Genomic DNA, 277,786 nt, shown 5'->3' with positions numbered 1-277,786 from the left:
TTCCTGCAAACCAGCCCAGGCTCTTTTCTCTGGCCCCTTTTTCCTTCTGGCTCCTGAGAGAAAGCCAAGGTCTTGTCCACAGCGTCATGATTCTTTACCACCTTCCACAAAGGGAAGCTTGTAGTCCTCATTGCAGACCACAGGATTTCCTTGGCCATTCAGGCTCACTGGGCCCATGGAATTAAAATTCCAGCTCTACTTCTGACCCACTGTGAATCCTTGGGCAACTAACTTTACCTCTCCCCCTTTACACTTTTCAGCCTGCCTCTCAGAATCTGAGGTCAAAATTTTAATGCTGCCTCGTAAATCACACAATGCTGCATTTTGAAGATCAATGGTCACCATCTCAGTTGTTTCCATTTAGTAAGCTCCCACTACTGTGCAGCCACCATGTCAAATCTTTGTGTCCTTGGCCATAGATAATCCTATCAACAACTCAGTGAGGTATTTGCTATTATTCCAATATTACAGGGAAGGGAACTGAAACTCAAAGAGGTGAAGAAATTTGCAGTAAGGGGGAAAAGTAGGATTACTATCCAGGTCATTTGGCTCCTAAGCTCTGTAGCACACTGTCACCCAACATTAGTGGTGATGATGGCCATTATATACACTAAGGAGTTAACCCACAGCTTTTATCTTTACCCCTCTCTACTCCACGCTCTACCCCTACTCCATGGGATTCCAGAGCTGGCCTGTCTATGCTTCATTCTTGGGTAAGTCCTCAGGTAATACTCAGCAGACCAACGCAATGAGGAAATACATGTTTCCAAAGGGTAGACCTAACTCTCAGGTCCCATTGGCCAACGTTTATCAACAGTTGATGTGCACTATCTCATTTTATGGCACAACTCTATTAGGTAAATACTATTATTATCCCCATTTTATGACAAAAAAACTGAAACTCATAAATGTAGGCAACTGATCTAAGACTACCCAGCCAGTGAATGACACAGAAGAGACTTGAATGAAGGCAGTTTAACCTCAAAGCCTGAGTCTACAACTGGGCTGGTATACTGTTTCTAGTTAGACAAGGCCCGCACATTGCCAAGGGTGTAAGTCTTACCAGTTGATGAGCAAGCCGTCATGCAGTCTTCCCTGTTGGAAAAGTTGTTGGCATTCCCAAGGCAGCCTCCATAATTAAAGGCTTTGCATACACGCCTTTTAGTGTGAAAATACCAGTGCTTGACTGTATTCCTACATTTTCCTCGGTCTAAGGGTAGCATGCAGGGTTCTAAGGGCAGGAAGCAGAGAGAGAAGAACATAAACGGTAGCCAAAAAGGAAGGCGTCAGGAGCTCAGCTTCTGTATAGTTCGCGGTGTTAACATCCAAGTCATAGAAAGCCATGGTCAGTAAAAGTTCTGGTCCTAGCTCCATATGATTACTGTATGTTGCATAACAACTCTGAGCCTCATTTCTACCTTGCAAAGGACATAACAATGTTCATATAAGAATGATTTGGAGCTGATCTTTCTTCTCCACCGCTCTGAGCTTTGAAAGAGCGAGACTTGTTCAAGAACTATACCCAAAGTGCCTAACAAAGTGCCTGGCACATGGAGAGAACGAGATACTGAGAAAGAAAAAAAGCAGTCCCTCATGTCTGGAAATTGACCTGATGCTCACAGCTAAGCCATGTTGTTCTCCTGTTGGACATAAACAATCTCACAGGACATCTACATCAAACAAAGTCACTTTGAGATGATATAGTGGGACCAAAAATAGATCACTGTAAAACCCACAAAATACCAAACACCTATGAGTGATTTGTGCTTCTCTACCAATTACAGCTTTATCCTCATTCTAGCCTGCCCTCTCTATAGATGAGATTCACTAGGATTCTCAATCACAGAATCGTCCCCATTTTCTGACAGCACCCAATCTAGGGCAAACCCCCACTTCCTTAGATCCTCCCCCAAATTACCCAATCAAAACCTCAATCCTGTACTACATTCCTCCTAACAGCTTCTTCCTGAGACGCCTCACATTGTCTTTGGTGAACATTCTCCCTCATTGCAACAAGTAATAAAATCAACTTGTTCAACTACAGGTCTGTTCCTGGTGGTCTTTGGCCAAAGGGCATTGATAACAGTTATTCGTTGAATGAATGAATCTATATAAAATGCACAGTTCCCTATTATCAGATACTTTGAGTTACCACAAAAACTCCCTGAAGGCCAAAGAATCAGAAAACACCCCCAGCCTCTGAGCTGACTGAGGTTTATACTTGCCACAGTACCAATTACACTCGCTTGACACATAGTGACCATGCAGCAAGTATTAATCACTGTGAATGATTGAACGCTGGACCAAAGAATACTAACATCAATAGTATCGGTTGATGTCCACCAGTCCTAGACTCATTGTTCGTGTTTGAGGATTAGGAGTCCCATTAGAGAAGGAGAAAAGCTTGAACCCCAGCCTCTTTGTCCTACCGTTCAAGAGAATTGTTCCACCAGTTCTGGACAGAGCAGGAAGTAGGACACCTCACAAGGCACCCCGGCTCTCAGCCTGGATGCCATTACCTTCATACGGATCCATGCACTTCCTCCCACAGGCAAAAGAGCAGCACTTCAGGTGTTCATTGCAGTTGAAATCTGTTTTGCACAAGTCTGGGGCTTTGGTACTACAGGTGAGCCTTTCTTGGGGGCACACTCCTGGCTTCTCTGTAAGAAAGAAATGTCCAAATTCACATCTTTTGAGGGTTTCAGCTCTTCTCCTCCCAAGAAAAAAGTGAATAATGAAATTTTTTCAGCCCTATCCTCTACCTTCAATTCTCAGTTCTCACTCTGATTGTATTTAGAGACTAGGTCTGCCTCACCACTCTTAGCACATTTAGGTAGATCTGAATCAGGAATCTGTGCCCAGGTAGAACCAAAGTGGAAGCATCTTGGTAACCATAAGTTTGTTTTCTGAAATCTATCAGTATGTTTCTGTTTTGTGAGTAAGTTTCACTAATATCTTTTTAAAAGTTAGCTTCCATATATGAGTGATATCATATGATACTGGTCTCTGTCTGACTTACTTCACTTAGTATGATAATCTCTAGGTCCATCCATGTTGCTGCAAATGGCATTATTTCATTCTTTTATGGCTGAGTAATATTCCGTTGTATATATGCACCACATCTTCTTTACCCATTCAGATTCCAGGGCAGGGGGTTATATAGGGACCAAGACCCTTGCCTTAAATTCAGGAGCTCCTTTCTCCTCTTAAAATTAATTATTGTAATGCCTAATTCCTCTGCCTCCCATATCTTAGTTGATAAGGGAAATTAAATAGTGAGGAGTGGTGGAAATAGGAGGCAGGAGGCCTGATTTTGGTTCTTGACTCCTTGTGAACTCAAGACCAATCTGAGTTCTAACGTATGACTTTGCAGTTATCTCTAAAGGGGAAGAAATGGTGGAGTGGAAGGAGCACTATAAATAAGACAGCTCTAGCTTAGGAGCCTGACTCCACCACAACAGCTAAATAATCTTGCGGAAAATCTCTTCCTTTGTCTGAGTTATAAATTTCCCGTCTGTGAAATGAGAATTATAATCTCTACCTTACAGGCCGTTTATAAGAATTAAAATGGTGGAGTAGGAAGACCCTGAGCTCACCTCCTCATACCAAAATGACAACTCTTTACAGAGCAAGTATGGATGAGAAAGACCAGAAGACTAGGAGAAAAGATCCACTACAACTAAAGATATAAAGAAGGAACCACAATAAGATTGGTAGGAGGGGTGGAGATATATACTCAAGACATATACCCCCAGGTGGGCAACCCACAAACAGGAGGATAATTACAATTGCAGAGATTACCACCAAGGAGTGTGGGGTCTGGACCCCACATTGGGGTCCCCAGCACAGAAGTCCTATACCAGGAAGAAAGAATGTTTGGCTTTGAAGGCCAGTGGGGCTAACTTTCAGGAGAGCCAGAGGGCTGTGAGACATAGAGATTCCACTGTTAAAGGGTTCATACAAAATCTCACATGCTCTGGGATCCAGGGCAGAAGCAGCAATTTGAAAGGAGCCTAGGTCAGAACAACCTGCTGATCTTGGAAAGCCTCCCAGAGAGGCAGGAGGCAACTGGAGCTCACCCTGGGCACATAGACACTGGGAGCAGCCATTTTTAGGAGCTTGTTCTACCACGAGGACACTGGTCCTGGAGAGCACTATTTTAGAATCCTCCCTCTAGTTTATTAGCACAAGGACACAGCTCTGCCCACCAGCCCGTTGGCACCAGCACTGGGACCCCATAGGCCAAGTGGCTAGCCAGGCAAGGATAGAGCCTCATCCACCAGTGGGCCAGATGCCTTAAGACCCCCAGAGCCCTCAGCCAACTCAGGGCCTGGCCCTGTCCACCAGACGGCCCTGGACCCAGCCCCCCTACAGTAGTGAATTAGCACTAGCCCTGGGACCCCAAGCACCCTGCAGCCAGAGACCCTGGGAACAAGCTCCACCCACCAATGAGCCAGCACTAACCCCAGGAACCCCCGGCCTCAACCATGATGTATATAAGTCATATAATTATGCTTATCCAGTGTTGTATGTCAATTATGTCTCAATAAAACTAGAAGGAAAATAAAAGAAGTAAGATGATACCCATAATGCACTTGTCACAGTGCCCAGTACCTGGTAAGAGCTTGGCAGATATGGGTTTGCTGTCTTCGTTTTTAGGGCTGGACATGGCTTCCCCATTTCAGTGTTGGTAGCAGGCAGAATTCTAAAGTTGTACCCCCAAGATTCCCATTCTCTGGTTATGGAATAAAACACTAATTTCGATACTGCTGTGAAGGGATTTTGTGATAAAGTTAAAGCCCTAAGTCTGTTGACCTTAAAACACAGAGATTATCTGAGAGGTCCCGATCCAGTCTGTTGAGTCCTTTAAAAAGAAGATTTTTTTTCTGATTGGTAGAGAAGAAGAGGTCAGAGAGATTCAAAGTATAAGAGGAATCCAACCTGCTATTCATAGCTTTGAAGATGGAGGAGGCTAATTGCTCAGGAATGAGGGTGACCTTTAAAAGTTGACAGCCAGTAAGGAAACCTCAGTCCTACAGCTGCCAGCAGTGATTCTGCTAACAGCCAGTGAGCTGGGAGAACCCTGAGTCCCATATGAGAATGGCAGCTTTGATGGACACCTTAATTTCAGCCTAGTGAGAACCTGAGCAGAGAACCTCAACACATCTTGCCAGACTTCTGACCTACAGGTAATTTGTTACGCAGCAACAGACAGCTGTTACAATGCTTAATGTGGCTCCGCGTCTCTAAACTTAGCATCTTTCTGGTGGAATCTGACCAGAGAGACATAATTCTTTTGGATACTACTGAACCTTGGAATTACAGAAGTTTAGACTTTAAAAGACCATATTTATCATTGGTATCAACTTCCTAAGTGCATAGGTTAACAACAACAACAAAAGAGGTCAAATAGGATAATATAGTAAATTGGGGGCAGGTCTGGGACTTCCAATCCATGGCTCACTCCAGAAGCTCCACTTCTTTGGTGAGGACTGGCCACTAAGAATTTTAGTGCTTTCCAACTACATTTTACTACCCTTAATGCACACTCTAAAGATGGCGTGAAGCTAAGAAGAGTAGATGGTGTCAGCACTCTCCTGTCATTCCTGAACTCATACTTTCCCGGGAGATCACATCCATTCCCACGATCCCAAATGTGATTCCCATAGCTCCCTCTAGACCTATCCTCTCTTCCAAGCTAAAGACACTTATATCCAACCACCTGGTGAAAACACCATTTGGACATCTAACAAACACCTCTGTTCCAACATGTTTAAAATGGAACTGATCACATATGTGGAATCTAAAATATGGCACAAATGAACCTATCTACAAAACAGAAACAGACTCATAGACACAGAGAACAGACTTGTGGTTGCCAAGGGGCTGAAGGGGAGGGAGAGGGATGGACTGGGAGTTTGGGGTTGGTAGATGCAACTATTACATTTAGAATGGATAGACAACAAGGTCCTACAGTATAGCACAGGGAACTATATTCAATATCCTGTGATAAACTATAATGGGAAAGAATATTTTAAAAGAATGTATATCTGTGTACAACTGAGTCACTTTGCTGTACAGCAGAGACGGGCACAGCATTGTAAATCGACTATACTTCAATTAAAAAGATAATAATAGGGCTTCCCTGGTGGCGCAGCGGTTGAGAGTCCGCCTGCCGATGCAGGGGACGCGGGTTCATGCCCCGGTTCGGGAAGATCCCACGTGCCCCGGAGCGGCTGGGCCCATGAATCATGGCCGCTGCGCCTGCGCGTCCGGAGCCTGTGCTCTGCAACGCGAGAGGCCACGACAGTGAGAGGCCCGTGTACAGCAAAAAAAAAAAAAAAGATAATAATAAAATAAAACGGAGCCAGCATCTCCCCATGCCCAATCAGCACCTTCTCTCTGTTCCCATCTTGATATTTGGCATCCACAGTTCTCATCTGTTATCAGAACCCTGAGATTCAATTCCCCTCACTTGCCATCACCCCAGCATCCTATATCAGTCATGGACTTGGGTCAATTCTACCTCCTAAATCTCTCTCCAAATCCCATCTCCTCTCCCTCTTTGCTACCACTTCTTCAGGTCAGCTCCTGACCTCCTCCCATCTCTCCCCTCAACTACTGTACCAGCCTCCTCACTGGTCCTCTGTCCTCAGTCTCCTGCCTAGTGACTGATGAATTTTCAAAAATTAAGCCTGGACAAGACACATCTCAGGAAAAGTTTGGGGAATAAATTGGTGGGGTGGGGAGCAGGTGAGGGAAGACTTGAAGGGCTCAGAGTGGGTGAGTAGGGCTAGTTCTCTGAAACCACGCAGAAGTGGCCTCATCTGACACGAGTCCTTGCTTCATGTCTAATCCTCAGTCCCCAAGAACACCTCCTAGAGAACAGCTGAAGCTTTTCTGAACCCACGTTTGACTCTGCGGCCTGGTGATGCAGATGTCTGCTCCGAAAAGAGGGAGAGAAGCAGCAGGAGAGCAACATTCCTCCGGGAGAAGGTGGAGCTCTGGCGAGGAAGGTGCCTGTGCAGGGGGGGTGAGAGAGGGCAGGGATTAGGCACAGCCAGAGAGAGACACAAGCATCTGCAGAGGAAGCTTAGGGATGATCCACCGATTTCCTCAGTTCATAGATGAGAAAACCAAGACGCATCATGCGAGGTCACGTGGCAAGTAGGGCAGGATCTTTAGTCCCAGGACCCTCCCAGTAGCCCCACACTCTGCCGGGGTGCCCTACGTTATCTACCCAGACGCTTGCCCATCGTCTTGCTCCTGGGTGAGAGGCCACACATGAAGGATCACAGGGATTTGTCTGGAAGAGTTGCAGGGCTGATTTGCCCACAGTCACTCCTGGGGCAACCCCAGGCACTAAGTGAGAATTTTTCTTTGCTCCACTGAACAAGAAACTGATGGTATGGGATTTTCAGGAGGCCCTGGGCGTATCCCATTAGGTTTTAGTGCCCCAAGTGCCAAAAAGATCCCAGATGACCTTGGGTTGACAAAGGGCTGCCTCTTATTCCTTCTGGTGTTATCCAAGCCTGGGAGCTTATGATACTTTCAGACAACCACATAAACAGACATCTTCCCCCACTCACTCAAGCCTCCATTTTCTACATGCCTCTTCCTGGCCTTTACGTATATTTTTTTAGTAATGTGAAGAACTGATAATGTCTTACTGCATTACCTCTCTTGGAGTAAATGCATTTCAAAACTAGCAAGAGAGGGAGGAAGGAAGAAAGGGAGGAAGACATAAAGGAAGGGGGGTGAGAAGAGAGAAAGAGAGAGTCTTTATGTCACATTATGCATCTGTATTATTGGGAGAACTTCAGACACTGAGAAAGAGGTAATCTTTTCCAGATCTCCAGAACCCACACTATATGGCTGCCTAAAAGTAAAGACCTATGGTAATTTATCACCTCCTTTTTTTTTTTTTTTTTTTTTTTTCAGAATTCTAACCCTGTATCCTCCCCAAATTTTACAATACTGCCTGGACTGTTCAGTAATGGGAATTATGGCCCCAAACACAGGGATCTTGATTTTGGTCACTAGTAGCTATAGCTATGTCTTAGATCTTCAGTTTCCTCATCTAGAAAATGGAAATAATACAATCTACCTAGAAGCTTTGTCTCATTGTGAGTGTTAGATGAGATGGCATGAAGATTACTTAGGAAGTGGTATGGAATGGTCAAAAATGTCATGTTTGGGGCTTCCCTGGTGGCACAGTGGTTGAGAATCCGCCTGCCGCTGCAGGGGACGAGGGTTCGTGCCCCAGTCCGGGAAGATCCCACATGCCGCGGAGCGGCTGGGCCCGTGAGCCATGGCCGCTGAGCCTGCGCGTCCAGAGCCTGTGCCCCGCAACGGGAGAGGCCACAGCAGTGAGAAGCCCGCGTACCGCAAAAAAAAAAAAAAAATCATTTTTGGAGTTGGACCTGAGTTCACTTCCAGGATCTCTCACATACCAGCTATGTGGTCCCATTGGTTCAGTCACCTAACCTCACTGAGCCTCAGTTTTTCTTAAAGGAAATAATAATAAGCCCACTTCATAGACCTGAGAATTAATTGAACAATTGTGTAAAGCATGATGACTGGCATATAATTAGTGCTTGATATATTTTAGTCAGTTAACGACACAGTGAATGCAAAAAATGGTACCTATTACCCTTTTAGCTTTTGAGTCTGCTAGTCAAAGACTGTATATCATTACTTCAGTTCCCCCAAAAGATTAGGCAAAAAGTCCTATGATGCCTTAAAGTCTTATGATCAAGTCACCCTTTTGGTTTGAAATTTTACCACTTAACCTAGTAACACCTATTAACCACTCTTGAAAGTTAGTTGATCAGATTAGCCTGTAGTCAGTTAGTAGGAAGCAGAGCTCCTGGGATGGGGTAAAGGGAGGGACGTAGATTAATAAGATTGCCAAATATAATACAAGATGTCCAGTTATAATTTTTAGTATATATATCCCATGCAATGTAAGGACTGTGGTTATACTAAAAATTATTCATTGTTTATCTAACATTCAAATTTAGGGGACTTCCCTGGTGGCGCAGTGGTTGAGAGAGTCTGCCTGCTGATGCGGGGGGCACGGGTCCGAGACCTGGTCCAGGAGAATCCCACATGCCGCAGAGCAGCTGTGCCCGTGCGCCCCAGCTGCTGAGCCCACGTGCCACAACTACTGAAGCCCCCACGCCTGGGGCCCGTGCTCCTCAACAAGAGGAGCCATTGCAGTGAGAAGCCCGCGCACCATAGCGAGGAGAAACCCCCCTCGCAGCAACTAGAGAAGGCCCACGCACAGCGACGAAGGCCCAACGCAGCCAAAAGTAAATAAATTAAATAAACAAATTTAATTGGTCATTATGTATTTGTATTTGTTAAATCAGGCAACTTTAAAACAGAATAAATCCATTTCCATTGGAGGGGGATCTGCTTGGGCAAGAGAATTAGAATTCAGAAGTGTGATGTTTGCCACAGGGATGTATATTGGAACGTTGATCCCAACTGAAAAATGAATTCAGTCTTTTTATGGGAGAAAGTCATCTGATTTGGCTGATTGAGGACTGATTTCCTAATTAGATGATTTGGTTAACATTTTTCCATAAATATAATGAGTTAAATCTGTAGCATCAAAGATTTTTTAAAATATATTTAGAGAATGCAATAAGATCAATGCATTGTACGAAATATATGTTGTCAAAGTCTACCAAGTTAACAGTATTCAAACTTTCCAACATTTACAGAATGTATAAGATTACATAAGGTGTCTAAGTGAAAGAGTAATGGGTGTAAGCAATAACATTCTTGATCATTTGGTAAGTGCTGGTAAAGCCTTTCTGGTAAACTTTCCAGAAATTAAGAAAATCATTTGTGGCTTGTGATCAGTATTCTAATTATCAGGAAACAAATTATTTTTAAGTGTAAGGTTTCAAATTCTATGCCTTAATAAAAATTGAAAGAGGGGTTAATCAAACTGTTTCTTAATATTTAATTAGATCATTAAATAATTTTTGATTATTCAGTATTATGATGTGATTTTTGGCTACTTGCTAGAGGTTCAAAGCACCAAGTGACATACCTATAACAAAACTCCTTTTGTTTCCGTGTACTTACGTTTCATTAAGGGGTGCATTACCTAAGGAATTTTGTTTATCAATAAATTTTTTAATTTATCTGTAGTTTCAATGTATTTATTTACATATTCATTATTATTATGTTATTTAAATAACAAATGTAATGAAAAATCAATCCAGAAGAAAACATTTTATTCCTAAGGTCTTGTGGTCACAGTGAATGAAAAAATTAAATTTTAATTTACACTCATGTTCTTATTGCATAGCAGTATGAAAAGGTCATGAATAAAAGGCTTTTGAGCATAAGACTGTATTTCATCAGGTTAAAAGCCTGTGGGGTAAGAGGAATGGAAATAGGAGTTCAAGGAGAAGAAAAAGTGTTTTAAATTTTCCAACTGTTCAAGTGCTTTTCACATGTTTTTTAAATGAATGATGGTGGGTATCAAATTAGTATGGTGTTTTGGTTCATTTGTTAAAGTTATGTCGCAGATTTTTTAAAATATTAACATTTACAACATGTTTGCATTATGCATTTGAGATTCATTCGTGTTGTGGTGTGTTTGTTTGGTACCATTTTATTGCTGAGTCGTAGTCCATTATATGGATGTCCCACGGGTTGTTTAACCATTCACTCACGGGTTAATGGACATTTGGGTTTTTTCCAGTGTGGGTGATTATGAATAAACCCCCTACAAACATTTGCATACAGGTCTTTGCATGCACTTAAGCTATCGTTTCTCTTGGGTAAATACCAGTGAGTGGGATTGCTGGGTTATATGACAAGTATATGTTTATAAGAAACTGCTAAGCTGTTTTCCAAAGTAGCTGTACCATTTTGCATTTCCACTAGTAGTGGATGAGAGTCCCACTTGTTCCACGTACTTGCTAGCACTTAGTATTGTAAAATTTGTTTTTATTGAAGTATAGTTGATTTACAATGTCACATTAGTTTCAGCTGTACAGCACAATGATTCAGTTATACATATAAATATATATGTTATATATATATTGGTTAAGACAAAATATTGAGTATACTTTCCTGTTCTATGTAGTAGGTCCTTGTTGGTTATCTATTTTATATATAGTAGTGTATATATGTTAATGTAAATGTTTTTATTTTAATTATTCTAAAGATTCATAGTGGTAAGACTGCAAGACATTTTAAGAGATTAAAGTAATTAACTTAAATTTCTGGGACACTAAGAATCTAAGTCACCCAGAATGATGGCAGGGAGATTTCTGCTATTTCCCAGCTTTCCTTAGGACAGTTTCAAACCCAGTGCAATCCTAGGTTCCTGAGCCTGGTTGGTCAGGAGTTTCCCCAGAGCCCCATCATTGAACCTACCTCTTTGCCCAGCTTCGCCTCGTGGCAGAGATTGCTCTTGGCAGTAAACCGAGGAGCATTTTGCAATCGAAAGGTCTACAGATGGCCAGCAGCTGGGGGAACATGTGCATTTCCAGGTTACAATCTTTGGAACAATAGGTAAAAGTCCCACTAAGGCTCCACTACGTCCCACTATGCTATTGCTTCCCTACTGGGAGCAAACCCAGCCCTGGTTCCAAGGCTGAGAGCTCTTTGTTCACATATTCTTCATCCCAATGGCGTGGTGTGTCTCCTGCATGGCTACTCAACCAGGAACGTTCCTTGAGCCTCGGTCCCTGAGCAGAAGACCGTGAGGAAGACACTTAGCTCTGTGGGTCTCTTTAATACACCTTGCCCTAAGTTCAGGCAGAGTAAATAGATGTCTCTTCCAAAGACCTAACCTGAAAAACTCCTACTCGGTGATCTACATTCTGATACTGAGGAAGGGCAGTGGCTAAGGGTGGGGCACAGAGCACTGTTTATGACCATAGTGTGGTTTAAATATCTTAAATCTTTCTAATTCTTTTGTCTCTTTAACCTATCAATAATTGAAAAAGGTGCGTTGAGGGCTCTCAATACAGCCATAGATTTCTCAATTTATGCTTGTAATTTCATCAATGTTTGCTTAATATATCCTGATTCTATTGATTTAGGTAAATACAAATGCATTCCTGGTGAACTGAATCTTTTATCATTATATGGTGACCTTTTCTCTATCCCTAAAATAAATATTCATCTTAGAGTTTTCTATTGCCTGATATTAATCAAACTATACCTTTTTTTTTTTTGGTTTGCAATTACCTAGACTTTTTTCTATCTTTTTGCTTTCAACCTTTCCATGCACTTATGTGTCTTTTTTAAAATTGAGGTATAGTTGATTTACAATATTATATTAGTTTCACGTGTACAACATAGTGATTCAAATTTTTATAGATTATGCTCCATTTATAGTTATTGGCTATATTCCCTGTGCTGTGCAATATATTCTTGTAGCTTATTTATTTTATACATAGTAGTTTGTATCTCTTAGTCCCCTACGCTTATCTTGCCCTTGCCCCTCCCCACTTCCCTCTCCCCATTAGTTAACACTAGTTTGTTGTTTATATCTGTGAATCCTTTTTTTTGACTGCACCACACAGCTTACAGAATCTTAGTTCCTGACCAGGGATTGGGCCCGGGTCCATGACAGTGAAAGTGCCAAGTCCTAACCACTGGATCGCCAGGGAATTCCCCAAGTAAGTCTTTTATCTTTTTTGTTATATTCACTAGTTTTTTTTTTTAGATTCCACATATAAGTGATATCATACAGTATTTGTCTTTCTCTGTCTGACTTATTTCATTGAGTATAATATTCTCTAGGTCCATCCACGTTGCTGCAAATGGCAGAATTTCATTCATTTTTAACGGCTGAGTAATATTCCATTGTGTATATATACCACATCTTCTTTATCCATTCATCTGTTAATGGACATATGGGTTGTTTCCATATCTTGGCAATTGTAAGTCATACTGCAATGAACTTTGAAGTGCATGTATCTTTTCAAATTAGTGTTTTCATTTTTTCAAGATATATACCCAGGAGTGGAATTGCTGGATCATATGGTAATTCTATTTTTAGTTTTTTTGAGAAACCTCCATATCATTTTCCACAGTGGCTGCACTAACTTACATTCCCACCAACAGTGCACAGGTTTCCCTTTTCTCCACATCCTCACCAACATTTGTGATTTGTAGACTTTTTGATGATAGTCATTCTGACAGCTGTGAGCTGATACCTCATTGTTGTTTTGATCTGCACTTGTCTAACAATCAGTGATGCTGAGCATCTCTTTGTGTGCCTGTTGGCCCTCTGAATGTCTTCTCTGGAAAAATGTCTATTCAGGCCTTCTACCTAATTTTTGATTGGGTTGTTTGTTTGTTTGATACTGAGTTGTATGAGCTGTTTGTTTATTTTTCGATATTAACCTCTTGTTGACCATATCATTTGCAAATATTTTCTCCCAGTCCATAGGTTGTCTTTTTGTTTTGTCTCTAGTTTCCTTTGCTCTGCAAAAGCTTTTATGTTTAATTAGGTCCCATTTGTTTATTTTTGTTTCTATTTCTTTTGCCATAGGACACAGATCCAAAACAACATTGTTATGAGTTATGTCAAAGAGCGTTTGCCAATGTTCTCTTCTAGGAGTTTTATGGTTTCAGGTCTTGCATTTAGGTCTTTAATCTATTTTGAGTTTAGTTTTGTGTGTGGCGTGAGCAAATGTTGTCATTGTTTTATGTGTGCTCTGCTGTTTCTCTTGACTTTTTTCCCCATTTTTCTTGTTTTCTTAAACTGTGTGCAGTTTTTTTTGTTTGTGAGATCTTATATTTAATGGAACCTTAACTTTAACGGTTTATAATTACGTGATCGAGAAGATCATTTTAGGTTGGAAATTTGGATGACTTCTTAGCTTCATGAGCTTAGCTGTCCAAATCTCTCCTCAGGTTTCCAAAGTTCTCAGCCAACATTTCTTTAAATAAGTTTTCTAGCCCTTTCTCCCTCTCTTTTCCTTCTGGGATTCCAACAATGCATACACGTTTTCTTTTAATTGTGTCCCATAAATCCTATAAATGTTCTTCATTCTTTTTTCTTTTTGTTCCTCTGATTGGATAATTTCAGTTGATCTGTGTTCTAGCTGTGTTCTAGCTAACTTCCACTTGGCCATCTCTGCTTTTGAAGCTCTCCGTTCATTTCTCCAGTTCTGTCATTGTATTCTTCAGCTCCAAAATTTCTGTTTGGTCCTTTTTTTTTTTTTTTTTCCTTTTCTCTTTGTTGAACTTCTCCTTTTATTCTTATATTGCTTTCCTGATTTTGTTAAATTTTTTATCCATGTTCTCTTGTAGCTCTCCAAGCATCTTTAGAACAAAATTTTTAATTCTCTGTTGGGCAATTCCTGGATTTCCATTTCTTTGGGGCCATTTACAGGAGTTACACTCTCTTCCTTTGGTGGAGTCAGTTTCCTGATTCTTCATGTTCTCTGTAGCCTTGCTTAGGTATCTGAGCATTTGAAGAAGCAGTCAATAATTCCAGACTTTTCCTTTACTGAAGTCAGTCAGTAGACTTTCACCCACAAGTAGGGTCATGATTGAGGATGCTGTGACCCTAGGTCTAGTGGTGCAGGGTGCCATTTGCAAGGGCATGTAATGGCACCAGGTCCAGAGAGGGCATGATATTTCTTTGGTTCAAGCTGATAGGGTTCACAACATCAACAGCTGTGTGGTCCTTGGCAAGCACAGCAGGGGTCTGCAGTGGCTGCAAAGGCTATTGGAGTCCTCAGCAGCACCTCCAGGTCCAGCAGATAGGGACCAGGACAAGCAGTGGTGATGGTCAGAGCCAGTGATATGCATACACTTGGCTTCAGGGGCCAGGTGCAGGTGCTTGTATAGAGGCAGTGACTGGTGCAGACACACACATAGCAGTGGGAGCCAGAGCATGCAGCAAGGACTGGGATCAACTATGGGCTCACTGGCAGCTACAGGGATCCTGGCTGTTGGCACGCACTACCACAGCTGCTGGGTATTACCATGGGCACATGGCAGTGGAAGCCTGTAATAACGGTTGGGCTGGGGGGTATGCAGTTGCACAGCTGGAGGGGCCATCTGCAGATGGGTGCAGTGGTGCAGGGCAGTGACTGAAGATAGAGCTTGATCTAGGAAGACTTTCACCCACAAGTAGGGTCATGATTGAGGGCGCTGTGGCCCTAGCAGCTGCAGGGGGCCCTGGCTGTCAGTGTGTTCCCCCACAGCTTCACTGCGTCCCCTGGGTTGTGCACACTGCAGTGGAGGCCCTTGATGGGCATCAGACCAGCGGCATGCGAGTGCACAGCTGAAGGGGCCAGCCCGGAGCATGCGCACTGCATTGAAGGTCAGCCGCAGGGGTCGAGGTTGGCATCCTGCAGTTGTGAAGCTACAGAGGCCTGGGCTGGATACCAGTGCAGTTTCTGGCCTCCACTGGGGACAAAGGAGATAAGGAGTGGGGAGGGACTCAAGTGTCTGGTGTCAGTGTATGCAATACCTGTGTGGCAAAAGCTAGTGAAACCTGCAGGGGTCTGTGGCAGATATGCTGGCCTTTGGTTTCTTTGTGGGTGAAGTCTGCTAGGTTTGTCTGCAGAGCAGGTCACCGTCCACCAAGATCACATCTACTGTGTGGCTGCTACTGGCAGCCCCTGCTTTCTTCTTTGTTTCTAGCTGTCTGTCTGTGTCTCAGCTTTGCCTGTCTGGGCAGGGTGAACCCAAAGCTGGACTTTTACGAGGTGTCCCAAAAGGCTAGGGAAGTTGGTCACTCACCCTGCCCTTTCTTTTCTGGGGAGGGGAACTCTTTCTAGCTGGGAGATTTCCTCTCAGTACTGGGTACTGAGTAGTACCAGCTTGGGGGATGGGATGAGGCAGGCCGTCCTCCTTTCTCCTTTTTTTAAAATTTTTTTTCTTTTTTTATTGAAGTATAGTTGATTTACAATGTTGTGTTAGTTTCTAGTGTACAGCAAAGTGATTCAGTTATATTTATATTTATATGTAAGATATCACTTATATGTGGAATCTAAAATATGCTACAAAATGAACTTATTTACAAAACAGAAACAGACTCACAGATATAGGAAACAAACTTAGGGTTCCCTTCTCTTCTCACGCGGTCCTTCTCAGGTTTTCTGCATTGCTCAGTTTTCTTAAGCGGACTCCAGATCTCTCCCAGAGCTGTTTTTGTTCATGGATAGCTGTCTAATTATTGTTCTTTGTGGGGGAACAGAGGATGGGATCCTATGTCACTATTTTATTGACATCATTCTGTATCTATATGTTTTGATATGTCATATTTTCATTCTTCAGTTCACAATATTTCCTATCATGATTTCCTTTTGACCCATGGTTCCTTAGAATTGCCTTGTTTAATTTTTAATCATATGGATAATCTTCCAGTTATTTCATTTTATTTATTTCTAGCTTATTTCCACAGTGGTCAGTTTGAATTTCCACTGTAGTCAGTTTGATTTCAATTTATTGACATTCGTTGAGACATTTTTAATGCTCAGGTGCTCTGGGAAAGAAAGTATATTCCACGGCAATGCTGAATTCTTTTTGATATGTTGATTAGTCACTTTTTTATTTATATTGTTCAAATCTTCTATATCCTTGCTGATTGTGGGGGGTAGGGAGCAGGCTGGTCTTCCTCGTTTATCAGTTACGGAGAGAAGTATGTTAAAATTGTCAGCTGGTCAATCATTCTTCTGGCCATGGCAGGCCAGTTTACTAGGGACCGATCCTTCCGGCAAAGACAAAATGAGATCCCCTGGGGGACTCCCAGTCCACACCTTTGAATACCAATCACCACCTACTTCCAGAGCGGGTTAACTCCAGGCTTTGAAGTTAGACAAACAAGTACAAAGGTTCAGTGTGTTCTTAGCACACTTGGGGGGTGAATGCGAGTATTCTACCTGCCAAGTGATTCCAGAGATTTTTCTCAACCGCTTCTTCTTCTAATTGTTCAGCAGGGAACAGTTCATTGCTTTTGTCCTAAGGCAATCATCCCCTGCTGGCCCAGGAGAACACTAAGGACCTGTCCTCCGGCACGCATCTCACGTAATGCTCTTTCTACACAGTGCCCCCTCCAACCTTATTACCCACCAGACCCCTTCCTTGAAGCACATCTTGGGCCCCTGACATAGATGTATTTCAGGAAACTCAAGTACAAAGGTGTTGGAGAAAGGGGTCTGTATATTCATTCATCATCAACTTGCTGAGTGAATTTGAATAGGTTCAGTCACCTGTCCGTGCCTCTTTGTTCTCCTTTGCTCATTTTGGCAAACAATACTTATTCTCTGTAGGTTTTATGGGTATAGCAACACAGACCAAAAAGGAAAAGTTGGCAAATTAGAAATGCTAGGGTCATAGAGCTTAATACCAAACTCATGATGCAGCCTTTTCTGCACATTCATCTGTTGCTATTGGAGGCGGAGGGAGGATAGGGTAGCAAAGCTTTCGTGTCTTCAAGTTCCCTTTCCTCTCCCACCAAGACTATATTTAATCTGGTCGAGAAGGAAAAATAACTATCAGAGGACACAGGGACGGGGAAGGGCAAGCTGGGACGAAGTGAAAGCATGGGCATGGACATAGACGCACTACCAAATGTAAAATAGCTAGCTAGTTGGAAGCAGCCGCAAAGCACAGGGAGACCAGCTTGGTGCTTTGCGACCACCTAGAGGGGTGGGATAGGGAGGGCGGGAGGGAGACGCAAGAGGGAGGGGATGTGGGGATACATGTATACGTGTAGCTGATTCACTTTGCGATATAGCAGAAATAACACACCATCGTAAAGCAATTATACTCCAATGAAGATGTTAAAAAGAAAAAAGAAAAGTAACTATCGTTTGAGGTATTCCAGATCCTCTCTATCCTTCAAGGTAGGAGCAAGCATCTCTTCTTCCAGGAAACCTGATACCACAACACATACCAACTCCTCTGTCTTCTATACTTTAATGCACTGACTGCCTGTCCATTGGCTCCTCCTTGTCATGTCTCATCCTGGTTTCTACCTGTTTGGATCATACGACTTAACCCCTTCTTGGGGTTATATGCCAACAGATAGAGTTAGTGACACCCCCATGTATGTAGTGTGGCCCTTGCCACCGTCTTGGGTACATAGTCCACTGTAACCCTCTGAAGGTTGCTTATTCTTTCTAGGAGTATTTACATTTGAAAATATCCCTGTAGATCCCCAATGATTGAATAAATAACGGTGATACATTCGATATTGTCCGGGAAGAGAACTAAGGAGGTCAGGGGCATTTCCTTTCCATTCTAGACCATTGGTCTTATCACCTTTAGGTAAGATTACAATTCCATGGATTAGTTAAATCACAAGTCTGAAATAATGGGAGAAAGGCTGCCCCAAGTTATGGGGTTCTCAGAGGAACAGTGTTTTCTGTAGTCTTAAGAACATCCAGGGATGTCAGTCAATGGACAAAGAAGAGTAGAATCCAGAATTCTTGGCTAAGGACATCAAGCCCCCAAAGGGTGAGAAGGCAAGGAGATCCAAACTGGGAGACAGAAGTTGAGGGCTTGGGTAAAGTGGGGCAGGGGTGGTCAGTGAACGAAATGGAACTATGGAAGAAGAAACAGAGGTCTGGTTTACTGTCACAGATTTTTTGTCGAGGAATTAAAGCTGATAACATAGTAGCTTAGGGAAGAGGGTTGGCAGAGACATTGCCCTGGACCCACTCGCCTACCCAGAGCTGAGACAAGAGGATGACCCTACTGGAGGTCATGGCACATTCTTCCAAGGCCTCCCAGGTATCCTCCGACTCTCACTGGTGCTTTGTGGGCTCAACAGTGGACAGCATGTTGCTGATTTTGTGATCCGCACTGCTGCTCACTGGACGAGAGAAGGGGTAGGTACTCAGTAGTCACACAATCCAGAGAAACATGTTTCTTTTAAACGTAACAGATCCTCCCAAACCCTAGGGGCAGAGATGTGTTCTATGGTGTAGGGAATGCTCACACAAGGCTTCTCCTGGGATATTTTAAGTCAACCATGAGCAAGGAGACATAAATGTCAGACTTCCTGAAGTTTGGATAAATCAGGTAGACCCATAGGTGGACAGCGGGGACGCTGAAATGGATGAAGACGCAGGGGTGCCCAGGTTGGATTGCACATTGGAACTGGGGATGCTGAGTCTCCTGCTGTCCATCTCCCCACCATCTGGGAGTCCACAGTCTTTGAGAACAAAATGGCAAGGAAAAGGTGCTTCTTAGGTCCTACCGTTTTCCTTGAGGAGCATGCAGACATCTCCACAGAAGGCACTGCAGCAATGATGACAAGTCTGACACTGTGTGAAACTTGCAGCTGGTGGCACACTGCTCATTAGCGGGAATCTTGTTGCAGGGCTTCAGTTTCAGCTTTGGTTCAACTTAGAAGGAGTATATGAGCACTGACTCCCAGAAAAAGTTTCTCTCACTATTATCAGCCCCTCCAAGAACCCAGGACCCACTCCATTGATTTCTCTTCTTCCTCTCCCTGCCTAAGGATCTAGGTGGGATTTTTGGTGCCTGGTGTCAAGATCCTGCTCCCACCCCTGCCCCCAACAAACCCAGCCACCGTGAAGTCACCCCCATGGAATTTAAACTCACAGAGCCTAGGGACTTCCCTGTTGGCGCAATGGTTAAGACTCTGCGCTCCCAATGCAGGGGGCATGGGTTCGATCCCCGGTCGGGGAACTAGATCCCACATGCATGTCACAACTAAGAGTTTGCATGCCACAACTAAGGAGCCCACCTGCCGCAACTAAGAAGACTGCCTGCCACACTTAATACACGGGGCAACCAAATAAATAAATAAATATTTTTTAAATAAATAAATAAAATAAACTCACAGAGCCTGGGTCTTGAAACCCAAGTCTCAGAACAAAGAGTCCCAAGAGATGTTCTAGTGCCCCACTCTCATTTCACAGAGTAGGAGGAACAGAATCCCAGAGCAAGGAAAAAATCTGCCTTGGAGCTCCACTGTTCCACCTCTGGCAGAAATGGCCCACAAACCTAGACCTAGTTCTTTGCCAGAAACACTTTTTTTTTTGGCCGCCCCGCACAGCTATGCAGGATCTGATCAGGGATGGAACCTGCACCCCCTACAGTGGAAGCGCAGAGTCCTAACCACTGGACTGCCAGGGAAGTCCCCCTTCCCTAGAAACCTTTATCACTAGTTATTTACCTACTATTCTCCCCTCAATTTTACTATTTCAATTTTTGTACACTAGCGGTTCCAAATTTCTCTTCATCGAGCATGTGTTTTATTTCTCCTCTCCATACCCAATGTTCTGAAATATTCAGGTCCACAAACAGGGCGTATTTCAAGAAATAATTAATAGTCCTTTTCCAGTGTGCTGCTCATCCTTGGAACTCCTGAGAATATAAACTGCTGGTAGCTCAAGCTAAGCTCTGGACTTTATGGAGGTTTCCACTGCTAAGTATCCTCCCGACAAAAACACCATATACACACATTAAAAAAAAATGCGTATTTGTAGCAACAGGAGACCCTCAAGCTTGAGAACTAAACACTCAGCTTCCCTCAGGTGTTTTGGCTTTAAAAAAGAGCCAATGCTTTTATCGACACCAGCCCCTGGTTCTTCTCTGCAATTGGACTGAGAAAGGTTCTTTTGTTCCTTACTCACTCTCATTTTGAAGCCCAGCCAGAATATCTACTGTAAGATGGAAATTCAAGGGAAGAATCCACTCTTTCTTTCCAGCTTCCCGAAACTGGCAGTATTGTCACGTAGGAGAGCGTCAGCAACTGGAGACCCAACCACTTCATAATGTTGATCTTGGACATCTGAGGGTGAGTCTGGCAGGAGACCCAGAATTTGGGCCAGGCTCTGCAGGGAGTAGAGAAGGGTTTCAGAGTGGGGAGTTGGGAGATCATGTGACTGGGGTCTCACTGCCCCATCTGTTTCTACCTCTTCTTTTTTGTCCACCATTCCTGGTCTGGGCTTTGACGTCTCATGAAGTACTTCTCTTATACTTTATACTTCTCTCATCGCAGAAATGAATTCTTTGTAGCTTTATCATTTTTCATTTTAGCAATTTGAAAAACACAGAAAAGTATGAAGAAAAGTAATGAAGTGTTATCAGTTATCCATTAACTAGATATAGATACTAGGGTCATTTATCTTTCATAAAAGAGAGCTGTAAACTCCCAAATTTTAAAAATTGTAATCCGGGGGCTTCCCTGGTGGCGCAGTGGTTGAGAATCCGCCTGCCGATGCAGGGGACACGGGTTCGTGCCCCGCTCCAGGAAGATCCCACATGCCGCGGAGCACCTAAGCCCGTGAGCCATGGCCGCTGGGCCTGCGCGTCCGGAGCCTGTGCTCCGCAACGGGAGAGGCCATAGCAGTGAGAGGCCCGCATACAGCAAAAAAAAAAAAAAAAAAATTGTAATCCGATGATAAGCCATAATGGAAAAGAATATTTTAAAAAAGAATGTATGTATATGTATAACTGAATCGCTTTGCTTTACAGCAGTAATTAACACAACATTGTAAAACAACTATACTTCAATTTTTTTAAATTTAGTTCATTAATTCCCCAAAAAATCTTGTACCTATTTATTATATAAATATTTTACTGACAAAAACCACGTTCTAGTTTCATGGTGAGAAGGCTTGATGGAAAAAAAGGAATTGCAGAAATAATGATTGAAACAACTGAAATAATGATTAATATTTCAAAAGTGTGACACCAAATGCCATTTTTATTATTAAGGCCTTGGAGTCTTTCTCAAATTTTAAGGCATAATCTATTCCATTTTCCTCTAGTTTTACTATGCTTTGAGTTTTCTTAATCTGATTTAACTTTTTAATCTGCCTGAATTTTATATTTAGTTGAGGGGAATATCTGATATCTTGCTCAGTCCTTGTGGGTCATGAGGTGACCTTGAAAGTGGAAGGCTCACGTCAAGGGCAGTGGACGAGAAAGAGCCTGGATATTCTACGGCTTTGTGGTGCTATCAGACTTGTTCTGGATACCTAAATCCTGAATCTGTGCATGTAAAGCAATTAACCTCTCTTATTTAAGCTACCGTTTTCTTTGTTGTCGCTGTTACATGTAGTTGAAACTAATCCAAACTGATACACCAGCCGAACTATACATTAAGATAAGGGTAGGGGCTTCCCTGGTGGCGCAGTGGTTGAGAATCTGCCTACCAATGCAGGGGACACGGGATCGAGCCCTGGTCTGGGAAGATCTCACATGCTGCGGAGCAGCTAGGCCCGTGCGCCACAACTACTGAGCCTGCGCGTCTGGAGCCTGTGCTCCGCAACAAGAGAGGCCGCAATAGTGAGAGGCCCGCGCACCGCGATGAAGAGAGGCTCTGGCTCACGGCAACTAGAGAAAGCCGGCGCACAGAAACGAAAACCCAACACAGCCAAAAATAAATAATAATTAAGTTAAGGGTAGAATGAAATGTCAAATTTTTAAAATTTACTTTATTTAGTTAGTTCTCAAGTACCCTCTCTCAGGAAGCCCCCCTATAGGGTATATATTACCAAAATGAGGTTGTTAAGAAAGACAGAGAGATGGGGTTTGGAAACAGGATCTTTAATCCAGGGGAAAGTAAAATACTACTATAATGGTGAGGGGAAATCGCCAGTGACACTCCATAGTGGGGAGCCTGGAGCCCCACTCCTGAAGGATGTTTACCTGAGCCCCTGAGCCATTGTCTCTTTTCATTATTCTGAGCTCTAAGGCACTAACCAGTTTTCTACTAGGACTTAGTCTCTTGCCTGGCCTTGGGCTTTGCTATATCACATTCCTGAGCCTTTCTTCAGGCTGTAAATTGATAGGTGTGACTCAGCTATCAGCTGAGACTGACTCATCCATCTAAGTGAGACTGTCTTGTCCTCTGGACCAGGAAGAGCCACAAGCCTGGATATATAGTAGGTACCCCTCATCCAGGAGAAGTTGTATTTTTTAAATGATCTTCAAGATACTGATGACAAATGGTAGAAATTCAGATATAATTGGGGGAAACAATATGGGCATGAAAGCCTGCCTTGTATTACCTGAAATCTCAGGATACGAGGAAAATTTACCCGGGTAAAACTGACAGGCAGACAAATCTGACCCGGCAGAAATAAGAGGCTACTAGGGATGGCAGAAGAGGAATCATTCTGGAAGCTCTGAGTACCTGCCTTGAGGTCAGAAACTCTTTCCGTAATGACAGTAGATGTCAGCTTCTTACCAGGGGGTGCTTGTTCCATGGGACAGAGTGATGTGGAGGCCAGGGTCTTACTTAAGGAGTCTGGCTTTGCATAAATAGGCAGGTCAGAGACTGCCCTGTGTTCACCAAATCCCCTTTCCTGTTCTTGCTGGACATACAACTAGACTATATTTCTTAGCCTTCTTTGCAAATAGGTGGGACCATATGACTACATTATGGCAAATAGAATGTGGAGAGAAACAGTAAACCCCACTTCTATGCCTGGCCCTTCTGTATGAGCCCCTGTACTACCTTTCTTCTCCCAGCTGCTGGCTGGATGCAGAAGAGGTCCTAGGAGACAGTGGAGCTATAGATGGGAGGAGCCAGGGTCCTTGGATCACGACATGGGTGGCTGTTCACTGATCACCCTCAGAGAAATGTCTTGTGAATAAGGATAAACGTTCACCGTGTTAACCCCATGAGATTTTTATAAATCTCTGTATTTTTGCTACAGCCATGAGCGTACCTGACTAATACCTTGTTCTAACTAGAAGGCAGAGTTGGGTGCCTGTGCCCGTGATGGGATGGGAAAAACTTTGGAGGCTATTGGGGACTATAATGAAAGAAATGAAGTTACAGGGATGAAGTACCAAAAAATACAGAGCCCTCAGGTTGGTGGATCCGTTTATTTGGCAAAGACTTGTGCCTTCTCAGGATAGAGAGGTCAAGGAGAGAGCAAAGAGGTCCTCAGCTGGAGAGAGTGGGTATCCCAACAGAGAACAAGGCAGCCCTCTTCTTGACCACACAGTCAACCTCCAGCCCACACTAGTCGGGGGTCAGCTAGAATCTAGGGTTTTAGCATGAATTTAAAGGGTTCTCTGCAAGAGAAAAGTTAAGTGGTTAAAAGTCAGGGAACCCTGGGGGACATCGACTCTCAAACTTAATAGCACCCTTAGCCACAGTTAATGGGAACAGGAATTCTTCCTGTAAGATCAGGAGTTACCCACCCCCCTTTTTTTTTTTTGCCACACAATGCAGCTTGTGGAATTTTTGTTCCCCGACCAGGGATTGAACCCAGGCCCTCAGCAGTGAGAGCACGAAGTCCCAACCACTAGACCACCAGGGAATTCCCAGGAGTTATCCACTTTTCATCAACTTCTCTCAAGAGATTTGCCAATTGAGGAGACAGGTAGAGACCAGGTCTTCTTGGGCTTGGCTGAGATAAGGGGCCAATGGAGAGGCCAGACCAAGGAGGCAATAACTGGGACCTTGGACAAGGGAGGGATGAACAAACCAATGGGTGATGTTTGGGGGGAATTGAATGAGAGTGAAAAGAAATGTGAAGGCTCCGATGCTGGTACGTTGGTTTAATTTACAGTCAGTGGCAGCTTAGGTGTGGAGGGAGGAGTGTGTTGCCTTATGCTGCCTATTTCTGTGACCAGGATTTAGGTGACTGTGTCTTCTGTTCCAGGCCATAGCTTCTGAACAAGGGTGAGGAGCAGTGAGGAAGCATCCCCAGGCCCAACCTTCCCCCCCCCGAACAACTCACTCATTGTCCAAGCAGATGTCGCCACAGTAGGTCCAGCAGCATGTATGATTTGGAAAGGAACATCTCTTTGCTTTAGTGCACCTTTTTAAACAATACGTTAATGATGGAGGCTGTACCCAGCACTGGTCAATATCTCTTAGTTCAGCTGGAATTGAGACGGTAGAATTTGGCAGTGTCCATCCCCCCACAACTTAGAGAAGAGTCCCTTCTCAAGCTTAAAAATCCCTGAGCTCTAAGCAACAAAGTATTTTTCTGCTTCTGAGGAGAATCCCTTCTGTGAATTCTAGCCAGTGGCTTTTTTACAGAAGACCATCCTGATGTGACATGACTTCCCTCTTTCCACATGTTCCCACAGCATTGCAGGCCTTTGGGTTCTCTCTAAGTTCCCTAAAGATGGGACCTAGGACAACCCCATCACAGATGACACCGCCTCACCAAGTCCGTTCCCATATGACTTTAGATTTCAGGGTCTGCAATATTTTCTAGTTCCAATTTCCATACCCGATTTTCAAATTGGAAAACTGAGCCAGGGGAGAATAGGAACCTACTTTTTCCTCTTTCTATTCACTTCGCTGATGATACCACCTAAGCACTCAGCCTCTCCCCGAATTCCACATCATTCACTGACCCATAATCCTCCCTTGAGGTCACTTCATTATTCCATTTTCTTATCACATGACCCCCAAACTTTCACTCATAAGGACCCCTTATTTGTCTTTTCCATTTTTTCATATTCTAAAAGATCCTTCCCCTCAAACTAAACGAATGTGTTAAATATTATCCTTTTGGTATTCATCCAAGGCTCACTCAGATCAGGCACAGAGATTCTGAAAATATGAGCTCAGAGGGAAGTTCTGTGTTGGTGTTTCCTCTACCCAAGATGGTCTGACATTGGCAAATATTGCTTCCTGCTAGCTTATGGAATGTGGGCAAAAGCTACATTCCCTCTCGATGTACCCAGTATTGCTTTCAGAACCAGGAGATGAAGCTTGAAACGATGCCAGATTGGGAACATTCAACCTAATCTTTCTTGGATGTCTCCGCTTAAAAGAAGGTTCCGGTCCTTTAAAGGGTGATCCTAGAAATGTAGGCCCTGACTCGGTTATGGCAGACATCCCAGGCCTGGGCAGAGCACCCTCCTCCCTTGCCCCACCACCTACAGAAAGGTCTGTTCTTGAGGCCTCCCAGCACGGGCAGAAGCGTCACGACCTCGTAGGTGAGCGCGATGAGGAGGAGAGCCCAGAGCTTCATGGTAGTTTCTGCGCGTGTTTGGGTTAGGTTTTGGCAGAAGACAGGTCTTTCCCCGATGCTGCTAGAGGTAGAAAAGGAATTCAGGGGAATAGGGTAGGAGAGAAAGAGAAAGTGCTTGTGAATACTGTGTTATTCTTTCTCCTACTTTCCCTTTCCACCCACTGGCACCTACCTATATAGCAAGCTAGCCATTGGCTTCCCCGGGCTTCTTCCCCATCTCACATTATGTACCCCTTCCTTTACAAAGCTATTTCTTTTAAAAACACATTGGCTTTTTTCTGATCAAAAAGCAATAAATCTTCAGGTTGTAACATTTTTTAAATACAAAGAGCAAATGAATAAGCATTAATAATTCCACCACCCAGAGATAACCGTATACGTGTATACTTTTATGTTGTAGTCATTATGTTTATGAAATTGGAAGAGTAGAACACATGGGGCTTCCCTGGTGGCGCAGGGGTTGAGAGTCTGCCTGCCAATGCAGGGGACACGGGTTCGTGCCCCGGTCCGGGAAGATCCCACATGCCGCAGAGTGGCTGGGCCCGTGAGCCATGGCCGCTGAGCCTGCGCGTCCAGGAGCCTGTGCTCCGCAACGGGAGAGGCCACAACAGTGAGAGGCCCATGTACCGCCAAAAAAAAAAAAGAGTAGAACACATGAAGTGTCCTGATTTGTTAATTAAGAACATAGGTAACAGGATGATACAATGGAAGTTTTAGTTGAGACCTTAAGACAGAGTGGTAGATAGATTACTCAGCAGGACTTGAGAAAAATTGCTAACCAAACTTAAACTTAAAAACAAAACTTTCACACAACATTGTGAAACAACTATACTCCAATAAAAATTAATAAACATTTTTTTAAAGTAAAAATTTTTAAAAAGTTTTAATAAACTTTCATCTACATAGATGATTTCAAGTTGAAGGAGTTACAAGAGAGGATTTTGAAGGAGATCTTATTAGTCAAAAGCTTTGCCAAGGGAAGTAGAGATACTGCCTTCTGATTCCAAGTTGGGAGAATATGCTTTGTGGATACTACTCAGAGCTTACAGTGTGTCCCCAAAAGTTTTCAGGGACACCATAGACTTGTGATCGAGTCCTGACTAAAGACTCTAAAGGGTGGGGAATTTGGCTAATGTGACCTGTAGTAGCAGAGAAGAGGGCTACAGTTCGGGAAGTATCTGAATTGTAAATGGCCTGATGCCATTTTGTGTCTCCAATGAACCCTTGAAATCTCCCATGAAAGAGGACCAGGGGACTTCCCTGGCAGCCCAGGGGTGAAGACTCCACTCTTCCACTGCAGAGGGCCTGAGTTCCATCCCTGGTTGGGGAACTAAGATCCCACATGCTGCACGGTGTGGCCCCCCAAAAAAGTAAAATAAAATATTAGAAGAAGAAGAAAAGAAAAATGGGGAAAACATTTCTTAAAGAAAGAAAGAAGGGAAGGAGGGAGGGAGGAAAGAGAAAGAAGGAAGAAAGAAAGAAAGGAAGGAAGGACGAAAGAAAGGGATAGAGGAACGGAGGAAGGGAGGAAGAAAGAAAGGGAGGAAGGGAGGAAGGGGGAAAGAAAGGGGACCAGAAGCACACCAGCCTGTGATCACATCTATTGTGTAAGAACTCTCACTCTCTCTTACTGGTGCTTCCTCCCTCCACTACCCAGGAGCCAGAAATTTTTTAAGCCAGTTGGAGGTGAAGGAACAGAATCACAAAGAGCTCAAGAGAAAAATGTTGGCCACATTCTCTTCCATAACTGGAGCCTCTGAGAAAAAGGAGGGTCCACAGTTCTAAACAATTTATGAAGTTGTGGCTAATTTCATGGGCCTGCACATTTTAATTATATGGTTGAGAAGATGTTTTGTGACTGAAGTCACAGAAGTTGTGGGGACCTACCTAAGTTTTCCTGAAGAAGCAAGGAAATAACTAGCTATCCTGAATAATGTCTAACAGAACAAGGGAGACCAAAAAAAATATGATCACATTACACAAGTCATGCCAACAATCCAATGATAAATATTATGATCATTCCCCATGTCATGAAGACCCAAATATTTCCAATTTATTTTTGTTATATAAATTTCCTGATGAACCTCCTTCTAGCTAAAGCTTTGTCACATAGATTATTATTTTTTTTAGTATGGGTCAATAGAAAAAGATTGCTCTGCAAAAGATGTTGTCCGTTTCAGGCTTTGAATAATTGCTGCCCCATTTTCTCACTAAGGATTGGGTTGTATTTCCACCACCAAGACATCAAATGTATGTGTCTCTACCTCCTGTCTTTGAGGCAAATTGGATTTAGGAGAGACAAGAGTAAGAGAAGGAGATAAGAGTAAGAGAAGGAGAACAGCCCTTAAAAGGTAAAAGATCAGATGTTTGGGAGCTTCCACTCAGCTGCTTATATCTGCGCTCCAACCTTCTCCATTTAGAACCCACACTCTTGCCAGTTTGCTTCAGCATGGCTTGGTGAAGGAAAATTGCTAAGTTCACCTACTGACTCATTGACCATTGGGCAATGTTTATACCAAGGGATACAACTTAATTGATGAAGCTCTAGGCCAAAGGAGAAATATCTTTGAACACATTGGGCTTCCAGAAATCCTGTAAATCACTCACATTTTTTGCACCGGAAAGCCAGCTAGCAGTAGTAGAATTCCCAGTCCTTGAGCTTGGCTCAGAGTGTTCTCTGATCCTCTGAAGGCACCAGCACATAGCAAGACAGATGTGTAAGGCAGATGCTCTGTTATCCACTTACTGGCAGGGGTATGAGGTATGCGGTAACTGGGTGAAGATGTGCACGGATTGGGATGGGCCTCTGGATTCCTGACACCTGCCTCCTGCACACAGAAGGAGGAAGCCTGGCACCCAGGCTTCCTGGGTGACAGACACACAATAAATCCAAAGCACTGTGTTCTATGAAGCTGTTTATTTGTATTCAGAAACCTCATTAGGGACCCAAGTTTTCCAGAGTTTTGAGATCTGTTCATTTAAAAGGCCTCACTCTTAGTCCGGTTTTCTGAGTTTCTCACTTGCCCCTAAAGGGTGTTCAGGATCCTGGAGATGCCCAATACCTTTCTTTGCACACCTCAGGTGCACTAAATGATCCCAGGGAAGAAAAACATCATCCTGCCCAGGCTGGGTACCACTCACATACAGAAGTCTGGGTGAATTCTTTGGCCATCCTGAGATAGGGTGTATGATGATGAAAAGGTCACTAAGCATCACAAAGACACAAATCTATTGCCCCCCTCCCCCAAATTCAGGATGCTGGGTTTTCCAGATGTTAAAGGAGAGAGTAGTGGATTTTGAGTCAGGGATGCTGGTATCTTGTTTAATCTCTGCCCCTTATTCCTATGGCACTTCAGACAGTTCCCGTCACCTCTCTCTCAATTTTCTTATTTGAACAACAGGGAATAATCCTCACCTCGCGGGCATAATCCTCACCTCGCTGGAATAGTGTTGATGCCACCTGGGCAGGGAACTCATCCAAGCAAGCCACAAGTAAAAGCTCATGCCTCAAGACCCTTACTCCCACCTACCTCTGAAAGTGTCTGAGTTGAGTGTCTGTAGTAACAGGCTGACAGCTTTTTATCTGGCCTCTTCCTACTGGGGGAGGTAGGGGGCTGGTGGGGGGGTGTGGCCTGGAACAAGGGGCAGGAGAGAAGAAAAAGCAGGTTCAAAGGCTGAGAACTTAAAGGTGATTTTTTTGCGGCCAATCTTTCATTCCCACTCAGGAACATAGTGGTATATCGCAGACTCTTTGATACTCACCCAACCAGAAGTCCTGGATTTTCTTTGATGTGAGCAATATCTCCTACTAAGCCAGGAGGAACATTGTGTTCCTGGATTGCAGCTCTGGTCACCCCCAACCGACTCAAGTCTAGAGTCTTTATCTGATGCAGCTGGGTTCGTCCACAGGTAGTGAGTGGAGGACAGTCTGTATGTCTATTTTCCTTTGACTTGTGGGTGCTGTTTAATCCTTCTCTGTATTGATTGCCCTTTGCTAATTAAGGCACAACATCATCTCCCACCGAATGGCCTATGGCTTTTATGTGAATAAATAGAGACTGAATAAGAAACACTTTAGAAATGATAGATGACCACTTTAGAAAAGATAGATTTGAAGTGATCAAATCACTTCAACGTGAGATGCGTGGAGACTAGACCCTGGGACGCAGAGTGGGAGGTCCCCAGGAGGACTCTTCTTAAACTGGGTCCATTCTCCTCATCCTCCTTGAGAGGTTCAGCTTACTGTCTCTTTACAATGAAGAAAATGAATCCCAGGGAAGTTAAATGACATGTTCAAGGTCAAAAGAGAGTGAGAAGTCATGATCCGGCTAGAGGAGGAGGTTTCCTCCGTGCTCCCTGTTTGCTTGCTTCTCGTGCATGTGCTGAGTCTGTCCACAGGGAAGGGAGTGCCTGTGCTGACCCTGACTCTCCCCGACTCCATCACCCACCAATAAGGCTGCTCTTGTAATGGGGCCTGGAATGGGATGCCAGGACCTGCGACTCAGTGCATTCCTTTAACTGAGTGGTTGCCCACATTTCCCCAATCCTCCTTCTTATGGTTTCATTCCTCCTCTTCTGCTTTTTTTTTTTAATCCAGAGGGAAGCCACAGGGTGGAGGGACGGGAGGTACGTGGTAATGCGACTGCGGATTAATTGGCATAGGATGGCTCTGGGTCTTGCCCATGGTTTCATGGTGAGTCCGTGGAAATTCATCACTGGGCTGCAGAGTCCCTACTACTCTGCACAATCACCACTCCTCTGAAATGTTCCTGGGACTAAGTCCAGAGACTGGGTCAAAACGTGTGGCCGGTTGGGACGTGGGTTCAGGTGTGAAGAATTCAGGTGGGCGGGCCCTGCTGGAGGAAGGGATGCGGTGTTTTGCTCCAGTCCAGAGCTTCCTGCTGAGCATCAATGAAGGAGACATCAGAGGCAGGACATGCCTCCATCGGGCTAGGGTCTCTGACCCACCGCAGAAGCATCACAGGGCTCCTGGTACTGAAGGATCTCCTCCATTCTGCTAAGAGCTGCCCATGCACAAAAGGAGCTTAGGAAAGAGGTCATGATCCACCACCAACTCAGACATCATTGGAGGTAGTTGGGTGCTAAGAGCACGCTGTACAGAAACTCTTATTTGGTGCTCTCTCAGATAGCCTCACTCTCCCAATGCTTGGCTATGCCCCAAACAACCTGGAAGAAACTATTAAGAGAGGCAAAGTTACCTGCCAGGGACCACATAGGGAAGGACCTCACATGTCCAAGACCAGGGCTTCCTACCACGTGGATATACCGTGGGTGTCAGGCTGACCTATTCCTTGCCACTGGCATGAACACCATGGGCCATGAATTTTACTGGAAGCAGTTGCCCTTCTCCCTTGTGGTAACTGGTACCCTGACCCTCTCTGACAGTCCACCCTGCCCTAGAGAAGTTAGAAGCTACACCTAGAATGCTATGGCTATGCCTGAACACCACTGCATGTTCTGTTTTTATTGGAACAATTGTATGCCTCTATAATATGTAGATGGGAGGAACTGGGGGGTCCCATGGAAGACCTTGAAATTTTTGGAGGCAAAGGAAGAAACAATGCAGATTCTTCCATGATCTGGGTCTCCAAAATGTCAAGTCCAGCCTGCAGAGAATCGCAGATCAGCACTGATCTGTTTCCGACCAACCCACAGCCTCACAGTTGCAATGACTTTTGCATGATTTGTTCTCTTCTCTTGCTCCTTCTCTATGTCAAGCATATGGAAGGACTCTAGAAATATCCTCCTCATCTCATACATCATGATGTTGGTCAACTCCTTTGGCTGCCCCCAGTGTTCACAGGTGGGTTCATACTGGTCAGCAAAGTGTGCCCATCCCACTTCTGGTAGCTGTCTATGTCATAACAGACCCAGAATGCCTAATTAAGAAGCTAAAGGAAGGTATCTGGAATGTAAGAGTTGGGTTTAGCTGCTGACTGTAAGATCTACCACCAAGAAATGTCCATCAGCCCAAATATAATTAGAATGGGCATGACATGAAGTATTCAAGGAAGACTTTTTCTCCAGAAGATGTTCCTAAGTCTAAAATTACATTATTTAGGAGTATATCCATCAGTTATTATAGTGTCCAGTGTCTTGGCTTGGAAAGAGTTCACTGCCTGAAAACCACTGGTGAGAGGGTATGAGAAGGTAGAAGTAAGAATCTAAATTAGAAGGCACCAAGCATCTGATATCTGAGACTATTCTGAATCATATTTGCTGGGTCTATGACGGTCCTTTTTGTTGTTGTTGATTCAGGTTTTCTTTTTGAAAAACCCTAAAACTCAAACTTTCTCTCTCTTACTGTTTTTACTTTTTGTATTTTACTTTTGGTCCCTTAGCTTCTTACATTATTTTTCTCAATTCCTATTATAGTTTAATTGAATTTATTCTGTCCTAAGTGTCTTGTAACAGTCTTTATTTCTAAGATGACTTTTATCTTTTTCTTCAATTTTTTATGTTCTATCAACCTCTTATTTCACGTCTTCCTGTTTTTTTGTCTACTTATGTGCTGAGTTTTAAAATTTCTGACTCAAGGTATTTTTTCATACATTAAAATGTTTATTTAGAAATATGTAATTAAAGTTGCAGTGCTGGGGCTTCCCTGGTGGTGCAGTGGTTAAGAATCTGCCTGCCAATGCAGCAGACATGGGTTCGAGCCCTGGTCCGGGAAGATCCCACAGGTCACGGAGCAACTAAGCCCATGCACCACAACTACTGAGCCAGAGTTCTAGAGCCCGTGAGCCACAACTACTGAAGCCTGTGCACCTAGAGCCCGTGCTCCACAATAAGAAAAGCCACCGCAATTAGAAGCCCACGTACCACAACAAAGAGTAGCTCCCGCTCACCGCAACTAGAGAAAGCCCCGTGCACAGCAACAAAGACCCAACGCAGCAAAAATTTAATTAATTAATTACTTTTTTTTTCAAAAGTTGCAGTGGTGTATTACCTTTCTTTTTGGACTCAAGGTTGTTCTAGTGGGAGAATTTTTTTTCCAGCAGAAATGTTTCAATTTTCACTTTTTGTTTTCTTTAATAGTACTTTACATTGAAGTTGTCTGCTATTTTTCCATTAACTTTGTAACATTTTATTTTAATAAACCAGCAGTAACAGTGTTATGCTCAAATTATTCTTGGCTTTGGCCACTAGGAGCTCTTTCAGGTGGGCTCCTGTTTCCCATTATTTTGATTTTTGGTTTTCATTAAATTCTGACCTCAAAAGATGCCCCAGTCTCATCTTGTATTTTCCAAGCCCAGTTCTAAAATCAGTCATTTCTCTAAGAAGCCTTGGCCCATGTACTGAAGAATGGTATTTAGAACCAAGATCTGGGCTCTTTGTGTGTTTATTGCTACTGTGGTATCACTGCTTCTAGGCGTCTTCAGCAGACATAGCTAAGAAATATATGTATGTATAACTAATCCATGTATACATATGTGTCCATAAGTATATCTGCATGTGTCTCTGTGTGTGTGTGTATATATATATATATAAAAGCTGAACATCAGTTCATATTGATATCTCTGATTTTAATCCAGTACCCCAGGGTTCATTCTAGCATTTTCCTTTTGCTTATTTGTAACTTCTCCAACAGGAACCTGGCTCCTATCTAAGTTACTTACTTATCTGTTCAATCTTTTATACATGTAACGTAGTTTTAGAATTGTTTACCCATACCCTGGTAAAAACAAATTCACCAGAGACAAATTCACTGCTCTCTGAAAAATTGAAAGAAAGGGCTGCTTGCCAATAACCCTCATTAAAATAGCATGCAAGAAATAAACTTCTATTCTGTGAAGCCCATGACTTAGCCTATTCGTTATAAGGTAATCAAATGGGGAAGCAAGAGTTGGAAGCAAGAGTTGGAAACTTATGTACCCTATAGGATGGGAAAAATATAGGGGGGGGGGGAGATTCAAGGGTAGTGGAATGAAGTGGAAAAAAGCCAAAGACCACTGCTCGCAAATGAGTTTATTTGCCAAGGATTTACTCCTGCCCAGCCCTCAGTGAGAACAGCAGTGTCCCACTGGTGTCCCAGTGGGAGGTTAGGGTTTTAGCTGTCTTTCGGTGATTATCTACAAGAGAAAAAGGTTAGATGCTTAGAGGCTATGAAACTCTGAGAAGGAGGAATTCATTCCCAAGCTTAATATTACTCATCTTCACCAGACCTTGGAACAGGAATACTTCATGTAACAACAGAAATTGTCTACTTTTGACTAGGGAGTTATTGGTTCATTAAGCAGAGAAAGGTAGAGATTTGGGGCCTGGCTGAGCTAACGGGGCTCATGGAAAAGTCTGACTCTGGAAACAATGGCTAGAAATCTGGACTAGAAAAACAGGAAAAGAGCAAACTGTTGAAAAATGCAAGGCAGACAGCACAGGCATTGATTATATAATGAAAGAAGCAAGGTGCCCCAAGCTGATATCTTGGTCTATTTGCCAGTGAATTCCCTTCCAGGTTTAGGGGACATCGTCTTCTGCTATTTTTGTGCCTAGGATTTGGGGTTCCTCAGTCCTCTGTTTAGGGATAACAGCATCTGAGAAGAAGGTGAGAATCAGTGAAGACATAGACCCAACCATGCATCTCCAAACTCACTGTGTTTTCCCAGCAGATGTTTCCACAGTACGTCCAGCAACATGTGTGATTTATTTCTACACATTTAAAGGTTCTAGAACACTTCTTGGCACATTCTTGGACTGTTGGCCGTCCCCAGCACTCCTGAAGTAACAATTCCCCCCTGAAATTGAGACGAGATGATAAGAAGCTGACAGGGGCTACATAGCAAGTGTGGGAAGAGAAGCCCTTCATAAGCTCAACAGCCCCTCCTAGAATCCCAGCCCCAAGTCTCCACCAAGGTATCTGCCTTCTAAGAGAAATCCCCTTCCTTATCCTCCTCATTGCATTTTCACTGACCCCATCGCATCTTCACTGACCACTTTGCCTTCTCTGCTCCCCAAGTCCTACAGTGTTGCAGGCTTCTGAGTCCTCTTCGAGCATCCTAGAGGTAGGACTCTGTATAGTCCCAGCATTCATGTGCCCTCCTACAAAATTTACATTTTTATAATGGGAGATCTCAGAGCCTGAGATATCCTCTAGCCTCATTATCACACCTTTTTCATAGTGTGGGAAGCTAGACCACGGAGAGTAAGGAAGAGATTCTCCCCACTTTTCTTCCCCTCCTTGCTGACCCTGCCTTTAATAACTCAGCCTCTCCCCAAATTCTTATCTCTCTCACCTAATTTTCTTGGCTCCCCCCATTGATTTCATTTTCTCATCATATGGTCCCCATGATTGCCCCACTAAGGCCCCATCTCATATCTCTTTTCTATCTTTTCACATTCTGAAATATCCTACCACTAAATTAACGGTATGTATCTAGAAATGCTCATTTTGTACTCTTCGAAGTGCACACAGGTAGGACACAGAGCTTCTGGAAGAATGGGAAAATATGGCAGCTCTGTACTGGTGCCCCCTCCCCTTCAAAGATAGCTGACTTGGGAAAATATTATATCCTTATAATTTAAGGAATGTATCTAAAAGCTGACAGATACACATCGCTACTTTCAAAGTTGGAAAAAGAAGCATTAAAGGACTTTGAAGGACTTCAGCTTGATAATTTCTTGGATCTCTGTGTATAGAAAGGTAACTGATGCCTTTCCAGGTGATCCAGGGAAGGTGAGTCCTGAGTCAGATGTGCCAGGCACGATACTTCTTCTTTTGTCCAGAAACAAGCACAGCCCCGTCACCCCTTTTGACCCCCAATCCAGCCTCATCACCTGCAGTTATGTTTTTCCTTAATTCCTCCCAGCACAGACAGCAGTACCATACAGAGGAACATCATGAGTAGAGGTGTCCAGCACTTCATGCTGTTGACCATATACGTCTGAATAGGTGTTGTCAGGAGTTTTTCCTTCCCAGTTGTTGCCAGAGATCAAAAGACATAAAGAGAGTTGTAAAGCAAGAGGAAATTCTCATAGAATTTCTTTACAGTTTATCTTCTAGTTATTGTTCCTTGCCCTCCAGCACTCAGTCACAGTTACACACCAAAGCTGGACACAGACTTTGCTAAAAAGTGTCTCTCCACCTCAAGCTTCATGCCTTCCTTTTGCAGGGAAACCTTTTTTTTTTTTTTTTTTTTTTTTTACTGTGTTACCCTCCCTTGATTAAAAAATAATTCAAATTCAGCTTACAAAATTGTTTTATTTATTTATTTATTTATTTGGCTGTGTTGGGTTTTCATTGCTGCGCACGGGCTTTCTCTAGTTGCGGCTAGCGGGGGCTACTCTTCATTGCGGTGCGCAAGCTTCTCACTTGAGGTGGCTTCTCTTGTTGCGGAGCACCGGCTCTAGGCGTGCGGGCTTCAGTAGCTGTGGTTCACGGGCTCCAGAGCACAGGCTCAGTAGTTGTGGCGCACGGGCTTAGTTGCTCCGCGGCATGTGGGATCTTCTCGGACCAGGGCTCAAACCTGTGTCCCCTGCGTTGGCAGAAGGATTCTTAACCACTGCGCCACCAGGGAAGTCCCACAAAATTGTTTTAATTCTTTTTTTTTTTTTGAGCTGACGTTGGTTTATAACATTATATGTTTCACATGTACAGTATTATATTTTGACTTCCATATACACTACAGCATGCTTGCCACCAAAAGTTTAGTTCCCAGGGGCTTCCCTGGGAAGCCCCTTCTCACTTTAATTAAAGTGACTGCTTTAAGCCAGGCACTATTCTAAGTACCGAGGATACAGTCATGAACAAAACTGGCAAAATTCCCTGCCCTCATAAAGCTTAATCCTAGTAGAGGGGTCAGATAATAAACAAGATACATAAAAGAAATACATAACAATTGATGGCTCTCAGTGTGCAGGAGAGAAGATAAGAGAGGGTCTAGCACCTGGAATACAGAATATGAAAAATAAGTGCTGGCTATTATTTTAGGCAGATCACTGGTGGTGAGATTTGGGGTTCTGAAAGAATAGGTTAAGTACTGTTCCAAAAAATTCCCTCTCCCCACTCCTTTCTCACCCCCAACCTGGTGCTCCAAGCTCCTGAAGCCAAACAGAAAGGAAGACAAAAAAGCAAAAACAAAGGAGAAGTCTGGGTACTGTGAATTAAACAGTCACAGTGGAGTAACTGTCTCTTTCCCTCCAAGTAACCAATTTTCCCTCAGAGTCTTTATTTTTGCGTCAAAGTTTTCAATGAAGCAGAAGATAAATTATATGAATTGATTGAAATTCCCTCAGATGCTCAAAAGCAGACACAGTACCTAGAGACATTTTAAAATTTGCAAAATTCTCTAGCTAGTTCTCCTCTTGGCATGTGTTACAAATTATAAAATAGGAAAATTAAATTTGAGGCACATGGACCATTTGATGGGTTGCCTTTAACTTTTAAAAAAACTATTATTTGGAAATAATTTCCAAGTTACAAGAGTAAAAATAGTGTAAAGAACACTACATACCATTTGCTCAGTTTCACCTATTTTAAGAATTTACCACTAGGGACTTCCCTGGTGGCGCAGTGGGATAGGATTCTGCATTCCCAGTGCAGGGGGCCCGGGTTCGATCCCTGGTCAGGGAACTAGATTCCACATGCATGCTGCAACTGAGGAGCCAGCGAGCCACAGCTAAGGAGCTGGCAAGACACAGCTAAGGAGCCTGTGAGCCACAGTTGAGGGGCCCCACCTGCCACAACTAAGACCCAGTACAACCAAATAAATAAATAAATAAATAAATTTTTAAAAAAGAATTTACCCCTAATTGCTTTCTCTCTCTCCCTCTGTTGTTGTTTTTTCCCTTAACAATTTGAGGGTAAGTATCATAGATCATGTTCATTATTTAGGAATAATACTTCAGTGAGTATTAACAATAGGGACATTGTCTTCTGTGATCACAGTACAACTATCCACTTCATGAAATTTAACATTTCCAAAATATTTTTATCAAATCTATCATCAGTATTCCATTTTATAAATTCACCCAATAATGCCCTTTGTCTTTTATGACATTGACATTTTTGAAGAATATAGGCAATTTTTTCTTTTAATTAAACATTCTTCATGTGGGGTTTGTTTGAAATTTCTTCATGATTAGTTGCAGGTTATACATTCTCACTAGGAATACTCTGTAGACAGCACATAGTGTCCTCAGGGTATCACATGGGAAGGGACACAGTGCCATCCATGTCATTTTTCTCTGTCTCAGTTTCTCGGTTTGAACAAGGACAATTACTTCTTTTCTAGAGGGGTAGTGTTGGCAGGATCTGAGGGCATGATTTGGACACAAGCCACAGATGAAAGCATTTTCAGGCTCACATTTCCAGCCCCAAGACTCTGACCTTCACCTACCTCTGAAGATGTTCAAGTTGGAAATACCAGCATTTATTTGCCTGATGGCTCTTCTTCCTGGTCTCTGGGAACCACCAAGCCCCTGCACAGGGTGAAGCTGATGAGCAGAACAGAGCTCAAAGCCTCAAAATGTAATCATGGTTCTGGTTGTGGCAGATCTGGGCGTTCTGCCCGTTAAGTTGGGTACGTACAGAACATTGTCACTGAATTCCTATTCAAAGAGTACTTTCCTTTTTTGTTTTTGCTTCAGGTAATACAGGTAGAAGCAGAACACTGTAGAATTGCAGGAGCCTCCCCTCCCCCCAACACACACATTTCCTGGATGTCTGGGTGATTGTGTAGGCAGGGAAGGATCTGTGTATCTATTTTTCTCTAACATTTGTGTGATGACTTTTGTAAAGTCCTATCCATCTCTATGTTGATTTCTCCATGGCTACATCACCCTAACACTACCTTATCACAATGTCTTGTGGGTTTTGATCTAATGAAAAAAGAGAACTCTGCCAAGAGAGCTGGGAAAGACCACCTAATATGGAGATTTAGAACACAGACTTAACCTGGATTCAAATCCTAGCTCCCAATTACTTTGGGCAAGTCACTAATCCTCTCTGTGCATTAGTTTCCTCATTTGCAAAGTGGGGATAATAACAGTACTTTCCTCATAGGGTTGTTGTGAGGGTTACGTGAATGATTATTTGTTAAGCACTTAGAACCAATGTCTGGCATACAGACAGTGCTATGTAAGGTTTGTTCAATAAACAAATGAGACACCAACGAAGTGGCAAGCATCACCCAGTTTAACACCAAGTTCACTACCTGTCAGATATTTAACATATATTAACTAATACTCTCAATGACCCTATGAGTTTAGTACTACTATAATTCCTATTTTACAGATACAGAAACTGAGGCACAGGGGAGTTAAGTAACTTGCCCAAAGCCACACAGCTAGTAAGTGCCAGGTACAGGATTTAAAAAGAAGTGGGTCCAGAGCCATCCATGCATGCAATGTATGCCAGACAGTGTAGCCCCCAGTTCTCTTGGGGGCTACAACATATCTTTGACCTTAACCTCTTCATAGGGCCCCTCATCACTTCATCCCATTTACTTCTCTCTGTAGAAAAAAATAATTTCTTTCCAGAATATCATTTGTTGCTTTTGCACTATTAAAAGAACATCCCATGCTTAGTGCATAAATCTTGCAAATCTATGAAAATGACAAAGAAATTTTAAAATTTAATTTTGTCACCCTGTGCTAACATTTTTTTGTGTGTGTACATATATATATACACACAGACACACATATATTTTATATATACACACATACATTTGTGTATATCCATATATATGTATCAATATATACATACATAAGACAAAAAAGCTATAAGGCACATAGAAAATAAATGGAAAATGACAAGTGTTCCTCCCCATCGATAAATACTTTAACTGTAAACAAATTAAACTCTCTAATCAAAATATAAAGATTGGCAGAATAGATAAAAACACATGAACCATATGCTGTCTACAAGAGACTCACTTTTGATCCAAACAGATTGAAGGTGAAAGGATGGGAAAAGATGTTCCATGCACATAGTAACCAAAATAGAGCAGGGTGGCTATACTAATATCAGACAAAATAGATCTTAAATCAAAAAAGGTTACAAGAGACAAAGAGGACAATATATATTAATAAAAGGTTCAATACCACAAGAAGGTACAACAATTATAAACATCTAGGCACCTACTGATAATCATCAAAATATATGAAGCAAAAACTGACAGAATCGAGGTGAAAGATAGAGACGGTTCTACAATAATGATCGGATACTTCCATCCCCACCCTCGATAATAGATACAACAACTAAGCAGAAGATAAGTTAGGATAATAGAGGACTTAAGCAACACAGTAAAACAACTAGATCTAACAGACATACACAGAGCACTCAACCCAACAACAACATACATTCTTCTCAAGGGCACTTGGGACATTTTCCATGAGAGACCACATGTTTTAAATCACAAATTAAGTCTCAGTAGATTTTAAAAGATAGATATTATCCAACCACAACAGGATGAAGTTAGAAATCAATAACAGAGGTAAAACTGGAAAATTCACAAATCTGTGGAAATTAAGCAACATACTTTTAAACAACCACTGGACCAGAGGAAAATTAGAAAATACTTAGAGATAAATGAAAACAAAAACACAACAAATCAAAATTTATGTAACACAGCAAAAGCTGTGCTAACAAGGAAATTTATAGCTTTAAATGCTTACATTTAAAAATGAGAGGAGCTTCCCAGGTGGTGCAGTGGTTGAGAGTCTGCCTGCCGATGCAGGGGATGCGGGTTTGTGCCCCAGTCCAGGAAGATCCCACGTGCTGCGGAGCGCCTGGACCCATGAGCCATGGCCACTGAGCCTGCGTGTCTGGAGACTGTGCTCCGCGGCGGGAGAGGCCACAGCAGTGAGAGGCCCGTGTACAGCAAAAAAAAAAAAAAAAAAAAAAGGGAAAAATTAGAAAGATTTCAAATGAACAACTTAACTTTACAACTTGATCTAGAAAAATAAGAGCAAAGTAAACCCAAAGCTAGCAGAAAGAAGGAAATAATAAAGATGAAGCAGAGATAAACAAAATAGAAAAATAATAGGGAAAAAATCAATGAAGCCAAAAGTTGGTTCTTTGAAAAGATCAACAAGATTAACAAACATGTCACTAGATGGACTAAGAAAAGAAGAGAGACTACCCAAACTACGGACTTCAGAAATGAAAGTGTGCCCGCTGCTACCGATTCTAAAGAAATAAAAAGCATTATACCAGTACTAGGAACAATAAATAGGATAACCTAAATGAAATGGACAAATTCCTAGAAACACAAACTCTACCAAGACTAAATCTTGCAGGATAGAAAATCTGGATAGATGAAAAACTAGTAAGGAGTTTGACTCAGTAATCAAAAATTCTCCCAGCAAGAAAAGCCCCAGATCTGATGGCATCACTGGTGAATTCTACCATATATTTAAAGAACTGATATCAATCCTGCTCAAACTTTTTCAAAAAATTGAAGAGGAGGGAACACTTCCTAACTCATTTTATGAAGCCAGTATTACACTGATACCATATCCAAAGAGATTACAAGAAAAGAAGAATACAGACCAATATCCCTTATGAACATTAATGCAAAACTCCACAACAAAATACTAGCAAACTGAATTAAGCAGCATATTAAGAGGATCATACATTATGATTGGGTGAGATTTATTCCTAAAAATGTAAAGGTGATTCAACATATGAAAATCAATCACTGTAATACACCACATTAACAGAATGAAGGAGAAAAAACAACATAATCATCTCAATTGATTCAGAAAAAGCATTTGACAAATTTCAACACCCTTTCATAATAAAAGCACCCAACAAACTAGGGACAGAAGGACAAAACTTCAACATAATAAAAGCATGTATGTGGGCTTCCCTGGTGGCGCAGTGGTTGAGAGTCCGCCTGCCGGTGCAGGGGACGCGGGTTCGTGCCCCGGTCCAGGAAGATCCCACATGCTGCGGAGCGGCTGGGCCCGTGAGCTGTGGCCGCTGAGCCGCACGCCCAGAGCCTGTGCTCCGCCACGGGAGAGGCCACCACAGTGAGAGGCCTGCGTACCGCCAAAAAAAAAAAAAAAAAAAAAAAAAAAACCAAAAGCATGTATGAAACACCCAGAGCAAAAATCATAATCAATGGTGAAAGACTGAAAGCTTTTCCTCTTAGATCAGGACGAGAAGGATGCCTGCTTTCACCACTTCTATTCAACATAGTACTGGAAATTCTAGCTAGAGCAATTAGGGAAGAAAAAGAAATAAAAGACAACCAAATAGGAAAAGAAGAAGTACATCTATCTCTTTGCAGATTATATGATCTTATATGTATAAAATCCCAAAGATTCCACACACACACACAAAAATCTGTTAGAGCTAATAAATGAATTCAGCAAAGGAGCTGGATACAAAGTCAGTGCACAAAAATCAGATGCAATTCTATACACTAACAATGAACAACCTTAAAAGGAAATTATGAGAACAATTTCATTTACAATAAAATCAAAAAGAAGAAAACACTTAGGGAGTAACTTAACCAAGGCAGTGAAAGACTTTACAATGAAAACTACAGAACATTGTTGAAAGAAATTGAGAAGACACAAATAAATGGAAACGTATCCCATGTTCATAGATTGGAAAAATTAATATTGTTAAGATGTCAATATTATTCAGTGATCTACAGATTCAATATAATCCTTTTTTAAAATCCTAATAGTGTTTTTACAGAAATAGAAAACCCCATCCTAAAGTTCATATAGTATCTCAAAGAACTCCAAATAGCCAAAATAATTTTGAAAAAGAAAGATAAAGCTGGAGGACTCACAGTTCTTGATTTTAAAACTTAATGCAAAGCTATAATAATCAAAACAGTGAGATAATGGCATAAAGGCAGCATATAGACTAATAGAACAGAAGAAAGAGCCCAGAAATAAACCTTTGCATATACTGTCAAATAATTTTCTGATAAGGGTGCCAAGAGCATTCAATGGGAAAGGACAGTCTTTTCAACACATAGTGCTGGAAAAACTTGATATTCACATGCAAAAGAATGAAGTTGACCCCTTACCTAACACCACATATATGACTTAAATCAAAATAGATTAAAGACATAAATGTCTTTATGTAGTTTATAAACTATAAATCTCTTAGAAAAAAACCTAGGCAAAATCTTCATGACATTGGATTTGGCAACAGTTACTTGGATATGGCATCAAAAGCACAGGTAACTGGCTTCCTTGGTGGCGCAGTGGTTGAGAGTCCGCCTGCCGATTCAGGGGACACGGGTTCATGCCCTGGTCTGGGAAGATCCCACATGCTACGGAGCAGCTGGGCCCATGAGCCATGGCCGCTGGGCCTGCACGTCTGGAGCCTGTGCCCTGCAATGGGAGAGGCCACAACAGTGAGAGGCCCACGTACCGAAAAAAAAAAAAAAAAAAAAAAAAAAAAGAAGGTGTGATACATATATATGATGAAATACTACTTAGCCATAAAAAAGAATGAAATAATGCCATTTGCAGCAACATGGATGGACCTAGAGATTATCATACTCAGTAAAGTAAGTCAGAAAGAGAGAGACAAATATCATATGATGTCGCTTATATGTGGAATCTAAAATATGATACAAATGAACTTATTTACAAAACAGAAACAGACTCACAGACATAGAAAACAAATTTATGGTTACCAAAGGGGAAAGGAGAGGAGGGGATAAATTAGGAGTTTGGGATTAGCAGATACAAACTACTATATACAAAATAAGTAAACAATGAGGTCTCACTGTATAGCACAGGGAACTATATTCAATATCCTGTAATAAACCATAATGGAAAAGAATATGAAAAAGAATATATACATATATGTATAACTGAATCACTTTGCTATACACCAGAATCTAACACAGCATTGTAAATCAACTCCAGTTTTAAAAAAGGACTTCCCTGGTGGCGCAGTGGTTAAGAATCCGCCTGCCAATGCAGGGGACACGGGTTCAAGCCCTGGTTGGGGAAGATCCCACATGCCGTGGAGCAACTAAGCCTGTGCGCCACAACTACTGAGCCTGCCCTCTAGAGCTTGTGTGCCACCACTACTGAAGCCCTCGTGCCTAGAGCCTGTGCTCCACAACAAGAGGAGCCACCGCAATGAGAAGCCCGCGCACCGCAACGAAGAGTAGCCCCCACTCGCCGCAACTAGAGAAAGCCCGCGCGCAGCAACACAGCCAAAAAATTTTTAATTATGTATTTAATTAATTAATTTTTTTAAAAAAACAGACACTATCCTAAAAGGGAAACTTAAGAATCTTTCATTTTAAATCAGGAATCAGACAAGAACATACACTATCACCCCTTCTGCACAATCATGTTTGGAAGTCCTGACTGGCACGAGGCCTTAAAAAGGGCATAAAGTTCAAAGAGGAAAAATACAACAGTCATTATTTGCAGATAATGTTGAATACATTGAACACTGAAAAGAACCCACCCGAAATTATGATAAACAATGGGAGAGTTTAGCAAGGTAAACAGATCAATATACAAAAGTCATTTATCTACATTAGCAACAAACGAAAAGAAATAATTAAAAAGTTAGGATACTATTTACAATTTTACTTTAATAATTCAGACCTCCAGGAATAAATATAACAAAGGCATGCCAGAACTATGTGGAAAAATGGGTTAAAGTTTTGTGAAAGGATTTTAACAAGATCTAGATAGAGGAGAGATGTAACAAGGTCAGGATTAGGGGGGTGATGAGGGTGTGCGTTTGAAAACACCACCCGGCCCTGGAGTGGGCGTGGCTGGGAGGGGCTTGGATTTCTGCCAAAGCCCCTTGATTGGAGTACACAGTGTAAGGCCAGTCACAGCTTGCCTTCTCCTCTAAGCTGTCCCTGGTCACAGCTTTGGCGGGGACTTACCCACCCATCTCACCAGCAGCATGAAGCCTGCACTGCTTTTCCAGCTCCTGTTGTTGACTTGCTTAGCACCACAGCTGGTGTCTGGGAGTCCCAAGCAACATTTTTTGAGTACGTGCTGGGTCTGGGCCCAGGGGAGGGAAGAAGCATCTGGAGAGATGAGAGGATGTGAGGGCTGGGCACGTCTCGTAAGAAAACTACAGTATCATGTTCAAGAGTCCAAGTTTTATTGTCAGCAATATCTAGGTTTGAACCCCCGTTCTGATGCTTACTGGGTGATCTTGGGCAAAGTGTCTGGACCTTGGATTTTATTTTTGTGATGGCTACAACGATAGTGGGATAGTTGGGAGAAGAAACAGAGGTAATATGTGCAGACATAGAGCACCCTTACTGGACCATGGTAAGTGCTCAGTAAGTACTAACTACTGTAAATGTTACCAGCTCCATCATCCAGCTTCTTCTTGCTAGCCCTGGTTCCTTCATGGATGCTTGGGCCAACTTTTCAAGCATTAAAACAGAAAGGAAAGTTCAATTGGTAGAACTCAAGGTGGAACCTACATAATCTCAGCCTTGGAGGATGTTTTGGGAGGAAAGGAAACAAAGTCTTGCATTTCATTTCCCACATTAAACATTCAGAGGTACCTGCACAATTATCAGTGATTAGTATCAACGGGAAGGTGTAGAGTCCATCTCCGCAGCCACTGTTGCCCAGCTCCAACCAAACAAAAGCTCTGGCCACAGTTACACTGATGACCAAAACCAAATGGAAAATGAGCTGTTATTCATCATACCTGCACTGTTCCATAGGGAGAGTATTTTCAGAGTATTGGGGGCTCAGAACAGGGCTATGTGTAGGATTTCATGTGTCTGGGGAGGCAAGGTCCTGTTTTAGGGTTCTCAGAGAGAGCATGCAGGTTTATAAGACTGAGGATGGCTAAGCAAGCTGCAAGAGAACAGGGGTATCCAGGGTAGAGTTAACTAGAGAACCAAGGACTAAAATTTGAGGAGAGACACAAGAGGCTTTATGAAAGACTGGTGAGTACTGTAGCGAGATACCCAGAAGAGCAGGCAAAACTTGAGGTCAACCTCTCTGAGATTCCTGGCTCATGGACTCCTTTTCCACACTGTTCCATTGAGCCCCAGGCTCTCCAAAGTGGGGATCAGTTCCAATTTCTTGCACTGATCCAGTGAGCTAAGGGATGACAGGGAGGTGCAAGGTGAGGGCTGAGTACTGGTCTCTGCTTAACTGTCAACAGCTGGGGCCTCGGCTTCTTACCCACCATCTCTGGTGTCATTTGCTGTTACAATTCTAGCCCCAACTTTGCTCATCACTTATTCCTTTCAGATCAGCATGATATCCTACAGATCCTCTTATAATTGCAAGTATCTTCAGAGCAATAAATCAACAAAGGCTCCTCCTATGACATTTGCCCCAAAGAGAAGTCAGAAGGTACAAAACTAGATATGGCTGGGCTTGGATAAAAAGGTTCATGGGGTTCATTCTTAATTCCTTAGATTTCAGGAACAGAGAGAATATTGTGAGTTGGAGCCTCTGGGATCTGGTGGAGGTACTCTTGGCTTTGACCTGACTACTGGCGGATGGGGTAACGGGATGTCAGCATGAAATGCTTATTCTTCTCTAACAGTAGGAAGTGGGGGACCCTGGGCTTCCCTGGTGGCGCAGTGGTTAAGAGTCCACCTGCCAATGCAGGGGACACAGGTTCGAGCCCTGGCCCGGGAAGATCCCACATGCTGCGGAGCAACTAAGCCCATGAGCCACAACTACTGAGCCCGCGAGCCACAACTACTGAAGCCCGCGCACCTAGAGCCCATGCTCCGCAACAAGAGAAGCCACCGCAATGAGAAGCCCACGCACCGCAACGAAGAGTAGCCCCCGCTCGCCGCAACTAGAGAAAGCCCGTGCACAGCAACAAAAACCCAACACAGCCAAAAATAAAATAAATTAAATAAATTAATTTTTTTAAAAAAACACACAAAAAAAGTTATTTAAAAAAGAAAGTGGGGGACCCTGGTGCTCTGGCCTCCTCATCACTAGAGACCCGGGAAGAAGAAGCAGCTGATCTTTGCACCCCATTCTGAAACACCCATCCTTCTCCCCATTAAAGAAGTCACCCCCAGAACTCATTTGTGATTTGGGTTCTAGCATTCTGATGCCAATAACTTGAGTGTGCTGTGCAGTCTTCATCCTTTTCAAAAATCAACCCTTTCACTCGTTCTTCCTATATGCAAATAACCCATGTTAGGTGAAACCCTAGGATAAACTACATTGTTTGCTTGAGACTACACAATGAACCAGTGCAAATGGACCCCCACACCCCTCTCTTGCTCACCACGCACACCGTTCATTCCCTTGAACTGGACTTAACCAGGGTCTGTGAGGACTTGGCATCTGATCTGCAAGGATGATGAATGACCCGTGGGTGTAGGATTCTCCCAAACTGTCTTTGATCAAATATCCAAGCCCTGGTTTTCCCTGCTGAGAACTCAGAGGAAGACAGCGGCTAACGACAAAATCTTATTCCACCTCCCTGTGTCCACATGAAAGGGATCAGGGTGGCTGGTCCTCTGGCAGTTCCCTGGGCTTTTGGAGTTCTTAATGTCACTCCAACCTGTTGTTTAGGCCCTTCTCTTTCTTGTTCTGTGTTCCAGGGTATATCTTGGAACCTCCACCCTGCAGATCAGATCCTGAAAACTGTACTCATTTCTGCACATTGCAGGAAGATTGCCATCCAGGATTTCAGTGCTGTTCTGCCTTCTGTGGCATAGTCTGTACATTAAACAAAAATGTAAACTGTAAAAGGTAAGGAGCTTCTCCTGCCCAGCCCTGACCTTAGAGCTGCTGGTGGGAGCTCGACAGAAGAGTCTCTTACCAGACAATAGATCTCTTTTCCTCTCTAACATTCTCTTTCTCATTACCAAGAATAATTTCCATAAATGTCCTGATGAAAAGAGGCTTCCTCCACTCCTGAACTACATAATCATTCTCTCCCTATCACCACATCTGTCAATCTCTGTATCAGCCTCTCTGAACACACCAATAAACCCCTCCATCCACAGACCCTGCCCTGTCCCAGAATCCACCTTTATCCCAGGGTCTGGGACACTATACCTGGAGCCCCGACACCAGAATCCCAAAGCAACTTTGTTCTGTTTTTGCTTGCCCTCTTTTGCCAAACACCATTCTTTGTCCCCCCCATGTTCCTGGGCTCTGAAGATCCTCCAGCCCAAGGGACCCTTTGGTTACTTGCCCAGGCATTAGCACTGGCCCCAACTCTATGGAGAGAACTCCCAAAACAGAAAAGGTATTACAGGCCTGATGAAATGTCTGGTTTCTAATCCTATCTTGCAACAATGTCTTTCTATGACCTTGAGGAAGACAGTTCCCCATGCTTGCTTTTCATTTTCTCATGAAGAAAATGGGGACTCTTTTTTTCCAGCCTTGCAAGATTGTTATGGAGGTCCAAATGAGGTCTCAAAAGACCCACAAGGCAGGAGACTCAACCAGCGAGCTTCTAAACTGTCTTATTCTCTGCTATATACTCTGCCTTGAGCATAGTAGCCCACATAGTACCTTGTCTCTGAGACAAGGTCCAGAGGGATCAAGTATGGGCCCAGAACCAGATACCTGGACCCACATCCTGGCTCCACCATTTCTTGGCTGAGTGATTAGTTAGTCAGCCACTCTCTGGACAGCAGCTTCCCCATCTTAAAAACTGGAACAACAAGAGTGAGATTAAAATAGATAACCTATGTAATTTCTAAAAACATCACTTGATGCATAATTACTCAGTAAATTTTAGCGATGAGCTAACCACTTCTCTCTCAAGACTGGCCCTTGCAACTTAACTCCATGTCTTTCAAGGCTCCACATTGGAAGGCACAAGCCTAAGTCTGACTCTTTGTTGTCACTGGGTTCTTTGAGGTTCTGCTTTCCCTATGGCATGAGGACTTAGCTTCACGGTCTCGTTTCAATGATGGAAGCAATGGAAAATTTTTAAATGATATCTCTAAGAACAAAACTTCACCAGATAACATTAGAAAATCTTTTTCTTCTACAGACCCAAATCCAAGACCTTGAGAAACACCAGGGCTGGCAAGTGAGGCATGTCTCCCAGAGCATGTTGTAAGTATCAGGGTTGGACCTGGGCTTTCCCAGACAAGTTTTCCCCAGTTTTCCTTCTCCAGCCTCTCTAGGGACTCAAATATTCCCACAAGGTCAGAAGAGCCTTTTGTCATTGGTGGCCCCCTCCTGCACAGTTCCCCTCCTGGGGCTATGTCCTTACTCCTTGGGGCAGGATGTGGTCCAGGGTGAGTTCTGCAACACAGAACAGCATAAGGAGGCAGGGTCATGGCCCAAGGGGGAGCACAGGACACTCAGATCTGAGCTTTTGCCAGGGAACAGTGTCTGCCAGCCTCCGGGTCGACAGCGCCCTAGGCAAGGAGTCAGGCTGAGCCCTTCACACTGTGTGGCCTTGGTCAGCTCACTCTACATCTCTGAGACCATCAGCTTCCTCACGGGAAAGATGAAGAGGACATCCATACCTCGGGTTTTGTGAGGATTACACGAGGTCACGTGGAATGGAAGAACTTGGTCATTGCAATGATTCTGCAAAAGTTAGAAGTTGCCAGCAACTCATTCTTTCTGGGTTCCAGATTTTTCCTCTTTAAAAAAAGGGGGATTGTCTTTATTATTTTACCAATGTTACAAGAAAGGTGAGCAAAATGGAGTCTTCTGTAACTCTGCCACCAGAAGGAAGCTACTCTTTATATCTTGGTAGAATTTGTTTTAGACTGGGGAGAAATTAGGAGCTTAGGGTCTTCTAACAGTCCTTCTGAAGTCACCAGAGTTTCCAAGTTAGAACCGTGGTATTTCAGCTTAGAAACCCTGTACAAAGGAGTCCAAAAAATAGTAGCAAGCAGAGGCCAGTAGAGGTGTTGAAGTGCATGAGGACCACTTTCACCCTTGCTCAGGCCCTGATGAGCCAACCATACTAAATTCCTCTGCACCTTATAATAATTAACTGCCCAGGTCACACACTGGCCAGCAATCAATGCATCAGCATTGTGACCTAATCCAGGGCCTATGCAGCATTCACTGTGAGATCTGTTAGATCCACGTGTCACAGTGTTTGTTCTCCCCGATCCTGCAGCCTGTCCTCTGCAGAAGGGTTCCCCTCAACTGACCATTCCTGCCCTGGAGACCCTGGTGTTGGCTGGGAAGATCAGGTGAGGTAGGAGATGGCAGTGCCAATGAGGGCCTGAAAAAAATACTGATCTTATTCCCAGCAAGTGCAGTGTTGAGCTTCCTGTGGTGACCGGGCATGGAGGACAGAATAGCTCAAGCAGATCTGATCACAATCTTCCAGGAGACTTGGGCTCTGGTGGGAGTAGTCAAGGGCTTCCAACTTTGTCAGTGAGAAGTAACATTTTTAGCCAAGTTGTGCTTCACCTCATGGGGTCCTCACAGCAAACATAATACCCAGGTTACAGACAAGGGAACCGAGAATCATAGAGTTAAAGTAATATGCCCAGCGCTAGCCAACTGGTCAGTGGTGGAGCTGGATTACAAACCCAAGGCTTGGGATGCCTTAGTCCCAAAGGATTGTTTCCTTGGGTGGCTTAGTTCACTTCTGCTGAGTAGATTCTCACACTTCCTGTTTTCACTGATGCTTTTCCTCCTGCTTTCAACTCGGGCCTCATGACTCCTCATTTCCTTTCAGGCTTAGAAACCAGCCTCACTGAACTTGGTCTTTCTCCAAGGCCCCAGGCACTCTCTCCCTCTGTCCTCTAACTCAAGCTTTTATCTCTGCCCGGAATGTTTTTCTCCCACTTTTCAACAAACTCCCACTCGTGCTTCAAGTTTCATATGAAATAAAAATCTCCATGGAAGCTTCACCAATTCACCCCAGACAGAATGGTTCTCCTTTTCTTTTCACAGAAGCTTATCTTGGCCCTACTTTAAACTTTATCACATTATACTGTAATTGTTTAAGTTAGTATTTTCTCATCCTAGAGTATGAGGCCCATAAAAGTAGGAACTGTGTCTGACTTCTCTGCCACGGTACCCTAAAACGCAAAACCATGCCTTGCATATAGTGAGGACATCATTCTGACTTTTCAAATGGGCTGAGAAGCAGGCTGGCAAGGTGTAGCCTAATCCTAACACTTCATGAATTTTTCTCACAAAGACAATCTTCACTGGCTAGTCCAGAAGCCCTCAGATACCAGCCGTCTACCTCAATTTTGTCTGCTGGACTCAGCTGTTTTACAAATTCTTTTTCTTAAAAGCAAATTTATATTTGATTTGGAAAATAGAATAGGAGGGAAAATAAACAAAAAATAAGCGTGGGAATATCCCATTCAGAGGGGGAGGACTAGGATAGACTAAGGGCTAGGGCTAGGGGTCCTGGCTGCTCTGGCACTCAGTCCGGCTCTGCCCTTGCTGACCTGGAGATGCTGAGTATTTCCAAGTCCTCAAGGCTCCAACCTCTTCATCTGTAAATAGAGCTGAATAATACCTACCACAGGTGTGTCATGAGACAAAATGAGATGGCACGGGCAAAGCACATACCACAGTGTCTGGCAGAGAGTCTCAGGAAAATGTTACTATCATTATTTGTGTCTTCCCAAACTTTCATTTATCCAAAATTCTTGTTTTATAAAGGAATCAACATGTACATTCCACCTTAAACTCTATGTTTTTAAACTTTTCTTCTAGGTTCCATATAAATTAACTCCCAAAGAAGACAAGTATCGTGTCTCTGATCTCTGAAATATCTTCTCAGATGGAACAAGGCATATTTGTGGAAAGTACTCCATCCCTGAAAGATCATGTGATTAAATCAGATGATAAAAGCTCAGCTAATTTAACAATGATCTCGATTTCTCTACGAAACCTCCAGCAGCTGTGGAAGATGTTGCTTCCCTCTGCAAGTCCCATGTAAATGTTACCAACTTGGAAATTGTGGTCACCTCCTCCCATGATTCCACTTTGCCCCAATCACACCTCCTCCAAATGAAGTTTTCCCAAGATAAATGTATCACCATTCCATGTCCTACTCCTTTCTTCTAATATCTGACACACTGCTAATCTGGCTGATCCCTGGTAACCCCTGGCTCAGAGCTGGAAACATTGTTCAGAAAACTCTGCAGCCTCCTTTATCACCATGAGTTGACCAGATGTGGTTCAAGTTGATCTAATGAGCCAGGCCTCTCACATTAAGGTTGGCCCATTCAAACTACAGCTGTCACTGTCTTAATCATCTAATCTTGATCTGTCTGTTACCACAGGCACTGGTCACAGGAGTCTATTTAAGTGTAAATTTATATTAATTACAATTCAATGAAATAAAATATTCTATCAACTCCTCAGTCTCACTAATCACATTGCAAGTGTTTGATAATCTCATGTGACTTGTGGCTAATATATTAAACAATGCAGACATAGAACATTTCCATCACTGCAGAAAAAGTTCTATTGGAAAGCATTGCATTGGGCTTTATAAAGCTGATGTCTAAATAATAGTTGCTAATTAAAAATCATGACATCAGATGAATGGATAAAGAAGATGTGGCACATATATACAATGGAATATTACTCGACCGTAAAAAGAAATGAAATTGAGTTATTTGTAGTGAGGTGGATGAACCTAGAGACTGTCATACAGAGTGAAGTAAGTCAGAAAGAAAAACAAATACCATATGCTACCACATATATATGGAATCTAAAAAAAAAAAAAAAGGTTCTGATGAACTTAGGGGCAGGACAGGAATAAAGACGCAGACACAGAGAATGCACTTGAGGACACAGGAAGGGGGAAGTGTAAGCTGGGACAAAGTGAGAGTGGCATGGACATATCTACACTACCAAATGTAAAATAGATAGCTGGTGGGAAGCAGCCGCATAGCACAGAGAGATCAGCTCGGTGCTTTTTGTCCACCTAGAGCGGTGGGATAGGGAGGATAGGAGGGAGACGCAAGAGGGAGGAGATATGGATATGTATGTATATGTATAACTGATTCGCTTTGTTATACAGCAGAAACTAACATTATTGGAGCAATTATACTCCAATAAAGATGTTAAAAAAAATCATGATGTCAGAATTTTACAAGGGTTGAATATTATAGAAGTTTTTCTTACATTTAGTATATTGGTATTTAGTTCCAATTATTCATAAAGGAATAAAATTTGAAGATATGTACTAATTGTTGAAGCATGTATTTGAACTTTTTACTCAGGGCATAAGAGTGTGATATGAAAAGAGCCTGAGGCAGGAACAGGTAGTGAAGGGACTTGGGAAATGGAGCTCTCCTATTTCATAGGCACCCACAATATGGATTTCCAACTGAAGGAACTGGAGATGATACAGGAATGGACCCATGTTTCTGGAGGATTAAGTGGGTGTTGGACTGGAGGACCCATAGGCATCACACCAAGTGAAGATCATTACTAAAAGATGTGCTGATGAAATAATGATGTGGTCAAAGATGTTCATCAATATTACTTATGAATATAAAATATTTGAATCAGATTTAATACTCAAAAGGAGGAGACTACTTATGTAACTTATAGTAGACCAATGGTGTGAAATGAATGTATTTATGATAGGCTATGGAGTGGGACTTCTGTTGTCTCATAGATTTTAGTTGAGATTTCACAGCCAAAGACAATCATCGATGTTCCAAACTCATTCTATGAAGGCAGCCTCACCCTGATACCAAAATTTGACAAAGATAAAGAAAATTATAGGTTATTTTTAAAAAGAAAGAAAGAAAATCACAGGCCAATATTACTGAAGAACATAGATGCAAAAAATCCTCAACAAAATATTAGCAAACAGAATTCAACAATACATTAAAACAATCATGTACCATAATCAGATGAGATTTATCCCGGGGATGCAAAGGTGGTTCAATATCCACATCAGGGACTTCCCTGGTGGTGCAGTGGTTAAGAATCCGCCTGCCAGTGCAGGGGACACGGGTTCATTCCCTGGTCCAGGAAGATCCCACATGCCGTGGAGCCACTAAGCCCACGCACCACAACTACTGAGCCTGCACTCTAGAGCCCATGAGCCACAACTATTGAGCCCGCGTGCCACAACTACTGAAACTCACATGCCTAGAGCCCATGCTCCACAACTAGAGAAGCCACTACAATGAGAAGCCCACGCACCACAACAAAGAGTATTCCCCGCCCACCACAACTAGAGAAAGCCCGTGTGCCACAACAAAGACGCAACGTAGCCAAAAAAGAAGAGTAAAGGGAATGTGGGGTGGGGAAGGGACAGAGTGGGAAGTTAGGGTTAGTCGATGCAAATTATTATATAGAGAATGGATATACAACAAGGTCCTACTGTATAGCACAGGGAACTATATTCAATATCCTGTGATAAACCATAATGGGAAAGAATACAAATAAGAATGTACATGCGTATATATATGTATAACTGAATCATTTTGCTGTACAGCAGAAATTAATGCAACATTGTAAATCAGCTATACTTCAATTTAAAAAAAAAAAAAGAGTAAAGGGAATGTGGTGAAGCCAAAGGAGGGGTCAGAGCCTTAGCCCTGGCTGGAATCTGGGACTCTTCTAATGGGAATTTTACTATGTCCTTTTGTATCCTGTCAGCACATCCTGATTGAAACAAAATTCCCCCTTTAATTCAACCAGAACTAAGTGAGTATCTGCCTATGAACAAAGAATTACCTCAGTCAAAGATCCTACATGAGAGGTTGACTACTGTACAGGATGCTATATATAAAGGTATGGAATGATTCTGAAGATTTTGAAGAAGGTGTATTGATTCAAGATAGAAGTAACTATAGTAGTGTATCAGTAGCGCTGAGTTGCTTAAGAAAACTTTAATGCAGTAATCAGTCAGGGAACCTGTCCTAGAAAGTGGATGCCCAAGAAAGGAGTTGATTGCTGAAACTTTTCATTAGACAAATCCGGAGAATCTTTTGGTGCAGTGGTGGAGAGAGCTATTTAGCCTGAAGTCAGCAAGTAGTATTAGGCTCATAAATAAAATGAATAAATAAAATCTCTTGCATCTGCAAGGGAGCAGAAAGTACTCAGAGTGAGACTGGAAGGAAATTCTGTACAGAGTTTATGAATTAGATCCCTTCCCAATTAACCTTGTGACTCAGCCTGGGACATTTCCAAATGAGACTTGATGGAAAAAGGTCAGAAGCCTTGGGCCACAGTCCTAAGGGAGAATTACATAAGGTGTATACAGTAATGAGTACAGTGGTGAGATAAAGTAAGATCCTTAGAGCATGTCTAGGAGAGTTAGATGGTTCACAACAAATCAAGGAGCTTTTTCTGAAGCTTAAAGGCTAAAAACTCCCTGGGTCCACAGGTGTCTGCTTGGAATTCCCTCATTCACCATAGTCATGTAATATATGGTGGTCACAAGGGATGAATTACTGGGGTAAACAGTAAATGAAGGGTATAAGGATGAACGCCTGTGTTTGGATATCCCAGAAGTTACAAGGACACCAACACAACTCAAGCAGCCTTCATAGGAAGATATATGAAGAGAGACATGGAATTTTAATCGTTGATTCTTCCAAAATTTTGCAAACAATTGGCACGAGATGTCCCAATTGCATCGAGTGCGCCACTGATGTCAAGTGCATCACTCATGGAAGTGCCTTCCCCCATCCATCTTACCTTTTGGCTTCGTCATTCATAGCTCTTATAACCTAGCAGCTGAGAGCTGGGACTGCAGACAGTCAGCTTCTGAACTCCTGTATATTGTGAGATTCCTACTTAGAAAATTGCACAGGTGCCCTCACATACCTCTTTGGTCAAAAAGCTGTACTTATAACCACCGCATGCTCCTTTATGAACTTCTGACAGCTGAGGATGTCAAGTTCAAAGTAGCATCTGGATAGTTGTTCAGAGAAATGCCCAATTTCCTTGGGTTCAGCACCTTATACTACAGTAAAAAAGCCTGGAAGTATTACTTTGGTGGGGGAGTAACTGGAACCCAAAGGGTCTCTTTCTCTAAAAGACTCCAAAAAACCCACAACAAAACAAATAAAATCCCAACAACTAAGACTTATTAAATGCTAACTTTGGGTCAGATACTGTATACGTGTTATCAGTCCACTCCATGGGCCCCAGTGTTTGTCAAAGAAGAGGAGATATGTGTACCAGAGTCTGGGAAGAAAAGCAGGTCCACAATAGCCCAAACCCTAGAGGCTGGCCCCAGACTCCTTGACTGCAAAGGAATTCATGGTTCCACCTAATGTCAAATCTGTGCCCACATTTCTCCCTATGGAACCAACAAATTGGCATCGAGCTTCTCATGGCTAGACTCAACCATGTCTGAGCCCACATCTCCAGCATAACAGTGCCAAGCAGCTGAAATACTTCTCCCCAACCCACAGCCCACTGTTTTATTCGTTTTTTGCCGTTATTAACATCATACCAGATTTATTTCCTTTTTTACCCTCAAACTCATGGTTGGACACAGACGCAATTCATGCTCCTTCCTCTGCCCAGTTCTAGACCCAGAAGGATTCTGTACAATCATCTGGTCTAATCCCTGCATTTTACAGTTAGAATAATTAAAGCCCAGAGAAGGGCTTCCCTGGTGGCGCAGTGGTTGAGAGCCCACCTGCCGACGCAGAGGACACGGGTTCGTGCCCCGGTCCGGGAAGATCCCACATGCCGCGGAGCTGCTGGGCCCGTGAGCCATGGCCGCAGAGCCTGTGCGTCCAGAGCCTGTGCTCTCAACGGGAGAGGCCACAACGGTGAGAGGCCCGCATACCGCAAAAAAAAAAAAAAAAAAAAAAAAAAAGCCCAGGGAAAAGGAGGATGGATTCAAAGCCACTTAGATAAAAAGTGGTCTTGATAGAATCAAAGTAAATTATCTTGGGTCTTGTTTTGTTCTAATGAGTTTGATGTGCCTGGCACAGCATTTGACACAGAAGCATGCAGTACACTCCCCTTGATCTCAGACCTCTTATCACATAGTGTCCATCCATACTCTAATAGGCAGAGCTCCTCCATCGTAGCACATACAACACAATCATATTTGAGAATGTCATCTTCCCTCTTCTCTAGTATCCCAGCTTTCAAGACTCATCTGGGAACTCATGCTGAAAGATAATACATGAGGAGCCATGGCCAGGACAGCAGTTGGAATTCCATGAAGTTCTGATAGTGTTAGTTCATGGTGGTCCCCTTCCAGGAACATGCTTCCTGACTGGTGAATTTGTCTGTGCTGTTGGCATGTCTGTTCCCACCATCAGCTGGTGTCAGTTTATTAAGCTCGGATCAAACACAAAGTACCTAATTACTCCCCTGGACCATTTTGCAGAAAACTGTCCACTCAGTGGAGTCAGAGATGGGTCCCACCATCTTTTCTCATCATTTAGGTGCTCCCTCCTGGACTGGGAACAAAACTGTGGGTTTGTTTTGTTTCTTGTTTTTATTTTTGGCTGCTTAGGGTCGTAGTTGTGGCACACGGGATCTATCATCCTGCAGGCTCTTCAGTGTGGCACGTGGGCTCTGTAGTTGCAGTGCACAGGCTTAGTTGCCCCATGGGATGTGGGATCTTAGTTCCCCCACCAGGGATGGAACCCACATCGCCTGCATTGGAAGGCAGATTCTTAACCACTGGACCACCAAGGAAGTCCCAAAATTGTGGGTTTTGACTTCAGGAAGAGTATACCTCCTAGGGCATTAGGAAATCCTAACCTAGAGTCTAGCCTCACAATATTCTAAGTTTCTTTCAGGGTAAAGGCTAAGGCAAGAATATAGCCTCTCCTGGGGGTCCCACCACTGCTCTTACCATCTTTTCTAGTCATCTGTAGCAGCAAGTAAAGCACCAAGAAGGGTTCAGATGAACCTCCTGCCTGATGCTATTGGGAGAAGGTGGGAGATATCTTCTCTGAGATGAGACTATTCTTTTATGTAAATTCTTGGTGGCTCTACTTGCATTTAGTTCCCATTTCCCCCACTTCACTACCTTTCAGCCACTGGGGCAGAACAGGATGTGCCAGGTACCCAACCATGAAGCTAATGAACCGAGGGGACCTTGAGTCTCCAAAGCCCCTTCTCACCTTCCAATCAGCATGGTGTCCTGGAAAAAAAAGTAATTTAATATGAAGACCTGGGTTCAAGCTAGCTTATGGGTTTATTCATTTATTTTTTGCTACTCAATCTGGTTTCAGAAGGATTTAAGGCAACTTAGCAAGATTCATAACACAACGTATTTTTAAAAATAAATTTAGCCGATATAAGACAGAGCAAAGGAGATAAAAGGATAATAAAGTATGTTAGAACCATGAAGGAAGCTATGAGATGTCTTAAATTGGCTGTAAGCTTTTACAACAGCAACACAATAAGGGAGCACAATCAGTTACAAAGTTTAGAATAAGCATGAAGGTGGACCTTGACCCAAGAAGATACTCAAGAAAAGTAGATATATTTATGGTAGTAAATGGTGAGAGAGACAAGCTCTTTTTTTTTTTTTTATTAGAATGCAACTTTTTGTTTTTCTCAAGGGAACAATAGAGCCATAAACATTAGCAAAGAATGAGTTATCTTTGCAGTTTCATGTATTTGAACCAGATATGGCTCATACTGGTGATGGTCCCTTGTCATAAGTTTGTTCCTTCTGCATAATCTTCAGTTCAAGCTAAAATTACTAATTACTGAAAAATCAGATTAATGTATTAAATTGTTTTCATAATAATACAGCAAGGAAAATATTTCTGGAATATATGGAGTGTCACTTGTGCACCATGAAATAATGAACATTTAGAAATAGATTCAACGTTGAAAGACCTAAATTTCAGGGAACAGCTCCACATATTACAATTCCAAATATTTATTAAAACACATCAATTCAATAGAAAGTCTAGAATTGTGATGTTTCTAATTCATTTTTATTATCCTGAATATTACCACCATCCACCCCCCCCCCAAAGAAAGGCAAATCGTAACAAAATGGAAAAAAAATATTTAGGCTGATAAGGTAGCAAATAACCTAAATAATTTTTTTCTCTCCAATAGGATTTTAGGGCTTTCTTATTTTACACGAGACAACACTGGGGTGGAAAAACACAGAACGCTTTTTTTGTACACATTTGTTCAAAATAGTAATAGCAATAATGTATTCAATTTATACATGTATTCAATTTATGATTATGTATGTGAAAGCAATGATACCAGAGACAAGAGGGAGGATTTAGGATTATTTTGCTATTATAAGATACTCATACTACCTATGAACTGCTATTGTGTTATTTGCAAGTGAACTTGGACTATTATAAATGTGTATTGCAAACTCTAGGGCAACCACTAAAAAAAGTTTAAAAAAATACAACTTGGGGGCTTCCCTGGTGGCACAGTGGTTGAGAATCTGCCTGCTAATGCAGGGGACACGGGTTTGAGCCCTGGTCTGGGAAGATCCCACATGCCGCCAAGCAACTAGGCCCGTGAGCCACAACTACTGAGCCTGCGCGTCTGGAGCCTGTGCTCCGCAACAAGAGAGGCCGTGATAGTGAGAGGCCCATGCACCGGGATGAAGAGTGGTCCCCGCTTGCCACAACTAGAGAAAGCCCTTGCACAGAAACGAAGACCCAACACAGCAAAAATAAATAAATTAATTAATAAACTCCTACCCCCAACATCTTCTAAAAAAAAGAAAGAAAAAATAGGAACAAGAACAAGGGAAACAAGTATAAAACAGTGAATATATAGTAGATGTTAATCCAATATATCAGTAATCACTCTGAATGTAAATGGATTAAACGCATTAGTTAAAAGCCAAAGATGGTCAGAGTAGATTGAAAACAAGACCCAACTTGTTGTCTGCAAGAAACCACTTTAAATATAAAGATACATATAGATTAAAAGTAAATACATGGAGAAAGGTTTATCATACTAACACTAATCAAAAGAAAGCAGGAGACTGGATCTTAAATGTTCTCATAACAAAAAAGAACTGATAATTAGGTGATGTGTTGGAAGTGTTAGCTAATGCTAATGGTGATGATCATATTGAATACAGAAGTATATCAAATTAACACATTGTATATTAAACTTACACAATGTTATCTATCAACTACATCTCAATTTCAAAAAGAAAGAAAGAGGGACTTCCCTGGCAGTCCAGTGGTTAAGACTTTGCCTTCCAATGAAGGGGGTGCAGGCTAGATCCCTGGTCAGGAAGCTAAGATCCCACATGCTTCGCAGTCAAAAAACCAAAACATAAAACAGAGGCGATATTGTAACAAATTCAATAGACTTTAAAAATGGTCCACATCAAAAAAAAAAATCTAAAAGAAGAAAGCAAGCAAGCAAGCAAGCAGGAGTAGCTATAATAATTGCAGACAAAGTAGACTTCACAGCAAGGAAAGCTATCTGGGGTAAAGAGAGGCATTACATAATTATAAAGGAGTCAATACTTCAAGAAGATATAACAGGGCTTCCCTGGTGGCACAGTGGTTGAGAGTCCGCCTGCTGATGCAGGGGACGCAGGTTCGTGCCCCGGTCCAGGAGGATCCCACGTGCCGCGGAGTGGCTGGGCCCATGAGCCATGGCCGCTGAGCCTGCGTGTCCAGAGCCTGTGCTCCACGACAGGAGAGGCCACAACAGTGAGAGGCCCGCGTACTGCAAAAAATAATAATAATAATAATAGGAGGAAAATTGGAAAATCCACAAGTATGTGGAATTTAAATAACACATTACTGAATAATCAATAGGTCAAAGAAGAAATCAAAAGAGAAATTGGAAAGTATCTCAAAACAAATGAAAATGGAACCACAAAATACCAAAACTTACGGGATGCAGCAAAAGCAGTTCTAAGAGGGAAGTATTTACAGTAATAAATGTGTACATTAAGCAAAAAGAAAGATCTTAAATAAACAACCTAATTTCACACTTCAAGGAACTAGAAAAAGAAGAACAAACTATGCCCAAACTTAGCAGAAGGAAGGAAACAATAAAGATTAGAGCAGAAATATGTGAACTAGACAAGGGAAAAGTACAACAAAACTAAGAGTTACTTTTTATGAGATGAAAAACAAGATTGATGAAGTTTTAGCTAGACTATCCAAGAAAAAAAAAAGAAGACTCAAATGAAGGAGGAGACATTGCAACTGATACCACACAAATACAAAGGATCATAAGAGAGTACTATAAATATTTACACATCAAAAATCCAGACAGCCTAGAAGAAAGGGATAATTCCTAGAAATATGCAACCTACTGAGACCAAATCATGAAGAAATAGAAAATCTGAGCAGAACAATAATGAGAAAGGAGATTGAATCAGCAAACCAAAAAACTTCCAATAAAGAAAAGTCCAGGACCAGATGGCTTCACAGGTGAATTCTACAAAACATTTAAAGAAGAATTAATATAAATCCCTCTCAAACTCTTCAAAATTTAAGAAAAGAAGAAGAGGGAACACTTCCAAACTCATTTTACAAGGCCAGCATTACCTTCACTCCAAAACCAGATAAGAACACAACAAGAAAAGAAAGCTATAGGCCAATATTCCTCATAAGCATAGACGCAAAAATCCTCAACAACATACTAGCAAACCAAATTCAAGAACACATTAAAAAGATCATAGAGCATGATCAAGTGGAATTTGTCCCTGGGATGCATGATGGTTCAACATTTGCAAATCAATAAATGTTATATACCATATTAACAGAATGAAGGATAAAAATCACATGATCATCTGAAAAGATGTAAAAAAGTATTTGACAAAATTGAACATCCTTTCATTTCAAAAATGCTCTACAAATTGAATATAGAAGAAATGCACCTTAATGAAATAAAGATCATATATGACAAGCCCATAAATAATATCATACTCAACAGTGAAAAGTTAGAAGATTTTCCTCTAAGATCAGGAACAAGACAAGGGTGCCCACTTTCACCACTCATATTCAACATACTGGAAGTCCTAGCTAGAGCAGTTAGGCAAGAAAAAGAAATAAAATTCGTCCCGATTGGAAGAAAGAAGTTAAATTGTCTGTTTGCAGATGATATGATGTTATTTAGAGAAAACCCGAAAGACTCCACAAAAAGAACTGTTAGAATTCAGTAAAGTTTCAGGATACAAAATCAACATACAAAAATCAGTTGCACTTCTAAACACTTACAATGAAATATCTGAAAAAGAAATAAAGAAAGCAATCCCAATTACAATAGCTTAAATAGAATTTTTTTAAACTTAGGAATAAATTTAACCAAGAGGTGAAATATATGTACATTGAAAGCCATAAAACATCAATGAAAGAAACTGAAGAAGACACAAATTAATGGAAAGATAGCTCATACTTATGGATCAGAAGAATTAATACTGTTAAAATGTCCATACTACCTGTGATATTTTGATTTATAATAAACATTTGTTCTCATCTTGATCCACAGTTCCTGGCTCACATCTCCCAAAATGCTTAGAATTTCTTAAGTGAAAAGAGCAATGGGAGCATCTCTTGTTGTAATATTTGATCTTTTGTCCTCAGTCCCTGAAATCACTCCAGATCCACAAAGGTGAATAAGTGTCTTATTATTTACAATAACCTCCTTTCCACTATAGGTGAGTTTATGTTAAGTTATTTTGGATGTCCTTAGGTAACACAAGAATGGAAGCTGATTGCCAAGGGAACCAACCAAGTGATTAGAGGGTTGAAACTTCTGCCCCACCCTCTGACCTCCAGGGAAGGAAAAAGGGTTGGAGATTGAGTTCAATTACTAATAGCTAAAATTTAATCAATCATGCCTATGTAATGAAGCCTCCATAAAAATCCCTGAACTGCAGGGTTCTCAGTGCATCTGGGCTGGTGAACACATGGAGGTGCTGGGAGAGCGGTGTGCTGGGAAAGATCATGGAAGCTCCACATCCCTTCCTACACACATTGCCCTATGCATTTCTTCCATCCAGTTGTTCCTTAACTATACCCTTTAAAATAAACCAGTATTATAGTAAGTAAACTGTTTTCAAGAGTTCTGTGAGCCACTCTAGCATATTAATTGAAACCAAGGAGAGGGTTATGGGAATTTCCAATTTATAGCCAGTTGTCAAAAGCACCGCTAACAACATTGACTTGCCATTGGTATCTGACATGGGGAGAGGGGGTGCGGTCTTGTGAGACTGAGCCCTTAACCTGTATGATCTGATGATATTTCCAGGTAGATAATGTCAGAGTTAGTTAAACTGTAGGACACCCTGCTGGTGTTACAGAACTGTTTGATGTGTTGAAATACAAACACACACACACACACACACACACACACACACACACACACACACACACACACCTGGTCTCAGAAGTGAAGCAGTGTTATGGTAGAGCGGAGAGAGTAAAGAATACACAGGAGGAGTGTGCTTTTCCCTTTTACTACCCAAAGTGATTTATAGTTTCCATGCAATCCTTATCAAAATTCCAATGTCATTTTTCACAGAAATAGAATAAAAAATCCTAAAATTTATATGGACCACAAAAGATCCCAAATAGCAAAAACAACCTTGAATAAGAAAAACAGATCTGGAGACTTCCTTGATGGTGCAGTGGTTAAGAATCCACCTGCCAATGCAGGGGACACAGGTTTGAGCCCTGGTCCGGGAAGATCCCACATGTCACGGAACAACTAAGTCCATGCGTGACGACTACTGAGCCAGCTCTCTAGAGCTCGTGTGCCACAACTACTGAAACCCATGTGCCTAGGGCCCATCGTCTGCAGCAAGAGAAGCCACTGCAATGAGAAGCCCATGCACTGCAACAAAGAGTAGCCCCCACTCACCACAACTAGAGAAAGCCCACACCCAGCAATGAAAACCCAATGCAGCCAAAAAATAAACAAAGAAATTTATTTTTTTAAAAAAAGAAAAAGAAAAACAAATCTGGTGGCATCACACTTCCTGATTTCAAACAAAGCTATTGTAATCAAAACATTATTGTACTTGCATAAAAACAGACACATAGACCAATGGAACAGTATCAAGAACCCAGAAATAACCCGTAAAGGATCAACTTGACATAGGAACCAAGAATACACACTCAGAAAAGAATAGTCTTTTCAATAAATGATGTTAGGGAAACTACATATTCACATGCAAAACTATGAAATAGGACCCCTATCTTACAACACTCTCAAAAATTAACTTGAAACTGATAAGGACTTTAACATAAAACTTGAAACTGCGAAACTCCCAGAAGAAAGCATAAGGAGAAATCTCCTTGGATATAACAACAAAAGTGTTAGGGGAACCACTGACTGAAACCACCCACCCTGGCCAGGCACTACAGTAACCATTTGCATGAGTTATCTTGCAACAGGAGGTCCTGGTAAGGAACATGGAACTAACAAGCCACCACCAACCAGAAGAATTCGGGAAAGGTTAAAAGGAGAGAGGAGACACCAGTCCATATGTCCTACCAACCTCCCAGAATCCTCCTCACTGGAATCGATCTTGGCTGAGTGATGCACAGGCCACCAGGAAGGACCCTGAGTCAGAATGATTGGCCAGAGACAACCCGGAAACTAACCCTATTACCATAAAACCCGAGACTGAGAGCCAAGTGGCAGAGCAGTCTTCCTGGGTTCCCTTACCCTCCTGCTCTCCACCCAGGTGCCCCTTCCCAATAAAGTCTCTTGCTTTGTCAGCACCTGTGTCTCCTCAGACAATTCATTTTCGAGTGTTAGACAAGAGCCCACTCTCGGGCCCTGGAAGGGTCCCCCTTCCTTCAACAAAAGCACAAGCAACAAAAGAAAAAATAAAAAAGCTCTACACAACAAAGGAAACAATCAACAAAATGAAAAGGTAACCTACGGAATGAGAGAAAATATTTGCAAACTATATATCTCGTAAAGAGTTAATATCCAAAATATATAAGGAAATCACACAATTCATTAGGGGGAAAAACCCAAAACATCTGATTTTAAAAAGGACAAGGTCCTGACAAGACATTTGTCCAAGAAGACATACAAATGAACAAGTATATGAAAGGGTCATAAACATCACTACTCATTAATGAAATGCTTATGCTTGACATAAGATTAGTATATAATATGAATAACATTTTATACATCAGAAACAAATAGAAAGAAATGTAACGTTTGAAGATAACTTTTACAATAATATCAAAAATATAAATAAGATTGCAAGACCTGTATGGTAAATATCATAAACCTTTCTTGGCAGATATTAATGAAAACCAGTATAGAAGAACTGTATACCAAAGACAATACTGTAAGGATGTCATTCTCCTCAAAGTGATCTGTAAATCCAATTCAATTCAAATCAATAACCAAGATGGGTCTTCTGAAGTACTTAACAAATTGTCTCTAAAATATATGAGCAGATTCAAACAAGTACTAATCAAGGAAGGGAGGGGATGCAGAAACAAGGGAGGAGCAGTCAAGAAACAATAGTGCAGCCTTGGGGCAGGTTCCTGGTTCCTCCATAAGGAATATATATAACAATATCTTTGAGTTCTTCTTCAGGAACTAAGGCCCCCACCTAGATGGAGGATGGGTAACCTCAGGCTGAGCACAAGATTCCTGAAGGACCATCCAGTTACCTCACCACCAACCAATCAGAAGAAAGCCTCACATCCTGCAGCCTTCACCCCAAATTTTGCCTATAAAAACTTTTCCCCCAGAACCATTGGGGAGTTTGGGGGTTTTGAGCACGAGCCATCCATTCTCCTTGCTTGGCCCCACAATAAACTTTTCTCCGCTCCAAAAAAAAATAAAATGTATATGAGAATGCAAAATCCTAAAATAATGCAAAATTCAAGCAATTAAGAATGGTTTTGGAGCAGGAATATACAGTGTAGTGAAATAAAGAGTTCAGAAACTGAATAAAAGAGGCACTCATCATTAAATGGGTCTGGAAGCATTGAAAAAATGAAATCATATCTTTATTTTATATCTTACCAAAAATAATCAACTTCAGGTGGCTTAAAGTTTCAAATGTGAAAGTCAAAATTTCAAAAGTCTTACAAGAAGACAGAACAAAGGTGTCCCACATTCCTAGGTAATAGAGTGTCATGAGTTCACATCTTGTGTCCACTACATAATAGATGTGTGACCTTGTACATATACTTAACCTCAGCCTCAGTTTCTTCATCTGTAAGTGATGATCGTAATTGCACTTAACTCATGGGGTGCATGTGATAATTTAGTGAGATAGAAACAGATATAGATATAGATATAAGGCTTTAAATAGTGTTTTGCCTGAAGGAATTACTATAGGGGTTAGCTACTCTCGGGCTGCACTCCGCAGGCCTGCAAGGCCTGTACTTGCTCAGCTTCAAGACTGAAGAAAGAGCCCAGAGTCAGCAACAGAGACATCTGTTTAATGGAGAGGGGGATTTACACGGCTGAAGCAAGGTCCTGGAGTGACACCCCATCATATGCAGCAGACAGCGGGCAGGACATGGAAGCAGTCTTCACTCTGGGGGCCAGCAGGGGGTGGGGAGTTTAGCAGTTAAAGGGGGAATTGACTGTCAGGTTGGCTTATCGGTTACCAGGTAAACTAGCAAAGGGGCATGTCCTTCACCACCCCTTTGATAAGAACAGTCACTAGCTGGGGCTGGGGGCAAGTATGTAGGAAGGTCAGTCCTGTGAGTAGGGTGTAGGTGAAGCAGGCACTGGTCAAGCAGGGGATGTACAGAGAGCAAGAGAACAGCCATCTTGAATGACCTGACCATACAGCTACTATCATTACTACTGTGTTTATTACATTCTTTCTGTTGTACCAGGATGAGTCTCTTCCTTGCTGTAGAAAGGTAAGGTGAGGAAAGGAAGCAATCCCTTTTTAATTCAATGCTCCAATGGTTCTACCCTCCATGGTTAAATGTACCCAGAAGCTCTGCATTCTAGATAAACATGAGACTCACTATCAGGAGTCTAATCAGCTTGGGACCTTCTGCTTCATGGCTGGATACCCAAGTACTCACCGTCCAACTCAATACCTGGAAGTGCCCAGTCCTGGCCCTTGGGGTAAGTGGGCTCAGCCCTCTCAAGTATCAGGTCCAAAATATAACACCAGTTGATACCAAGACTCTCCTACTTGCCGCTAGCTACACCATGAAGTCTACTGAGCTGGGATTTCTTTTGGGGCTCTTCGCCTTCTTCTTGCTGACTACCCCACTAATGGGTGGTGTTACTAGGATTTCTGAGAAAATATGTGGAAAACTCAAAGGTATGAAACTGAAACAGAAAATAAATCCAAAGACTAATTATGAAGGAGGAAGAAAGAGTTAGAAAAAACTTGATATCCAGGTGGTCCAGGAAGGTCCTTTTTTTGTGTCAATACCCCAAAACTCTTACTACTTTGACTTGGGGCATTATCTACTCTAGGCATCTGATGAGAAAAAAAAACAAACTATGACACCAATAAGTCCTTTCCGGAGGGGACTCTCTTTTGTAGGAGGTGCAAAGAATTAGAAGTATTCTGAATTAGGGGTTTCATGGCAAATTTCAAAGATTTCAGGCCATTCAAGAGTATGTACCGAGATGAGAGGGAAAAAAAAAAAAGGAAAACTGAACAGACTGAGGCATTTTCAATATCTAGGCTCTGGGGGAGTAGAGAATGCTTGAACATATGGTCGCTGTTCAGAGGAGCTCAACATGCAGATGTGAAAGGCAATGATGTTTTCTTCCACAGCTAATGTGTACAGGCTCAAGTGCTTCCATAACATGGGGAGATAGCACAGTCTACACTGTGAGTCAGACACCCCAAATTTTGGCCCTGCCGCTTAGCAAATATGTACACTTGTTCAAGTCACTCAATCCCTTACCACCCCTTAGCTTCAGTTTCCCTTGTGTTAAACATAGATCAGAAAAATGCCTGTATCAGAGTGTGTTTGTATAAAATACGATTATGTATGTAACTGTATTTAAATAGTTACTTTTACCAAGGAATATATTCCAGTCTGGCTGCTTGAATGGGATGAACAAGGATCTCTGGGTTGCCAATACAACCACGTTGAATAAAAACAGAAGATTTGCCTCTGGCAAGGGGACAGGGGGAGAGATGACAGGGTATGAGGGTGAAAGAGCATCACCTCCAGGGTTATGCACCTTGGTATGTATCCTGTGTCAAGTAGCAGACACAGTTACCTCAAACTGGGGGCATGGTTAGTATAGTGAGTCTATGAAAACTGGAGGGTGAGCATTGTATGTCCTATATAGGCAGTTAAGAGGAGAGAAAGATGAAAGTATAGAGAAGCAGGAGATTGTGCTTTAATAAAATGTAAGATGTGACAGGTAAACCTCATTACTTTGCACAAGATACTTGATAGAACTTCCTTTTTCACTGCTCACTATGTCTCCAAGTCACTGCTCAGGACCAGAACCTAGAGTTTTAATCAATTTCCATGCCCAAGGGCAACCTTGCCAAGTGATCCTAATACCAAGAGAAAACCAAATGCCTTTCAGTGACCTTGAATAGGGAATATCTCCAGACTAATGTGAGAAATTTTTAAGGGCCTGAGAAGACAACTCTCTATTTCCCCCTAACTCAATGGGAACCTCTCATGCAGATCCCTGCTTAATGGACTACCAATTTGGCAGCTGCTTTGAAATTCACCTTAGATATTTCTACAACAAAACTTCCAAAAGATGTGAAAGTTTTGTCTACTCTGGCTGTGATGGCAATCTTAACAACTACAAGCTTAAAATAGAATGTCAAGTAGCCTGCGATGAAGAGTACAAAGCCGCAGTGAAGTAAGGAATTCAATCTTGCCCTTGGTCCTTGGGGAGAGGAAATGGAGAGGCTCTGAGATCCCAGGACAAACCCTGGTTTGGGATGGGAACAGGGAGGATTGTCATAATCAAAAGGTTTAATAGTTGGGTTGGATCTCAGAATCACTTGTCAGTTTGCAGTTAGGAAATCAAAAGTCCAGAGAGAAAATAATAGCCATCATTTATTGGATAATTACCATGTGCTGGGTACTACACTAAGTAATTTGCATATATTGATAGAATTTAAAACCAAAAACACCCTAAGATAGATGTGTACCATTATTTTTATATGGCAGATGAGGAAACCACGTCCAGTAGAGGCAACTAACTGGCCCAAGATCACATTATTAAATGACATGGCAAGATTTCTAAACAAATGTGATCATCCAGGGCTGGATCATCTTACGCGATCATCTTACGTGATCACCCAGACCCAAGCTTGAGTTCCCAGACCTGTGAACTTCCCATAGCAACATACTGTTTCATACAGCTAAGCTCCCAGCCCACACTGCTCCATTTCCAAGTCACAGGAACTAGAAAGAGGTCCGCGGAGGTAACCGCTATGGCATGGCTGATTTCCGCTACGGCATGGCTGATTTTTCCATGTCTCAATCATGGCTGATTTCCAGGAAACTGAGATGGAGCGTGCCCTTGGGAGTAACTCAAAAGCAGAAATTTTGTTTTATTTATTTAATATCCCCAGTGACTTTTAAAAAATTTTTTTGATGTGGACTATTTTTTAAAGTCTTCATTGGATTTGTTACTATATTGCTTCTGTTTTATGTTTTGGTTTTTTGGCCCGAGGCATGTGGGATCTTAGCTCCCTGACCAAGGATCAAACCTGCACCCCCTGCATTGGAAGGTGAAGTCTTCACCACTGGACCACCAGGGAAGTCCCTCCTGGTGACTCTTCGCAGTTCCTGGCACATAGAAGACAATGACTAAATTTTGAGGGAATGAAAGAATGAGAGATTAATGGAAGAATGAGAGCTTAATCAATGGAAGAGGAAGGATATTGAAAGAGATGGCATCCTCTGGGCTTCCCCTGAGATAAACATGACTTAAATCAGTAGAGGGAGACTTTCCAAAACCTATAACACAGGTCTGTTTTTTTGTTTGTTTTTTTGTTTTGCTTAAACAGGTCTAGTGGATTGAAAGTTTAAAAATTCTGGAGCTTCTTGACACACCGTCTGAAACACAGATGTAGGAAAAATCAGACCAATTTTAAGATCTTTGTGAGTTTCATAATCCTTGAAACTTGCATCCATTTGCTATTTTCCTGACTGCAGTGTTGTGTTTCCTGAGAACTAGTGTATGATCATTAAAATGAAAGAACTTTATGTGTCAGCCCTTCCTCCTCTCTGAATATCCTCCCCCAGCCCGCCACCACCTTATCCGGAGCTGAAATGTGAGCTGGTCCTGGCCATTACTCCCCTCTCCCCACTGATCCATTCCTTGCACATGTACTCAATGCTTACACTGTTACAGGTGTGATGAGCCAAATACAGATAGGTTTGTATCACTTTGCCTCTCAGGTTGTGTAATTAGTAGAACTAAAGTACCAAATCTGTGCTACTCTTTGTCCTGAAAATCAAACCAAGCAGTGAACCTGACACTTAAGGGAAATGTTCTTGCACTCATAACAAATTTTTCTCTGTGTTGTTTTCTGATTCATGTTCACCAAACCAGGAGTCCCGATTAGTTAAACTAACTTGCTGACATAATCTCTATTTATCATAGTTATTTGGACATTTTTTAGTACCTTCATCATGGACATTTGACTTGGCTCCTCTCCGTCTTTCTGGGAAAAGAACCCTCAGCTTCAATTCAGTGACTGTGTTTTAGCTCCCAAGAGAATGGTCATCCTAAAACTGTTTTGCAAGTCTTCTGAATATAATGCTGCAAGGGTCGGCATGACCATGGTCTTCCCAGCTGTGGGATACTCAGCTTGGCCATCTCATCTCTGAATTTCTTCAGGCATCCCTTCCCTGCACAGCTTCCCTGTCCATCTTATTGACCAAGTCCAATCCCTCACCTGTGAATCACATCCTGGACCACTGGTGGCTAGGGCCAATGTCAGAGGCACTGTGAACCAGTGAGATCTTGTAACTAGACATGTAAGTCTGGTGTCTGCTCCATCTTAAGCATAAGAAAACCAGTCCGTTAAGCAGAGACAATTTTTTGCAAAAATTCTGATTACTTCAAAATCAGACCCTCATCCAGATAGGGTTTACTCTGAACATGTGTACATTCGAACTTTGGTGAAGACTCTAGAATTATAAGTCATTCTTGAGCCCCATCAGCTGCAGGAGACATGCTATGGACCCTGAAATATAGGGACTAGGTTAATCTGACTGGTCCACATAAATGAAAGTTCTGAGATTTTCCTATCATGAGTCATGAAGCTGGGTGTCCCAGAAGTGGAAAGTTTGTTGGAGACAAAATAACATATATACCCATAGTCTGTTTGCTCCCTCATTCAGTCAACTCCTGGAAAAGCCAGAGAAGTAAAAAGAAGGTATATAAATATTAATAACTAAAGTCAAGACTAAGAATCCTGTGAAGAAAGAGGGCAATTTTATCTTGGAGAGATACAATTGTCTCGATGCCTAAGACAGAGAGCGGGGCACCAAAGGTGGGAGAATGAGTTGCGTGACAGCTTTTGAGTTGTGTTATTCTCCCCAACACAAAAATCTGAGTCTGTCAGTGTCTGCTCCCTTACCAAAGCAATAACAGCCCCAAGATACTGCTAGGGCAACTGAGAGGACGTAGTGGTGGTCTCAGAGCCCAGCTAGAGTAAGGGGTGTATAAAAACAGGTGCAACTGGACTAGCCAGACACAGAGCTTATTGTTTTCCCTTCTTCCTATACACACTGAGGGATAGATAACTGAACCTAAGAGAAAAAAAAAATTTCCATAGAAAACACATCAAGGGCAGAAGATATGTTCCCTGAGCATGCAGGGGAATAGTGTTATTCAGGAAGTAGCAAACGGGTGTAAATAAGCCCAGATTGTATTATCGTGAGTCTCTGGCTGGAATTTTCCACCATCCACTTTAAATCAACCAAGAGAAGTGCCAGGTAAGAGATTTGGGATTTGGCCCGTTTTCCCAACACTGCTTCGTCCCTCTCACCCCAACCCATCCGCCACATACATACACAATAAAAGCAAAAACTGCTCATATTCCGATGGACAAATGATCACAAACAAATTTTACCACAAACATGTCAACAAAGAGAAACAACAAGCTAACTAACCAATAGGAAATAACCCTGAATTAATTGAAGAGATAAATGAAATAGACATAATTAATATTCTCAATAATATCTCAATAGATAAGAATGCATATTGATATGTTAAGCAGGAACATATATTAACAAAGAAAAACCAACAAAAACTACAGGGTTTGGAAAATTTAATAGGTAATGTAAATGACACAACAGCTGAGATAAATCAAAAGCAAACAGCCAAAGTACGAATTAGTGATGGTCGAAGATTAGGTCGAGGAGCCCTCACAAATATCAGAAAAGAATAAAGAAGTTTTGTTGTTGCTGCTGTTGTCGTGGCCAAGCCACTCGGCTTGTGGGATCTCAGTTCCCCGACCAGGGACTGAACCCCAACCATGGCAGTGAAAGCACCAAGTCCTAACCACTGGACAGCCAGGGAATTCCCAGAACTTTAAAATATAAAAATTAAGGTGGGGGGGGCTTCCCTGGTGGCACAGTGGTTGAGAGTCCGCCTGCCGATGCAAGGGACACGGGTTCATGCCCCAGTCCGGGAAGATCCCACATGCCACGGAGCGGCTGGGCCCGTGAGCCATGGCCGTTGAGCCTGAGCATCTGGAGCCTGTGCTCTGCAATGGGAGAGGTCACAACAGTGAGAGGCCCGCATACTGCCCAAAATATATATATATATATATACACACACACATTTTTTCCTCTCTGAACAAATTTTTTTAATTAATTTATTTATTAATTTTTGGCTGCATTGGGTCTTTGTTGCTGCACATGGGCTTTCTCTCATTGCAGGCGAGCAGGGGCTACTCTTTGTTGCATTGCTTCTCATTGCAGTGGCTTCTCCTGTTATGGAGCATGGGCCCTATATCACATGGGCTTCAGTAGTTGTGGCACGCAGAGTCAGTGGTTGTGCCTTGCAGGGTCTAGAGCACAGGCTCAGTAGTTGTGGTGCACAGGCTTAGTTGCCCCGGAACATGTGGGATCTTCCCAGACTACAGCTTGAACCCGTGTCTCCTGCATTGGCAGGCAGTTTCTTAACCACTGCACCACCAGGGAAGTCCCTGTTCTCACCAATTTTTAATCTTACTGATTCCACTGTCCTTGTAATACAGGCAGACCATTACAACTTCCCATAAATCCATGAATTAGATTGTCCTTGCTTCCAGGTAAAGTCGACAAGGACAGATATTTCCTCAAGCTCTTGCCACTTGGAAAATTTTCATTCCTCGTTGTCCTTCAGGGTAATGGAGCTATAAATGTTGAAGCAGTTGTTTTCAATCGGTCCTAACACACATACACAGAAGGACTGTGCAAATCAGACCCTTTTTTTACCATTAGTCATCTGGTTTTTGAGAATTCCTGAAGAAACCATAAGTGTGGATTTCAAATACTGTGACAACACAACACAACACAACAAGAAGAGTATATTTCATGGGCTGAGAGTGTAATTTGCTTTCTCATAAAATTTACTTGTGCCTTTGGGCCATGTCATAACTGGTCTAATGTAGACTCCTTCCTTATTTAAATAGACTTCTAATGGGTTTACTAGGTACTCCAAGCTTTTCTCAAGCATCCTTCTTTTAAAAGTTTTATCCAGACAAAGCAGGGAGTTAATGACCCTCACTGTTTTCCACCCCATAACATTTTCACCCAGTGTCTTAGACCTCACACACTGAAATGGAACATTTCATCTTCTCTCCCTGAGGACCTGCAGTTCTGAACATTCACTCCCATGCTTGCTCATGATCAAACAAGAACTTCGGGAACCCAATATTTAAATAATGGTGCCATCAGATAGCCCTTCTTCTGAACACAGAGGGGAAAAATACAAGGCATGCAGCACTCTGGAATATATTTATTCCTTCATCATAGCCTACGGCGTCTCCCACCCAGCCCTGCCACTATTCAGCCTTGTCCTAATAAGGACAATGGAGCTGGTGATCAGGAGAAGTAAAGATGTTGACCTTGCTGGAACCATGGAACCAGAACCTTCAGATACCTTTTACTCCAGACTTTGGCCCTGATCTTTCTCCATACTGTGGAGAATGTACTCCAGCCAACACAAGATACTTAGCCTCTACCCACTGACTATTAAATCAGATTCCAAGTCTTTTATACAGTTTAATTATGAAAGCCTTAAAAAAAAAGGAATTATGCCTCGTTTGGCTTCCTCTAACAATATATGACCTAGCATAGCAGAGAAACTAATTGTATATTGATTACATTATCAACACAGGACTGGATCATAATGATACTCTAGAACTCAAGTATGCAAAAACATTTAAAGGTTATCAGAAATTTTAAAACATAAGTTTAACATTTTTCAAAAATAATGTTCCACCTAGATCTATATCAAGGTTGCTTATATTTGCTGCCACAGAGAATATATATTATTAATCATATGGAGATGTGGAGTCATAATATATATAACATAATTGTTATAGTCTATGCATTACAAGCTAAAATGTTTTAATCCTTTCTCACTCATAATGTCCAAGTACAAAATAATAATTTATCCCCTTAGTAAAAAGAAAATATCCTGGCACCAAAAGATAACAGAATTAAGATTTGCCCGGGACTTCCCTGGTGGTCCAGTGATTAAGACTCCAAGCTTCCAATGCAGCAGGAGTGGGTTCGATCCCTGATGAGAGAACTAAGATTCCATGTGCTGCGTGGCAAGGCCAAAGAATTAAAAAAAAAAAAAAAATGCCCAATATGAACAAAAATCCCTGAACATTAAAAGCCTAGATTCTCTGACTCTTATCCAAATACTCACAGCTCCCCATTCTCCCATTCATGAGTTGTTCCTGCCCACACTTATAGGAAAGAAAGGACACAATGATTGAGAGTCCAATATGTGGAGGGAAAGTTCTGCAAAGAAAAATTGGGGTGCTATTACCAGATGGAGGATAGTGAACAAAATCAAAAATACTCACTACATTCCACCCCTTGACTCTTTAACTCATATGCACTGTTTTCCATTCATAAACTTTTTAAGGCTTATGATTTAAATGGCCAAAAGCATTTCACACAACCCCAAAAGAGACCATTGGAAGTCCCGTTCATTACCTCAACTACCTTCAGAGCTAGGGTTTTATAGGTAAAGTCCCTTCTCTTTTAGCACTGCCTGAATCCTGCCAGGAAGTTCTGCAACCAAGGTATCTAATGGCAAGTTTCAACATCAACCAACATATCTTAAATAAAACAGTAAGTAAAATGGAAAAGAGGGAATTTCAGTTAATTCTATAATACAAGCAAGGAAAAATAGGTAGATATTTGTGCTGTATCTTATAAGGCTGTAACTTGTTTTAAGAACATTCCTCCTCCAAATATTGTACATTCCATATTGCCCCACCTTTGGCCAGAACCTGTTTAATTGGGCTCTTTACACATTGGGTAACCCAAAGTAACATTCTAGACAGAAAAAATATGAGCTCATGGTGGGACTTCCTGGGTAGTTTTTAATCTTTCCATCTTTCAGGCTTTCATGCTTTCTAACTTCCATGAACCTTTACCACCTCAGATAATGTACAATACATGCTCTAGGGCTTCAGAGTCCCTTCGGTTAAGCATATCTACCCTGATAGTCAGGCTCATTCACTTTAGATAAAAATATAATCCTTCTTTTCCTGCTTTACCAGGTGAAAGAGAATTCCAATTGAGCCCATAAATGTGGGTTAAGCAAGCTGTGACACCACAGAAAAAAGAGGCTTAGCTGGAAGTGAAATATAACTGCAATGAAATTGCCTGGTCCAATACAAAGTCCTTCCCTCTAATGGAATGCTACTGGGTACATGAGTGTCTCAAGCATTTCTCAAGAACTTTCAATTGTTAGTTTTCTACTAGACAGAACAGAAAATGCAATGGAAAAAAATAAAGGAAATTTAATGACCCTCATTGTTTTCTGCCTCACACCTCTTTCATCTAAAATTTTGTGCTGTATGCTTTACACTGAAATGGAACATCTCACTTTCTTCCCCCAGAGACATGCAGGGCAGGACTTTCATTGCACATGATAACAGATACTTCATGCAAAACACCAAGGTTTCCAGCATCCTGGGGGATATTTATTCAATTCATTATAGCCTAGACCCTCTTCCATTCAGTTTTCCTTCTCCTTATTGGGAGCTGGGCTAGTTAGTAAGTTAAACAAAAATGTTGACACTGTTGGAACCATGGAGCAAGGCACCTCCAGACTCCTGGCCCAACAGTGAGGAATAGACATCAAGAGTTTAGCTTCTACTAGGTAGATCTTAAATATTCTCACAACACACACACACACACACACACACACACACACACACACACACAAATGGTATTATATGAGGTGATGGATGTTAATTTGCTATCACTTCACAGTGTATACATATATCAAAACATCACGGTGCACACCTTAAATATAATTTTTATTTATCAACTGTACTTCAATAAAGCTGGGGGGGATAGGCCTGACTAGTCACCTCATGTTTCTACATTTCAAGCTTTTTATCTTCTATTAAACTTTACTGCTTAATACAGTGGTATTATGCAATTCAGTGTTTGCTTCACTTACCCTATTGTGATACATTAACCCCATCTTTTCCTGATATGGTCAACTGAATAAAATTGAGGATCCAGAAATAAATTCTTACATTTTTGATCAATTGATTTCCAACAAAGGGGCCAAGATAATTCAATGGAGAACTCAGTAGTTTTTTCAACACGTGGTGCTGGGACAATAGGATATACACATACAAAAGAGTAAAATTGGACCTCTACCTCACATCATATACAATAACTAACACAAAATGGATCAAAGACCTAAATGTAAGAGCCAAAACTATAAAACTCTTAGAAGAAAACACACAGAGGAAATCTTTGTCACCTTGGGTTAGGCAATGGTTTGTTAGAATGACACTAAAAGTACAAGTGACAAAAGAAAAAATAGATACATTGGTCTTCATCAATTTTTAAAAATTGTGCTTTAAAGGGCACTATCAAGAAAGAGGAGGGGCTTCCCTGGTGGCGCAGTGGTTGAGAATCCGCCTGCCGATGCAGGAGACACGGGTTCGTGCCCTGGTCCGGGAAGATCCCACATGCCGCGGAGCAACTAAGCCCGTGAGCCATGGCCGCTGGGCCTGCGCGTCCGGAGCCTGTGCTCCGCAACGGGAGAGGCCACAACAGTGAGAGGCCCGCATACCGCAAAAAAAAAAAAAAAAAAAAAAAAAAAAAAAAAAAAAAAAAAGAAAGTGGAGGGGGGCTTCCCTGGTGGCGCAGTGGTTGAGAATCTGCCTGCTAATGCAGGGGACACGGTTCGAGCCCTGGTCTGGGAGGATCCCACATGCCATGGAGCAACTGGGCCCATGAGCCACAACTACTGAGCCTGCACCTTTGGAGCCTGTACTCCGCAACAAGAGAGGCTGCGATAGTGAGAGGCCCGTGCACCGTGATGAAGAGTGGCCCCCGTTTGCCACAACTAGAGAAAGCCCTCACACAGAAATGAAGACCTAACACAGCAAAAATAAACAAATTAATTCATAAACTACTACTCCTAAAAAAAAAAGAAAGTGGAGGGAATTTGCTAGAGGTCCAGTGGTTACGATTCCATGCTTCCACTGCAGGGGGCACGGGTTTGATGCCTGGTTGGGGAACTAAGATCCTGCAAGCCCTGCAGTCAGCCAAAAAAAAAAGTTTTATTCATAACTGCCAAAAAATGGAAATAAACCAGATGTCCATCAGTTGATGAATGGGTAAACAAAATGTGCTATATTCATACAATGGAATATTATTTAGCAATAAAAAGGAATGAAGTACTGATACATGCTACAACATGGATGAACCTTAAAAATATGTTAAGATGGGGCACAGAGATGCTTCTGGAAGAAATAGCACAATGACTGACCAAGGAGAACCCCAAGTTCAGTTCAAACTCATACTGGTTGGTGATGGTGTTACTGGAAAAACTATTTTCATGAAACATCATTTGGTGAATTTGAGAAGTATGTAGCTACCTTGTGCGTTGAGGTCCATCCCCTTGTGTTCCATACCAGCAGAGGATCTATTAAGTTCAATGTATGGTCAGTTGGTCAGAAGAAATCTGGTGGACTGAGAGATGGCTATTATATCTAAGCCCAGTGTGCATTATAATATTGGATGTAACATCAAGAATTACTTACAAGAATGTGCTTAACTGCCATGGAGATCTCATAGGAGTATGTAAAACACCCCCACTGTGCTGTGTGGCAACAAAGTGGATATTAAGAACAGGAAAGGTAAGATAAAATTGTCTTACACTAAAAAAGAATATTCAGGGACTTCCCTGGTGGTGCAGTGGTTAAGAATCTGCCTGCCAATGCAGGGGACACAGGTTCGAGCCCTAGTCCAGGAAGATCCCACATGCCACAGAGCAACTAAGCCTGTGCACCACAACTACTGAGCCTCGCGCTCTAGAGCCCACCAGCCACAACTACTGAGCCCACGTGCCGCAACTACTGAAGCCCGCGCGCTTAGAGCCCGTGCTCCTCAGCAAGAGAAGCCACCACAATGAGAAGCCCACACACTGCAACGAAGAGTAGCCCCCTGCTCGCTGCGACTAGAGAAAGCCTGCGTGCAACAGCGAAGACTCAATGCAGCCAAATAAATAAATAAATATTTTTTTAAAAAAAGAAATTTCAGTACTATGAAATTTCTGTCCTAAGTAAATTCAACTTTGAAAAGCCCTTCCTCTGGCTGGCTAGAAAATTAATTAGAGACCCTAACTTGGAGTTTGTGGCATGCCTACTCTTGCCCTACCAGACTGTCATGCACATGGCTTTGGCTGTGTAACAGGAGCATGACTGAGAGTTTGCTCAGACAACTGTCATCCAAATGAGGATGACGACCTGTGAGAAAATGAGTCGGAGAACAATGTCAGAAGTCTAGTTTTACAGGCAACTGTCCTATGATGTCAGTGGTGCAGCATGTTTGCCACTTTATTATTATAAAAGTTGAGCAGGATATGTGCTTAACCTTTGGGGTGCTGAAGGAGAAGGACAGGCTTCAGAGTGAATGTGGCAGTTTTTAAAATACCTTATTTTTTCTTTTTTGGACCTGCATATTTAGCTGTTTTAGAATGCAGCTGTTTATTCCTTTAGTGTCGAATAGAAGACTGCTACTATCACATCACAATATTCAGTGGTGAAATCTTGTTACTGTCATTCCTCCCTTTCGTTTAGAATCAGAATAAAGTTTTATTTCAAATATCTTTTTTAAAAAAGAAAGAGAGGGGGCTTCCCTGGTGGCACAGTGGTTGAGAGTCCGCCTGCCAATGCAGGGGACACGGGTTCGTGCCCTGGTCCGGGAAGATCCCACATGCCGCGGAGCGGCTGGGCCCGTGAGCCATGGCCGCTGAGCCTGGGCGTCGGGAGTCTTTGCTCCGCAACGGGAGAGGCCACAACAGCGAGAGGCCCGCATACCACAAAAAAAAAAAAAAAAAAAAAAAAGAGAGAGAAAAGGAAAGGAAAGATTAACTGAAAGAATCCAGACACAAAAGGCCTTAAATTGTATGATTCCATTTATGTGAAATATACAGACAAGGCAAATTTATAGCGACAGAAAGTAGATTAGGGCAATGGGAGAATGGTGTATGAGTTTTCTTTCTGGGGTGGTGAAAATGTTCTGGAATTAAATAGTGGTGATGGTTGCACAATTTGTGACTGTGCTAAAAAACTATTAAATTTGTGAGTATGTAAATTTTATCTCAATTTTTTAAAAACAGTGTGGTAGTTGTACAGGAATAAAAACATTCATAGACAAATGAGATAGAAAATCCAGAAAGTGATCCAAGTATAATTGAGAAAATGATGAAGTAGCATTTCAAATCAAGGGAAATTTTATATATCTTTCAATAAATGATCAGACAATTTGCCGTTCATTTGATACGGTAGTCAAATTAGATCCCTACTCCACACATTTATACAAAAATAAATATCAAATATATTAAGGTTGTAAATGTAAAAAAAATAAAATGATAAATAGAAGAAAATATATGAAAACATTTTTCTAAATTTGGAGTGATAGAGGACTTTCTAAGACAGAAAACTCAGAAGCCCCTATGTTTGTTTGTGTGTTCATGTATTTATGAATGATAGATTTCATCATATAACTATATGTATATAATTATATAAACATTAAAAGTACACAATTGAAGAAACCACAACAGGATGAGAGGGCAAATAATACCCTGGGAGAAAACACAGCAAATTAAGACTCATAATTTATAAAGTACTCTCATAAATCAGTAAGAAAAAAAAAAATCCCAAGATAAAAATAACCAAAGTGTAAGAAGAGGCAAGGCAATTTACAAATTCAAAATGTTACCATGCTAAAATAATCTCATCCCCACTAGTAGTCAGGGAAATATAAGTTAATGGTCTGCCATTTTTCACCCTTTAAATTTACAGATAAATGAGCGTTGGCAAGGCTGTGATGATCTGGGTAATATCTGCTGAATTTTATAATGTATAATACATGCTTTTGACCCCGAAGCTCACCTCTAAAAATTTGTCACAGAAATAATTGTACATAAAGATCCACGTTCGAGAATATTCACTACAGCATTATTTGTAATTATCTATCAAAAACAATCTACTATGTTCATAGCAGCACTATTTAAGACTCCACGCTCCCAGTGCAGGGGGCATGAGTTCAATCCCTGGTCAGGGGAAGATACCACATGCTGCGTGGCACGGTCAAAAAAAAGAGAGAGAGAGAGAGAGACAAATAACATATGATATCACTTATATGTGAAATCTATTAATAAAACAAGACAAATGAACATATCTACAAAATAGAAACAGACTCACAGGCACAGAGAACAGACCTGTAGTTGCCAAGGGGGAGGGGGGAGGGAAGGACTGGGAATCTGGGATTAGCAGATGCAAACTTATATATAGGATGGGTAAACAACAAGGTCCTACTGTATAGCAAAGGGAACTATATTCAATATCCCATGATAAACCATAATGGAAAAGAATATGAGGGAATTCCCTGGTGGTCCAGTGGTTAAGAATCTGCCTTCCAATACAGGGGGTGTGGGTTTGATCCCTGGTCAGGGAACTAAGATCCCACGTGCTGTGCCGCACAGCCAAAAAGAAAAAAAAAAAGAATATGAAAAAGAATATTTACATACACACACACATATATATACATATATATATAACTGAATCACTTTGCTATACAGCAGAAATTAACACCACATTATAAATCAACTATATTTCGATAAAATCTTAAAAAACTATCTAATTGGCCATTAATACCAAAAAATTAAATTATGATACATTGATGTAATCCATGTAGCTATTTTAAAAGCTCAGCAATATAATGTTAAGGGATAAAAGTAAGTCCCAGGGCTTCCCTGGTGGCGTAGTGCTTAAGAATCTGCCTGCCTAGGGCTTCCCTGGTGGCGCAGTGGTTGAGAATCCGCCTGCCGATGCAGGGGACACGGGTTCGTGCCCTGGTCCGGGAGGATCCCACGTGCCGCGGAGCGGCTGGGCCCGTGAGCCATGGCCGCTGGGCCTGCGCGTCCGGAGCCTGTGCTCCGCAACGGGAGAGGCCACAGCAGTGAGAGGCCCGCATACCGCAAAAAAAAAAAAAAAAAAAAAAAAAAAAAGAATCTGCCTGCCTATTGAAAGTCAGCCCTCGACACAAGGGTTTGTTTTGAATTTTTCTTTAAAAAAAAAAAAAAGAAAACAAAAGAAAAAAAGAAAAAAGAATCTGCCTGCCAATGCCGGGGACACGGGTTCAAGCTCTGGTCCGGGAAGATCCCACATGCCGTGGGGCAACTAATCACATGCGCCACAATTAGTGAGCCTGCGCTCTAGAACCCACGAGCCACAACTACTGAAGCCCACAGGCTTAGAGCCCAGGCTCTGCAACAGGAGAAGCCACCACAATGAGAAGCCCGCGCACCGCAATGAAGACACAACACAGCCAAGAATAAATAAATTAAAAAAAAAAAAAAAGTCCCAGATGCATCTGCACAGCATTTCAATTACGTCTTTGGTTTTTTTAAACTAAGACAGAAGCTCTCTTAATGAAACCCACTTAATGAATTAATTGGCATTCCATTTCCTGTATAAAATATACTGACTGATTTGTTCCCACCTCGGGAGGCATGGGTAGTAGACGACTAAAACATAATTTACCCTCAAAATGGTGATTCTAGCATTTGGAGGAACGAAGAACACTGAAACCTAGAAATAGGTTCCTAAGCATATGGGGAAAAGTTGGAGATTGAAGGGCGGGATTGAGAGAAGTGACTTTCTTTACTTTCTCCAAGTCAATAAAGAAGTTGATAGGGAGGGGCTTCCCTGGCAGTCCAGTGGTTAAGATTCCACGCTCCTAATGCAGGGGGCACAGGTTCGATCCCTGATCTGGGAACTGAGATCCCGCATGCTGCCTGGTGTGGCCAAAAAATAAAATAAAATAAACCATCTATAGATTTCAAATATTAAAATTTTTTAATAAAATAAATAAAAATAAAGACTTTTTTTAAAAAAGAAATTGAGAGGGATAGATACCTTTTTATTTTTCTGTAATTTTAAAATATGTTTCTTTTAAGGGGTTTAAAAGATACAGAAAATGATTAACAAATGTTTGATCAAACTTACCAGTATAATCATTCATCTCACCAGTAAAATCGGCATTTATTTAAACTGCACGCATGTTTACAAATGAAGTTAGGCATTTTGCTATGTACTGAGTCCGTTTGAGTAATTTCATTTTATGGAGATTTTTATGCTTTTAACCATAAAAACACACACAAAACATTTCCTAGTAAATTTTTCATCTCCTCCATGTTTGAGTTCTATACTTTTCACATTCTTTGTATTGAAGTTGTTTATTTCTTCTGTTTTTCTTAACCATGCTTGTCAAAGTTTTGTCATGTTAATGGTGCTTTTAAAGTACAAACTTTTCATTTTGGGGGGCAGTTTTAGTGTTTCTTTTTTTCTAATTCATTCATTTCAATTACTATCCTCATCAATATCTTATTTTATATGTATTTTGCTATTTTCCTTCCAGTTTAATTTCAAGGCTACATTAACTGATTTTCCAATGTTTACATTTATGTATTAAAGCATGGATAAATAATTCATTTACAACTGCTCATTATTGAGATATCGATGTGATGCTGACGTCCTGAGCCATGAGTCATCATGATTCCTTGATGTGGAGGTGAGATTGGGAGGCTGAGGTTCACCACAGAGCTTTGACAAACCGTGACCTTGCAAGCTACATGGCTGGGTACCCAAGCACTTTCTGTCCTGCTCACTAGGCTAATTCTGGATGCACCAAAACCATGCCCAGGCATGGGCCCCGAGGAGACGGAATCAGAGAGATGGGTTCAACTCCTCTCAAGAGAAGGAGCTCTGCCCCCAATATATAATATCAGCCCAGTCCAGGACTCTCCTAATCGACTATCGGCAACACCATGAAGTCTGAACGGATTCACTTTTCTCTGTGCCTCATCCTTTCCATGGCCCTCCACACACTTTCAGGTTTCATCTTTCCTCCAGCTCTCAGAAGACAATTGTGTGAAAGTGGACATCTTGGAAGTAAGGCAAAATAGGAGGGGACACCCAGGAGGACACTGTGAAGGAGAAGGGGGTCTAGGCAGCCCAGAGGCTGTTGCTGCCAATAAGCAGGAATCAAGTCCTCCTTCTATCTCAAAACGTATGGCTCTAGAGCATCTGATTTGGGGAGTTACACTGAGTTCTGTGCCTGAGGACAGGAGAAGGAGGAAGACAGAAAATACAATCGACTTAAGTTTTTTCCAAGAGATTTCAGTGTAAGAGGAGTGGAGATTATGAAAATCGGGTCGATATCTGGAGTGTCCAGGAAATTCCTTTATTGGTGGGATGTATGTGTGTGAGTGAGAGTGTGTGTGTGTGTGTGTGTGTGTGTGTGTATGTGTGTGTATTAGGTGAGTTTCAATTCTATTTAACACATACGTACAGGACCACTGTGTTATATTCCACAGATACAGGGAAGCAGAAGCCATTATTCACAGACTTAGGGCACTCACATTCTACTTATTTAAATTAATTTGCTTGATTCACATTCTGATGGACATGCATGAAATACTCAGGGTAAACAGAGCAAATTCCTCATTGTGGATAAGGGCTGTAGTTGAACTTCCAGAAGACTGATATTAACTCCTTCTTTGTCTCCAATATGGTCATCATTGCTCCTGCTCTAACCACTGATCTCCATGGTCTCAGTGAGACAAGGTGAGTATGAATGGGTAGGCCAAAAGGGAGGCTGGATGGAGGAAGACACAGACTCCGGCGGAGGAGAGGAACATCTTCTGCCAGACTGGGCATTTTAAGCCTACCCTTCTGGAGTAGATGGAGAAGGTCAAAGGCCTTTTTAGCTTGTATGTTTGCAGAGACACTATGGAGGCGAAAGTCAGGGCTCTGACCTGTGTCCCTGGAGGAGCAGATGAGATGTTCACCTCTGGTGACATGGGAAAGCATGTGGAGAATCAGGAAGTGAGATACATTTAAAATCCAGGAGGAGTACTGTGATAAATGGAGAAAGCCTCAGGTCTTTCCTGCTTTCATCTCTAAGGTAGTAGAGCTACCTTACTGTCCTTCTCCAGCTGTGTATCTGAGTCACAGACCCAGGCTCCAACTAGAATCATTGCCCCATATCACATATGCAGCGAAATTTATGCTCAAGTAAATCTCCCAGTGTTCAAGGATCAGGCAGATTCCTGTGGGTTGATGAGCATTAGTAGGCTGAGTCCGTGAGGAGAAGAATGCCAACTTGGCCACAGAAAAGATAACCTGACTCTGGCATTCTCCTGTGCAGATGTCTGCAACTACCCTCCAATGGCCGGCACCTGTAAGTTAACTTTGACCAGATACTACTACAACACCTTGACACACATGTGCGAGCCCTTCGTGTTCACTGGCTGCGGAGGCAACAGAAACAACTTTAAACAAAAATATATCTGTGAAAAATTTTGTCTTCCTGAAAGGTAGATCTCTCAGCCACCCCCTCCTTCAATTCCAACTACACCAAATACTAGGAACCATGGTTTGTAGGGGTTTTTGAAATTTAATTTATTTATTTGGTTCTGCTGGGTCTCAGTTGCAGCTGGAGGGCTCCTTAGTTGTGGCTCACTGGCTCCTTAGTTGTGGCATGTGAACTCTTAGTTGCAGCATGCATGTGGGATCTAGTTCCCTGACCAGGGATCAAACCGGGCTCCCTGCATTGGGAGTGCAGAGTCTTACCCACTGGACCACCAGGGAAGTCCCGAGACCTCAGATTTTTGGATCAGGAAGGAAGTTTGAAGGCACTTCTTGCTGAGTAACTGTGTTTTGGCATTTACCAGCCTGCACGTTAGAGCTTGATGTATACTCATCAGTCGCCTTACTAACAGTATACACCATTTTTGGACCACTCACACATGTTTTTTTAATATATATATTTTATTTACTTATTTATTTATTTAGTTGAACTGGGTCTTAGTTGCAGCAGGCAGGCTCCTTAGTTGCATCTCGTCAGCCCCTTAGTTGTGGCATACGAACTCTTAGTTGCGTCATGCGTGTGGAATCTAGTTCCCTGATCAGGGATCAAACTCCGGCCCCCTGCACTGGGAGCACACAGTCTTAACCACTGTGCCACCAGTGAAGTCCTGGAACCATGGTTTTTCCAGAAAAATCGAGTAAGAGGTCAGGAGAAATGGAGCAAGGTGACAAGACATTATACTTGGGCTGGGGACAGTCAGTTATAGGCACAAATTTCAATGTCTCAAGTCATTTAGTCCAACGAAACTCTTAAAATTGTCAAGATTGAGGCCCAGAGAAGTTAATGACTTGCTAAGCTCATTTAGAAAAATGACATAGATCCAGACCCTCTGAGTTCTTCCCCCAGCATGTCACCACTACCATGATGGCCTCAGATCTTGGAGATCCTGTCCAACACCATATGGTTGCACAGTTAAAAGAGAAGTTATGGGAGTGTGGAGAGTAGGCAAAGACAAATACCACGGTTCAATATCTATAGTGAATGGCTAAACTATAGACATGTTCAAGAGCAGAAACATCACTTTATTAACTTGTCTCTCCTCAGGGTCTAACAGTATATTTGCTCACTAATATTTTACGGATAGATGTATGGATCAGGAGAGATTATTAGTATTAAAAACAGCTATGAAGTTCTGCTAACGTGTAAAGGACCTATTGATTCTTCCAATGACTGTATGAATCACTAAATTTGTTTATTTGTTAACAGTGACAGAAGTTAAGGAGAATCAGCTTAATACGACAGAAGGAAGAAACAAGGAAAAAGAAATATTCTTCATAAAGAATTATGCCCAAATTATTCTGAGTAAATAAATTGGAATATATTGCTTGAAGGTTTTTGAATTCAGAATTCTTACTAATTTCCTTGCCCAGCTCTGTCTTTCATGCTGATTAGATATATAACATTTTAACTGAAAAATTCTTGTATGTCAGCCCTGATCTAAATTCACTCACCTCTCCCATCCTAGACTCCTCCAACATAAACAAGTGACCTCTCCGAGGTACCAACCTACCCGTGTAATGAGTCAGTCTCTATAAAGGCAATCAGTGTTGCTATCTCCTTGGCATGACCTTCCAAAACTGAGTTTGTTTCTATATTTTGTCACTGACCCCAGTGGATTTCCATGTAAGTGGCACAAAAATAATCATCATTAAATTATTTCCTCTGGGGCTTCCCTGGTGGCGCAGTGGTTGAGAGTCTGCCTGCCGATGCAGGGGCAGGGGACGCGGGTTCGTGCCCTGGTCCAGAAGATCCCATATGGCATGGAGCGGCTGGGCCCCTGAGCCATGGCCGCTGAGGCTGCGCGTCCGGAGCCTGTGCTCCGCAACGAGAGAGGCCACAACAGTGAGAGGCTCACGTACCGCAAAAAAAAAAAAAAATTATTTCCTCTGCCCCCAATCAACGAGCATCCAACCCCCAACAATGCTCATATGCTAGGGAAATATCTCTGGTGCCCCAAGGGCCAGCAATACAGAAATTGTGACTTTACACCTGGGGAGTACAAGTCTTAAACCAAGCTGAACCTCTACAGTCAGAGTATAGAAGATCATTCCCCTTTGCCCTAACTGCCTTATTCATAGTCTCATCAAGGACCCAGCCTCACAAATGAGTTCAGAGATATGAATAGAGCAGGTCAATATGCTACAGGCCATAAACAGCAGGGGGAACTATAGCTTAGGGTAAAGCCACATGTGAATGTGCTGAACCCTGCCTCTGGACTATGGGGAACAGCATTGGAGAAAACTCAGCAGTTGGAAGAAAGCATAGGTTAGAGATGTCACCATAGCCCCTCACCCAGGAATTACTCCTTTGCAGAAAAGGACAAATGAAACTAGAAAGTAGCCTCTGGGTGTTGAGTCAGAGTCTAGTATCCTGAAAGTTCTGAGTCCATATAAAATATTGTTCCAGGCCTGACATCATGGGTATAACCTACCTGGTACCCATTCATGGGTTCTGAAGACTTTCCTCCCTCTGACTATTGTGAAACAGTGTTATATAAAGACTCAAGTATCATTTCCTTGAAAGTCTCTCAGAACTATATTCTGGTATTCCAAAGAATGACTCTTGTGAATTTTTTTAATTAAATGGGTGGGGGGAAAAAAGAATATAAGAAGGACAATTTTTTAAAAAAGTCAGCAGCACCAGCACTCCCTGGGAGCTTGTTAGAAATGCAGACCCTGGGCCCCAGCTGAGAACAGTGGAATTTGCATCAAGACCCCTTGGGGGAATTCCCACAAAAAAAACAAAACAAAACAAAAAACCACTTGTCCATGTATATTCTCATTTCACAAGTACTAACCTGTGAAAAATCAGGAAGCTGTCAGGAAAGGAGATCTAGCTGACATAACTTATTTCTCTCTTTTTTTCTTTTGGCCACGTGTTATGTGGGATCTTAGTTTCCCCAACCAGGGATCAAACCCATGCCCCCTGCAGTGGAAGCATGGAGTCTTAACCACTGGACCCTCAAGGAAGTCCCTAACATAACTTCCTTTTTTTTTTTAATGTTTATTTATTTATTATTTACTTATTTATGTTGGCAGCACACGGGATCTTCATTGTGTCACGCGGACTTTTAGTTGCAGCATGCATGCAGGATCTAGTTTCCCCGACCAGGGATCAAACCCGGGCCCCCTGCACTGGGAGCGCAGTCTTACCCACTGGACCACCAGGGAATTCCCTGACATTACTTCTTAGAATGAAAGTTTCTCCTGCATCAGTCATCTGTGACTTGGACCCATAAAATGTGAAAGGCAATCTTATCTGCAAGCCCAAGAAGTGTTGCAAAAAGACAAAGGCTTTGTCACCTAAAACACTTATTGGCTTCATTGAAATAAAATTGAAAATAAAAGCCTTTGAAACCATTTGGCAAAGATCATGGGAAACAGCAAAAGCCTTGTTAAATGTTTAAAAATTAATAAATAGTTAAGGAAACAGAATACTTTATTAAAAATCACGTCTCTCTTGGGCTTCCCTGGTGGCGCAGTGGTTGAGAGTCCGCCTGCCGATGCAGGGGACGCGGGTTCGTGCCCCGGTCCGGGAGGATCCCACATGCCGCGGAGCGGCTGGGCCCGTGAGCCATGGCCGCTGAGCCTGCGCGTCCGGAGTCTGTGCTCCGCAACGGGAGCGGCCACAACAGTGAGAGGCCCGCGTACGGGAAAAAAAAAAAAAAAAAAAAAAAAATCACGTCTCTCTATGACATACTGTCGAATGACAAACTCCAATATTACAGAACCACGATTTCTACCCATATCAACTCTTGCGATGGTTATCTATGGGCCAGGAGATCTTCCTCTTTGAACTGTCTGTATTGTTTGGATACCTCAACAATGATTATGCAGTTTTTTCAAAAGAAAATAAACTGGAAAAGGAAGAGATGAAGGAAGGGGGAGGGGGAGGAGAAAAGGAATAACAAAAAAGACTCATGACCCCAAGCATATAAACAGCTCTGAACATAAGGGGAAACTAAAGAAGAAAAACGGTAAAAGCTGGATGAACATTTCAGATTACTGAATTAGGATGCGACTTCCCTGGCAGTCCAGTGGTTAAGACTCCATGCTTCCACTGCAGCGGGGCAGGGGTTTGATCCCCGGTCAGGGAACTAAAATCTGGCTTGCCACACTGCACGGCCAAAAAAAAGAAAAAAGAAAAGAAAAGAAGTTTATTGAATTGGGCTCACAGATCCTTGTAGCTGAGAGGGGCTTTTGATGCTGAAAACTTGGCCTCTGCACACTGATGCCAAATGGAATCTCGGAGAGTTTTGGGTGAAGTAGAAAAGAATAGCTTTATTGTTTTTCCAGGCAAAGGCGGGGAGGGGAATTTGGTGAGGAGTGAGTTGCTGATAAGGGTCAGGGTGTGTGAAGGGCCTGTTTAATCTGGCCTCAGGCAGTCTCCTGAAGAGCTTTTGTGGTTCTCCAGGTTCTCAAACTATGATCTTCTCTCTGGAATGAAGAATGACTCATCAAGTAGTTTACCTTCCATTTGTTGGGGGTTTTAGTTCTGCAGAAGAGCTCAAAGATATTGTTATGTGTATCCCTTGAGGCAGAACTGGGAACCTGCCCCAAGGCTGCACTACTGGTTTCTGGGCTACTCCTCCCTTGTCCGTGCATCCCCTCCCTTCCCTGATTAACAACTGTTTGAATCTGCCCTTTGGGACTCAGGGAAGGTCATGGAGGCTGAAGCCTATTACCAAGAAATGGGGGGACACAGAAAGGCTTCTGTGCCCAGAAGCCACAGGGTCCTGCTCCGTTTCATTTTCACAAACTTCTAATTCAGAGATCCCCAAACCAGATCAGCTACTAGAATCCCCTGAGGAGCACTTTAAAAATAACCACTAATAAAAAAAAAAAACAAGCAGCTTCTTTGGCCTCCCTAGTTTTGACCTACTGAATCAAAATATCTGGGATGGGGGACCTCCCTGGTGGCACAGTGGTTGAGAATCTGCCTGCCAATGCAGGGGACACGGGTTCAAGCCCTGGTCGGGGAAGATCCCACATGCCACGGAGCAACTAAGCCCGTGAACCACATCTACTGAGCCCACGTGCCACAACTGCTAAAGCCCCCTAGAGCTGGTGCTCCACGAAGACCCAACACAGCCGTAAATAAATAAATGTTTATCTATATCTGGGATGGGATTTGGAAATCTGTACATTAAAAAGCCTACTTGAGTACCGATGACCATTGAACCAGGCCAGGGTTAAGGGAACTGACCCTCCACACAGTAGAAAATTGGAGTATAACTTACAGACAGCCCTCCCTATACGAAGCTCCTCTGGATCCACAGTCCCATATCCTGTGATTCAACCAACCAGCACCGCAGTGTTTACTATTGGAAAAAATCCACACTTAAGTGGACCCACACAGTTCAAAACCATGTTGTTCAAGGGTAAACTGTAATTCTGTTCTAAAACCAGACCTGACAACCACTAACTGGCTTTCTGTCTCCATGGACTTGCCTATTCTAGATATTTCGTTGGAATGTGGCCTTTTGTGTCTGGCTTCTTTCATTTACCATGATGTTTTCCAGGCTCATCCAGGCTGTAACATACGTCAGTACTTCATTCCTTTTAAGGCCAAATAATATTCCATTGGATGGATATGCTCTATTTTGTTTATCCATCTATCCACTGATGGACATTTGGGTTGCTTCCAGCTTTGGGCAATTGTAAATAGAGTATCAATGAGCATTCATGTGCAAGTTTTTGTTTAAACGCCTGTTTTCAATTCCTTTAGGTATATGCCTGAGGATGGAATTGCTGGGTCATAGGGTAATTCTATATTTCACTTTTTGAGTAAATACCAAACTTTTTCCTTTTTTAATGTGGCTACTAGAAAATTTGAAATGCAAATGTGGCTTGCAATATATTTCTATTGGAGAGTGCTGCTCTAGATATTTCTTTCTGCCTAAGAATTCTAACTGGTATTAACCTCTCATATATGTATACACCACCTTCCTCCAAACAGGATTTGAGGAACTTAATACTATAAAACAGATACCATAAAACTGAAAAATCATTGAACTGAGAGTAAAAAAAAAAAAAAAGGCAGAGACAATAAAAGAGGGTAGAGAAACTGAGTAACAATAGCTAACATTAGTTGGGTGTGCATTTTGTGTCAGGCTCTGTGCTAAGTGCTTACTTTATATATTGACTCTTCCCAGAAATCTTGTGAGGTGGGCAAAGTGATAATGTTATTATCCTCATTCATTTTGCATAGAGATAATAAGCAACAAAGAGTCTAAATTCAAACCCAGCCCTGGCTTCAAAACCCAGGCTCGAGGATAGGATGAATTGGGAGATGGGGATTGACTTATACACTATTGATACTATGTACAAAATAGATAAATAATGAGAACCTACTGCCTAGCACAGGGAACTCTACTCAATGCTCTGTGGTGACCTACATGGGAAGGAAATCCAAAAGACGGGATATATGTATACGTACGTACAGCTGATTCACTTTGCTGTACAGTAGAAACTAATACAACATTGTAAAGCAACTCTACTACAATTAAAAACAAAAAACAAAAAACAAGCTCTTGGCTTCCTGGTAGCCAAAATGAAACATCATCTCTTGATAGCAACATAACAGATGTCCAATAAATTATTTTCCATTCTCATAACAGCTTATCATGTGAGGGAAACTCCTGATCTTGAGCTCCACAAGGAATTTGCCCTGTGATTTTGGTACAAGAAACATTGATACAACATAATGGATAATGTTCCCAAGATAAATGTTACCAAAAGCGCAGAAGCATTCCACATCATATGAAAAGGAAAGCCATAGTGTTAGGTCTTACTTTATTACATGTAATTCAGTAGGGATCTGGAGTATAGACCCAGCTATGTAACTTTTTCTCAAAGTGGATTGAAAAAGCTGGGACGAACTCAGAATAACGTTTCTCGTGCCTGGAAATGGTCTATGACGACCTCTGCTGCCCTCTGGTGGCTCTGAGCATAAAAGCACCAACAAGGAATTCCTTCCACTCAAAAACTCCCAAGCCCCCAAAGCGCAGCTAAGCCTGGGGTCGCAGAGGAGGAACATCTGAGCCCCACTACCACTCCAAATAGGTCTTGATCCCTCACTGAGCACCCTACACCTCATCTTCCGTGTCTGGATGAGACACCCTCACAAACTCCATTTCATTTTTTAACAGGAAGAGCTAAATCGGACTCCATGTTCGATCTGTTTGCTTTGCGTTTTGTTACGATAATCAGACATAATGGCCTGCCTCAGGGAATCCTGCCCACCTGTGTGGATGGCTGCAAGAAAGAAGAAATTAACACATCCCCTCACCAAGGCTGGCCATTCCAGGGGATACTTGCAAAATTTATGGCCTTTTTACTTTACTTCCTCATCTTCTCCCCCTCTGTGCTACAAAAGAAACTGGCATCCAAACCCTGATAAAATGATTTATCGGAGACACTAGTCTACCATCTCCTTGGTCTGCCAGTAGGCTTTGTATTCCTTCCCTCAACACCTCGTCTCCAATTCATTGGCCTGTCTGTGCAGCTAGCAGAGCGAGCTTGGACTCGGTTACAATTTCCCTGTCCTGAGTGCGCTGGTGTCCTGGTCCAGACTGGAGCTGTGGTCCAGGCTGTCGTTGGAAGAAAACAATTTAAGAGCTGTTACCTGATGGTCTGACAGTCCGTATATAAGAACATGATGACAGAGTATAAATTAGGAAGTATGAAAGGGAGAGTATGATGCAGCGTTATCCTTGCCTGTCCCTCTCTTTCTTACTTCTCAAACTATTGCAGTGGATCCCAAACCACTAGCCTACCACTACTTTATAGTTAGAGAAAGTAGAATATTAAAATTAGAAGAGGGACTTCCCTGGTGGCCCAGTGGGTAAGACTCCGTGCTCCCAAAGCAGGGGGCCCGGGTTGGATCCCTGGTCAGGGAACTAGATCCTGCATGCATGCCGCAACTAAGAGTCCACATGCTGCAACTAAGAAGCCCACGTGCCACAACGAAGATACCGCATGCTGCAACTAAGACCCCGTGCAGCCAAAATAAATAAATAAGTAAATATTTAAAAAATAATTTAGAAGAATTTTGAGGTCAAACAGACCAAGTTTCAAACTAGCCCTCTGACTTACTCTGGGACTTCGGGCAAGTTATTGAAACTTTCTGACTCTCCAGAAAGAGAAAGACAAATACCATATGATATCACTTATATGTGGAATCTAAAATACGACACAAATGAACATATCTACGAAACAGAAATAGACTCACAGACATAGAGAACAGGCTTGTGGTTGCCAAGGGGGAGGAGGGTGAGGGAGGGATGGATTGGGAGTTTGGGGTTAGCAGATGTAAACGATTATATAGAAAATGGATAAACAACAAGGTCCTACTGTATAGCACAGGGAACTATATTCAATATCCTGTGATAAAGCATAATGGAAAAGAATATGAAAAAGAATGTGTGTATACATATACCTGAATCACTTTGCTGTACAGTAGAAATTAACACAACATTGTAAATCAACTATAATAAAATAAAAATTTTATAAATAAAAATAAACTTCTGACTCAGTTTCTTCATCTGAAAAACATGGGATTTCTCAAGGCCACTATGAGGATTAAATGAGATTGTGCATGGAAAGTTCTTAACTTGGCGCCTGGGACTTAGCGCTCAAAAAGTGTTCCCTGTGAACTCCTATGGGGGGTTTCTTCATTCTTTACTGATGCTTGTGAATCTAAATGAGGCTGCCCTTCTCTGCACTGATCTCTTTGACAAGAGGGCCCCTTGCCTGGGGCATGGGTTGAGCCTCCTGCCCCTCTCATCCAACGTGCACACTCCCCAATTACCCTGTGCCCCTCCAGACAGCAGTGAGATCCAGAAGGACGACAGGGAGAGGATGCAGGGGTTCATGGTGCTGTCAGGGCTCAGCGCACCTGTGGAGCTAGGGACTTCTACCACCAGATGATCAGGAAAGGGATGGAGAAGGGAAGACTTTAAAGATTCACTGTCTCTGATCAAAGAACAGGTCTTGGTCAACCCATACTTGAGGACTGGCAAGTGTCAGAACCTCAGAAAATCCTGCCCAGGGTGAGGATTTATTAGAGGAGGTCATCGAGAGGACATGACCGCTGGTTGACCCGTGCATGGGACCTGGGGCAATCGGAGGCTCCTCACCCCCTCCCCCGTGCTTGGAATGTACCCTCTGCCCACTGTTCCCACAGTGGGAGGTGTTCCAAGGATGCAGCCTTAAGAGAGGGATGCTGTTGAGACCATCTGCCCGGTATACACGGCTGAACCAGGATAAGGCCTCCCTGTAAACTTTTAAGCTTCTGGAAGCGGGTGCAGAGATTGGCTGGTCTTGAGCCCGCCCCCAAACAAACACGTAAATTCCCTTGCTGGTTAAAACTGCCACCTACCAATCCGGAGTGGTCTGCCTCTTGCTTCCCTCTCTCCCTGCCCTCTGTGTGCCCTCCAGAGTAAGGGGCTGGTTCCAAATTTCACCCAGGAAGTTCCCAAGGTGAACCAGCAGGAAGCTGAGAATAAGGTATGGGGAGGTGTGTGGCTTTTCTACCAGGTCAGAAGCTAATTTCAGGGTGCAAGGTTAGGGAGTAGGACCAGGGTCCACAGAGGACTTACACTCGCAGGAAGGAAAGGTTCTGGTGGCTTCTTTGGTTTAAGGTACAACAGTAGGAAAAGCTGCCTAGAAAGGTCTTGGAGGTGTGCAGCGGGGACCGGTGGGGTGTTGTAGGGTGTGAGTCGTGGAATTTGGCCTCCTCTCAGCCCTTGACCTCCAGCTCCAAGTTCAAATTCAGCCCTTCAGCCCTTTCCTCCTCTCTCTCCCTCTCTCTCTCTCCCTCCCTCCCCTTTCTATCTTCCTCTCTCTCTCAGGAACTTGCTACCTATTGGCAGGTCAGCAGCTCCCATGCAGATAGGATGGGCTGCCCCAGATGAGAAGGAAAGATCTGGAAGGGACCCCTCTCCCAGTGCTCAGCCTGAGCTGCACCTGGAGCTCACACCTCCCTCTCCAGTCCTGCTCCCCACCCGGCAGAAAATCATCCTACAGTATTTTAAGATCCCCAGATTATCTTTCATTGAAAACTCTTCCATATTGATTTTTCCAACTAGATGCATGTATAATATTATTTTGATTGTTTTAATAAACAATAATTAACAAATAGACATTGTTTATCAAATAAATAATGATAAGCAAAACAATGGAAGAGGGATTGGCTAACATGTTCATCAGCCCATCACAGATCCCTGCAATGTGAGCCTGGAGGCATGGGTGTCCCTAGGATGACCCATGTGGAGGCTTAGTGGAGGCTCACGCCAGCCACTCTTTTTCAGATCAGGGAACGCTGTCACATGTCTCCTCTACTCCAAGAGATGAATGTTCTAAACCAGCAGAAACCAGAATACCACATGCCAGTATGAGAACAGAGGAGGAAAAGGGGGCACAAAAACCCAGCAGTGGTGAGAACTTTTTAAAAAATTTATACTTCACCTTTTTCCATTAAAGTTGGGAATTACAAAAGCATTTCTGCAATATTCACCATGAGCAGTGATACCTTTTTTTTTCTTTTTACAAAAGCCCTGCCTACTTAGAAATTTCTGTCCGAATTTTAAATGCATATGTCCTTTGACCCAGTATGGTACACACAGTTCATTACCTACCTATCCCAACAGCATTCCCTTCTTCCTTCTTGCTAACAGAAGCTCGATTTTTTTTTTTTTAAATTCTCAGCGCTTTTTTTTAAGTTGTGTATTTTATTTTTTATTTTTGGCTGCATTGGGTCTCCGTTGCTGCAGGTGGGCTTTCTCTAGTTGCGGCAAGCGGGGGCTACTCTTCGTTGCAGTGCGCGGGCTTCTCATTGCGGTGGCTTCTCTTGTTGCGGAGCATGGGCTCTAGGCGTGCGGGCTCAGTAGTTGCAGCATGAGGGCCCTAGAGCACGCGGGCTTCAGTAATTGGGGCCCAGGGGCCCAGTAGTTGTGGCTCACGGGCTCTAGAGCGCAGGCTCAGTAGTTGTGGCATATGGGCTTAGTTACTCCACAGCATGTGGGATCTTCCCGGACCAGGGATGGAACCCGCGTCCCCCGCATTGACAGGCGGGTTCTTAACCACTGCGCCACCAGGGAAGTCCCATAAATTTTTTTTTTTGGGGGGGAAGTATAGTTGATTTACAAGGTTGTGTTAATTTCTGCTGTACAGCAAAGTGATTCATTTATATATATACACATTCTTTTTTCATATTCTTTTCCATTATGATTTATCACAGGATATTGAATATAGTTCCCTGTGCTATACAGTAGGACCTTGTTGTTTATCCATTCTAGAACCTCGATTTTTATAGCCACGTGGTCACCTGCCTCAGCCTCAGGATGAAGCAGGATTAATTTAAGATCTTAGGTCACTTTCCCATTACCGTTTGCAGACATTTGCTTTCCAGGCCTTCCTTGCAGCTCCAGCCAATGAGATGACGAGGGAAGCCTGGGAAGGCTGTGGCTTCTGGGGAAGCCACTCTCCATCACGAAAAAGAGAGCATGGTTTGCTGTAAAGGTCTTTTCACCACTGCCCTCTACACACAACTTCCTGTTGTGACATCTAGAGCTGCAGCAACCATCCCACACCCATGAGGTGACTGGCACAAGAACAAAAGCCAACACACTGAGGATGGTGGAGAAGGAAGAAATGACTCTGGCCATCAGTGTTTCGGTCCAGCTGCTGAACCAGCCTCGCTGCCTCTCTCAGACTCTGACGTGAGAAAATTAAATGTCTTTATTGGCTAAGCCACTATTAGTTAGGTTTTCTATTCATTGCAGCCCAACAAACTCCTAATGGGATAGACTTGGGAATTACATTCATTCTTTCATTCATTCAACAAATATTTACTGAGAGCTTCTTTTCTGCCAGGCTCTGTTTAAGAAACTAGAATTCTACTACTAAGAATTTACCCAGATTTATCTGCAAAAGTAGGCCATGATTTTTATACATGCAAAAATGTTAATGTCCAACAAGAGGTAACTGGTTAGTTATTTTCATGGAGCTGTATTAAAAGAATGTATGTGATGGCATAAAGGATCTCCAAGATATGGGATAAAAGATCTCCAAGATATAGAATATATTTTTTTGTCTACATAAAAAATATATTTTTAAAAAATTATCTTGGTCCCAAGAACCTAAAGACATCCCTCCCTACAGCAAAGCTACCTGGAGGGGACAAAACACCTGTCTTGGAGCCAAGGGCTGGCACCCAAGGAAGGTGAGCCAAGGTGGGACCATCCAGCATCAGCCTTTATTGGGGAAAAGAAGCACCACACACCCACTGCCCAAGCCCAGGACTAGGTTTCCTACGCTCAGGGCAGCAGCAAGAACAGAAACAGAGCAGCGAGGGCAATGAAAGTCCCTGGGGGTGCCACAAGCCCCAGGACATCATCCTCTCCTGGCTACCAGGACAAGCCCCCTGGAGTCACCAAAGAAACTCAGGACACATCAGGACAGCTAGGGCACCTGGATCTCTGCAAGTAGAAGAAACATCAGGTCACAACTGTGCCCTCCTGGCTCTAGCTCCCCAACATGTCATTTTTCCCTTCCACCCTGGAGAAGTTTGGCAAAGATTACTCTCAAAGGCCTTAAATGGCTCCCTGCTTCCCAGACAATCCAGTCTAAACCGGCATTAAAGACTCTTATCGTTCATTGACCAACCTTAGATTTCCTGTTCAAAAAACAGCCTGTCTGTTCCCTTATGCACTCTCTCCAAACACGTCACATACGTTACCCGCTCTGTGCCTTTGCTGACTGTCACCAGAACACCCATGCAGCATGTTCTCTGTGTTCTCCTCCCTTGGTCACATCCTGCCTAGGCTTTAGTGCCCAGATCAAATCCCACTTCTAGGAGAAGGACCTTCCCAAGGAGCCACATTTACTCTCATCACCTATACATGCATTCTGCCTATACAAGGGTTCTGATCCGTGACGTAGAATCGTTCTCTGCAACCAGACTCTCCAGGGCGGAAACTGTCTTGCCCTTCTGGAGTCCCCACTCAGCACCTAAGCCAGTGCTCTGTACATAGCAGTTAAGGCCATTGCTATTGATAACAATGGACTGTACTCACCTAATTCAAAATTAGACCTGATGGTCCAGTTGGGGTTCAGGGCCAGCTGGGGTGGCAGGACTGGCGGGACACAGAAACGGCCACAGCCTGACTGGCAGCACTTTTCCCCAAATTGGCAGTTCTCATCCACCATGCAGCTGACAACGCACAGGCCCGCCCAAATTTTTGGACAGTCTCCGCCCCGCCCTGTGGGATAAACAGGCATAGGTATAGAGACAGGAGGGTTGGCTCCAATGACTCCAAGTTCCCATCTGGGACTCAGGGGCTCCAGATGAATCCATCCCTGATTCTAACTAGATCTTAACCAAAGATCTGGCTGGAAAACCTTGAAGTTCAAGGGTCCGAGCCCCTGCAGGGCCCCAAGACACCATCTGGACTAACGATTTCCAAATGGTGTCCCCCAGGGAGTTCCCTAGAGGTACTTTGGGACTGGATACGTCTGTGGGTTTGGGGCTGGGGCTGGGAGCATTAGGAGCAAGGCTCCCAGAGCACCAGCCTCTCCCCTAGGCTTGGGCTTCCTACTAACACCCGCTGCCTCCCTCTAGTTCTTTCAGTGCCAACATGGGCCCCTTGGTCCTTGGAGGAGGGCTGCGTTGGGTTGAGGGGCTAGGAGGACTGGAGAGATGAGAACTCTGACTCCTCCCACGAAGAGAAAGAGAGGAAGGCCACAGATGGCTCCCTCGCAAGCCAACCCTGGGACCCCGGGAGCACGCAAGTCTTCCCCAAAGAGCCGACATACCTCCCTTAATGTCTCCGTGGCAGGCACGGCCACAGCCGGTGCTGCAGCACTTATGTCCCTGAGGACAGGATGCGTCCCCATCACACAGCTCTTGACACGGAAGGGGGTCGGCAGGACGTTCACCGCCAAACCCTGCCATAAAATCAGAGCATTGGGGTCCAGAGGTGTTCAAGCCCAGTGTTTCCAGTTATTTTTATTGGGACTCTGAGTATAAAATACGTTTTCCATTGAGTCCCGTGGGTATTTTATACCTATTTATGTGTAAAATGTACATATTTATGTGCATACATGTGTATGCAATGCTGATACTTTATATTCTATTTCTTTTTTTTTTTTAATGCTGACCACAAAATACGAAATAGGTATCCAGACTCACAGACTGAAAAGTACTGTTGAGGTCTAACACATTGTGGCAAACGCACTAGCTGCCACCCCCATATTCATCCTCCCTCCTTGCTTACTGTGGTCGACATCAACACCGCGGGCTGCTGGAACACGTGCTCTTGGGTAAGCCCCCTCCCATACTGTCTCTGAGCTTGACTGGGTGACTTGCTTTGACCAACAGGACACCAGCCAAGTATGATGCAAGCAGAGGCTTGAGCAACACTTGCATACTGGGGCTTGAACACTCCCTCTTGGAAACCAGCCACCATGCTGTAAAGCAGCTTGGGCTAGGCTGTGGGATAATGAGATGCCTCCGGAGAGAGAACCTGGAGGAGGAGAGGCCATCCTGGACATTCCAGCCACAGTGGAACTTACCAGGGAGCTCCCAGCTTCATGAAGCACCTCGGCTGTGCCACTGGGTATAGGAACTGCCCAGCTAAGCCCAGCCAAGCCCAGTCAACCCACAAAGCCACACAACTGTGAGAAACAATGCACTGTGTTGAGTCGCTAAGTTTGGGGATGGTTTGTTAGGTGGCAATAAATAACCGAAGCACATGTGAATAGAATCCCAGGCTTGTTCTGAGAGGCAGAGAGCCCAGTCAGCTAAAATGATTTGCTTCCCCCATATTCCCTTGTAACTAGGGGTGACCACAAACTAAGATATAAGCTGGGAAAACTTTTGCATTGCTGGTTCAGGGAATACAACTGTCAAAACTGCCCCTCATTTCTTTCTTCTTCCAGTCCAAAGACAGACAAGGAATCAGAGCAGCCTTCTTGCAACCAGGAGGCAACCAGTATGAAGACAAAGTCAAGAACTGCAAAGGAGAGAGAGAGAAATTGCTTCATCATGGAGCCACCACACCAGCCCCGGCGCTGACTTCAGGACTTCTCGTTATGTGAGAAAGAAGAATCCCTGTTGGTTTCATTTTCTGCTTCATGTAGCCAAACACATCCTTGATGTGTTCTTTCACAGCCCCTAAGAAGATAATGAAACTCAGAGAAGAGAAGGGGTTGGCCCAGAACTGCAGAGTGAGTCAGTGGCAAAGCGGGACAAAACTCAGCTTCTTGGTTTGCAATGAAGCACTCTTTCTACTACACCATCCTTAAGACATGTGGGCAACAGGCCAGGTCCACGGGGGCAGGCACACCCAATAAGTCACATCCAAACCAAACCCACTCACCATGACTCATTCTTCTCAGTGTTTATTTCAAGTTTTTTAAACGGAGGGGAAAATGACAGGCAATTCAAGCTTTGTAGAAAACCAAGACAGGACTGGCCCAGTGCCTCTGAGAACGAACATGTACATACGATTGGACACAGCTGGCTCCGGGAACTCTGACATGATGGAAAAAGCAAGTGCTGGACTCCAAGAGAATACATGCAGCTAAACAATCAAGATATAATAACCTGGCATCCTAGGAGTTTTTGGAATAGCCCCTATTTCAAATATTTTTTGCCATTGTCCGCTTGTGTCACAACTATGTGTCTTGATATTTTTTATTCAGAAAATATGGTCACTGTAACCCCCAGATGTATCTCCCCACACCTCCCCACCTGTTTGACAAACACTAAAATCCATTTAACAAGGAACAAAGCCTTTTACCCCACGGTTTGGAAGGCTGGGCATAAAAAAAAAATCTCCCTGGTAGGGAAAAACACAGCAACATAAACTTCTCACCAAGTCATACCGTGTGCCCTAGAGTGGAGGCCTAGAATACAACACTTCCCAGATTTCAACATTTTTCCGGGCCCGACTCTGAAGTAACCAATGCCAGGAGTACCCTGCTACCTCTGCCCTCATCCTCAGGACCAGGCACAGAGACCAAAGCCCTACCCTCTCCCAGGCCAGCCTTCCTTGAGGTCCCTGGGGTTTTGTCAAATATTAGAAGCAATGAAGGGACCCTTGGAAGATAGGCTGAAGCCCTGAGGGTCACAGCACATCCCCTCGGACCAGTGCCCAGCAGAGCCACCCAGTCTAATACCCTATCTGATGTTTGAATCCCTGCCAAACAATCCCCTACTCTCAGCTTGAACAGCGGGTATTAAGGGGGCTTCAATACCTCCAAGCCAGACCACGCCATCCTTATACTTAAGCTAGACAGCCTTAGGTATAAGGAAGTCCTTCTTCATACTCAACCGAAATCTGTTTCTATTCATTGGTCCTTTTCCTATCCCCAGAGACCTGGCAAAAACATGGCTCATGCCATCTCTTTAGCCATCCTCTGCCTTTCACTGTCTTAGCTTTGCCAGGCTAGGTAAGCTCAGTTCCTCATAACACATGGTTTCCAGTCACCTCACAGGTATCTTAGCAGGAATCAGGATGAGAAATAAGAATGACAGCCAGGACGGGGATGGTCATCCCTGCCTCCAGATACGCCCCTATCCCAAGATCCCAAGCTATCACCAGAAAAGTAGATTCAAACCTACTCCTCTTCTCTTGTAAATAGACAGACACCCAGAAGGGGGAAGGATTGGCCTGAGGTCAATGGTCATAGAATTGGGTAGCAAACCCCCAGCTCTGACGCTAGGTCCAGTGCCCTTTAATCCACATCATGGTGATCCTCTGCACTCTGCAACGATCACCCAAAACCAAATCAACAAGCACTGGGACTCAGCTCAGCTCTGCCAAAAGACCCAGTAGTAGGCAGTTTTAGGGGTTAGGAAAACTTATAAATAAACTAGTGTGTCTGGAACCCCCAAGACCACTCCTAGTTTTGGTGATTCACTAGGACTCACAGGACTTGGCATACAGTTGTACCCATGGCCATGATTTATGACAGCACAAAAATACAAAGCAAAATCATCAAAGGGAAGAGGTGCACGAGGTGAAGTCCAGAGGAAGCCAGGCGAGAGCTTCCAAGAGTCCTCTCCCAGGGGAGTCACACAGGATGACTTCATTCCTCCAATATGGAATTGTGACAATACATGTGAAGTGGCATCTACCAGGGAAGCTCACTGGAGACTTAGGGTTCCTCCTGGGGGCTGGTCACATGGGTGCTCTCTGCCTCGCTCATACCACTCTTATTAGTTACGGTGACAGGAACTGTCTCAAAATCCAAATTCCCAGAAGCCCACCAAGCCCAATATTGTGAGCAGGCCTTTCTGAGAATATCAGTCTTGGGCCTGCTGTGTCAACTCTTAGCTGTACAACCAGCAGTGAGGTTTCAGAAAAAGGAGACCCAAACGCACAGGGAGCCCATGCCATCAATGCCTACAAAGGATACAATGTACATGTCGTGGGACTTCCCTGGTGGCGCAGGGGTTATGACTCTGCGCTCCAGGGCTTCCCTGGTAGCACAGTGGTTAAGAATCCGCCTGCCAATGAAGGGGATGCGAGTTTGAGCCCTGGTCCAGGAAGATCCCACATGCCGTGGAGCAACTAAGCCCGTGCGCCACAACTACTGAGCCTGCACTCTAGAGCCCGCAAGCCACAACTACTGAGCCCACGTACCACAACTACTGAAGCCCGCACACCTAGAGCCTGTGCTCTGCGACAAGAGAAGCCACTGCAATGAGAAGCCCGTGCACCGCAAGGAAGAGTCGCCCCCGCTCGCCGCAACTAGAGAAAAGCCCGCGCGCAGCAATGAAGACCCAACGCAGCCAAAAATAAATAAATAAATAATAAATAAATTTATTTTAAAAGACTCCACACTCCCAGTGCAGGGAGCCCCGGTTTGATCCCTGGTCTGGGAACTAGATCCCACATGCATGCCGCAACTAAGAGTCTGCATGCCCCAACTAAGGATCCGGCAAGCCGCAACTAAGGAGCCCGCCTGCCACAACTAAGACCCAACACAACCAAATGAATAAATAAATGTTTTTAGAAAATAATAATAATGCACATGACGTAATAAGCAAAACAGAGGGTCACAGGGGATCAGGAGGATTTAACTTTCATGCAGTGGGAGGGGGGCCGTGAGGGAGCCAGAGGGGACAACTCTTAGGCCATAATCTGAATCTTCACTCCAAAACCTCCTCCTCCTCCTCCCAAAGTTGTCCCCTTCTCAGTAAAGACCACCACCACCACCCAACAGCTCCAGCCAGACACTCACCACCCTTTTTGACACTTCCTTTACAACACCCACATCTGCTAACTTCTTTCCCCGGGCCTGTCAGCTTCACCCTCAAAAGTACTTCAAGTCTGCCACTCTTCCATGTCTGCACTGTCACCACGCTGGTCTGAGCCATGATCACCCCCAACCCAGCCTGGCATATTGGCCTCTCAACTGGCCTGCCGTCTTCTACATTCGCCCCATCCATTCTTCAGACACCAGCAGAGTAGCCTTTTTAAAATGAAAACTGGATCAGGCCTCTCCTGCTTTTATAGCCCCCTTTAAAGGCCTCCCATTGCACTTAAAATAAAGCCTTAGACAGAGGCCCCGGAGACTCCCCCAGAGCCTGGACTCTGCCTCAACTGGAACCACCTTCCTTCTTCATCTCTTTTCTCCAGCCACACTGACCTTTCACCTCTTTAAAATAGTAAGCCCTGCCCTACTCTACTGCTTTTGCCCCTGCAGTTCCCACTTCATAGCACTCTACCCAATGGCCAGCTCCTTCTCGTTCTACAACTTAAAATGATACCTCCTCTTTCCCTCTCTTTTCTTTCCCTTCATTGCACTCATCACAACTGGTGGTTATTATTGCTCGTTTATGATTATTTACTGTGTCTCACATGAGAGGGTGAGCTCCATGAGAGCAAGGGCCATGGCTACCATGCTCACCCCAGGATGCCCAAATGCCAGGTAGGGTAGACACTCAATATATATTGAATCCATTTATAAGTGAGCAAGTGAATAGACGGGCCAGAGCTCAGTTAGTTGGGACGGAACCTGAACAGCGAGGTGCTGGGCATAACTATATGAGCTGTCAGGCATTATTTGGCAGGTTTTATACAAGTTTCTTATGTACATTTCTTCTCAACTGCATGCTGTAGACTGAATATTTGTATTCTCCAAAGTGAGGGTATTTGGAAGTGGGGTCTTTGGGAGGTGATTAAGTCAGGAGACTGGAGCCCTCATGAATACTAGTGGCCCTTACTGCCCTTCTGCCACGTGAGGCCACAGCAAAAAGATGGCAGTCTACAAACCAGGAAGCAGGCCCTCCCAGACACTGAACCTGCTAGACCTTGATCTTGGACTTCCCAGCCTCCAGAATTGTAAGAAATAAATTCCTGTTGTTTATAAGCCACCCAGTCTATGGTATTCTGTTATAGAAGTCCAACTGGACACTGCATTATCACTCTATGAGATAAATACCCTTATCTCCATTTTAAGGATGATAAAAATAAGGTTCAAAGAGATGAAAGGACTTGTCCAAGGCCACAGAGCCAGCAAGCAGAGGAGCCTGGTTCAGACCCATGCTCAGACGCGAACTGCCTCAGGGGAGCAGGTCCCAGGGTCTGCCCTGTGCCCTCAGGCACCCTGACATTCCTCCACATTACCAAACAGACAGGACAGGCTATGGAAAGCTTCTGGCAAATCAGAGCTTAATGAAAGCAGAGATTCTTCATAGCCCAGGAAGGGGAGTTTCCTGTGCAGTGGGCTGTAGCAACAAGTCCCTCTGGGTGAGTGGGCCAGCCCTCCTCCAGCACTGGAACTGTAGAAAAGTAGTTAGCTAATATCCCAGCAGAAATATTCTTTCCCACCAGACCAGGAACCCCACTCAGCCAGTGGGCTCTGGGAGAGGTGCAGAGAGATCACTGCTCTAACCTGCCAAGCTCCAAGGAAAGAGGAAGCCCCATCTGGGCTGGCCAGGACCCAGGGCAGCTCACCAAGCTGCCTTGCCTGGCTGCCAGCCTCACCCTCAGCCCCCGCAATTCAGCCATCACCTTCAAACACTGCGAAGATTGTACCAGGCCTGACAAGTTGACAGTGAGTGACCCGCGTGAGACAGATTCCCAGGCTCTGGTTCCAGAGTCCTGGCAAAGAGTACAACACTCTATTCTCCTTTACGGGCACGCTGCCCAAGGGAGCTGCCGAAGCCAGGCGCAGACAACGCCACTGGGTACAGGGAAGGGGCCTGCTACCTGGGGAGGTTTGGCTGGAAGGAGGCCAGCCTTCACGGGAACCCTGAGTTCAAACTAAAAGATGCAGATAATCAATGGCCTGTTCTCTCCTGACAGAAGGCAAAGAACTGGGGACACGAGTGATTAAAGGAGAAGAGACCCCCCCAAAAGGGGAAAAAAGAGGTGAGCTAAATTTCAAGAGCCAACCTAGGAGATAGGAAGCTCTCTGGGTCTATCTAGCCCAGAGGAAAGATCGGATCTCCTTGTCCAGAGAGGACCGAGAAAGCCAGGAAGACCTATCCTGGCTGTCCCAAGAATCTATGCATCCAGTTCTGTTCTACAGAGAAGACCATCTCCCCAAATGAGGACCCTCACTCTGGGAGGAGGCAGGGGATGACTTCTCCTCTAGTCGTTTTCTATTGCTGTTAGCCAGGGGTCCCAAATGATAGCTCACCATGCTCTCCTGCAGTCACCCAGGATGCCACGGACCCAAGAGCAAGAAGCGCCTTCCGGAGGAAGAGGCAGCTCGACATGATGATGATGCTGAGGGTAGAGATCAGAACTCAGTTCAGGCCGGACGTGTACTCCTTGCCTTGTATCAATACATCAGCTGAGGGAAGGGCAAGACTGGGGGATTGGTCTAAGGCCAGCCACAAAGTTTTCCCTTTCACAATACTCCCCAAGGATGTCTTCTCCTGACAAGAAGAAAAGTGACTGGTTGCTGGTGTGTGGGAAAATCCCTGGCACTACCAAAAGACACACGTGATGGAAATGGTCAAACTCTGCAATATACACAACATCCCTGGACAATGATGGGGAATCTAATGGGCAGCTGAGAAAATGGAGGGATGGCCATTGGATAAAGGATCAAAGATGAGCCCTAGAGGGTTTTGGAAGGACACAGCTACAGCTGTAATGAGAGAGGAAAGGACCAGAGACACAACTAAAGGAAAGAAGCAAAGCTAATAAAATGTACTGTGGCTCCGGTCCGTCCTAGCAACCTAGAAAACAGAGAATGGAACAGACTGCTTAGAAACTATCCAAAAACTACAGAAAAGCAGTGTTTCGATTTGTTCAGAACTAATATAAATGCACCAAAAACCTACATCTTGGTCCCTCTAGCCCATACAGGGCATTCTTGGACTATATGAAGGTTAGTCGACAAAACCCAAAAGAACAGTTGCTATGACTCAAGTAGTAACCTAGGTCATATATACTCCCTTTCTTTATCTCTTCTTCCTATATTTCTTTTTAGTTTTCTTAATCTATTCCTTTGGTCAACCATGATACCTAACAGTGTCCACTGGCATTGCTTAGCCTAATAAGGTTAAAGGGTAAAAACCTCCTTAATAGGGACAAAGAGTTTGGTGCCAGAAAGTTGCCTTATTGTTTTAAGGCTGATTTTGGAGCATGGAGATAATTAACATTTATTGATGACCTAACATGTGTTTTATACACATGATTTATTTTATGCCTCACAATAATCTTGCAGAAGCAAGAAAACTAGTTCAGAGGGAAAATTAGCCAAGGTCATTAAGCTAGTAAGTGGTGGCTGCTGGAATTTAATAATAGTAATGACAGATAACATTGTTTGAGGGTTTACTACTGCCAAGGTTCTAAGTACTTTACATGAATTAACTCACTTAATTCTCATTGCAACCCTATGAGTTAGGTACTATTATCCCCATTCTACAGATGGGGAAACTGAGGCACAGAAAGAAATGTGGGTCACAGCTAATAAGTAGTAGAACAAAGGTAAGCAGTCCAATCCCTTAGTCAGTGTTAACCACCATATCATAATGGATTTGAACTCAGATCTTTCTAACCGCAAAACTCATGCACCTTCTACTACCCCGTATTATGACTTGATAAAAGTAACTTTATCTACCACCCATAAGTAGATTCAATTCTATTCAGGGACGTCTTACCTCCAATGCAGAGCTAAAGGGGCTCTGGGGAACTCCACAGCTGTTAAAGCCCTGAATCCCCAGCCCTACCCAGTATCACGCATCTGGGGAGAGAAGCCCAGAATCTTCATTCAGATGCCTTCAGATGCTTTCAGACGCCAAGAGGCAATCCCTGGGGTCAAGGCCTGGAGAGACCACTGGGTGAGTGGGATGGCATGGGCCAGACCCCCTCTTGTTGGGTTTCGGGGTCCTCGCATTAGGCCCATCCAATTCCGGGGGCTGAGTGCCAGGCATATTAAAATCTAGTTTTCCAGAGACAACTGCAGACGCCTCGGTACCAAACGCTCCCCTCCGCTCCCCAACACCAGCCCGAGGAAACCTGCTCCCCTCCCCCTGCCCCACACTTCTCCACGGGCCTTGGCCCGGCCAGAGAAAGATCCTTGACTGAACACCCACAGTTTACACCCGAGGCGCGGCCGCTCCCGAGAGGGAGCCTGGCCAACCTACATACAGGGCCTCTAAGCGTCTGAGACACGGCGAGACGCGGCGGCTCGGTTCCCCCGGTAACCCTGCCGCTCGCTGCGTCGCGCTTCCGGAGCCTGCGGGCGGCGCGCTCCAATGACGTCACGAGGAGACTTTCCGGCCGGTGGCAGAGTCGGGCTGAATTTGTGGGGGCCGGGGGCGCCATGGGGGCCACTGGCGACGCCGAGCAGCCGCGGGGACCCGGCGGGGCAGAGCGGGGCGGCCCCGAGCTGGGAGACGCGGGCGCAGCGGGGCAGCTGGTTCTCACGGTGAGGGCGCCCCCGGGGAAGCCCCGGCCAGGCCTGGCCTCGGACTGCCGGGACCCTGGCCAGCGGGTGAGAGAACGCGGCGGCTGGTGCTGCCGAGGGGTTGGCATTGTCGCAGTCCGACGATCCGGCTTCATATTCTGGTGCCGCCCTCCTAGCTAGGTGACGTGGGCCGGCCCTGTCAAGTCCCTGAGCGCCAGTTTTCTCTTCTCGAAAATGGAGATGATTAGTCCCTGTCTCGTAAAGTTTTTGTGGGAAAGGATATAAATGCGGGTAAAGCGCCCAGCGCATCATCTGGCACAGGGTAGGCCCTCGGTAGACACTGATTCCTTTCCTCCACCCGTTCCTGAAAAAGTGGGGTTGGGACTTGGAGGCAGGAAGCTTTTCCTCGGTTCCTCTTCCCTGGCAGGGCCTTCCAACCACTGCCCTCCCCCCTACCCCAAGCGGGGAGAGCCGGTGAAAGCACTTGAGAAGCAGGGATGTCTAGGTATAACTTAATACCCACCCTCCACCTCCACCCCAGCGTCACGGACCTCGGTGACATCTGCTCCCTTGGTCTCCACAGAACCCTTGGAACATAATGATAAAGCACCGGCAGGTACAGCGGAGGGGCCGCCGCTCACAGATGACAACAAGGTAAGGCTGGCCTTGGGTGGGACTTCCCCTCCCAGGCACTGGCTTGGGAGGCAGCTTTTGGGTCCCCACTGCACAGAGCTGAGAAAGAGATCATTGGATCGGCCAATAGAAAGAGGAGATTCAGATTGTGTAATTCTGTGTGACCTTGAGTAAGTCATTTCCCTTCTGAACTCAGAAGAGGGAGCATGTTGATTCAACAATGCCCAAGGTCCCTAACATTCACAGGCTCTGTGTTTGAAGGCTCCAAAGAGGCAAAATAGCATGGAAGTTAAAAAAAATGTGGGACTAATAGTATCCATCTCAGGGAAGGGAGAGAGCACAAGATGGGTCTTTGGGATGCTGGTTATATATGTTTCTTGACCTGAGTAGTGATTAAAAGGATGATCACTAAAACTGTTTGTTAAAGTGTATAGACTTTTTCTGTGTTAAGTATTATATTCTAAAACACTTTAAAAATAATGCCATTCCATAGAGTTATGAGTATGAAATACAGTCCTGCATCTATGTGGTTTGCAGAGCACCTGGGCACATTGCTGGTTTTCTGTAAAAGCCATATGTTATTGTCATTAACAGGTCCTATCTCAGTAATTGGCTGGGCAGAGTAGGAAAGGGTATGTTTGGGACATGCCTCCTGACTGTGTCTCCTTCCTGAATGCAGTTTCACAGATCCTGCCATCTCCATGGATCTCCTCCGTGCTGTCCTGCAGCCTAGCATCAATGAGGAGATCCAGACTGTCTTCAACAAGTACATGAAGGTGAGAAGGACACAAAGATAAAAAATTAACAGGAATAAAGACTGATGGGCAGTCCTTTCCTGCATCACAGTCTCTCTTTCTAGTACACACAGATAGTCAAAAGTTTTCCAATTCTGAACCCCCCAAGAATGTTTTTCCTCTTTGTGGGTAATTTGAATTCCTCTTCTTGTTACCAAACCAAACTCGGGTCTTACTGCTTGCCCACGTGCAGTGAAGCCAATCTACTGTCCCTGGGTTGTGGTGAAGGAAAATGCAGGGTTTATTGCAGGGCACCCAGCAAGGAGTCCAGGACAGCTAGTGCTCAAAACACCCAAAGTTCCCGATGGGTTTCAGCAAAGCATGTTTAAAGGCAGAGTGAGGGAGGGGCATCCCAGGGTATGTGATCAGCTGGTGCACAATTCTCTGATTGGTTGATGGTGAGGTAACAGGGTGGGTCACAGGGGTTAACATTATTAATCCTTAGGCTCTGGGGGCTACGTGCTCATATTCATCAAGTAGTTCATTTCTTCCCTTTGGTGGTAGATTTAGTATCTATAAGACAATTCAGGAAATGTGCATCAGATACTGTTATCTAGGTACTTCAGGGAGGAGCTAAAGCAGAGGATGTGAGGGAGGGGTCTGCCCCCCAGGAAGGCCCCATAGGGTCCTGCTCCATTACATTTGGCCAAGCTGTTGTGAGGATGAAGTGACTTAAGTGTAATGTGCTCAGCACTGTGCTTGGAATGCAGGTGTTTTTATTACTTGTTTAATAATATCACCATTATTACTATTGAAAATTCTTTTCAAGATCTGTTAATAAACTTATACATGGCTCTACCTGGATGTCCCATGGATGCTTCAATCCCAGCATATTCAGGACAGAACTCTTTTGTTTTTCTTCCTAAACCTTCTCCTCTTATGTTTATTCATTCATTCAAAAAGTATTTACTGAGCACCTACCATAATGCAAGCACTATGCTAGGCACTTAGGGATGTAGCAGTGAACAAAATGGACAGTGCCGTTACCCTCTTTAAATAAATGTGTACTTTGTCAGGGAATGCCAGAGAGAATGGGAAGAGAGTGACCTATAGGGAACAGGGATGCTATTTCATAGCTTGTGGCTAGGAAAGCCCTCTGATAAGAGGACATTTGAGCAGAGACCCAAATAAAGTGAGGAAAGAACAAGTCATGCAGATACCTGGAGGGAAGGCAACCCAGGCAGAGGGAACAAGGGCAAAGGACCTGAGGCAGAAGCATGCTTGGCACATTCAAAGCAACAGAGTGGCTGGAGCCAGCAGAGCCAGAAGGAGAGGAGAAGCAGAGGTGACCAGACAGGTAACAGACTCAGCTCAGGCAGAACTTTAAAGCCGTGGTGAGGACTGTGAATGAAATTGATTGCTTGCCACATCAGGAAACAAAGGATGTTGCATCCATCAGCCACCCTGATGTTGAGCCATGAGGGAACTCAGGATAGAAACAGGATGCCCTCCATCTAGTGGCCAACTGCTGCAGCCACCCCTGACCGTGCACCTTGAGGAGACTCAGGATGAGAAAGCACAAGATACTGGTCCCAGATAGCGGAGGTGCATATCAAAGGAATAATTTCATTGAGCCCGGACTTTTGCATCTTCTCATGCATAGGAAAGTGCTAAATTCCTTAATTTGAGATGTCTGGTTTTCTTTATTTAAGAGTAATCTTTTGATGTTCCGACTCCCTGGTCTTTGTTGCAAAAACTCCTATATGTCCTGGGTCTCCCCACTTGTCTCTTTGGAGCAGTCCCTCAGAGCTGTCTGAGATGCTGTGTACCAGGCTTAAGTCCTCAGTTTTGTCCGCTGAATAAAACAACTCAACTTTCAGGTTGTGCATTTTTTTTCCAGTCGACAGGACTTTGGGTTTTATTACAAGTAAAATAGAGGCTTTTGGAGAGTTTTGAGCAGAGTTCATGATCTGAACACTTTTAAAAAGTTGCTCTGACAGTTGTAAAGAGAATAGACTTCAGGAGGACCAGTTAGGAGACTTGAGATGATAGTGGCTTGGGTGTTAGCAGTAAAGGTGTTGGGAAAGAATCCGATTCTGTATGTGTTTTCAAGGTAGCAACAGGATTTGCTAATGATTCAGATGTGCCGGGTAAAAGAAAAAGAAGTAAACAACTCCCGAGTCATTTGCCAGGAGCAGCTGTAAAGATAGGATTGTCACTGACTTGATATGAGGAAGACGGGAACAAGCAGGGGAAATCAGGAGCTCAGTGTTGGACAGGTTTGAATGGGACCATCATTCACTTAGAAACCAGAGTCCAGTGACTCTGCCCTCTGCTCCCTCTTCCATATCCAGTAGTGGGGTCCTGTACCTTCCACCCCACAATCTGACCAGCATACCCTTATTCCTTGCCTCTGCCTTGGTTCAGGCCTTCATTATTTCTCATTCAGGCTCCCACTGTAATCCCTAACCGCCTCTGTTCTTTCCCTCTTTCAGTCCACCCTCCATACAGCTGCCAGTGATCTCTCAAATGTAAACCCAATGGTGTCACTCCCCTATTTAAAATCCCTCTACAACTTTCCATTTTTTTCTGGGTGAAATCCAAATTCCTTAACATGGCACATATGGTCCCCTGTGATCAGCCACACTCCCCTATATACCTAGTTATTCCTGCCCCTGACTTCTGCACATCCCAGAATGCACCAAGTATTCTCATACCTCTGAACCTCTACATGTGCAAAAATAAAGAGGTTAAACTCCTAGGAAAAGGCTAGACCAGCATTCAATCCAGGATTGTCTACCTCCAAAGTACTTTCCTTGTTGCTTGTCCCAGTAGTGGATGCCATGATTCAGGAACTTTCTCTCCTGAACAAACGCTGGATAAACACAATTTGTGGCTTCACATAGTCTGCAAAGATAAGTCCTTACCACACTTGTTTTTATTATTATTTTTTTAATTTTATTTTATTTTTGGCTGCATTGGGTCTTCATTGCTGCGTGCAGGCTTTCTCCAGTTGTGGCGAGCGGGGGCCACTCCTCTGTGCGGTGTGCAGGCTTCTCACTGTGGTGGCCTCTTCTGTTGGGGTGCGTAGGCTCCAGTAGTTGTGGCACACAGGCCCAGCAGTTGTGGCGCACAGGCCTAACCACTCCGCGGCATGTGGGATCCTCCCAGACCAGGGATTGAACCCGTGTCCCCTGCATTGGCAGGCGGACTTCCAACCACTTCGCCACCATGGAAGCCCCACACTTGTTTTTAGACAAAGTACAAATGACTTGATTACATCACAGCTTCAGAAAAGTCCAGGCTCTTGATCGACCTCATCTGATCACTTTGTTTAATGATGTTCCAAATCTCAGCTACCCATTTTCTTAAAAATGTTTAGAAAAATAACTTCTAGAAATGGCTGATTTTATCCAAGCCATTGTGAATTTTATTCATTTATTCCTGTTATTACTAAATTCATGCCCCTTTAAAAAGAATATTCTAATAATGTAGCTTAGGAAATGGATTTATGGGTGGATAAATGGGATGGGTAAATGGATACATGATAGCAAATATAGCAAAATTGTGGACTAGGTGGTACATGTTAGTATTCATTGATTGAATGAAAGTAAAAACCAAAGTCACTAAAACTCACCTCCCAGAATACCAAACCGTTAACAATGACATAGTCTCCTATATTTATTTGTGTGTGTGCATGTGTGTGCGAGCGCACTCACTCATGTTTAAAAAATACGTAGGATCAGGGAATTTCCTGGCGGTCCAGTGGTTAGGACTCGGCACTTTCACTGTTGTGGCCCTGGTTCAGTCCCTGGTTGGGGAGCTAAGATCCCACAAGCCGCACAGGGCGGCCAAAAAAAAAAAAATACATAGGATCATTTTACACACACTGTTCTGCAATTCAGCTTTTTCATTTAACTATATTTTGGTCATGTTTCTAGGTCAGTACATAATAGCTCACCCTAATTCTTTTGTAATAGCTGCACAGTAATCTATTGTATGGATGTACCACAATTTAATGAGCTAGTCCCTAGAACATTCGGATTACTTACAGTTTTTCTCTATTACAAACAGTGCTACATTGAGCACTTTGAAAGTATATCTTTGTTAACCTGTGAGACTATTTCTGGGGGATAAATTTCTAAAGATGGAATTGGTGGGTAAAAGGGGAAACATATTTTTCCCTCAAGAAAATTTCTCTCCAGAAAATTTTGTTGTGGTTCTTGTTGTGTTGTTTTTGTTTGTTTTTGTTTTTGTTTTGGCCACACGCCACACAGTGGGATCTTAGTTCCCCAACCAGGAATCAAACCCGTGCCCCCTGCAGTGAAGGCACGAGTCTTAACCACTGGACTGCCAGGGAAGTCCCTCTCTCCAGAAAGTTTGTGCCATTTTACATTTCTACCAATAGTGTTTGAGAATTCCTTGTTCATGACTGCATTTCATTCTCACGTCTGGAGGTAGCTTACATTCACCCCTACATATTTGTTGCTCTGCCCACCTCACAGGCTGGTTCTAAAGTATCCAGATTATTTTATTTTTTATTTTTTATTTTTTTTGCGGTACATGGGCCTCTCACTGTTGTGGCCTCTCCCGTTGCGGAGCACAGGCTCTGGACGCGCAGGCTCAGCGGCCATGGCTCATGGGCCCAGCCACTCCGCGGCATGTGGGATCCTCCCGGACTGGGACACGAACCCGTGTCCCCTGCATCAGCAGGCGGACTTTCAACCACTGTGCCACCAAGGAAGCCCAGATTATTTTAACTAGCTTTCACATAGTCAGTAGTCGGTATTGAACCACCAGTATTAATCTCCAGTTTTTTGTTTTGAGATCAAACTCATCTGATCATTTCATTTAATTTTGCCTGTAGAATTTTCCTACTGAACTCTTGAGGTCTCTAATCCAATGCTTTCACACTCTTCTCCTTGGTTTGATGTTAACAACAAAGGCTTATATATATAAAATTCTGAACATAAAATGATAGTACTTCCCCATAGTTGTCTTCCACAGGAGGAGCATGCATTATAGGTTCCAGAATTTTTCTATTCACCAGAGAGAACCAACACTTTCTTCTGGAGACATGGACTATTGTTACAAATGTGCTCCGGGTATCTTGGTTTGGGGCCTCATGTCACCTTGTCCCTTGGTGTTTTCAGGCTCAAGCTGTCCCTCTTACCCAATGGAGGAACCTTCTGCCTTTCCTTTCCCCAGCCAGCTGGGACGGCTGACATCCTGGGCCCCTGGCCAAGTCTCACCCCTCCCAGTCTACAGATGTTTCTTTCAGACTGGGCGAAGTCAGAATTCAATTAGGCTTTTCCACTCTCTGGGTCTTTTCTAGCCTCCCTGACCTGTTCATCTCAAGCACTGGGGTGGTTGTTTTTTCTTCTGTGGAAGTAAGACATGTACATTACAGAAATTGAGAAGATAGATAAGCAAAAAAAAAAAAAAAAAAATCATATCACCGCTTTTACTCTAATATATTCTTACAGTTCTTTTACTCTGTATATTCTTATAGTTCTACAGTTTGCTTTTTTGCTGTTTTACATAAATAGGCTCACACTATCCCAGACTATTTTATAACTTGCTTCCTTCACTTGACAAAATATCATGAATACCTTTTCGTGTCAAAAATATATTCTCCTAGGGAATTCCCTGGCGGTCCAGTGGTTAGAACTCTGCACTTTCACTGCCGAGGGCATAGGTTCAATCCCTGATCGGGGAACTAAGATCCCGCAAGCCATGTGGCACAGCCAAAAAAAAAAAGAATAGCTTTATTGCTGTGCCAGAGGAGTTGTACAGCACCTCCGTGATGGTTCTCCTCCTTAAGAGCATATAGAGTGGGGAAGCAGAGCCTAGGGTATGAATCTAAGTCTGGCTGATCTCAAAGCCATGTTCATAATCACCTTTACTTTCTTTCTGAGGGTAGGAGGAAAGCTTCTGTTTTATATTCTGTTCCCTTCAAATTGATGCGTATTAGCAGGACTTCTGACCTTGTCTTCTATTGTACCTCTCCCTAGTTCTTCCAGAGGGCCGCACTGAACGTACGAGACAATGTTGGGGAAGAAGTGGATGCAGAGCAGCTGATCCAGGAGGCCTGTCGGAGCTGCCTGGAGCAGGTGAGATTAAAGAGGAAAAGAGATGTAGGCACAAGGTTTAGCCCTCAGGGCTCAGCAAAGAAATGTGGTCCCATCATCAGTGGTATTTGGAGGGATACCCAGCGAGCTCCTTACATCTAGATAGGGCTTAGAGCGTTGCTGACAGAAGGGAAGGGAGGTAGCTACTAGATGCCAGCTACTGTGGTAGATGCTTTCACCTGCGTTAGTTCATTTACATCTCAGAAGAAACCTGTACAGAAGGCATGTTTCCATCCCTAGTTTACAGATGAAGAAATTGTGGCTTGGAACAAGTGAGAGATAGAATAGCTAAGGTCTGGCTCGCCTCTACAAGTGCTTGGTGATTTGATCCTTCAAGTAATCGCAACCCCTTTTGGTATCATGAGAACTGTCACCCTTTCTGCCTCCCTGCCTCTCAACGTGGTCAGGAGTGACATCAGGTCTAGAAATGGCTGTGTTCTCAAGATAGTAGTGAACCAGTTTGCATGTGTCAGCTGCTGTTATTAATAGGAATTTGTCAGCATCACCCAGATTCTCTGCTTGACTGTGGAACCATTAGCTGTCAGAGTTGGAAATTTCTTCATAACCATAGCCACAAGGGCAGGCTTGAGTTCAGTCCCATGAGGGTAATTATCGTGAGATGAGAGAGTAATATCTTCCAGGAGGCTGGCTGACTAGCTACTCAGGCACAGCCTCAGAAACGAGCAAGACCAGGACCTAGACCTCAGCTTTGAAAAAGCAGAACTCCATCCTGTGAGGTCAGTGAAAGCTGATCTGGTTCTCATAGACTATTAAATTTAAGCTAATCAAATTCATAAGAGTCCATTTCATTAACTCACTCTGGGACTGTAATATGTTATAATCAGTTGTGACATGTGCTGATAATAAAACATGGCAGTTTGCTAACACTAATCTTATAAGTTTGAGCTGAATCAATATTAAATTGATAAAACCTTCACTCTCATTTGCACCCTGAAATGATTCCTTGAATTTATTTATCTCTTCACCTAATATGTGTTGAGGGCCTGCTATTTGCCAGGCCCCAGCAGGGCTGTGCAATATGAACACAGTCATTGCCCCCAGAGCCCTTGACATTACTCCAGTAATCACACAACAGGTCTATAATCAGAAACGGTTATAAATTCTGTAAGCATAGGAGGTGATGAGAGAGTGCACTAAAGGGTGCTGAGCCCAGGGGCAGGGCAGAGCGGAGAAAGACAGAAGCCACTGTTGTTGGTTTTCAGAGATTGGGGAGGACGGCAGAGCACTGCAAACCGAGTTATAGGTGCGGAATTTTAAGCAGAAGAGCTACCTAATGAAATTTGTATTTTCAAGATCCCTCTGGCTGCCATGAGGAGATTGGCTTGGGAATCAGCCATGGAGATTGAAAGGGAAATTTATGAGACCATTCAGGAGTCCCAGTGAAAGGTGAAGATGGAGTTAGAGTGAATTGGGCATAACCTCCACTCGCTGAACGATCATACCTTTCCAGGCTTCTGAGTCCTCACATCCACCTTCCAGAGTTCCCCTCTTCCAGTACTGATGTAACTGTATGGTCAGAACACATGGAATCAGAGCATAGGAAGGTCGAAAGCCCAAAGTCTAACTTAAAACCAGACGAATCAAGAAATTTGGGGGAATTCCCTGACAGTCCAGTGGTTAGGACTCCACGCTTTCACTGCCAAGGGCCTGGGTTCAGTCCCTGGTCAGGGAACTAAGGTCCCAAAAGCCACGAGCCACGGCCAGAAGAAAAAGAAAGAAATTTTGAAGAAGTCTTTAACCTTTCTGACCCTCAGTTTCCTCATTTCTAGATTTTGGACTAAGACCACTGTTTTGCTGTGAGGATTAAATGCGATGATACACATAAACCACCAACACCGAATGGCTGCGTACAAAGCATACTAGACACTAAATACGTGGCAATGACATTCACAGTGTGGTACATATTGCTGCCTCACAGCAGAGCCTCACTTTCAGGGGGCCAGGATACGTAGAAGCTCCGTGTCTAAACTGCATGCATAACTTCTTGTTACACTAAAAGATTCTTCAGACTGGACCTGATAGAATCAGACTAGACTATTTCTTGGTTTTAGTGGGATTAAGACTTGATTGGCTTGTTTTCACTTTTGAAACCCCATCTTGCCCATCTCAGTGGTATTTCCTAATCTCCTTCACTACCTCTTTACAGCTGTTTCTTAGGGAGAAATGGCTGATCTTATCTATGGCACATGGCCTTGGGGTTTTTGATTGATTTTGTTTTGCAAAGTAGTTGTTGTTATTTCTTCGTTTTATTTATGCAAGTAGTACACATTCACTAAGAAAAATGGGGCATAGTAGCTAAGAACGCAAGTTTTCTCTTGATTCTCACTGCGCAGATTTGAGTCCCGGCTTCAGCACTGACTGGCTGTGTGACCTTAGGCAAGTTGCCTCACCTCACTAAACGTCAGATTTCTCATCTGCAAAGTGGAGATAGAGGCTCTACCTCATAGGAGTGTTGTGAGAATTAAATGTGGCAATACTCTTAAAGCATTTAGACCAGGAGCAAAGACTCAGTAAATGTTACCTGCTGCTGGTGTTATATTAAAAGTAGAAAATATAAATTACAAAGAAGAAAATTAAAATTTCTCATAATCTTACTACCAAAAATAACTTCTATTAACATTTTGATGTGTTTACCATTTTTTCCCCTATGTATGTTTATACACATGTGTTCATTCACTGGGACACTGAGAATACAATGGAGAACGAAACAGACCACACTTGAACCCACAGTCCCCTTCAGAGGCCACACTATTTCTCTGTTCCCTTTTATAGCCAGACTTCAGAAAAGGTTGCTATCCCTGGCTCTACCTTGTCACCTCCCATTCATTCCATTAGTTCTTTCATTCGTTTTTTTTGTCATCCCCCACCCACACCCCGCCTAAGCCGCGCGGCACAGCTGATTGAACCAGGGCCGTTGGCAGTGAGAGCGTGGGGTCCTAACCACTGGACCGCCAGGGAAATCCCTGTTTTGGGGGGGGTTGGTCTGGTTCTTTTTCTTTGATTTTTTTTCTTTTGTTTTTCTTTTGTTTATTCCATTCATTCTTTCACTCACTTTGTTTTGGCTTCAGTCCCCACCAATTCACGGAAACCCCTCTTATATCAGGGTCACCAGTAACCTCCATGTTGCTCAGCTTACTCAACTTCTTGGTGGCATTCGTTGCAGTGGATCATTTCATGTTTCTTGGAACGCTCCTCTCTTGGCTCCAGTACCTTGACTTTGCTCCAGCCTCATCAGTCACTCCTCCTCACTTTCCTCAGCCAGCTCTTCTTCTCTGCTACTAACTTGACACATTCCCAAGTTCAGTCCTCAGACCTGTCAACTTAAAGAAAAACACACAACAAACACACAACATAAGAGTTGCAAGTTAAGTTTTATTCAGGGACTTACTGAGGACTGTACCTGGAGACAGCCTCTCAGTGGCTCTGAGGGAACTGCTCCAAAGAGGTAGTTTATATATGATTTGGGTGGGGGGGCTGCAGTCAAGCATACGTTTTGGTGAAAGATGACTGCTGATGACAAAGAACAGACATCTCAAGTTAATGATTTTGCTGCTTTTCTATGTATGGGAAGATGCAAGAATCTGGGGTCATTGAGATTCTCCCTGAGATACGCATCTAACTGTCTAAGGGCCTGTTTATCCAAAGCACAGAGTGCCTCATCCTGTTTTTCATCCTGAATTTCTCTCGGGGTGCGCTGTCTACTTTCAGTGGGTTACGACTTAACTCTTGTAGTGCTGAGTGGTGAACAGCGCTCTTTCTTTTGCTTTGTTCACAAATCCCATCTCTTCTGTGGCTGCCTCTCGTTCTAGGTGATTTCATCTAGTCCTGTGGCTTTCAAGCCAATTTAACTGTTGATGATTTCCAAGTGTATATCTCAGCCCTGAGCTACTTCCCCTCTTGCCTTCCTCCAGTCCATCCTCACAGCAGCCAGACCCATCTTTTTAATGAATCAGATTGTGTCACTCTCCTCTTTAAAACCCTCCAGTGACTTCCCATTGCTGGCAGAATAAACCCTAATGCCTTACCATGACCCACAGAGCCCTACCTAGACCTCTCCTGCATACTTCTTTAACTTATCTCATCCCACCTCCCCCTCACTGACTACATTCTAGCTCTATAGGAATCCTTTCTGCTTCTCCAGCACACTGAGCTCAGGGCCTTTGCACTTGCTGTTCTCACTGCGAGGCTTGCTGTTCTCACTGCCTGGCATACCCTTAACTCTTTACAAAGCTGGTTCCTTCTTTTCTTTAGGTTTAGCTTAAATATCACCTCACCAGAGAGGCCTTCCTTGGCCACACCGTCTAAAGTAGTGCCCCCACCCCGCCGCCATCTTACTCCCTTCCCACCTCCATTTAATCTCTATCACCTTACTTGTTTATTCCGCCATTTATTTCAATCTGAAATTATTAATAGTACACATGTTTACTGTCTACCTCCCTCCCATCCTCAACCTCTGTTAAAATCTTGAGCTTTACAGCAGTTGAGGCCTGATCTCATTCACCACTGTATTCCCAGAGCTAGGATATGACTCTTAATTTGTGTACATTGTTTATTGAATGATTGAATGAATGAACATGGCAAATGAACAGGCAGGGTTCCTGCTCTCAGAACCTACAGCCTAGTTAGGCAGACGGGTCTGAATTAAATTACCACACAGATGTGTGCAAAATTACACACTGAGATTTGTGCACTCTTCACTGAAAAGGGACAAAGCTTGGAGGAGAAGATCATGAGTTCAGTTTCCAACTTTGCAAATTTGAGACATCTACACATAGACATGGGGCAGACCATTACATAAATCTGGAACTCAAAGGAGAGGCTACCACTGAAGATAGAAAATTAGGGAGACATCAGTTGATAGATGTTAACTGAAGCTGTGAGCATAAATGAGAGCAGGCAGAATATCTAATGAAAAGAACCAGATTGAGGAGGATGAGCCAGCAAAGAAGGCTAAGAAGGAGTGGCCAGAGGGCTTCCCTGGTGGCGCAGTGGTTAAGAATCCACCTGCCGATGCAGGGGACATGGGTTCGATCCCTGGTCCGGGAAGATCCCACATGCCACAGAGCAACTAAGCCCACGTGCCACAGCTACTAAGCCTGGGCTCTAGAGCCTGTGAGCCACAACTACTGAGCCTGCGTGCCACAACTGCTGAAGCCCATGCGCCTAGAGCCCGTGCTCGGCAACAAGAGAAGCCACTGCAATGAGAAGCCCGCGCACCGCAAGGAAGGGTAGCCCCCGCTCGCCGCAACTAGAGGAAGACCACACGCAGCAACGAAGACCCAACACAGCCAAAAATGAAAATAAATAAAATAATTCATAATTTAAAAAGAAAAAAAAAAGGGTGGCCAGAGAAGTAGGAGGAAAACCAGGGCATGTGGCCACAGGAGCCAGTAGAAGACTGTTTCCAGAAGGAGAGAGCTCTCAGGGCTGTCAAATGCTGCTCCGAGAGGTCACGTGATCCTGACTCTGCACAAGCCTGCAAGGCCCTGCCAGCCTCCCCACGCTCCTTGCTCACCACTCTCTCCTTCTCCCATTACTTAGAGGCTGTCCTCTTCTTCAAATGAGCCATGTGTGTTCCCACTTTAGGGCTTTTGCACTCCTTCCTGCGGCGGAAACACGCTTCTGCTCAGCCTTTTCTATACGTGGCTCCTTCACATCTCAGTTCAGAGGCTCCCTTCTCAGCAAGGCCTTCTCTGACCACCGACTCAAAGTAGCCCTCCCCTCTGGTGATTCTCCATCACATCTCCTAGCTAGGGTTTTTCCTTCTCAGAGAAAAATTCATGATTCGAAATCACCTTGTTTATATGTTTGTTTATTTGCTTATCATCCAGATCACCCACAGAATACGAGCTCCACAGAGCATGGCCCTTGCTTGTGCTATTTACTGCTGTGTCTCCAGCACTTACGTACTAGGCACTCAATATTTATTAAGTGAAAAATGGCAGCTTACTAAGGAATATATTTAATATCAGTGCATTTAGTTGGAAAAAATATATAGCATATGTTTACATGAAAAAAAGTGAGGAAGAATTTACATTGAAATGTTAATAGTATTCTGTGGGTACTGAGGTTTCAGATTTGATTTTTTAAAATTTTGCTTATTTACATGTTTCTAATTTTTCAACAATGGTCATGAATTATTCAAGTTTTTTTAAAAAGATATCTATTTGTATGCATATCTCAGGGTCCCTTTGTACTGACCATGAAAGAGTTTTAACCCAGTTTGAAGTTGTGTCTATAAAAATGGGGGCAGAGAGGCTTACCCACCAAAATAGTGACTGTTAACACTTGGTCTTGTCCCTTCAGGCTAAACTACTGTTTTCAGATGGAGAAAGAGTAATACCCAGATTGACCCATGAGCTTCCAGGGATAAAGGTTAGAGTCACTGTGTCCTCAGGTCTTGGAGGGGGAGACCAATCAGACTGGGAGGCAGGTGAACTCTGTGGCCTAGGGGAGGCTCCACGGACCACCCATTTGTGGGACCAGGTCTAAATAGCATCATGCTGGGAGGGCTGCTGAGTCCTGGCTCAGGGAGGGGCTGGAGGGTGTGGTCCAGGGGCTCTGTCTTCTGCAGCCCCAGGGGACCCGCAGTTCCCAGCACCGGCCTCCCACTGACTCCTTTCCCTTCTGCAGCGTGGCCGGCAGGCAGAAGAGGAGTGTGCCCACCGAGGAAGCCCCATTCCTAAAAAGGTAAACCATCTCCTGGTCTTCTGGCTGGGGAAAGGGCCTGCAGCTCCAGCAGGGGGTGGGGCTTCCTCAGCACACCTTTGGGCCTTTCTAGCATGAGAGGCAGGCGCCCTGGGAACAGTCACCCTCCCTATTCGCTCTCAGGCATCATTTGGTCTCGTTGGGAAACCATCTCCTTCAGGTGACCCTGGACCTGCCAGTGGGGCGGGGGCTTCCACAGGGTCAGGCCACTGACACCTGTTCTTTATGGCAGAGAAAAGGACGGCCTCCGGGACACATCCTGTCAAATGAACGTGCAGCCACAGGCATGGTGTGAGTAGGGGCCAACAGAGCCAAAGGGAAGAGCTGGGAGGGAGTGGGCCGGGAGGAAAAGAGGCCAGAGTTCTCTGCCTGGCAAAATCAGATCCATTTGTGCCAGGTCCCCATGGAGGAGCGCTCTCTAGTCTGAGGGATGGGGAAAGAAGGCAGTGAGGAGGATGTCGTATCCTGTTTTTACCCCAGAACAGTTCAGCACAGCTTTATTAAACACCAGAGGTTTTTATTGGTAGTGTGTATTGAATGCTTGTAATGTGCCGTAACTGGTCTAAATACCTTATATATACTTGATCTTTTAATCCTTACAACCACGATCTAAGGAAGGTATAATTAATTTTGCAGATAAGGAAACAGAATTACTTGCCCAAAGTTACACAACTAATAAAGGGCAAAACTGTACTACATTGCCTCCAGGATGGTCATTTTCAAAGATTTTTGAAGCAACAGAATCTTTTTTCAAACAGAGCTTTATGTGGGAGCCTACTATGTAAACACTGGTCTGGGAATTCCCTGGTGGCCTAGTGGTTAGGATTCTGGGCTTTCACTGCCATGGCCTGGGTTCAGTCCCTAGTCAGGGAACTGAGATCCTGCAAGCCCACGCGGCATGGTGGGGAGGCAGGGAAGCCACACTGATCTGGCTAAGAGACATGAAGATAGTTTGAAAGCACCGACTTAGGAGACGCACTAGTGGAATCCTCATACCTTAGATTTGTCCCCTGCCCGAAGCAAGTTCATTCCTCACTAACACAAGATAGGGAGTTGCTGCTGTTATCTCCTCCTGACAGATGAGAAAACTACAGGCCAGAGAGGTTCCTGACTTGCCCACACGGCTAGCCGATAGCAGAGCGAGTCCTCGAATGGCTCCTAGTCCCTGTGCTTTTCTCCCTTTGCACCTCCTCTCATGAGCACCAGGAAGCAGCCCGCCAGGGCTGGAGTGCGAGTGTATGAGGAGCTCCCGCCAGCAGCAGCAAACCACCTTCCAGTCCTAGGCCTGGTCTTGGAGAATTCACCTTTCTTCGTTCCCTCCAATCAGATGGAAACCCAAATCCTGTGAACCAATTCGTCGGGAAGGCCCTAAGGTATGATTATATGAGCATGGCAGTGACTGCTGTCCCAAGGAGACCCAATCCAGGCTCTGGGCTCCACCTTGAGGGCAAGGGGCTGGGGGTGGTGAAGGACATGTGCATGCCATTCCAGAGCCATTTTCCCCTCCCACCCCACCTCCCAACTCTGACCTTCCAGAAGCATCCCAAGTAAGGACTGAAATTCGGGGCAAAACAGAGAGGGCTTGGTCTTTGCTGAAGCCTTCTCCCTATAAAAGCTAGTTGTCACTAATATTTATCCAGTACTTAATATGTCATGGGCACTGCCCTAAATCTTTTGTATGGATTCCCTCATTTAATGTTTATAACAACCTTATGAGATAGATTCTGTTACCCTTCTATGGTTCAGGAGCTTTCTTTCCTACCTCCTGTGCAGAAATTATATTATTTTTATCTGGTTATCTTATACACTGATACACCTGAAGACACTAAGGACCACAGAGTTGCCCAAAGTCACATACTGCGTAAGTGGCAGAGCCAAATGTCAAACCCAGCTGAGGTCTGTGGACACCAGTCTGTGCTCTTTAACTCTGTTGCCTCCAGAACAGTTGTTTGCAAGCTTTTTTAAGAGTAGAATCCTTTCTTCAACTAAAATCATACATGGAAGCCCAGTAAGGTAGGTGAAAGCTCCACTGTCCAGGTTGCAGCTGTGTCCAGTAGAAATGGTCCACCCTTTATTGTACTGGCCCTCTGCTTCCACCAGTGACCACACCTTTCTTCTTCAACTCTACTCCCTTAGAATCTCCTAGACCTTTCTTTTCTACTCCAAACACCCCTTCTCTCTCTCTGGTGAGTCCTTCCTCAGCAGTGACCCATACAAGTGGGCATTCCCCAGAATTCTCTCCATTGCCCACTTGTCCACCTAAAGTTTCTCTCTGGATGATCTAAAGCGTCCACTCTTATGGTTTCGGGGACTAGTATGTGCTGAAGTTGCCTTACCTCTTTGTCTGTCCCACACCTCTCTCTCTAGTTTGAAGCTTGTATATCCTACTGTCTGCTAGAGCTCTTGGCCTGGAATCTCCATAGAATTTCAAACTCAGCATATCCAAAATTGAAATCAACCTTTCCCCCAGACCTGCTTCAACCTTTTCTACTTGAGTCATCTTTGCCTCTTCATTTCCTTTTTCTCCAGACATCCAGTCAAGTCCCGGATGATTCTACCTACTAAATACGTTTCTCACAGGTCCTATTCCCCCTTTTTCATCCTACTGCCATCCTGGCTCCAGTCTTCATCTTTCAGAACTGCTCTAATTACAACTGCCTCTAAACTGCCCGCCCAGCCTGTAGTCTCGCCACTTCACGCCCGTTAACCACGTTGCAGAAGAGCGAGCTATCTTGAGCACAAATCCGGCTCTCCCTGTCTAGAGGCCTTCAGTGACCCCCCATCACCAACAGAATGAGCAAAATGAAAAGCCGTCCACATAGTGTACAAGGGTCCCCAGCCCCTCTCTGCTTTCCTCTCCAGCCTCATCAATTGCCACTCCCTAATTTGCTCTCTGTCTTTTAGCAACACAATTGCTGTGGTTTCTCCAACAAGCCAACCCAGCTCTCACCTGCCTTTGTTCATGCTGCCCCTCCTTCCTCCCCTCTACTCTGTCCAGCTTGTGCTCTCCCTGTCAGAACCAACTTGGGAATAACCCCTTCAAGGAAGCCGTCCTGTTACCCTCCCTTTGGCTCCCATCATGCCTTGCACTCATCTGTGTCACTGCCCATCTCAGGATGGTATCATTATCTGTACCTACGTCTGTGGCCCCCTGGAGAGCAGAGACTATGTCCAATTCATTCCTTTACCCTCCGCCCCTCCACCCCACCCCCGCCCCCCATATGGAGTAGAGGACCTAGCATATTAAAAGTACTCAGTTTCTTGAATCAGCTGTTTGATGAACAGTGGACAAGGGTGGTGGTAGGAGGGGGCCAAGGAGGAGTGTTTCTGTCCCACCCACCAGATAAACCTCAGCCTCACCAGCCTCTCTATTTTTTGTACAGTGGGACCCAGCTCGGCTGAATGAATCTACCACCTTTGTGTTGGGATCTCGAGCCAACAAGTAAGTCTAAAGAGTTTTGGTGCTGAGGGAGAGGGGAGCTCGGGGGCCCACCACTAGGACCACAACTGCTGGGATTCTTACCACTCCTCTGTTACTTTGCAGGGCCCTAGGGATGGGGGGCACCAGAGGGAGAATCTACATCAAGCACCCACATCTCTTTAAGGTAGGTGAGTGCTGGGAGTCAGGCAGACCAGGGCAGTGGAGTAGGTGGCGCTGGGAGTAAACTCTGATCAGGGAGTCAGGATATCTGGGTTCTTGTGCCCCCCCTGACCTTAACCTTTACCTTTGGTAATTTACTCAGCACCTCTGTGCCTCAGTGGTAATAGTGACTTTCCTTGTATGTTTATTGTGTACCAAACACGGTTTTAAGTGCTACACTTACATTATCTCTTGGAACTGTCCTTTAAGATAGGTATTGTTATCCTTATTTTACAAATTAAAATAAAACAAAAAGAAAGATTGAGGAAGGCTAAGTGACTTGCCCAAAATTACTCAGCTAGTAAGTGGTGAGTTAGGATCCTGTCTTCTGCAAAGCCTGAGATCTTAACCACTGCTGTATTCAGTTGTCTATAAGATAAAGAGAGTGGAGCAAGGCAGCAGTTCTAACCTTTTTCAAAAACAGGACTCCTCTCCGGAGCTATGCTTTGGTGTCCACTGTTTGAGAAAATCTTGGGGGTGGGGGGACATGAATTCACCCTCTTAAATGAATTTGTATTTTATCAGTCACAAAAGATCCGAATACATTAGGAAAAAAGTAATGCGCATGTGTTCAAGTTATATTTTTTTTTGCGCCTTTGTGCAAGGCTTAGTGCCCCTTGTCAGAACTACGCAGCTCCTTGGGATCCCAGAATCATGGGCTCTGTCTACTACATTCTGTGCAAGTTCATGTTCTTCAAAGGACAGACCTACTTCCTCTGTTTTTTCAGTCTTATGTTGTGGGATTCCCAACACCTGGACAATTTGGTGTGCTTGCTGCTACTTCATTTTCCTCTCTTAGTGTCTTCACTCCTGTTGTTCCCTTTGATGGCCTTCCTCCCCTACCCTTTTCTCTGCCTGACTGTTCTGTAAGATCTGCGTCTTCCAAGACCCTTGCTTGCATCATCTGCCAAATGGATATGCTCTTGGACCTACTTCCAATTCCTGTTGCACAATGGTTAAGAGTATCATTTCAGTCCTGGTTCCCTTACTTACTAGCTATGTGACCTTGGGCAAGTGGCTCCACATTTCTGAGACCGTTTTGTCATCTGTAAAATCAGAATGATGCAAACCAGCCGTTTAGAGTTGGTAGAATTAAGAGAGAATGCAGTAAAATGTAGCCATTTTTGGTAATAACTTTAAATGATGGAGTATAAGCTATAAAAATATTGAATCATGTTGTACACGCGAAACTAATATAATACTGTAAATCAACTGTACTTCAAGAAAAAAACAACTGACTTCCTCTGTTTAAAAAAAAAAAAAAAGAGAGAGCAAGAGAGAGAAAGCACAGTAAAGCTCCCAGACAGTGCCTGGCCTAGCAAGGGCTCAATAAATGGTCATCATTACCAGCATACATTCCCAATTCTTAGACCCATCATTTTTAATAAACTCTCAACCTACACTGTCATTGCCAGTGGATGCTATCTCTCATTGTAATCTTTCCAGGCTAATAAGTGGAGGGAAAATATTTTTGTTGTTTTACTTTTAATTCTTTATTAGTGATAATCATCTTTTCATCCATTTAGAGTCTATTTGTGCTTCTTTTGTAAACTGCCTATTATATCTTCTGCCCATTTTTCTGTTCTTCTAAAGGCGTTATTCAAATTTTCTTTTCCTTTTTAACTTTTGTTAATAGAAATAATATGTAAACCCATTCTTGTTGTAAAAAGATTCAAACGAATCACTGAAGCTAATAGGGAGCAAAACACAAAGCTCCTCTTAACCCTTGAATCTGACTCTCTTCCCCTAGAGGTCACCCCTAGCAACATGGTAGCATCCTTCAGTCTCCTGTCTATATGTGTGTGAGTGTGTGTGTGTCCTTGTCCTTTAGTGATATTTTGTTTGTGTTATTGGGCTCATGCTATATATATTCTGATTTTTCTTTTCACCCCAAAGTTCATTCATTCACTGAAAAACTACTGAGTGCTGAGCATTCTCAAACTGCCAGAGATACAGTAGTGGACAAAACAGACACAGACAACACCTTGCTCTCATAGAGCTTACATTCTAACGCAGGGCAAGCTATGGTCTGTGGGCCAAATCCAACCTGTAGCCTGTTTTTGTCCAATGCAGAATGGTGACATTTTTAAAGGGTGATTTAAAAAAAAAAAAAAAAAGATTATGTGACAAAGATGTATGTGGCCACCAAAGCCTAAAATATTGGGCTGGCCAAAAAGTTCCTTTGGGTTTTTCTGTAACATCTTACAGAAAAACCCAAAGGAACTTTTTGGCCAACCCAATTTTTTTTTTTTTAAATATTTATTTATTTATTTTTGGCTGAGTCGGGTCTTAGTTGCAGCACACGGGCTTCTCTCTAGTTGTGGCATGTGGGGTCCAGAGTGCATGGGCTCTGTAGTTGTGGCGCACGGGCTTAGTTGCCCCACAGCATATGGGATCTTAGTTCCCCGACCAGGGATTGAACCCGCGACCCCTGCATTGGAAGGCAGATTCTTAACCGCTGGACCACCAGGGAAGTCCCTGGCCAACCCAATATTTACAGAAAAAGCGTGCTGGCCACTACAGATCTAGGGAATAATATCTTAGTGATTTGTCCATGTTATTAAGTCTCCCTCATTTTACTTCTAACAGCTGTGTAGAATTCACAGAATAGATTTTCTATCATTCATTTCATTGCTCCCTTACTTATAGATGTTGAAGTATTTTCAGACAGTTTTGCTGTTGTAAACAGTGCTGCACCAGACATCCCTGTGTGCATGTGTGGATGACTGTGAAGGATAAATCCCTGGAAATGGGATTGCCGGGTCAGGAAGTACACACTTTCAAATTTTTGATTAATATTTATATTACTTGGGAAGTGAACTAATTAAACTGCAGATTTAAATAATTAAATCTGTAGTAACCATACAGATTTCCCAGCTTGGTCTCCATTTCAAATGATCTGCCTATTTTATAAAACTTACCTTTATTGGACACTTATGTGTCATATACTATATTTACCACCTTTTATGCACTATCTCCTTTATTTTTTGTAAATTTTTTGCGGTACGCGGGCCTCTCACTGTTGTGGCCTCTCCCATTGCAGAGCACAGGCTCCAGATGCGCAGGCTCAGCGGCCATGGCTCATGGGCCCAGCCGCTCCGTGGCATGTAGGATCTTCCTGGACCGGGGCACGAACCCGCGTCCCCTGCATCGGCAGGCAGATTCTCAACCACTGCGCCACCAGGGAAGCCCTCTCCTTTATTCTTAACAACAACCCTATAAGATAAGTGTTAATACTCTCTGTTTTACAAATGAAGAAATTGAGTCTTGGGACTTCCCTGGTAGCGCAGTGATTAAGAATCCACCTGCCAATGCGGGAGACACGGGTTTGAGCCCTGGCCTGGGAACATCCCGCATGCCGTGGAGCACCTAAGCCCATGCGCCACAACTGCTGAGCCCACGTGCCACAACTATGGAAGCCCGTGCTCCACAATGAGAAGCCACGGCAATGAGAAGCCCATGGACCGCAATGAGGAGTAGCCCCCGCTCGCCACAACTAGAGAAAACCCGCGTGCAGCAACAAAGACACAACACAGACAAAAATAAATAAATAAATAAATAAAATTTTTTTTTTTTTAAAAAGAAACTGAGTCTCAAGGAAATCATCACCTACATTTACACCACCTGATAGTTAGCAGAAACCAGAATTTCTGAACCAAATTCTTTTCTTTCTCTTTCTTTCTTTCCCTTTTTTTAAACTGCTGCCCCCTAAAAACCCACCAGGCCAGATTGGCCACCTTCACGTGCTCACCTGCAACCTTCCCTACCACGTGCATTGCCTGTGGGCTAAGCTCTGAACCCCACAACTAAGTTCTTAACCACGATGCTATTCTGCCTCCTCCAGGGCATGAAGTGTCCTGATTTTTGTTTTAGAAAATTTGGTCACCATAGTAGTCACATGTGTTGTAAGCCACCTCAGATCATTTCTTCAAAGAGGAGTACAGCTCTAAAATAATAGTCACGGTCTGACCAGTTACCAGAAGTGCTGTGTTTTGAGAAAGGAAAGGAGGGAGTTCCTTGCTGGTCTGGTGGTTAGGACTCAGCTCTTTCACTGCAATGGCCTGGGTTCAATCCCTGCTCGGGGAACTGAGATCCCGCAAGCCACGTGGCATGGCCAAAATTTTAAAATTTTAAAATTTTTTTGGATTTCCGTGGCGGTCTAGTGGTTAAGACTCCACACTTCTAATCAGAGGGTGCGGGTTCAGTCCCCAGTCAGGGAACTTAAGACCCTCCATGCCGCGTGGCGCAGTCAAAAGAAAAAAAAAAAGGTTAAATTTTGAAAACAAGGAAAGGGGCAGGAATGAGAAGTGTACTAAACCTCGGGGAATTGGGTCCCCTACCCTGGCCTCCTGGGCTCAGGCCTGCTTGCTCTGAAGAGGTAGGTGAAGCCTCTACATCCACCAGGCTAGGACGAGGTCTTGTTGCTAAGAACTGCTCAAGGGCCAAGAGTATGCTCTGGACCAAATGAGAAAAGCCCATCACACCAGGCTAACATCTCCCCCCACGACTTCATCCCTCACAGTACGCAGCTGACCCCCAGGACAAGCACTGGCTGGCCGAGCAGCATCACATGCGGGCAACAGGGGGGAAGATGGTAAGTATTGCCACACGTGCCACTGCCAGAGACCCACCCTGCTGAGGGACCAGGGCTATTGGTGGCAGCTTACCCCCAAATCTGAGAGACTCCATGCCCAACAAACGTGAGAAAGGAGACTTGTAAGAGTAGAGAGGGCCCATTCCTTCATGCTGAAGACCAGACTGTAATCCCTGGCTTCCCTCGCCTGACCCCAGGTCTCCTGCACACCTCCCCCTTCCCTTCCAAAGCACCCTTATATGTAGATCATATTAGCTGTATGTAAGAATGGCAGGTACAAGACGCCCTGAACACTGCTTTCCCATCATGTGCTGCCCATTGACGGATTTCACTCCTCCACCACAACTCTTCCACCAGAATCAGCTATGGAATCTCTTCTCAACACTGTGCTCCAGGCCGCACCCCTTGTCAGAAGGAATTAGCACATGCAGTGAAACTTGTTTGCCACACCTGGCAGCCCCTTCCAGAATCACTTCTACTTAAAGAGTTCTTAAATCAAGCAACAACCTTAGGAAAATCATCGTTGCATGTGTTCTAAAACTATCATGGAGGCATTTGTCTATCACATGCCCTGTCCCCCACCTGAAGACTCACTTAGTCCCACCGCTGGGACTGCTCCTATTAGAATTCAGTGGCCTCGGGACTTCCCTGGTGGCTAGTGGTTAAGAATCCACCTGCCAATGCAGGGCGCACAACTTCCAGCTCTGATCTGGGAAGATCCCACATGCCGCGGAGCAGCTAAGCCCGCGAGCCACAACTACTGAGCCCGCGCACCTAGAGCCTGTGCTCCGCAACGAGAGAAGCCACTGCAACGAGAAGCCCACGTACCACAATGAAGAGTAGCCCCTGCTCTCCACAACTAGAGAGAGCCAGCGAGCAGCAATGAAGATCCAATGCAGCCAAAAATAAATAAATAATTAAATTTATTTTTTAAAAAAAATTCAATGGCCTCATAAACAAGTATGCCATCTCCTTTCTGGCAATGAAAGCTATCTTTTATTTTCTACTATATGCTACACTCTTTCAAAAAAGATTTCAGGAAACTTACCATTGACACATACATAAATAAGAAATAGGGGCTTCCCTGGCGGCGCAGTGGTTGAGAGTCCGCCTGCCGATGCAGGGGACACGGGTTCGTGCCCTGGTCCGGGAAGATCCCACATGCCACGGAGCGGCTAGGCCTGTGAGCCATGGCCACTGAGCCTGCGCGTCCGGAGCCTGTGCTCCACAACGGGAGAGGCCACAACAGAGAGAAGCCCATGTACCGCAAAAAACAAACAAACAAAAACCCAAATAGGATTAAAAGGCAAGGCAGGATCTAAAATTAAGCCGCAAGAAAGACTAGGGTTTTTTGGGGGTGGGGGGGTCTTTTTGGGTTTTTTTTTTTGCGGTACGCCGGCCTCTCACTGTTGTGGCCTCTCCCATTGCAGAGCACAGGCTCCAGACGCGCAGGCTCAGCGGCCATGGCTTACTGGCCTAGCTGCTCCGCGGCATGTGGGATCTTCCTGGACCAGGGCACGAACCCGTGTCCGCTGCATCGGGAGGCGGAATCTCAACCACCGCACCACCAGGGAAGCCCAAGAAAGACTAGTTTTAAAAAAGGGATTTTTTAAATTGCCAGCCCAGGAGACCAGTGCAAGTCTATAGGTTTTCAGCTGCAGGCCCCACTCAAGGACAACTGATCTGTCACATAGTTCACAGTGCCCCTAAGATGAAGACAGTCAAATGTCTCAAGGGACACACAGTTATTCCTGACCCTAAGACTGGAAAGAAATGACTCCCACAGAAGACTGTCTCATGTGATGGACAGCATCCGCCACATGGTAGACTCACAAGAGGGCTCTCTTGCTGCAGACCATGGCATTGTGCTACAGCAGTTCTGCAGGCCCCCAGACAACACAGCCCAGTTAATGGACAGCAGTGCGGTTTATCATGTTTTCCCTTTCGCCACGAAGTTCAAAACCAAATTATCTTAGTTCCAGAGTTCACATATGGCTTCCTCCTAATTTCCTATTTCCATGTATATTTTTCCACCTCTGGGATGACGGCTATAAGTAAATTAATCATCATTCCCCACTCTCCCACCCATAAATTTTCTACTTGAGTGAAAGATTGTCTCAAGAAACTATTCCCCAGACAGCCTCTCCCTACTTACTCTCCCTTGCTAAATTATAAACTATGACTACACGCCCCCACCTTCCAGCCCTTACATTAAGGAGACGTTTAATAAAGTATTAATCGAGTTGGACTGAAATGAAGCAGAGGCAATGACGACTCTCCTTTCCTCCTGCCCCAGGCTTACCTCCTCATTGAGGAGGACATCCGGGACCTTGCTGCAAGCGATGACTACCGGTAAAACCTGCCCTCCCCTCCCCTGGGATGAGCCTGGACCTACCTCCTCTCTTGTTCCAATTCTCCTCCTCAATGTCTTTTCCAGAGGATGCCTGGACCTGAAGTTAGAGGAGCTGAAATCCTTTGTCCTGCCCTCCTGGATGGTTGAGAAGATGCGGAAGTACATGGAGACACTCCGGACAGAGAATGAGCATCGTGCTGTTGAAGCGCCTCTGCAGACCTGAAGCCAGGTCCCCTGGCTACAGTTGGCAGCCCTCCTCCAAGGCCCTCTTGCCCACACGGCTGAGGCCACTGCTGGGACTACTCCTAGATGGATCTCAGAGGAATTAAAGCTATGCCTGGGCTAGTTTGTAGTGACTCAACTGCAGAACACCCCCAGACTGGCATGTGGTTCTATATTTGTAAAGTTATTGGGATAAGAAGCAATTAAACAGTTTGTAATAAACACAGATGGTGAGCCTGTTGTGAGGTCTGCCTGTGCATGCTGACAAAACATCAAGGGCTCTAGAGGAAGTGGGTGTAGGAAAAAAGGACCAGGCACCCTTCCCCCACCCCACATTATCCCCAGGAAGCCCAGTGCCCCATGCGTATCTGCTTTGTAAGACGAATCTGGGGACACCATGTACCTTGCCAGTCTTCCCTGTCCCTTTATTTCTATTTTGTCACCCAACTAAGGTATGGAAGTAGCAGAATGTGGTGATGGCTGGCACCATGGGAGGTTGATGACAAAGCAGAAGAAAAATACAAGGTGGCTTTTATTACCCCCATTTTACAGGTTAAAACACTAAATTATGTGCCCAAGGGAACACAGCAAACCGTTGGAGAGGCAGCCGATGAACCTGTTTTCCAATGAGGAGTCCCTGGCCCTGGCTATCAGCCTCTAGTTTTTCCCCTCGCCTGAGAGTTCAGGCTCTTAAAGCCCCAACCAAAGTGCACAGGACATAATAACAGGTGGAGGAGCTGGGGTTTCCGGTTTGGGGGAAGAGTACGAAGGCCCTAAGACTGGAGACCCTCCCTTCCCCTCGGAGTAAGGTATCCTGGCTGGTCGTGCCGGGTGTTCCCGACAGCAGCCAGGCGTTTGACCTAAAAGGATTCATCCCATGTTGACCTTTTCTAGGCCCTTTAATGGTCGGCGTTTTCCAAAGGCGGCCAATCCGCTACAGCTTCGTTAATTAATGACAGCGTCTCCTGCCAATCGCCCATCAGAAGCAGCATCCCGCCGCCCAATAGTGGTACACTGGTGGGTGGTTCTAGCAGTTGCCTGGTGACAGAGTGCTCTGGCGCGCCCCATTGGCTGGATCAAACCCAAGCGAGCCGCTGATAGGCCAGCGCTGTCGGAGGGTTACAATTCAAACGCGGGCGGAAGGGCCCAGGAATCCGCAGTTGCAGCCGCGGTCTCAGTGTAGTCTGGGTTCTTGTCTCCCTTCTCAGCGCCACCCGGATGGCTTCCCAGAACCGCGACCCAGCTGCCGCCAGCGTTGCTGCCGCCCGTAAAGGAGCCGAGCCCAGCGGGGGCGCCGCCCGGGGCCCCGTGGGCAAGAGGTGAGTGGAGCGGCGGTAACAATCGCCAGGCCTGGCACAGCCTGGGCCTTTGGGGCCGAGAGCGAAGACTTCCGGGACTCCCACCTCTTCCTGGAACGGGTGAGATATGGGAGGTAGAGGGACACGCCAGGAGCTCGACTGCTCTTAGAGACCCTCCCGAAGGTGGACGGAAGGGGTATGGCCGCTGCCAGGATCCTCCGTCGGTGAACCAAGATGAAGATGCTCCGGGGACCTTCGGTGTCTTGGCTGGAGGACGACGGGGGAGGGGGAAGGAAGGAGGGGAGAAATTGAGATCCGGCACGGAGAGAGACGCCAGAGAAGCAGACGAGGTTAAGAATAAGCCAGAGCCGTCCTGTGGGAGCCTGGAATTAGGGAGGGTGAGGAGGACTCACTATGACCCTTTTGTGGAACTGGGGGTGACTGCGCCCCCAGCTGAGTCCGACTTCAGGGTAGAGGGAGGCCTCCGTGACAGCTGCTCCAGAGAGATTGGGGTGGGAGGAGATGCACCACCTGGAACCCTGACCCATGCAGACTTCAGGTGACCCCGAGTGCTCTTTTTGCAGGCTACAGCAGGAGCTGATGACGCTCATGGTGAGTGACTGTTGCCCAGAGCCCCAACCAGTTGGTCCGCCCTCCCACCTCCCAGTCACTTATCAGTAGCCTCCTCTCCTACATCAGGCTCTGTGATAGACGTGGGGGTAAAAAGATGAGTCCAGCTTGTTCTCTTCTGGGAAGAAGCTAGTCCACCTCACCTACGCACCTTTTCTCCAGAGAGTCTCTACTCCCAGTCCCGTCCTCCCACATAAAGTTATCCCTGAAATACGGCTCTCATACAAGGCCCTCCCCGTGCCCTGCCTGGTCTTACTTCCCTGCCCGAAGGCTTATCCACACCCAACTCTCCATCCTTAATATTTCTAATTCTGCCGTACCTCAGAATGCTTCCTTCCTGGACGATCTCTTCTACGTTAACCCTGGGTATTCAAGTCAAATCCTTCAGTGACCATATGGTTTATGTTCCCAGTCCGTGAATAGTCTCTGGGCTTCGTATGTAACCAGCACTCAGTAGCATGTTGAGTTGAATTCCCAGCAGCCAGCATTGTGGTTACAGAGCTGCCTTCTGCTTCCCTGCACAACCCCTCCCTTCTTAGCCTGGCGATGAACCTCCATCGTCCCAGTACTACTCCCCGGAGAGGCATGCTGAGCCCCCAGGATATAACCATTTCCTCAGGAAAGCCTATCAATTTGGCCTGGTTGCTTTATTTTGGATCAAAATGTGATGAGGTTAAGGAGAAAGGGTTCACCCACCGGCCCCCCAGGAGCGTACGCTTCAGCCCAGCATGTGTTGTGTTTCCTCCCCAGATGTCTGGTGATAAAGGAATTTCTGCCTTCCCTGAATCAGACAACCTTTTCAAATGGGTGGGGACCATCCATGGAGCAGCTGGCACAGTAAGTATAGGGTTGGGGTAGGTGAGTGTGACTTAGCTGAGTCTGGGGAGAGGTGGGAGGTGAAATCCAAGTGCTAGGTCTGCTTCAAGTCTTTTGGCTGGTGGGACACTCCCCTGTGCCTGCTCTCATGCCCTGAGCTTGTGGCCCTGATCTCCCTCTCTATAGTAAGAGGCTGTGTTTAAGGCAAGGCTCTCTCCATCTTAGATGCTGACAGGGGGCCAGACAGCAAGGAAAAGAATGAAGGACAGGGCTTCCCTGGTGGCGCAATGGTTGAGAGTCCACCTGCCGATGCGGGGGACACAGGTTCGTGCCCCAGTCTGGGAAGATCCCACATGCCGCGGAGCGGCTGGGCCCGTCAGCTGTGGCCGCTGAGCCTGCGCATCCGGAGCCCCTGCTCTGCAACAGGAGAGGCCACAACAGTGAGAGGTCCGCGTACCAAAAAAAAAAAAAGGACAATTGAGGACTTAGGCCAGTGGGCCTTAGACCAAAGGATCACTGACTGATGACCCCAGCGACCAGATATGAGAGAAAGTACTAGACCAGTTTAATGCTTTCTCTTCTGTCAAGTCCCAGACAAACTCAGGGGTCCTGGCAAGTCCCTTATGTGCGGCTTGGGCTGGGAACTGAGGCTCAGGGTAGAAGGGTTACTCCCCAAATCTCTTTCTGCAGGTATATGAAGACCTGAGATATAAACTGTCCCTGGAGTTCCCCAGTGGCTACCCTTACAATGCACCCACGGTGAAGTTCCTCACGCCCTGCTACCACCCCAACGTGGACACCCAGGGTAACATCTGCCTGGACATCCTGAAAGACAAGTGGTCCGCCCTGTACGACGTCAGGACCATCCTGCTCTCCATCCAGAGCCTGCTCGGAGGTGACTGCCGAGACCGGCTCCTCCCCTGCAACCTGGGAACCTGTCAGAACTCCCCCGGGCGGCCTCTTCTACCCGCACCTGACCGTCCTCTTTCTCTCCACCTGCAGAACCCAACATCGATAGCCCTTTGAACACACATGCCGCTGAGCTCTGGAAAAACCCCACAGGTGAGTCCTTTGTCCTTCTCAGGGCACCAGGCCATCGCTCCCCAACCTTCAAAGCCTCCCTCAAACAACAAAAGGATTCCAGTGACTTGGGAATATGTCCTTGGGGGGCAGGTAACACAGTTCCACCTCTGCCTTGGTGTTTCTGGTTTGCCTGTTTGCTATAAAATCAGGAAGAACCAACCCTTTCCACATTAATGTGGGTTGGGGAGGCTTTTTAAGTAGAAGGCAAAGCTTTGTGCAAATGACTTGCTCGCTAAGGGCCCCGACTCCCCTCCCCAGCCTCCCTGGAAACAGAGCCCGTCCAGGAGTCCTGGCTGGGTGGGCAGCAGAGGGTCAATCTGTTGTGCTGGGAAGCTCCTCCCACATTTATATCCTTGCTGCCCTCTTATCCACCTTAACCCCTGTCCTCATCACTCACCAAGACCTGCCTGTTCTTTTCCAGCCTTTAAGAAGTACCTGCAAGAAATGTACTCAAAGCAGGTCTCCAGCCAAGAGCCCTGACCCAGGATGTGCAGCTCTCCTTCTGTTGTCTTTATATTTTTTTTCCCTTAGATGGTCTGTCCTTTCCTCGATTTCTGTACAGGACCCTGTGTCTTATCTGTGGTGTCATTTTTGTTTTGTTTCTGTTTTTTAAATTAAGTGTCTGGTTAAGCCCTTGTGATGAATATATTAAATAAATACATTTGGGGGTTTTTTAACAAGTTGCTGTCTTGTAGTTAGCCTAGGGTTGGAAGTGCTCAGGATCGGCAGAGGTCAGGTGTAGGATCTGGGTTCTTGCCCTGCTCCTCGACCCAGGGGGTAGGGGCAGCTGATAGGCTGTAGGGCTGCGCAGTGGGGTGACAGGATTTGTTCCATTGCAACCTTAGTTATTTTATGGCTCTGCATCTGTTTCCTCATCTATAGAATGGGTGTCACAAAATGCCGATTTCTGGGCGTTCCCTGGCTGTCTAGTGGGTAGGATTCAGTGCTTTCACTTCCATGGCACAGGTTCAGTCCCTGGTCGGGGAACTGAGATCCCATAAGCCGTGCAATGCAGCCAAAAATATAAATAGATAGATAGATAGATGAAAATTAATTTAAAAATAAAAAACAACAAAATGCCGATTTCTATGGTGTGGTGACATGCACCAAGAATGTTAGCAAATATAGGAGTTGTCCCAGGTGTGTTGCAGAGACTGAACCAGACATTAGGCTGAAACAGCTAGAGCTGGAGAGAGAGGGCGGGGGGTGGCCGGGGTGGGGGGAGGTGGGAGCGGGGGATCAGCCACCTACTTTCTGACTGTAGATGTTTTGACCCTGAAAAAGGAGCAAGAGGACACAGGTGACCCTACAGCAGGCCCAGGGTCTGCAGAGACAGCCAGGGGAAGCCTTCTGGACTGAGGTCACAGCTCACCCCTTGCCCCAGGTCCCCCATAGATGGCTCCATGCTCCACAGGGACACGTTCACCTCCTGCTCCGTCTCCACCAGCAGTTCCTCTGTCTGCTGCACCACTGGCCCAGCCGGTCCCCGCCCCCTTGGGCCATCTTTCCATCAAGCCACCTGTGGCTTGCCACAGGCCTTTGGGCCCCTGGGAGGAAACCCCTGTGCCGACCAGCTGGGTCCAGGTAGGCTGAGGTGCTGGGCCCAGCCCAGGTCCTGCAGGAAGATCTAGGTGACACACCCAGGTGCGCTCCGACAAGGCCTGAGTGTTGGCTACTCACCCAACCTGGTCAGCTCTGCCTGCAGCTGGTTGTGCAGGCCTGCGGGGAGGGGGAGAGGAGAAGACAGCAAGGAGGTCATCAGGAAGGTTCTCACCCACACTTTCCTCCTACTCCAGCCAGCCTGGACCCCTGTGCCCCCAGCAAGCAGCCACATGTGGAATTGGATTGGAGTTGTCAGGTCTGGGATTAGAACTTGGATGTCCTCTAATCAGTTCCTTCATCTCAGACTGTGCTGTTGGCTCCCTCCTTGGGGCTTGGACCAGTGTTGCTCAATCTACTGTGCATGTAAATCTGCCTGGGGGGAACTTCCCGGGTGGCGCAGCGGTTAAGAATCCGCCTACCAAGGCAGGGGACACGGGTTGGATCCCTGATCCGGGAAGATCCCGCATGTCACCGAGTAACTAAGCCCATGCACCACAACTGCTGAGCCTGCGCTCTAGAGCCCACAAGCCACAACTACTGAGCCCACATGCCACACCTACTGAAGCCCATGTGCCTAGAGCCCGTGCTCCGCATCAGGAGAAGCCACCACAGTGAGAAGCCCGCGCACTGCAACAAAGAGTAGCCCCCACTTCCTGCACACAGCAAGGAAGACCCAAGGCAGCCCAAACATCAATTAAAAAAATAAAATAAATCTGCCTGGGATCTTATTCAAATACAAATTTTGATTCAGTTGGTCTGCGTGGGGCCTGAGGCTCTGCATTGCTAACCAGCTCCCAGGTGGTGTCATTGCTGTGCTCTAGTTAAAGGTATAGAGCAGTGTTTTTGTTTTGTGGTATGCGGGCCTCTCACCGTTGTGGCCTCTCCCCTTGCGAAGCACAGGCTCTGGACGCGGCCACGGCTCACGGGCCCAGCCGCTACCGCGGCATGGGGGATCTTCCCGGACCGGGGCCCGAACCCGTGTCCCCTACATCAGCAGCCGGATTCTCAACCACTGCGCCACCAGGGAAGCCCTAGAGCAGTGTTCTTGAGGTGTGGTCCTTCCACTTTTCACCTGGAACTGGTTAGAAATGTAAATTCTTGGCTCCAATAAGCTCTCCAGGTGATTCTGATGCTCTATCAAATTGAAAATCACGAGGCTGGGACTTCCCTGGCTGGGACTTCCTAAGACTCCTCACTTCCATGGCAAGGGGTGAGTGTTCGATTCTTGGTCAGGGAACTAAGATTCCCCATGCTGTGCCACACAGCCAAAAAAAAAAAAGAAGACAAACACCAGGCTGGACGATGTCTGAGATGAGCAGAGCTCAGAACCTGACACTTGGTTCTTAATAAATGCTGGCCAAAGTGGATGTATCTTTGCCTTCCTTAGGAAGCGCTCTGTGTGGTTTCCTGGGCCATAGTATCTGACTCCCCCAGAGTCAGCCACCCAGATGGTCACATGACCTACCTGTGTCAGTCACAGAGACCCAACTCTCTACACTGTCGTTCGGAACCAATCAGGGTGTTTCCTGGAATTAATCCCTGAGAGAAAGTAAAATTATTTTACTACTAGGATTGCTAAGAGGAGGGAGTCAGTCTGGGCTGCTGGTGGAGACTGCTGCAGATGAAAGAAAGCCATGCAGAGACAAATAGCTGAGAGATGACATTGAAACTCTGGCCTCCAGTTCATGTGTTGGCGTCCCGGTGTCATGAACCAACCAATCCCTTTTTGGTGTAAGTCAGTTTGACTTAGGTTTCTAACACTAGTGCAGTCAGTATTAGAAGGTGTGATCATTATCCCCATTCATTCAGTACAATGGTTGAGTGGCCACAAGGTAAAGGCCCTATGTTGGGGGCTGGGGAAGAGGCAGGAAGAGGACACAGTCCTGTCCTCAGGGAGGGTGAAATTTAGGGAGTAGATAGGCATGTCAATGGTGTAGAATAAGTGGTGATTAAGGTAGAAGAACTCTGTTAGAATTCCCGATCCACCCCTGTGTTACTCGTATACACTTGGGCACTTATATTTAACCTCTCTGTAAAATGGAAATATTAGTAGCTACCTCATAGGATAGATGAAGAACCGTAGAACGGTGTCTGGCACATAGTAAGCGCTCAGTAAAAGCTGGGTGTGGGAGTTCCCTGGCAGTCTAGTGGTTAGGATTCTCGGCTTTCACTGCCCACGGCCCGGGTTCAATTCCTGGTCGGGGAACTGAGATCCCGCAAGCTGCGCAGCACGGGGTTGGGTGGGGGGGAGCTGGGTGCTAGGCTCACATGTTGCTATGAAAGCTCAGAGGTGGGGCACCTAATGAAGATGAGGAGGGTAAAGGAGGGCTCTCTCTGGAGAAGGAGATTGGGCTGTGAGGGGGGTAACCAGCAGTTAATGAAGTCTCGAGCAGGGCAGTGACGTGGTCAGATTTGGTTTTGGAAAGATCCTTCTGGCTGCCATCTGTCTAGAGAGTGAATGGCAATGACAATGGCCTGAGTTATGATGCTGAGTGGGCTTGGAGAGGAGGGATGAAGTGGTAAGGAGACAAAGTACCAGGGCATAGTAAGTTAGAGGTGGAAAATGAGCTTCAGAATTTGTGGCTTGGGTCTCAACCCTGAGGTGGGCAACACAGGAGAACAAGACGGAGGAGGGCGATTTACCAGTTTAAGGTGGGGCCAGTTGGAAGCACTCAGGACGCCCTGGTAGAATTGTCAACAGGTAGATGGTCTTGCTCCTGTTTCCACCACACAGCCATATCATCTAGGTTGTGATCTACTTGTCTGGGTAATTCACCCCACTCTGCCTGAGTTTCCTCAACCGTAAAATGGAAACAAGGGCATCTGCCCCTGGGGTTGTGTGGATAAATGGCACAACACCTGCACAGCACACAGCAGGCACTCATAGGGATGATTACTAAACGCAAGCACTGCTCCTGGCTGGAGATACAATCCAGGAAACATGAATGAGCCAGAAAGGGGAGAAGAGAACAGGGAGTTGGAGAGGGAGGGCTGCCACAATGAATAAGAGTTCAGTGTTTCAAGATGATAATGATATTACTAATAGCATTTATCATATGCTGACTCCGTGCCAGGCTCTGTTCTAAGCACTTTGCACGCATTAATTTATTCTCACAACCCTGTGAGGTAAGTACTATCACTGTCCCCGTTTTACAGATTAGGAAAGGAAGCAGAGAGTGGTTTGTCACCAGCAGTGAGGATTCAAACTGAGCGTGAGGAAAGCCAAACTACCACTGCCCTTAATTAGCTTTGACCCAACGCCGGCTATAATTGAGTTGTTTACAAAAGAGCCGTGGGCGCCAGAGTGCAGCCAGTCAGGGCAGGGATAAAGGGAGGACAAGATGGTATCTGAGCTGCGTCTTGGTATCTTGGAGATGGCATTTGAGCTGTGTTGAAGGATTTGCCAAGACTTTAAGGGGAAGAAGGGCATTCCAAGGAGAGAGAACAGCATGTGCAAAGGTTGGAGGGCTTACAAGTGCACCCCGCTTCCACAGCAAGAAGGATCATTGCCCAGTGAGACTGGAACCTCTCGAGGGAAGGGGTAACTGTGGTGAGGAGGGGAAGGAATTAGGATTTGATTCTAGAAGCAATGGGGAGCCTGGAAGCGCCAGGAGCCACCCAGCCCCTCGGCCAAGTTGCCACGCCTAGCGCCAGCTGCACATAGACCGTCGCTAAACTTCCGAGGGCATCGAGCGCCATCTCGGGCTCCCGCGACCCGGCGGCCTTCCGCGTCCCGCTGCGTTCGGACCCGAGGACGCTCGGGTGGCTCCAACCGGGGTGGCGCCCTGGACAGCGGCCCAAACAGGCGGCCCCCGACACCCGATCCATCCCGGTCCTCCCCTCACTCAGGCCACGAGCTTTGCAATGTTTCCTTTTATTCCTTCTAGACACATTCCCAGAAGGGGCCGCGCCTCCCTCCCGGGGCCGGGCGGCGATGACGTCCCCACGCCCTAAGGACGCGCGGTCACCGCGGAGGGGAGGCCGGCTTCTTACTGCACGCCCTCCATCATCTTCAGGAACTCTGCGGGGAAGGAGACGGAGAGGCGGTCAGGGGTCCCCAAGGGGCGAGCGAGGTCTGGCCAGGCTCCGGCCTCGCAGAGGGGGTGCCTTGTCATTTGTAGATAAACTGCACAAAACCGCCCGGAGGTCCCCCCCTACCCGCCCGCAGGGGGTGGGGAGGAGCTTGGCCCCGCCCCGCCCCGCCCCGCCTTCGAGGCTAGGGACTCCCGCGTGGGCGCCACGCTCCGGACTCTCCAGCCTGGTTCGGTCTTCCGCTCCTCGCGCTCCCCAGACCCTCACCGTCGAAGTCAATGCGGCCGTCGTTGTTCTTGTCCCCGTCCTTCATCAGGGATTCGAGCTCCTCGTCCGTCACGTTCTCCCCGGACGACCGGAAAATCTCAGCCAGTTCCTCAGCATCGATGTAGCCGTCTGCGTTCCTTCAGGCGGAGGGCCAGGGCGGAGCTCAGGACGGGCAGGGGCGACTTGCCCGGGCCACGCCGGATGCCCCCTCCTACATCCCCACCCCGAGAACCTTCGTGCCCTGCTGGCCAGACTCGGACGGCTCTGCGCCTCACTCGGCTCCCAGGCCCCCCATGCACCTGTCAAAGATGCGGAAACACTCAGCCAGCTCCTCCTCAGTCTTCCCCTTGGCGTCCTCTTTCATCTGGCGCACCATCATGACCAAGAACTCCTCGAAGTCGATGGTGCCGCTGCCTGAGGGAAGCAGATGGTGAGGGAGCCTGGGCCCTGGCTGCCAGCTCCTCTCCACCACCATCCCATCCCTCGGGGGGCCACCCGCTCACCGTCCTCATCCACCTCCTCGATGATGGCGTCCAGCTCCTCTTTGGTGGGTGTCTGGCCCAGCATCCTCATCACCGTGCCCAACTCCTTGACGCTGATGTCCCCGCCACCATCAGCATCAAACATGTCGAAGGCGGCCTTGAACTCTGCCAGGGCAAGGAGATCCGAGGGCTCAGGTGAGCCTGGCTGGACCAGTCAGCCTCACGTCCACCCTCCCTGCCTGCCTAGACACCAGACATTGCCCAGCACCCAGCCACCCGAGAGACAGCCCGCCCACCACCACTCACCAGCGATCATCTCCTCGCTGAGGTAGGACCGGGCCTCAGCCTGCTGGTCCGTCTGCAGGAAACACAGACCATCAAAGAGCAGAAGCCACAGCCCTGGGGTGCATTCCTGACTTAACCCCATTCTTCTGCACCCTCGTTTCTGTAAGTGCCCCTCAGTCCTCCGGAGAAACAGCTCTAAACTTGCCCCCCACCCACCGCGTGCTCCCACAGCACCCAACCCCGCTTTTGAAGAACGAGGGAGGGGAGTTCCCTGGTGGTCCAGTGGTTAGGACTCAGTGCTTTCACTGCCAAAGGCCTGGGTTCAATCCCTGTTTGGGGAACTAAGATCCCACAAGCTGCACAGCTCAGCCAAAAAGAAGAAAGAAAGAACTAGCGATTATGCCCTTCTTGTTTGTCAATCAGAGGTCAATTCAGGAACCCCTCCGTAATCTTGGGCAAGTCACTAAATGTACCCTCATCCCCTCATCTCTTCTTAGCAGTTTTTCAGGGATGAGCTGAAATCAGGGGTGTGAGAAGGCTTTGTAAAGTGCCAGAACGATTCCAACAGCATTTTCCAGTTTTCCCTGCCTCCTCGCAATGCCTGGTACTTTAACAGGTGCTCGATAGATGTTTGCTGTCAAATAAATGATAATGCAAGGCAAAGTTACTGAGCACCGACCAAGTGTCAGGCCATAGACCGGGCACTGGGACCCCCAAGAAGTCAGACACATCATCCCTCCTCCCTCCAAGAACTTGCAGAGACAGAGATTGTAAGCTTCCTTGCGACAATTCAGTCATTGGAGTAAATGCCACTCCTGCTGGGCGGAGTATGATGTGGGCCTTGTGCAGGTGGCGGTAAGATGGCTCTAAGGAGTTTCCATCACGTCCAAGCCCAGCCAGCCAGCTAGGGGACTTTGGACTGAGGCCGGCAACGAAGAAGGGCTGAGGCGTCCAAGGAGCTAGCTCTTCAGCTGGCTGGCTGCTGGCTGTCCTCCTTGTCTCCCTCCTCCTCCCCTCCCCCCTCCCCTCCTCCTTGCCTGTGCCAAAAGGGCAGGTTATTTTTAGTCAGGAACGGGCAGCAGCAGCTGTCGAGCAGGGTCTAGTTACTCCTTGAAGTGAAGTGGGGAGGGCGATCTCAGATCTCAGAGGCAAAGCACAGCCTCAAATCATAACCCCTCTCTGGGAGGCTGATATCTCTCTAACTCTGCTCTGTCATCTTCGGCCCCTTCTCATCCCCTTGGAGCTCTTGGGGTCCTGCCTCTGAACTGGTCCGAGGCCCTGCAGGCTTCCCATGTTCCAGAGGAGGTTTCCTTCTCTCACTGGCAGGAAGAGGGTTTGGCAAGGCTTCCAGCCCACCCCCACTGCTCACTGGCTTGCTGGGTGACTCCCTCTCCACCACGAGGGTCCCCACCTCCACCATCAGGGTGACGAGCTAAGACCCATTCACAGTTCTCTGACCGACATGGCTAGAAGCCTCAGAAGGTCTCAGGGAACCGGCAAGCCTGGAGGCTCAACCCCTGGAACGTCCCATCTCTCCCTTTCCAAGACAAGTCCGAGACCTTCTTCCCAACCTTCTTCCCAGACACCAGGGTTCCAGGAGCTTTCATATTCCATCTTCAAACATCCAAGTTACTGCCCCGCAGAGCACACAGATCTGGCCTGAAAGATGCCCAGAAGTGCTCCCGCAAGTAAAAGGATGAAGTCCCTTCTCATCCTTACCATGGTTGCGTGTCACCAGGACTCCTCTGCTGCAGGTCACCTCCTCTGCACTCCACCACCCAAAGATGCCCTGGCCCTCTGTAGCCCCTAGGATTTGTAGGGGCATCCTCTCCTCCCACTTCCCTACTCCCCAGGACCGGGTGCCCTGGCCAATCAGATCCTGGGGTCAGCGAGCACCCCCCTCCCAGAGTCCTAGCCCATTACCTAATTTAGCCAAGGGCCCTTGCAGAGAAATTTAAGCCTCCAAGCAGGTGGCAGGCCTTGACGTCCTAGATTCTTGTGAGGGGAACCCGCCCTGCTCCACCGCCTTAGTGAATGCCCCCTCAAGAAGCATACTTGCTCCAAGATGGGTGAGGATGATTAGGATAGAGGAAAGTGAGGCAGCATGGCGGAATGCAAGAACACAAGCCTTGACGTCCAAGGCCCAGGATCCGATTCCTGTCTCTGCAAGCTGTGCACACTTGGGCAGGTGGCGATGCCACTCTGGGCTTCAGTTTCCTTATCTGTGAGATGGGGAGAGTCATAACCTCCCTCACAGAGAAACCATGGTAAACGGGAGCCCAGGTATATGTCACCAAGCTTGTGCCAACTACATAAGGTCAGTGCTTGGCAAGTGGAATGTTTTGTCTTTGAATCAGGGTAAGGGGCGGGGGATAGGAGGAGGGGAAAGTGACAGCCACAGTTATTGAACCCCTGTGACTTGCCACATGCTGTGCTAAGCATTTTAACCACATGATCTCATCCTGTGAGGTGGCAGCTATGATGATTCCCTTTTCACCGGGAGCTTTGTAAATCATAAAGGTCTACAGTCATGTTGGGGATTCTTATTCATACTGACTGAGGGGAAGTTGGGGCAGACTGTCCTCAGGGGACCCGTCTAGAAGGAGAAATGTATAGAGGGGTCCAGGAAACAGGGTGTGCACTTGGAGGAGAAAGAAACATTGAAAGAAGATTCTTCTCTCAAGCTTACCTTCTCCAGGGAAATGGTTTGGGGGATTTACTTTTTTGGGGGGAAGGGGGATGGGGGAAGTTTCTCTAAGTAGGTGAAGGGGCAGCTGGCCCCTTGCTAGAGCTTGAGGAAGAAGTCTGGAGGAGCTCAGCTGGCCATCTGCAGAGTGAAGGAGCGGGCAGATCAAGTCAAGTCCGAGGTGAGCCCACCCTGAGAACGTACAGGGTCCACACGGGGTGTTGCGGGGGATAGACAACATTTACGGACGGTAGCTAAGTCAACAAAAAGAGCACGGACATGGCTAAACACAGGGTCTGGGGCTAGCGAAAGGGGGCTGGACACCAAGGAAGTCAGATGGACAGTGGCAGCTGGGCTGCCCTCTTGCCCTATACATAGATATTCCCAAGGAAATCTCAGTGGATCCAGGCCAGGCTAAATAAGGCCTCCCCCAGCCAGGCACAGGGCTGAGGGGCCATGCTCCCCAGGGGATGCCAATTTGGATACAAACATTGGAACCACTTAATCCCTTTGGAACAGAGAGTGTGGACCTTGCAGCAATCCTTTGTTCATTAATTTGTTCTTTCATTTATTCGGGGAAATAGATAAGGTCCAAACTCAGTGTGGCCAAAAGCAAGGTCCCACTCACCCTTCCATTCTCATCCCCTTTCCTCTCCCACCTTGCATGCTGCTCTTCTCTGTTCAGACTAAAATAAAGCTCCAAACACCACCCTTTAAAGTTCCCAGGCCCTTGCACATGCTGGGTTTTTTCTGCCAGAAACTCCCATCTTCCCCTTGTTCACCTGCCTACTTCCCTATCGTCTTTCTCGGCTTTAACAATACTTCCTCCAGGATCCTTCCTCCCCTGTACCCAGGCTAAAGGGGTCCAACGTGGTCTCCAGTATTTTCCTCAGTCATAGCACTGAACATGCCATGGGATCACGACCTGTTCTAAGTTCCACGGACCAGAGACTCTTACCTGCCTGCCAGTGCATTCCCCAGCACCCAGCACTTGGCACTTAGCAAGTGTTCAAAAAATAATATGATCTTTGGAAGAATAAGTGAACACAATGACATCTGGTTCAGTATAAGGAGGACCTTTCTAACAGTGGTGGTTGAATAATAATGGGACCGGGCAGCCTCAGAAGGTAATGAGCCTCCTGTTGCTGAATGCATGCAAACAGGAGTTTGATGACCACCTCTCAGGGAGGCTGTGGGGAGAGATCCATACAGAGCCTAAGAGTAATGGAGAATACAAGACCTCAAAAGATCTCCTAGTTCTGGCCCTGTGTGTATGGCCCAGGGTAACTTTCCTTCACTGAGCTTCAGACTACCCATCTGTAAAATGGAGGTGCTAGACCAGATTTCAGAGCAACCCTCCTCCAGACCCTCATGGCTCTGACAACCCATGGTTTTGTGAACACCTGCTTTGTACCCAGACTTGTGAGGCATTTGCCAAAGTACAGGTTAAGATTCAGCCAATGTTTGGTGAATGGGTGAGTGCTGAATGAATGAACAAATGAGGTGTGTCTTTGTTGCCCCAACACCCTGCTGGGATGCTGAATGAAGAGTCATTAAACCTTTGAGATTACACAGACTTGGCCTTAAATCCCAGCTCCCCTATTTCCTAGCTGTGGATTTTGGGAAAGCCTATTTGCCTCAGTTTCTTCATCTTGAAAATGGACCATTCTTGTCCACTAACAGCCTCCTCCCCAGGATGTTGTGAGGGTGAGATGTGACCCTTGTAAAGTGCCTAGAACAGGATGGAGGATACAGTGGAACTTCAAGAAATGAGAGCCCTGCCCCTTCTGCACAGAGGGAGGACAGGGAGTCTGTGTTCCATTCAAAGCTATTCCCACACCCCTCTCTCCTGTGCCATTTAAAAAGGGGAGGAGCTACCATCAGAGAGATTTTACTTGTTTGATTGTATAACTAGCAATATCTGCCCTTCTAGGGACTGATAGCTAGGCCTTTTGACGGGAAGGGACAATAAATTCTTGACCTACTGCTGCCCTCTGGATAAAAAATAAAAACACAGCTTACTAGGGGAGTTGCTGAGATTACCAGGCCTGCAGCGTGAGAAAAGAACAGGATGTGGAACTCAGGAGACCTGGGCTGCAGGGCCCTACATTCAGAAACCTCTGGCAAGCTGTATGACTTGGGGAAAGTAACTCAGCCGCTCTGGGTCTCAGTTTTCCCGGTTTGCCTGTGTCCCATGTGTGAGGCAGGCTCAAATGAGATTGTAAAAGCTTGTGAACACTGTAGAAACAATAATCATTGTGTAACATTATCCTCTTAGTCCCTCCTCTGTGCAAAATTCGTACTTAAATTAGTATTAATTGTTCCTGTTTTACATATGAGAAAACCTAGGCTATCGAGGTCAGAGATCAGATTTCATCCCAGATCACTCAGTTTCTCTTGGCCTCCGTTTCCTCACAGGAGAGATGGGCTTCCTGCTGCCGCGTAATGACTTTGGAAAGTCGGAGTGCTGGGCATAAATTAGGGGATACATTGGGGCCAGCCTGGGTCTCCGGGGGGTTGGGAGCATTCAAGGAGGGTGTAGGCCCCTCCGGATTGGGGACGATCCCTTAGGGGGCCGGGGGCTTGCCCAGGCCTACCCAGGATTCCCAAATCCCCCATGGAGCGAAGGGCCCGGGACTCCAGGGCGGCTCAGGGAGCAGGCGGGGCCGGAGGCGGGGCGGCGGCAGGAAGGGGCCGGAGCGGCCTGGGCCCGGCGGAACCCGGCGGAGCCCGGTTGCCCTCGGCCAGGCACCGGTGGCTGCACGAGAACCCCGGGGAGCGGGGCGCCCCAGAGTGCACCTCGGGGCGCAGGAGGCCGACCCGCGCTAGGGGGCGAAAGAGGCGCCGGGAGAGTCGCGGGACGCTCCACAGGCAAGGGCGGGGCCTCCGCGGCGCCCCTCCCTACCCCAATCCCGGCCCCGCCCCGCCCCCTCCCCGCGCGGGGCTGGGGTCCGCCTCGCTCCCCAGCCCGGGACCCAACGTCGCGAGCTCCCCCCGGGGTGCCATGGCCTCGCGGCTCCTGCACCGGCTTCGGCACGCCCTGACCGGCGACGGCCCCGGGGAGGCGGCGGCCGGCCCCGAGGCCGAGCAGTTCCCGGAGAGCTCGGAACTGGAGGACGACGACGCCGAGGGCCTGTCGTCCCGCCTCAGCGGCACCCTGAGCTTCACCAGTGCCGAGGACGACGAGGACCAGGACGACGAGGACGACGAGGAGGCTGACCCCGACCCGCTGCCCGATGGGGACCGGGCGGCGGGAGAAGACGCAGGCGAGTGCGGGAGGATGGAGGCGGGAACCCTGGGGCTCGATTAGGCCTCCACCCCAGCCGCGTTCCCGAGCTGATCCAGCTGAAACGCAGACACTTCTTTAAGTGCCCCAGCCACCTCTTGGCTGTGTGACCTTGAGAGAGTCACAACACCTCTCTCAGCCTAGTTCCCTTGTGTCAAATAGGGGAAATCACTCCCATCCCGGTGTTCAGGGCATGATATGTACAGGGTCTGGGATACAAATGGTAGTAATGTGCTAGCAATGTTTTGGGGGCGGAGATATTTATTTAACATCTACTGTCTGCCGGGCAGGTGTTTAGCACCAGGCCCCCTCTCTGGCCCTCCGTTTCCATTTATGTCAAATGGGGATAAATCCTTTGTTATTTGTTGGGAGGATGAATGAGGTCAGGGCACGTAATTTATGTGGAACCTGGCCCCAGGCCCATCCTGTGCTCATGCAGAACGGAGTCCCCCAGCTGATGGGCAGCAGGGCAGTCAGCTCCTGACACGGCAGTTGCAAGATTTCTGGAAGAAGTCCCGGAACACCCTGGTACCCCAGCGGCTGCTCTTTGAGGTGACCAGCGCCAACGTGGTCAAGGACCCGCCCTCCAAGTACGTGGTGAGTGAGGGTCCAGGAATCCCTGGGCTGTGAGTCTAGAAGTCTGGCCAGGAGAAAGTAGGGAAAACGCCAGCTTCCTGGGGAATCTGGCTGTGTAGTTATAAATGGCTGCCCCATTTTACAGATGGGGAAACCGAAGCCAGAAAGGGGATGTAACTTGAGCAATTCCTCAGGCAAATGACTTAAAACTTTTATGAGGGACTATGGACCTATCCAGTCCTGGTTCTGATACTAAGAACTAGTGTGCATGTCCCCTGCTCCCTGGGTTTTGCAAATCGTCGCAAGACGCAAGATACACAAGGAAGAATATTATCTGAGTCAGACTTGAGATCCAAGTTGCATTGGCAAGTGGTTAGACAAATGGGTGTTGGATCCCAGTTACTACCAGTCGTTTGACTTTGGGTGAATTGTGAAGCTTTGATGACCCTGTTTCCTCATCTGAACAAGGGGATAATGACCAGGATTGTCGCAGAAATCAAATGAGACAGTGCATAGAAAGCCCTTAGCGTTGCGCCTGGCATCACGAAGTGCTCGATAAAATGGTAGTTCTATTATTATTACTTAACTTTGGGTTGAAAATGTTTGGCCTCTAGGCCCTGTTGTAGCCTCTTTACAGGAAAGTCAGTTCTCCAGCACCTGGGCTTCTCCACCCCTCTCTGTACAGAATAAGCTTGTCCTAAGGACTGCATTTATGGGATGGGTAGGGTTGGGGTGAAGATCAATGCCGGGGGAGGAGGCCATGATTTCCTGGCTGTGGAAAGGAGAAACACATGGTGAATTCGGTGGTCCCGGTCCTGAAACCCAGCCCGACCTGGCTGGTCATGGCAGCAGCAGCTCCCTGCCGCTCACTTCCCTCCTCTTCACCACCCTCCTCCATTTCTGACTCAGCAGGAAGGGGGCCTGGAGCCCTGTCCCACGTCTGGGCTTCTCCACCCCTCTCTGCAGCTCTTAGTGAAAAAAGGGCCAAGCGCGTGGGGCGACTGCTCCCATTTAAGCAGGGATCGATTCCGATGATCAGATCTTAAGTGGCAAAAGTCCTGGCTGGGGGTCATGCACAGGAAGGGGGCGCCAAAGATCAGCTATCTGGTAGCAGCTGGGAGACAAGAAAGTATGCGGGCAACTCTGGGAAGAGAATGACAAGATAGAGCCAAGTTTGGCCTGGCCCAGGTCTGGGGAAACAAATCTTCTCTTTGTTTGATGGGGACCCTAAATCCTGCTTTAACATCTCCTGGGGGTTAAGAGCACAGGCTTTGGAATTAGGTCGGCCTGGGTTTGAGTCCCAGCTGGGCCATTTACCAGCTGTGTGACTTAAGGGAGGTCTTTGAGCCCTTTGCCCCCTCTTGGGGCCTGCTTCCTGAGCTGTCAAACGGAGGTAAGGATGGCTTCCTGGCAGTGCTGTTGTGATGATAAAATAGTAGATGTGAAGAGCTAGGCACAGCATGTGGTGCAGGGTAGGTGCTCAGTTAATGGAGTGACTCTCAATTACCTATCTCAGTGGGACAGTATAAGGATCAGATAATGGCTCTAAAATGGGTTTTTATCCAGAAATTACAACTGAAAATAAAAGCTAGATGAGCATAAGGGGTCACTATAGACCAGTGTTTCCTGAAATGTGTTCAGCAGAAAATTGGTTCCCTGGAATATCAATAACTGTTCTTAAAAAAAAAAAAAAAAAAAGTTTTTACAGTCAATATGCAATATGTTTTGGGAATGCAGAGTTGAACTAGAGTAAAATGTTTCTTTACTGTTAAACTTTTTAATCCTGAATATTAACGTACACTGTGAATCTTCAAGGGAAGGACAGAGCAGGCAAACCTAACTGACCAGGGGTGGCTAGGATATTGGCAGTTTCACAGAACAAATTCGAGAGAAAAATCTCGGTTTGGTGTTAGCATGCTTTCAACATCAAACGCTTGCTAATCCCCCCTTTAGACCTGTTAGCTCAGCATGATGACAGATTAATGCATATTTGGGTTCTCGGACCTGGAGGGAAGCTTAGTGGTCATCTTGTTCAGCGTTTCCCAAACCTCCAGCACCCTCACAATTCTAGTCCTCTCTAAATGCTACTTGTACCGTTCTGTGCTTCACATTTCTCTTCAAATAAACCTATTTTTTTTAAGTAAGTTTAAAAGACAACTTTATAGCACAACTGTATATGGAAAGGCCCACTTGCCATAAAGAGAAGATAACCATAAAAATAAAAGCAGTGAAAAGTGTCATTAAGCCCTGCCTGGATGCTGCTGCCTGAAGAAGGCCCTGACCTGAGAGTCTCTTTCTGGCTCTTTTCTATAAATGGAGATGGAAAGGGCTTTTTTAAACCAAACTGAGAGCTTCTCAATGTGCAGTCAGAAAGGTTCACAGAGAATTAGTGGGGGCATCACCTCCTGCCTCTGATCCAATGTTATTTACTCCAGTACATACCCCCTAAACCACCCAGGTACCAACGTTTGCGCACGTCCCACACTTAAGTAAACAGTGAGCTGGGCCAGCACTCCATTCACTAGAGTCGTAAGTGGACCCAAGAAGGGGACTGCCCTGCCTGACATCACACAGTGAGGGAGCACCTGACCGGAGGCTAGAACTTGGGTCCCAGTGCACTTTTCACATTGGTCGCTACTGGGGCTGTCTGAAGACCTGTGTTCTGGGTCTGGATTGGAATAACCTGGCCAGGGATGTGGGGCTATGTATCCAGAGTGGAACAAAGCTCCAAGCTGATCCTGAAGGTTGGCTCTAGAGGCCCAAGAAATGCGCCTGGGTTTTGGCCCTCGGCTGGTTTTCCAGAGGGGCTGTCAGAAGAGCTCACTGCCCGATGGGAAGGGAGTACTCCCTAGCAGGGGTAGAGGGGGCGGCTGGACCAGGCGCTGAAGCTCATCTCTGTCTTTTTCTCCCCATGCTGCCTTGGGCCTGGGTCATTTCAGATGAGCCTCAGGTAAGATGAGACTGGGCTCCCCAGCAGCCTTGGGGGTGAAGGGAAGAGGTGGGGGAAGAGAGCTGGAAGTGAGAGGGAAGGGTCCCGGGGACACCTTGCACCTGCCCTGACCCCCACCCTCCCCCGCAGCTCTACACCCTCGCCGTGATGGGCCCGGGGCCACCGGGTCGCCAGCCAGCCCAGATCTCCCGCCGATACTCGGACTTTGAGCGGTTGCACCGAAACCTGCAGCGGCAGTTCCGGGGCCCCATGGCTGCCATCTCCTTCCCCCGCAAGCGCCTGCGCCGGAACTTTACCGCAGAGACCATCGCCCGCCGCAGCCGGGCGTTCGAGCAGTTTTTGGGCCACCTCCAGGCAGTCCCTGAGCTGCGCCAGGCCCCGGACCTGCAGGACTTCTTTGTGCTGCCCGAGCTGCGGCGGGCGCAGAGCCTCACCTGCACAGGCCTCTACCGCGAGGCCTTGGCGCTTTGGGCCAACGCGTGGCAGCTGCAGGCCCAGCTGGGTGTCCCCTCAGGGCCAGACCGCCCTCTGCTGACCCTGGCGGGGTTGGCTGTGTGCCACCAGGAGCTGGAGGACCCTGGGGAGGCCCGGGCATGCTGTGAGAAGGCCCTACAGCTGCTGGGGGACAAGAGCCCTCACCCTTTTCTGGCACCCTTTCTGGAGGCCCACGTGCGGCTCTCCTGGCACCTGGGCCTGGACAAACACCAATCAGAGGCCCAGCTCCAGGCCCTGCAAGAGGCAGGCCTGACGCCCACACCACCCCCCAGTCTCAAAGAACTGCTCATCAAGGAGGTGCTGGACTAACCACACCTAGACTTAAGGCCACCGTGGGGAGAGGCACTGCCCCAGGATGGGAAGCCGGGTAGGGGCGGATGAGGACAGGGACAGCAGTTGGGAGGCGACCAGGGGTGCTGGGAATCCCTAGAAGTTCCACAAAGGATTTGTAGCAGACTGAAGAAATGTGCTTCTTCTGTTGAGCTGGGCTCAGGACAAGCTTTGGCTAGGATGATGCAGGGAGAAAGTCTGGTGCAGCCTCTCCAGCTTATGAATATCTGGGGGCTGTGCCCCAGGTCAGGGTCAATGGTCCCTCTTCCTTGGGCCTCCAAGCCAGCCTGGCTAAGGGCCAAGGACTCTGGCCCAGGAGTCCTGGGGTTGACGGCTGGAGGGAGGGCTGCAGTTCCAGCCCAGGGGGATTAAAGGCCAGCAGCTCCACTGGTAGAAGTCTCTTTATTCCATGTTCAGGACCAAAGGCCCAGCCCTGGATGGTAACTCCTGCCTCAGGAGTGGGGGGAGAAGGGACATCCTTGAAGCCCCAGACCAAGCTGGTACCTCTGGCTACAGCTTGCTCTTTGAGTCCCGGGGCTTCACTCGGATCACGCCCTCCTGGGCACAGGACATAGCCAGGACCCCGTCCCGACGCCACAGCCGCCCATGAACTAGGCCCCGGGAGCCACCTGCGAAGATAAGGGAGAGAACGGCCTTCTGTTTCCTTCCGCCCAGCCAAATGCCCTACTTGAAAAACGAACAACTCGGGTTGGGCCACCCCACGCCACGGTATGCTCAGTGTTGTGGTTGCTCCCCATCTCCAAGCACCCTTTTAGGAGCCTATTATGGTTGGTCATCGGGGGTAACTCCTCCCGTGGGAATCCCACTTGATGGTTTAAAAGCACTTTCACATATCTGCTGACTTCCTCAAAAAAATCCCAAGGGGAGACGTTCTGAGAACAGTCTGGTTCAGTAGCTCAGCTAACCAGATCTGCCCCACTTCTGGCCACCTGTGTGAGGAAACCCATCAGTTCCCTTTATAGTAAATCAACCCAGGCCCTCCAGGCTGGTAATTCATTCAAACCAACCAACCAACAACAAAAAAACCCACCTCCATCCCCACAGGGACGAAGGGGCTCAGAAGGGGCTCAGAGGACGGGACGTGGAGCCGTGAGGCCTGGCCACCCCCCCTCCCCACGTGGAGATTCTCCCTTGCTAGCCCAGGGCCTTAGTCTGATTATTTAGGAAGGGAACTGCTGGTTTCTCTTATATGCAGAACAGCTCACTTAGGCCTCACGGTGACTAAGTGAAGCAGGCCTTGTCCCATGTTCCAGATGATGCCAGTCAAGTCCGGAGAGGTTCAGGAACTTGGCCTTAAGGATCAGGCCAAACATGAACCCAAGAGTCCTAACTTCAAGGTGGTGGCTCCTTTATTGTGATGCTGTTGGCACTCGAGAGCCCCCCTTCCCTGAGTATAAAAAGTGCCTCAAGTTTTGTCCCTGTTTCACAAAGCAAGGCTTTTCTTTGTTTGAAATGCACTTCCTTGGAAAGGCACCCAGGGCTCTGAGACGAGGCACTGACGAAGGAGTCTGGGTTTCTTTCAACACTGTAAGGAGTATCCAAGCAGTGGGGCCCTTAGAGAATGCTGAGTGCCCTGACCCTCAACCAGCTTAATTGTCAGAATCACTTAGGGAGCTTTTCTTTTTTTTTTTTTTTTTTTTAATTTTTTGGCTGTGCCGTGCAGCATGCCTGTTCCTAGTTCCCCGACCAGGGATCAAACCTGTGCCCCCTGCAGTGAAATCACGGAGTCTTAACCACTGGACAGCCAGGGAAGTCCCGGGAGCTTCTTAAAAATAGCTTCCTGGATCTCATCCAAGACCTGCAGAGTCAGAATCTTAGGGATGGAATCTCAGAATGTTCTGAAAAAGCTCCCCCAAGTGGTGGTCTGATGGGCCACCAGCTTTGGATACCTCTGTTTTAATGCAACCCTATTTGTTTAGATGGGGTAACAGGCTCAGAGAGGAGATGGGACTTGCCCAAGATCACACAGGGAATCTGAAGTGGTTCTGGGACTTAGAACTGAGTCTCTGAGAAAAACGGAATCATATTCCCAGCATGTTACAGAAATTAAGAGCTGAGCAGGTGTGTCCCATCCTCAGGCCTCACCCTGTCATTCTGAAGACAAGGATGCCACAGCCTAGGGAAGCAGAAGAGGAAGTGAGTGATCGGTGTGGTGCTCCACAGAAAGTGGGTGGGGACAGCATGACCCAAGAAAGCAGGCTCCCTGCCCTCCCAGGGTCGGCACCCTCGTCCCCCGTGGTCCCACACTCACCGGCCCAGGGGCTCTCACACTCATAGAGCATCCAGTGGTCAGCTCGGAAAGGGGCGTGGAACCACATGGAGTGATCCAAGGAGACCATGAAGTGCACCTTGTGCTGCCACTGGTGGGGCAGCAGTGCTGTGCCCAGGAAGGCATAGTCCGAGATATAGGCTGCCACGCAGCAGTGCATCTTCATGTCGCCCTCCCCTGCAACAGATTCCGGCCCCATCAGCCCTGGGCTCCTGGGCTTTACAGCTCAGGACCTGCAGGGAGGTAGGAAGAAATGGGCTGCCGTGCATAGGTGTGTAGATTGTTCACTGCCCAAGGGCACCTGGCCCAAGGTGTGTGTGTGTGTGTGATGGGCAATAAGGGAGACAGGGATGGGAGTGAGGATTGAAATCCAGTCTTCAGTCCCCAGGTCTCCCACCGTGGACCCCCAAAGTGTCTTCTTCCAATTTGCACAAAGGCACCCGATGCTTAGCAGGGGACCTGGGGAAGAATGTTGGCAAGGTAGGTGCCTTGCCTTCCCCAGAAAGGGCCAACATTAAGATTATCGTCACCTGCCCGTTCTCCCCATGCAAAGGGCTGAGCCAACCTCCCCATCATGCAGATAAGTAAACAGGCCCCGAGTGGGGAAGTAACATGCCCAAGGCCACAAAGGGCAAATGAGGTACAGGTCTAGGCCCCCCGTAGAGCGTTTCCTTTCAGGCCACGGGGTCCTCTTACCAATGTAGCCCCGGGCTCGCACCCAGAACATCTGTTTGGGCTCCATGCTCCGCAGCTGGCTCAGAGTGGGTAGGTTTACCAGCTTGATCTCAATGGGCACCTCCCGGGCAGCAATTCGGTTCAGCCCCACTCGGTACTTCTCTTGGAGGTTAGGGTCCCTGAAAGTAAAGGGGAGAGGGACGGGGAGACCCAGGAAGGTGGGGAGCCTGTCCTCTGAGCCACCTCTTCTGACCCCCCTCATTCCTCCACAGGGACTCCTGCCTGACTTATCCCCAAAGCTCCCCTCCCCTCTGGCAGGCAAGATAGGATAGATTTGCATCCTTTCTTTGCCACTTATGAGCCCTGTGGCCTGGTGCAAGTTAGTCATTGCTCAGCCTTTTTTCCCATCTGCAAAATTTGGATAATGAGTCACCTATCTCATGGGAGACACTGTGGAGGAGACAAGATAAGGCATATGAAGCCAACACAACATCTAGTCACGCAGTGTACCCTGCGACAGGCCCCGTTCCAGGCATCTCACACATATGAACTCACCCGTCAACACCTCTTTGAGATCCATGCTGTTCTCACTGCCATCTGCTAAGTGTAGCAAGCACAGAGGGTGCAGGTAGCCTGCTCAGGAAGTGGAGGGGCGCGGGATTCGGACCCAGCCAGTCTGGCTCCTTGGTTCACACTCGTAACCACTTCTCTATTCTAACACTCAGGAAACAGGCTGCCCTACTTGGACTGACTTACCTAACCCTGAGCAACTGGGGATGCTGTGTTCCAGGGAGAGGAGCCCGTTTCCAGGGAAGCCCCTTTGCCACAGCAAGGACCACCCCTTGTGCCCCTAGGCTCTTCCCCGGGATTTCCATTTCCATCCCTATCCTTTCGAGCCCTGTCTGATGGAACCTTCTGTGATGATGGTATGGTCTGTAGCTGCACTGTCCGCTGTGGTAGCCACGAGCCACATGTAGCTGTTGAGGGCTTGAAATGTGGCCAGTGTGACCGAAGGACCAGAACTGAATTAATTCTATTTAACGTTAATTAACTTAATACAGCCATCTGTGGTTAGCGGCTTCCTTATGGGACACACCGCTCTAGATTCAGGGACCTTTAAGAACAATGTCCTCCTTTCATTTCTCAAACATTTTGGAGCTCTGACCGCATACCAGGCTCCATGCTTATTCCTCTCTGTCAAGAATGATGTAACTACAATTTACTGAGCACTCACTGAGGGCCTTGTTATCTCGTGTAATCCTCACAGCAGCCTTATAAGGTAGAAATTCTGATTGGCACCATTTTACAACTGAGGACACAGGCTCAGGGTGGAAAAGCAACTTGCCAAACTCACACAGCTGGCACGGACAGAGTCTAGATTTGAACCCAGGCTTTTCCTAGGTGCAGATGCACATCTGTTCCATCACACCTGGCTGACAGCCCCGACTGCTGCACAAGGCAGCGGGGCTCTCCTTACGGTAGAGCTGTGAAGTCCGCAGGGCAAAAACAGCCATTCCCATTTTTTAGATGGAAGAAGCAGGGCTCTGAGAGGCTGGGGAGTTGAGCAAAGCTATACAGCAGGTGGGCTCTAATAGAGGTGGAGCCCTGGCCCCAATCTATAACCGGGCAGGACCCTGTGGGTACCTCTGTCAAGTTTACGATTACCCTCCTTATCTGAACCTTTATTCCTTTTATTGTTCAAAACCTGTTCTCCTCAGGATTGAGGAGGGGAATTGTAACCGAGCAGGACCCTATGGGGCCTTCCTGGGACAGGCCCTTCCCCCATATCCTCTGCTTTACTCTCTGAAGTACCTAGATAACAGTATATGATGCACATTTCCTGAGTTGTTTTACAGATGCTAACCACACCCCCCAGCCAAAAGAAAGATGTTAACTACTTGATGACCATGAGCACATAGCCCCAGGCCTCCTGGAGCCTAAGGACTAACAATGTTAACCCTTGTGACGCTGCCCTCTTAACTCACCATCAGCCAATCAGAGAATTGTGCATGAGCTGATCACATACCCTGCCACCCTCCTCCTTTACCTGGCTTTTAAAAATGCTTTGCCAAAACCCTTCAGGAGGGACTTTCCTGGTGGCATAGTGGTTAAGAATCCATCTGCCAGTGCAGCGGACATGGGTTTGATCCCTGGTCTGGGAAGATCCCACATGCTGCGGAGCAACTAGGCCCGTGTGCCACAACTATTGAGCCTGCGCTCTAGAGCCCTTCAGGGAGCTTGGGGTTTTTTAGAGCATGAGCCACCCATCTCCTTGCATGGCCTTGGAATAAACCTTTCTCTGCTCCAAACTCTGATATGTTTCGGTTGGCTTGGCCTCACTGTGGATTTGCCATAACAAATCCACGTGACTTGTCCTGTGTCAGGACCCAGAGCTCTTTCCACTGCCCCAGCATTTTTCCAACTTTATTAGCTGTGATTCAAGTAAGAAACCTATTTTACCAGGTGACATTCAAAATACTTAACATGCACTAAGGCAAAGGTAGCAGGGCCACAGCTCTGCAGCAGGGACCTTCAGCCCTGGCAGGCATTAACTCCTAGGCTTCTAGGTCATGGGTGACCCTGGAAGAGAAGGGGGACCACTCAGGGACTGGGGAGGTATTTACCAACAGTTATAGAAGTATTTCAGTATTTAAAGAGTAGGAAAGCTGTAACAGTACCTGAACTGGCTGAATAAGAAGCCCTGCATTTCACACCATCATCCAAACACCCACCCATGGGCACACATGCTCTCACACACAACTGAAATTAATGTTTCACAAAAGGATGCCTACCCTTACTACAGGCAATACACTCTAGTATCTTCTTTTCTAGTCTAGCTTCCCCGCGCCCCACCCCCACCCCGGCAGTGCCTCATGGCTCGTGGGATCTTAGTTCTCCAACTAGGGATCGAACCCGTGCCCCCTGCAGTAGAAGCACAGAGCCCTAACCACTGGACTGCCAGGGAATTCCATAGTCCAGCTTTTTACAATGCTGGCCGAGATCAACTAAAGGACTCCGTGGCCTGCTAACAGGTGGCGACTGCAGTTTGAACACTGTCCTGGGACCTTGAGGTCTCTCACCTTAAATACTGGTTAATGAGGGCCTCGTGGCCAAGCAGCTCTTCCGGCGGAGGCACGGTAGGCATGGAGAACTGGTGCTGCACAGGGCTGGGCTGGGCCTTCTGGAAGGAGGCCTGGCAGATGAAGATGGGCCTGCCGTGTTGCACAGCCTTCACGGAGCGCACGGAGAAGCTCACCCCAGTTCGCGTCCGTTCCACCTGGTACAGCACCGGCACCTTCGGGTCCCCTGCAGCAGGCAAAGAGCACACAGCACACGGTGAGCCCAACTGAGCCCCGTAGGCCCACTCACCATCACCAAGGCTGGAGAGGCCCCTCTGTTGCTTGTTCTCCGTTCCTTTTCTGCTTGGTAGCTACTGACTGAGGCCTGATGAAGCCCAGGTACTGGGGAGAGAACCCTAGACCCTGTCATTGGGATGCTCCCAGTGCAGGCGGAGATCCTCTCCGTCAATAGCACAGGACAGAAGGGACACTGCCAGATTCCCTGCATTCAAAGCCCGGCTCTGACACTCACCAGCTGTGTGACCTTGGGAAAGTCACTTAACATCTTTGAACAGTTAATGCATCTGTGAGATGGAGATCATCATAGTGTTCATACCTCTCAGGATTTTAATGAAGATTAAATTAGTTCGGAGTCGTAAAGTATTCAGAATAATATCTGGCATGTAGTAAGTGCTCTGTGTTTGTTCAATAAAATACTCTCAGCTTTTGTCTTGTTCCCTCTGTGACTGGGATCTTGTCATGAACCCGGTACCATTCTTCTAGATCAGGGGTCAGCAAATCTGGCCTGCTGCCTGTTTTGTTTTTCTTTCTTTCTTTCTTTCTTTTTTGAGAACAAGCAAAGGTTATTTATTCAGAGTTTAGTGCATCAAGGGAGTCATCCACAATCACTTCCGCTTGGCAGAGACTCAAAGGCAGACAGAGGAGTGGGAAAGCTTTATAGTGAAGAAAAAGGTTTCAGGTATGCCCTGCTTGGAGGCTGCCGGCATGCTGATAGGCAGGCTAACTAGAAGCAGGGCAGCCTATGTAATTGGTGAGGGGTGCATGTTTGGCTTTCCCCAGTTAGTCCTAAGTTGGAAGCAGGGGCAAAAATTAGGGAAGCTCTCAGTTATTCATGAAGTCCTGGCCTTTAGGGGCTGATCATTACAGGGACTATGGTTTGGCCTCCTGGACTGGCTGCTAGAAATGGTGGTCTGACTTCCTCCAAGCCTGACTTGTAGGTAGTAGGTTGGCTTCCTGTGCTACTTGCTACCAGATGTGGCTCAGAGTTCTATTTTTATATATGGTTTGGCCACTGTCTGATATTGATTCTCCCAGGAAAAGCCTGCTGTCAGTCCCTTCATCCGTAAGGCAAATGGAAGTCACCTGACCCTTCTCCTTCGCTCTCTGTGCTCACAAAGCAGGATGGGAGACACTGGCCCCAGCAACCCTCAATGAACAGGTCGGGAAGGTTTTTAGAGAGAGTCTTCCTGGTGTCCCTGAAGTCCTTTAGTCTGAGTCAGACCGACCTTGGAGAACGCTGACATCTAGATGGTAAGATGTCTTGGGGATGATTTTCAACTTTGAGATGAAAGAAGCAGGTCTGGAGAAGCATTGCTTCCTCCACCCCATCCAAATGGGGAGCCCACCAGCCACTGGAGGCTCATTCAACAGCAATAAACACTCCTGTGAAGCCCTGAAGCCCAGCGGGTTTGCTCAGGTCTATTAGCCAGCAATGCCAAAGGGGCATTTTTAATCAGAATGGGGGCTCCTCAAGGCCAAAGGCCTTTGGGAAGGGCTTCCCAAGAGTCCAGAAACGAGACAGCTACATAAGCAGTCTGATTTCAGGGCCTGGGAAGGAGGCCTCCCTTCCCTATCAACAAACTATTAAAAAAAAAAAAAAAAAAAAAAAAGCTGTCATCCAATCCTTGGGCTGCAGCTGAAATTCAGTATTTTCAGTTACTAGTGATTTATCTCTCAGTGTGAATGAGTTCCAGACCTGTTCTTTAAAATTTGTATTGGAACAGCGCTGGTAGGCTCTGCAGTATATTGAAGGAAGTGAGATAACAGTTATGGAGTGAGTGCATTAGTTATGTGGACCTGAAACAGACAACCAGATACTTCTCCGGCAAAGATGGGTTTCTTCTGGATCAGCAGAGAATTGCAATTCGGGGTCTGCAACCACGGTGAGCCACGTGCAAGTCCCCCTCCAGCAAGAGGAGAATGCTTTTATAGAGGGGAAAATGGAGGGTTATAGTATATGCAATTGGGAGGGCCCTAGTAAACAGAGAGCCCATGATTTTTCATTGGCTGAGTCCTTGCCAGAAAGGAGTCTTTTTCCTGTCGGGCTCTGCTATTGTTACAGGGCATGAGCGCTCCCCACTCTGGTCTCCCAACTCTACTTAATGGAGGTTTCTGTTTATGAATTTTTTTATTGTTGCTAAGGTATCTTTTCTCACGTTGGTCTCATATTAATTATGCAAAGTGGGTCTAATCACCATTGTATAGATAGGGAAACTGATGCCGTAAATAACATTTTTTGGAATATGGCCAAGTCCATTTGTTTACATACTATCTGCTATTGCTTTTGCCCACAAAATCTAAAATATTTACTCTGTCTTTACAGAATAATGTTTTTTGACTCCTGCTCAAGATTCTCCATGCTTTAAACCTATACCAAATCAGGTAACACCTGTATTACATTCTTCTACCTATCTAGAGAAATACTTTTTTTTTTAAATTTTATTTTTGGCTGCGTTGGGTCTTCGTTGCTGCACGTGGGCTTTTCTCTAGTTGTGGTGAACGGAGTCTACTCTTCGTTGCGGTGCGCAGGCTTCTCATTGCGGTGGCTTCTCTTGTTGTGGAGCACGGGCTCTAGGCACGTGGGCTTCCATAGTTGTGGCTCGTGGGCTCTAGAGTGCAGGCTCAGTAGTTGTGGCGCACGGGCTTAGTTGCTCCGCGGCATGTGGGATCTTCCCTGATCAGGGCTCTAACCCATGTCCCCTGCATTGGCAGGCGGATTCTCAACCACTGCGCCACAGCAAAAACAAACAAACAAACCAAAAACCCAAACTGACTAATGTTCTATACTGGGCTTTTATAGATTTTTTTTTTTTTTGTACGCAGGCCTCTCACTGTTGTGGCCTCTCCCGTTTCGGAGCACAGGCTCCGGACGCACAGGCTCAGCGGCCATGGCTCACGGGCCCAGCCGCTCCGCGGCATGTGGGATCTTCCCGGACCGGGGCACGAACCCGTATCTCCTGCATTGGCAGGCGGACTCTCAACCACTGCGCCACCAGGGAAGCCCTAATATCCTTCTTAAAAAAATTTTTTTGCCCCAAATGTTTTATTTTTTCCCATACTTAATTTTTTTGCAGACTATATTCCATTATAGGTTATTACAAGATACTGAATATAATTCTCTGTGCTACACAGTAAATCCTTGTTGCTTATCTATTTTATGTATAGTAGTTTGTATCTGTTAATCCCATACTCCTAATCTTCCTTGACTTATATTTTATTTTAAAAATTAATTAATTGATCTATTTTTGGCTGCACCACACGGCTTGTGGGATCTTAGCTCCCCCACCAGGGATCGAACCCAAGCCCTCAGCAGTGAAAGCGTGGAGTCCAACCACTGGACCACTGGACCGCCAGGGTATTCTGACTTTTATTTTAATAGTCCTATAATAGCCAATTATTTTAAGCTGTCTTGCAGCCTTTCAAAAAGCAGATAGGGACACAAATAATTGGTGATTATCAGTGTTGGCATGGTTCATTTCATGCTGCCCCTGGATGGAGAATTTCCAAGGAAGTGGATGTTTCCCCCAGAACCTGAGATGGGCTCTCCCATGGTTTGGAATTATTTCCCAAGAGGGAAAGAGAAAAATCACAGAAGGAGAACAAAGTGTAGAGCTTGGAGCCACACAAAGCAACTCAGGTTCAAATCCTGGCTTTGCCTACCTGAGCGTTATGGGAGCTTCTTAGATAAACTCTTTGGGTCCAAGGTTCTTTATACATAGAATAGTGGCAGGAATGCTGTTTACTTAAGAGGATTAAACAAGATAATGTAAATAGCTGCGCACTGTAACATGCAACTTTTAATTATTCCCATAAGTTCATCATCGAAAAGTAATGATAATTACCATTTATGGAAAACCCACATCATTCCAGGCCCTGAACTAGATACTTTACTTGCAAAGACTAAGAATTCTTTTCAGAAACCAGATGATGAAACTGATTCAGAGAGATCAGGTAATGCCCCCACCCGCCCAAAACGAAACAAAACTGTCTCACTGGGCTAGAAGGATTACAATATCAAAAGGCCAGCACTTTTGGAGTTTACAACCAAATTGAGGGAACAAAGGGCACATCTGCTTTCAGCTAGCATAAAAGTTGAGAACGGGGCTCGCCCCAAGGTAAGTATTCAAATGCTTTCTAGCAATGACTGTCATGGAAGTAAAGGAAGTAAAAGGATGGGGAGTGAGGGGCATGGGAACGTAGTATGAAAAGGTGTATTTACTATTAACTATTTTATACTTGTAAAATGAAGGCGGAAACCCATTGTCTTTTAAAATACAGATCACATATCATAAAGTTTCATAAATTCTTCTCAGCTGATGGGACCATGCAGAAGACAGACTCTTAAAATTGGGAGCATCTGCCTAGGAGTGAGATTTTTATGTTTCTCAAAAGGGAGCATGGGTTTTAAAAGATTACTCTCTCCTCCTACATTTGATTCCAGAGCTGTAAGCAGCTACAGAGATCTTGCTTGGCCTCGCCCCTTCTGCATTTTTCAGGTGGGATGAAGGAGGGGTGGGGGAGGGTGATTATTTCTCACTCAAGGTCGCCTGGTGAATCAATGGCAAAGCTCCTACTAGACCCAAGGTCTCTTGTTTCCCAGGCTGGTCTCTTCTCCAAGTTAAGCTGCCTGCCTCAAAGTCCCAGCAGAGGTTTCAGCACCCCTCTGAGGATCCAGCACAGGACTGGCACCACAAGGTGTATGAAGAATAAAGAACAAAAGACCCACTGGGAACCGTTAAGCACCAAAGTCTTGTGCCACTGTGGGCCAGAAAACAAGTACCCAGTATCTCAGCAGGTATGGGGTCTAAGGCTGTTCCTGGCCCCAGGCCTTCTTCCTCTCTAGGCTTCCCTAAGAGCAATCAATTAACCCTCTCCCTCACCACCCCCTCCCCTCCCCTCCCCTCCCTTCCCCCCTCTACCTCTCTCCCTCTCTCTCCTCAGTCTGCTCCCCAAGGCCAGAAAGAAGTGGCTGCTGGGCCACCAGTGCTGGGGTGGGTTAAGGGAGGGGTTGGTTTACCTTTCCGAACAAAGTAACAGTGCAGGGAATGCACGTGGACATCTTCACTCACAGACTTGGCTGCAGCCACCAAAGCCTGGCCCACGATCTGACCCCCAAACAGCCGCTGGGTTGAGGGTACCCAGTAATGCCTTCCTCTGTGGGGAGAGGGGAAAAACAGGAAAGACTTAGGTGCTGGGCCATATTCCACAATCTTCAATGATCCTCTAGTGTAGGATCTCTTAACCTGATTGGGGTTTGGGATCGTTTGAGAATCTAGTGAAAGCCTTTCCCCAGGCAAATATCCTAACACCACTCTACCTACAACTTCAAGGCCTTAAGGATGCCCCAAACTTCTGTGGACTTCAGTTAAGGATAATGAACCAATCCCCATATTTTATACTTATGAGAATAGGGATCAGAGAGGGAAACTGACTTGAGCAAGGTCACAAACACACAGCTCAACCATTGCCATCCTGAGCAGTATCAGGGTCTTTTGAGCCCAAGTCCATTGTTTCTTCCATTGCCCATACCAGGGTAAGGCATAAGCCTCTCATGCCCTTGAGTAGACCAAGATGAACCCCACAAGCTGCGGGGGGGACTGCATTAAAATCTGCCACTTACACCCCTCAACTTGACAGCCCATTCTTAAAAGAACTAGATTTAGAGCTTGAAGGGCCCTCAGATTTCAAGTCTAACCCCTTCAGTGCACAGATGAGGAAACTGAGGCCCCAGAGGTGAAAAGTCTTGTCCATTGCATGAGCCCAGTAGAGGATTAAGAATTTAGGTCTCCAGCTTCCCATTGCCCAGACCAGCATTTTTCATATAATGCATTGTAAATAGCCCTCCAGGGAGTTATTTGTAATTGGTTTAAGTGGGGGTAAGTTAATACCTAAGATAGCTTCCAATAAGCCAGGAGGAGCCTTGGAAGCCCAAACTATTAAATCCCCAGTTACAGTCAAGAATTTAAGCGGCATCAGGAAAGAAACTGGCTCAGGCCTCAGAATGAATAAAGAGCTACTAGACCCCACCTAGTGGTGGTGGGGATGGGGAAATGTAAGAGGAAATTATAGTGAATATGCAGGAGCTGCGGATAAGTTTGTGCCCTTGGACAAATCACTGCCCTTTCTGGACTGGCTCTCCCTAGGACATGATTCCTCAGGGGAGGCTGCTGAGAAGGATACCTTGGGTCACCACTTTTTGCCTATACTGCCAGGACCTCCCAGGGGTGGGACTGCACAGACCCCCGCGCCGAGGAGGAAGCCGGGGCAGCTTTGTCAGGCACAAGTTTCCTCCCAATCGCGGAACAGGCATCTCGCGCAGAGCCCATCCTCGTCCAGGGGGATACAAGCAGGCGCAATGGGGTGGCAGCAGGCAAGATCAGGAGCCTCTGACCCAATGCGTGGGTGCGGGCCCGATGCGGCCGGCTGGCTACCTGAAGAGATCCTCGTCCAGCAGCTCGAGGTTGAGCACGCTGGTGACCAGGACGCTGCGGAGGTCCCTGGGTGGATCGCCGTCGCCCTGTTCATCCTCTAGGGCCTGCGGGGACGACATGTAGCCCACTTGCTGCCGGCCCGGAACCCTGCGCTCGGGGGAACACGCGGAGACCTGGACAGAACGCGCAACCTCCAGCAGAAGCTAAGTAACCGGAAGTCCCCCGCAAGCCCTGAGAAAGTGGGATGCAGGTTATGATTGGTCGGTGCTTCGGTCAGTCTTCGGGTGAGTGAGCCCACCTGCTCTCTAACGATTGGAGAAAATGAGTGCCAGTCCGGAGAACCCGTGCATGATTGGATGTGATAGTGAGGGGGCGGAGCCCCGGGACTGGATAATAAGGGCTGAGTGTCATTTCCCCTCTGCCAGAGAGCTAAGACGCCCCCCAACCCACCGTATCCCTGTCAGGCCAGGGCTTCACCTGAGCTCCGTTAACAGGCCACCCAATAGGGGCCCACCCTTAAGGCATCCTGGGCCCACGCCAGCCGGTAGACCCTCAGAGGTGACCTCTGACCCCTGGTGATTATCTTGTTGCAGCCCATGGTGTGGGCAGAGGGGGCAGCCATGGAGCTAGGCAGCTGCTTTAAGACCTACGAGGACTTCAAGGAGTGCTTCAGCGCCTACGAAAAGGAGAACAGGTGCTCCTTCATTCTCAGGAACTGCGTCTCCGTCCGCTTCCACAACCTCAACCATGGCACCTCCATCCGCGAGGACATCCTGTAAGGGGGGGGCGCGGGCGGGGCAGGAGGGTGGGGAGGAGGCCGGATGGTCCCCAGGAGGGCGGCCTGGAGGAGGAGGGAGTGCAGCTGGGCCCCTGTCTCTTTGAGGATTCCACAGGCACTAATTGAGCGCCTGCTGTGTGCCTGGTGAAAAGCGCAAAAGCTCCATAGGCATCGCCTTTTGACTACCCGCTTCACCTTCGCTCACTGACGCCTTCATTCACAGCTTTTATGGAATTCATAATAGCTGCAGTTTGACCCTTTTTTTTTTTTTTTTTTTTGCGGTACGCGGGCCTCTCACTGTTGTGGCCTCTCCCGTTGCGGAGCACAGGCTCCGGACCCGCAGGCTCAGCAGCCGTGGCTCACGGGCTCAGCCGCTCCGCGGCATGTGGGATCTTCCCGGACCGGGGCACGAGCCCGTGTCCCCTGCATTGGCAGGCGGACTCTCAACCACTGCGGCACCAGGGAAGACCTGTCCCATTTTTTGAGCACCTACCGTATCCCAGACACAAAGTATGGCCTTCACAAATAGATAAAAACACCTTGGCGAGAATTTTCTTCATCAGTCTTCTCTTTACAAAGCAGTAACACTGGTCATTTATTGGGTAGTTTGTTCATTCATTCATTCGTTTGTTCGTTCTGTAAATGGTTCTTGAGCTCCTGAGATTTACAACCGTTTTTCAAACACTTCCCATGTCCCAGGCAGCGTTCTCTATTCTGTACGCTTTACCCCACAGGGCTGTATTGAAAATTATAGGCAAATGTTATTTTTTCCATTTGGCAGATGAGAAAAGAAGCTTGGAGGCTAAGCTAAGGGTTGAAAACTCAGTTGCCTTAAGGACTCAGGGGAAACAGCCCAGTGTAAGAAAATTTAACTTTTAATTTAACTATACAAAAAGGAATGACGAAATAACCAACATCAGGTGTTTGTGCTAGGGAGAACAGAAGTGTGAACTGGGCAAAATGGCGAGCAGGCCAATTAACTTCAGCTGATGGCTGCCATGTGAAAATGAAGATCCAGTGTTCCCAGATTTGGGACAAGTGGAGCCAGCAATCCAGGCTTTATGCGAATGTGTCCACTTTTTAAAAATTGAAAATCAATTCACATGTAAATACACACTCTATAGGCCAGCTCAGAGAGTCAAAGTATATCTGAGTTTGAGACCTCTGGGTTGAGGCGTTTGGCCAAAGCTCACTCTCTAAGCAGGCAGGCTGTGTTTTTTTCCCCTACTCTGAAGTCCAGTGCTGTGCTGGGTATAGCTAACATAAAGATGAATAAGTAACTAAACCTACCCTCAAAGAGCTTGAGGTGGCATAGAGTTGGACTTAGGTAAACCAACTAGTATGTGATAAATGCTTTAAAAGAGATGTGCAGAAGAAGTGACAGATGCCTGGGAAGAAAGGGAAAGGCTTCGCAGTGGAAGTAATGGTTTCTGCTGGGTTGTGAATGAAGGCACAGGGCTAGTGTAGAAGTTCAATGGTTAATATCAAGTATCACAGAGGGGTTTGACCAGAAGGAGCTGTGGAGCGAGGGCACAGATCCGTCAAAGAAGGTGGCATGTTGGAGAAACAGTGTGGGATGCCATGCTTGACAGGAGGCTGTGTCAGTTGCAGTTTATGTAAAAGGTCTGTAAGTACCATTTTGAGGTGTTTGGACTTTGATCTCTGCGGGTAGCATCCTTCTAAGCAGCCAAAGAATACCAAAAAATGCCCTGCTTTCAAACTGCTTACAGTCCAGATAAAGTGCTGTAGCCTCCCGTTGCCCTCATGATTAAGTCCAGGACTGTTACTAAGCTGGCTGGCCAGACCATCTGACCCTTCGGATCCCCCCATCTTGCACCATGTGCTCCATCTACGCCGGGTCTTACTCCACATTCAGCTCCTGTCCCAAGCCCACAGCTTCCTGGTCCTTGCACTTACCACGTCTGCTGGTTAGAATAACCTTGCCCATCCACTTATCTTAGCTCCCTTTTCCTCAAATATTAGTTGTTTTTTATACTACCCTCTCTGTACTATATATCCTGAACTACAATTTACTTAACATTTTTCTTGAAATTCTTCTAATAGTCAAAGAAACTTTAGAACCAATCTAAGCAATAATATATAAGAAGTAACAGTATAGTGGCAAAAAGATAGTATATATTTCTAAATGACTATTAAATATTCTTGTATAATCTGAGGTCATTTGGGGCTACTTGTGGAAAACTCTGTCTTAGCTAATTGTTACTGTTCCTTCAGTTATTAGCATAATTTCCAGGAAACCTTTCTTAACACCCTGAAGATTAGGTTAGACGCTCCTGCTCTATGTTCTGACAACACCTGTTACAGTTATTTGCACATCGTTAAGGAACACAGTTTACAGAGGTTTCCCTGGTTTGCTGAGCTCTTCCAGGGAGGGGCTCTTGTTTACTATTTTTTGCATTCTCGCTGATTAACACCATGCTGCTTGCATAGAATCGAGTCCAAACACCTCATAATCACACCTAAACACCCTTCAGGTGGATCATCTCCAGGGTCTAGCACAGGACTTGTCCCATAGCAGCCCTTAAGTAACTGTTGAATGAATGAGTCATCAAGTGTTACATGTGTAATTCAGCGAAACTGGTGCTGCAGGGACTCAGAGAAAAATCACAGTGGGCTAGGGAAGCAAGTGAGAAAGGGAGGCTTGAGCTGGGCTCCATAGATGGGGAGGTGTCAGGAGGTGTATTTGCTGCTCTAACAAATTATCACAAACATAATCGTTTTAACAAAGCAAATTTAGTCTCTTACTGTTCTGTAGGTTAGAAGTCAGGCACAGATCTGACTGGGCTAAAACCAAGGTGTCAGCATATCTGCATTTCTTTCTGTAGTCCCTAGAGGAGAAGCTGTTTCCGAGTCTTTTCCAGCTTCTAGAAGCTAGCTGCCCACACTCCTTGACTCATGGCCCCCTTCCTCCATCTTCAAAGCCAACAGTGGTTGGTGGAGGCCTCACATCACATCACTCTGGCCCCGCTTCATCCCATCTCCCTCTCTGGCTCCCTCTTCCATTTTTTTAGGACCCTGTGCAGATAATCTAGGATAATTTACCTTTAAAAAATCAGCTAATTAGCAACCTTGATTCCATCTGCAATCTTAATTCCCCTTTGCCATGTAACCTAACCTATTCACGGGTTTTAGAGATTAGGAAGTGGACATCTTTGGGGGACCATTCGGCCTGCCACAGGAAGGTTAACATCCTGGAGGGAGAAATGGTATGTGAGCTAGTGCAGATATTAACATGCTGTACTTGGGAGGCAGTGAGGAGACCTGCTTGGCTGGAAGGAAGATTTATGCTGGAGCAGTGCGAAAGAGAATGGAAAGGACTCAGCTAACAGATTAGAGGTTCGGATTGTTTTTTTGTTGTTGTTGCTGTTTTGCGGTACGCGGGCCTCTCACTGTTGTGGCCTCTCCCGTTGCGGAGCACAGGCTCCGGACGCGCAGGCTCAGCGGCCATGGCGCATAGGCCCAGCTGCTCCGTGGCATGTGGGATCTTCCCCGACCGGGGCACGAACCCGCGTCCCCCACATCGGCAGGCGGACTCTCAACCACTGCGCCACCAGGGAAGCCCTTGGATTGGTTTTATTTTTGTTTTTGCAGGCTGAACAATTTTTAAAATGTTTTTTTTTTTTTTTTTTTTTTTTTGCGGTACGCGGGCCTCTCACTGCTGTGGCCTCTCCCTTTGCGGAGCACAGGCTCCGGACGCACAGGCTCAGCGGCCACGGCTCACGGGCCCAGCCGCTCCGCCGCACATCGAATCTTCCCGGACCGGGGCACGAACCCGTGTCTCCTGCATCGGCAGGCGGACTCTCAACCACTGCACCACCAGGGAAGCCCTAAAAAAATGAATTTGTTTTTGAGTGGTCAATATAGTCATTTAATTTTTTAAAAGTTTCAAATTACATCAAAGGGTCTAAAAGTCAGTGTCCCTTCCACTGTGTTATCTAGAGACAACCACTGTTATCTTCATGAGATACCCGTGAGCCTGAACAAACATATCTTTTTTTTTTAAATTTAATTTTATTTATTTTTTTATACAGCAGGTTCTTATTAGCTATCCATTTCATACATATTAGTGTATACATGTCAGTCCCAATCTCCCAATTCATACCACCACCACCCCGCACCCCCGCCACTTTCCCCCCTTGGTGTCCATACATTTGTTCTTTACATCTGTGTCTCAATTTCTGCCCTGCAAACCGGTTCATCTGTGCAATTTTTCTAGGTTCCACATATATGCGTTAATATACGATATTTGTTTTTCTTTTTCTGACTTACTTCACTCTGTATGACAGTCTCTAGATCCCTCCACATCTCTACAAATGACCCAATTTCGTTCCTTTTTATGGCTGAGTAATATTCTATTGTATATATGTATCACATCTTCTTTATCCATTCGTCTGTTGAGAGGCATTTAGGTTGCTTCCATGACCTGGCTATTGTAAATAGTGCTGCAATGAACATTGGGGTGCATGCGTCTTTTTTTTTTTTTTTTTTTTGTGGTACACGGGCCTCTCACTGTTGTGGCCTCTCCCGTTGCAGAGCACAGGCTCCGGACGCGCAGGCTCAGTGGCCATGGCTCACGGACCCAGCCGCTCCGCGGCATGTGGGATCTTCCCGGGCCGGGGCACGAACCCGTGTCCCCTGCATCGGCAGGCGGATTCTCAACCACTGCGCCACCAGGGAAGCCCACATGCGTCTTTTTGAATTATGGTTTTCTCAGGGTATATGCCCAGTAGTGGGATTGCTGGGTCATATGGTAATTCTATTTTTAGTTTTTTAAGGAACCTTGATACTGTTCTCCATAGTGGCTGTATCAATTTACATTCCCACCAACAGTGCAAGAGGGTTCCCTTTTCTCCACACCCTCTCCAGCATTTGTTGTTTGCAGATTTTCTGGTGATGCCCATTCTAACTGGTGTGAGGTGATACCTCATTGTAGTTTTGATTTGCATTTCTCTAATAATTAGTGATGTTGAGCAGCTTTTCATGTGCTTCTTGGCCATCTGTATGTCTTCTTTGGAGAAATTCTATTTAAGTCTTCTGCCCATTTTTTGATTGGGTTGTTTGCTTTTTTAATATTCAGCTGCATGAGCTGAACAAACATCTTGTGTGTACGTATGCATCCTTTTTTTTTTTTTTTAACACAGGTGGCTGCATACTATTTACACACATCATTCTGCACCTTTGCTTTTCTCACTTGTCAGCGTATTTTGGAGATTACTCCACATCACTTATTCCATTGTATGAGCCCTTTAATTCATTGATTTTACCAATTGTTAACTGAAAACTTTCTCCATGCTAGTGTCTGAGACACAGTGTTGGAAAGATAAATTGAGTCCCTGCCCTCATGGAGCTTCCCCTCCAGTCAGGGAGACATATTAAACTCTAATCACAGAAATAATGATTTCTTTAAAATAGTTGTAAAAGGGAATTCCTGGTGGTCCAGTGGTTAGAACTCCATGCTTTCACTGCCAAAGGCCCAGGTTTAATTTCTGGTCAGGGAACTAAGATCCTGAAAGCTGTGCAATGCAACCAAAAATTAAAATTAATAAAATAAAATAGTAAGAGTGCTGAAGGAAAAGTCTAGGGTGCCAGGTGGGGAATGACAGGGACCTGTCGTCTTGGTGGGTAGAGTCAGGGTGTTGGCTGACAATACCAGCGTAGGCTCTTGAGGAGAAAACAGCCATAGTTTGTTTACAAAGCACATTCACCTCATTATCTGACTTGGTCCTCTGAATCTCCTTGTCAGAAGTAGGTTTTATTTCCATTAAATGAGTTAATACATGTAAAATGTATACCGCAGGTCCTAGTACATAGAAAATATTCCATAAATAGTATTGCCATTATAATAATATTATTGTGCAGATGGGGTAACAGCCAGGAGAAGTTGAATGTTAAGAGGACTGAAAGTTCTGCCTTTCTGCTTTATGTTAAGGCTCAGAGTTTCATTATGTAACTCTTTGAAGGCTGTTACCTCCTAGTTCCACATTCTGGAGCAAAAGGGAGGAGAGCGGCTGGATACAGTAAAGGCAAGGCCAGGGGCAGTGCCTGAGGTAGTCAAGACTTGGAAGAGGAAAGTAATAAGAGAACCTGTAACAAAAAAAGCACCCTCCCGCCCAAAATCACCTGGTGGGAGCCAGGGAAGTCCGAATTTTTCATACAGTTACAGCCAAGAAAAATGAGAATGGGCAGAAAGGAGTGGGCAAGTAGAAGCAGGGAGTGGGATAAGGTTTCAAGAAACTATAAGAAAGCTTCAAGGTGTTAGAACTGAAGGTCAGACCCAGCCTGTTTATTGCCAGAGCTCTTAAGTCCCCTACTTAACCACTGGGTTGTAACAATGTTCCAGTATTGATTCATTCAACAAACTTCTAGTAAGAGGTAAACAGGTTTACCCCCAGGCGTTGAGCTGGGGTAAAAAGATGAGTAAAGTGTGGGCTCTACCAGCTCAGGCCTTTAGCACAGAGGGGTGACTGCTTGGTGGGATGTTGTAAAGGATCTTCTTGGATCATGTGTTGGATACTGGCTCTGTGCAGAGCACACTGACTTGGGCTTTTTTTTGTGTGTGTGTGGTTCACGGGCTTCTCACTGTTGTGGCCTCTCTCGTTGTGGAGTGCAGGCTCAGTGGCCATGGCTCACGGGCCCAGCCGCTCTGCGGCATGTGGGATCCTCCCGGACCGGGGCACGAACCCATGTCCCCTGCATCGGCAGGCGGACTCTCAACCACTGGGCCACCAGAGAAGCCCAACTTGGGCTTTTTGAGTGATGTACGGATGTGTGGAATGAGCGCTTCTCGCGCTTCTCTTGTGGGACTGGAGGGCAGGTGGGGGGAAAATTCTTCAAGGGATAATTTAGTAGAGCACAGTGTTTCCTGCAACTACTGGTGGTCAGGTGAGATGATTTTAATATTAAGTATTTATGTTAATATCTAAACATAAAGATCCTTATTAAATAAAGTGAGCTGATTTAAAGAAAACTATTTGAGGGGACTTCCCTGGAGGTCCAGTGGTTAAGACTCTGCACTTCCCTGGTCGGAGAACTAAGATCCCACATGCCGCGCAGTGCAGCCAAAAAAATAAAATAAGCCATTTGAAAATACTAATGCAGAGGTTACAGGAATGCCTATGGGAGATGTAAAGGGGGTTCGCGATTCCTTGAAGTTCAGGAGAGGCTGGCATATCAGCTTAAAAAGTGAGAGCTCTGAAGTCAGAAAGACAGGCTTCCCTGGTTGCACAGTGGTTAAGAATCCACCTCCCACTGCAGGGAACATGAGTTCGAGCCCTGGTCCAGGAAGATCCCACATGCCGTGGAGCAACTAAGCCCATGCGCTACAACTACTGAGCCTGTGCTCTAGAGCCTGCGAGCCACAACTGCTGAGCCTGTGAGCCACAGCTACTGAAGCCCGCGTGCCTAGAGCCCATGCTCCGCAACAAGAGAAGCCTGCGCACCGCAACAAAGAGTAGTCCCCTGCTTACGGCAATTAGAGAAAGCCTGTGCACAGCAACAAAGACCCAACACAGCCAAAAATTTTAAAAAATAATAATAATAATATATATATTTTTTAAAAACACAAAAAAAGAAAGACAGGCTTTAACCCTGACCTTGCTCAAGACTTTTAATCTCCATGACACAGTTTCATCCTCTGTAAAATGAGGAGGATGTGGTGAAGATTAAATAAAATACATGTAGTTACTGAAGCATAGTGCTCAGTAAATATTTGCCAAAGTCATAATTGTAGTACATGATGGAAAGTAGTAGGGTTTGTTTTTTCTTTAAATAAATAAATATTTATTTATTTATTTAGGCTGCCCCGTGTCTTAGTTGCAGCATGCAGGATCTTCATTGCAACATGCAGGCTTCTTATTTGCAGCATGCAGGATCTAGTTCCCCGACCAGGGATGGAACCCGGGCCCCCTGCATGGGGCGCACAGTCTTACCCACTGGACCACGAGGGAAGCCACGGTATTTTTTTTTATTTAATTAATTAATTAATTTATTATTTATTTGGCTGCGTTGGGTCTTTGTTACGGCGCGCAGGCTTTCTCTAGTTGCATTGAGCAGGGGCTACTCTTCGTTGCAGTGTGCGGGCTTCTCATTGCGTTGGCTTCTCTTGTTGCGGAGCATGGACTCTAGGCATGCGGGCTTCAGTAGTTGTGGCTCATGGGCTCAGTAGTTGTGGCTCACGGGCTTAGTTGCTCCGCAGCATGTGAGATCTTCCCGGAGCAGAGTTCGAACCCGTGTCCCCTGCATTGGCAGGCAGATTCTTTTTTATAAAAAATAAATTTTATTTTATTTATTTATTATTTTTGGCTGCGTTGGGTCTTTGTTGCTGCCTGCGGGCTTTCTCTAGTTGTGGTGAGCGGGGGCTACCCTTCCTTGCGGTGCATGGGCTTCTCATTGCGGTGGCTTCTCTTGTTGCGGAGCACGGGCTCTAGGCGCATGGGCTTCAGTAGTTGTGGCTCATGGGCTCTAGAGTGCAGCTTCAGTAGTTGTGGTGCACGGGCTTAGTTGCTCCGTGGCATGTGGGATCTTCCCGGACCAGCGGTTGAACCCGTGTCCCCTGCATTGGCAGGAGTATTCTTAACCACTGTGCTACCAGGGAAGTCCCTGGCAGGCGGATTCTTAACCGCTGCACCACCAGGGAAGTTCAAGCCCCGGTATTTTTAAGAGTCAGAAAAATGTGTTGTGGGAGGTACTACTAAATGACCCAAAGTCCCAATCAACTGAGAGATTCTGTGATTTTATGCCCAGTTTCCCTTCCCATATTTTTACATATGGCTGTTGTGTTTTTCTTTTTGCTATGTCTTTGGGGGATTGATAGTCTTCAAACCGTGAAGTATTCCAATGTCTCTCTCCATTGCTGTTCAGTTTAATAGCTACCTTTTTTGAATACTTTTTTGGAACATGTTCCAGACACTCTGCTGAGAACTTTACAGACATTGTTTTGTTTAATCCTCATCACACCCTTTGAACTAAGCCCTTGTTATCTGAGTTTTCATTTTTCCATGTATCACTAATCACAAGGCTCTGTAGGAAAGCACAAATCTTGCTAACAAACTAACCACTTTTAAAATTAGTCACTACTTAGTCATTCCTTCCTGCTCATCCAACCGGTTCCATCAACATCTATGGTAATGAGTTTCTGGCAAATGAATAGATGCGGTAAACATAAGGATTATACAATGAAAATAAAACTGATTGCAAACTGAAATTACATGTCTTCCAAGAGCTGTAGGACTTGGTGAAGTCCCTGAAAGTAATGATAGAGAAATCCTTACATCACCTGCAGCCTTATGCCAGTTGCCAAATGGAGAAGGGAAATCAGCAGGACAATGATATGTACAGACATGAAAAGCAAAGGATTTGCATAGCAAAAAATTAAATTAGGCCCTTGGGAAACGTGATAAAGCCCAGGAATATTTTGGTAAAATTGACTCTTACATATTGCAAAAGTAAGACAGGAAATAAAGTATCAGAGTGTTTGGGGGAGATGTACCAAGAAAAAAATAAGTTGATGCTTTAAGTGGTTCTTTGATTATTCTAAGAATTGGCAGATAGCTGCCATTATAACTTAAATTTCATTAAATATAATATTTTAATAATTTTCATCTCATTTTTTTTAAACATTGCTCAAATCTTTTTTTTCCCACTAATTTCCTGTGAAATGTGGTTTCTGGCGAAGTTTTTTTGGCTGTAATTAACCGAAAACTCTGACTCAAAATGCTTTATTTCTTAGCCCAGAAAAGGGGATTGTTTCAGCGGCCCAGGCTTTTCCCTTCTTTCCACTCTGCCATCCTCAGGTCTCAGCTTTGCCCTCAGGATGGCTCGCCACATGGCACAAATGTAGGAGTCACATCCAGAAGAAAATGCCTGCCTTGGTTTCCTGCAGATTTCCTATCATGTTTCTTTGTGCAGAATTGGGCCAGTGTCCATGGCCATTCCTAATGAGATAACCTTGATTAGCTTAGAGTAGCCCTGAAGCACGTAGCTATGTGGGAGAGGAATGGCAACCCGAATATAGTTGGCCTTCAGTTAGGAAGGAAGGAAGGAGGAGGGGGCTAAGGGATGTTGGGTTGGCCACCAACCGATCCTGCTACAGCCCTTTTTTTTTTTAAATTTAAGAATAGTTGATGTACAATATTATATGTTACAGGTGTACAATATAGTGATTTACAATTTTCAAAGGTTTTACTCCTTTTATACTTATTATAAAGTATTGGCTATATTCCCCATGTTGTACAATATATCCTTGTAGCTTATTTATACATAATAGTTTGTACCACTTAATCCCCTACCCCCTATATTTTCCCTCCCCGCTTCCCTCTCCCCATTGTTAACCACTAGTCTGTTCCCTATGTCTGTGAGTCTACTTCTTTTTTGTTATATTCACTAGTTTGTTGTATTTTTTTAGATTCCACATAGAAGTGATACCATATAGTCGTTATCTTTCTCTGTCTGCCACAGCCTTTTAAATGAATTCACTTTTAGTGGTACTGATTATTCTTGGATCAGGTACTGATTATTCATAGATCAGTACTCTTGTTATTTCTATATTTATAGATAAGAATTGGAGGCTGAGAGGAAGTGAAGTGACTTGTCCAAGTTCACATAGCTAAGTGGTAACGCTGGAATTTAAACTCAGATCTTCTGGCTCCAGAGTCTTGTTCCTAACTCAGGTTATGTTGTCTAAAATGGCTTGACCCCACCTGTAAAAATTCTGTTCATTGCTCAAGGTGCAATTTACATGCAACAAGGACACAAATCTTATGTGAAATTAATCAAAAGCTTTAGATCTGTTCCAATCCCTATAGTCAGGGTAAATCATTCTTTATTCAATTATAGGTATATTGCTTGTACCTCTAACCATTCACTTAGTTTTGGCTTTACTGGCCATCTATGTAATAATCTCTTTGCTCACTAGACTTTGAGAGTAGAGACTATCTCATTTGTTTCTGTAGCCTTCTGAGCAACTAGTATAGTGTTTGGTACATAGTAGGACTTAGTAAATGTTTGAAATTAAACAAAGGACTTGTCCAAAGTTATAGTTAGTAATAGTGTTGGGATAGAAGCCAAGTCACCTGACGAACTCTCCCAGTGATCTTCCTAACGTGCTGCTCGTGTTATAAGGAGAATTTTCTGTGTCATGCAATCACCCATTTAATGTTCATTCAGGATGTGTGTTCAGAGCACCTAGTCTGTGCCAGGTGCAGTGCCAGGCACTGGGAGTACACTGGGGGCACAGTCCAGGTAGAGAGTACATTGTACCTGTACAGAGTACATCGAAAGGAAGCAAGACTGGCTGACTCCCTTCTTCCAGATCCTGGCTGAGCACACTTGGATGTAAGCACTAAGGGAGATTTAGAAAAGTGTAAAACCCCATCCCTGTCTTGAAGAGAGTCTATGCTCTCACCTGGGAGATAGAAATAAAGATTAAAATGACTACAGTGCTCAAAGAATTGTTACAAAAGATTTGTGTATTTCACTGTGTGTAAATTATACTCAATACCAGAGAGTAAAGGAAGCATGGGAATTCCCTGGCGTTCCGGTGGTTAGGACTTGGCAGAAAGTGCCGAGGGCCCGGGTTCAGTCCCTGGTCAGGGAACTAAGATCCTGCAAGCCGCATGGCGCAGCGAAAAAATTTAAAAATTAAAATTAAAAAAAAAAGATTAAGGGAAGCAGGAAAAAAGAACAGAGGCTTTAACCTAGTGCCCTTTTTTTTTTTTTTGGCGGTACGCGGGCCTCTCACTGTTGTGGCCTCTCCCGTTGCGGAGCACAGGCTCCGGACGCGCAGGCTCAGCGGCCATGGCTCACGGGCCCAGCCGCTCCGCGGCATGTGGGATCTTCCCGGACCGGGACACGAACCCGTGTCCCCTGCATCGGCAGGCGGATTCTCAGCCACTGCGCCACCAGGGAAGCTCAATAACTTCCTTAAAGATCTCTAAACATCCTGTCCTTGTTTGGTGCGTGATGCGCATCATGCATGTCAAGCTTAAAGGGTACTAGGTTGGGCTTCCCACTGCGCCACCAGGGAAGCTCAATAACTTCCTTAAAGATCTCTAAACATCCTGTCCTTGTTTGGTGCGTGATGCGCATCATGCATGTCAAGCTTAAAGGGTACTAGGTTGGGCTTCCCACTGCGCCACCAGGGAAGCTCAATAACTTCCTTAAAGATCTCTAAACATCCTGTCCTTGTTTGGTGCGTGATGCGCATCATGCATGTCAAGCTTAAAGGGTACTAGGTTGGGCTTCCCTGGTGGCGCAGTGGCTGAGAATCCGCCTGCCGATGCAGGGGACACGGGTTCGTGTCCCGGTCCGGGAAGATCCCACATGCCGCGGAGCGGCTGGGCCCGTGAGCCATAGCCGCTGAGCCTGCGCGTCCGGAGCCTGTGCTCCGCAACGGGAGAGGCCACAACAGTGAGAGGCCCGCGTACCGGCAAAAAAAAAAAAAAAAAAAAAAAAAAGTAAGTTATTGAACCTGAACAATCAAAGTGTTGAGGGTCAAGTTGAGGAGGGTAAAAATGAGAATTCAGAGAGGGAGACAGGCAGCATAATGGTTAACTACATAGACTGTAGCCAAGCAGGCTTAGTTCAAATCCCAGGTCGTCCAGTTTTAGCTGGAGGATTAAATCCCAGATTCTCATCCTTGAGAACCTCTTTAAGCCTGTTGCCCCATCTGTAAAATGTAGATGATAGAACCCTTTTCTTAGTGTAAAAGGATGCATGTAAGGGGCTTACATGTAGCCTGGCATATAATAATTCTTAATATATGTAATAGTGGGAAGAAAGAATTTAAAAGACTTACCACACTGGATATAGACATGGAGAAGGAGGAATTAAAAAGAATGCCAATGTCTCCACCCTGGGAGGTGCAGTCATTAATAGAACCAGCAAAGGTGGAAAGAGCTTTATGGTTGGCACTCACCAGTATCTTTTTTTTGGAAAAAAAGATAGGTTAACAAGCATATACCATGAGCACATAAAGTCAATATAAAGTGATGAGCTAAGATCTGTGCTAAGATGTTGAGCCAGCAGAAGGGTAGGGCCCAATCTGAGGGCTTGGGGGAGGCATCCTAGGAAAGGTGGTAGTTGCACGTAGTCCTGAAGGATGAATTAGCTCTGAGATGAAGACAGCTGAGTAGGGCATTCCAGACAGAAAGACGACCCGAGCAAAGGCACAGAGGTGAGACACAGTGTAGTGAACATGGGAAGCAGTAGACAGTTTGTCTTTCTAGGGTACAATAAAACAAGACAGTTGGGGCAGTGGAAAACAGGCGGAAGAGTTAGGCAGAGGCTGCACCGCGGTCACCCCTCGCTGGCCTTGCTGTACTACTGGGCTGCTCCCTGAGCTAGGCGCCCTGGCACTGCGCACGCCACAAGTGCAGGCATTTTCAGCCTCAGGCCCCTCCGCCCTGTTATTTCAGGCGTGACATCCTATTTTTCTAAGCTTGCCCCACAGGATGAGCAAACAGGACCCAGCTGGGCCAGAGTGTTTGGAAGGGGGTTGGTGAGATGCCCGTGCTGTGTCATGTCATGCCAGGGGCTGAGATTTTTTCCCCCCACTTCCTGGGTCTTTGGGTTAGGACACTCTCTGAGGAGGCAGGGGTGTGACCCGTCCCGCCCACCTGTGGTCCCTGAGTCATTCATCCAGCACATCTTTGACAAGCATCTGCTGAAGGAACAACAGTGGTGTTGGGTGCTTGGAATACATTGAGGACTGACTTGCTCTTGCCACTTGAAAACAACCCCATCCAATTGGGAAGACACTGCATAAATGCCCAAGAAAAGGTCACAAGGCTTAGGAGCCGTAGTAACGGTAGGTGACTTTTATTTAGAATAAATGAAAGGCTGAACCAGGTTCTGGGCTAAATCTTAGGTCTGTGGCCTATTTAATTCTCATAACAGCCCTAATTAGTTTCATTTTATGATGAGGAGTTGTGCAGTTAACTCTGCACACAGAGAGGTGAAGTAACTTGCCCAAGATCAAACAGCTTCTGAGTGGTAGAGCCTGGATTCAAGTCCAGAGAGTCAGCTTCCAGCGTATCCACCGTTTAACCACTACCGTTACCCAGAAAATCTGCTAAGCCTTTTCCTTTAAAGAAATGCTATGAATCTGAAGTAAGGAGCAATTACTGTGGCTTGAGGGCCTCCATAAAGGTTTCCTGGAGAAAGGTGGGGCCTGATTTGGGCCTTGAAGCATGGGTTGAATGAGGATAGGAAGGGGAAAAGAGCAGATATTCAATTTAATTACTGTTCTCCTTTGAATCAGCCTAGAAAGGCAAAGCTAGCAGGATCCTAAAGATCATGTAGCCCAGGGGTTCTCACTCTTTTAGGATATGGACATTTTTCTTTAAGTCAAGGTGAGCCCAGATCCCAGATACACCCTAACCCCTGAGGCCTCTTTTATTTTTTGCTACCTAGAGGAGAAGGCAGAGGAGGCAATGGCTCCCTAAAGGCAGGAGTGAGGGGCCACTCACATTACACAGTGAGTAACCAGCTCTGCTGCCGCCTCTTACCTATTTTCCCTGTATCTTTGCCTCAGATGGAATTGTTGACAACTACAGATGGGAAAATGAGAGTAAATAGAAGGAGTTGGGGCTTAGAACTTCTGTAGATGAACAGGAAGGGTGTTTTAGTTGGATGGGGTCTTGAAGAAAGACCTGAATACTTTGGGACTGGAGAGAAAACGTAAACCTTTTCCTACATCCTGTATTGCACTGTGGTCTCCCGGAAATGTATCAGCTGCTACAAGTCCCTGCAGGGCATGGACTTGTAAGAGAAAGGGGGTGGTCAGCACCTTTTTCATTTTCACCTCTGCCTTCCCTAGATATGTGCAGGTGAAATTTGTCTGTATTCGGACCCAGTCAAACAGGAAGAGAACAGCAGCGGCGGCTATGTGCCCAGCATACCTGCTCCTGCAGTACAATGAGAAACTGGATAGACTATTTATCAGTGAACTGAACACACAGCATATACACGTTGACTCCAAAACTGCGGGTCCTAGAGGAGACGCCACTGGCAAATCTCAGAAGAAGCTCCAGCCTGCACAGCCCACGATCAACAAAGACCTTGGCACAGCTGAGAAGTCCCTGGGTGAGCCATCATTTTGCTTAGATAAGGTCCAAACACCCTCAAAGCCAGAGCAGGAGGGCATCACTCCTTCTGACCTGGCCAAGATAGCCAAAGTGATGAAGAACTTTCTTAAGGTGGATGTGGGTTCCATGGCCTCCTTCAGTGTGGGCAGCAGCCAAGACCTGGACAGGCTCAGCTTCCAGAGCAGCAAGATGAGCAACCTCTTCATCCGCTTCCCTGAGAATCTCTTGCTGCACCGGGTGGAGAATGCCCAGGGCCACATCCTCTACGCTTTCTTGGTGGAGAGCAAGGAACGAGAGGGGCGGGTGGTACACTTTGCGGTGCTCAAGGCCGAGACAGCCACCTCCGTGGCCAAGATGCTGAGTATCTTTACAGAGTTCAACTCAGATTGGCCTAAGGTCAAGGTGGTCTTTGTGGACCCATCCTTCCCTCATCGAGCCATCCTGCAGGAGATCTTCCCTGCCGCCCGCGTCCTCCTCTCCATCTATCACACCACCCGACTCTTGGAGAAGAAGTTGCATCGTAGTTCAGCAGATCCATCCTTTAAAAGGCTCATGAAGGAAGCCCTGCGGGAGGCCGTGTTTGTCACTTCCGAGGCCAGCCTGCAAAATCTCTGCCAGATGTCCCAAGCCCTGCTCGATGAGCAGCTCTTCAGCTTCCTGCAGGCCCACTGGTTCTCCTGTGAACTGCTGTGGTACATGCACGTCAGGAAGGGCCTGCATGCCTGTAACACCTACATGGACAGCCTGGACGTCGTCACCAGCAAGGTGTCGAGCCTCTTCCGGGAACAGCAGTCCCTGCTGGACTGCATCCTCCGCTTTGTGGATTACATAGACTTCTTTAACACCAAAGGCTTGAAGAACTTGCCCACTGCTCCCCCCAGGTTAAAGAGAGCCCGGCCAGCAAGCAAGGCACCAAAGTCCAAGAAGGCTTCTGGAATCTGCGGAGGGAGCCTCAGCAGGCTGCCCGTGCAAGAGGCACAGCCAGAGCCGCAGCAGGTGCAGGCGCTGCAGCAGCAGCCGCAGGGGCCGCAGCAGCAGCCGCAGGGGCAGCCCTCCCAGGGCGGCATGCTAGACTCCTTACTCCAGAGTGGCTCCGATCTGGCCTACAAGCTGTGCCACAATGAGTGGGCGGTGGCGCAGAACTCCACGCACCTGGTGGGCGTGGCTGGCTGCTCCGTGGACGTGCAGCTGCTGGAGGACTCCCACCAGGCGAGCAAAGACGGCTGCAGCTGCAGCTGCTCCTTTCAACAGCGGTACCGCCTGCCGTGCCGGCACGTTTTGGCCCTGCTGCACACCAGCCAGAGGCCCGTGGGCGAAGCCATGGTGTGCCGCAGGTGGCAGAAGAGGTACCAGCACCTCCTCGGGCCCAGCGGGGAGCTCCGGGACCCTGTCCTGTTGCCAAACGCAGGCCAGCCAGGGGAGAAAGGACGGAACGACATGATTCAGGACCTAAGCAGGGAGCTCGCGAACCTGCTGATGCAGAGCGAGGGACCAGAGCTGGAGGAGCGCTGTTCCACCTTGCGCAAGATTGTGGACATCTGGGCGGCCCCCTGCCAGCCTCCTGATCCCAGTCAGCAGCCGGGGGACTTCAAGGATGTGGGCCGCCTCCCTTTCCTCTGGGGAAAGCAGGAGGAAGGGGAGGGACTCGCTCCTCCTGGAGCCACAATTCCCGATTGAAGCACTTACACTGGCGCGACGGGCCACAGACCACTCTCCCTGGGAGTCTGAGAGCTCAAAGCGGGCAGGACATGCTAGGGTTCAGTGTTTTAACCAATGTCTTCCTAGGTAGGGTGAGGAAAATTGTTCCAACAGGAAGAAGAAGAACCCCACTATGTGACATTCCTTTGAATCTACCCCTTTTCTGCCCTACCTTTGATTTTCCTCAGGAGCCTCATTCATTGTTCAAGGCCAAAGTTATCTCCATGCTGAAGGGTCGTCCCTCGTTCTCCCTCAACCCCTGAATTTAGATCTTATTCACTACATAGAGATGAAACTCTGCCCCAGGTTAGGGTGAGATAAAAGGGACCTGATAAAAGAGCTTAGTTTCAGGGACAAAAGGAAGGTGGGTGATCCTTGGCTGTTGCTGCTCTTTACAAAGAATTTGTTATTTGTACCTATTTTTATTCATATTAAAGTTTTTGTTTTGTTTTTGTTTTTTAAATAAAATCAAAGAAGCAGGGGAAATGCATTCTGCCTGAACAGGGAAGGAATCTGATGGGGGTTGTGGAACCAAACGGAACCTGACGCCTAAGGTTCAATGAGTAGCAGTCGGCCCCTTACTTCACCCTCTTCCTGAAACCAAGCCTTCAACATTGATTTCAGGCTGCCTCATATTCTAGCAGGAAGAAGCCAAATAGATTGGGAGGGAAGAAACCTGGGTCTGAGACTTGACTGCCCTCAACTTGCTGGGAGACTGTGGGCAAGTCCCTAATTTCTTTGACCCCAGTTTCCTCATCTGTAAAAATTGGTGTGTTGGCCTGTTCCAATTCCAATTTCCCCTCTAGATTCAATGCAGTTTTAAGCACCAACACAGACTTTTGTTGTTGGTAGTTTGCAGTCTTAATCACCTAAAGCCTGGTAGCCACCCAGCTTTCCAAGAGCCATCTTCAGGGGAACCGAGGTCAAACGATGACCTTAACAGTCACAGCGCTGTGCTGGAGCTCGCCTGCAAAATACTGGAGGGGGTTGGGCTGGGCAACACCGGAGTTCAGCTCTCTCAAGATCTGGGTCTCTTTAATTGCAAGAGTTGGGCCCCTTGACCCCTGTTGGAGAGGCAGAGTTTGAGACCTGGCCCTCAGTTTCCCCATAAGGCAGAAGACACTGTACCAGTACATAGGCTCCCCTTCCTACCCTCCTGGGGTTTTGTAATTTGACCAGAAAAAAAAAAAATCCGTGAAACTGCTATTTATTTTTTCTTTTTTTGGCTTCGGAGGGAGTTTCCATAGTAACGCACCCTTCGTGTGCTCTTCCCACACGTGAGGTCAGCCTCAGTGCTCAAACTCGCCAGGATGCTAGTGTCTTCAGGCTTTCATTGGTTGCCGCCAGCCGGGCCCCCCGTAACTCTGGTAACGGCACCCTCCCACGAATCGTCGGGCTACGGTTGGTCGGAGCGCCAAAGACCGGAAGCGAATTCCTCAGGCCCATTGGCCAGAGTCGCGGCGAAGCTGGCGTCGCGGTTGGTGAGCCCAGAGGTCAGTCAGAGTCAGAGGCAGGGTCAAATAGGGAGAAATGGCGACGGAGCCAAGCTGTGGGTGAGTAATTTCTGAAGGGGTGGAGGTGTGAGGCAGCTGGTGACCGCAGTCACCATGACACAGCTCCCAAAGGGGTGGGAGGTTGGCTTCTCTTCTGGCTCTGGCCAGACTCCGAATGGGAACGTCAGACATCCACATCCTCCCACCCGGGTTAGAGGTGAGAGGTCAGAGGCCACATCCTCTCTCTGTCTCTGGTTTGTGAACCTCAGGTACCGTGGAAAGCAGCCAGAGTCCCGAGCCAAAGACTCAGCTTCAGCTACTTATAGAGTAATGGTGGGCACGTCACTTAACCTCTTTGAGCCTCAGTTTCTCATCTGTAAAATGGAGACAGTAACCCGGTTTGGGGGCTAAATAGAGGAAACATGTGAACATAGTATTGCAGTTAATAGAGGGATTTACGTAGAGGGAGAAGAGACTATGAACATTTGTTAACCCCATTTTATGGTTGAGGGATTGAGGCTCAGAGAGGTCACTGACTTGCCCAAGATCACCCAGCAAGTTTGGGGCAATTGCAGTTCTCTCGTATATACCAGGACCAATGAAAGAATGGAGGCCAAGAAGTAATTTGTAAATATAAAGTGCAATACCAATATTTAAAATGCTCTTTAAGGGGGGAAAAAAAGGCAGCTCTGGCCTTCACGCTCATTTAAATCTCATGGAACCAAATCTTTCCATGCTGGCTTCTTATCAATTAGCTCTCAGCTCCAAGTCATCCTCCCACCACCCCCTAGAGAGGACTTCACTGGTTACTTTGGCTAAAGTATCCTTCCCTCCGCCAGCTTACTATTATCCTGTTTTGTGGTCTTTGTAAACTTCATTATCTGATATATCCTTGTTTGTTTACATGTTTATTGCATATCCCCCAGAACAGTGCTGATACATAGTATCAGCAATAAAATGTTGTCTGGATGTGTAATTGAAGAGCCAAGCCCCTACTGTCTCCTTAAACCTCTGTTCCTCTCCATAGGCCCGTCTGTGGAGCAAGATCTGGGAAGTACAGTCCGGCCTCAAGCCTCACCTTAGTTGGAGCTTGAGAGAGAGTGAGAGCCTTCCATACAGCAGCCTCGCAGAGCAGATATTTTGACCTTGGCATCTAGACATCTCCCATCTCCCCCATGGCCCTGACAATGCTGAATGAGCTCCTGATTGAGGACCCAAGTCCACCTCTGCTGCTCTATCAGCTTAGCAAGACTGCCCAGTTAGATGCCCTTAACTATCAAAGCTGCTTTATGCAGGGGGTCTTTGCCCATTTTCCTGAAATCTTATTTATCCACCGGACCTATAACCCAAGGGGCAAGGTGTTATATACCTTCCTGGTGGATGGACCTCGGGTGCAGCTGGAGGGTCATCTTGCCCGGGCAGTCTACTTTGCCATTCCCGCCAAGGAGGATGCTGAAGGCTTGGCCCAGATGTTCCAGGCCTTCAAGAAGTTTAACCCAGCATGGGAGAGAGTCTGTACCATCCTGGTGGATCCCCACTTCCTCCTGCTGCCCGCCCTCGCTATGGAGTTCCCCACAGCTGAGGTCCTGCTCTCAGCCTTCCACATCTGTAAGTTCTTCCAGGGCAAGTTCTATCAGCTGTCCCTCGAACAGCCCGTGGAGAGGGTCCTCCTGACCTCCCTGCAGAGCACGATGTGCTCGGCCACAGCTGGAAACCTGAGGAAGTTGTATACACTCCTGAGCACCTGCATCCCACCGGCCCAGCTGCCGGAGCTCCACTCACACTGGTTGCTCAACGACCGCATCTGGCTGGCCCATCGCTGGAGAAGCCGAGCCGAGAGCAGACACTACTTCCAGGGCCTGGAGGTCACCGCCCACATCCTCAGCCAGTTCTTTGGCACCACCCCATTTGTGGAAAAAGGCATGTCTGCCCTGCTCCGATACCTGCAACAGAACTCAGGAGACAAGGCGAGTTTCAGCCTGGGCCTGAGTGCCCCGAACAGTCATCCCCCTTCGGATGGCAGCCCCGAAAGCCCCAAAGTGGAACAGTTGGTAGAAGCCCGCATCCAATACTCCCTTAATGCCATCTGCACGGGGCCGGCCGCCCAGCTCTGCCTGGGCGAGCTTGCCGTGGTCCAGAAATCCATGCACCTCATCGGCTCTGGTTCCGAAAAGGTGAACATACAGATCCTGGAGGACACCCATAGGGTGCAGCCCCAGACCCCGGCCAGCTGCAGCTGCTACTTTAACCAGGCCTTCCATCTGCCCTGCCGCCACATCCTCACCATGCTCAGTGCCCGCCGCCAGGTGCTCCAGCCAGACATGCTGCCAGCTGAGTGGACGGCAGGCTGTGCTGCCAGCCTCGGTGACATCGTGGGCAGCAAGTGGAGTGAGACCCTGGATAAGCACTTGGCCGTGGCGCTCCTCACGGAGGAGGTGGGTCAGCTCCTGCAGCACTGCAGTCAGGAGGAGTTTGAACGGCGGTACAACACCCTGCGCGAGCTGGCCGACAGCTGGATCGGCCCTTATGAGCAGGTCCAACTCTGATTACCCTTGACGCTCAGAGGTGCTCATCCGCAGAGTATCTGCTCACATCCCCACTACGCACACCCCCACACACATTCACACGGTCGTACTTCCACGGGCCCTCCTTCCAGGGAAGAAGGACAAAGGTTTTCTCTTCCACTGCAGCCTGCTACCTACAACGTGTCTAATTCCCAAAGACCGGAGGCGGCAAACCTTTCCCATAAAGGGCCTGCTAGTAAGTATTTTAGACTTGCTGGCCACGTAGAGCCTCTGTTCTATATTCCTGGTTCTTTGTTTTTGTTGTGTGTGGGGGTTTTTTGTTGTTTTTCCTTTTTAACAACCTTTTCAAAAGGTAAAAACCGTTCTTAGCTCAAGGCCTTTATAAAAACAGGTAACCCTTGCTCTAAGATAAGCGCTAAGACACTGAGTGGAGATCAAGGGTCGGGACTTGGTAACAGCTTCCCCAGTCATGAGATGACAGCTCACCCAGAGAGGAAAAGGCCCCCAGAGGCAGCAGCTCAGCCAGGCTCTCAGCCTCACCGCCCCTCATTAAAGTTGAATGTTGTCTGTTTTAGCATTTGTCTAGTTTTTTGCCCTGTAGAAAGCATTTTAGGAAATACTATGGAAAGAATAGACTTTGGAGTCTGACATTACATGCATATCCTGGTATCTTCCCTGTCTGATTTTTTGAGGCCTGGTGCTGCCTTTTACTAGCCATGTGACTTAAGTCACGTCACCTCCCTAAGCCTCAATTTGTTCATCTGTAAAAATGGAGATCCCCAGAGCACTGGTAAGATTAAAGGTAAGTGGGCATGTAATGGGCCTGATGCCCAGCGGGTGCTCAAATAAGAGTTAACTTTCCTTCCTTGCCTGTGGTCCTATCACCTGCCCTCAGCAGGGTGAGAAACAAAAGGCAAGAGGAAAAGTCACCTTGCCTAGGGCTTTGTAAAAGGACTTTTGATCGAGTACCAAAACAGTACAAAAAGAAGCCTCCACTCTCCAAGCAGGGCCTCCTACCTTGGTAATTTTCATTGTAACCAATCTTACAAGACCTATGGCCTGGCTTAACGGTTTCTGGAAACTTCCTGGGGTCTGGGTCCTGATGGGCCGGTGTTTGTCAGAGTGGCTCAAACCACCACCCTATCCGCATCCCTGCCATAGACACCACCAACCCTGCCTGCCCAAAAACCATACGGAGAAGCCACCCTATGTGTCTGGTGCTATTTCATCCCGCTACACGCAGGAACCAGGAGGCTGGCCCCTCCGGGATCTCACTAGGGCCACCGTGCTCCCTCCACAGCCCCCGCTGGCTCCGGATGGGCCATCATGAAAGCTTGAGCTGCCCGGATCAGGTCCTCTTCCCGTAGGCCTGGGACAGGCACGGTGGGGATGCCAGCAATCATCATGGCCAAGGTCAGGATGCAGATGTCGGGCTGGGAGCCGGCCTCCTTCCCTCCTGCCTCAGAGGGCGGCCCACACAGCGGCAGGGGCCCAGGCCTGCTGGGGCCGCCCAGGTAGGGAGCTCTGCTTCTGGAGCAGCCATCCTCCCAGCCCAGGCTCTCTGGCTGCCTCGCGTGGGGGAATTTGTGGCAGTACCGGCTGTACTCCTGCCGCAGTGGCTCCCAGCTAGCCCCCCCAGGGCAGCCCCTGGCTTCTGGCACTGCCAGGGCCGGGCCCCAGGCCTGGGCAACGGGTGTCGCCTGCTCAGCTTTCTGGCTCAGTGGGCCTTGTCCACCAGAGGCCACCACCACTGGCTCTACAGGACTATAGAGGCCAAGGGATGAGCCCAGAGATGAAGCCCCACCTGCAGAGACAGGAATGGGATGGAATGTTATTCTTGGTCTCTTTGAGGAGGAGGCCCTGAGGGGCAGGGCATAGGAGCAGAACACTGGGATCAGGGCCAGTTAAGAGCAGCCCAAGAGGGCTGTCCAGTGGTTGGGAATTAGGTTTTACTCATAGCCACAGCCCCAGTCAGTCTCTGATGCAGACAGGTGATAGATAGAGAAGTGTTTGCTGAATGAATGAATGAGCAAGTGGGTAGCTATTGGCAAGGACTTCTGAAATAGCTTTCTTCCAAGAGAATTGACTCCAGGTCCAGCCTAAAAATGCCCAGCAGAACCTCCACCTCCCCAGAGCCAGGAAGCAGGTTCTCAGGGGAAGTTGTAGTACACCCTCCAGTTCCAGGAGCCCCCTCTCACCTTGGCCGGAAGGCGGAAGACCTGGATGACTTTGTGGACACGTGAAATAGGACATGGCTGCTCTAAAGCCCCTGTTAGTGAGGGAACAGTCGTCTGCCTCCTGTCCTACCCTCTCCACCCTTCTAGAATGTCACCTCATAGTCCCTCCCTTTTACACCTGGAACCCAGCTCATGGCATTGACCTGTTCATTCTAGAACGTGTACATGACAATGGATGGGGTTAAAAGAGCACTGGACCAGGAACTGGGCATTCTAGGTTCTTGCCTTTACCTTGGGCAAGTCACCTGGACAGTCTTGTTCCTTGACATCCTCAGCTGTAAGATGGGGGTAAATGACCACCCAGTACCTCACCAGAAGTTAAGAGGGTCAAATAAGATCATTTGTATGGAAGCAAATGATCAGCGATAACAATTAAAGGAGTCTGGTGCTTTGTGCACTGTAGGGTGAGAGAAGGAATACTCTGCATTCATTCATTTGCTGTGTGACCTTGGACAAATACATTCCCATCTCTGAGCTTCAGGTTCCCATCTGTGAAATGAAGTACTTGGTCTAGGGCACTGGTTCTCATCCCGAGCTGCACATTAGATGCTCTTGGAAGCTTTTAGAAATCCTGATGCCTAGCTTTTTCCCGGGGTCAATTAAATCATAATCCCAGTGAGCAGTATTTTTTCAAAGATCCTCAAGTGGTTATAACATGTGCCAAAACTTGAGACCTCTGTTCTAGGGAAATGCTTCTCAATCCTGGCTGTACCTTAGAATCTCTAGGGGAACTTTTACAAAAACAATGTCCAGCCCTCATCCTTTAACAAATCAAATGAGAATCTCCAGAGATGGGCTCTGGGGCACCAGCAATCTAAGTATCCCAGATAATGAGTAGCCGGGCTAGGAACCACTGGTCTAGGTGACGTCAAAATGAGCTCTTATTCTCTCACCTACCCTGCTGACCCCCAGTGATTCTAAAAGAAGTGCCCCTCACAGGCTTCAGGGGCAAGGAGACCCTCCAAGGATCAGCATCAGCAACAGCTGTGTTTATTTCCATCCTGGCTGGTATCAGTATGGCCAGCTTCAGGGCAGCCACACCTCTGGGGCCAGGATGCATTCACGTGGCCCTGCTCCAGGGTGGCTGCAGGCCTTCACTCATACTTGCAGAAATCCTTAAGTCCTTTGGGCAGGTGGAGCCCATCAATGGCCAACCGGTGCACCACACTCCTCTGGATCACTAGGCGGCACAGAGTCTGCAGGGACGGCACTGTGGAAAGAAGGTTGTCAAAGGCAAAAGGAACGGGAGGGTTGGGCTGAGGGTGAGACCTAGATCTAGGTCTTGGTCCCCTCTTTGTCATTAACTTGGGCAAGTCCCTTCACTCTCCAGGCCCAGGCTGGCCTGGGGCTATTCACATGATTGAGATAAGCACCTCTGTTGCAACACTTTCCCAGTTCTGCAGCCCTATTTCCATTATAGCACCCATCCTGCTCCCTTCCCCCTCGCTTAGCAGCTTCTGGGGGCAGGGGTGGTGTCCGATTTACCTGTGCAACCCCTAGCCTCCAGCACAGGCCCGACACAGGGTTCTCATTCATTGGATTCCTAAAATGTCATCAGGTGGATAAGTAAAAGGCTTAACAGGGCTATCATGAACCAGACCTCAGGGTTAAGAAGCTCTCACATGGGGTTTTAAAGTGATGCCTTTAAACTGGTATGCCCAGATAGATGAGCGTTTGTCTAATAAAGAGCACATAATTCTCAAATAGGACCAAAATCTAAAATCGGTGTAGAATTCATGCCCTAGGTTAATGCAGAAAATATTGGCAAAGCCAGAAAGGGAGTCAGAGGGCATCCTAATCAGTCACAGCCAAGATGGGTAAATTGAGGCCCAGAGCCAGGGAAAGTGACTTGTCCAAGATCACAAGTAGAGGCAGAATCTGAAGTCAGATTCCCCAACTTCTAAAATAATGCTGGACAAACCAAGGCCTTGCTACCTGTTTCAGGAGTCCTAGCAGATTCCTGTCCCGACACTAGGCCAGGAGGGGTCGCTGCCAGGGTGTGGGATACCTACAGCCATACTCGACCTGGACCAGGCGCACGCTCTTGGTGGAGGCGAAGACGTCCACCACCGCGTAGAGGGGCTGGGCGGCTGGCAGCCCCCGGGCGCTGGGGCCCATGTCCTCGCCGTTGATGACGATATGCATGTCAGCCGTGCCGTCGGGGCGCGGGCAGAAGAGGACACCCAGGCGGCTCCGGCGCGCGGTCGGTGGCAGCATGTTCAGCTCATAGAGCTGGTCCAAGAGGTGGCTGTACAGCCCGGGACGGCTGCGGCCCACCAGGCGGTCGCGGGGAATGCGAAACTGCTCAATGCACAGATGCGGTTCCACCAGGAGGGCTGGGGGGCAGCTGGGGGCCAGCGCCTCCGCCTCCGGGCGGCCCTCCCGGGGCACGCGGTTGTGATGGCGCGTGATGGCGAAGACCCAGGTGTGGCCGAGGCTGACCAGGTCGGGCAGCGAAAATTCGGGCACGGCGGACAGACTGGCGGGGTCCAGCGCAGTCAGGCCGAGGCGCAGGTGCCCGCACCAGCCCAGCTCTTTCTCCTCGATCTCCACCAGGAACACCTGGCCGGGGGCCAGTGGCTCGCGACTGAAGCACACGCCATGGGCGAAGCTCTCCACGCGTGTGGCCCGCGTCCCGGAGGGGTCCACGCGGATGTTGGCACCGTGTACCGGGTGGAAGCGGGTGGGAGGGGGCTCCGGGCGCGCGTGTCTCCAGGGCGCACCCAATTCCACGGGGTCGGAGGCAGCAGCCATCTCCCAGCCATGAGGCAGGCCAGCGGGCGCCGGGGGCTATTTTGGGCAGCGGGCTCAGATGGTGACCGCGGCGGCACCATGTAAGGTACTTCCCCCCTGACTCCCTTCCCCGAGGCTCTGCCCAGGGGTCCTAGCGCCGCCTGCTCAGCCATCCCGCTTAGAACGGAGTCCCGGGGAGGCTGGGGGATCCTGGCCATCCACACCTGGGTCATCTGACCTCCGGCGTCCGGGATACGACCTGCGAGGCCCACGGCCCTTCACCTGGTTTGACCGCCACCGCCCCATCCGTCTTCCGAGTGCTCAGGGACGGGGGGCGGGGCGGGATGGTCAGGAGGAAGACTGTCACATGACGCTGGAGCACACGTGACTCGGAGTACACATGACTTCCCGTCGCGGGCCACCTCCGGGAGAGCAAGGACGCGAGGGAGCAGAGGTGAGGGGATGCCGAGGCTGGAAGGGATCCGGGAGCCCCCGGGGCGGGGCGGCGCGGCGGAGGAAGCTCAGAGGGTGGGAGCTGGGACTGGGCCGGAGCTTCCCTCGCTGATGAGCCGCCAGCTCTTACCCAGGGGCGGCTGAGCACCGAGCGCGAGTAAACAGCCGGCCCCCGCTTCCTGCCGCAGATGGTCCGAGCCGCGCTGTCGCCGCCATTCCTCCTGCTGTTGCTCTCCTGGGCGCCCCGAAGCGAGGCAGCCCCTGACCAGGACGAGATCCAGTACCTGCCAGGGCTGGCCAAGCAGCCGTCTTTCCGCCATTACTCTGGCTACCTCAGAGGCTCCGGTTCCAAGCACCTCCACTACTGGTCTGCAGCCCTGCCTCCCAGGGCGGGCTTGGGAGGGACACTGCGATGCCCACTGGGGGAGATGATAGGGAGGGGGGTGTTTTTTGAAATATAAATTTATTTTATTTATTTACTTATTTTGGCTGTGTTGGGTCTTCGTTGCTGCGCGCGGGCTTTATCTAGCTGCGGTGAGCGGGGGCTACTCTTCGTTGCGGTGCGCGGGCGTCTCATTGCAGTGGCTTCTCTTGTTGTGGAGCACGGGCTGTAGGCACGCGGGCTTCTGTAGTTGTGGCACGCAGGCTCTAGAGCACAGGCTCTGTGGTTGTGGCTCACGGGCTTAGTTGCTCCGCGGCATGTGTCTTCCCGGACCAGGGATCGAACCGTTGTCCCCTGCATTGGCAGACGGTGTCTCAACCACTGCTCCACCAGGGAAGCCTGGGGGTGGGGTGGGGGGTGGAAGGAGCCTGGCAGCAGCGAGGGCTGGAAGGAGCCCTCCCCCCACCTGCATCCATCCTAGCCTGACTCCCTCCCAGGTTTGTGGAGTCCCAGAACGATCCCAAGAGCAGCCCTGTGGTGCTGTGGCTCAATGGAGGGCCGGGCTGTAGCTCCCTAGACGGCCTCCTCACCGAGCACGGCCCCTTCCTGGTGAGTGGGAAGCAGCTCAGTAACCCCTGGTAAGGGACGGGGAGGGAACAGTTCCCAAAGGAAAGAAGCGGGGAAGAGAGAGAAAAGGACTTTGTGATCTTCTGAAAATGTGTCCCTTTCCTGAGCCTCAGTTTCTTCATCTGTACCATTGGCTTGACTATTAGTACCTTTCAGGGATTTTGCCCGATTGTACAGTACTCAGCACGGTGGCCTTTTCCCTACTTCCAGCTGGCTCTCGGGACTTAGCCATCTCTTGCCTCCGCAGATCCAGCCAGACGGTGCCACTCTGGAGTACAACCCCTATTCCTGGAACCTGGTATCGCTGCCGCTGTGGGTCCTGTGGGGGGGTGTCTGGGCACTGGGATGGGGTGGGGAGCCCTCCTTAGCCCGTTTCCACTTCCCCTGTAGATTGCCAATGTGTTATACCTCGAGTCCCCAGCTGGGGTGGGCTTTTCCTACTCCGATGACAAGTCTTATGCAACCAATGACACCGAGGTGAGTCTGCTGCCTGCCCCCGTGCCCCAGCCTTGCTGGGTGGCATGATGTGGGGAGAGAAAGAGCATGCCCTTGGAGTCCATCTGTGGCTCTGTTGCGTGCTAGGTGGTGTGGTTTGGACCAGTCACATCCTGTTGCACAGACAGGGTGCGTTGGTGTCATTATCTCTGAGATTCTTTCCAGCTCAAACACCAACACTTCCCGATTCCCTCCATCCTACCATCCCCAGGTGGCCCAGAACAATTTTGAAGCCCTTAAAGATTTCTTCCGCCTCTTCCCGGAATACAAGGACCACGAGCTTTTCCTGACGGGAGAGAGCTATGCCGGCGTCTATATCCCCACCCTGGCAGTGTTGGTCATGCAGGACCCCAGCATGAACCTTCAGGTGCAGGGAGGCTGCAGGAGGGAAGGGAGGCATCTTGGGGTCATAGCCTTGTGGTTTGCAAGGTCAAACAGGTCAGCGCCTCCATTACAACCCAGTCTTCTTTCATAACATTCCTGCCACTAGCTGGCCTCTCCCCGGCCTGTGTGCCTTCCACAACAGGGAGCCTACTCCTCAAGCTGCCAGCTCCATTCTTTACGTTGAGTGGCCCCACCCCCCCCACCCACTCCCACAAACCAGCCTGGGTTTCAGTTTCCAGACTGCTGAAGGTCTGGGTGAGGGTCAAGGGAGGCTCTTCTTCCTCGCCGTCCAGATGAGCTAACGCCCTGGGTGTTTCACAGGGGCTGGCTGTGGGCAACGGACTCTCCTGCTATGAGCAAAATGACAACTCCCTGGTCTATTTCGCCTACTACCATGGCCTTCTGGGAAACAGGTATGGGAGGGGACCGCTGGGCAATGTCTGGGGCGCGGCAGGTCATGGGACCTCAGGTCTGTCCGCCAGGCACATGATAGCCTGGGTCCTACCTTGGTTGATGAGAGAAGGTGTGGGCTGGGTTTGCTAGAAAGGTTTTGGTGCTGAAAGGCCAACGCATAGACATCAGAGTGTAAAGGGACGAGGGAGGGCTGCAGCATGGCCCAGGGCAGCCAGGTTTGGGAGCTACATACCACGCCCTGTGATAAATGTCATTGTTCCCTGGGATTAGGTCTCTCGGGTCCAGGCCGTGATGGGAGGTTGAGAAGATGGGGTGTTCGCCTTCTCTGCCCACCATGGGCCTCAGCAAATCTCACTCATCTCCTACAGGCTCTGGTCTTCCCTCCAGACCCACTGCTGCTCTCAAAACAAGTGTAACTTCTACGACAACAAAGACCCAGAATGCGTGACCAATGTGAGGTTCTGCCCCTGCCCTCCGTCACCCCCGACGGCCCCTATCCTGAGAAGGGGACCACATCCCCTTTCGGGACTCCTCCCCCCCACCCCCCTGTTGTTTCCTATCCTGCACCCTTCAGCAATTTGACGTCCTCTGGGACACATGAGTATGGATGTGTTCCCATGCCACTTCCCGTGACTTCCCTGTGAGGGGAAAGGGCTTCTCACTCATCCATCGTCTGCGAGGTGCCAGGACTGTGCTCAACTATGGCAGTGTAGATTGTTCCATCTTCAAGAGTCTCCTTCAAGGGAGATGGTATTAGGCACATTTTCCAGAGAAGGAAACTGAGGCCAAGCATGTCGAAGTCACTTGCCTGAAGTCCCAGTGCTAGGAAGTAGAGGCATTAGGATTTGGACCCGGGACTAGCCGATTCCTTCCACTGAGCCTCAGTTTCCCTGCCTGTGAAGAAAGGGGGGAAAGGGTAGTGACCAAGTGAAGTAGGAGAGCAATAAATCTTGGGGCGCTGTTGGGAGGTCATGGGGCGGCCAGGATTCTGTAAAGCATGGTGGCTTTTGGGGTGTCATTGCAGCTTCAGGAAGTGTCCCACATCGTCGGCAGCTCCGGCCTCAACGTCTACAACCTCTACGCTCCATGTGCTGGGGGGGTGCCCAGCCATCTAAGGTGGGCCCTGCCGTGTGTCCCTCGGGCCAAACCCAGTCCCATCTGGAGGCTCAGGCACTCATCCCTCGACCTCACTTGCAGGTACGAGAAGGACACTGTCGTGGTCCAGGATCTGGGCAACACCTTCACTCGTCTGTCATCCAAGCGGATGTGGCATCAGGTGTGCAAGGGCCCACGCTTACCTCCCAGCAGGGTGGGGAGGGACAGGGCAGGGAAGCGAAGATCCTGACCTTCTGTGCGCCCCCAGACACTGCTGCGTTCTGCGGGAAAGGTGCGCCTGGACCCCCCCTGCACCAACACCACAGCCGCCTCCACCTACCTCAACAACCCTCTCGTGCGGAAGGCCCTCCACATCCCCAACCAGCTGCCCCGCTGGGACGTGTGCAAGTGGGTTTCTGTGACCGCTCGTGGCCTGGGGGGGTGGCAGGCTGTTGTTCCCAGGGATCCTTTGGCTAGGATTTCTCAATGGGGTCACAGAGGGCGTTTGGGGTGTGACAGTGAACTGTACAATAGGATGTTCAAGGTCTCTGACCCCGAAGTGGATTAATATTCAGCCACCTCATTCTTTTTTTTTTGTTTTGAGTTCCTAACCAGGGATTGAACCCGAGCCCTTGGCAGTGAAAACTCAGGAGTCCTAACCACTGGACCTCCAGGGAATTCCCCCAGCCACTTCATTCTTTTTTTTTTTTTTAATATCCTTGTCTCTGTCGGGTCTTCATTGCGGTGCATGGGCTTCTCTCTAGTTGCAGCGCACGGGCTTCTCTCCAGTTGCGGCGCATGGGCTCTGTAGTTTGCGGCACGCAGGCTCTCTCGTTGTGGCGTGTGAGCTCAGTAGTTGTGGCACTGGCTTAGTTGCCCCGAGGCATGTGGGATCTTAGTTCCCCGACCAGGGATCCAACCCACGTCCCCTGCATTGGAAGGTGGATTCTTTACCACTGGACCGCCAGGGAAGTCCCAGCCACTTCATTCTTAAGTAGCCACGCTGGTTGTTAAAATATCAATTACTTAAATGGTATTTAGTAGAAAGACACTCCCATCCCCAGCCCCTCCCTGACTCCAGTACCACCCTAACTGCCCACATCTCCTATGACCCCTACAAGTAAGAGGGTGACGCCTGGACAGCAGGGACCACTCAGTTCCATTCTGATTGGTCAGCAGGAGCCCTTATGCACTAATGCCAGTTGCACCCCAGCCATTGTAACAAAGTGTCCCTGTACATTTCTAAATGGAGGAGAGTTGGGGACCTCTGAATTCCAGCCCCTCCCCCATCTAGATAAGTCCTAGAGAGGTTATATGCCCAAGGAGGGACTGAATCCCAGCTATCTGCCTCTTAGGCTAGAGCTTGGGAATAGGAGGGGGAGGGGAGGGCGTCTGATCTATTGTCCCTTTTTCTCCCCCAACCTGGACCTGGTCTTCCTGCCCGCGTGCTCCTGCAGCTTCCTGGTGAATATCCAGTACCACCGTCTCTACCAAACCATGTGTTCCCAGTACCTGAAACTGCTGGCCGCACAGGTGAGTGGGGGCAGCACAGCTGGGTCCACCAGCAGCCTCAGGACCCTGGAGCAGTGTGGCGAGGCGGGGGGTCCTTCAGGGCGCCACTCGGGACAGGGGAAGCTGAAACTCCAAGAAGTGAAGTCACTTGCCCTAGGTCCTGTGGTCAGCAGGGTCAGTATTTGAACCTGGCTCTGTCCCCACCTTACGCTGCTCTGCTGGAGGGGGCAGAGAGGTCTGCATCAGCCAAGGAGCGGTTAGGGTGAGAAGAGCTAGTCAGATCGTGTTACAGAGAGGCAGACTGGGGTCCGAGGTGGGAGAGGGCCTTGTCCAAGGTCACCTAGGAGATACTGGCAGAGCCGGGGTAGGACCAGGTTCTGTACAGCACAGTGGTTCGAGCATGGGCTCTGGGGTTAGACTGCCTGAGTACAAGTCCCTTTACTAGCCTACTAGCCAGGTGACTCTGGGCAAGTTTCTCGTATATCTTGAGACTTGATTTCCCCATCCATAAAATGGGGTTATTGATGATATCTACTACCTTCATAGGGAAAGCAATTAGCAGAGCTCTGGCAGGTAGGAAGTGGTCAGAAAACACACGCGTTTCCTGGTTTATTCTATTTAGCTGGGCCTCTTGAATTCCCTGAGGGGTAGGGCTTGAACCGGGGAAGGGCTGGGGTTTGGGCTTATTCCAAACCCCCCATTTTTCCCCTGCCCTGCTTCAGAAATACCGGATCCTGCTGTACAACGGAGATGTGGACATGGCCTGCAATTTCATGGGAGACGAGTGGTTTGTGGATTCCCTCAACCAGAAGGTGAGGCTGTGGTCCCCTCCCTGGGGTTGGGCCGGTACAGGGGTAGTGCAGCGTGGCTCTGGCAGACAGAGGGGAAAAACCTGGCGGAGTTCCCGGCCCCTGAGGTCTTGCTGGTGGCTGTGAGCAGAGATGACGGGGCAACTACAGGCTGCTAAGTCTTTCCTGGTGGGGCAGGTGGAGGTACAGCGCCGGCCCTGGTTGGTGGACTACGGGGATAGCGGGGAGCAGATCGCTGGCTTCGTGAAGGAGTTCTCCCACATCACCTTTCTTACCATCAAGGTAGGGCCTGGGCCTGGTGAGGACTGGGGGGGTTGGAGGGGATGGGGCAGGACCCACCTGTCCTTTCCTTCTGACCTCCTTTTATGCTGGGTTACCATCTGGCCTGGGGAAGGGCAAGTTTTCGGGGGGAAGATGGGAAAAAACAGATGGATTGGGGGAGCAGGAAGGTCACTGGCTAGAGGGGTCCAGTAGGATGAAAGAAGCACCCAAGGGCAGGGGTTGTACAGGGAAGGAATCTCACAAAGCTTTGCCCTTCAGGGTGCAGGACACATGGTCCCCACTGACAAGCCCCGGGCTGCCCTCACCATGTTCTCCCGCTTCCTGAATAAGCAGCCATACTGATGACCGCGGGAAACAGCCCCCCACTGCCTGATCCAGCCCTTCCCAGCCTCTCCTGCCAGAAGGGAGGTCCTCCTTTATGCAAAATGCCCCTGTGGGGCAGATCCCTGCTCCAGAACTGCCCCCACCCCCCTCCACAGCCCTGTGCATCCCAGACGTGGCCCCAGCGCCTCACATATACAGTCTGGGGGGAGTTTGCACTTTATAACTCACTGGGGTGAGGCCTGGCCCCCTCCCTGCTTAAAGAATGCCCTCAATGCACTGATCGCATCCCAGGAACACAACAGAGCTCAGGACAGCCCACGGGGAGGGTGGACGGACTGTAATTGATGGATTGACTGTGATTATGGAATTAAATTGGGTACAGCTTAAAACCCCATCTTCTCTGTGGCACTGGGGGTTAGAGGACACTAGAGGCTGCGACGGGGTGAGGGAGGGGATGAGAGACGGTGGAGTCCTGAATGCAGCTGCCAGGGTCGGGGTTGAGGACTCAGACAGCTGCCATGGAGGGTGGCGGGGCACTGGGTGCTCGGGGGTTCCTGGTGTTGGCAGGCCGGTTCTTCTCAATCACCTCTCGCAGCCCTTTGGCAAAGTGGAGGTCAGCCCCGATGGTGAGGAAACCCTGTGCAGGGAGGCAGAGAAGGGAGTCTCTTCATTCCATTACCGAGAGCAGGGTTTAGAGACGGAGACAAGAGTCCCTGGCGTCGATCTAGTGGGAGAGGTGGAGCAGCAGAGTGGTTCTTATAACTCCCTGTGAAGGGTGCTGAAACAGAGGCTGCAGGAGCACAGCCTGTGGAAGTCAAGGAGGGCTTCCTGGAGGAGATGAGCTCTTAGCTAAGACCCGAAAGATTAGTAGGCACTGAGGGTAGAATCAGGGAAGAGTGTTCCAAGGTGAGGACACAGCCAGTGCAAAGGGCCGGAGGAATCTGATGTAAGATTAAAATGAGACGAGGCAGTTGATAAGGGAGAAGCTAGGATCAGGTCACAGAGGGCACATGAGAGCTGCAGAGGGAGGGGAAGGCTCTGCCCTCCTTCCCAACATCGCACCCCTACTCACCGCGTGGTTTGTCACCACCTCGCGCACAAAGTCAATACCCTCGGGGAGTGGGATCTGCACCCCACGCCAGGTCCGCTCTGTGGGTGGGAACAGCCAGCTCAGTCCGGGCCCACCTGGCTCCCCTGTCCTTTCGCCTTCCCTCCTCACTTCCCCCAACCTTACCATTGAGCATGGGCATGACCCCAATCTGCAGCATGGTCTTCAGAGGGGCCTGCAGTGGGATCAGCTGGGAGGGAGGAGGGAGGAAGTCAGGGCAGCCTGTAGAGGGTGGGCTCGCCTTCGCTGCCCCCCTCAACCCCAGCCCTGGCCCACCCCGCCATTCCCAGCTCACTGCCAGCGACTCTAACGCAGACTCGTTTGAGTAGATTCGGAACCTGTGGGGAAAAAAGAAGGGTCCAGTGGGCACGAGCCCTTGGAAGCTCCACCTTCTCCAGGCCACTCAGGCCTACCCACCCAAAGCCCCTGAGTTTCAGTCTTAGATGTTACCACCTACAAACCTTCCCAGGGGGTTCTACCAATTTCCAGGAGTGTATGCTTGGGTGAGTCATTTCTCCCTCTTTGAGCCGCCTTTTCTCCAAGTCTGCTACTTTTTTTTTCCAGTTGTTGTTTGCTTGTTTGTTTAATTTCAAGTCTGCTACTTTTGATTTGTGGAGTACCTCCTATAAGCTAGACTTCTGCTGATGGCTTTACACGTGTCGTTTACGTTTATTGAGCAAAACTTTCAGTGCTTACTCCCTGCCAGATACTATGCATGTTAAAAAGTTAAATATTATTAAACTATTTTAAAATGCCACCTCGTAACAACCCTAAGAAATAGGCAGTATTACAATTTGCACTTTATAGAGGAGGCAAATGAGGCCCAGAGAGATTAAGTAACTTGCATAAGGTCACATAGCTGGCAAACTGCAGAACCTGCCTCCAGAATCTAGACTCTTAACCTCTACCCTGCGTTGTCTCATTTAACTCCCCAGAACAATGCTGTCCGATAGAACTTTCTGTAAAATGTTCTGTATCTGCACTGTCCACACAGTAACCATTAGCTACATGTGGTTATAGAAATGAGCAACTGAGGAACTATTTAATTGTAATTAAATGTAACTAGCCACCTGTGGCTAGTGTCTGCCACATTGGACGGCACATCCTTGGAAAGTAGGTGCTACTATTTTCTATATTTAATGCATGAAGAAAGTGAAGCTCAGAAAGATAAAGTGACTTGTTTTAAGATCACAGAGCTAAGATGTGCAAAATCCATGTTCTCATGCACTTTGCCGTGTGACTGTAGGTGTGTCATTTAACCTTGCTGGGCCAGCTTGGTCGTCTCTCATAATACCTGCTCTGGCTGCCTCTGGGTGGTGAGAATGCAGAGAAACTACAGTAAAATGAAACACTTTTTATGTGTTAACAAGACCCTGGCTCTCCAGTGTCTTATAGGTATGACTGGAGTTTAGCTCCCCAGTATTTTGGGGCAGGTATGATTATCCTGAAGACACTGAGGCTCAGAGAGGTTACAGGCTCGCCCACCTGCGCAGGTCCAGCTGTGTGCGCAGCACCTTCCCCTGGAGTGCCATCTTGGCGCTGAGACGGGCATCCTGTGTAGGAAGGTAGGGAGGGCGGTGTTACAGCCCCAAAGGGTGTCCGCAGTCCTCCTCCCCGATCCCTCGCAGCCCCGACCCTGGTGTCCGTACCATGGTCATGCTGGACAGCTTGACCTTGGGCTGATTGGGTGGGACCAGGGCGATGGTGACACTGGCAGTGACAGAGATGGTGGTGCCCGAGGGCTTGATGGTGCAGCGTGGTGGCGCCGTGACCCGCAGCTCCAGCTTCAGCGGAGAGTTGATCACTGCCGGGCTCTGGGGACAGAGCAGGGAGGACAGGTCAAGCTCCAGACGGGTCAAGTCCTCCTCCCTGTTGAGTCCCTGGGGAGGAGGGGGTGGCTGTACCTTCTGGGAGCCCAGAGACACAAATGGGAAGACTGGTCTGGCTTCCGGAACCCTCCAGAACTGTGTCCAGCCTCTGCCTTTGCTCAGACAAGGGAATGTCTCATTCTAGGAATGCCTCCTTCCTGCTCTTTCTGCTTTCCTGAGTTCTCAGTATTCAGGACCCACCTCCAATCCAGACTCCTCCGGGACAGTCTCTTTGCGTTAAATATCCCAGGGAATTCCCTGGTAGTCCAGGGGTTAGGACTCGGCACTTTCACTGCTGTGGCCCCAGGTTCAATCCCTGGTCCGGGAACTAGGATCCCACAAGCCACACAGCGTGGCCAAAAAAAAAAAAAAAAAATCTCAAGCTCCCTGCCATATCTCTTTTATTAAAACTGCTAAGCTATTTCTTCTACAGGCAGTGTAGTGACCAAGTGCTTACTTTTCACCAAACACTTCACGTGTATTAGCTCATTTAAACCTCACAATAACTGTGTGAAGCAGGTATTAAATTACACCCATTTTTGAGATGGGGAAATTGAGGCACAGAGAGATTAAGCAACTTGTCCAAGTTGTGTTATTTAGTTGCAGAACTGGGACTCAGACCCAGGCAGTCTGGCAATAGAGTCCATGCTCTTAACAACACTTGGCCACGATCATGATGACAAGGATAGCATTCATAGCAGCTGGTGTTGACTGAGCACTTCCTCTGTTGCTGTAATTGCTCCAAATGTATTAATTCATTTAATCCTCATGACAGCTCTGGGAGGTTGCATAGTATAGAGGAGAGAGGCCAGATGACTTGGAATCACACAGATTCCTATCTGCGTTCAAATCTCAGCTCCATCATTTACAAGGTAGAACCAAGGACAGGTCCTTTAATGATCACTGAACTATTTCTTTAAAAATTTTTACTCCCCATTAAACAAGGGAAGATAAGTAAAAAGGATAATACATCAGTCGCTGTGAAAGCCCCTACACTGGCCGAGCTGGGGTTCTCAGCCCACCCTCACTGTGGCTTCGTGAAGGAGACGGCACAGGAGCGGCAGGCCCCCTTCGCAGACCTGGAAACAGGCTTGGCCAAGTGAGGGGATGTGGCCACAGGCAGGAGGCCAGGCCTTCTGTCTACTCCACAGCTGCCACTGGGGGCTCTACTTGCCTCACCGGTCCCATCACGCGTGTGTGGATGGCGTGCCCCCCACCCTGGCCAGGTTCCCACCTCTCGCTGACACTCACCAGCAGGACGATGTTCCCAAAGTAGGTGGCCCTCAGCAGCATGTCCAGATCGTGGGGCACCTGGACCAGGGAATTGGGGATAAGGCAGAAGCTCCATCACAGGCCCCCTCTTGCCCATCCCACAAACAGACCCTGGCATACCTTGGCCCCCACCAGCGACAGCTTCAGGGCCCCTGCCTGGAAGTAGCTCTCCATGGCGGAGTCGAAGAAGAACTCAGAGAAGGCCACATATACCATCCTCTCTGCCTCGGGCAGCTGGGGCTCCACCGCCCGATTGCGCAGGCCCCAGTTGCTGTCGGCCAGGGGAAAGAAGGCCCCCTGGGGTTGGAGGATCAGGGTCAGGGCCAAAGCAGACTAGCCCAGCACCCAGATGTCTCCAGGCCCTGTGGGGATGGTGGGGGGTTGGACCCAGTTGCTGTCCTTGGAGGACTCAACAGGCGCTTTTCTTAAAAAGCATGGAAAGGAAGGTAGCAGGAGTGCTTCAAGGGAGCAATCCCATCAGACTGGAGAAGGGAGGCTCAGCAAAGGGTTCAAGGAGGAGGTAGCACTTGAGTGGACCTTGAGACTAGATGGTAGTAATGATGGCAGCTGCTGCCTACACATACGCAGTAATTCTTCTGTGCCCCTTACCTAGACCAACTCCTTTAATCCACGTAACATCCCATGAGATTATCTTTTCTCTTTTGTTCTTAATTGTTTGGCCTTGCCACGCGGCATGTGCGATATTAATTCCCTGACCAGGGATCGAACCTGTGCCCCCAGCAGTGGAAGCATGGAGTCTTAACCACTGGACCGCCAGGGAAGTCCCGAGATTATCTTTCCTTACTGTATTATTTCCATTTACATATTAAGAAACAGGCATAGAAAGGTTAAGCCACTGGCTTAAGATCACACAGCTAGTAAGTGACAGAGCTGGGAGCTGACCTTCAGGCATTCTAGCTCCAGAGTCTGTGCTCTGAAACTCTACTACACTCCACTGGGAGGAGCACTGGTAATGGCCTCATACTAGTTGAGTGGCCTTGGACAGGTGCCATCGCCGCCCTGAGCAAGTCTCCACATCCCTAAAATGAGTATAACGTCACTACCTGATTTACAGGGTTGTGAGAGGATGATATGAGATTGTGTGCGTTAGAGCTGAATGTTCAATTCCTTCAGGGAAGATGGGGGAAGACGGCATGAGCAAAGGCCCTGAGGTAGGAAGCGAAGGGCATTTTTTGGAACTAGTAGCTGCAGAGGAACAGGATGAAGTTAGAAAGTCGGGGCCAGACAAGATGAACAAGACTGAGTGCCAGACCCAGGAGTTGAACCTGATTCTGTAGCCAGTGGGAAGCCACCGCATCCCCAGCAACGGAGGGGCCGCATCAGAGCTGTGCTTTAGGGAACTAAAACCAGCAATGTAGGGGAGAAGGAGTGGGTCTGGTTACACACGCCAGCCGGACAGCTCACCCGGAATTCCATGTCCAGACTGCTGGCGGAGGCCACGGGATCCTTCAGGAGGGAGTAGTCAATGCCAACGAACTCGTCCACAGCGCTGCGCACTGCGGGGAGGGGCTTGAGTCACGAGAAGCTATATGATGCTGGGCAGGGTGCTTAAGCTCTCTGGGCCTCAGTTGCTCGTTCATAGAATGGTGATTATAATACTTCCTTCATAGGGTTGTTATGAGGATCAAATTAGTTTTATATGGAAAGCATTTAGTGCCTGGTGTGCAGGAAGTGCTCAACGATGTTAGCTATTATTATTGTGGGGATTTTATGGTGGTTTTGTTTTTTGGGTTTTTTGGTTTTTTGTGGTTTTTTTCGCCACACTGGGCGGCTTTCGGGATCTTAGTTCCCCAACCAGGGATGAAACCCGGGGCCACAGCAGTGAAAGCGCTGAGTCCTAACCACTCGACCGCCAGGGAACTCCCTCTTATTATTATTGTTATTGTTGTTGTTGTTACTAGTACTACTACTATCAGTACAAAGGTTTCATCAAGTCACTAAACAAGATGGCAAGGGATTCCCTTCTCTCATTGGTTTCCCTTGCCTTCTTCCTGTCCCGTGCCCCTTAGATGTGGCATGGTGATCTCATAGCTTAGGAAAAGAGAATTCACGTTAATTGAGCTCCTATTAAGTGCCCGGTGATGAACACAAATGAGGCCCCAACAACAAGCACACATTAAGGATCTTGACAGCCATGCCCTCAGTCAACCCTCAGCAACGCAGGGGAGTGGTCCTCAGCCAGGCAAGGAAACCAAGTGAGAGAAGTGAGTACTTACCTTGGGTCACGCAGGAAGGCAGAGGCCACGTTTGAACCCCGGGCTGTTCCATCACAGGGCTTGGAAGGGGCCTACTCAGATGCTACCTGATAGCTACGCACCCAGCCTCCTCCCCAGCCCCACTCCAGCTCCAAGGCTGGGCTCAGAGCTCTCGGTCCCACCTGCACCAACTCACCAGGCACGGTCTCCAGCAGGGAGTTGAGAAGCACGGTCCCTGCATGGTAGAGCACGGGGCAGATCTGGGAGGTGGGGGCCAGAGTCAAGGTCTTCGAAAGAGAGGGCACGCCCACCCCCGCTGTCCCCCAACACCGCCTGACCCCCACTTGCCACTGCCCACACCTGCTGGTTGAGGAGGAAGCGCATCCCTGAGGTGATGAACATGGAGAGGAATTCATACACCTTCCTGTGAGGAGAGGAGAGGCCAGGTGAATCCAGACCCTGCCCCACCCCCAACCCAGGTCTGGGAGAAATCACAGCATCCAGAGATGGTGGGGGGTGGGGGGAATATCCCTACTTTGACTTAAATTATCACCTCTTTAATGGAGGTTTTCCATGAATTGGGCTCAAATCCCCTTCTCCAAGCTGATTCTCAAGACCTCCTCTCCCACCCTGTCCCCCACCAGCCAAATGAATCTACCCAGAGTTCCTCAAATCTCCTCTGAGCATCCTCAGCTCCATATGCTTACTCATGTCCTCCCTTACACCCTCAATGCTCCTGTCCTGTATTTCCCCGTCTGGGTGCAGATGCTTCCTCTTCCAGGCAGTCCTCCCGGATTACCCTCCTCTGAAACCACCCCCCCCCCTTCCCCAGAGTACTTTCTTGGTCCTTCTCTCAAGGCCCCAATGACAAATGTTTTGTCCCTCCAGTCAGGCTCTGTGCTCCTTTTTAAATCCTCAGGGCCTGGCATACACTTTGTTGAGTAAATTAAAAATTGACCAAATTGACCAACACCAGATAATAAATCCACCATTTTCTCTCTCCCACCCTCTTCCAGAACGAGCACAAATTCCCCTTCTCAGCCCCCAACCTGGAACTATGTTATTATTTTGTTATTAGTAGTAAGAGCTACCAATTATTGAGAAGCAAGTACACACCCAACCAAGTACACCACTGTGTACGCTGGTCCTCTCAATGGTTCTTATCTAAGTGGCTAGCCCATACTATATGTCAGGTACTGTTCTAAATATTTTTATATAGATTAAGATAAACACTCACATTTCATAAAATAGGTCCTATTACCATCCCCATCTTACAGAGAGCTTCAGCGACTTGCCCAAGGTCACACAGCCAGGAAGTGGTGGCGCTGAGATTTGGACCCAGTTAGTCTGACTCCCAAGCCTGCACACTGTGCGTTGCACTAGGCAGGTGGGCTGTGGGTCTCAAATGGCGTGCACTGGGGTTGGGGACGGGGCTTACTTGAAGGTTCCCCCAAAGGCTGCATGCATTCTGGAGACAGAGGCCTGGCAGGAGACGTTGGACACTTTCATCCGGCCAGTGGGATCCCGGGAGAGCTGCAGAGCAGTGTGGATGGAGACACCCTCGGCAGAGGCGTTGATATATCCCCCATCGTAGCTGCGGTGGGGGCGGGGGTGGAGGGGGTTAATGTTCACTCCGGCTTAGAGCTTAACCAAGTCTTCACTGCCCTCCTCCTCGCCCCACTACATCATGACTGCTCTTAATAAGACTTTATTTACTTCTGCACAGTATACCAGACATTCTATGAATAGGGTAAGATTGTCCCTATTGTACAGATGAGGAAACTGAGGCTCAGAAAGGCTAAGGGGGACTTCCCTGGTGGCGCAGTGGTCAAGAATCTGCCTGCCAAGGCAGGGGACACGGGTTTGATCCCTGGTCTGGGAAGGTCCCACATGCCGCGGAGCAGCTAAGCCCGTGCGCCACAACTACTGAGCCTGCGCTCTAGAGCCCGTGCTCCGCAACAAGAGAAGCCACCGCAATGAGAAGCCCGCGCACCGCAACAGTCACCCCCGCTCGCTGCAACTAGAGAAAGCCCGCGCGCAGCAACGAAGACCCAACGCATCCAGAAAAAAAACAGGCTAAAGGATTGCCCACAGCTCCACAGCACCCCCAGTCCTCCTGATCCGCTCTCCACTCCCCTGGGGGTGCCAGGTCCTCACAAGAACCAGTAGAGGAGCTGTCTCCGGAAGCGCAGCCCCAAGGAGCCATTGTTGATCTGTAGCATCAGCTCCTGCTCTGGCTGGAAATTGAGCTCAGAGGATGTCAGCTGCAGCTCCATGACCTTCACCCTGTGGGAGGAGACCTCAGGATCAGATTCAGGACCAAGAAAAGGGGACCCCACCCAACCACAGCAAATTCATTCCCTCCTCTTCCAGTCCAGCCCTGGGGAAGCTGGCGTGGGTAGAATGAATTCTTCCATTGCCCCTCACGTACCCAACCTATGCTTGGGTGGCGAAAACTTGGACTTGGGTGGGTCAGAGACTAACTTCTCATGACCCAGGTGTTAAAAGTGAGCTTTACCCCCTCTCTCAGAAGTCTTGTTGCACTTCCTTCCCTTCCCCACCCTGGGATTGCTAGACCCTGTCCCCACTATCCTAAACCACAGGCCTTTATCTCTGGTTCCTCTGACCTCTCCCATTAGCTCCACCCGGGTGCCCTACATCCCACTCTCATCCACTGGCAATTTTCTTGACTCCGCCTCTCTGGAGCTCTTTGGCCAGCCTCAGTTCCACAGGTTAGGCTTCACCTACTACATTTTTAGGCCACGCCCACCTCCTTGGTCCTGCCTCTGTAGGCAGTCTAGGCCTTTATCTTTTCGGGCCTCATTCAGTGTCTTAAGTCCAGCCTCCTCGATTTGGCCACGCCCACATTACACTCAGCCACCCTGTCTTCGAGACTCCGTAGGTATTTCCTAAGACCCCGCCGCCTCGGCCCCCACTTACTCAGAGATGTTGTAGTAGAACTGGCCCTCTCGACCCCGCAGGTCCGGAATGGTGATGGTCTCCAGCTCTTGCTCCAGAAAGCGCAAACCCTCCTGCTTCACTGAAGCAGCAGTGAGACCCTTAGCTCCTGCACCCACTGCCGGTGCGACTCCACCCACAGCCGCCCCGGCCCGCCCCCACGTCTTACCTAGCTCAAGCGCCGTGGAGGTGATGCGGATCTTGCAGCCGGGGAGCTCGGCCTGAGCGCCTGCCAGCAGCGCTAGAAACAGGGCCCCGAAGAGGGCCATGGCGAGCGGGCCTGGGGATGGGGTGGGATCGCGGGAGTCATCCGGGCCTCTAAAACCCACTCCTCAGATGGCCAACCAAAAGAGGGGGCTGGCCGGGATCGTTAAGCTTGAGATAGCTCTTCGGGGAACTTGGAACCAGTAACATTGCCTCCATTTGACAGACGCGGAAACTGAGGCTCATGCGACGACGTGCGCTCTAGCTCCCAGAGGATTTTGGTCACGGGGGTGAGGAAGGGGACTTCCTCGGCTCGTTTTTGCAACCACCGCATGACGCGTTTGGACCTCCCGGGGACTAAGCACCCCCCCACACACACACACAACAACCTCCCCCTTCCTCCGCGGCGGGCGGGAGCGGCTTGCACGTTACCATGGGAACGGCCGCACGCGCATTCCTCGGGGGTGGCTTGCGGTCTCCTAGGCCCCGAGCCGGAGGAGCAAAGGGAGAAAGCTGCCGGCCAGACCTCCGGCTCCCGGGTCTCCCGGCTCCTCCAGGTCCTAAATACCTGTCGTCGGGCTTCTGCCTGGTGCCCCCCTTTTCAGCGACCTCCTTCGGGGGCTGTCTACCCCACCCCGGGTTCAGTAGACCACGCGGCCGGGCGAGGGTCTGGGGGGTGGATGGGGACGCGCCCCAACTCACTCAAAGGTGGAGCTGGTGGTCGGCGCGGTCACGTGGGGCGGCGGGCAAAGCAGGGGATCCAGGCGGCGGGGTCTGGCGGGCAGCGCTGTTCCAGCCGCCTTTATAAAGACGGGCCTCCCCGACCCCCCTCCTCTCTCCCACTCTCCCCTCCTCCCTCGGGGGTTGGGAGGGAATGGGGCGGGACGCTGGCAGCCGGGAGGGTGGAGAGTGCTGTACGGAGCCCCGTGACAAGCCTGGTCGTTGTCAAGACAAGTGGGGGACCCAAGCCCGGCGGGAGGGAGGGAAGTGCAGAAGTCAGCCCGCCCAACCCCAGTAATCCATGCTTTGCTGGGACCTTGGTTCAAATTCCGGTTACCCATCTCCTCCTGCGTGATCCTGGACAAGTCACTTCACTTGGGTTCCTGAGCCTCAGTTTCCTCATCCAGCAAACTGTGTGTGACAGTACGAACTACCTCTTAGGCCCGGGGCAAGCCACAGAGTCAATGCCCAAGGCACGTTTTTTTCCTTCCCTTCCACCCAGAATCATGTCAGTACCTCTCCTTGCCAGGTTTCACTATGGGAAGCCCCACGGCCACCCCATGCTCACTGTCTCTGTGTCACTGCCTGCGGAACTTAAGTGCCCAGGGACCTCTCCCACTGGGGTTCATCCAAATACTGCCAGCCCAGGAAGACAGCACACAAGCTGCTGGAATCACCTGGAGAGAGGTTTGGCATTTCCCCAGGGACTGTGGGTTTTTGGTGAGACTTTGGAGCTAGGTTCTCTGCACGTGTACTGCCTATCGGTGTTCCCAGCTCCTAGGACAGGCACAGAGTGGGTGCTTGCTACCTTTTTGTTATCAGATGCATGAAAGCGGAAAGGAGAAATGATGATTAATGTCTGTTGAACATGTATTTAGCACAAAGCACGAATCCAGCCATGATGACCGATTCCTCCTAATTTGCCCAGAACTTTCCCAGATTTTGAAACAGACAGTCTCCCTTCCAGGCAGCCCCCTCAGTCCCAGGGAAACCAGGATGGTTGGTCACCCGAGATCTAGATTAACTTGCTTAATCTTCTTTTATTTATGTATTTTTGTTTGTTTGTGTTTATTTTGGGCTGTGTTGGGTCCTTTGTTGCTGTGCACGGGCTTTCTCTAGTTGCGGCGAGCGGGGGTTACTCTTCGTCGCAGTACACGGACTTCTCATGGTCACGGCTTCTCTTGTTGCAGAGCACGGGCTCTAGGCGCGCGGACTTCAGTAGTTGTGGCACGCAGGCTCAGTAGTTGTGGCGCATGGGCTTAGTTGCTCAGCGGCGCGTGGGATCTTCCCGGGCCAGGTCTCAAACCCGTGTCCCCCTGCACTGGCAGGCGGATTCTTAACCACTGCACCACCAGGGAAGCCCCGTTTAATCTTCTTAACAACCTGTGAGGTTGGCATTATTATGAACCCTCTTTAGCAGGAAACTAGAGGTAAAGACAGTCCTTGGCTACTACTGGGGAGCCCAGAGACTGTTCATGGCAGGGTGGGAGGTCGGAAGTGAGTGTTTACAGCCCAGTAGTTAAGTGCTTCGACTGTGTTCGAAGGGTTCAAATCCTAGCCTGTCAGTTCTTAGATGTATGATCTTGGACCCCTTACTTTAGCAGCTGTAAGCCTCAATTCCACGTCCTAGAATGGATACAATTAGATTATTGCAAGAATAAATTAAACAGGCATAGTGCCTGTGCTGGGCATGATAACGGCACACCATTAACGCCATTAACCAATAAATGGTAGCTAGCTATTGTGATTAGGGGCACAGATCACAAGCAAACAAGGCAGAAAGGGTATAGGAGGGGAACAGAGAAAGTGCTAAGGATATCCAGAAGAGGAAGTGCCTATACGCCTTTGAACTCTAGTAACCCTCACTCTTCCCGGAGTCTGGCTGAAGCAGAAAACCTGGTGAGTGTTAGTTTTTCTTTCCTCTCATTTTCTTAACTGGAATGCAAGCTGTTTTCCTATCATTGTTATCTCTTACAGGGTCTGGGCCCCTGTAATTCACTATCCCCAGAGCAGCCCCAGTGAACTTTAAATGTAGCGGTGTGACACTGGGCCAGTGGTTTAACCTCCCTGGGCCTTTGTTTCCTCAGCTATAAAATGAGGACAATCAAAGTACCTCCTTCTTAGGGTTGCTTGTGAGGATTAAATGAGTTAATGCATGTAAAGGGCTTAGTAAGCACCTGGCATTTATTAAGGGCTCAAAAAGTCACTACAATTATTAGCATCATTAGCCATCATTCGGTGACTTTCCACCACACTTGAAATAAACTGCCTCCATGCCCTGATCTCTGGACACACGAAGGGACCTTTCCCTGTCTGCTTTCCCACCACTCTCATATTTTATTTTTTATATTTTTGAGGTACGCGGGCCTCTCACTGCTGTGGCCTCTCCCGTTGTGGAGCACAGGCTCCGGACGCGCAGGCCCAGCGGCCACGGCTCACGTGGCCCAGCCGCTCCGCGGCACGTGGGATCTTCCCGGACCGGGGCACGAACCCGTGTCCCCTGCATCGGCAGGCGGACTCTCAACCACTGCGCCACCAGGGAAGCCCCACTCTCGTCTTTGTCCTTTGCTCCAGCCACACTGGCGTTTTGGTTCCTCGAACATGCAAGTGAGATTCTTCGCTCAGTTCCTTTGTCATTGCTGTTCCCTCTGATCTGCTCATGGCTTGGCTCCTTGTCATTTTGGTCTCGGCTTAAATGGCCCTTCTTCAGAGAGGCCTTCGCTGCCTACCTAGGAGTTAACTCTCAGTCACATCAGCCTGGTTTATTTTCTTTATAGATCTTATTCCTATTTAATATTGGTTTATTGTCTGTCTCCGTGAGAGCTGGGATCTTGTTCACCACTTATTTCAGTGCTAAAACAGTGCCTGGTACAGATCAGGTACTGAGTATATATTTGCTGAGTAACTGAACTGGTTTTGGAGCCCTTGAGTATCCCCGGGGAGCAGGCGATACCTACACCACCCCGGGATTCTTTACCATCTCCCGCCTCTGTGAGTCTCAGTCAGACTGACTCTAAACATAGCCTTGACCTGGGCTGGCAGACGAGAAGGCACAGTCTCTGACCTTGATTTCAGGGACTTGCCTACTCGGCCTGCTCCTCTCTGTCACACAGATTTGGATTTCCCCTCTCTCCCACAATTTGTGCCCCTGACCTCACACTTCAGAGTGACGCTGTCAGACGTGCAGCCCCACGCGGAGTTTTGGCAGCCTTCCCTGAGTCCTCACCGCTTGGCCTGAAAGATGGAGTGAGCGATCAGAATCCCCAAATCCCTTTCCACTTTCACTCCTGGATATGAGAAGATAAGAGAAGCCTTCTCAGCCCTCAAAGTGACAAGAAAGAAATGATTTTCTAGCCTTTATTTTGCACCCAGCACAGTGATAGTGCAAAAAACCAGAATAGCAAAGCTGTTGAGTTCTTTGGATCCAGGCAGACCTGGTTCAAATCCTGCTCCTGCCATTTTCTACAGCAGAGGTCAGCAAGCTTTTCCTGTAAAGGGTGAGATAGTACGTATTTTAGGCTTTGCAGGCCCTTTAATCTCTGTCACAGCTCCACTCCACTACTGTAGCATGAAAGAAGCCATAGACAATACTATAAGGAAGAGTATAGTTTGCCTATCCCTGTTCTAGAATAAATTAAAAAGTAAGTCTCTCTATAAGCCTCAGTTTCCACATGTGTAATGGGATGATCTAATACCTGCCTCCCTCCCTGGGTGGCAGTGAGATTTTAATGTCATAAAGTATAAAGTGCTGAATCTAGTCCTTGGCACACCAAAGGGCTCAATAAATATCTCTGGTTATTAGTATCAAGCAGTTGTTTAACAAACAAAAAGTGCTTTGCAAATAGGAACTCAGTGAAACCTCAAAACATCCTGCAAAATAGGTATCTCATCATCCCCACTTTACAGATGTGGAAACTGAAGTCCAGAGAGGTGAAGTCATTAGCTCAAGTCAGTCTAGCTCCAGAGCCCACGCTCTTCACCGCTTCAGGCTATCTTTCTTTTTGCATGACCCCATTTAATCCTCACAGCCATCCCTCGAGGTAGCTAGTATTGTCCCTGTTTTGTAGATTGAGATACTGAGGTACAGCAGGAGGAAGTAACTGGTCCCAGTAAATAAACACAGGCTCTACTGACCACAGGTTACCAAGTTGGATTTCTACCCAAGAAGTCAACACTCGCATAGCCCAGCTCCCCGCTTCCTCTCCCTGTCTCCAGCTGTGTTTTCTTTGGACCTTTGCATGGCTTGGGGAAGCTGCGTCTGCCCATCTCCCCTTCTGACCATTTCCCCACCCCCAAGGCCCACCCAAGCTACCCCTCAGGAAATGATGCCCCTCCCTCTCACTCTGCCTGAGCCCGCGAGCCCTGCAGCCTGCGGCCTGTGCGCGGGGGGGCTGCTCAGCATGGGTGTGCCTGGGAACATGTGATGGGGGCCCAACTGGAATGAGGGGAGGGGTGCATTGGGGGAGGGGAGCAGATGTCAGATCAGGAGACCCTGATAACGTCTCTGCAAGCCACCTGTTTCCAGAACGCAGCTGGACAGAACTGCCCCCATGGAAACCAGACATTTACCAAATGGACAGAGAAATGATGGACCAGGGCTTTCTGGGTTCAGCCAGGGTGGAGCTGTTGACTGCTTTTCTGTGACTTCTAAAACTTGGAGACCTGGTCTTTCGGTTTCTCCTTTTCTTTCCCATTTCCTGCGTTTTCGGGGGAAGGAGCCGGCCATTTGGGCCTCGAAGGCCCTTCCAGGTTTGAAACTCAAGAATTCTAACGCTTCTTGTGGGGTGCTGCTTCCCCAGCTCCTGGGTCCTTTGCACCCCGTCCCCAGTACCTTTCCAGCTCAGCTCTGCTGTTGACCTCGGGCAGCTCACTCATTCTCTCTGATTCCTTCTTTGTTTTCTTCATGCTGTACCTTCCTTTCCAGTTTCTATGCTTCTTGCAGCCTGTGAACTGACTCTGACTCCTGGGGGCCTCTCTCTCCACGGTCCTCTAAGCCTCCGGGCCTTGCTCGCATTAGTCACTCGGCCTGGACTTCCCACCCTCTCAGCGATTTGAGGGCAGGGCGGAGGATCCACAGCAGTGCTATCTAGATGTTTGGAGTTCATAAGCCAGTAATAAAATTTCAAAGTACCTGAAGGGAGGGGACAAAAAGATGTGGTGACTTTTCCTTTTCATAATAAGGATGGGCCACCTCTTTGGCCTAAGCTGGTCTCTATTTCTGCAGGGACTTCCTAAAGGTTGCAAGAAGCATCCTGAACATTAGAGCACCTTGAATTTTTCCGAGATGTTCTAATACTACAGTCTCAGCGGCCCAACATGCACAGGCTTTGATGTAACAAGGATGGCCAACTCCCCAGCTTTGAATCATGAGGATATTGCAGTCCCCCCACCCCCCAGCCTCCCTCCTCTTCCAGCGAGCTAGATCTCTATTTTAGCATCCCCACCTCTTGTCCTAATTCTCCTCCCCTCCCAGTATTCTCCATCTCAGGTCATGACACCATCCTTCACCACGATGCTCAAGTCAAAAATGTAGGCATTGAGAATTCCCTGGCGGTACAGTGGTTAGGATTCCACACTTCCACTGCTAGGAGCCTGGGTTCTATCCCTGGTCAGGGCGCAGCCAAAACAAACAAACAAAAAAACAGGCGTCATCCTTGCCTCCTTTTTTCCCCCTCCTACCCCATGTCAGCAAATGCTGGTGTCTCTAACTTCAAAAGGTGTCCCACATCTACACACATCTCTCCATTTGCACCAACACCAGTCCAAGCTGTTTTCCTCTTTTCTCTGGGCAAGTCACCTCATCTCCCCACCTCACTATTGCTCCTATAGGTCTAGTTTCCCTGCACCAACCAAAGTGATCTTTAAAAAGTAGAAGTCGGGGCTTCCCTGGTGGCTTAGTCGTTAAGAATCTGCCTGCCAATGCTGGGGACATGGGTTCGAGCCCTGGTCCAGGAAGATTCCCACATGCCGCAGAGCAACTAAGCCCGTGCACCACAACTACTGAGCCTGCGCTCTAGAGCCCACGAGCCACAACTACTGAGCCCGTGTACCACAACTACTGAAGCCCGCGTGCCTAGAGCCGGTGCTCCACAACAAGAGAAGCCACCGCAATGAGAAGCTCATGCACTGGAGCGAAGAGTAGCCCCTGCTCGCTGCAACTAAAGAAAGCTGTGCGCAGCAACGAAGACCCAATGCAGCCAAAAAATAATTAATTAATTAATTAATTATTTTAAAAAGTAGAAATCTATAGCGTGTTACTACCCTGCTCAAACCCGTCCTCCATTCACTCCCCATCGCATGCAAAATAAAACTCGGACTCTGGCCATGACCCCCCCCAAAACCCTAGGTGATCTAGCTCTTACCTACCTTCCTCTCCAACTCCACCTTCTACCACTGTTTGGAACACACCAAACCCACTCAGTCTCAAGCTTTCCACAAACTCTTCCCTCTACCAGAACCATCTCTGCACACAGACCTTTGCATGACTAGCTTCCTTCGCTGACTCAGATCTCTACTCAAATGCCACCCCCACTGAGAGGCCCCCTCCCCATCATTACCTGTCCTTCTGTTTAATTCTTTATTGTCTGTTTCTTCCAGGACACTGTCAGCTCCATGGGGGTAGGAGCCTGACACTTATTCATAGCTGTATCCCTAGTGCCCAGGGTCTGGTACCTGGAAAGTGGGCGGTTATTATCATCTGCATCTGCAGACCCTCCAAAAGGAAGAGATTTTGTCACCGACTGTGTGGCCCTGTCCTAATTCCCCCCTGAGCCTCTAAGCTCCCCGTGCTTCCTGCTGGCAACACCAACCTTCTTGTATTCCCCCGGGGTTATCTGGAGCTGGTCTGCAGCCAGAAATGTCATAATTTCCTAATCTCTTGAGAGGCCTGAGCAATCCCTAAAGTCGTGGGAGGTGACCCATTAGGACCTCATCTGGCTGCGCAGAAATCAGGACCCAACCCACTCCCAGGCCCCTTCACCTCACATTCCAACAACCCATCTGCTCTGGGACTGCATGTGCCTTCTTGAGAGGTTTCTTATTTGTCATCCCCAAACCCCTATATTTCTTGGTGTGGGAGAGGCCTCTGGCCAGCTTGAGCTCCCTCTCGGTGAAGTCGGACAGAACTTCAGGCCAAAAATTAGATCACTGGTTCTCAACCCATCTGCACATTAGTAGCTTTTCAAGTAGGGAGGTTTCTGCTTCGTTTTGTTATGTTTTGAATACATATGCCTGGGCCCCAACCCACAAGATTCTGATTTAACTGGTCTGGGATGGAGCCAGGGCATCCATGGGTGTTTTTTTGTTTTTGTTTTTGATTAAAGAGGTGGATTTTGTTTTAAATTAATTAATTAATTTATGGCTGCGTTGGGTCTTTGTTGCTGCGCGGGCTTTCTTTAGTTGCGGCTAGCGGGGGCTACCCTTCGTTGCAGTGCGCGGGCTTCTCATTGTGGTGGCTTCTCTTGTTGCAGATCAGGGGCTCTAGGCATGCGGGCTTCAGTAGTTGTGGCACACGGGCTTAGTTGCTCTGCAGCATGTGGGATCTTCCCGGAGCAGGGCTCGAACCCGTGTCCCCTACACTGGCAGGTGGATTCTTAACCACAGCGCCACCAGGGAAGTCCCCGTGAGTGTTTTCAAGAAGTTCCTCAGCAGGGACTTCCCTGGCGGTCAGTGGTTAGGACTCCTCGCTTCCACTGCAGGGGACACGGGTTCGATCCCTGGTCGGGGAACTAAGATCCTGCAAGCCACGTGGCGTGGCCAAAAGAAAAAATAATAGTAATAATAAATTTAAAAAAATAGTTCCTCAACATGATATAATATAAAAGACTGACAATGATAAGTATTGGTGAGGACATGGAGAAATCAGAACCCTCATACTTTGCTGCTTGGGATATAAAATGGTGCAGCTGCTTTGGAAAACATTTTGGCAGTTTCTTAGAAAGTTAAACATAAATGTACTATATATACAACAATTCCACTTCTAGGTGTTCACTCAACAGAAAGGCAAACATATGTTCACACAACACCTGTACATGAATGTTCATAGAAGCACAATTCATAACAGCCAAAAAGTGGAAACAATCCAAATGTCCATCAGCTGGTGAACAGATAAACAAAATGTGGTCTATCTGTACAAGGGAATACTGTTCAGAAATAAAAAAGAATGAGCTACTGATAAATGCTAAAACCTGGATGAATCTCAAAAATATTCTTCAAAGTGAAAGAACCAAGACATAAAGGCTACAGTTTGTATGATATTTTTTTCTTTCTTTTTTTTTTTTGCCGTGCCGCACAGCTATGCGGGATGCGAGATCTTAGTTCCCTGACCAGGGAACCCGGGTTGCCTGCAGTGGTAGCGTGGAGGCCCAACCACTGGACCACCAGGGAAGTCCCTGTATGATTCCATTTATATGAAAGGTCCAGAAAAAGTCAAATCTATGGAGGCAGAAAGCGGATTAGCGGTTATCTGGGCCTGGGGCATGGAAAGAGGGGTTGACTGCAAATAGGAACAAGAGATCTTTCGGCAGGAGATGTTCTGAGTGGTGACGGTTGCATAACTGTGTAAATTTACCAAAAACCACTGAATTGCTATTTGAAACAAATAAATCTCATGGTATTTAAATTATGCCCAAATAAAGGGTTGAGATCTCTGGGTTAGAAGCCAAGTGTTCTAGAAAGCCCTCAGCTGGGGCCCAGGATCTGTTGGTGTCCTCCTCCTCCCCTCTCTAGGTCACTGTTTCCTCTGATCTCAGACTTTCAGGAAGTTGCCAGCTGACACCCTGGCTTCTTTTTTGGAGAAGTCTGGGATTTAATTCTGCAGACTCAGCTCGTACGGGTATAAACATCCTGGCTCTTGGCCAGGCTGCCCGAAGTAGAAAAAATGGGCATCGGAGGGAGTGGGTGGGAGGGTGGAGGAGACCACCACAGGTGCCCCCCACCCCATCCTGAAATGAGTGAAACACCACCTGGGGATGCTGGGCCCTAACCCCAGAACAGGGACTGGATTTGGGTTCCAAGGCCCATTCCCAGGCAGCGCTCAGACCGACTAGTTCTGCAAACATAACACATGTTTTCACACCTCCAGGCCTAGGCCATACCCTTCCCCCTTCCTTGCCCACCTGGAAAATCCTATTCTTCCAGCAAAATTCACCTCACTGTTATCTATTCTGAAGCCTTCTCCTTTGCACACCTACTCCCCTGGTCATCCCAGTAGAGCCCTTATCTCCCTGTAGCAGACGGTGTATTTATTGTCTGCCTCCCCACTCTTCCGTGGGCTCCCTGAAGATGAAGAGCCTGTCTCAAGGTCCTGGGGCAGGCCTCAACACATATCGGGCAGTGAAGAAATGGAAGGGGGCCTCACGCCACATCAGACACTCGCTGGGCCATGGAGACAAGAGGCGGCGCCGCACTGCCCTCATCTATTCTTGGCTTAACTGGTTTCTCTCATCTGGTCCCAGAATGGCCAGAGAGCCACTCCCTGTGGAAACCACAGCTTGGGTGGCAGCCTGCTTCCAAAGCTTTCCTAGGGCCAGGCCCACTTGCCTTGGAAACTGCCTTAGTGATAACTTCAACTGCAGAACAGGGTCTCGGGGCAGCTCACGCTTGGCCTTGGTGGGGAGGAAAGCAACCTGGAACAGGGTCACGTTGGAGCCTCCCTTCCCCAACTACCAGGACCTCAGGGCTTAAAATGTATGGTTCTCTCACAGCAGCTTCTTGCCCTAGTGGGAAAGAACAGGGAGGTGAAGGTATGTGGCACCCCGAGCCTGTATGTTTATGTTTCCGCTTTAACATGGTGATGGCTTTGTCCTGATTTGAGGCCAGGGTCCTCAGAGGCCCTGATAACAGGCTCCCGCTGATGCCAGAAACTCGGCCTCTGTGCACCAGTGCCCAGTTGAATCTCGGAGACCGAGTTTTGGGTGAAGTAGAAAAGAATAGCTTTATTGCTTTGCCAGGCAAAGGGGGAAACAGTGGGCTCATGCCCCTCAAAACCGTGTGTCCCAACCTGGGAGGATTTGGTGAGGAGTTTTTTATAGCAATAGTTCAAGGGCGAGGTTGCTGGTAAGGGTTAGGGTGTTTGCAGGGCCTGCACTCCTTTAATCTGGCCTCAGGTGGTCTCCTCCTAATGAACTTCTCTGGTTCCTTTAAATTGGAATGGAAGAATGCTAACATCTTCCATTTGTTGGGGGTTTTAGTTCTGTAAAGACCTCAAAAATATTATGTGTATCCCTTGAGGTGGAACAAGGACCCTGCCCCAAGGCTGCACTATTGTTTCTTTCTTTTTCTTTTTTAATTAAAAAAAAATTTTTTTAAACATGTCAAATCTTTTATTTTTTTATAAATTTATTTATTTAATTTATTTATTTTTGGCTGCGTTGGGTCTTTGTTGCTGCACGCGGGCTTTCTCTAGTTGCGGCAAGCGGGGGCTACTCTTTGTTGCGGTGCACGGGCTTCTCATTGTGGTGGTTTCTCTTGTTGTGGAGCACGGGCTCTAGGCACGCGGGCTTCAGTAGTTGTGGCTCACGGGCTTAGTTGTTCGGCGACCTGTGGGATCTTCCCAGACCAGGGCTCGAACCTGTGTCCCCTGCATCGGCAGGGGGATTCTCAACCACTGTGCCGCCAGGGAAGCCTGATCACTATTGTTTCTTGACTGCTCCTCCCTTGCCTCTGTATCCCCTCTCTTTCCTAATTAGCAACTGTTTGAAAAGCTTCTATGCTCAGGAGCCCCACAGGGTCCTGCTCGGTTTCACGTCCAGGACTGGCTATGTCTGGAGGAGCTCTGCTTACCATCTCTCCCAACCCAGATCTGCTGTCTAGTGAGGCTTCTACAGAAAAGTTGATGGAGTGCTTGAAAGCCCCAGGATGTTTGGTTGACCTGCTCAAACCCATCTTGGGAGTATAGGACCCCAGGCTGCTGGCAGGGACTCTGCCACATTATGCAACTCATGTTTTTCTTGGTGTCCCAAAGGGTGCTGCCTTGGCGTTCCCACCACAGAAACCAGAGCCTGGAATAGAGATGGGGATACCTGAAAAAGTCACTAAGACTTCAACACAGTGTGGTCTGTCTGTCGTCAACAAATATTTACAGAGACTTGGGCACAGCACTGGGTCTGGGGACTGCAGGGGTGACAAGCCCTGTCCCCACCCTTAAGCAGTCCACAGCCTCATGGATGGAGAAAATGGACAAACACTGAGCACAGGCCATTAGGGGAATATAGGAGACCTGACCTAGCCTAGCCTGGGTGCAGGCGAGTTCAGGGAAGGCTGCCTGGTGGAGGCAACATCTCAGTTAAGATGAAGGCTGAATTAGACAAAGGGGGAGGAAAAGTGAGAGCAAACAGCATGTGCAAAGGCCCAGGGTCAAGTGAGAACTCGGCACATTTAGGGAAATTATAAGGATCACTGGGACCAGATGATGGAGAGATGGTTTGAAGGTCCAGACTGTGAATAACATGAATGTATGTAAAGTGCTTCGCCCTGCCATAGTAGCTCTCATAACTATAGTCTTGGAAGCCAAGGTAAGGGTTTGGGACTTTATCGTGCAGTCAGTGGGGAGACATTCAGGGGTTTTAAGGCCAGGGTGACTTTGTCAGATTTGCAGTATGACCAGACTTAAAGAGATCCTTGTGACTGCACGGTGGATTATGGACCACGAGAGAAGCAAGGCTGGAGGGTCAGAAGACCAGTTTGGGGACTGATCTCCAAACCAGAGGTAATTCAGAAAAGAGGTACAGGGTGGGGGCTTCCAATATCCCCCAACAGTGGAGTAGAGAAATATACATTGGAAGACAGGATACAGCAATGAAAATTAACTATAGCTACATGCAACAACTTAGATGGGTCTTACAAGTGCAATGTTGAGCAAAAGAAGGCAAACACATATAATTCCATTTATATAAAGTTTGAGGAACAGGTGAAATGAAGGGATAGTCTTTAGGGATGTGTGCTTAGGCGGTAAAACTATAAAAGCATGGAAGTGATTATCGCAAAAGTAGTGGGAACAGTAATTACCCTGTGCTTCGCAATATCTTGACCTGAGTGATATTTACCACATTCACTCTGTGACAAATCATCTACCTTTCTGTTTTGTGTGCCTTCCTGCATGTGTACTATTTTTTAAAAAAATGTTTATTTATTTATTTGGCTGTACCAGGTCTTAGTTGTGGCATGAGGGATCTAGTTCCCTGACCAGGGATTGAACCCCAGGCCCCCTGCATTGAGAGAAGTGTGGAGTCTTTAACGACTGGACCACCAGGGAAGTCCCTATGTGTACTATTCTTCACAAGAAAAAGATTTTTAAAATAATGGGGCTTGCTCTACATAGTAGAAATGATAGAAAGGATGAGGATATAATGGGAAGAACAAGTTTGGAGAGGCAAAGAAAGTGAAGAGCAGTGTTTAACACTCTTGAGGTAGAGAAACCTACAAGATGTTGAAGTGGAAATGTCCAGGACCACTCTGTGAGCTCAGACAAGTCACCTGCCCCAAGTCCAGATTCCCTTTTCCACAAGAGAGAGAAGCAGTGTGGTTTTAAGGAATCAGCCTTAGGTTTTGGTGTTAAGAACCCTGAGCTTAAAATCCCAGTTCTCTTACTTCATGGCTGTGAACCTGGACAATCACTTCATCCCTGCCCCCTCCCACAGCTTCAGTTTCCTCATGTGTAGGTTTGATTTAATCTTTTCTACTCTCAGGGTTCTTGCAGAGGACTACATGGTAAAACAGGATAGGCACTTGGGAAGTTTGATGCTTTGATAATTAAGAGAATCTGAACAAGGAATGAAAAAATACGTTGAAAACATGAAGGCACGAACATGTAACCATCACTATATGATTTTTACACTCCAGTGTTAATAAGAACTAGCTGGTGAGCTTGTAAAACTGGGCATTCTGTAAGACTAGAGTGACCATATAATTTATTGTCCAAACCAGGGCCCTTTTGAGAAAGGAAGCCATTTTAATAATTATGCCAGGATAACAGACATAAATCAAGACTGTCCCAGGCAAAGCAGGACATGTGGTTCCCCTGTCTGAGGTGGGGACCCTGCATCTGATTGCCTGTCAAGCCTCTCAGGTGAACTGTATGCACTGTGAGGGCAGGATCGCTGCACCTGCTGTGCCTACAAGCAGCTGGTTTATTTCCAGAGGTCTCAGATTCACGTGGAGCAAGCCTCAAACCCTGTGAGGTGATAAGAGCTAGCATCTGTTAGTGTCAGTTGCTGTGCTGAGTACTTCCACAGGCACCATCCCAGTTAATTCTCACCAAACCTTGACGAGGTAGGCAGCCTTATCCTCCATTAGAGGAAACTAAAGCTTAAAGAGGTTAAGCAACTCCTTCAAGGCCACACATCTACATCTAGGGTGGAGGAGGTGTTTGAACCCAGTCAGACTGATGGGAACCCTAGTTCTTACTGTTCACACTACTGCCTCGGGTTTGCTGGCACTCCCCCAACCCCACCAAGCTGCTGGGACCAGGCACCACGGATAGGAGCGGCGGCCCAGCTGGGATATCCGCAGCCTCAGGCTCTACGTGGGAAGCGCAAGTCGAACAGCAGGTGGCAAGCCTGTCTTCCTAAGCTATCACTGGGAGGTCGGCTTACTGGGGAGGCCAGAAGGAGGTGGAGCTAGTGAGCCGCCTGCTCGTCCCTACCAAAGAATCCTGCAGGCAGACAGGCATGAGGGACCTGGCGACTGCCATTCTCCTGCTGGGTTAACTTTTGTGGCCGGCCTGAGGTCTCGATGAGGTTTTGCACTGCAACTAGCAACCACGGATATCAGCGTTGGGAAGCCCTCTGATGCATTTAGTTTATAATTTTCCAACTTTGCCAAAAGCCATCTTTATTATGTCTCTCAGGGCTATTTTGAGTTTCTTCTACTGAGGGGCTCTTAGAACTTATGCAGCCTCATTAAGGGAGAAAGTTCGATGTGCATGCAGCCTGCATATAGGAAATGGCTGGAAAACATTCTTGACAATGCTCCAAAGACGACAAGCGACTGCCCGGAAGTGGCGGAGCCGCGCCGCAGCCAAGACCCAGGTCCTCGGTACGTCCAGAGATTACGTCACCAGGACTCCGCCCCCAGGTGGGCGTCTGAGCCTAGCCCCCGCAGGTTTCAAAGCCGCTCCCCGCCCCCTGGTGCGCACACTCAGCCCGACTGCCAGCGTACCGCCCACCCGGGTCCTGGGGCCCCAGCGGGTGTGCTCGCGGGGGAAACTGAGGCAGGGAGCGTGCTTGTGGGTTCATTCCTGCCTCAGTCCACACCCCAGGGCTCGCAAAGCTGCCTCCCGCTGCTTGGACCCGCACAGAACAGCAAGGAAGGACGGCAGGAAGGGGAGGGGGCCCACAGCAAGCGGGGTCTAAAGAGTCGGCCTGTCCTGCCACACTCAAGATGGCGGCGCGGCAGCGGCGAGGTCCCTCAGAGGCGGTACCAGCGCATGCGCAGCGCGGAGTCCCGGCCCGGGACACAAGATGGCGGCAGCGGCGTTGGGGAGGGCGAGGCGGAGGCGGCAAAACGGGCGCTCGAGCAGAACGTGTAGCCGCGTCCCCTCGAGTCCGCTGCGGGCAGGTAAGAGCCCCAGGAAGCCATAGTCCCGCCGCGAGCCGCGCCAGCGTCCGGGGTCCGAAGCCAGGCGGCGGTGGCCCCTCCGGCGCTTTCCGCTCGAGGCTACCGCTTGCCCCGTCTCTGCCGCCGCCGCCATCTTAGGCCCACTGGTGGGCGGCCGGGCCGGTGGCCTGGATGAGGGAGTTGGGTCCGGGGAGCGCGGGCGGACCAGTCTTTAGAGCCCTTCCGCCGCTGCCGCCGCCACCGCCTTTGTGTCGGTCTCCGACTCTGAGTCGCCTCAGCCCGGGGGCGGGAGCGCGCGGCGGGGCGGGGGGCGGAGCCCGGGAGATGGGCTGGCGCGCGCGCGCCAAACAGCCCGCCCCTGCTGGCGGGTAGGGGGAAGGTGCGCGCGCGGCGGGGGTTGGGCCCTCCCCTCCATCGCGCGCCCCCTGCGCCTGCGCATTTTGGAAGCCCTTTGACTGCGCCCTACTGGGCCGGAGTTTTCTGATTGGTGCGTTACTGAAATGATCCCGCCCCATCTTCCTCCAGTCCTGGAGTCGGACTCTCTTTTCCTTCTGGTGGGTTCCTCTGGTTCCCCAGATAGCTTGTTTATCCTAAAGCTTGTTTATCCTAAAGCTGTTGGTCCTATGTCGAGCTGCGGTATGCGTGGGGGCCGGGAAGCCACAGGATAAATAAAAACTTTTCCTTAGTAATGCAGTTATCTCTTTCTGAGAGTGTACAGTGTGCTAAGCTCTGCGCATCGAGACCGTAGAGGTTGAGTGATTCTGGTTCTAAGTCGGAAAGTGGCAGAAGCTTCTGGAACCGGTGTCTGTCCAAACCCAGGGTTGGTATTTTGGCCACCGACCTGCTGCATCCAGATCACTTGGGAAATTAAAAAACTTTTTAGTCATAAAAATGTTGGTAAAGATTTGAAGTGGTGTGAAGTGAGAAGATTAGTCACCCACTCTCCGAATCCCACTCTTGGGCTGTGTTTAAACAATACAGATTCTTGTGTATCTCCCCTCTCCATATCTACGATATGGAGTGAGGGACAGGAATCTGAGGGTTTCTTAAACAAGTTCCCTGGTGGTTCTTTGGAAACACTGCAGAGTCCCCATTTCGCCTCACTAAGCTGTGCTGCTTGTCCCTCCTCTGCATAGTTCATCTACCTGGTGCATCAGTATCACACAGTATTTCTTGGGGAAAATATTTCAGTGAAGGTGAACATGCTGTGTTATATAATGCATTGGCATGGATTATTATTATTTTTAAAATTAAAGACCTGATTCAAAGAAATGTGTTTCTCCCTCACTGTGGGTGGCTTGGGACCGTGCCCACCCCCAATCTGTGATACATATGTTTGTTCACTTTCATCTTAGGGGTACTGTGGTTGGCCAGACCAGCTACATAATTTGTGACATCAAATGTACAAAGGAGGGCTTCCCTGGTGGCGCGGTGGTTGAGAGTCCGCCTGCTGATGCAGGGAACATGGGTTCGTGCCCCGGTCCGGGAAGATCCCACATGCCGCGGAGCGGCTGGGCCCGTGAGCCGTGGCCGCTGAGCCTGCGCGTCCGGAGCCTGTGCTCCGCAACGGGAGAGGCCACAACAGTGAGAGGCCCGCGTACCGCAAAAAAAAAAAAAACAAGAAAAGAAAAGTGCAAATGAAAACACAGGCCCCTTGTTAAAAGTTTATTAAAGATGTGAAGACCGTGACAGCAGAGCATTAAACCAGTCTCAGGGCCCTTTTCAACTCAGGGTCCTGTGGGACGGTGCAGGCTGCAAGTCTGTGAGGGTGAACCTGTTGGCTGGGAAGCTTGAGAAGTACCGTTTTCATCCCCCGCATCCCCAGATCTCCCACAGAGCATCCCGCCCTTTCCTGGGGGCTCCCGACGCGCTCTGTGTCATTGCCCCTCTTATTGCTGTCCCTGTTCTGCAGCATTTCACAGGTCTGTGACTCTCTTTTCTTCTCTTTGCTCTGCAGTTGCTGATGCAAGGAATCCCCTGGGCTCCCGTCCACTCCACTGCTGACCAGCCCACACGCCTGCACTGCACGCTTTCCTGCAGGCCTCCCCACTGCCTCTGTGGGACCAGGGGGTCTATCTGGCTGGAGAAGAAGGCCCTCTCATGCTAGCGTTGCAGACCCCAGAGGGTGAGAGAAAGAGGGACCTTGTTCAGCCTTGAGACCTGTGGGTCCGCCCTGAGGCACCGGGAATTCCTCTTCCCCAGAGGACCAAGGCAGCTCCCCTTGGTCAGTGGTTCCAAACCTTTTTATCCTGGCCCCCTTTTGTTGTATGTGTGTTCTCTTGTTCCCTGCATTTTTATCTGCCAAACTGTACTGACGAAGTAACCGTTCATTTTCCCCTTTCCAAATTAACAAAGATGTCTGTGACTGGGTGTACAATAAAATCAACAAGCCAGTGATCGCTATGATGTCGCCAACAACCGTCAGAGCTTCTGATTGTCATGAGATAATCAATGTGACCACAGTCAGTTGATAAAATTTCAGCAGCAAAGATAACCAGTGTTTAAATGTGCCTTTGTGGTCTTTTTGTGGGTAAATGTTTGATTTCTTTTGGGTGTTGTGACATTGAAAACAACTTTAGGAGCACCAGGCTGATCTCAGTTGGCCCCCTAGGAGTCTGACAGCCAGGTTGGGAACCACTTTGGACACTGAGGCTTGTGCTGGGTGTGCTTTGGGTGGTGTAGTTAGGGATGCAAATCAGAAGGAGCTGACCTTCCTGGTGTTTAAAGTATATTTTCACCTGGGGATTATGAAGGACTGAACTCGGTATTCATTCTCAGTCCTACTGGTTCTTCCTGTTCTGTAGTGTAGAACAAGGCATCTAATTAGATGCCATGCCCCTTCCTGGGCTGTGCTGTGTTCCAGTTAGATTTTACTGGATAGGAAACGGCAAGAGGAGCAGTTACTATTTCTTATGGGAACAGCTTCTCAGGGGCAGACTCTGTTCTGTCTTGTCTGCCACTGTTGGTGCTTTGTAAGCATTGGCAGAATGAATACAGCTCCTGCTGGGTCCAGGTACCATGCTGAGCACTGGAGAGAGCTGAACTGTACCCAGTACTGAGGGCTGGGAGTTCTGACAGCCCAAACCAAGTTAATGGACCAGACTATTTGAGTGCTACAATCCTACAATCCTAGGACTCTGATCACCTAGCCTGGGGAAGGGAGAGTCAAGGAAGGGTTCCTGGAGGATGTGGACCTAGTGGCAAGGCAGGCAGAGAAGCGGGGAAAGAGTATTCCAGGCCAAAAGAGCAACGGGAGTGCGCCCGTTTTACAGTTGAGGGAACTGCAACTTAGACCTGAGGCCTCCTGTGGCACAAGGCTGGCTGTCAGGAAGGGACTGGATTGGTTTCTCCACATGTGCAGGTGGTCACTGGGGCCCTTGTGGATTGTAATTGGGGTGCAGTGCGGGGGGTGGAACTGACCTCCATGCCCTGCTGGCTCTGACACCCTTCGGTCCTCTGTGTGGCAGGTCTGGTGTGGGTGCTGAGATGGCCAATGAGAATCACGGCAGCCCCCGGGAGGAAGCATCCTTGTTGAGTCACTCCCCAGGCACCTCCAATCAGAGCCAGCCCTGTTCTCCAAAGCCCGTCCGCCTGGTGCAGGACCTCCCAGGTACTGGCGAGGGGCAGTGGTTGGGCGGTGGGGTAGGAAGGGTGCCCGGGAGCAATCTTGACCCTGGCTGGGCTCCGTGCTTGCTTGCAGAGGAGCTGGTGCACGCCGGCTGGGAGAAGTGCTGGAGCAGAAGGGAGAACCGTCCCTACTACTTCAACCGATTCACCAACCAGTCCCTGTGGGAGATGCCTGTGCTGGGCCAGCACGATGTGATTGTGAGTGCCAGCTTGGGGCAGGGGTCTCGGCGGCTTCTGGCATCTGGGCCTTCGCCAAATGTACCCTGAGCAGCTATTATGTACCTAGCCCTGTGTCAGGACCTGGGGACACAGTGCCAAGCAAGATAGACACAATCCTGCCCTCGTGGAACCTATACTCCAGTAGGAGAGACGGTCTGACACCTAGAAAGATTATAGTGTACGATGCTGAACTGGCACTGCATGTTGGGCACTCTGCCTATGATGTGGTTGTTAACAAGATAGACCTGGTCCTGCCCCTGCACACTCAGGGGACACACGGTCTGCTGGAGGGGCCAGGAGGATTACAGTGTAGCATCTGCGTGAAGAATTGTGTCAGAGTACAGCCGGGATTCTTAGTGGGTCTGGGGAAGGGAAGGGGACAGGGAACGCTTCTCTGAACCAGCGTTCCAGGTGAGAAGGTAGGCTGAGTGAAAGTAGGAAGCGGTGAGGAATACTGTCTGCGAACTGGAATGTCGATGTGACGGGGGAAGTGTGGGCACGTGCTGTCTGGCGGGGATGTGGGCTTTTGGATCGCCATCAGTTGGGGCAGACTTTCTTGGCACGACCCACCCCCATTTTGCAGATGAAGACACAGGCTCAGAGAGGGGAAGTGACTGGCCCAAGACCTCAAGCCAGTAAGAGGCAGAACAGGACTCGCACCTGAGGGATTTCTGAGCTGCGCCCTGCTGCCCACCGTCACACACATACTCTCGGTGTCACCAAAAGACTTCCCAGGGGCTCTTGAGTTTTCCCTTTACTCCTAATTTTCATTCTAGTTCTTTTTTTTCCTCTCTGCTCTGAGCGGCTTGCGGGATCTTTAGTTCCCCCACCAGGGGTTGAACCTGCGCCCTCAGCAGTGAAAGCTCGGAGTTCTAACCACTGGACTGCCAGGGGAGTCCCCCATTCTGGTTGTTCAGGAAAAGAAGCTAGCATGTACTGGGCACTGATCCCATGCCAGACATCATGTTAAACTGGTCCTCTCATCACCTTTTCAGTGGCGAGGTTGGGCTCAGCTCGGCTGTTCTGAAAGTGAGGGAATTAGGAAGGGAAGCCCCCCAGGGGCACACAGTTGCAAGGAGCAGGCCGGAGCGGAGCCGAGTGTGCCTCCTGCATCCCAGCCCCCTCTGCTCTTCTCCAAGGAGTAGGAGCAGGGGGGCAGGAGGCGTCAGGCCTCCACAGTACTGGGACTCCTAAGCCGCTGGCCCTGGTTGCAACTCTGCTGGTCTCCCTCCACCAGTCGGACCCTTTGGGGCTGAATGCGACCCCCCTGCCCCAAGACTCAAGCTTGGTGGAAACCCCCCCGGCTGAGAACAAGCCCCGAAAGCGGCAGCTCTCGGAAGAGCAGCCCAGCGGCAATGGTGTGAAGAAGCCCAAGGTGAGTGTTTGTGGACTCAGGAGCTGGCTGGGCCATGGCAGCCCAGTCGGGTCCCTGTGAGCGCTGGGCATCGGCAGACTGGTCAGGAGGGGGCCCGGGGCGCAGCTCACCAGGTGCACACGGCGTCGGAGCGTGGGCCAGCTCCCCTGACCTGATGCCTTTGACTCTTGCTCCAGATTGAAATCCCCATGACACCCACAGGCCCGTCAGTGCCCAGCTCCCCCAGCGTCCCAGGAACCCCAACCCTGAAGATTTGGGGGACATCCCCTGAAGATAAACAGCAGGCAGCTCTCCTCCGACCCACTGAGTGAGTCCCTGCTGATTGGCTTGGGAGCACTGATCATTGATGGTCAGCCTGCCTGGGACTGTGGGGTGGCAGGCAGGGCATCCCTTTCCTCATTGCTCCTGTCTGTGCCCCGAGGGTGTACTGGGATCTCGACATTCAGACCAACGCTGTCATCAAGCACCGGGGGCCATCAGAGGTGCTGCCTCCACATCCCGAGGTGGAGCTGCTCCGTTCCCAGCTCATCCTGAAGCTTCGGCAGCACTACCGGGAGCTGTGCCAGCAGCGAGAGGGTAACTGCCTCCTGAGCCCCAGCCTCCTTTGTTTCCATCCACCGTTAGCAGGAGCTGGGGCTTGGCCAGTGGGGCTCGGGGAATGGCACAGTGGAGCCCAGTGGTTGAGCGTGTGCTGTACAGGGGTCCCGGCTCCACCAACCACTGGCTCTGTGACCTCGGGTTTATCCGTTAACTTCTCTGCCTTTGAGTTTCCTCATCTGTAAGATAGCGACAGTAACAGTGCCTACATAAAGGGTGGCTGGGATCAGTAACGCAAAACAACAACAATCATTAACACTTCCAGTGCTCACTGTCTGCCAGGCACTGTTCAAAGCCTTTTTTTTTTTTTTTTTGGCGGTGCGCGGGCCTCTCACTGCTGTGGCCTCTCCCGTTGCGGAGCACAGGCTCCAGATGCGCGGGCTCAGCGGCCATGGCTCACGGGCCCAGCCGCTCTGCAGCATGTGGGATCTTCCCGGACCGGGGCACGAACCTGTGTCCCCTGCATCGGCAGGCAGACTCTCAAGCACTGCGCCACCAGGGAAGCCCCAAAGCCTTTTTATATATCTGTAAAAGGGCGTAAAAACACGAGCACCTATACCTCACAGGATTACTACAAGGAGTAAATGCGTAATAAACTGTAGCTTTTATTAATTAGTAGATAAGCCTGCTTAACTTGGCTGAAATATAGAATCCATCCCTCCTCTCTTTGTTGCCCTTTGTAACACCCTTTGTAAAACTAGCAATTCTCAGAGTACTCTGGGAAATGTTGCCTAGGACTAATAAGCTCCTGACATAACAGGGGCTGTCTTGTTTACTGTTGCACCTCCAGTGCCCACGCCATGCCTCCTGTGCTGGCTGGCGTGGAGCCCGCTGACTGAATCCAGACCTTCATCAGCTCTCCCGTCCCACAGGCATCGAGCCCCCCCGGGAATCCTTCAACCGCTGGATGTTGGAGCGCAAGGTCGTGGACAAAGGCTCTGATCCCCTGTTGCCGAGCAACTGCGAACCGGTCGTGTCACCTTCCATGTTTCGTGAAATCATGAATGACATTCCCATCAGGTACAGCCCCGCAGCTGGGGCCGAACCCGGCAACTTGGTTTGTGTGCCCAGGCCGGTATAGAAGGGCTCTAACTCTGTCTACTCTCTAACCCAGGTTATCCCGAATCAAGTTCCGGGAGGAAGCCAAGCGTCTGCTCTTCAAATATGCAGAGGCTGCCAGGCGGCTCATCGAGTCCAGGTTTGGCTCTGTCTCGTGACCCTGGCACAAGGGGTCTCTGACCAGAGTGGGGGAGGGCACAGGCCATTTGGCCCACTCTCAGGGCCCTGTTGTTGCTCTTGGTGGCAGGAGTGGGGCCAGCTCCCAAAGGCAGAACAGGGGTCATGATGTCAGCCTGGGTGTTGATGCCCAAATGCCAGTGGAAGTAGGATGGGAGGAGGAGGGAGGGCCGAGCAGGCGCTTCACAGGCGGCCCCTTTATGTGCCCCCAACTGGCAGGAGTGCATCTCCCGACAGCAGGAAGGTGGTCAAGTGGAACGTGGAGGATACCTTCAGCTGGCTGCGGAAGGACCACTCCGCCTCCAAGGAGGACTATATGGTGAGTGGCCCCAGCCGGAAGGCCAGTGGTGGAAAGGCTCTGGGGACACTGTCTCTGAGAAGCCCACTCTGCCTGCCGAGGCTGGGCGGGCCCCACGGCAGCCTCCTGTGCAGTACAGCGGACCTTGGACAGTCATCAGTCCCCAGACTCACGTCTGTGAAGATGTTCCTCTAGGCTCCTGGCTTTCTCCCAAAGAACATTTCCATCCACGTTCTTAATAGAATCCTGTGCTCGGCCACACACCATAAGTAGCTGCTTTTTCAACTTAATGAATGTTCAACACCTCCCTTTAGATTTTTGGAAACAGATCGACAAACTGTCTTTTCTTGGGTGTGTGTGGCCCTATTTCAGTTAAGAGCTACCACCAGATTCAATTGCCCACTTTAATGTGTCCAAAACAATTCTGTTTTCTGGCCCAAACCCATCACTTCTTTAACTCTCTGCAAGCACTAGCAATGGGCTTTCTTTTCAGGACCATTTTTCACAAGAGACAAGGTTTCGCACTTCACGATAGTAACTGTACTTGACACGTAGAGAGTGACAAAGGTAGGTGTACTCACTAGCCAGAGTGACTCATTTTCACCCATCACTTTGACACGTGCAATTCAGCATAATTACAAATGCCTACAGTTAACCTTACAAATTGCTAAAAGCTCAAATTGCAGAGCTGCAGTGACCAGAGAGCCCCTGTTTTACAATAGTCTTTCTCCCCATAGACTGCAAATGCTTTATAAGCAGGAATTGTGCCTGGTTTGTCTGTTTCCCCAGCAATTATCAAGGGATTTGGCCCAGTGTAACCCCAACAATAAGTGCTGCATTTATTGAACATTTACTGTATGCTGGGGGCTTGGCAAGCCCTTAATGGGAATGATCGCATTTAATATTCAAACTGCCCTGTTAGGTAAGTATTTTGTGTTCCCTTAGCAGCTGAGGAATAAGATTCACACGCGCTGAGGGATTTGTCCAAGTGACACAGCTAGTAAGTAGCAGAGCCTGTTTCAGAACGAGGACTGTTGGAATCTAACAGCCCTCCCCAGCCAGCCCACCAGAGCCCTGATCAGGAGTGTCTCCTCCAGGACCGCCTGGAGCACCTACGGAGACAGTGCGGCCCGCACGTCTCGGCCGCGGCCAAGGACTCCGTGGAGGGCATCTGCAGTAAGATCTACCACATCTCCCTGGAGTACGCCAAACGGATCCGAGAGAAGCACCTTGCCATTCTCAAGGAAAACAACATCCCAGGTAGGGCGCCAGGCGGCAAGGAGCCAGTGACGCCATCAACTCAGTATCCCGGGCCCTGACTGAAGGGACAAGTGGGGCTGAGCCTCAAGGCCGCCGACTGGTTGGGGGAAGCCTGTTTCTCCCGGCAGTGCTTGGGGCGAGACCTGCTGTGACCTTCGGCTCTGGGGTTTCAGCACCCCTCTAGGAAAACAGAAGGGATGAGAAAGGGAGAGCCAGAGGAGGGAGAGCGAGACAGGCCAGGGGTAAGTAGTTAGGTGGACCTGCTTTCACATCCGTTCTCTGCAAGCCTCACTGAGGTGTGACATCTGGCCACCGGAGCATGTGAGGATTCCGTGGGAACTAAAGTGCTGGGCCCCAAAAGATCCCTAAGTAAGGTATTGTGACTATTATGATGAAGGCAGTGCAGGTGTCATACTTTTCTGCCTGGCAGCAAACCCACAGCTGGCCTGCCAGGCCCCAAGACATGGTGGCCAGGGGGCCCGAGTCAGTACGGAGCGTGCTGAGGAGCGTGGTGGCGTGGGCCATCGGTTCTTGCTCCTGCCGGCTGCCTAGCTGTTGCCTTAGTTACCAAACTGTCTGAGCTGCAGTTTGCTCCTCCACAGGGTGAGACTTAACCGCCCTTGGTTACTGGGATGCAAGTGTGAAGCGCCTGGCCCTTGGTAGCCACTGAGGCTGTCCAGGGTGAGAGTTGGCGGCCCCTCACTATTCTCCTGCCCACAGAGGAGGTGGAGGCCCCTGAGGTGGAGCCCCGCCTGGTGTACTGCTACCCGGTACGGCTGGCTGTGTCTGCACCTCCCATGCCCAGCGTGGAAATGCACGTGGAGAATAACGTGGTCTGCATCCGGTATAAGGGCGAGATGGTCAAGGTCAGCCGCAACTACTTCAGCAAGCTGGTAAGAGCTGGGGGGTGGGGGAGGCAGGTGCCCCCAGGAGGGGAATGTGAGGGCTGATCTTTCTGGACCTGGAGTCCTCCTGCAGGAGGCAGTGACAAGGGAGGGAAGGGCTGCTGCTGAAAGCCCCTGCTTTCTGTCCTACAGTGGCTCCTTTACCGCTACAGCTGCATCGACGATTCTGCCTTTGAGAGGTTTCTGCCCCGAGTCTGGTGTCTTCTCCGCCGGTACCAGGTACAGGCTTGGGGCAGCTGGAGGGGGGGCTCCTCTGGAGCGGGAGGAGGCTGCGCCCCAGAGGCTGAGCGTGGCTGCTCTGCAGATGATGTTCGGCGTGGGCCTCTACGAGGGGACAGGCCTGCAGGGGTCGCTGCCCGTGCACGTCTTCGAGGCCCTCCACCGACTTTTCGGCGTCAGCTTCGAGTGCTTCGCCTCACCCCTCAACTGCTACTTTCGCCAGTACTGCTCCGCCTTCCCCGACACGGACGGCTACTTTGGCTCCCGTGGGTGAGAGTCCAGGGCCGGTGGGTTCCCTCTTGCCCAGGCAGCCATCCTCCAGAGCACAGGGCCCACCTTGGTCAGCTGCTTCCCGAGGCTTGAGGGCTTTGGAGCTGGGCAGTCTTGGGTGGAATCCCTGCCCCCCCTCCCCCACCAGCTGTGTGACCTTGGACATGTGGCTCAGTGTCTGGGAGCCTGTGCTACGCCCTCACCCGGCCTGTGGCTCTCGAGAATTAGCCCAGGTGTGGAGCAGCAGCGCCTGTTCCGGGCACTGAGAGGAGCGAAAGGCGCGGTGGGGGCCTGGGCGCGCGGACAAGACGGGGAGCTGCGGCCAGGCCGGCTGCCAAGAGGGCAAGCTCAGCAGCAGGGGCTTCCTGGGTGTGGCTCGTGCTGTGTTGGCACTGGGGTCAGAACTGGACTGGGGCTGCGGCTCCTCCACTAACCAGTTCAGTGGACTTGGGCCACCAAGCCTGAGCCTCTGTGTCCTCATCCATTCAACAGATGGCCACACCTTGTCCCAGCACAAATTAAGGGTGACTCTTGGCCTCTGACCTGCTCAGAGCCATCTCTCCAACGTGGGTGCCTACACACGGGGGCAGCGGCTGTTCTTGGTGGAGGGACTGGGTCCTGGTGGGACCTGAAATGCTCACCTCTGTCCCCAGGCCCTGCCTGGACTTCTCCCCGCTGAGTGGTTCCTTCGAGGCCAACCCTCCCTTCTGCGAGGAGCTCATGGACGCCATGGTCTCTCACTTCGAGGTGGGTGTGTCGCCACGGGTGGGGGGTGGCGGCAAGCAAGATGGCTGGCCACTGGAGGGCCAGGCCCTGATGGCCACCGTGGGCCCCTCCCACAGAAACTGCTCGAGAGCTCGCCAGAGCCCCTGTCCTTCATCGTGTTCATCCCCGAGTGGCGGGAACCCCCAACCCCAGCGCTCACCCGCATGGAGCAGAGCCGCTTCAAGCGCCACCAGCTGGTCCTGCCCGCCTTCGAGCACGAGTACCGCAGCGGCTCCCAGCACGTCTGCAAGAAGTGGGTGCTGGGCGGGTGGGGCAGGGGGGCTGGGCTGACCAGGCGGGCCGGGGCCCTCCCTGAGCCGCTGCCTCTGCCCGCAGGGAGGAAATGCACTACAAGGCCGTCCACAGCACGGCCGTGCTCTTCCTACAGAACGAGCCTGGATTTGCCAAGTGGGGGCCAACGCCCGAGCGGCTGCAGGAGTTGAGCGCCGCCTACCGGCAGTCGGGCCGCAGCCATGGCTCTGTCGGCTCCTCGTCGTCCTCCTCGGAGGCCAAGGACCGGGACTCAGGCCGCGAGCAGGGCCCCAGCCGGGAGCCTCACTCCACTTAACACATCCTGCGGGGAGGAGGAGCCCCAGGGTGCTGGTCTGGACTGCTGGCGCTCAGGCCTCTTGGGGCTGAGTGGATCCCAGGACCCTCCTTCTGGGGTGGCAGCAGGACCCAGACTGCCAATGACATAGGAAGATTACAGCTCTGCCAGGGCTTCCCCTCCCTGCCCGCATCCCCCCGACCTCCCACCTCAAACTCACTCCAAGTCCCCTGTAAATAGGCCCCATGCCTTCCCTTCCTTCCCCCGCCCCATCGTGTTGCCACCTTGTTTCATTTGTAAAAGGAAATACAGAACCACCTCCCCCCTCAAGAATGTGTGAGGGTCTTGAGGGCAGAGAAGGCTGAGGAACCTGGAGCAACTTCTGGGACCACAGCCCGCTACATCCGGGCTCACCTTCTCATGAGCCCTGGGCCTGCACACCCAACCCGGGGCTCCGGTATCTTACTAACTTTTCATCCTGTAGTCCCCACAACTGGGTTGCTGGTGGCCTCCAGCCTACGCCCAGGAGATCTGACGGGTCCAGAGCCCTGCATCAATAATCTGCAAGCCCCAAACTCCCACAGCTGGTATCAGCTTCACCGGCCCCTCTGGGGAGCAGAGGGCAGGTGGCTGTGTCCAGGCAGAAGCCTAGATGCCTACTTGCCCTGGAGCCACCACAAGTGAGTGGGCAGCCAGGTATGTTTTACAGTCAAGGGTCAGGGGGAAGAGCAGGTCAGAGGCACCTGGTCTGGGCGTGTGGCCTCCGTGCAGGCACCTGGCTGTGCTCTGAGGACCTCTAGGCAAGGAGCCAGTGCTCCCCTGAGGCCGGGGAGGAAGCAGGGTCTGAAGGGGCTCAGTGGGGCTTTCACCAGCTTAGCCATCTCTCCCAGTAACAGGCCTTTGCCCCGAGGGTCTGCCCTACTGGGTCACTGTACTTACAGAGGCAGGCCAAGATGCACTGCGGGGCTGGGCAGCTTCCACCTCATTTCCACCCTTGTGGGCTGTAGTGGGCTCCTCCTCCTCCCTAAATCCTTGCCTGGTTCTGGCTGTAGCAACACATGGACAAAGTGAGCTGGCCAAGAGCTGGACTCTGGTCCCTTTATTGAGACTGAGGGACCAGTGGGTCCATCCAAACAAAAATAAATTTCTCTCCCAAAGCCTGCCTGCAGGCTGGGGCCCCCAGCATGTCCTGGCTGGGGCCCACGGCTGTCCCCTAACCCCAGCAGCACAGGTCTGGCCCCCCAAGAATGACAGGATGCTGGCTGCTCAGTATCTGGAGATCCTAGGTGGAGCAGCGAGCGAGTCCTAGGGGGCCCCCCACCCCCCCACCCCGAGCAGGGCCGGCCCCAATATCCATGGTCTTCGCTGGGCCCCTGGGGCTCAGTCATCAGTCAGGGTGATGACGTCGTACTCGATGCCCTGATGTTGCAGCTGTTGGATGTGTTCAGGCACTGACTCCTCCGTGCCGAATAGGCCTTGGGCTTGGGCCATGGCAGCATCGGCCACCGCTGCCAGGGGAGGGGAAAGGATGGTGAGCCTGAGGCCCAGGAACTAGGCCCGGGCCCCAGGCCCCCAAGACCCTCAGGGTCCAACCCCATACCTGTGACAGCTGAGTGTGCTGCAGCCTCAAGCTGGGCCTGTGTGACCAGCTGCTGGCCTGGGGACACCGGCACATACTGGATCTGGAGGAGAGAGGCAATGGGATGTAGCCTTAACAGGACCCCTGCCCGTGGCCCTGGCTCCACCTGGTCCCCAAGGGCCCTACCTGGGACTCCTGAAGGAACGGCGCCCCTTGTTCATACTGGATATGTGTGATCTGGCCCTCCTGTACCTGGAGAGAGGGAGCCAATCCAGTTATTCTCAAAGGAGGATGTATACCCCTCTTCTCACTCCTCACCCGCGTCCCAGGCCTGCCCTACCTGGATGTGATGGCCCTCTGGGACCACGACGTATTCCTGGGGGAGCAGGTGCTGGACTCCGTCCTGGGAGATGATGTACTGTACCTGAGGAAGCGGGGAGAAGAGGCAGGTTCTGGGGCCCCGCTCCCCGGGAGCTCAGCGAGGAAGGCAGAGCAGGGGGGTCAGGGACACCCTGTCGGCAATGGCAGCTGGAGGAGGAGTTTGGGAAGTACTGTTCCCCCAACCCCCTCCTAGGAATGGGGCCTGGGGGTTGGGGGGAGGAGGGCGGGCACTCGGGGCTGAGGTGGCAGGAGGGCGGGCACTCAGGGCTGAGATGGCGGCAGCAGCTCACCTGGTTATCAGATGTCACCAGGTGCTGGACCATCTGGCCATCTGCTGTAGTGATCTCTTGGATGTAGGTGGCTTCCTCCTGTCAGGACCAAGCCAGCTCTAGCTTCAGATTTGTGTGTGCCCTCACCCCTGCCCATGACTTGCCAGCAGGGCCCCCAGCCCGCGCTCTCACCTGATTGGTCACTGTCTGCTCCTGGGCCACAATGATGTGCTCCTGGCCCAGTGCCTGCTGCAGCCGCTCTGGGCCCAGGACCCCGTGACTGGACTGGAGTGCAGCTGGGCAGAGAGGGGTGGACGCTCAATCAGGGGCTCCAGGGGAACCTGAGACGCCCCGCCCTGGCCTGAGGGTGCCCTCTGGGGCAGCGGCCCAAGTCCTTTGTCCACCCCGGGGCCCCAGGTGCCACTCACTGTGCAGCGTGGCCAGCGTCTCATCGTCACTGTTCAGGATGATGGTCTGGGTGGGGGTCTTGGGGGTCTGGGCCGGGGCCCGCGCGCTTGGGGTCGCCGGCTTCCTCCCATCGGGACTGTGCAGCCGCTGGATGTGGAACTTGAGGTGCCCGTTCCGGTTGAAGCTGAGGGCGAAGGAAGGCGGCTCAGGGGCGGCCCCACCACGCGTGCCCGGCAGCCCCTGCCCGCCTGCGCCCGGCCTCACCGCTGCCCGCAGAGGTGGCACTCGAAGGGCTTCTCGTTGGTGTGGGTCAGCATGTGGCGCCGCAGATCCTTCTTGTTCTTGGAAGCGAAGCTGCACTGGTTGCACTGGTGGGGCCGCAGGCTTGAGTGCTGCGCCATGTGGGCCTGCAGATGGGGCGGAGTCGGGGCACCGGCTGGGTCAGTACAGATGGCTTCCCACGGACAGGGGAGCCAGGGACCCCGACCTCAGGCGCGGTGGATCTGGGAGGAGCTGGGTGAGAAGTACAAGCCGGACCAAGGTCTGGCACCGCTGGGTGTTGAAGGGAAGAGCCACGGGCTCCGTCGTGAGGCCGCTTGGAAAGCCCTGTCCCTGTTGACGCTCATTTCACCCCTGTGAAACGTACAGGCTCAAAGAGGGGCCTCTGAAGGTCGCCCCCAGCTCTGACACTCTGGGTTCTGGGCCCCGCTCCCCTCACTGAGCCGCTGTGAGGATTCAGCACGCGCTCGGATCTGAGAACCGTTGATTTTCGGGTGAACAGACAGAGTCCCCGGAACCTGGCCTGCTCCACGCTGACCCCCGCACCTCCCCGGGACCCTGTGCCCTCAGTGTTCTGGACGACTTGAATCTCCCCAGCTGCCTCACGCCACCGCCCCTCTGCTCCTGCAGGCCCAGCTCAGCCATCACCTCTGGGACGTACCCCCAGCACCCCAAGTCCACGTGACTCGTTTCCCATCTGTGCTCCGCCGTGCGCACTTAGTTCACACCGGGGACCGGGTGTTAGTCGCCGCCTGGTGTGCTTCCCTGCCACACTGAGCCCCCTGAGAGCTGGGGCCTTGCTGAGTCATCTCTGACCCCAGCGGGGAGCGGAGGACCTGGCCTGAGGGGGTGCTCAGTCCAGGCTTGTTACGCGAATGGGTGCCAGCAGAGGGACGGGGGCACCTACCCGGACCTCGGGCCACTGGCGAGCACCGAAGGGGCAGTCGGGGCACTTGAAGGCACTAGGCCCAGCGTGGGCCCGTTTGTGACTTTCCATCTCAGCTCGGCCGGGGAAGGCCTCGGCGCAGATCTTGCAGGAAAACTTCTTTGATGACGCAGTGGCTGCAGATGGTGGCGAGGGGGGCACTACCAGGCCCAGGGCTTTGCTGGCAGCAGGAGGTGGGGAGGCAGAGCCCTGGGGGTCCCCCACTCGGCGGGTCCTGGCTGGAGACGGGGGCTCAGGGCCGTCTCTGGGCAGCCCCCCACACTGCAGCAAGGGCCACTTGGCTCCAGAGGCCAGGGCATCTGGACTTGGGAAGGAGATGGAGCCATCTGCAGTCAGCTGTGGACAGGCAGGAGAGCGTGAGGCGTGCAGGGAAGGAGGAAGAAATGGGAAGAGTAGAGGTGGCTACCCCCAGCCTCACCTCGATGTGGTGCAGCTGGGTCCCGTCAGCGGCCATGATGAAGTGGGTGCCAGCTTCTTTCAAGGTGTCACTCACAACCACGGCCTGGGCTGCCTCCCCGGGGGGCTCCTCGCTGTGGGCAGAGGAGGGGGGCGGGTGAGGCAGCGTTCCAGGAGAGGATGGAGGGCCACAGGAGTCCCCTTCCCCAAGAAAGGCATCAACTGAGGAGTGACTGCCACCGCAGGTTGACCCCTGGCTCCTCCCTTTACCAGCCGAACCTCCGCTGCCTCTTGTGTAAATGGTGACCGAGTGTCCAGAGATCGTCCTTCTCAGAAGCGGTCATCCCTGCCCCCTCGATGGGCATGCTGCGGGGTGGCGAGGTGAAGGGCTCCAGGGGTCAAGCCCAAGTCTGACCAGGTGGGGCAGGAGGAGAGGGAGAGTGGGGAGGCAGGGCTGCAAGGACCCACGGGCCAAGGGTAAAGGGCAGATGCTGAGAGACTGGGCTGCCCAGGTGCTGGCCCAGGGATCCTGACTCCCATCCCAGCTGAACAATCTGGTACTTGAATTCAGGGCTTCCTCTGACTGCCCAGGGGTTCGGCGAATATGTGAAACAAACATTTCTGCCCCAAAGGCGCTCAGTGTGGAGAAAGGCAAGCGCAGCTACAGGGCCTCCAATGTCGCTAAGGAGCCTGAGCTCGTTCCTAAAACGACCTCAGGGACGGGACCGTCCTGTCCCGTACAAGGAGGACATGGGCTTTGGAACCACAGAGGCCAGGGTCAGATCTACAGCCTGTCTGCCCTTAGGCGAGTTACTTCACCTCCCTCCTCATTTGTAAGTAAGAGGGGAAACATGCATCTCATGGGAATGGTTTAGGTAAGTTCCCGAATGTCAAGTGCCTGGCACATCTTAAGTGGCTCTTGACCTCCTGAAGGGACACGACACCCCTACAGCCCAACTGTTTTACATCTATTAGGAGTTTTACCTCCTGCCGGCTAGGCTTAGGCGGGCGGGGTCCTCATCTGACTCCCCCCAGCACACCTATAAATGGCTGGGAGGGGGGAGGGGTCTCGTAGGCCACAGGTCTCACCTGTAAGGTGTGCCAGGAGCCGATGTGCCCTCCTCCATGGTGGGTGCCGTGATGACGCTGTAGCCTGCCCCGCCAAACGGCCCAGGCGCCAGGGTGATCTGCTGTAGGTCTGGGGCGCCTAGCTGGCTCTCGGCGGCCACGCTGCCCCCTGGCTCTGCCATGTGGAGGGCTACCACTTGGGGAGTGGCACCTGCTGGGGAGGGCTGCCCACCGGAGGGTGCAAACCCTGCCTCCACGTCCTCTGCCTTCACCACGGCCACCTGCAACGGCACCAGCGGGCATTACGAGCCGGGGCTGTGGCAACGGAGCTGGCGTTCAAGGCCCTGTTCTATCTCAGGGCCTCAAAGCTCACCCACCGTCTGACGGGACCCAGTGCCACCGCCACGCATTCACACGAGCCCAACTGTGTGTTCCTGGCAACTGGAAAGAGACTTAACAAGAACAGGCTAGAGCGTTACTGCCCCCCAAGGGCACTGGGCAACGTCTGGAGACATTTTTGGTTGCCGCAATTGGTTGGCACCTAGGGGGCAGAAGCCAGAGATGCTGCCAAACACCCCAGACGAGCAGGACAGCCCCCTCAGCAAGGAATTATCCGGCCCAAAGTGCCAAGGCTAAGAAATCCTGAGGTAGAGGAACAAGTGGCAGACCATTTAAGAAAAAAATGCAATAGTCAGAGCTCTACCTCACATCCTACTCCAAAGCCTGCTTCAAATGTTTTAAAGATTGAAACATAACAAATAAAACTCGAGATATATTAAAAGAAAATATGGATCTTCCTATAATCCTTGGGGTGGGAAGATTTTCCTAATCATGACAGAATATGTTAAAACCTACAGAAAAACAAACCATATAATGAGATCAGAAAACAAAGAAGCCGGGGGGTGGGGTGGGGGGAGATGGTATTTAATAATTTACGTAAGAGATAAAAAGTGGAGTTCCCACACATACAAACAGCCCTTGCGAAGTTATACGAAAGAGACTAATAATTTAATGGAAAAATAGATACAGGACACAAACATACGTCAGAGAAGAAATAAAATGGTCTGTGAACATACAGAAACTTGATCCCTTTTGTGATCACAGAATTATAAATTAAGACCCTGACACATACTTCCATCACACGGAAGAGATTCATAAAGACCGATGCCCAGCGCCGGCGAGGCTGTGAGCACACTCTAGTGGCGGTCATGTAACTGGCACAGCTTTCTTTGAGGCGTCACGCCTTGGGACCCACTGATTCTATTTACTTCTAGGAGGCTTTTTCCCCCCAACTAAAAAACATGTTTATGAGCACCCGAAAATGTATGTGCACTGAAGCACTGCCTTGAGTTAATGACAAGGAAGCCACCCACGCGTAAAGGACTGAAGAAATAAGCTTCAGAACATCCCTAGGACGGAATGACTTGGAGACGTCAGGAGGGAGTGGACGCATGTGTGTGGCCAGGCCGTGCGCCTCACACGCTGCAGAGGGAAGAAAAGCGAGGCTGCCCGTGAGTGCGGATGGCGTGATCCCATTTTTTAAGGATCAAGAGGTCTCTGTGTCAGTGAGCACGTGGACCACACTGCAGACACGCTTATTAACCTGTTCACAGGGGAATCGGAGGGGAGGGGAGGAACCTTAAGGACTTTCACCTTCAGAAGAGAACAATTCTTAATGCTCATTTTGGGTTTCACAAGCGTATGTTTCCGTAATCAGAAAAACAAACCAACCAAAATGGATGATACTGGCATGAGAACGGCAGACAGAGCAATAGAACAGAACTTGTCTAGAAACAGACTCCTGTACCCGGGGGAATCCAGTGCACAATAAACGGGATGCTTCGAACCAGTGGGGAAAATGAGAGGATTCGATTTATTGCACTGGACAACTTTTGGGGAAAAAATAAACTTAGTCCCCTACCTTTCTGCACACACCAAAAGTGAATTCCAGGTGGAGTAAAAATTTAAGTGTAAAAAATGAAACCCTAAGAAGAAAATACAAACGAATGTTTATATAATCTTGAGGTGAAGAAGCCTTTCTAAGGATGATACCACAGGCAAAAACTATAAAAGCCTGATACGCTGAACTATCTAAAAATGTAAAACTTCTACACACCCCCAAATGCCACAAACTAAACCCTCTGAAGATTCCGGGTCCAACAGCAGGATCCCCTCCACAGAGCCCTGTCCCCCAGCAGCATGTTACTGTTCCAAGTTGTTGGAATTCATCATCTCAAACACACAGTCTCCATCTTTTCAAGAGGCTGGGAGACAGGAAGTGCTAACGAACCTCTCTGCCTTACAGAAGCCCGGAGAGGCGAGGGGGAGGGGGAAGTAAAGATGATGAACCTGGAGGAAGATGTGCTAGGCTTAAGGTGCATGGAACATGTGAGAGGTTGGAGCTCAGGAAAGCCTTGGGAGCCTCTGGGCTGTGGGAGGTGGCATGGAATGAGGGCGCTAGGCTAGACGGGAAGCTAGTTCAGACTCATGGACACGGGCGGTGCTGACTGCTCAGCATGGCAGAGAGCGCTGAGCAGACTCCGGAGAGCGGAGTGGGAGAGCCTCTGCCCTCCCGGGGCCTCCCTGGCACAGCGGTCGCCCTCCTCTGCGTCTGCCCACCGGGTTCCAGTGGATCTGTCTCCCACTGACCGGCAGCTCCCTGGGGGCGGGGCATGTCTGCTCCATCACTAGCCTTGGCTCCCAGGGTCCAGCACAGACCTGGCACCACGGGTAAAGGTGGGCCAGGGAGGAGCTCACCTGCAGGGCCGCGCTGCCCAGCTCCCGCTGCGTGCTCATGTTCAGCAGCAGGTCCAAGGCGGTCTGCGTGGCCATGGCCGTCGACTCCTCAGCTCCTGGGTCGGGTGGGAGCTGAGCCTTAGAAATGGCTGAAAACTGGCACCCAACGCCCCCCTCCCCGGCTTCCGGCCCCTACCGGCACGAGCCCTGCCCCTGCTCCTGCCGTCCCTCAGAACTCACCTTGCTGGTAGATGATGGTGGCACCACCCAGGGTGTCAGAACAGAGCAGTGGGGGGGTCTCGGGTGACTGGAGAGGTGCTGCCTCTGGGGGGATCTGCGGGGTGGGAATATGGCCAAGTGTGACAGGGGGCAGCTCAGATTCAAGTGCATTCACCAAGCACCTCCTATGTGCCAGACACTTTACAGCTATTGGCTTGTTTCATCTTCACACTCTTCAAGATATTTTCAAGATATTTACCAGCTCCGTGCAACAGATGAACTGACTGAGGTTAAGGATCCCACAGCTAGTAAGCAGCAGAACTGGGACTTGAACACAAGACTATCCGACTCCAGAGCCTCTGTGTTCTACCAGCACATTGTGGTGGTCCATCTTTCGGGGAGGGGAGGGGGCAGGCAGCATACTCAGCTACAAGGCTATATTTCTCAGCCTCTCTTGCGGGTGGGTAAAGTGTGGCCATGTGGCTAAGCAGGAGCTTCTGGTAAAGTTCACAAGGGAGCTAAGATGGATAGATGGTGGGCATCATTTTTGCTCTTCCCCCATCCCTTCCTCCTGCTTCTTGCCTGGGATGTGGCTAGGAAGGCTGGAGCTCCTGCAGCTATATGGGACCATAAGTCAATCACAAAAATAGGAGTCACATGCCTAGGACGGCTGGGAAAAAGTATTGAGAAAGCTTGGTTCCTGATGACTGATCAAGGAGCTGCCACATCAGCCCTGGGCTGCTGACCTTTGGACTTCTTTTACATGAAGAGAATAATAAACTATCACCATAGTCAAGATACTGATATTTCCACGCTCTATTACTAGCACTGGAAAGCCACCCCTACTCTGAGCTTAGGGGTGACATATCTGTGACCTCAGCTGCTCTTCACCACAATCCAGAGAGGCAGGGGTCATTTTGCTGTACTCAGTGTGCAAGTGAGGATGCTAGGGCTGGGAGAGGCAGCATCACATTGGCGTTGCAGCCAACGCTCCTGACCTCTTGTCTGCTGCCTGAGCTTACCTCAGGAGGTCCTGGGGAGCTGGAAGGAGGTCCAGGCGCTGCGCTATGCTGCTGCTTCAGCTCCTCAATCTGCTGCAGAGAGAAGAAGGGGCGACGGCGGGAAGGGGGCTCCTCGGGGTGGCGCCGCCCCCACTCCTCAAAGCTGCTTGCATGTCGGCACCGTACGTGCAGGCGGAGGTTCTTCTTGTGTCGCGTGCTGAAGTGGCAGTACTCACAGGCAAAGGGCTTGGCCCCTGCAGGCACATGTGTAGGGATGCTTGGGCTTGCCCAGCCCCTCTAGGAAGCCTTCTGTGACCCCAAGAACGTCTCTAACTGATTCACTCCCTGCGATGTGTTCCCAAGCTCAGGGAAACCCACGCTCTGTGCCTTTTGGTGTGCCAGGACAGAAACGAGCCAGGTCCCCCTCTGCGCTCACAGCCTTCCTCCGAGCGCCTATTTGCAAGGTCAGGTGACCACATACTTCTCTTATGACTCATCTCCCGAAGTGTCCCCCCAGCTCTCTTTCTCTCTTCTTCCCTAGTGTGTCCGCCAGAGGGCTAGGCACCGAGGAGGAGAAAGAACCAACTTTTGTTGTCCATCTTCTGTGGGCCAAGATGTGATGCTGCTTTAGTGGCTTCCTCTGTCGAGGGCAGAGCCTATGTAAGACCTCTCTCAAGGCCCAGAGCCCAGAACAGACAGGGTTCAGGGAACAAATGGAACTCACTTTTATAACTACCGCATGGTTGGTACTTCTGATTCTCTCCTTTCACAACTAAGAAAGGCTCAGAGAGAGCCAGCAACTGGCCCTGGGCCACACAGAGAAGAGCTGGCCGCGTTGGAATCTCAGCTGAGGTTAGACTGACAGTCCCAGGGGGGATTCCCTGCAGTAGAAGGGCTGGGGCTGCTGAGGGGGATGAAGAGGACAGAGCTGAGCCATGGTGTGTTGGGGGGTGGCTGGCCTGACCTGTGTGCTTGACAGCCACGTGGGACAGCAGGAAGTCCTCTCGGAAGGTGCGGTAGGGGCAAAAGCTGCACTTGAAGGGCTTGTCGCTGACATGGGAAAGCTGGTGGTTCAGCAGCGCCTTCTTGTCCTCACAAACGAACTCGCAGAACTCGCACTTGAACCTGGAGGCGGTTGGAGGGGGGAGAGCTCAGCGACAGGGCACGGTGGGGCACCGCAGCCCCAGGGGCCTCCTCGGGGATGTACCTGCGGTTGGCGACGGCCTGGATGTGCGTGAGCAGGTGCATCTTGAAGGTGTAGCGCTTCTTAAAGGACTTTCCACACTGTGGGGGGTGGCGAGGCGGGTCAGATGAGGGAGCTCCCAGGCAGGCCCCCTGCCCCCAGCCCCACCCACCTTGTCACACATGTGGGGCTTCTCAGTGCTGTGCGTCTTCATGTGCTGCGTGAGTCTCTTCTGCATGGGGTAGACACGGCCACACACAGGGCAGGGGAAGGAGCTCAGCTTCGGGGTCTGGGAAGGGACAGAAGGGGCCGGGCGGACAGAAAAGGAGAGGAGAGAGGGTGAGACCGTGCCTGCACCCCAACCCAACTCCCCAGCCGCCTTCAAGCAGGCTCCCTTCCCGGCCTGGGGCCCCAGACTCACCGGATCTGGCCTCTTCTTCCTGGGGGAGAAAGGCACAGGAGTCAGACCATCTTGTCCCCAAGCCCACCCCAGACCCTCCCCCGCTGACCAGACCCAGCCTTGGCCCTGACTCTCCTCAGCCCCAACCCAAGCCCCTTTCTCTTAGAACAGTATTCCCCCAACTGGAGTTCGCTGGGGAAAATGCCAAGAAATGTGCTGTCAATAAAGTTTTGTAGTCTAACTTTAGGAACAGTGCATTCTCTCTCTTCTCTCTGTCACAAAATGCATTTGCATTTTAAAGGCTCTGAGAAGTCCTGCAGGGAAGAGAGCTGTTGAACCAGGTTTTCGACCTGGTGTCCCTAATCTTATGTGGACATAGAACTCCCCCTCCCTTTTTATTTTTTTTAAACAAACACCTAAAAGCGGGAATCCCCTGGCTATCCAGTGGTTAGCACTCAGCGCTTCCACTGCCAGGGCTCGGGGTTCAACCTCTGGTCGGGGAACTGAGATCCCGCGAGCGGCACGGTGATGCTTCAGTGAACAACCACTAGGCCCCTGAGGATTTTTGTTTTTCCACCCACTTGTCCTACATCTGCCCTATCGGTGCCGTGAGACATGGAGTGTGGACGTGGAGCCTGGAAGACCTTCAGATCATTTTCTGAGACCCTTTAGGTACACAATTTCTTTCAATCACCTCAATAATGACTGTCCCCAATTTACAAAGCTCAAAGCAGGAAAGAGACCGAATAAGAGCCCTCTAGACCCTGACAATGCCCTGTTCTGAGCCAAGTGATCTGGGATGAATCGCCCTGTCTTTCCCCCATCTGTACTGTGCTGCAAGGGGGCTGGCCCCGAGCAGGGGCTCAGTAAGGGGGAATCCGTGGTTACCCTGGGCCTCCACTTCCCCAGCCCCACTGACCGGTCCCGGCTATGCACGGCCGCATGCCGGATGACGTCCTTCCGGTAAACACTGGTGTAGCTGCATTCGTCACACTTGTAGGGCTTACTGCCCACGTGGTTGAACATGTGCTCCTGGGAGAGAGGCAGCAGGACAGGGGGCTGGGGTGCAGCCTCCCTTCCTGCCCACCCGCCCTGTGCCTACAGCCGTAGAGCGCCCCCTCCCCACTGCACCCCGGAACAACCCCCGCTCCCCACCCCTGCCGCAGGGGTCCAGAGAACAACTTCCAGGTGCGGGTCCGAGGGGGGAAGCACTGCGCACAGGAAGCACAAGGGCTCTGGCCATCTATTCTCAAGCCACCCCCGACCGCCACCCGCGGCCAGCTCTGCCTCACTTTGGCCAAGCCAAGCTGCGGTTTCCTGCGTCAGTAAAATGGGGCTCTCAACACCTATGACCTTGTCGGGCTATGTGAGATGATAAAAAGGAACCCCTTTCTTGAGACACGTTACCGCCACCTGCTGGGAGACTTTCTAACACGCTGAATTTGATTAAAGCAGTTGCACTGCCATCTGCCGGATGTGGTGGTAGTGAAGCGAGTCTAAGACGATGTGATGCCACCATGCAGTGTGAGGCCTACCAGAGTGCGCCCTCGGCCCAGACGCGCACCCTGACACGGGGCAGGAGGGTGACCGCAGGTGCCCGGGACCTCCACTCCCCATCGGGGCCTTCTCCCATCCAGTCTCTTCTCGCCCTGCCCTCCCGCGCCTCCGCTTCCCTCGGCCGCACCTTGAGCGAGGACCAGCGGCGGGAGCGGTAGCTGCACTGCAGGCACTTGAAGAGCTGCGGGTTGCCAGCCTCGTGGGAGTTGACGTGGAAGCGCAGGTCCTCATGGGACAGGAAGCGGGAACCGCAGATGCGGCACAAGAAGGGCCGCAGGAGGGGTTTGGGTGACTTGTAATAGTACCTGCCAGAAGGGTGTTGGGGAGAGGTCTGGCTGGGCCAGCAGGCGGCCACTTCCCCCTGCCCCCAGCCCTCATCTCTGCTCGCTGCTGTACTTGCGGTATTTCTTGCCGAGGAAGCGCCTGGAGGGTCGCCCACGGCGGCGGGGCGGGGCGTCGGGCTCGTCCTGGCAGGACGGTGCTGCGTTCTCCACATCTGACTGGCTCACACCGGGTTCCACAGGGGGCCGGTTGGCCTTGCCCAGGGCCACCAGGCATCCTGGGCCTGAGGAGCTGGGTGCCTCGGGGTCTTGCGGCTCCGGAGGGCTCTGTCCAGTCTGGGAGCTGACCAGAGGCTCTCCTTCCACACCTGCTATGGACACACCAGGACAGATGTGGACAGGTGTGCCAGAGGCCAGCCAAAATATCCTCCCACACACACTGTCACAGACCACTGATGGGCCCGTCAGGTCACGGGACAGACGCACGCAGCCCGTGGTTAGAGGGCAGTGTGGACATATGCCCCCTCCTGCAGCTGACGGGCCGTTAGCACAGCACGACTTAAATGGGACAGTCTGGAGCAGCAATGGGAGAGCTGGGACCTCACGGCCAGGAGACCTGTGGGTAGGCTAAGCTCTGTCATCAACTTGCTGTGTGTTCTCAAGCAAAGCCACTCCCCTCTCTGAGTCTCATTTTCCCCATCTGTCAAATGGATATAACTGTTGCTCTAGTAACCTCACGGGAACGTTCTAAGGTCTGGGGAGCAACAGCAACACTTAAAAAACACTGGTTTTCCCAACGGAAGCTGGGTAGTTGGAGGGCAGACGGGAGGAAGGGAAGAGACATCACCACACACACTCGCAAAGCCTCTGACGTCTGAACATCCGAATGCGTCACCTATTCAAAAACACTAACAGAATTTCAACATAATGTTTTAAAAATTCAAAATTATATGCTACAGGCAACGTGGGTAACATTTTGTTTCTTAATGGGGTGCCAGGTTATTCAGGTGTGTTCACCTTGTGAAAATTCAGAGCTGTGAATTCACTAAGCTGATTCACTTACCATACATCTGCTTTTCCACACATATACCTCAGTAAAAAGTTATTTGAAAAAGAAGACTAATAAATACAACACCCACAACTGCATGTACAAAAACAGCTACCGTGTATTTTTTCCATGTCTATTTAAGCCTTAAAAAACAAGCCTAAGAGCCAGGTACTATTACCTCCATTCAGAATAAGGGAATGGGAGATTCAAGAGGCAAAGTAACATGCTCCAGGTCACACAGCTGGTAGGTGGCAGAGCCGGCACTCATGCCCACGGCAGGTCTTTCCTGTCCCCCGCTTGTAATGCTCCAAGTCTGTGCTCCTCCAACACAGTCTCAGGCCTCAGAATTATTCTCATTTTAGTAATAATTCTTAAAACTTATCTTATTAGTTCAGTTACAAATACTCACACTTCTGTGCTGTGACAACTTACCACTGAAAAGCCTTTTCAGAAAGCTGCTATGTCCTAACTCTCAAGCTTGGTATGGGAGAGTTTTCCCCTTTACGAGGAGGCCTGCAGGTCACCCCGGTGGGTCTGAGACATGCTGTTCTGCAAGCACGTCTGCAAGGGCTCCATGGAAGCAAGCAGGGAATGAGGCCACCCCTGGGCCCCACCGCACAGCCCCTCCCACAAGTAAGTCTCACCATCCAAGAGATCCGAGGTCTCCAGGCGAGGCAGCTTCCGCGGCCGGCCAGGTCTCCTGCGGGGTCTCGGTGTACTGGGAGTGGGGCGCTGAGGCCGTAGCTGCCGGCCCCGGGGCTCATCCTCAGCAGGGTTATAATCGCTGTCCTCTGTGGGGACAGCAAGAGAAGGGGGGCATCAGCCTTGACCTTTCAGCCCTGACCCCTTGCCAGCTTCCCTGGAAAGAAGCCCACTTCCCTATCCCTGCCTGTTCCTCCCTTCAAACCCACCAGTGATGCCTCCTCCGGGAAGCCCTCCTGATGTCCCCCTGGCTAACTGTGAGCGCCACTCTCTGGCCCCTGCAATCCTTTCTCTGTACATTTCCTAACACCTACCACTAGCTCAGATGGCACCTTTATGCGAATCAGAAAAAAGCACTCCTTCCTCAATAAACTTTACGGCCATTGTTAGAAAATAGTTGTCTAGTCACTCCAGTCTACAAAGCAGGACTATGCTACCCATTGAGGGAGCCAGTAGCTCCCTCAATGGATAGCCACTAGCTCCCTCACTAGCCTATGTGGCTACTGAGCACTTGAAATATGCCTAGTCTAAATGCAAACAGAATTAAGTATAAAATACACAACAGATTTCCAAAAATTAGTATGAGAAAAAGAACGTGAAATTTACTAATAACTTTTTATAATCATTGCATATTGAAAAAATATTTTACACATAATGGGTAAATAAAATATATGACTGAACTTAAATTCATCTTTTTCTTTTTCCTTTTTTTTTTTTTTTGCGGTACGCTGGTGTCTCACTGTTGTGGCCTCTCCCGTTGCGGAGCACAGGCTCTGGACGCGCAGGCTCAGCGGCCATGGCTCACGGGCCCAGCCCCTCCGCGGCACGTGGGATCCTCCCGGACCGGGGCACGAACCCATGTCCCCTGCATTGGCAGGCGGACTCTCAACCACTGCGCCACCAGGGAAGCCCTCTTTTTATCTTTAATATGACAACAAAAACCACACGTGGCTTCCATTCTATTTCTGCTAGACAAATGTGAATGTGACCCTCTTGGACACAGTACTATTTTTCAGCGCACGGCCCGTACAGCTGCACACAAAGCTCCTGGTCCCAGAGCTCCAACTCCTCTATCTTATGCTGGAGGCACTCGTGGCTGCGTGTGCGCCAGTTCCTCTTCCCTGGCCCTCCCTACGGGCCAGGGGGAGCTCGGTACTTGCAGATGTGGGTGTGGGTGACAGGCCTGAGAGCCACACTAGCCTACCTTCCAGGTCATCGATGGCACCGGCGTCTATGATGTCATCATCATCTTCCTCCTCTGGGCCCTCTTCCTCCTGGGTCCTGGCGGAGGCGCCCCATTTCCGCAGACGTCCCTTTTTTCCAGCGGCGGCGGCTGCTGGAGGTACAACAAGCTTGCTGCGTCTGACTCTTGGCACCCCAACCCTGCCTGTGCAGGCGGCCAGGCAGGCCACCATCAACGCACCTGGGCAGAAGTGCCGCTCCCGCATGTGGCGCAACAGTGTGGCCTTGGCGCTGCTCCGGTACTGGCACATCTTGCACTTGAACTGCTGCACCACCACCACCTCCATCATGGCCTCCAGGCTCTGCAGGTCTGGCTCCTCGGCGCCAGAACCCAGGCGTGGCTGCGCTGGGGAGCTGGGCCCACCCTGCACCTCCTCAGGTGGCTCCAGGCACGTGGATGTGGACGTGGGGCCATCGGCTAGAGCCTCGATGGCTGCCAGGCTGTGGGCCAGGGTGGAACTGGACATTGGCGATGCCATGGGGGCCCCTGGGAAGGTGAGGGAATCAGAGGGGAGGAAGTGGAGGGGGAGGCTGGCCACGAGCTACAGCTGCCCCTCCCAGGCAGGCCCAGGGATCCTAGAACCCCACTCCCCACCGGAGTAACAGTGGAGGAACTGAGAGGCCCAAGGCAGTGGAGAAGCTGCCAAGATCACACAGTGAATCTACGGCAGAGCCTCCCTGTCCTACTCCCCCGCCCACGGCAGGGTTCCCTGGGTCTGGTGCCTGGAGTCTTACCATCATCTGGTCCCTGCAGGATCAGGTACCGTGTGGTCTCGGACCCACTCCCCTCAGCACTGGTCACGGTGATGCAGCCTGGGCAGAGGTGTGAGGAGGGGATGCACAGCTGATAATGACAACTACCACTGCCCACACTCATTCTGACTCACCCGTGCGACTGTGAGTCCACTGCCCCATGGCCCACTTCATGTCTGGGGCAGGGCTGTTGAGAGGTCTGCTGTGTGTGACACACTGGCCCAGTAGCCAGTCCACAGCTGCCCACTTTTAACCATTAAAGGCGGACTCGCTTTTCAGACCATCCCAGGGCTTTTCCAGGTGCTACAACCCTTACACAGATCATTAATAATAGAAAGTAGTTTGGTAAATCATGAGCACCTGCTCTGGAGTCACCGTCTGAGCTCATGCCCCAACCCTTGCTGATGACAGAGGGTACATTAGTTTACGTCCTCTGTGCCTTGGCTTTCTCATCCAGACTGTGAGAATAACAACAGCATCTACCTTTTGGGGTTACCAAGAGGATTAATGAACTACTGCAGGTAAAGTATTTAGAAGAGACTCCGGTACAAAATTAGGTATCGCTGTTTCTATATTTATTGAGTGCTTATAACATGCCAGGAACTACACTGTACTATCTCATTAAATCCCCACATCGTTTACCACTATGAGACGGGGTTACTGTTTCCATGTTACAAACTCACAGGGGTAAGGTTATCTGCCTGAGTCTGCACAGCTGGTTCTGCAGGGAAACCCTTATGGGGCAACTCTTGCCCCCTGTGGCCTGACTCACTCTGGATGAGGTCAGGCCCGATGGTGGACTCGATGATCTTGTCAATGGCCGAGCCCAGGTCTGAGGAAGAAGCCGTGCAGTCGGACACCAGCATGTTGGGGTCTGGGAGTGCGCTGGAGTGCACCAGGGCTGGGGGGCCATCTGTCACCCCTGCCACTGGCCCGTGGGAAACAGAAGATGAATCAGGGAGGTAGCCATGGGGCAGGGGGCCTGTGCTGGAGCTGCTCTCGGACACCTCCTCCTGGAGGACGGGAAACAGACAAAAGGGGAGTTTAGGAGCCAGGGATGGGGCAGGGCAGGCTGCCTCCAACCCTGGCCCAAGGATGTGGTAGGTGGAGCCACCCACGCCCTCACCCCCATTGAGGACCAGTGAGAAAAACCCTCTAGTCACAGAGCTCCCCCAAGAACAAGCGTCAGGGTCCCTGGCTCCAGCCAGGTACAAGGCCCGTTTCCCACACCTCACACAACAGCCAGGTGAGGCTATTCTTGTCAGGCTTTCAAATAAGCTGTTCCCTCTGCTTGAAATGCTTCCTAGCATCACACCGTGGCTAACTCTTACTCAGCCTTCTCACTGCCGTTCAGCTGGTACCTCTCCTGGGAAGCTGACCCTGACCCCCAAAGCCAAGTTAGGACCTCTCCATCCTCAGTGCTATAGTGGCCTGTGTCCCGCCATCACATTATGGTTCACTCTGCAATGTTACGTCTCCCAGGTCAGACTCCAAAAGGGCTAGGACCACATCTCTCTTGTCTCCTGCTGTATCCCCTGGGTTCAGGACAAGCTGGGCACATGCTAAGTCCATCTCTGCTGAATTAATAAAACCCCTGGACCCCAAAGTGGGGGCTACTATTGTGCACCTCTATAATGTGATGTCCTGAAAATGATCTCTATCTTGCAGACAATGACAACGGTAATGGCTGATATTTATTGGCTGCTTACCATCTGCTGAGCCCTGTGTTAATTGCTTTGCATATATTAATTCATTTAGTTCTCCAAAAAAGAAAAACCTATTGAGGCAAGTATATTTATTATTCCCACTCTACAGATGAGAAAACTGACAGCTAAAAGTTTGGGTCTTATCTAAGATCACAGAGCCAGGAGGTGGCAGAGCCAGGAGACTATTTTACGAAGCGTTTCCAAGAAAATGACTGGTGGCTGCTCACAACAGAGCACCCTCAGGAGTAGGTATTTCTGCTCCGTTTTAAAGATGGAAGACCGAGGGGGCTTCCCTGGTGGCGCAGTGGTTGAGAGTCTGCCTGCCGATGCAGGGGACGTGGGTTCGTGCCCCGGTCCCGGACTATCCCACATGCCGCGGAGAGGCCGGGCCCGTGAGCCATGGCCGCTGAGCCTGCGCGTCCGGAGCCTGTGCTCCGCAGCGGGAGAGGCCACAACAGTGAGAGGCCCGTGTACCGCAAAAAAAAAAAAAAAAAAAAAAAGGAAGACCGAGGTTCAAAGACGTGTCCCAGTGAATCAGTGGTACAGCCAAGACTTGAACCAGGTCACCTGCATCCCAAAGAGTGAGGACAATGGGTAGTGCAGTGGGTCAGCCCACAGCCTAGATTTAAATCCTGGCGCTGTGTCTCAGTTTGCTCCTCTGTAAGATGTGGAAAAGAGTAGTATGTGCCTTACAAGGTATGAGACTTAAATGAGAAAATCCACGCTAAGGGCCTGGCATGGTACCCGGCTCACAGTAAACCATAAACAAATATTAGCTATAAGCAAGCCGTGCTGGCTTCTTCCCCTTGGCCGCCAGGCACTGCTGCCTGCGGTGCCTGCCACCACCCACGCCGGCCAGCAATATCCATACCAGAGAGCTGGTGCCGCGGTCCGAACTCTGCCCCACGCCAGAGTCGTCGGCCTCGGCTGGCCCCGGAGCGGCCGCGGCGTCGCTGCTGTCGGCCGACACGGCTTCCGAGGTGCCCACGCCCAAGCCGCTCTCAGAGGGCTCCTCGTGCCGGCCAGGACCAGGGGCCGCGTCGCTACTGCTCTCCACCTCGTTCTCCTCCATCGGCTCGGGGGGCGGCCTAACAGGCGGGCCCAGGGTCCGGGGCCTTTACTCTGCGAGAAGAGGTGACGGGGGCTGGAACAGGTGGGCTTCATACCGGGTCCCCGCGGCGCACTCAGCTGCACCCATACGCCCATTTCGCAGGTGCAAACACCGAGTCGCCGACGGGGCGGGGCTTTCTAGTGTATTGCGAGGGGAGCTTCGGGAAAACAGGACCAGGAAGCCTTGCCTCCCCGTCTCGGGTCCTTCCCCCATCCCCGGAGGGTGGTCAGTGGCGGGTAATCTTGACCCTTTGCTCCTCCCCTCCATGATTCCCGCAGAGTGGTTCACTCTACGGGCCCCGTCCGGGCTCAGTGGTTCAGCCCTTCGGTCCCCCGAGTCCTCCCGGGTGCAGAGTCGGTGGTACAGCCCGCAAGCCCCCTGGGTCAGCTGCCCGCTCCCCCCCTCCCCCTGGTTCCCGTGCGGAGGGGGCTGACAGCGACAGTCCCGGGGCCTGGAGACTCGGGGCTGTCCCCGGCGCTGCCTGCGCTCCAGGCCCGACGCCATCTTGTGGCGGCTCCGGGTTTCCGCTCAGGCAAGTGCGAGAGCGACTAAAGGGCCTGGGACCCCGGGGCCCTGTTCGGACAGCCCCGCCGGCCCGGGACCTCGCCGCCTGTTATCCCCGCAGTGTGGCCCCACTTCACGGCAATGTGTAGTGGGGCGACCTGACTCCACCCGACGCTCACCTGACGCTTTCGTAGCCGCGTTCCTCTCCGACTCCGGCATCGACGAAGTCGCCATCCTCTTTCCCCCGCTGCGGAGGGACCCATCGGCCTTTCGTAGGCCGGGACTACTTCCTACACCGGCCCGGAGAAAGACAGGCTTCCAGTGTGCCGGAAGGTGGCCCCGAGGTCTCAAAACCATAATAGAGTTCTCAGAGAATATAGGATTTTACATGTCTCCTAGTATGGGTGACGGAGTCATCTATGGGTTGGGAGCTACTTTCTCTCCGGCGGAGGAATACATAGGAGTGGCTACGTGACGTCATTGCCGGGTCCCTTCCCTGGGCCGCAGGGCTGGGCGCGGCTAAGGCTGGCCCCACGTCCGGGGGCGTGGCTCCCAGTGGCCTGACCACGCCCTTCCCGGAACCCTTCAGAAAAGCGTGAGACGGATGTTTTGGCTTGGTGGGAGAGGAGTAGATGTTATCGGTCTTTTCGCCTGGCTTTCAACCGATTATTTTACGCTCTCATCGAACCCAGTCAAATCCTTCCCGATTAGGTTTGACGTGTCCTGGGAAGAGGGGAGCATATAATCCTTGTTTTACCGATGGGGAAACTGAGCCCCTGAGATGGGAAGTGGCCGGTCCAACGTCACATCAAGGGACTTGGAATGCCAGCCCCGATGGCTGGAGGTGGGGAAATGAAGAGTCAGTGCAGGGCCCTTACTGAGCTCTGTACACGTATTTGTTACATAATAGAGCTGGGAAGTCAAGGCATTCTCCATAGCCTTCCTCTGCTCAGTGTAGATGTATTTAAAGGTCTGCAGCCTTTCAGAAAGGTATGACCGTCCTTCTGATGCCCGAAATGCCACTTTTGGCAACACCCTCTGCTTAAGCCTTTTTAGCATTTTGCGCAGGAACCTGGCGCCCCGGTTTGTCCTGAAGTCTCTGTGTTGCATAAGTTGTTTTCGTCGATTGAAAAATACAAATTTGGCGGGGGGTGGGGTGGGGTGGGGTGGGGTGGGGTGGGGAGGGCGGGGAGAATCTAAAATAAATCCTGCAAAGAAAACCTATTTTAAAAGATAAGGTGCTTTGAGCTGTTATGATTTGTTGTACCTGAGTATGAGGGGGTTTCCCTGCTCCTTTCCTAGGAGCAGGTTTTTAGGGGGAATAGAGCATGAGGTCTCTGGATTGGCTATGCCCCCTCGTTCCCCCTCACCCCCATTCAGCAGGACCAGGCCGCCGAGCAGCCCTGGAAAGCTGGGTAAACAAGGGCATGACAGCAGGTTGGTTTTGTACCCACCAGGCAGTTTTCCAACGTGAACTTGATTCCTCAGCCATACGGAGCCACCTCCAACCCCCATTCTATGGGAATAGGATGTATCCTGCCTCCAAACAAGTCACCTCCCTCAAGGATATCAGCGTACTCAGGAGTAGCTGTACACCACCCGATTCCATCCCCAGTCCAACTAAGGCTTAGTCCTAACCTTGGCCTTTGCCACCAAATCACAAGATTGCAAAATATCATGATACAGAAGGTAATAGCCTCGTCATGGAGCTCAAGACCAGAGAGGGAAAGCTCAAGGCCCAAGGTCATGACTCCTTGAAACAATATATCAGAATTCTTCCATTTCAAAGAGAAGGAAGCCAACCTGGTTTTCTGACTGCCAATCAAGGGTTCTTCCCACCAGAACATGCCGTTTGTAGTTCTGGCCTCAGCTTTGATGGGGAGATTTCTAGAAGCAGTGAAGGGGCTCTGGGTCAGAAGGACATTCAAGTAGACCATTGAGAAAAATGCTGATGAGAGGAGCCAAGAGGAAAAGAAGAGGGAAGGCATTTTCCATGAGCACCTACCACGTACTACATGCCAGGCGCTGCACATGTGCTTTGCTGCATCAGGGAAAGCAAAGGGGTTGCCTAAGGAATCAGGGGTTGTTATAGTCTTCCAATGTAGAGAGGAGGAAGCTGAAACTCAGAGAGGGGAAGTGACTTGTCCAAGGTCACACAGCCTAAATAATAGAGCTGGCATATGGAGGCAGGTGTCTCTGATTCTAAAGCCTCAAGCAATTTAGGTACCATGTGAAGTATGCCTAGTAATCATAATACTTAAGATATTCTGTGCCAGAAATAGAGACACAGATGTAGAGAACAAACGTATGGACACCAAGGGGGGAAAGTGGCGGGGAGGGTGGTGGTGGGATGAACTGGGAGATTGGGATTGACATGTATAGACTAATATGTATTAAATGGATAACTAATAAGAACCTGCTGTATAAAAAGTAAAATTCAAAAATTCAAAAAAAAAGATATTCTGTGCCTGTGACTGTACTAAGCACTTTACCTACATTATTTTATCCTCACAACTACTCTATGAGGTAGTTGCCATCATTATTTCCATTTTAAATATGAGAAAACAGACATAGGATAGTAAACGAATCTAAGTAAGGGTGGAGCTGGGATTGAAAATCAGGCAATTTGGCTCTAACCCTGCACTTTTTTTTTTTTTTTTTGCAGCACCGAGCAGCTTTGGGGATCTTAGTTTCCCAGTCAGGGGATCCAACCTGGGGCCCAGGAGTGAAAGTGCTGAGTCCTATCTACTGGACCACCAGGGAATTCCCATAACCTCCGCACTTTTTGATTGCTGTACTATTTCTTGTGTAGTTATAATAATACTACTACCTGGTTCATATATATATATATATATATATTTGGGGGGGTTTTGTTTTTTTTGGGTTTTTGGGGTTTTTTGGCCTCACCACATAGCTTGCAAGATCTTAGATCCCCGACCAGGGATTGAACCCATGCCCCCTGCAGTGGAAGCGTGGAGTCCTAACCATTGGACTGCCAGGGAATTCCCTACCTGGTTCTTAGTTGATCCTTTAACTCTTTCCCTGAGCCAGGCAGTTTTTGCTTACTATTTTTTCCCATTTTACAGATGAAGAAACTGAAGCCCAGAGAGAGAGAATTACTTGCTCAAAAGCACACAGCAAGTTTCCTGGTTCTAATGGAAAGGGCTGGGATTCTAGGCCAGATCTCCTGCAGCAAATAATAATCATACTAGCAAATGTTTACTGAGCACTTACCAAGTACCAGGTGCTTCATATGCATTTTTAAACTGTATTCATGACAGCAACCAGAGATCCTAGGTACTCTCAGTAGTCCCAGGTTACAGTTGAGGAGACGGAGGCTCAGGAGCAGTGAAATGACTAGTCCAAGGTCATGTGCTTGATGGTCAGTAGAGCTGGGATTGAAACCCTTGTTTCCTGACTCCCGGCCCAGTCCAGTGCTCCTTCCACTGTGCTAGGTGCCCCAGGAGGGCAGCAGAGCTCAGAGCAGGCAGTCAGCAGGTGGGTGCTCTGGGGTGCATCTCTACCTTCTCTTTCCATGTCACTGCCATCTATGTGTTTAGCTAAACCTGATCTTAAAAGACCTATTTATAGCTTAACACTGTACCACCACTCGGGATAATGAGTGCCTTAAGTTGCCTCCCCATGGTGTAAATTCAGTCTTTGTTTTATTTGTGCTAAATCTTTCTCTGTCAGGATTGGAGGAAGAAAGGGGAAGTGGGTAAAGGCCCTAGGACCAGAACACTTAGATTCAGAAAACAGGCTCTAGTCCAAATAGTGTTTGCCTAATGCTGGCAATTCCTGAGACCCAGGCATCAGGTGACATTTATGCAAACATCTTATCTGATCATTACAGAGACATGAGGGGTAGGCATGTCTGTTTTATTTCCTGTGATATTCCCAACACTTAGCACAGTTTTGCAGTCACAAGGGACCTACTAGATACCTATTTGTTGAATGACTGGATGAATCTCCTTTTTTAAAAAAAAATATTTATTTATTTAGTTAGTTTTTTGGCTGTGCCAGGTCTTAGTTGCAGCATGTGGGCTCTTAGTTGCAGCGTGTGGGATCTAGTACCCAGACCAGGGATCAAACCCAGGCCCCCTGCATTGGGAGCATGGAATCTTAGCCACTGGACCACCAGAGCAGTCCTGAACTTCCATTTTATAGACAAGGATACAGAGACACAATATCAGTGGTCTGGCCAGGAAAACAAGGGGAGGGCCAGATGATTCTAAAGAGGAAATCTAATTCAGAGAGTTAGAAACAAAGTTGTTGGAAGGGCTGAAAGAGTGACTAAGGGAAATTGAGGCAAGCAAACCTGAGATTAGCAACTCAGGAAAGGCATGCCCTCCTGGCGGGCTAGCATTATAAAGAGGGGAGATGGTACTACCTACACCAGGAACTGGGGCCACCCAGAGAGCAGCGGGGACCACAATGGGCCTTTCTAGCAGGATCTGCAACCATGGAGGAGACACTGTAGCTACTGAAACCACAGCTCCCTCCCCTGCCCTCCCAAAGACAGAGAGGTGGGGAGAAATACCTCAGCTTTTCCCTTCTTATTCTCTGATCTCTCACCAAAGCTTCCCACTGGCTGGAAGGAGCCAGAAGTTATTTGGCAAGGGAGCCCAAGAAACATGGTTTGCCATAGGAAGTAGAGGAGAAGGGCAGAGAATGGATTTGGGATTAAACAGAAAAATTGGCCTCAACAGTCCCATACCTAGGAAGAGGCCACGTCATGTATGTGTTGTCAGGCAACCCCCTCTCTCCACAACTCCATATGATTCTTCTAGGCTCTTCACCTTTCCATGTCTACCTTAAGCATCACCTCCTCCAGGAAGCCTTCCGGGACTCCTTCCCAGTAGTTACTATCTCCCTAGTGTGAGTTCCCCTAGTATACTATATGTATCACTGTCATAACATATACCACAGTGCGAGGCTGCCAGTTAAGCACTGGCTTCCTCAATAGATTGAGCCTCTCAAGGCCAGACCTGAGTCTCATTTGTTTCTCTGCTAGGAAGAAAATGGTTGTAGAATGAGTCAGCTCTTGGTAGGGGTGACGTGGGGTCTGGAGTCAGGCCAAACCTTGGCTCCAAATATCCCAGCACCTACATTTATATGTTGTGTGACCTGGACAGCCTTCATTCCCTCTGAGTCTCAGTTCCCTCATCTGTAAAATGGGAACAATAGAAACTTTGAAGGTAAGAGGGAGACTATGGCAGTGCAGTGAAGCTCAGGCTCTGGGATCAGACTGTCTGCAGTCAGCCCCCAGCCCCTCTTTGTGTTACTTAACTCTCCACGTCTGTTTCCTCACCTATAAATTAGAGATGTTATTAATACTTCAGATGGAATCTGTGAGGAATAAATGAAACCATGAATGGGAAACAGTGTGAGTACTCAGGAAGTGGGCCTAGTAGCATCACGGATGGTGCTTAGCCCCAGGGCTGAACATTGAATAGGTAAGTTCTCAATGATATACATCAAACAGGGATCTTGTCTTGTTTACCACTGTTGCCCCATTACCAAGAACAGTTCCTGGCACATAATAGGTACTCAATCAGTCTCTGAGGAGCCACTGAACAATGGCTGAGTTACATATGGTAATTTATTCTGCCTGTGAGCCAGTGCCGGTATGCGGGTCCCCTCTGCCCCAGGAAACACAAAGGATGTGGCTTCTACACCAGCCCAAGCCTGGCTCGGAGACATCTTATACAGGTTGAGGGACCATCTTGGAAGGGAAGCATGGGACTTCTGGGCCTGTGAGGAAGGGACATAAATAGCAGGGGACATAGGTCTGGAGCAAAGGAATCAACATTTATTGAGCACCTACTGTGTACCAGATGCCGTACACACTTTATTGCATTTCATCCTCACAGGAGCCTGCAAAGCACTGATCATTACCCCTATCTCAGAGGTGATGAAATAGGAGTGCAGGGAGGTGATGAAACTCACCCAAGGTCATGTAGAAATGAAGGGGCACTGCTGGATTAGAACCCTGGACTACCTGGCACCAAACTCCCGTTCCTTCCATGGTACCAGCTGCCTCCCAGAGGGCAGGGGGAGGGAATCTGAGCCCGCAGCCCTACAGGAAGCCCCAGGAGCCAATGCTGATGCCAGGCTCAGGCTGACAGCTTAAGAGCACAACTTTGACAGCTGTGCTGAGGCTGGCCTGGAAGCAAGTAGTGCTAAAGTTGGGTGCCCGGGAAGAGGAGCTGTGATTATAAAGACAAGCGATGTCCAGGGGCTGCAGCAGGGTGCCGCAGAGGTGCTGGGCCCCTGAATAGAATGTCCTTGGTCCCACCCCCAACAGAAAAAGCTCCCTACTAACTGTGACCTTGAGCAAGTCACTCAGCCGTCTTAGTTCAGCATCCTCGTTTGTCACACAGGGTCACCATGCCTGCTGGGTTGTCATGGAACCACACAGACAATTCAGAGAGACAGAACTGGGCCAAGTCCAGGCCAGGGCTCCAGTACTAATTAGTTGTGTGATCTGAGGCAAGTTGCTTCACCCCTCTGAGCCTCAGTGTCCCCAGCTGTATAATGGGCATAGTACACGCCTCCCCAGATTGCCATGAGGATGTAGCAATAAGATATGGGCTCTGGAGTACAATTGCCTGGGTTCAAATAACTCCACCACCGACAAGCTGTGAGCCTTTGGGCAAGTTGCTTGATCTCTCTGTGCCTCAGTTTCCTCCTCTGTAAGGTGGGGGCGAATATAGGTGCACTCACCACATGAAGTGGTGATGGTTAAATGATATAATCAACAGAAAGCACAGAGCAGCAGCTGGCACAAGTAATCTCTCCGCCTCGGTGAGAAATCATTAGCCCTGGGTCTGACATCTAATATTCACGAGTCCTTGCTCCATGCCAGGCACCACTTTAATCCTCAAAGCAGTCCTATGAGGTAGGTAACATTACTGTCCTGTTTTATTCTTGAGGAACCTCAGAGTTATTCAGAGGTCCAATGACTTGCCAGCGGTCACACAGCGATGAGAACATTGATCAGCACTTGAGCCCCATAGATTCTCAAAGGCACTCCTTTATCCCTAATAAAGGCTCCATGAAAGGGAGCTATTAGAATGTCTATTTTATGTGTGAACGTTTTTGAAAGCAGAAGAGATGGCAGTTATTTGCATCCCAGCGGAGTTGGCCTTAAATGAGCGCTAGAGGTTGGAGGGAAAGGTAGGTGATGGGGGCGCGGCCGGGGGTGGGGCGGGGCATAGTGGGGTGGAGGGATGGGGGAACCCATCCTTTCAGCTTGCGTTTGTTTCCAGCAGGGGGCGCCCGCTGCCTCCATCACGTCTCCCAGACCGGAACCAGGCAGCTGGGCTGGTGGCCTGTGCAGCGGCCAGTCCAGGCTGACCTTGGGGACCGCAAGGAGGGGCAGCAGCAAGTGACAGTGTTAGCCTGTGCAAAGCCATGGACATAACAGGAGGGGCTTACCTCCCCGTGGTTCCCAAACCGGGCCGCCTAGCTGCAACACGCAGAGCTTCCAAAAGGGGCAGATGCTTTATTTAGCCCATGGAGTCCCTCCCCTCCATCAGAATCTTCTGCGTGAGGGGCCAGGGATCCGAAACTTTTAAAACTTTAAAGAAATATTGTATGGGAGTGAAAAATCAATAAAGGAGCTATAGCTATTAATATAGATAATGCTCAAAAAATGTAATGTTTCTGTGCATCCAAAGGCACAGAATTTAATGTGGGGAGGGTCCAAGGCAAGAATACCAGCCAAGGCCAAGCCCCCATCTGCATCCCACCCCCGCTTTCGTGTGAGGGCACACTAGCCCAGGTTCAGCCCCATTTACTCCCCCCCTCCCCCCCTCCCCAGCAGTCGGTTCTTGGCCAGCCCTCTGGCCTAGGGGTGCACACTTAGGCAGATGGCCCACCTCAGGAGGCTGGACCTTGGAAAGAGTCCTGCACAGAAGGTGGAGGCAGGCTCGGTGCCATTTGGGCTTGAAGTCCTGGGGTCCTGGGTACCCTGAGTGTGGTCTCAAAGAGGTTCACAGGCCCCAGGTGTGCACATTCCCTTGAACGCCTTGCCCCATGGAGTGGGGCACAGACAGAGGAGGGCCAGAAGGAGACCCCTCTAAAACTTGAGGACCAGGCTTCCCTGGTGGCGCAGTGGTTGAGAATCCGCCTGCCGATGCAGGGGATGCGGGTTCGTGCCCCGGTCCGGGAAGATCCCACATGCCGCGGAGCGGCTGGGCCCGTGAGCCATGGCCGCTGGGCCTGCGCGTCCGGAGCCTGTGCTCCTCAACGGGAGAGGCCACGACAGTGAGAGGCCCGCGTATCACACACACAAAAAAATAAATAAATAAATAAAACTTGAGGACCAAGGCCAGATTTGCCTGGGTCTAAGAGCCATACTACATAAATTAACACTATTTGTATAAAGGAAAAACATGCAAAACAATATATTGTTTATTGATAAATATGGAAGTTATAAAAGATTTTTTATATACGTGGGAATAAAAACACGTATGTCTGATATCACCAAATTTAGAACGATGTTACCTCTAGGGAGGGAGGAGGGGAGTGGGATAATAGGAAAGTGCGCAGGAGTTTTCAAATTGTATCTGTCATGTTAAATTATTTAATCTGGGTGCTGGGAACCTGAATTTGTTTCATTATTATCTATACTTTGCCTATGCCTCAACTGTTTCATAATTTTAAAATTAACCTTAAAAAGTAATATATCCAGGGACTTCACTGGTGACGCAGTGGTTAGGAATCTGCCTGCCAGTGCAGGGGACACAGGTTCGACCCCTGGTCTGGGAAGATCCCACATGCCATGGAGCAACTAAGCCCGTGCACCACAACTACTGAGCCTGTGTGCCTAGAGCCTGCAAACCACAAGTACTGACCCCTTGCGCCACAACTACTGAGCCCGTGTGCCACAACTACTGAAGCCCGCGCACCCTAGCGCCAGCACGCTGCAACTACTGAGCCCACGTGCGTCAACTAGTAGAGCCTGTGCACCTAGAGCCCGTGTTCCACAACAAGAGAAGCCACCACAATGAGAAGCCCATGCACCACAACGAAGAGGAGCCCCCACTTGTAACTAGAGAAAGCCTGCATGCAGCAGTGAAGACCCAATGCAACCAAAAATAAATAAAGTTAATTAAAAAAAACACCTGCTTGAAAAAAAGTAATATATCCAAAAACTAGTCTATGTTCATGGTAAAAAAAAATTTAAGAAGTACAAAAGGTATAAAGTTAAGGCAAAAATCTCTCTCCCTGTCCGCCAAGCTCAGTGTGACTTCCTAGAGGCAACCACTGTTGTCGGGTCCTCGTGTACCATCCAGAAATGTTTTAAGAATCTGCACACAGGGCTTCCCTGGTGGCACAGTGGTTGAGAGTCCGCCTGCAGGGGACATGGGTTCGTGCCCCGGTCCGGGAGGATCCCACATGCCGCAGAGTGGCTAGACCCGTGAGCCATGGCCACTGAGCCTGCGTGTCCGGAGCCTGTGCTCCGCAACGGGAGAGGCCACAACAGTGAGAGGCTCGCGTACCGCAAAAAAAAAAAAAGAATCTGCACACACTGGATATATAATGCTCACTGTTGCAGACATTACCCCCCAACCCCACCCCAACACACACAATAGTTCTTGTCTTGGATAGTTTTCCAGAAGCACATAGAGATATGTCTCATTCTTTTTTAAAAAATATTTATTTTATTTATTTTTGGCTGCATTGGGTCTTCACTGCTGAGCTCGGGCTTCCTCTAGTTGTGGTGAGTGGGGGCTACTCTTTGTTGCGGTGCGTGGTCTTCTCATTGTGGTGGCTTCTCTTGTTGCGGAGCACAGACTCTAGGTGCGCGGGCTTCAGTAGTTGTGGCTCGTGGGCTCAGTAGTTGTGGCTCGCAGGCTTAGTTGCTCCGTGGCATGTGGGATCTTCCCAGACCAGGGCTCGAACCCATGTCCCCTGCATTGGCAGGTGGATTCTTAACCACTGCGCCACCAGGGAAGCCCTATTTCTCATTCTTTTTAATGACTTTATCGATGTACCACATATAATCAGTTCCCTACTAGTGGGCACTTAGGTTCATTGTTTGCTATCATAAACAGTGAGGCAATAAACATCTTTGAACCTATATTTGCTTGAGTTGCAAGAATAGTACAATTAATGTGTAGGTAAGTATACTTGTAAGAAAAAAAATCTCAGCGGTGAAATTGCTGGGTCAAAAGGTATGTCCATTTAAATATTTCCAAATTACATTCTCAAAAGTTCGCACCTATTTCCATTCTTAGCAATGATATATGAGGTTGTCTGTTGCTCCATGCCCTTATTGATTTGTAAGCACTTTTTGTATATGAATTCTTTGTCTCCCCTTTGTGTTGCAATTTTTTTTCCCCATTGGAGCATTTGGGTGTGCTTTTTTTAGTTAACTTAAAAAAAATTGTATTCTTATTTATTTATCTTTATTGAAGTAAAATTCACATAACAAAACGAATCATTTTAAAGTTTACAATTCAATAGTGTTTCGGACATTCATAATATTGTGCAACCACAACCTCTATCAAGTTTCAAAACATTTTTTTATCACCTCAAAAGAAAACCTCATATTTCCTAAGCAATCTAGCTCCATCCTCCCCTCCCCTTAGGGCCATTTTGGGTTTGGCCATTTATTTTTCTGTATTAAAATTTATTAATCTTTTTTTTTCTTTTTTTGGCCGCACCGCACTGCTTGTGGGATCTTAGTTCCCCAACCAGGGGTTAAACCCGTGCCCCCTATAGTGGAAGCATGGAGTCCTAACCACTGGACCTCCAGGGAATTCCCAAAATTTATTAATCTTTTTCATAATAGCTTTGCAATTTTGTATCTTGCATAGAAATGCTGTCCCCACTCAAAGATTATTAAAAAGCAAATAATTTCAAAATTATTATGAATGGTTAGTGAAATCTTAGAACCTGGGAACCACTGTTCTAGACAACCCTCATTAGTGTGAGTTCCCAGAGAACAAGGGTCTCCACTGGTCCCCATCTCTAGCATCAAGCACAAAGTTAGAGAATAAATATTCAGTGAATGTTTGTTGAAGGCAATTCCTACCTCAAGATTATGAAAAAAAAATGTCTCACATTATCTTGTAGTCTTTTTAGGGTGTTTTTATTTTCTTAATTAAATTTTTCATCCATCTGGAATTTATTTTGGTGACTGGATGTAGAGATACAGCTTTATTTTTTTCTGAGTGGCTAGCCAGTTGGACCAACACCATATTGAATAATCTGTCTTCCTCCACTAATGTGAAATGCCGCCTTTAGCAGATAGTACATTCCCACATGTCTTCAGCTCTATTTCTGGACTCTCTATCTGTCCTGGTGACCTCTCTGTCTGGGATTCTGTATCTTTTAAAGCTCCCCAGGTGATTCTGGTACAGCCCATCTGCAGCTGGTGCTTATCTACCATGAGATACGTTTTCGGATGCTTAGTAAAATGAAGGAAAAAAGTGTCATAAAGTTAAACGTCATTTGATGGGCCCATCTTTTATTTTGAGATTATGTCTTTACGAAACTTCCTCTTTAAAATTTTTAAAATAAATGAATGCCGATAGTAGAGAGTCATTCTGATTTCTTTTTTTTTTTTTTTTGGGGGGGGTGGTATGCGGGCCTCTCATGTTGTGGCCTCTCCCGTTGCGGGGCACAGGCTCCGGACGCGCAGGCCCAGCGGCCATGGCTCACGGGCCTAGCCGCTCCGCGGCACGTGGGATTTTCCCGGGCCAGGGGCACGAACCCATTTCCCCTGCATCGGCAGGCGGACTCTCAACCACTGTGCCACCAGGGAAACCCTGATTTCTTTATTTTTAAGTACATGTCTCTATGTAGAGAAACACGCACAGATCTTAAGTGTACAGCCTGATGAATTTTCTTTAAGTGAACACACCCGTGTTCATGCCCTAGGGCTGCTGTAACAAATCACCACAGACCTAGTGGCTTAAAACAATAGAAATTGATTCTCTTAGTTTTGGAGTTTCTCTGTCTGAAATCTAGGTGTTGGCAGGGATGCACGTAGCTCTGAAGACTCTAAGAGAGAATCCTTCCTTGCCTCTTCCAGCCTGTGGTGGTTCCAGGAGTTCCTTGGCTTGTGGCAGCATCACTCCAATCTCTCTGCCTCCATCTTCACGTGGGCTTCTTCCCTGTGTCTCTGGGTCCCAAATTTCCCTCTGCCTTTCTCTTACAAGAACAGTAGTCATTGGCTTTAGGGCCTGCCCTAATCCAGAATGATCTCATCTCAAAATCCCTCACTTAATTAATCTGCAAAGACCCTTTTTCCAAATAAGGTTACATTTACAGATTCCAGATGGATATATCTTTTGGAGGGGGGTCGCGGAGGGGGGTGAGGAGCAATTCAACCCACTATACCATCATGTAACCAACATCCCGTATCAAGAACTAGAGCATCAGCACAGTCCTCCAACACCCATCATACTCTGCCTGGCAGTGGGGTAACCATTATCTTGACTTCATTTTCTCTCAACTTTTATTTTGAAAAGTTCTCAAACTTTCCGAAAAGTTACAGGAATAGTACAATGAACAATCCTCTAAGCTTCAGCTAGATTCAGACATTCAGTTGTTAATACATCGATGCACTTGCTTTCCCTTTGTCTCTCTCTCTCTCTCTCTATATATATATATATATGTATATATATACACACACACACATATATATAATACCTCTTTTTCTGAACCACAAGGAAGTTCGTTGCAGACATCCTATTTCACCCCTAAAACTCCACCCCTAATCTCCAAAGAACAAGGGTAGTCTCCTACATAACCACATACAATTAATTATCCAATATGCAATCTATATTCAAAATTTTCCAGTTGTCCCACGAATATCCCTTAATATGGGTTTTTTGTTTTGTTTTTTTGTGGTACGCGGGCCTCTCACTGTTGTGGCCTCTCCCGTTGCAGAGCACAGGCTCCGGACGCGCAGGCTCAGCGGCCATGGCTCACGGGCCCAGCCACTCCGCGGCATGTGGGATCTTCCCGGACCGGGACACAAACCCGCGTCCCCTGCATCGGCAGGCGGACTCTCAACCACTGCGCCACCAGGGAAGCCCTAATGTGGGTTTTTAAAACTGAGAACCCGATCGAGAATTTCATATCACTCTTAGTGTCCATGTTCTTTTTAAAACAATTATTGTTACTGCTTTTAAAATTTTCTGGCAAAATGAAGAGTTGACAACCTTACATCAGTTCCCAAGGACCTTGGAAAACGTACTGGTCCTGGAGTCCCTGCTCTAGCCCAGCAGCGCAGTCCAAAGAACTTTTGTGATGTTGCTGATGCTCTGTAACACGTGCTGTTCAGCACGGTCGCCACCAGCCACGTGTGGCTTTTGTGCACTAGAAATGTGGCTAATGAAACCGGGGAATGGATTTTCAAATTTCATTTAATTTTAATTAAAACAGCCATTTGGGCCCCATGGCTATCAGTTCAGACAGCCCAGGGTGTAGACCAACCAGAGCACAAAGCTCAGGCAGAGCCTGGGTCTGAGTTCTCTTGTCCATCCCCACGACGGTGCTGAGTGATGGGAGAAGGGAGAGGGAGGGGCTCTGAGGTCTAAGGTGGCCCTTCCACCTTGCCAGCCCATCACCCCCATGTCACTCCTTCCTCAGTGCTCCACACGTATTTATTGAGCACCTCCTATGTGCTAGGCCCTGAGAGTAAGGGATGAATGATCTCTGATGTGGCTTTGTCAGAAGGGATTGTAAATGTCTGTGAATGTGTCTTACACATCCGTTTGCTGCCCCCTGAGGTCAGGGGCCCAGCTGGGTGCCTAGTAACGGTTTGCTGAATGAATGAATGGGATGAATGAAGGTGGGGCATAGAATCTTCCAGACTGCATTCAAGAGGCCTGGACAGGAAGGACTGGAGGGATGGTGCTGTTTATTGAGAAAAGGCTGGTTCAGCTCAGGAGATGGGACTTTCTATCCAGGTGCTGGCCCTGACTTGCTCTGTATTCTTGGCAAATCTCTTCCCTCCCCCAGGCCTCAGTTTTTTTCAGCAGTAAAAAGAGGTGGCTGGGCTAAGATCAGGGTTCAGGGCTCCTCTCAGGGTCGGGTTCAGTAGAGATGGGGAGCCGCACAGCACTTCCTCTTAAACTATCTTATATGCTGTGATTCCCTTGAGATCCAGTTCCTTAAAAGGGTTCAGGAGCTTTAAAAGTTGGGGGACTTCTCAGACAGAGGAGGCTCCCAGAGTTTGTAAGGTCAGACTCAGGACAGCCTGAATGGGGTTTTGGGGAAACTCCCTGGCTCTCCAGGTCTGCTCTGGGCCTGTCCCTGCCCGAAGGTGTGCTTGCCTGGAACTTCCCTCTGAGATGATGGTCCAATCCCTGCAAGGAATGGGGATGTGGTTTGGGAAATGAGACTCAAATCTGGGGGCAAGAGGGGAGGGGAGTGTACTTCTCACCCACCCAGAGACTGAAGGACTGGAGCCCTACTGTTTGTATAACTCGCCTCACCCACCCGTGGGTGACTCAGGCTGAAACTGGATGCTGTCTAAGGTACTCACTCTGTCTAAGCTTCCTTGGACAGTATCTAGAGAGTTAATTGCCTTCTACTTGACCTTCAGGAAAATGCTGCTGCACTGACAGGTGGAGCCCAGATTGGAGGTTGTTGAAGCTGCAAAGCCCTGCTCCTTTTCCACATGGCAAACTCCTATTCACTCCTCAAAACCCAGCTGGGCTGTTGTTCCTGCTGAAGCCTTCCCTGACCTCTGACTTCTCTCCCATAGAGTTAATCACCCTCTTTTCCAATACGCACACTCTGGAGCCAGACTGCCGGGCTTTGAATCCCTACTCTTCCACTTAATAGCTGTGATACCTTAGGCAAGTTACTTAACTTCGCTGTGTCTCTATTTCTTCATCTGTAAAATGGGAAAAATAACAGCACCCACTGAACTGTGTAGTCATAGATTAAATGAATTAATACATAGAAGTATTTAGGACAGTGCCTGAGCTCAAAAAAAAGCTGACCACTATTACTATTATTTTTTCTATGTTTAAGCAATACCTGAGAATACAGTGAATGCAACAGATAAGGATCCTGCCCTCATAATGATCTCAATCTGTGGGGAGAGATAGATGAATAAACAGGAAATTCACTTTGAATTATGAAAAACGCCACAATAAGGGAAGTGGTGGGTTGAGGGGAATCATGGGAGTACGGAAGAGCCCCCCTTCCCAGCCTGGTGGGGGGTCAGCAGGATTTTTCTGGAAGAAATGACATCTCAGCTGAAATCTAAAGGCTGAATAAGATTTAGCCAGCATGGTGGGGAGGGCAGAGAGGGGAGATGTGGGAAGGGTTTGAGATGGAGCAGGGGTGGTGGGGAAGAATGGAGAGTGCAAAGGCCCAGAGGCCAGAGCATGAGGTTGGAGGAATAGGGGAATAGAGTGTGTGGGTGGACGCCCTTGGCATGTACACTGGTTATTGAATGCAGGTCTTTGTGGTCTCTCTCCCTCCTGGTTTGTGAGCCCCTACAGAACAAAGCTCAAGTCCCCTTTCATTCCATCTGCCCAACCAACGCCCAGCCTGGCACTCAGCAGGGCCTCAATAAATGTTTGCCAAATGGAAATGAGAGATGAGAAACTTGCCTTTCCCATCAGGGAGCAATCTCCGGCAACCTTTTCCTTTGTTTATACGTGTGAGTTAGGCATTGTTAATAGCCTTGCAGAGTCAAGTTCATTTGTGTGTTCGGAATTGTCGTCTGCTGTGCATCCCAGACTCCTGTGAGTTGGATGGTTTTGTCGGGACAAAGTCAAGTTTCTGACCCAACAAGGTGACCACAGGTCCCGCTCCTATGAGTCCCTGTCTGGATGCCTTTGGTGTCTGTAAGCTATCAAGCTCAGTGTGAGTACAGATGGCCTGGGGTCTGTGCAGGTGATAACAGATTCTAATTCAGTAGGTTTGGGGCCTGGCCTGAGATTCTGCATTTCTGACAAGCTCCCAGGTGATGCTTATGCTGTAGGCCCATGAATTATACTTTGAATAGCAAGGCACTAGGCAACATTGCCATTTTTCCTGGCCGTAATTGCAATGATGATTGTAAGAGCAGGTTGGAGCCTGGTTCTGAAGGGCCTTGGATGCCAGGCTAAGGAGTTCAGTCTTTATTCTGGAGACGTTAGGAAGCTATGGAAGATTTCTAAGCATGGTCAGGGACAGCTGATCAATGAGATGAATCTGAAGTGTCGGTGCTTGGGTACAAGAGGGGCTGAACTATTGTACTACCAGGTGAGAAGTGGCAGGGCTGCAACTGGAGCGGTGGCAGTGAGGATACAGAGGATGGAGATTGTCATGGGCTGACTGTGCACCCCCCCCATTCATATGCTGAAGTTCTAACCCACAGCACCTCAGATTGTGACTGTGTTTGGAGAGAGGGTCTTTAAAGAGGTGATCACGTTAAAACAAGGTCATTAAGGAGGATACCAATCCAGTATAACTGGTATCCTTATAAGAAGAAGAAATAAGGACATACATATGCACAGAGGTAAGACCATGTGAAGACACAGGGAGAAGACGGCCATCTACAAGCCAAGGAGAGAGGCCTCAAAAGAAACCAACCCTGTCGACTCCTGATCTTGAACTTCCAGCCTCCAGTTCTATGAGAAAATAAATTTCTGTTGTTTAAGCCCCGCTAGTCTGTGGTACTTTGTTATGGCAGCCCTAGCAGGCTGATACAGAGGGGATGGATCTAACACGATTATCTAGATTGTCAACTCTCTGGATGACATGAGAGTGGGAGGGCAGCGCTATAGGATTACATGCAGATGGTTGGGAAATTGGGAGGCTTGGAGAGGAGAGAGTGCCGTGAATAGAAGCAGGAGGGGGGAGCCAAAAGGGAGGAGCAGGGCTGGAGAGAAGTGGATTTGGGCCATGTTGCACTGGAAGAGGCTTTTGGAAATGAGGCTAGTGTTGCTTACAATCAAAGACACTCAGGAGATTGAAGAGAAGGAAGAGAATGGTCCTTGTGTCAATGGGGGCCCTTGGCTGCAAGCAACCAAAACTGGTTCAGGCTAACTTAAGCAAAAAAGAAGGTATAGAAAAGGTTTCTGGAGCCTCCCAGCAGTAATGTGAGGTCAGACTAGGAAAATGAGCTGGAGGTGGGGGAGCTGGTCAGCTGTGGGCAGGGACAGCCTTCGAGAATTCTCAGGGCTGCTGGGCTGGCAATGCCACTTGCACACACTAACAGATTCCTAACCAGCCTCAGAAGGGGCCTAGGAAAGATAGTCCATCACCAGGTACCCAAATAAGACATGACTCCCTTCACCATGTAATGAGCTTATTACTCCCATTCTAAAGATGAGGAAACTGAGGCTCAGGGAGGGAAAGTCATTTACCCCAGTTCAAATCCAGGACTGTCAGATCCAGTCCCTTCCACGGCACCAGCTGTCACATGGCAGGCTCTTCATGGAGCCTGTGGTTGGATATAGAAGGGCCTTTGCGGTGGTCCCCAAGCCAGGCCCTTCTAGGCTGGGAAGGAATCTCACCCACCCCTCTGAAAGGGGGAGCTCCTTCACCCTGTCTACCGGTGCTCCCTGTCTTTTCCCGCTGGAGAAATCCCGCATTGCCTGTCATCAGGTGCTAGGCTGTGATTCCAGACCTCAGGAGGCTTCTAACTTGAGTCCTCTCGGCCGGCCATACTGCTGCATCCGCACCGAGCCTGTGCCATCTTCCCTTTATCCCATCACCCTGGCTCCAAGTGTATCAAAGTCCCAGCGCTGCGTGAGGTTCAAACACATCTCAGCGGGCTTTTTGAATACATTAATTTTATTTTCCTCTAACATGCCACGGGGGTGTGGGGCGGGGGAAGGAGGTGGGGGGCGCTGGAGCTCAATATGCAAATATATGGAGATCACATCTAAATGAGGGTGTCCCAGGATTAATGGGAAGGGAAGGCAATCCGCAGGCCTGGGGCTCTGCAGTGGAGCATATCCAGAAAACGGCTCTCCTGGGAGGGTGTCTCGGGCTGTGTTTCAGAGCATGTTCTTTGAAGCAATGTCTCCGCAGCACAGGGGAAGGAAGAAGTGCGGAAATTGGTTCTGGATACTTCCTGGCAAAATGTTCTCAATTGCTTCATCTATGTTGGGGGTGGGTTGGGGAAGAGTGGGGTGGAATCTCTGAGCCTCTCTCAGTTACCACAGCCTGCGGGGGTCACCGATTTAGAAACCAGGGGAGCTTGCTAACATCCAATTCCAGGCCCCACTGATTACTGAATCAGAGTCTCTTGAGAACCTGTATATATATATATATATATATATATATATATATATATATATATATATAGTTTTTTTTTTTTTTTTTTTTTTTGTTGTTTTTTTTTAAGTCCCCAGCCTTGGAAAATACTGTTGCAAACTAGGAGCTCTTAATCTAGAGTCTCGAGTCTCTCACAGGTTTCAGGGGTTCTGTAGTGCACTGCTCTCATCCCCAGCTGCATATAAGAATCATGTGGGCTTTAAAAAATAAAAACCCAATGCTCAGGCCATACCCCAGACCAATTAAGTCAGAATCTCTGGGGGTGAAACCCAAGCATCGCTATTCAAAAGAAAATCCCAAGAGACGCCAGTGTGCAGCCCAATTTGAGAAGCGCTGCTGAATGGTATTCTCATAAGACATTTGTTACACCTGTGTTCTTCTGGGGCTAAATTTAGCTCCAGGACCTCCACTGGTGGTATAAGAAGGAGCCTCTCCTTCTAGGAAGGGGACTGTAGTCAGGGCTGAGGTTCAGCTAGTAAGCATCAGTAGTTAAAATATTGAAATAGTTCCCTACCCATTGGTAACAGACGCTGCTTCAAAACTTTTAAGTGCCCCCAGAGCCCTAGTCCCTTCCTCCAGACCCCTAGGACTGCAGATCCAGGAATGAAAGGGTTAATAATGGTCTCATACACCGCCCCCTCCCCCACTCCCCAAGGGGCCTCCTGGAGTTCTTTGGATAGAATGACTTCTGACTGGCCGAGAGGGGGGTGGGCGGGTGGGGGGGGGTGGCTAGTTGTTAAATATTTGAACATCAATCCTTGTTATAATGCTGGGGTTAGGATTATATTATCAGCTTTACAGTCAAAAGGGCTAGATTCCCACCTAATTTTGATACTAGCTGTGCGACCTTGGGCAAGTGGCTTCATCTCTTTGAGCTTCAGTTTCCTCATCTTTAGATGGGGTCAAAAACTCTGTCTCTAAAGCAGAGGTCTCAAACTTGAAGCCACGGAATCACTTGGCAGATTTGTTAAAACAGAGGTTGCTGGACCCCACCCAGAGGTGCTGATTTGATAGTTCTGGGTCGGGGGAGGGGTGGGCGGGTGAGGGTCTGCATTTCTAACCAGTTCCCAGGTGCTTCCTGCTGCTGGTCCTGGGGCCACACTCGGAGAACCACAGAACTAGAAGACGCATGAGAAAGTGTGCCCGGCCAAGAGCAGGGGTGCAACTCGGGTGTGTAAAAGGGGCAGAGAAGCTGCCAGTTGCCCTGTGTGCTGTGTGGATTCTTCTCTCCTGCTCTGTTCCCTAGGGTTCTTTCTCCATGTATCTGGAGTGACCACTCCAAGTGACCACTGAATGTTTAACCTGGGATTTCCTGAGGGCTAGGGCCTCCCCCGTCCCCCCCCCCCCGCCCCATTGTGAACAGCACCAGATTTAGACCTTCAGAGGCTGCAAGCCCTGAGAATATGGCTCCCCTCCCCTCATGTCACCCAAAGTAAAATAACACTAAACCCAGAAATGACTATATAAGGAAGTTCACCAAAGATCTGACTTTTCCCATGCTGGCTACTTTAAGGATATATATTTTTTCAAATATCAACAACAATCTCTGTGGCAGGAAGGGATGAATAAGTGGAACACAGAGGATTTTTAGGGTAGTGAAACTACTCTGTATGATAGCATAATGATGGACGCATGTCATTACACATTTGACCAAACCCATGGAATAGGTACCACCACGAGTGAGTCGGAAACTATGGACTTTGCGTGACGGTGATGGGTCAGTGACGTTTCATCGGTTGTAACAAAGGTACCCCTCTGGTGGGCATGTTGATAATGGGGGAGGCTAGGCACAGGTCGGGGTAGGGGCAAATGGGAAATCTCTGTGCTTCCCCTTCAGTTTTCCTGTGAACTCATACTCTGCTCTAAAAAAAAATAAAGCCTTAATTAACAAAATACAGACATACAAACTTTTAAATGTGTATTTGGGGGCCACACCTGCTTTGCTGGGACCCCAAACATAGGCTTACCTGTCCGTGGGCGATCCGATGCCAGAGGAACCGGTCCCAGCTGCATCCTCTTACCCTCTCAGTCCGCACACCTCTCCCTCCACAGCATCGTAGCCTCTTTCCTTAAAGGAAACTCCGCTTGACTGTTCCTCTGCCCCTTCTAGCTACCTTGACCGTTCCCTTTCCCTCTTTTATTCACCCCCCTCCATTGTTTTTCCCTGTGGAGCCCCGTCAAATACCCCACACCTGTTCTCTCTGTTGGCTCCTAGGCTTTAACCCCTTCTAGCCTGACTTCTGGGCATTCTCTACCCCCGAGGCTGCTTCCCCCAATCCACTTCCTTCTTGCCTGATCCAGTGACCTGATCTTAGCACGAGATGTGGTGTCAGAAGGCCTAGGCAGGAGCTCTGTCACTCATCAGCTGTGTGACAGTGAGCAACTCGAAGCACTTCTCTGGGCCTCGGGTCCGTCACCTTGAAAACGGCTTCCAATCTCTGCCTCCCGTGAATGCCAAGGGATTCTGAAAGCTCAGATTCAAATCGGGTGTTAAGAAGATCCGCCATTAGGTACAAATCAGAGGTGATGAGGTACATGACAGCGCTGGATAAGCTGTCAAGTGCCCCCCCCATCCCCCCGACCCCGGCATTGACTGTTAGAATGATCACTGACTGAGGTGGCTGGGGCCACATGCTCAATCCCAGGCCTCCTCCTTGCTAACTGTGGGCAGCTCCCTGAGCCTCACAGCTTCCTCACCTGTAAAAGGGGCTCATGAATCCTAATTTGTAAAGTTAAATGAGATCATGAGTTCTACTTTGTACGGGTGAAAGCACTAGAGTAAGAGAGTCACAATCGCTAACATTCTGCCCCATCCCCACCCCTGTACCTACTATGTGCTAAAAACTTGCAGTGTCTAATCTCATTGAATCCCTCCACAGCACTGTGAAGTGAGGACTGTTCTCTTTCCCATTTCACAGATGAGGAAATGGAGGCAGAGAGAGGCAAAGTGACTTGCTTAAGGTCACACAGCCAGAAGGAGTAGGAGCTGGAACTTGAACCCGGGAGGTCTGATTCCAAAGTCCATAATTCTATGACTTCCTGTAGAAGGAGCTCAACACAGATAGTGGCAGCCATGATGGTATTATTATTATTAGGGCCTCTGCGAGTCAGCACGAGAATTGCCAACACCCTGGGGCTAGGATGGTAGGTGTGTTTGTGGGTGGGGGGGGGGAGGGAGCTTGATGATACTCTCCCCTCTGGCAGCACACGCTGCCATCCTGCTTTGTCAGACACCAGCGTCTTCCTCACATCCTGCCAGGGCCTCTCAGGCCTCACTGCACCTCCCCTCTTGAGCAAATTTGGGAGAAACAGGCTGGAGTTCCCCCAGTCTAGAGAAGGGGAGAGAATTCTCATCCCGTGAGGCTGACCTCTGTCTGGGGGCCTGGAGTTACTAATAGCAGCCTGCAGAGCTGTGTCATCCAGCTGGTGACTCAGGGCTCCAGGATCAGCCCCCTCCCCATCCTGATGGGGCCTCCACCTGGATGAGGGGCTTAGAGTCCAAGTTCTGACCCTAGACAGGGTTAGGGGGTGCGCACCTGGGGGTATAGCCTGCTCTCCCAGTGCCTTGGCTAAACTCTCTTGTGGTGTTGGAAGGAGGGGCTGGGGGAAGTGGGGAAGGGATGTGGTGACAGAACCACTTCCTGCCATTGCTGTGTTGAAAGCCAAGCTCCCCCAAGTTCCCCTTCATGGGGGGTTGGGGAGCCCAGAGGTAAAGGAGGAAGTTGGGAGGTGGTGAGGAAAGGAGGTTTGGGTTGACTGCAGGAATCAAGCTCTGGGGTTCCTGGCAGGGTGCCCTCTCCCTGCTCCCCAGGTGGTAAAAACAGCCAGCTGGCCCAGAGGCAGTCACAATTAGGGTAGCAGCAAGCACTTATT

At 48.2% G+C, this 277,786-nt stretch overlaps 18 protein-coding genes and 1 pseudogene across 37 annotated transcripts in view; 10 read left to right on the top strand and 9 right to left on the bottom strand.

The window, feature by feature from the left end:
- The window catches only part of WFDC8 (WAP four-disulfide core domain 8), a 9,911-nt gene extending 2,236 nt beyond the window's left edge, over positions 1–7,675 (bottom strand). The window contains exons 1-4 of the mRNA XM_067012974.1: positions 7,671–7,675; positions 6,911–7,020; positions 2,520–2,660; positions 1,064–1,231 (exon numbers count right to left, since the gene is read on the bottom strand). Of these exons, the coding sequence (XP_066869075.1) occupies positions 1,064–1,231; positions 2,520–2,660; positions 6,911–7,020; positions 7,671–7,675 (424 nt within the window). The remainder of the gene's footprint in view (positions 1–1,063; positions 1,232–2,519; positions 2,661–6,910; positions 7,021–7,670) is intronic.
- Positions 7,676–23,914: 16,239 nt separating this feature from the next.
- LOC131741198 (protein WFDC11-like) lies at positions 23,915–35,969 on the bottom strand. 2 transcript variants are annotated; one of them, XM_067014205.1, is made up of 6 exons: positions 35,733–35,969; positions 34,552–34,693; positions 29,468–29,569; positions 25,847–25,998; positions 24,687–24,767; positions 23,915–24,015 (listed from the first exon to the last, which is right to left on the bottom strand). In XM_067014205.1, exons 1-6 carry the CDS (start codon positions 35,831–35,833, stop codon positions 23,985–23,987), a joined length of 609 nt encoding a protein of 202 aa, XP_066870306.1. In that variant the 5' UTR covers positions 35,834–35,969; the 3' UTR covers positions 23,915–23,984. The 2 variants fall into 2 exon arrangements, with proteins under 2 accessions (XP_066870306.1, XP_066870307.1); XM_067014206.1 differs by lacking the exon at positions 29,468–29,569.
- An 8,839-nt stretch (positions 35,970–44,808) lies between these two features.
- On the top strand, positions 44,809–47,610 carry LOC131740996 (WAP four-disulfide core domain protein 13). The gene is made up of 2 exons (XM_059037485.2): positions 44,809–44,896; positions 47,456–47,610. Exons 1-2 carry the CDS (start codon positions 44,809–44,811, stop codon positions 47,608–47,610), a joined length of 243 nt encoding a protein of 80 aa, XP_058893468.2.
- Positions 47,611–66,887: 19,277 nt separating this feature from the next.
- On the top strand, positions 66,888–68,532 carry SPINT4 (serine peptidase inhibitor, Kunitz type 4). The gene is made up of 2 exons (XM_059037906.2): positions 66,888–67,002; positions 68,345–68,532. The coding sequence occupies exons 1-2, from the start codon at positions 66,888–66,890 to the stop codon at positions 68,530–68,532; spliced, it is 303 nt and encodes a 100-aa protein (XP_058893889.1).
- A 9,122-nt stretch (positions 68,533–77,654) lies between these two features.
- LOC136792507 (GTP-binding nuclear protein Ran-like) lies at positions 77,655–78,648 on the top strand (annotated as a pseudogene).
- An 18,443-nt stretch (positions 78,649–97,091) lies between these two features.
- On the bottom strand, positions 97,092–107,320 carry WFDC3 (WAP four-disulfide core domain 3). The gene is given in 8 exon segments (XM_067014207.1): positions 97,092–97,316; positions 97,914–98,099; positions 98,653–98,784; positions 99,114–99,162; positions 99,164–99,318; positions 99,321–99,362; positions 105,496–105,584; positions 106,970–107,320. Coding segments are annotated over 7 exon segments (660 nt in total). The 5' UTR covers positions 105,575–105,584; positions 106,970–107,320; the 3' UTR covers positions 97,092–97,299.
- A 250-nt stretch (positions 107,321–107,570) lies between these two features.
- DNTTIP1 (deoxynucleotidyltransferase terminal interacting protein 1) lies at positions 107,571–132,994 on the top strand. 4 transcript variants are annotated; one of them, XM_059037842.2, is made up of 13 exons: positions 107,571–107,739; positions 108,302–108,372; positions 109,031–109,127; positions 115,100–115,198; positions 121,544–121,612; positions 121,871–121,927; positions 122,178–122,236; positions 123,273–123,318; positions 125,329–125,387; positions 125,490–125,550; positions 130,108–130,179; positions 132,476–132,531; positions 132,617–132,994. In XM_059037842.2, the coding sequence occupies exons 1-13, from the start codon at positions 107,635–107,637 to the stop codon at positions 132,753–132,755; spliced, it is 990 nt and encodes a 329-aa protein (XP_058893825.1). In that variant the 5' UTR covers positions 107,571–107,634; the 3' UTR covers positions 132,756–132,994. The 4 variants fall into 4 exon arrangements, with proteins under 4 accessions (XP_058893825.1, XP_066870304.1, XP_066870305.1 ...); XM_067014202.1 differs by having other exon boundaries at positions 107,579–107,805; XM_067014203.1 differs by lacking the exon at positions 121,544–121,612 and having other exon boundaries at positions 107,577–107,805.
- Positions 132,995–133,928: 934 nt separating this feature from the next.
- Positions 133,929–137,256, top strand: UBE2C (ubiquitin conjugating enzyme E2 C). 2 transcript variants are annotated; one of them, XM_059037870.2, is made up of 6 exons: positions 133,929–134,073; positions 134,637–134,664; positions 135,433–135,519; positions 136,189–136,393; positions 136,501–136,560; positions 137,003–137,256. In XM_059037870.2, exons 1-6 carry the CDS (start codon positions 133,973–133,975, stop codon positions 137,059–137,061), a joined length of 540 nt encoding a protein of 179 aa, XP_058893853.1. In that variant the 5' UTR covers positions 133,929–133,972; the 3' UTR covers positions 137,062–137,256. The 2 variants fall into 2 exon arrangements, with proteins under 2 accessions (XP_058893853.1, XP_058893852.1); XM_059037869.2 differs by lacking the exons at positions 133,929–134,073; positions 134,637–134,664 and having other exon boundaries at positions 135,229–135,519; positions 137,003–137,208.
- Positions 137,257–142,041: 4,785 nt separating this feature from the next.
- On the bottom strand, positions 142,042–145,179 carry TNNC2 (troponin C2, fast skeletal type). Its single transcript, XM_059037875.2, has 6 exons — positions 144,969–145,179; positions 143,271–143,322; positions 142,986–143,129; positions 142,782–142,896; positions 142,483–142,619; positions 142,042–142,204 (listed from the first exon to the last, which is right to left on the bottom strand). Exons 1-6 carry the CDS (start codon positions 144,969–144,971, stop codon positions 142,173–142,175), a joined length of 483 nt encoding a protein of 160 aa, XP_058893858.1. The 5' UTR covers positions 144,972–145,179; the 3' UTR covers positions 142,042–142,172.
- A 3,280-nt stretch (positions 145,180–148,459) lies between these two features.
- Positions 148,460–153,959, top strand: SNX21 (sorting nexin family member 21). 2 transcript variants are annotated; one of them, XM_067013524.1, is made up of 3 exons: positions 148,460–149,201; positions 149,640–149,811; positions 152,877–153,959. In XM_067013524.1, exons 1-3 carry the CDS (start codon positions 148,553–148,555, stop codon positions 152,893–152,895), a joined length of 840 nt encoding a protein of 279 aa, XP_066869625.1. In that variant the 5' UTR covers positions 148,460–148,552; the 3' UTR covers positions 152,896–153,959. The 2 variants fall into 2 exon arrangements, with proteins under 2 accessions (XP_066869625.1, XP_058893886.1); XM_059037903.2 differs by having other exon boundaries at positions 148,463–149,201; positions 149,640–149,818.
- ACOT8 (acyl-CoA thioesterase 8) lies at positions 153,956–166,568 on the bottom strand. Of its 2 annotated transcripts, XM_059037843.2 has the most exons (6): positions 166,328–166,568; positions 164,914–165,050; positions 159,618–159,843; positions 156,559–156,716; positions 155,845–156,039; positions 153,956–154,201 (listed from the first exon to the last, which is right to left on the bottom strand). In XM_059037843.2, the coding sequence occupies exons 1-6, from the start codon at positions 166,444–166,446 to the stop codon at positions 154,083–154,085; spliced, it is 954 nt and encodes a 317-aa protein (XP_058893826.1). In that variant the 5' UTR covers positions 166,447–166,568; the 3' UTR covers positions 153,956–154,082. The 2 variants fall into 2 exon arrangements, with proteins under 2 accessions (XP_058893826.1, XP_066869627.1); XM_067013526.1 differs by lacking the exon at positions 155,845–156,039 and having other exon boundaries at positions 166,328–166,540.
- Positions 164,508–184,393, top strand: ZSWIM3 (zinc finger SWIM-type containing 3). 5 transcript variants are annotated; one of them, XM_067013519.1, is made up of 4 exons: positions 166,397–166,611; positions 166,921–167,102; positions 180,698–180,930; positions 181,942–184,393. In XM_067013519.1, exon 4 carries the CDS (start codon positions 182,009–182,011, stop codon positions 183,884–183,886), a length of 1,878 nt encoding a protein of 625 aa, XP_066869620.1. In that variant the 5' UTR covers positions 166,397–166,611; positions 166,921–167,102; positions 180,698–180,930; positions 181,942–182,008; the 3' UTR covers positions 183,887–184,393. The 5 variants fall into 5 exon arrangements, with proteins under 5 accessions (XP_066869617.1, XP_066869620.1, XP_058893741.1 ...); XM_067013516.1 differs by lacking the exons at positions 166,397–166,611; positions 180,698–180,930 and adding an exon at positions 164,508–164,691; XM_059037758.2 differs by lacking the exon at positions 180,698–180,930 and having other exon boundaries at positions 166,525–166,611.
- A 2,087-nt stretch (positions 184,394–186,480) lies between these two features.
- On the top strand, positions 186,481–188,499 carry ZSWIM1 (zinc finger SWIM-type containing 1). Its single transcript, XM_059037815.2, has one exon. The coding sequence runs from the start codon at positions 186,576–186,578 to the stop codon at positions 187,944–187,946; it is 1,371 nt and encodes a 456-aa protein (XP_058893798.1). The 5' UTR covers positions 186,481–186,575; the 3' UTR covers positions 187,947–188,499.
- A 637-nt stretch (positions 188,500–189,136) lies between these two features.
- Positions 189,137–190,257, bottom strand: SPATA25 (spermatogenesis associated 25). The gene is made up of 2 exons (XM_059037873.2): positions 190,124–190,257; positions 189,137–189,729 (listed from the first exon to the last, which is right to left on the bottom strand). Exons 1-2 carry the CDS (start codon positions 190,176–190,178, stop codon positions 189,200–189,202), a joined length of 585 nt encoding a protein of 194 aa, XP_058893856.1. The 5' UTR covers positions 190,179–190,257; the 3' UTR covers positions 189,137–189,199.
- Positions 190,258–191,130: 873 nt separating this feature from the next.
- NEURL2 (neuralized E3 ubiquitin protein ligase 2) lies at positions 191,131–193,235 on the bottom strand. 2 transcript variants are annotated; one of them, XM_059037846.2, is made up of 2 exons: positions 192,175–193,235; positions 191,131–191,372 (listed from the first exon to the last, which is right to left on the bottom strand). In XM_059037846.2, the coding sequence occupies exons 1-2, from the start codon at positions 192,914–192,916 to the stop codon at positions 191,257–191,259; spliced, it is 858 nt and encodes a 285-aa protein (XP_058893829.1). In that variant the 5' UTR covers positions 192,917–193,235; the 3' UTR covers positions 191,131–191,256. The 2 variants fall into 2 exon arrangements, with proteins under 2 accessions (XP_058893829.1, XP_066869628.1); XM_067013527.1 differs by having other exon boundaries at positions 192,188–193,217.
- CTSA (cathepsin A) lies at positions 192,402–227,080 on the top strand. 3 transcript variants are annotated; one of them, XM_067013522.1, is made up of 15 exons: positions 192,402–193,349; positions 193,537–193,715; positions 194,228–194,339; positions 194,605–194,655; positions 194,748–194,834; positions 195,064–195,219; positions 195,558–195,649; positions 196,019–196,103; positions 196,675–196,766; positions 196,848–196,926; positions 197,014–197,153; positions 198,203–198,278; positions 198,980–199,069; positions 199,244–199,348; positions 226,532–227,080. In XM_067013522.1, the coding sequence occupies exons 1-15, from the start codon at positions 193,296–193,298 to the stop codon at positions 226,679–226,681; spliced, it is 1,548 nt and encodes a 515-aa protein (XP_066869623.1). In that variant the 5' UTR covers positions 192,402–193,295; the 3' UTR covers positions 226,682–227,080. The 3 variants fall into 3 exon arrangements, with proteins under 3 accessions (XP_066869623.1, XP_058893764.1, XP_066869624.1); XM_059037781.2 differs by lacking the exon at positions 226,532–227,080 and adding an exon at positions 199,607–200,061; XM_067013523.1 differs by lacking the exon at positions 226,532–227,080 and adding an exon at positions 199,607–200,061 and having other exon boundaries at positions 193,348–193,423.
- On the bottom strand, positions 199,995–210,202 carry PLTP (phospholipid transfer protein). 2 transcript variants are annotated; one of them, XM_059037797.2, is made up of 16 exons: positions 210,001–210,202; positions 209,264–209,374; positions 209,077–209,176; positions 208,294–208,422; positions 207,575–207,730; positions 206,497–206,560; positions 206,333–206,396; positions 205,346–205,437; positions 204,041–204,217; positions 203,900–203,959; positions 202,430–202,594; positions 202,266–202,333; positions 201,076–201,118; positions 200,907–200,970; positions 200,745–200,821; positions 199,995–200,309 (listed from the first exon to the last, which is right to left on the bottom strand). In XM_059037797.2, the coding sequence occupies exons 2-16, from the start codon at positions 209,361–209,363 to the stop codon at positions 200,178–200,180; spliced, it is 1,491 nt and encodes a 496-aa protein (XP_058893780.1). In that variant the 5' UTR covers positions 209,364–209,374; positions 210,001–210,202; the 3' UTR covers positions 199,995–200,177. The 2 variants fall into 2 exon arrangements, with proteins under 2 accessions (XP_058893780.1, XP_066869622.1); XM_067013521.1 differs by having other exon boundaries at positions 200,907–201,118; positions 210,001–210,088.
- Positions 226,617–236,225, top strand: PCIF1 (phosphorylated CTD interacting factor 1). 2 transcript variants are annotated; one of them, XM_059037759.2, is made up of 16 exons: positions 226,617–226,699; positions 228,042–228,184; positions 228,275–228,399; positions 229,658–229,795; positions 229,972–230,102; positions 230,217–230,371; positions 231,265–231,412; positions 231,507–231,590; positions 231,848–231,947; positions 233,024–233,186; positions 233,907–234,079; positions 234,224–234,310; positions 234,396–234,580; positions 235,234–235,327; positions 235,423–235,598; positions 235,682–236,225. In XM_059037759.2, the coding sequence occupies exons 2-16, from the start codon at positions 228,061–228,063 to the stop codon at positions 235,911–235,913; spliced, it is 2,115 nt and encodes a 704-aa protein (XP_058893742.1). In that variant the 5' UTR covers positions 226,617–226,699; positions 228,042–228,060; the 3' UTR covers positions 235,914–236,225. The 2 variants fall into 2 exon arrangements, with proteins under 2 accessions (XP_058893742.1, XP_066869621.1); XM_067013520.1 differs by lacking the exon at positions 235,423–235,598.
- Positions 236,226–236,965: 740 nt separating this feature from the next.
- Positions 236,966–256,155, bottom strand: ZNF335 (zinc finger protein 335). 4 transcript variants are annotated; one of them, XM_059037742.2, is made up of 28 exons: positions 255,841–256,155; positions 254,918–255,168; positions 253,113–253,353; positions 252,323–252,400; positions 251,769–252,074; positions 251,550–251,681; positions 250,288–250,434; positions 248,711–248,963; positions 248,442–248,619; positions 247,677–247,789; positions 246,779–246,797; positions 246,530–246,646; positions 246,382–246,458; positions 246,139–246,299; positions 245,196–245,428; positions 244,195–244,288; positions 243,976–244,070; positions 241,240–241,499; positions 240,173–240,284; positions 239,716–240,090; positions 238,794–238,936; positions 238,550–238,713; positions 238,314–238,417; positions 238,143–238,220; positions 237,812–237,895; positions 237,658–237,723; positions 237,493–237,574; positions 236,966–237,400 (listed from the first exon to the last, which is right to left on the bottom strand). In XM_059037742.2, the coding sequence occupies exons 2-28, from the start codon at positions 255,116–255,118 to the stop codon at positions 237,273–237,275; spliced, it is 4,041 nt and encodes a 1,346-aa protein (XP_058893725.1). In that variant the 5' UTR covers positions 255,119–255,168; positions 255,841–256,155; the 3' UTR covers positions 236,966–237,272. The 4 variants fall into 4 exon arrangements, with proteins under 4 accessions (XP_058893725.1, XP_066869616.1, XP_058893724.1 ...); XM_067013515.1 differs by having other exon boundaries at positions 251,550–251,678; positions 255,841–256,126; XM_059037741.2 differs by having other exon boundaries at positions 248,711–248,966; positions 255,841–256,092.
- Between the last annotated feature and the right edge of the window lie 21,631 nt (positions 256,156–277,786).

Source organism: Kogia breviceps, chromosome 14 (genome assembly GCF_026419965.1).
Source record: "Kogia breviceps isolate mKogBre1 chromosome 14, mKogBre1 haplotype 1, whole genome shotgun sequence".
Lineage (NCBI taxonomy): Eukaryota > Metazoa > Chordata > Mammalia > Artiodactyla > Physeteridae > Kogia > Kogia breviceps.
This window is presented reverse-complemented; position numbering and strand designations above follow the sequence as displayed.

Excerpts from the sequence above, each read along its gene's own strand:
- SPATA25 (XM_059037873.2), bottom strand. The coding sequence starts at position 190,178 with ATGTCCTATTTCACGTGTCCACAAAGTCATCCAGGTCTTCCGCCTTCC. Across the intron at positions 189,730-190,123 it reads TCTTCCGCCTTCCGGCCAAG|GTGGGGCTTCATCTCTGGGC; the intron begins GTGAGAGGGGGC and ends CTGTCTCTGCAG.
- SNX21 (XM_059037903.2), top strand. The coding sequence starts at position 148,553 with ATGGAGCGAAGGGCCCGGGACTCCAGGGCGGCTCAGGGAGCAGGCGGG. Across the intron at positions 149,202-149,639 it reads GGCGGCGGGAGAAGACGCAG|GCCCATCCTGTGCTCATGCA; the intron begins GCGAGTGCGGGA and ends ACCTGGCCCCAG. Across the intron at positions 149,819-152,876 it reads ACCCGCCCTCCAAGTACGTG|CTCTACACCCTCGCCGTGAT; the intron begins GTGAGTGAGGGT and ends CCTCCCCCGCAG.
- SPINT4 (XM_059037906.2), top strand. The coding sequence starts at position 66,888 with ATGAAGTCTACTGAGCTGGGATTTCTTTTGGGGCTCTTCGCCTTCTTC. Across the intron at positions 67,003-68,344 it reads AATATGTGGAAAACTCAAAG|ATCCCTGCTTAATGGACTAC; the intron begins GTATGAAACTGA and ends CCTCTCATGCAG.
- ZNF335 (XM_059037741.2), bottom strand. The coding sequence starts at position 255,118 with ATGGAGGAGAACGAGGTGGAGAGCAGTAGCGACGCGGCCCCTGGTCCT. Across the intron at positions 241,500-243,975 it reads TGGGCAGCGCGGCCCTGCAG|GTGGCCGTGGTGAAGGCAGA; the intron begins GTGAGCTCCTCC and ends GTGCCGTTGCAG. Across the intron at positions 238,418-238,549 it reads GACGCTGGCCACGCTGCACA|CTGCACTCCAGTCCAGTCAC; the intron begins GTGAGTGGCACC and ends CTCTCTGCCCAG.
- NEURL2 (XM_059037846.2), bottom strand. The coding sequence starts at position 192,916 with ATGGCTGCTGCCTCCGACCCCGTGGAATTGGGTGCGCCCTGGAGACAC. Across the intron at positions 191,373-192,174 it reads GGTCCAGGTCGAGTATGGCT|TGCCGTCCCTGCAGACTCTG; the intron begins GTAGGTATCCCA and ends TTCTTTCCACAG.
- ZSWIM1 (XM_059037815.2), top strand. The coding sequence starts at position 186,576 with ATGGCCCTGACAATGCTGAATGAGCTCCTGATTGAGGACCCAAGTCCA.
- TNNC2 (XM_059037875.2), bottom strand. Across the intron at positions 142,897-142,985 it reads CGAGGAGGTGGATGAGGACG|GCAGCGGCACCATCGACTTC; the intron begins GTGAGCGGGTGG and ends TGCTTCCCTCAG. Across the intron at positions 142,205-142,482 it reads CGGCCGCATTGACTTCGACG|AGTTCCTGAAGATGATGGAG; the intron begins GTGAGGGTCTGG and ends CCTTCCCCGCAG.
- ZSWIM3 (XM_067013516.1), top strand. The coding sequence starts at position 164,596 with ATGAAGAATAAAGAACAAAAGACCCACTGGGAACCGTTAAGCACCAAA. Across the intron at positions 164,692-166,920 it reads AGTACCCAGTATCTCAGCAG|CCCATGGTGTGGGCAGAGGG; the intron begins GTATGGGGTCTA and ends ATCTTGTTGCAG. Across the intron at positions 167,103-181,941 it reads TCCATCCGCGAGGACATCCT|ATATGTGCAGGTGAAATTTG; the intron begins GTAAGGGGGGGG and ends TGCCTTCCCTAG.
- CTSA (XM_067013522.1), top strand. The coding sequence starts at position 193,296 with ATGACTTCCCGTCGCGGGCCACCTCCGGGAGAGCAAGGACGCGAGGGA. Across the intron at positions 193,716-194,227 it reads TCCAAGCACCTCCACTACTG|GTTTGTGGAGTCCCAGAACG; the intron begins GTCTGCAGCCCT and ends ACTCCCTCCCAG. Across the intron at positions 195,220-195,557 it reads ACCCCAGCATGAACCTTCAG|GGGCTGGCTGTGGGCAACGG; the intron begins GTGCAGGGAGGC and ends GGTGTTTCACAG.
- LOC131741198 (XM_067014205.1), bottom strand. The coding sequence starts at position 35,833 with ATGGTCAACAGCATGAAGTGCTGGACACCTCTACTCATGATGTTCCTC. Across the intron at positions 24,768-25,846 it reads CCTCAAGAACAGACCTTTCT|GTGCACTAAAGCAAAGAGAT; the intron begins GTAGGTGGTGGG and ends TTGTTTAAAAAG. Across the intron at positions 24,016-24,686 it reads GACATCTGCTTGGACAATGA|AGAACCCTTTAAATTCATGC; the intron begins GTGAGTTGTTCG and ends TTTCTCTTGCAG.
- LOC131740996 (XM_059037485.2), top strand. The coding sequence starts at position 44,809 with ATGAAGCCTGCACTGCTTTTCCAGCTCCTGTTGTTGACTTGCTTAGCA. Across the intron at positions 44,897-47,455 it reads TCCCAAGCAACATTTTTTGA|GGTATATCTTGGAACCTCCA; the intron begins GTACGTGCTGGG and ends TCTGTGTTCCAG.
- UBE2C (XM_059037869.2), top strand. The coding sequence starts at position 135,229 with ATGAACCTCCATCGTCCCAGTACTACTCCCCGGAGAGGCATGCTGAGC. Across the intron at positions 135,520-136,188 it reads TCCATGGAGCAGCTGGCACA|GTATATGAAGACCTGAGATA; the intron begins GTAAGTATAGGG and ends CTCTTTCTGCAG. Across the intron at positions 136,561-137,002 it reads GCTCTGGAAAAACCCCACAG|CCTTTAAGAAGTACCTGCAA; the intron begins GTGAGTCCTTTG and ends GTTCTTTTCCAG.
- DNTTIP1 (XM_067014202.1), top strand. The coding sequence starts at position 107,635 with ATGGGGGCCACTGGCGACGCCGAGCAGCCGCGGGGACCCGGCGGGGCA. Across the intron at positions 122,237-123,272 it reads CGTGCAGCCACAGGCATGGT|ATGGAAACCCAAATCCTGTG; the intron begins GTGAGTAGGGGC and ends CCCTCCAATCAG. Across the intron at positions 132,532-132,616 it reads GCTGCAAGCGATGACTACCG|AGGATGCCTGGACCTGAAGT; the intron begins GTAAAACCTGCC and ends TGTCTTTTCCAG.
- PLTP (XM_067013521.1), bottom strand. The coding sequence starts at position 209,363 with ATGGCCCTCTTCGGGGCCCTGTTTCTAGCGCTGCTGGCAGGCGCTCAG. Across the intron at positions 209,177-209,263 it reads CTCCACGGCGCTTGAGCTAG|TGAAGCAGGAGGGTTTGCGC; the intron begins GTAAGACGTGGG and ends CTGCTGCTTCAG. Across the intron at positions 201,119-202,265 it reads ACACAGCTGGACCTGCGCAG|GTTCCGAATCTACTCAAACG; the intron begins GTGGGCGAGCCT and ends TTTTCCCCACAG.
- ACOT8 (XM_059037843.2), bottom strand. The coding sequence starts at position 166,446 with ATGTCGTCCCCGCAGGCCCTAGAGGATGAACAGGGCGACGGCGATCCA. Across the intron at positions 165,051-166,327 it reads CTGGACGAGGATCTCTTCAG|AGGAAGGCATTACTGGGTAC; the intron begins GTAGCCAGCCGG and ends CTCTCCCCACAG. Across the intron at positions 154,202-155,844 it reads GTGTGAGAGCCCCTGGGCCG|GTGGCTCCCGGGGCCTAGTT; the intron begins GTGAGTGTGGGA and ends TTATCTTCGCAG.
- PCIF1 (XM_059037759.2), top strand. The coding sequence starts at position 228,061 with ATGGCCAATGAGAATCACGGCAGCCCCCGGGAGGAAGCATCCTTGTTG. Across the intron at positions 229,796-229,971 it reads ATGGTGTGAAGAAGCCCAAG|ATTGAAATCCCCATGACACC; the intron begins GTGAGTGTTTGT and ends CTCTTGCTCCAG. Across the intron at positions 234,311-234,395 it reads GTCTTCTCCGCCGGTACCAG|ATGATGTTCGGCGTGGGCCT; the intron begins GTACAGGCTTGG and ends GCTGCTCTGCAG.